This window comes from Dipodomys spectabilis, unplaced genomic scaffold, assembly GCF_019054845.1.
Source record: "Dipodomys spectabilis isolate Male_0828 unplaced genomic scaffold, ASM1905484v1 ptg000329l, whole genome shotgun sequence".
Taxonomy (NCBI): Eukaryota; Metazoa; Chordata; class Mammalia; order Rodentia; family Heteromyidae; genus Dipodomys; species Dipodomys spectabilis.
In genome coordinates, this window is record NW_024871006.1 from 5,183,753 (window position 1) to 5,461,394 (window position 277,642).

General features: G+C 52.4%; 10 protein-coding genes, 1 long non-coding RNA gene and 2 other non-coding genes across 15 annotated transcripts; 7 read left to right on the forward strand and 6 right to left on the reverse strand.

The window, feature by feature from the left end:
* The first annotated feature begins 9,905 nt into the window (after positions 1-9,905).
* Positions 9,906-14,907, forward strand: Ubald2 (UBA like domain containing 2). Its single transcript, XM_042665474.1, has 3 exons — positions 9,906-10,289; positions 10,412-10,474; positions 14,511-14,907. The coding sequence occupies exons 1-3, from the start codon at positions 10,170-10,172 to the stop codon at positions 14,817-14,819; spliced, it is 492 nt and encodes a 163-aa protein (XP_042521408.1). The 5' UTR covers positions 9,906-10,169; the 3' UTR covers positions 14,820-14,907.
* A 3,001-nt stretch (positions 14,908-17,908) lies between these two features.
* Qrich2 (glutamine rich 2) lies at positions 17,909-49,902 on the reverse strand. Its single transcript, XM_042702643.1, has 32 exons — positions 49,240-49,902; positions 48,978-49,070; positions 47,606-47,665; positions 47,112-47,222; positions 38,801-39,812; positions 38,510-38,650; positions 37,910-38,389; positions 37,031-37,249; positions 36,453-36,949; positions 36,269-36,358; positions 35,552-35,665; positions 35,060-35,410; positions 34,685-34,909; positions 34,418-34,484; positions 33,980-34,279; positions 30,867-30,952; positions 29,223-29,326; positions 28,096-28,210; positions 26,634-26,888; positions 25,463-25,585; positions 25,290-25,364; positions 24,386-24,550; positions 24,157-24,278; positions 23,576-23,641; positions 23,286-23,387; positions 22,864-23,058; positions 22,406-22,547; positions 21,977-22,067; positions 21,775-21,816; positions 21,099-21,268; positions 19,841-19,898; positions 17,909-18,093 (listed from the first exon to the last, which is right to left on the reverse strand). The coding sequence occupies exons 1-32, from the start codon at positions 49,900-49,902 to the stop codon at positions 17,909-17,911; spliced, it is 6,519 nt and encodes a 2,172-aa protein (XP_042558577.1).
* A 1,932-nt stretch (positions 49,903-51,834) lies between these two features.
* Prpsap1 (phosphoribosyl pyrophosphate synthetase associated protein 1) lies at positions 51,835-81,802 on the reverse strand. Its single transcript, XM_042665475.1, has 10 exons — positions 81,564-81,802; positions 78,136-78,188; positions 75,061-75,127; positions 66,669-66,841; positions 63,561-63,676; positions 62,725-62,780; positions 61,213-61,358; positions 55,047-55,117; positions 53,789-53,935; positions 51,835-52,728 (listed from the first exon to the last, which is right to left on the reverse strand). Exons 1-10 carry the CDS (start codon positions 81,731-81,733, stop codon positions 52,570-52,572), a joined length of 1,158 nt encoding a protein of 385 aa, XP_042521409.1. The 5' UTR covers positions 81,734-81,802; the 3' UTR covers positions 51,835-52,569.
* A 16,380-nt stretch (positions 81,803-98,182) lies between these two features.
* Positions 98,183-109,986, forward strand: Sphk1 (sphingosine kinase 1). 2 transcript variants are annotated; one of them, XM_042702702.1, is made up of 6 exons: positions 107,299-107,400; positions 107,692-107,898; positions 108,228-108,380; positions 108,478-108,572; positions 108,668-108,783; positions 109,032-109,986. In XM_042702702.1, exons 1-6 carry the CDS (start codon positions 107,364-107,366, stop codon positions 109,795-109,797), a joined length of 1,374 nt encoding a protein of 457 aa, XP_042558636.1. In that variant the 5' UTR covers positions 107,299-107,363; the 3' UTR covers positions 109,798-109,986. The 2 variants fall into 2 exon arrangements, with proteins under 2 accessions (XP_042558637.1, XP_042558636.1); XM_042702703.1 differs by lacking the exons at positions 107,299-107,400; positions 107,692-107,898 and adding an exon at positions 98,183-98,188 and having other exon boundaries at positions 108,374-108,380.
* A 757-nt stretch (positions 109,987-110,743) lies between these two features.
* Ube2o (ubiquitin conjugating enzyme E2 O) lies at positions 110,744-164,328 on the reverse strand. Of its 2 annotated transcripts, none has more exons than XM_042702664.1 (18): positions 163,877-164,328; positions 123,346-123,405; positions 123,117-123,227; positions 121,344-121,441; positions 120,898-120,961; positions 120,296-120,439; positions 119,862-119,971; positions 119,660-119,735; positions 118,862-119,334; positions 118,359-118,513; positions 118,086-118,198; positions 117,873-118,001; positions 117,053-117,142; positions 115,943-116,639; positions 115,526-115,662; positions 113,127-113,330; positions 112,974-113,031; positions 110,744-112,778 (listed from the first exon to the last, which is right to left on the reverse strand). In XM_042702664.1, the coding sequence occupies exons 1-18, from the start codon at positions 164,294-164,296 to the stop codon at positions 112,108-112,110; spliced, it is 3,810 nt and encodes a 1,269-aa protein (XP_042558598.1). In that variant the 5' UTR covers positions 164,297-164,328; the 3' UTR covers positions 110,744-112,107. The 2 variants fall into 2 exon arrangements, with proteins under 2 accessions (XP_042558598.1, XP_042558597.1); XM_042702663.1 differs by having other exon boundaries at positions 119,585-119,735.
* A 14,745-nt stretch (positions 164,329-179,073) lies between these two features.
* On the forward strand, positions 179,074-180,862 carry Aanat (aralkylamine N-acetyltransferase). Its single transcript, XM_042665491.1, has 3 exons — positions 179,074-179,236; positions 179,609-179,763; positions 180,557-180,862. Exons 1-3 carry the CDS (start codon positions 179,074-179,076, stop codon positions 180,860-180,862), a joined length of 624 nt encoding a protein of 207 aa, XP_042521425.1.
* A 1,304-nt stretch (positions 180,863-182,166) lies between these two features.
* On the reverse strand, positions 182,167-207,468 carry Rhbdf2 (rhomboid 5 homolog 2). The gene is made up of 20 exons (XM_042665471.1): positions 207,398-207,468; positions 193,602-193,741; positions 191,728-191,890; positions 190,949-191,073; positions 190,322-190,517; positions 190,034-190,237; positions 189,270-189,398; positions 188,785-188,903; positions 188,488-188,682; positions 186,328-186,439; positions 186,079-186,153; positions 185,725-185,886; positions 185,309-185,418; positions 185,109-185,172; positions 184,899-184,993; positions 184,637-184,712; positions 184,392-184,492; positions 184,107-184,260; positions 182,944-183,364; positions 182,167-182,874 (listed from the first exon to the last, which is right to left on the reverse strand). The coding sequence occupies exons 3-19, from the start codon at positions 191,875-191,877 to the stop codon at positions 182,945-182,947; spliced, it is 2,487 nt and encodes an 828-aa protein (XP_042521405.1). The 5' UTR covers positions 191,878-191,890; positions 193,602-193,741; positions 207,398-207,468; the 3' UTR covers positions 182,167-182,874; position 182,944.
* A 7,859-nt stretch (positions 207,469-215,327) lies between these two features.
* On the reverse strand, positions 215,328-225,418 carry Cygb (cytoglobin). The gene is made up of 4 exons (XM_042702688.1): positions 225,218-225,418; positions 219,171-219,402; positions 218,869-219,032; positions 215,328-216,524 (listed from the first exon to the last, which is right to left on the reverse strand). Exons 1-4 carry the CDS (start codon positions 225,358-225,360, stop codon positions 216,491-216,493), a joined length of 573 nt encoding a protein of 190 aa, XP_042558622.1. The 5' UTR covers positions 225,361-225,418; the 3' UTR covers positions 215,328-216,490.
* Positions 225,419-227,116: 1,698 nt separating this feature from the next.
* On the forward strand, positions 227,117-230,508 carry Prcd (photoreceptor disc component). The gene is made up of 3 exons (XM_042702570.1): positions 227,117-227,219; positions 227,490-227,564; positions 230,449-230,508. Exons 1-3 carry the CDS (start codon positions 227,146-227,148, stop codon positions 230,468-230,470), a joined length of 171 nt encoding a protein of 56 aa, XP_042558504.1. The 5' UTR covers positions 227,117-227,145; the 3' UTR covers positions 230,471-230,508.
* Positions 230,509-241,127: 10,619 nt separating this feature from the next.
* LOC122128391 lies at positions 241,128-244,630 on the forward strand. The gene is made up of 4 exons (XR_006151420.1): positions 241,128-241,208; positions 241,697-241,862; positions 242,507-242,600; positions 244,431-244,630. It is a non-coding gene; the product is annotated as an uncharacterized LOC122128391 (long non-coding RNA).
* On the forward strand, positions 244,227-244,309 carry LOC122094983. Its single transcript, XR_006144988.1, has one exon. It is a non-coding gene; the product is annotated as a small nucleolar RNA R38 (small nucleolar RNA).
* Positions 244,631-244,700: 70 nt separating the features above from the next.
* Positions 244,701-244,774, forward strand: LOC122094984. The gene has a single exon (XR_006144989.1). It is a non-coding gene; the product is annotated as a small nucleolar RNA R38 (small nucleolar RNA).
* Positions 244,775-247,684: 2,910 nt separating this feature from the next.
* St6galnac2 (ST6 N-acetylgalactosaminide alpha-2,6-sialyltransferase 2) lies at positions 247,685-264,915 on the reverse strand. The gene is given in 10 exon segments (XM_042702707.1): positions 247,685-248,490; positions 249,283-249,382; positions 250,690-250,773; positions 252,531-252,634; positions 254,462-254,600; positions 254,947-255,115; positions 255,720-255,801; positions 255,803-255,895; positions 259,619-259,679; positions 264,791-264,915. Coding segments are annotated over 10 exon segments (1,125 nt in total). The 3' UTR covers positions 247,685-248,322.
* Between the last annotated feature and the right edge of the window lie 12,727 nt (positions 264,916-277,642).

Genomic DNA, 277,642 nt, shown 5'->3' on the forward strand with positions numbered 1-277,642 from the left:
CCTCCTTCCTCCCCTTCCTCTTTCTCCTCCGCCTCCAGCTTCTTCTTGGACAGGGATTTGAACTCAGGGTCTGACACTCTTGCTCCAAGGCTGGCACTCTACCACCTGAGCTATACCTCCTGCCCCTCTCCCTCATTTTCCCCGCTCTATGATGACCTGAGTTCTCAAAACTTTCTGAAGTTTCACACAGGATGTCAGCAGAAATTTCATCCCTCCTTTAACATTTCTCTCTTCTCCTTTGACATTTCTCTCCTCTCTGTTGAATCCCAGTTGGTTAAAATTCCCTCAGTGGGGTGAGGATCTAGCTCAGGGCGGGTACAGCACTTGCTTGAACGCTCAAGGCACTGAGTTCCATCCTTAGCACCAACACACACACACACACACACACACACACACACACACTCAGGTTCTTTTATCTCCATATTCCTCCCTGCTCCAGTTTTCTGTGCTCTAAGGAGCCTGACCTGTGACTGCTGGTTTGGCTGAGTGTTGCCCAATGGGGTCCTGGAAAAGAGGAGAAACGAGTTCTCCAAGTGAGTGGTCCACATGAAACGGGAGACCCCTCTGAGTTCACTGTCCAGGTCAAGTGAAGAGAGGTATCCGTGGCAGGCCAGTGCCTCACCTGCCATTCTACAGATGCAGGGAATCTATACACACAGGGTTAAGGCACAAAGAAAAGCAGGCAAATGAATACCAAACCTTTGAGAAACCTCGAGTCTGTTGGCAATGAAAGGAGGGTCCTTCGACGGGCTTCCAAGGTATTGCACTTGAGCACTTGAGTGTGTGTGTGTGTGTGTGTGTGTGTGTGTGTGTGTGCCAGTCCAGGGGCTGGAACTCAGGGCCTGGCCACTGTCCCTGAGCTTTTCTTGTTCAAGGCTAGTGGTCTACCATTTGAGTCACAACTCCACTCTTGTCTTTTTGGTGGTTAACTGGAAATAAGAGACTTTCCTACCCAGGCTGGCTTTGAACCACTATCCTATCCTCAGACCTCAGGCCTCAGCCTCCTGAGTAGCTAGGATGACAGGCGTGAGCCACCGGTGCCAAGGCCAGCTGCCTGGCTTGTTTTTGAGGTAAAGTCTCATTAACTTTCGCTCGGGCTTCCCATGAACCTCAGTCCTCTGTCTCTGCATCCCAAATAACTGGGGGACAGGCATGTACACCCACAGCTGGCTGATATTCTTTATATTGTTCAATTAGGTTATAATTCTCGGTGCATGACATATTTCTCAAACTGAAAAACAAAACCGAATCAAACCTTTGGTCACGTAGGAAGACTGCCTCCAGCCTTGGAGTCTGTGTTGTCATAGTAACGAGCCAACTGTGTTGGGGACCCAAGGCCAGAGCTAGCGTGGCTCAGCCCCAGGCCTATTGATTCTTACTCCATCAAGAGAAAGTAGCCCCAAGTCCTGAGTCTGCCCAGGGGAGGAAGCGCTAGGCGGTTTGTCCCTTGTCTTCTGGGCTCTTCTGATCTCTGCCAGGACCCACCTACCTCAAGGCACACCTAGCAACAAGAGGTGGGGCCTCTTCTCGTAGGTTAGCGGGGACAGGACGGAGTGCACAGGCCAGAGGCCCTGCTGTTCGGAAATGGCATTAACTTCTGCTGGAGTGGTCTGGCCTTTGTCCCTTGTAAGTCGTGTGACATTTTGTGAAAAAAATATAATCTGGTATAAACCAGTGTGAAATCACTGGGGAACTGGCTTCAGCCTTTCTGGGCCTCCCACAACAAAGAGTTTTATTATATCTGATCAATTTTACTGATCAGATATCAAACTTGGGGAGAACTAAGAGGGACTGGGGTGGGGAGGGAGGAAGAGGGCTGATTTTGAAAGTGGAATGTGGCGGCTGGGTGTGGCAGTGCATGCCTATAATCCCGACCTTTGGAAGCTGTGGTAAGAGGATCTGGCATTCCGGGCCAGTTTTGGTTACATAGCAAGACATTCGTCTCAAAAATAAATCCAAGGACATCACTTTTGAAAGTAGACTCAGGTACCTGGGCTCAAACTGCAGATCCACCATGAATGAGCTGAGCAACCTCGGGAAAATCATTTAACCCCTCTGACCTCCTTGCTCTTTGCTCTGTGAGCTGGGACTGTGAACAGTCCTACCACACTAGGTGGCTGTGCTAAATGAGGTGATCCAAGTCAAGGACTTGGCACAGAGCTGCTTCATACTCACTAGGAAGGATTTACTGGGGGGAGATTGGACACCAAGCCTCCTTCTCTGAGGCAAAATACTAGTAGCAGAGTTATTGGTGCTGTAGGCTGAGATCAAGTGGTTGGTTCCATGCCAGCCCCAGACCAAAAAAAACAAAGTTGAGACTCTCAACTCTCAAAGGTGGGTGCAGTAGCATGTGTCCATCATCTCAGCTGTGGCAGCATATGTGAAATAGGAGGACTGCAGTCCAGAACTGGGGCCCGGGCAAAAAAGGGAGTTCTGAGCTCAAAAATAATCATGTGGCTGGGCACCAGTGGCTTGATCACAGTTCAGAGCTAACCCAGGCAGGAAAGTCTGTGAGAAAACCAGACGTGGCACTGTGGCTCAAGTGGTAGAGTGCTTGCCTTGAGCTGAAGAGCTCAGGCCCAGAGTTCAAGTCCCACAACCGACAAAAACAAACAAACAAAAAAACAGACACAGTATCAGAAGTCCACAAAAGAAGGAGACCAACCAGTATCATCCGGGTGCCTCCCTCCCCCCAGGGGGGCTTAGTCCTTACTGTTCCCCCTCACCCTTCGGCTTCTCCTGGCCACTCCCCTCCCTCCACCCCTCCCCCCTGCTCTTCCTCTCTCCCTTCCTGTTTTGCTTTTCTGGTTTTTAGTGGTACTAGGATAGCATCCTGCCATCTTGCTGCCTTTGAACAGTAATCCTCCCCAAACTCAACCTCCCAAGTGGCTGGGATGACAGGCACGGGCTGCGGCGTGCTCAGCACTTTCTCCCGTTTTCCTTTGTTATTGTGATGCTGGAGATCAAACCCTGGGTCTCCTACTTGACACGGCTACAACACTCCCGGGTCTGATTTCCCATCTTGAAAGAAACAGTTGCAAAACAAGAAATAAGACGCTGAAGGCAGGCAGGACAAAAGGGAAATAAGGATGAAAGAAAGGCTGGGAAGATGGAGGAAGGAAGGGAAAAATGAACTTTTGTATCTACCAACCACCTGGACCGAATCCCAGTGCCGCCATAAATGAGGGAAGAGGAGGTGTAACCTGGAGTTGTCCCTGCACTATCTGCAACCTGTCTTCTGAAGACATCAGAGTCCCAGCTTTCCTCTGCCCAGAGCTGGGAGCAGGTGGCTCACGCCTGTAATCCTAGCTACCCAGGAGGCTGAGATCTCAAGATTGTGGTTCAAAGCCAGCTCGGGCAGGAAAGCCCATGAGACTCTTGTCTCCAATAAACTACTCAGAAAAAACCCAGAAGTAGCACTGTGGCTGAAGTGGTAGAGCGCCAACTTTAGCCAAAAAATTAAAGGACAGTCCCCAGGCTCTGAGTTCAAGCCCCAAGACTGGCACACACACACACACACACACACACACACACACACACACACACACACACACACACACACATGTCAACCTAGGAACACAAATCCAAACTCATCTCCAATGAGCTAGCAAAAAGCTGGAAATAGAGGGTTGGGAAGGTGGCTCAGTGGTAGAGTGCTTGCCTAGCATGCAGGAAGCTCTGGGTTTGATCCCTCAGTATCAACATACACAGAAAAAGCCAGAAGTGGCACTATGGCTCAAGTGATAGAGTGCTAGCCTTGAGCAAAAGAAGCTCAGGGACAGCGCCTAGGCCCTGAGTCCAAGCCCCAGGACTAGCAATATAAAAGAAAAGAAAAAGAAAGGTAAAATAGAGATGTGTTTTCAATGAGTGCCAGCTTTGAGCAGAAAAAGCCAAGCAAGAAGCGAAGGCCCCTGAGTTCAAGTCCCAGTACTGGCACGCAGGTGTGTTTCTTCTTGCAGCTTTATTGAATCTGCGCGGCTTTGAGGATAAAAGGTGAAAAGGAGGGTGGGAATGAACGGGACGAAGGCACTGGGGAGGGCTTACCCCCCATCATGACCCAAGAAGGCCTTGCTGCCCTTAAGGGGTCCCTCATCTCCAGCCTTCCCTGGACACTTCTCAGAGCCTTTTATTTATTTATTTCAGAATAAGATTTGAACTCAGGGCCAGCTGCTCCCTAGGCAGGCCCTCTAGCCCCGTGGGCCACGCCCCCTCATCACAGCGCTTGAAAGCTCTTGGGTAGAAGGATCTCCCTTGAGACCCATCCTAGTCAAGTGACAACTTGACTAGATCGCCGCTGTGTGTCCTTGGGGACGCCCCTCCCTGCCTCTGTCCCTCAGGTGTCTGGCTTGGGAAATGGGAACCAGGGATGGTGGGGAGGAGCCAATGAGTTCATAGCGGAGCACCTGGCTCCCCGAAGTGCCCGGCACCAGGCGCCCCAGGGTACGGTGCAGCGGTGCAGCCGTGTGTGCCAGCCCCAGGCTGACTCAGGACCCTGCGTTCAGGATCGCCAGGCGAGCCGTGCCACACCGGGAAGCACCCGCTCCGATGGCCTCTCCTCTCCCTTGCTGCCTCCGCCAGGGATGTGACAAGGGTTTTGTTCTCTGAGGCGACTGCGTCTTATTTGTTATTAATGGCCCTGTGTTTATTGCTCGGGTTTACCTGTCTCATATTGTCCTCTCAGATGAAGATAATAACACCTTCGGTTAATAATACCTTACACATGGGGAGTTGCTTTCATCCCAACAGCTCAAAGTCTCCAGCAAACATGACCTCATTCATTCTTGTCCTCTGGGGGGGGGGGGGGGAGGGCGGGGACTCTACACCGCCCAGCCCGGCAGGCCGTTCCTCTTCCTCTGTGCACTCAGAAGCTCAAGTACTGATCAAGTACTTCCATGTGTAAGGACCTCTGCTCACTGGCCGAGCGCTGCAGCCCTCCCTTCTTCCTCCTGGAGCACGGGAGTCCCATTTGCAGATGACAGCGAGAGCCCCAGGCCCTCTGGCTTTAGGACCTCGCCTCACCTGGTAAACATTAAACAATCCTGGGGGCATAAACTGGCCTGATGTTCAGGAAATAACAGGCTTAGAAATTTTGGACCTCCTCCCACCACCCCCCCCCCCCCAATCCTGGGGCTTGAACTCAGGGTCTGGGCGCTGTCTCTGAGCCTCTTTGTGCTCAAGACTAGCGCTCTACCACTCAAGCCACAGCACCACTTCTGCCTTTTTCTTTTTCTTTTTTTTTTTTTGTCGGTTGTGGGGCTTGAACTCTGGGCCTGGGCGCTGTCCCTCAGCTCTTCAGCTCAAGGCTAGTGCTCTACCACTTGAGCCACAGCGCCACTTTGGCTTTTTCTGCATATGTGGTGCTGAGGAATTGAACCCACGGCCTCACGCATGCAAGGCAAGCACTCAACTACTGAGCCACCTTCCTAGCCCCTGCTGCTGAAATTTTCTGAGTGATCTATTGGAGACAAGAGTCTCATGAGATTTTCTGCCTGGGCTGGCTTTGAACAGTGATCTTCAGATCTCAGCCTCCTGAGTAGTTAGGGTTACAAGTGTGAGCCACCAGCATTCGGCGACCCTTTTTGAAAGCTAGTCTTGAACTCGCTATGGAGCCCAGGGGAATTTTGGATGCCCGATCTTACTTCTGCCTCCTGAAAGCTTGGGTTGTAGGCCTGCAGACTTTTTGGCTCAAGGCTGGTGCTCTACCACTTGAGCCACAGCTCCACTTTTGGCTTGTTATGGTGGCTAATTGGAGATTAAGATTCTCACAGACTTTTCTGAGTAGGCTGGTTTTGAACCCTGATGCTCAGATCTCAGCCTCCTGAGTAGCTAGGATTACAGGCGTGAGGCCACCGGCACCCAGATTGCTTCGGGACTTCTTAATCAAACTCTAGAGGCTATAGGGCCACTGTTCTTCTGACACCAGAAATGTCTCTACATGGAACAGATCCAAGCAGCTCCGTGCTCATGGCCCTGGCATGTTTAACACCCATATGTACTTGTAAAAAAACCCTGAGGCCCACAATGACAGTACTTCCTTGTTCTGAGGCAGCTGGAGGCCGCCTGGGCCCCAAGCAGTGTAAGCTCCTGGCAGCGCATGTTTTGTTTTCCCTTGCAATGATGGGAAGAGAAGGGCTGGAAAGCATACAAGGCCATCTCTTTCCCACAGCTCCACTCCCCGAGATTCAGTCAACCCGGGATCAATAATACTCAGAAAGAGAGAAAAGAAAAGTATCTGCATGGGATATGTACTCGAGGATTTTTTTCCCTTATGATTTCCTGAACAATACAGCCTAATTGCTATTTATATCATGTTAGGTATGCTCAAGTTTAAAGATGACTTAAAGTCTATCAGAGGTATGGGCAAATACTATAGCATTTTATAGAAGGGACTGGAAGAATGTCCACACATTCTGATATTATTAGAAGGTCTTGGCATCCATCCCCCAGAGATTCTGAGCAACAATTACACCAGCTCCTCCAGCTACACTCAGGGGCTCAGCCTCTGAATACCTTGGAGTGTCTAAGGGCAATTATAAGACTCCTACCCCTCCACACACAAACAATCCAAAAGCAAAACACAAGAGGATTTAGTCATTGTAGTGCCCAAAGCTATTTTTCTTGTCTTTTTGAGGTGCTGAGGATGGAGCCCAGGGTCTCCTGGCTAATAGGCGAGCACCCTACCACTGAGCTGCATCCCCTGTCCTTGCTTTAGATCAGTAAACATTGGTGGTCCTATTTTCCTTCTCATATACTTAAAAAAAAATATGGTCAAAGCCAGACATCAGTAGCTCATGCCTGTTAGCCTTGCTACTCAGGAGGCTGAGTTCCAGTTTGAAACTGGCCTGGGCAGAAAAGTTTGTAAGACTCTCATTGATGGGGTTAGATGGGTAGAGTGCTACCCTTGAATGAAAAAGCTCAGGACACACCCAGGCCCTGAATTCAAACCTCAGGATGAGCACAACAAAGAATACTAAATTAATTTTTTAAATGCATATATGGAAGGAAAAACTAAGAGAGAGCAAGGGAAGGGAAGAGATGGTCCAAAAATAAATGTGCTTTCCCTGACTTATGTAATTGTAATCCCTCTGTACATCACCTTTATAATAACAATAAAAAAATTTAATATACATAGATGATCAACTTTCCTTCCTTCCTCTTTCTTTCTTTCTGTTGTTGGTGGTGGTGGGGCCTGAACTCTGGGCCTGGGTGCTGTCCCTCAGCTCTTCAGCTCAAGGCTAGTGCTCTACCACTTGAGCCACAGCACCACTTCTGGGTTTTTCTGCATATGTGGTGCTGAGGAATTGAACCCAGGGCCTCATGCATAAAAGGCAAGCACTCTACCATTGAGCCACCTTCCCAGCCCTGATCAAGTTTTCTTTTTTTTTTTTTTTGTCGGTTGTGGGGCTTGAACTCTGGGCCTGGGCGCTGTCCCTCAGCTCTTCAGCTCAAAGCGAGCGCTCTACCACTTGAGCTACAGTGCCACTTCCGGTTTTCTGGTGGTTTATTGGAGATAGGAGTCTCACGGTCTCTCCTGCCCGGGCTGGCTTTGAACCGCGATCCTCAGATCTCAGCCTCCTGAGTAGCTAGGATTACAGGCGTGAGCCACCAGCGCCCGGCTGATCAAGTTTTCTTATAGGGAGAGTTTAATCCATTTTAGGTAAAGTATAAATAGAGCCATGGATTGATTTCTTCTTAATCTCCTATTCTAGATATCCCTAACTAGTGAAAATAGACTCTAATTAGCAGTTTCAGATTTTAAAACAAAACATACTAAGTCTTCCTGAAACAGCAACCCAACAGTAAATCTCCAACAATACTGTCGTCTATACCTGGGAGGAAATGGTTCTAGACTCTTGTGTCCACTCATACTAAAATTTTTAGGTGCTCCAGAGAACCTTATGTACAAAATGCCTATAACCTACTCATACCCATCCATATACCTTGAGTCACCTCTAGGTTAACTATAATATCTAATACAAGGCAAATAGTAGATGTGCTATGTTGTTCAGTGAAGACAAGAAAAAAGGCATACATGTGATTTTTTTCCCCTCCAGTCCTAGGGCTTGAACTCTGGGCCTGGGCACTATTCCTCAGCTTTTGTACTCAGGGTCAGTGCTCTAAACACTTGAGTCACAGCTCCAGTTCTATTTTTCTTTCTTTCTTTCTTTTTTTGTGGTTAATTGGAAATAAGAGTCTCACACTTCAAGCCAGAGTTGGCTTGAACCCTGATCCCCAGATCTCAGCCTCCTACGTAGCTAGGATTACAGGCATGAGCCATCCCCCACCCCAGCCATGCATGTATTTGTTTGTTTGTTTTGATGGTAAAAATCAAGCTCAAGGCAGGGCTCACACTGAATCTGCTCTGGCCACTGACTCAGCACCCTAGCACACATTAAAAAAAAAAAAAAAAAAGCTTTTGATCTGTGGTTGGTTGAAGGCTGGAATGCAGAGGGTGAGCTGTATTTATCTTCCTAACTTCTCCCCATATGCCAATCTGGTTAAATTCCTAGTCTTTCTCCACCCCCACAATTCCCAACCAAGACGCTAAAGGTCAAATCCTAATCTAGATGGTGGAGACACAATTCAACCCACGTAGGTCTAGGTTTGCTGGGGTTGACTGGCACGTGCCTTTAATGCTGGCTGCTGGTGGGGTTAGGTGGAACAGGGCAGGAGGAGTCACTTGATCCCTGAGTTCCAAGTCAGCCCAGGCAATACAGTGAGACACCTCTCTAAAAATAAATGAAGGGCTGGAGTTGAGAACCTGTAACCTGTACATAAACATTCATTATTTTTAAAAAGATTTTTTTAAAAAAATTAAGGCTATAGTTAGGTCCAACAATTAAAAAAAAATCCTCAGCTTGAGATATTAGTCACTGCTGAGAAAGTGGTTTTTCCTCTTAAGCTACTTTGGTTGTACATAGCTATTTGTTTACATCCCCAGAGATTAAGGCTTTTGGTTTTACAACCGAGAAGAAGAGTGCTCCATCTTTGTGATGGGTAGTGATTAGGAAGGAGCTGGAAAGGGCCTAAAAACCTGTGTGTGTATGTGTGTGTGTGTTGGTTCTGAGGCTTTCTCTCTTAAGTCTAGTGCTCTAACACTCAGCTCTACTTCCGGCTTTTCTGGTGGTTAATCCGAGATAAAGAGCTTCACGGACTTTCCTGCCTGGTCTGGCTTCGAACCATGATCCTCAGACTTCAGTCTCCTGAGTAGCTAGGATTACAGATGTGAGCCACCAGCACCCTCCTCCCCCTCCCTCCCTCCCCCTCCTCCCCCTCCCTCTTCTTCCCCCCTCCTCCCTCTTTCCCCCCTCCTCCTCCCTTCCTTCTAAATCGTTCCTGGTGCTGGGAATTTAACCAAAGCCTTGCAGCACTTGTTAAAAAACAAACAAACAAACTAGAGACTCTTGGAAGTTATTTTAAAACTTAAATACTTTTGAGAGGAGCCGCTGGAGAAGTCCTGTGTTTTCTATTTTGATCATTCTGTTTCTCGAGATGACCACATCTTTCAGAGGAAATGAGTCAAAGGCACTCCGTCTTGCTTTTCCAGCTGAGCACGTTCAGTTTCAATGAAGTAATGAATGAACTTGGCCGCACCCCCCCCCCCCCCCCCCCCCCCCCCCCCCCCCCCGCCAAGTCTACAACAGCAAACACAAGAGCCCCGGCCAATCACCAGCCACTCAAGGTTTTCAAGTTGAGTTCAAACAGCCCCACGGTAGGCCAATCAACACGTGCGTCTCCGCCCCCACCGCCCGGATTCGGCCAATCCCGATGCAGAATGGGCCAAAACACAGCAGCCGGCCAATGCGGAGACGCCCCACGGCGCTGAGCTCCGCCAATGGGCGCGGCCCGGCGAAAAGAGAAACAGAGCTGCCGGGTCGCCTGCAGGATTCGAATCGCACGTCCGTCTGAGAGCCCGTCGCTGGCGGAGCGGCGCGCCGACCAATCAGCGGCGGCGACTGGAGGCCCCGGAACGTTGGGACACCCGGGCCCCGCCCCGCGCCGTTGTTTGTGGTGTCGGCCGGGCCGCGGGAGTCGAACCACAACATTCGCCCGGCGGCGGCGGCGGCCGGGGCGGCGGCGGCGGCGGCGAGCGAGCGCTGAGGGAGGCCTCCGCGGGCCGCCGAGCCCCGGATCCGCGCGGCCGCTCGCGCCGGGCCTGGCGTCGCGCCATGTCGGTGAACATGGACGAGCTGAGGCACCAGGTCATGATCAACCAGTTCGTGCTGGCGGCGGGCTGCGCGGCCGACCAGGCGAAGCAGCTGCTGCAGGCGGCGCACTGGCAGTTCGAGGTGCGCGCGGGGGGCCGCGGGCGCCGGGGGCCGGGGGCTCGCGGGGGGCGCGGGCCGGGAGCCGGCGGGGCCGAGCCGGCCGGGCCCGCGCTCACGCCGCCGCGCCCCGTGTTTGTCCGCAGACCGCCCTGAGCACGTTTTTCCAAGAGAGCAACATTCCCAGCAGCCACCACCCCCCGCAGATGGTGAGTGCGGCGGGGGGAGGGGGGGGGTGTCGGGGCCGGGGGTGCCGGGGCCGGGGGTGCCGGGGCCGGGGCCGGGGCCGGGGGTGCCGGGGCCGGGGCCGGGGGGTGTCGGGGCCGGGGGTGCCGGGGCCGGGGCCGGGGCCGGGGGTGTCGGGGCCGGGGGTGCCGGGGCCGGGGCCGGGGGTGCCGGGGCCGGGGCCGGGGCCGGGGGTGTCGGGGCCGGGGGCGCCGGGGGCCGGGGATGCCGGGGCCGGGGCCGGGGGTGCCGGGGCCGGGGGCCGGGGGTGCCGGGGCCGGGGGTGTCGGGGCCGGGGGTGCCGGGGCCGGGGGTGCCGGGGGCGCCGGGGCCGGGGGTGCCGGGGCCGGGGGCGCTGGGGCCGGGGCCGGGGGTGTCGGGGCCGGGGCCGGGGGTGCCGGGGCCGGGGTGCCGGGGCCGGGGGCGCTGGGGCCGGGGCCGGGGGTGTCGGGGCCGGGGGTGTCGGGGCCGGGGCCGGGGGCGCCGGGGCCGCCGGGGCCGGGGCCGGGGCGCCGGGGCGCCGGCCCGGCCGCTGTCAGCGCCGCGGTGACAGCCATGTTGCCGGGGAGCGCCGCACCGCGAATGTAAACAAAGAGCCAAAATGTCTTCCAGGAAAGAGCGCTCCCGGCCGCCCGGCCCGGCCGACGCCGGGGCCGACGCCGAACCCGGGGCGCTGTTCCCGGTTGGAGGCGGGGGAGGGACGGGGGGGGGGCGCCGGAATGAGGGGACAGGAGGAAGGGGCGATCCTGACCCCGGGGACTAACGGGGGCTCGGGATCCGGGTAGCCGGGCCTGGGGAGGGGGCCGCGGAGGATGAGCTGACACATCCAGGGGCGCAGAGGGGGTTCGTGGGGGTCGTCGAGCGCAGCCCCTCCCCCCCCCCCCAGCCCCACAGGAAACGGGGAAGGGAATATAAATCCACCCTGGCTCAGGAAGCCACAAAGGTATGCTGGTCCTTCTCAGGGAACAGACCCGGTTGGGACAGGCAGACAGATTTTTGACCCAAGATAAGGCCTAGAATCTACTTTTTATCTTAAGGAAGGTTCCACACAGTTCAGGAAACCTTACTGGCTCCGGCTGGATTTGTTTTCTTCTCCGTTCTGGCCCCAGGCAGGAGCCTTTGCCCTTCTGGCCCGGGGCTGCTAGCTACAGCCCTGCTTTCTGGAGGCCGGGGCTATCCCTTTTCCACTCCACCCCCCCATCCCAGCCCCTGGTTACCTATTAGCCCCGTGAGGTGGAAGGGTTTGGGCTCCGTGGTGGGGGGTTGTAAAACATTCATTCTCCCTGAGAGCTGCTGTGGTTTTCAGAGTGCATTTTGGGCTTTTTTTTTCTTTTTTGGTGTCCTTGGCCAATGAGCTCTCTCCAAGGCAGAGACCACATATGGCTCTTCTGCCATGTGTTGTGCCGCTTTCTTCTTGGCACCCTGTTTTCAAGTTTCTCACCAATTCCTCCTGCCGCCTAGGAATCAACGGAGAATGGCATTAAGAGCGAGATGGAAGAGCACAGGGCTGGCTGCTGGACTGGCAGCTCAGGCCTGGCTAATAAGCGCAGTAGAGGTTTTATGTCTAGGAGATCCCACACCAGCATCCAGCCATGGAATCCTCTGGCTCCCAGAGCCCTGGGAGCTCCCTGTCTCCTCCTCCCTCCCCCTAAAGAGCCTTGAGGTTTGTCTCCTCCTCCCTCCCCCTAAAGAGCCTTGAGGTTTGTTCCTGTCAACTGGCCATTTGGAACAACACGGCCATTCTAAGGGGCCCGAACAGGGAGGTTCACTGGGATGAGCACTTTCCCTTTCTCGGCCAAGCCTAGGGGGCCTGTAATCTTCAGAAACTTCCCTGGAAGAAGGCAGCAGGTTTTATAATCCCTGTGTCCATCAGTGACAACCACTGGGCTTCATCAGCCCCAAAAGAACACCCTGCCACCCCTCAAGAGTTGGCACTTTCAAGGCACGCACCAGTGATTCGCTCCTGTAATCCCAGCTACTCAGAAGATTGAGATCTGAAAGCCGGGCACGAGTGGCTCACGCCTGTCACCCTAGCTACTCAGGAGGCTGAGATCTGAGGGTCAAGGTTCAAAGCCAGAGCAGGCAAGAAAGTCCGTGAAACTCTTATCTCCAATAAACCACTAGAGAACCGGAAGTGGCACTGTGGCTCAAGTGGTAGAGTGCTTGCCTTGAGCTGAAGAGCTGAGGGACAGCGCTCAGGCCCAGACTTCCAGCCCCACAACCAACCAAAAAAAAAAAAAGAAGATTGAGATCTGAGGATGGAGGTTTGAAGCCAGCTCAGGCAGACAAAGCTGAAAGACTCTTATCTCCACTTAACCAGCAAAATGTCCAAAACATAGAGTAGTGACTGAAGTGGTAGAGCACCAGCCTTGAGTGAAAAAAGCCAAGCAAGAGTGGGTAGCCTCAGTCCTGGTGCCAAAAATTTTTTAAAAAAAATTAAGAATTGGCAGCTTGAGACAAAGAGAAAAATTAAACAAAAACACTGGCATTACCACATGTGACCTGGGCATGGATCACTTATAAATGATTGTCCCGGAGATTGTTGGAGGTTGCCACGGTTGGGGGAGCTTCCCTGGTTGGTAAGAAGCGGTCTGCAGTTGGATCTAGAGGGGCCCAGGCAGGGCAGTGTGAACTGGGAGCCGGAGACCTGGGTCACGCTGGGAACTGCAGAGGGGCCATTACAGAGTCTCGCCCCAGCCCCTGGCTCGGCTGAAGCAAGAGAGAAGCTCCAGAGAGATGCATGGACTTGCCCAAGCTCACCCAGGCAGGCGGGTGGGCACAGGCCCTGTTAGCCACCTAGGGCTGTTCTCTGAAGCCCGGTGGCTGTTAGAGGGGCCAGGCCTCCCTGGCTGGGTGAACTGGGGAAGTCGGTCACGATGCTGTGATGCAATTGGCCTCCACCCTTACCCCCCCCCCCCATTCATTGTTTCCTGCTGCTGAGGAGAAGTCAGGGGGGTGGGGGGGAGGGAATGGTTAGGGTAGGAGGACAGTGTCTGGGTTGGGCCCAACCTCTGGCTGAGTCCTTTGGCCTCCTGTAAGGGCTCCTGGGAAAACAGTTGGTCCGTACTTCCTGGGAGCTGAAGGCGTCTCTGCCTTTGGGGTGGGAGTCCCCACTTCACGTTCTGGCTTTGGTTTGACTTGGGAATTCTGCAGGTCCCCACCCCTAGCCTGGCGGCGGGCCTGGAGGTCTGGTTTCGTTGTGGTCCCAGCGTAGCTAGCTCCTCCAGGAGAGGGGCCAAAGGCAGTTTTTGGAGCTGCCCTGAGGAAGAAGACTTGGGAGTGCCACCTCTGGCCAAAGGCAGGCTGGCAGGATAGAGCTGGTGGCCCCAGGGGTGGGGAGCAGCATGGCTAGCTACTGTCCATCCTGTCCTAGGAGCCCCGGAGCACGAATGTAGTGTGAGCCAGGAGCGCGGTTCTGAGCTCAGGCCCATAGGCTTGGAAGCTGAGAAGTCCAGCTCGGTAGCTCTGATCCCCGCTCTGGGTTGCACTGCCAGTCATGGCGTGATCTCTGGGCCTGGTAAACTGGTTTATAAGATGGGAAGCATAATTCAGCCCACCAGGCCTCCAAAAGGGAGGCGGGCAGTGGAGTCGAGGTCTTTGGGTTGTGAACGTGGGTTGCATACTACCCCAAGGAAGCACAGCATTTCTGGGCTAGCACAAGAGGAGACCCTGGTCTGGTCTGGCAGACACCCCGGGGGCATCTGAGGGAGCATGATGGAGGGAGCCAGGTGGCTGAGTGCTGGGCAATGCTGTCCTGGGCTACTCCTTGTCCTTTGGCTTAATCCAACACCTTCGCTTAGGGTTGGAATTAACCATTTCCTTCCGCTACCTGGCACGCGTTCACTTCTAAGCTCCTGCGGTGCTCACGGGTTGGCGGGGTTTGCCTTTTCTTCTTTTTTTAACCCGTGCGTGGAGGGGGTTCGTGTCCTGTCCAGGCTGCCTGTAGGATGAAAAATGGGCCAAGAGAGACGGCGCTGCGCTGGCAGGCAGCCCTCCCCACAACTGTGTTTCCTCCCACAGATGTGTACTCCTAGCAACACCCCTGCCACACCCCCGAACTTCCCTGACGCCCTGGCCATGTTCTCGAAGCTTCGCGCCTCCGAGGGTCTGCAGAGCAGCAACAGCCCCATGACAGCCGTGGCCTGCTCGCCCCCTACCAACTTCAGCCCCTTCTGGGCCTCATCCCCGCCCAGCCACCAGCCGCCCTGGATGCCACCCTCCTCCCCCACGTCCTTCCGTCTCCACTGCCCACAGCCCATGTGGCCCCCCGGGGCACAGCAGGGGGGCGCCCAGCAGAAAGCCGTGGCAGCCGTGGATGGCCAGAGATGAGACTGGATGCCGCTGGGCCCTGGGCTGGAGCGGGGGAGGGAGGGGGAGGGCAGTCCAGGGTTGTGGGGACATGGAGGAGGGGCAGGGAGGGAGGGGGTTCAAGGGAGGGGGAGGTTTTCCTGAAGATCGCACTGGAAGATTTTATAAAAGAAGTTTTTTTGTGGGTTGGGGGGGACAGTAAAGGTCCTGGGCTACTTGGGTCCCGCAGGAGTTTTTCTTTGGGCAAGTTTTTTTTCCCCTCTTTTTAATATATATAATATATACGGATATATAAATATAGCTAATGTATGTGAAAGTGGGGTTGGCACTCGTGGGGTGTTGGGGTTTGAGGGGAAGGACAACCTGACCTTGGGGGAAAGGGGGTGACTCACAGCCAGATGAAGTGCTCTTACATCTTGCAGTTGGGGTGTTTTGAGCTGCTTCCTCCAGAAGGCATACCTGCAATCAGACTTCTGCTCCGGCCTGGGAAAGAGCATTAACTGGCTGTAGTGGGGGGGGGTCCCAGCAGGGCATGGTGGGATTGTCCCCTCTATCGCTATGTCCTGGTTCTGTTGCTGCTGTCTCCAGGACTCCTCTCCATCTCTTTGCCAGCCCTGATTGCTGCTTGTGACCTCTTCGGGGTGTGCAAGGTTCACAGGACTGAAGAGCTGGCTGGCGTCGAAGGCCAGCCCCTGTTGAGTGTGGCTCGAGGCTCTGCCTACCCTAGCTCCACAAAGCCCCCGCCCCCTCCCCGTGTGTCCAGGGCAGGAGGGTGGGGGAGACACAGGAGAAAGCCGCCTTTTAGCCGCCTTTGGGCTGAGTTCAATCCCAGTCGTATCTCACCAGGGTGAAATTTTAATTTAAAAAAAAAAAAAACTAAAAAAAAAGAGACTTTTCCAATTTCCCTGGTTTGTGATGCTTTTGTTTGGTTGGGGTTTAGGGAGGGGATGGTGGGGTGCTGGCTGGTCTGCGCTTTGGAGAGGGGCCCAGTGGTTTGGCTCGTGGAGTTGCTTTGCCCAGTGGAGGACACCCACGCCAGGGTGTTGGGTGGTGCTGGCGGGGTAGGGGTGTGCCCTGACTTGGATGCTGTGCCCTCTCTGCTTGGCCCTGTCTGGAGCCCCTGGCACTCAGTCCTAGAAACCCCATTGCACCTGGGAGAGCTGCCCTTGAACCTGGCAGCCTGAAGGCTGGGCCCCCCGCTCCGCTTCCCCCCAGGAGATGTGTCCTCTCCAGCCCGTGGGGAAACTACCCATAGGCCGGCCCAGGCCCTCAGCTTGCTTCCATCCTGTTGGGGCCAGTGCCCCTTCTCAGTGCCCGCGATCTGCGTGTTGAGGTGGATTCGGAGCCTGCCCAGCACCCCTGAGTATGGCCTATTGCTCCTCATGGTTTGAGAAAGACCCAGAACTATTTGGACACAGACCTGGGTCTGGGTGTGTGGGACCCAGGGTGAAGTGAAACAGCCCCCGGGCCAGTCTCCAGGCCTTGAATCTTCTCGCTCTTGCCCGGGCCGCCTGGGCCCTCTAGTGGAGTGGAACCCCTGCTCACAAACCCTGTCTCCTGTGTGTGACATGGATGGACCTGGAAGCTGGCTCTGTCCTTTCGGTTTTGTTTCCTGGTTGAAAACCCCGGGGACTCCTCCCCGCCTTGCCCCTGCCTCTGCCCACCTGTGCTTTCCCAGGCCGCAGGGGGAGCCCCTGTGAGGCCTGTGGGCTGGGTCTTCCCCCAGAGGCCGCCCAGGTGTGTGGGTGGCATGGGGTGGAGGGGGCTGCCGGGCAGCTTGGGGACTGCGGCTCCTCTCGTGGGCGTGGGGCAAGGCCCTGCCACACTGTAGAATTTGGCTTCTGAACCTGGGAAACTGAGCCGACCTCCTGACATTTCACCGCAGGGTGAGGCTGGGGTGAGAGAAATGGGAGCTTGGCGAGTGGGGGGGGGGGGGTGTTGGCCCTGCCTCTTGCTTACAGAGAAAAGGGCACTGGGCTGGGCACCTGCTGGGGACTGTCCAGGCGGCTCCTCTTCCCATCCAACCCCAGTGCTCCATGGCTCTATAAAGGCTCAGACAGAGGGAGAAGGGGGCACCCCCCCCGACACCCCCAGCCAAGCCCGCCTTCGCCCACGCCAGGCCAGGGGTGAGAAACACATTTCTTGGCTGTTTCTGGAACTCTTCCTGTGTGATCTTGTCACCCCTTCTTCTCACACCCCAAGATGAGCCCTGTGAGAGGGGGGTAGGTGGGAACTGGGGAGATGGGGGGAGCCCCGTGGCCATTCTGAACAAACCTGCGCAGAGCCTGCCTGGATGACTCAGGGCTTCCTAGGCCCCAGGTAGAGAGGCCACTGTGGTTGCTGGGGGAACCTCTGGCTGGGGGTGGGGGGGCACGCCACGCCCGGGAGGTTTCTGTGGGTGATGGTCGTGCTGGGGACCTATCCCTTGCAGTTGCTGCTCTCTCCCTGTTCCTCAGGCCTTGAACATGGGGGGGGGGCAGCAGTGAGGCCTGCCCACCAGCTGGAGCAGGACAAAGGCTCACCTTGCAGTTGGCAAGGCTAGTGCACTGGCCGGGCACTAGCCGTGCCAGCCTCTGCTCACAGCGCCTCCCCGCGCGCAGCCAGCGCGCCCCTTCCTGGTGGCTGCAGGTTTTCACAGGTGGCTGGTGGCACCTGTGGGGGGCGGTGTGGTCTGGGCGGCGGTGGGGGAAGCAGTGAACAGCTGTACCCCCATCTCTTGGAGTGGGTTTGCAGTTTCTGCTCAGTGAGCCTTAGGCCAGCCCAAAGACTAGCTGGAGAAGGCGTGGCTGGACTAGCTGTCAGGGCGGAAGAAGGCCCAGCTCATCCCAAGTGGGGTCTGGAGTCTGGCCACAGCTGACCTTTCAAGCACCCTTTGGGACAGGGCTCCATCTTCTAGGGGCCTGGTGATTCTGGACTGTACCCCAGACTTGCTGCTCTCCAAGAAAAGTTTAGCCACATGCGCGTGCATGCACGTGGGCATGAGAGCCGCCTGGAGGCCTGGCCCAACAGCTGGCGCCACCTCCCGCTCACTCCATCCTGCCGAGGTCAAAGCCCGCAGAGAAGCCTCAGCTAAGCACAGCTCCTTCCCCAACATTTATTTCAAGCTCTGCTCACAGAGTCCGGGCAGATGACCTGGGCCCCCGGGTGGGCTCCTCATCCTCTTCTTCGTCTGCGAGAGGCTTGCCTAAACTTGCAGCCCTTCCCTGGAGGGCCTCGGGCAGGCTTTCTGTCTCCCGGAAGCCCCCCTGGGAGGAACGCCCCTCAGAGGCTTCCTCCTGTTGCTTCAAAGAAGACTCTGCAAGACAAGAGGGACTTAGCCGGCTCTGCCTCAGTTCCCAAGTTTGCCACGTTCCACCCCAGCGTGCCCAAAGTCTAGGGGAGCCAGGAACAGCCCCCTTAGCCAGGCTGATGGGCTGGGGTGCTCAGTGCAAGTGCACATTGGAGCTGGTGAGCAAAGACTGGAAACCCCTTTCTAATCCTCGCGAATGACAACTAGTGAACAGGCGCTCTGCCCTGCCCTCCTGCCTGGGCCCTGAAGCTGTAATGCTTCCTGCTTAGGCTGGCGCTGCCCCACACTGGTGGCTCACCCCTGTAATCTTAAGACTAAGGAGGCGGAGAGCTGAGGATCAGGGTTTGAAGCAAGCTCAGACAAAGCCCTGGGGACTGGGAAGGTGGCTCAGTGGTAGAGTGCTTGCCTCACATGCATGAGGCCCTGGGTTCGATTCCTCAGTACCACATAAGCAGAAAAGGCTGGAAGTGGCACTGTGGCTCAAATAGTAGAGCACTAGAGCTGAGGGTCAGCGCCCAGGCCCAGAGTTCAAGCCCCCTCGAACTGACAAAAAACAAACAAACAAAAAAAAACAAGTCCATGATGAGCTGGGTGCTGATTGCTCACGCCTGTAAGTCTAGCTACGCAGGAGGCTTAGATCTGAGGATCATGGTTCAAAGCCAGCCTGGGCAGGAAAGTCCTGAGATTCTTATTTCCAGTTAACCACCAGAAAATCAGAAGTGGGGCTGTGGCTCAGGGACAGCACCCAGGTCCGAGTTCAAGACCCACCACGTCAAGTCCATGAGGTTCTCATCTCCAATTAATCAGCAAAAAGTCAGAAGTGGAGGTATGGCCCAAGTGGTAGAGTGCCGGTCTTGAATGAAAAAGCTAAAGGATAGCATCCAGACCCTGAATTCAAGCCCCAGTACTTGCACAGGTACATACGCAAGGGCTGTTCTCACAATAGTCACCCTATAGGCACAGAAGTTTTTCCTGAACACCATTCCTTTCCCCTGCTTCTGTATTTTTTTGGGGGGGTTCTGGTTGTGGGGCCTGAACTCTGGGCCTGGGCGCTGTCCCTCAGCTCTTCAGCTCAAGGCTAGCGCTCTACCACTTGAGCCACAATGCCACTTCTGGCTTTTTTCTAATGTGGTGCTGAGGAATTGAACCCAGGGCCTCAGGCATGCAAGGCATGCAAGGCAAGCGCTGTACCACTGAGCTACCTTCCCAGCCCCTGCTTCTGTATTTTAAAAGTCGTTGGAGTAGACAGTGGAGTGCCTGGGGGGAAGGAGCTAAGAAAGCCTCAGAAGCCCTCTCCTCCAGCCCCTTCTCCTTGGTAACTGGCTCTGAGGCCAGACTGGCCATGAATTCCAGTTCTGCCACTTCCTAGCTGTGTAGCCTCAGGCAGATACCTCAGTCTCCCCAGGCTGTACTGGAGCTAACATTGGTGTTCATACGTGTAAACCCAAACAATGCCTAGCCAGAAAAGACCTCAATGAAGGCTGGGGTACTGCCTTTTTTTTTGTTTTTTGTTTGTTTTTTTTGTCAGTCGTGGGGCTTGAACTCTGGACCTGCGCGCTGTCCCTCAGCTCTTCAGCTCAAGGCTCTACTGCTTGAGCTACAGTGCCACTTCCAGTCTTCTGATGGTTCATTGGAGATAAGAGTCTCATAGACTTTGCTGCGGAGGCTGGCTTTGAACCATGATCCTCAGATCTCAGCCTCCTGAAGGGGGGGAGGGACGGTGCTACCTTTTATCCCCTTCCCTCTCCTTTGCCACAGGCCCTCACTGAATTCAGGAATGAAAAGATGGCCTGCAGGCTCTGGTTCTTAGCCTGGGGACAGGGGTGTGGTGTGGGTCCCAGAGATTCCAGAATTTCCTGCAGCCATCTGCAAAATGCTGTGGGTACAGGACTGTTTTAGAGGAGGAATATCAGCACGTTCTGTTTTCTTGGGAGCTCAGACAGGTAAGCAGCACAAATTCAGCACCCCCTCCATGACAGATGAGGAAACTGAGGTCTACAGTGGGACCAGCCTCAAGTGACCCAACTCCCCAGCCCCATGTCCCAGCAAAGAACTCTAGACCCTGTGGGGCTAAGCCCCGAGGCCTTGCTCGCTGCACTCCAGTGGGGTCCAGTGAATGCGGGAGAGCAGGGATGCTGGGTGTTTCCCAGGCCTGGGAGCAGGAAGGAAGGACTGCCTTCAAAACAGGCGTGGAGCTGGCACCAGTGGCCCAAGCCTATAATCCCAGCTATCTAAGCAGCTGAGATCTGAGGATTGGGCTCCAAGCCAGCCTGGGCAGGAAAGCCCATGAGACTCTTATCTTGAATTAATCACCAATGAAAGCTGAAAGGAGCTGTGGCTCAAGTGGTAGAGTGCTAGCCTCCAGGGAAAAAAAAAAAAAGCTCAGGGAGACAGTGCCCAGGCCCTGAGTTCAAGCCCCCAGGAGGGGCACACAAAATTACAAAAACAAAACAAATTTGGAGAGGAGTCCCAGGGCCTGGCCCTGCTGTCTACCAGCCATTCGGACCTTTCAGGGCCTGTGAGGTTGACTGACGAGCTAAGCATTTGAGCAGGGAAGGACTTGGGTCTGGAGCCTGTGACTGCCACCCTTCGTATGGAATAGCACAGTGAGTGTCCACCCTACAGACCTAGCACCAATTAAGCACACAGTGACTGGATTTTCTCTCTCCTTCCTCCCATTCCATCCCACCCTGCAGCTACTAAAAGGCCCTTGATGTCTCTAGCATGGGTGAGGGGCTGGGAAGGTGGCTCAGTGGTAGAGCACTTGCCTTGCATGCAGGAGGCCCTGGGTTCGATTCCTCAGCACCACATAAGCAGAAAAAGCCGGAAGTGGCGCTGTGGCTCTAGTGGTAGAGCACTGGCCTTGAGCTGAAGAGCTGAGGGACAGTGCCCAGGCCCAGAGTTCAAGCCCCATGACTGACCCCCCCAAAAAAACAAAAAACCAAACAACCCAGTATGGATGGGAAAGGGATTGGGCTTGGGGGGCTGTGAGGCAGGAAGACAGACCAGACCAGGCTTCCCAGAAGGACAATCCATCCAGCAGGAAGCTTCCTACCTGAGTTGTCAGGGGACATCTGAGCGCTGTGAGGCCGAGAGAACAGCTGGCCATTGCTGCCGAGGGACAGCTGCCTGGAGATGTGGGCCCGGGACAGCCTGGACTTGTGCTTTGTCATCCCCGAGGCTGAGGAGGCAGCGGAGGCAAGGGTCGGTCCCAGCACAGGGAGAGGGCTCTGCGGGGACCCAGGACACTGAGGCGTGGCGCAGGCCATTTGCCGGGCACATGAGCCCTTTTGGAGCGCTGCGTTCCCACACCCACCCACCATCAGTCCATCCTTTGTCCCTGCCGGTACCCACACATCTCCCCGTCGCTCTACTCATCATCCGCCCTCCCGTCTATCCACTCCGATTTTCTGAGTGCTTATACACATTGGTACGGTGAGTTCTGGGCAGGGGATTTTGGTACAGAACAGGAAGACAAGACATGGCCACCGGCAATGCCCTACCCCTGCACCCTGGGCAGTGATAGAAAGCACACATCATTGCCAGGTGGTAGGACTCAGGAGACAGCACTTTGCTGAACTTCCAAAAAGCGGGAGGGAAGGAGGGCTTGGCTGCGATGCGGTAGAGAAGCTCAGCTGTGGAACAGGAGGATGAAGACTGGCAAGAAAAGATGAGGCCACCACCTACCAGGCAATGGGCTGAGGCTGGACAGCTGGGTCTTGGAGAAACCTGAACGTTTGAAGGCAAGGAAATAGAGAAGGAAGAAGGACCCTTAGATCCTGCTGGCCCAAGACAGGGGCTCAAGACATCTCCAAAGTGCCAGGAGATGGATATCTCGTGAGACCCAAGCAAGCACCCTGAGGAGCTCTTGGGCTGACTAGATACTCACTATTGTCTTTGGTCAGGATGTCAGGCAGCTTCATGTCCATCCGTCCCTTGTAGATATGTCCATCCAGGCCCAAGATGTCTACCTCGTCATGCTGTAGAGACAGATGCATATCTGTGATTGTCGTCGCAACCAGTGCGGGCTTTGTGACGGCCTGGGTCACCACCTGTCTTCTGGCACCAAGTGGCACTCGGAACCCTCCCCAGAGACTGTGCACCACGGCAGAGCACCCGCATGGAAGATGTGGACAGTGCTGCTCTGCCAGCCTGGCATGAGAGGCAGCACCTGGCTGGGCAGCTGCCGGGTGAGGACCCGAGGGACTGAGTTGGATTGGAAAGGTGAAATGACTTCCCGTGGGGTTTTCCAGAGGGACTTGGGCGTCTGAGGGCAGGGCAGGGCCTTTCCTCTCCGTGGTTCCCACAGGGCCCCGACCTTCATGGCAATCTGGATGTCCTCATGGGGAATCAGGCCCTGCAGGTGCTGCAGACGGCTGCGGCGGTATGGGGAGGTGATTGTGTGGCTGCCCCCACAGCGCCTGGGTATGGTTGAATAGGTGTAGTCCGAATCTGGCACCCTGGGGTAGACAGCATTGGGTCACTGTGAGCCACTGGGAACACAAGCTGGGATGCACCATGGTGGGGCTGGCCAGAGGGGGATGGGCAGCTCTTTTCAACAGGGATCCTCAGGGACCAGGCATGGGAGTCGAGACAGGAGCAGGGGACCCGGAAGAGGCGGGTGAGTGAACCGAACAGCCTTGTGGCCACCACCCTAAACTCACAACAGACACACACACACACACACACACACACACACAGTCTTGCATGGAGACGTTGGGCAGAAGCCAAGCTCAGCCGCCAGGGCCTCGTGCGGCCTGGGTCCCGTGCGCCTACCGTTTGTAGCAGGGGCGGTTGAGGCACCGGGCCTGCATCAGCTCCCGGATCATCTGGCTGCTGGCCTTCACGGAGCCTCCGAAGTGGATCTGCACCTTCTCGATGTCCATCAGCATCTTGGAGTGCATGGTACGCAGGCGCCCCACACTCCGGTCCATCTGGTCACCCCGGGCAAAGGGGGCACCCAATTTGAGGCTGGGGGCCCAGGTGGGGGAGGGGGTCAGGCCCAAGACTGGATGGAATTCCAGGTACACTCTACTACCAGGCCTGCAGACACTCCCCCTCCGGCTGCAGGAACCCCTCCCCCCAGACCAATCTGACCCCAAGACTGGCACCACCCCATCCTATCCAAGTGCCCTCTGGTGTCTCGCCCCACTCCCTCCTCGTCGATCTGGCCGGGATACCAACTGCTGCCCTCATACTTGCGACTCTGCTGGCGGATCTGCTCCAGCTCATACACTGTATAGGGGCGGAGGGACCGGTGTCTGGGCAGGCTTGGACCCACAGGGGTCACAGGAATGGTTCTGGGCAGGGAGAGAGAAGGTAGGTGTATGTGTGTGAGTGTGAGTGTGTGTGTGTGTGTGTGTGTGTGTGTGTGTGTGTGTGAAGCCTCACCACCCAGGAGGGAAGCAGACCCAGGGCAGAGGAGAGGCCAGGGAGAGGCCAGGTGGGCGGGCGGAGGAGCCGGGGTGGGCCAGATGTGGGTACTCACTGTCCGGTCACAGGTGTTTCCAAGGGACGGTCACAGGAGAGGCAGTGGAAATGAGCCAGGAGCTGCCTGTGGAGAACGGGCTGGTAAGTCGGAAAGCCGTGGCTCCAAAACTCAGTCTACGGGGTGGCAGATCCCTGCCCTGCTTCCTGGAGACTGGTTCTTGATCATACCTCGCTTGTTCTGGGCAGACATGTGGCACCTGCGGGGACCTCACCCAAAGCTGGCAGAGGGCAGGACCTAAGGGTACCCTGCACAGGCCTTGGGTGCCCCCTGGTGGCAAAATATGTGAACACCAGGCTTGGCTTCAAGCCTGACCAGGACCTTTCCTGGTCCCTAGGGCTCAAGGCAGTGTGCACACGCTAGCCTGGAGAACCTTGTCCCTCCCCACTCCCTTTCCCCCCTGTCATGGAAAGCCCCTCAGCTAGAAGACTTCTTCCAGCTCTTCAAGTTCTGTCCCTCCACCTGTGGGACAGTTGATCTGATCCAGCCAGGATCGAAGAGGCCTTTGTTAGGTTCCAATCCTGCTCTCCAATTGTCACCTGCCCTCTCCAGCAGAACCTGCCTGCTTTCCCTGGCCTCACCTCCGCATGATGGCTGCCTCATCTGACTGGTAGAGTGGAGGGCGCTCTCGGAGCTGCTGCCGCAGAGATTTCCACCGGTCCTCCAGGGATTGCTTCACCGGGTCCAGCTCCAGGCGGTCCAGCTGGGGAGGAGACACCAAGTTAGCTTCGAGGCAGCAGGAGGCAGAGGTGCATGGGGAGGTGGGGCAGGGCTCCGCCCCGCCCATCCTACAGCTCCGCCCACACTCACTTTGTTGTCCATCTCAGCAAGGAGCTTGTCCAGCATCCGCTGCCAGTCCTGCTCCTTGCCACTCATCTTGGCCACCAGTTCCTGCATCATGTGGTTTAGCTGCTCTGTGGTGGCATCAAACTGGATACGGCTCACTTTGGAGGCCAGGGCACTCTTGTCAGCTTTCTGCATGAGAGAGAGAGAAAGAATGAGAGATAGCAGGAATGCCATGCCAGGGTCCAGGTGTGGGCCTTGGATGTTGAACAGGTGCTCAAGAGTTTACATGCCCAGGGCTGGGAAGGTGGCTTAGTGGTAGAGTGCTTGCCTAGCATGCAGGAAGCCCTGAGTTCGATTCCTCAGTACCACATAAACAGAAAAAGCCAGAAGTGGCACTGTGGCTTAAGTGGTAGAGTGCTAGCCTTGAGCAAAAGAAGCTCAGGGACAGTGTCCAAGGCCCTGAGTTCAAGTCCCAGGACTGGTAAAAAGACAAAAAAAAAAAAAAAAAAAAGAAGCTGGGCGCTGGTGGCTCACGCCTGTAATCTTAGCTACTCAGGAGGCTGAGATCTGAGGATCGCGGTTCAAAGCCAGCCCGGGCAGGAGAGACCGTGAGACTCCTATCTCCAATAAACCACCAGAAAACTGGAAGTGGCGCTGTAGCTCAAGTGGTAGAGCGCTCGTCTTGAGCTGAAGAGCTGAGGGACAGCGCCCAGGCCCAGAGTTCAAGCCCCACGACCGACAAAAAAAAAAAAAAAAGAGTTCACATGCCCAGCTGGTAGTGGTGGCTCACACCTGCAATCCCAGTTACTCAGGAGGCTGAGATCTGAGGAGGGAGGGTTAAGGTCAACCCAGGCATGAAAGTCCATGAGACTCTTGGATCTACCCCCTCCCCCCTCCCCGCCCCCGCCACCTGAGGCAGGGTACTTACAACATCGATCTCCATCTCTAGACTTTCCCTGTTGGCCTTTTCTTTCTCCAGCTTCTGAATGCCCTGATACAGCTCCTAGGGGCCCAGAGAACCGGAAATGAAGAACTGAGTGACAGGGGTTGGGAGGGGGAGGCTGGGCCTCGGCCCCATGCAGGCTCTGGGCGGCGGCTCACGTCAATCTCCTTCTGTTTCTGCCGATGGTCCTCGATGAGGTTGCTGGTGGTGATGTTGAGCTTCTCGCAGTCACCCTGGACTTGCAGGATGGCGCTCTGTACATGGCCCAGCAGCTCCTCGTCCTGCCACAGGAACCACAGGGTAGGCTGTCTGAGGATGCTGGCCAACCCCAAGGCTGCCCTTGATAGCTTGTCCTATGACACTCCACCTGGCCCGGCGTGGTGGTGCGTGCCTGTAATCCCAACACTCAAGAACTGGGGCAAGCCAGGCGCCGGTGGCTCACGCCTGCAATCCTAGCTACTCAGGAAGCTGAGATCTGAGGATCACAGTTCAAAGCCAGCCCGGGCAGGAAAGTCCATGAGACTCTTATCTCCAATAAACCACTAGAAAACTGGAAGTGGTGCTGTGGCTCAAGCGGTAGAGTGCTTGCCTTGAGCTGAAGAGTTGAGGGACAGCGCCCAGGCCCAGAGTTCAAGCCCCGTGACACACACACACACACACACACACACAAAAATTGGGCAGAGGATCTTAAGTTGGAAGACAGCTTGGACTGAATCTCAAGACCCTGCCTTAGAAAACCTAGACCAAACACCCCCCCAACAGATCAGTGGCAACAGCCCCTTTCTGCTTTCACCATTTCCCACTATGAATTGTTCCCCAAATGGATGGGGCAGGACTCCCCCACGTCTTCATGGGTCTGGGGGTGCTCAGTGGAAGTGACGGAGGCTCAGGAGTCATGTGCTGTCCCGTGCCCCTGAGGGTTGAGGTGTGATCCGTAGCTTCGCCATCTTCCCTGAACCACACAGCTGAACACCTGAGTCTACATTTGGAACCCGGAGGCAAGACCCAAGGACTTGTGGTGGACCCCCTCCCCACCAGCAAGCCTGCCCTTTGTGTGGGGAGGGTGTTCCGAAAGGGTTGGGGAGACTGGCATGCAGGATGTCTTCTGCGATCATGTTCTCCCTGCCCCTCCCCCCACTTGGTAGACTCTTCTCCATCCTCTGTTAGCCAGTGCCACCCCCACAGTCTCCTGTCCCCAGACATCTCTGCTGCTGCCCTCGCTGCGGCTCTGGGAAGGACCAGGGGCTTCAGTCCCTCCCTGGAGAGCGCTTCTGGAGAGTCTAGGCCTAGGGCGCGGCTGCAGGGTGACAGACTCGAGCAGGAACCCACCTGGCTCTGAAGTTTGGCCTTCTTGGAGGGCCGGGAGGCGGCCAGGCTGTTCACCATGTCCTGCAGCTGCTCGTAGCGCTGCACCAGCAGGCTGACCTGGTGGCTTACGTCCAGGCTGCAGGCTGGGCACGTGGCCTCCAGGTTCATGTGGCCAGGCATCATGGGGGTGTGGAGCTTCTCCGGGGTTATGCTCATGGACAGCAGCGTGGAGGAGGAGGCCAGCATGCTCTCGATGATTGTCCTCAGTTTGTCTAACTGGGGGTAGGAGAGACCGGGCAGGGCAGGGCGAGGCTCTCGGACATGCCTGTTTCCACCCTGGTGCTGGGTGCTGTCCCAGAGCTTTTTGTTTTGTTTTTCCCTGACCTTTTTTGACTGAAAGTTGGGGCTCTGCCACTTGAGCCACAGCTCCACTTCCAGCTTTTTCCTTCTTTTTTGGTGGTTCACTGGAGATAAGAATCTCACAGATTTTCCTGCCCAGCCTGGCTTTGAACCACCATCCTCAGATCTCAGCCTCCTGAGTAGTTAGGATGAGAGGTGTGAGCCACCGGTGCCCGGCTTTTGGATCGTGCTTTCTGTCTGGCCCTGCTGTAAGACAAGCGGTCACCACCTCCTTAGTACCTAGTCATGGGGGGCTCTTAGTGGGGTTTTTAGTGGGTGCTCCATCCCTAGCCAGCAATGCCACTCCTCAAGAGTCAAAGAGATAGGTAGAGCTGGGTGGAAGGGCTGGAATGTTCTCCAGGGCCTGGTGACAGTGATTTGTCAGTGTCACTAAGCCTGAAGGGGGTCCCTGGAACTGGAAGAAGGGGTCAGCATCATGATGGGCCTTTGTCCCTTAAAACCTCAGATCTGAAAGGACCCGTATTTAGACCATATCATGACCGAAGAGTGCGGAGCCTCCCCTGCAGTGCTTCTGGAGTGGGGTGGGGGACCAGCATGACAGAAATGTCACAGCATGAAGTTCAAGATGGAAGAGCTTTGCAGTACAAGAATATCAGCTCTTTATCACCCTCCCAGGGCCCATGTGTGTGTCTCCTTTCTTGCTGACAGAAGTGTAAGTGGCTGCCAGGGAGAGGCAGTGTGGGGAGAAAGCAAAAAGCAATGATGGTCCAGCATCAACTGAGACAGACAGAGGGAGGCAGCCAGGAGCCGCTCCAAACCATCTAGGAGTTCAGCAAGGCTTATCAGAAGTAATGTTCAGCTGGGCACCTGTGGCTCACGCCTGTCATCCTAGTTACTCAGGAGGCTGATATCTGAGGATCGAGGTTTGAAGCCAGCCCAGGCAGGAAAGTCTGTGAGACTCTTACCTTCAGTAAACTACTAGAAAGCCGGAAGTGGTGCTGTGGCTCAAGTGGTAGAGTGCTTGCCTTGAGCTGAAGAGCTGAGGGACAGCGCCCAGGCCAGAGTTCAAGACCCACGACCGACAAAAAAAAAAAAAAAGTAATGTTCCGAGCTTGGCACTCACCTGCTCCTGCAGGTAAAGGGAAGCTTCTGAGACCGAATTCTCCATGATGGCCTTCCCTCGATCTTGGCTCTCTCTCAGCTCAGCCAGCTCCTTCTCAATGTCACTCACGGTGACTCTGTCAGGCAGGAAAGACAATCTGACTTCACTACCAGCCCAGATGCCTGAGCCTGGGGTGAAGAGGCCTGGCCGTGGGGGACACAGGATGATGGCAGTAAGGGTGTTCACTGCCCAGAGGCCTCTACTTAGGGAGTTCAATACCTTACTTTTGTCCCACAGGGGATGCCTGGTGTACTGGCCTGGCCTGCTAGGCAGTGGGCCAGGACCCTGCAAAAAGAACTCTAGCCAGGCGCCGGCGGCTCATGCCTGTAATCTTAGTTAAACAAGAGGCTGAGATCTCAGGATCATGGTTCAAAGCCAGCCTGGGCAGCAAAGTCCATGAAACTCTTATCTCCAATGAACTGCCAGAAAACTGGAAGTGGTGCTATGGCTCAAGTGGTAGAGCACTAAACTTGAGCTGAAGAGCTCAGGGACAGTGACCAGGCCCAGAGTTCAAGCCCTACAACCAACCAGACAGAGAGAGAGACACAGAGAGAGAGACACAGAGAGAGAGAGAGAGACGGAGACAGAGAATCTATAGGCTAGAACTAGAATTCTCCAATAAGATGCTTGTGAGGAACATCTTTCACTCCTTCCCGCTGGTGCTGAGCTGAGCTAGGAACCTGGGGGTACTTCTACTGGTTTATTTTTTGTGCCAATAGTAGGGCTTGAACTCAGGGCTGGGGGCTGTCCCTGAGCTCTTTTTGCTCAAAGCTAGCACTCTATCACTTAGAGCCACAGTTCCACTTCTGGATTTCTGGTGGTTAAATGAAGATAAGAATCTCTGGGACTTTTCTGCCTGGCCTGGTTTTGAACCAGGATCCTCAGGTCTCAGCCTCTTGAGTAGCTGATTACAGGTGTGAGCCTCTGGTGCAGGCTTCTAGCAGTTTCTTAAAGGAAATAGGGGCAACTGAAGAGCAGGTGTGATGCAGGCCAGAGATCGGGGCAGGAGGGAAACAGAAGTCACAGCCGCTGCTGGGGGTGACAGTGTGCTGGGGGTGAGGGGGGGCATGGGCAGGGCTGCGGTCTACCTGAGAATGCCCAGCTGCAAGCCTAGCGGGCCTGTCTTCACCTCCTTTGTTCCATCCGCCATGCCCATGCCGTCGCCTTTCATAAACCTCTGCAGCTTGTCCAGCTGGAAGCGCAGTGAAAGAGGAGACTCAGGCAGCGGAAGCCCAGGAAAGCCCTTCCCCATTCCTTATTCCTTATCTAACCCAACCTGACAAAAACCTAGGTCTCTTTGCTGAACTACTCACCCCGTTACCACTGAAGGCCTAGCAGCCTCTTGCAGGGCCTCCTGGACCATACCCCCCAAAATTCCACATTAGGCTCCAGGGCTGCCACATGTAAAGAAAGGACCATAGGTCTTTCCATTAGCCAAGCAATATTGTGTGTGTGTGTGTGTGTATGCATGCACGAGCATAAACGTGTGCTGGTACTAGGGCTTTGTGGTTTTCATTTACTTTTTTGCTCAAGATTAGCACTTGCCACATCTTCACTGAAATATTTTTTCTTTTTTTTTGGGGGGGGGAGTGTTGATTATGGGGTTTGAACTTGGCTTGGGTACTGTCCCTGAGTTCTTTTGCTCAAGGCTGGGTGCTCTACCATTTTGAGCCAAAGTGCCACTTCTGGTATTCTGGTGGTTAATTGGAAATAGTCTCATGGACTTTCCTGCCTGGGCTGGCTTTGAACCACAATCCTCAGATCTCAGCCTCCTGAGTAGCTAGGATTACAGGTATGAGCCATCAGCAACTGGTCAAGTTATATCTTTTTTTTTTTTTTGGTTGTTTGGGCTTGAACTCTAGGCCTGGGCACTGTCCCTCAGCTCGTCAGCTCAAGGCTAGTGCTCTACCACTTGAGTCACAGCACCACTTCTGGTTTTCTGGTGGTTCATTGGAGTTAAGAGTCTCACAGACAGGGCTGGGAAGGTGGCTCAGTGGTAGAGCGCATGCTTTGCATGCCAGAGGCCCTGGGTTCGATTCCTCAGCACCACATAAGCAAAAAGAAAAAAGCCGAAAGTGACACTGTGGCTCAAGTGGTAGAGCGCTAGCCTTGAGCTGAAGAGCTGAGGGACAGTGCCCAGGCCCAGAGTTCAGGCCCCATGACTGGACCCAAAAAAACAAACAAACAAAAAGAGACTCACAGACTTTCCTTTCCGGGCTGGCTTTGAACCACAATCCTCAGATCTCAGCCTCCTTTGTACCTAGGATTACAGGCATGAGCCATGGGCGCCCAGCTTGAGTATCCATTTCTAGATACAGGAAATGGACATAATGGTGGTGGGCACACTTTCTGCCTGGTAGGACAGTAAGGAACCAATGATTCAACAGCACATGGGGAGGGACTGATCCATCAAAGCATAAATTGCAAGTGCTAAGATTCACTCTAAAAAGCCAAGGAGCTGGATGCTGGAGGCTCATGCCTGTAGTCCTGGCTACTCAGGAAGCAGAAGTCTGAGTATTTTAGTTTGAAGCCAGCCTGGCAGGAAAGTCTGTGAGACTCCAATTAGCCACCAAAAAACTGGAAGTGGCTCAAGTAGTAGAGTCAGCTTTGAGTGAAAAATCTAAGGGACAGTGCTCAGGTCTGAGTTCAAGTCCTAAAATCAATACAGCCCCCCTCCCACCCCCACAAATAAATATATAAATAGCTTAGGAGGCGGACCCTCTCTTACGTACTTTTATCCTATCTTGTCGAACTTCTTTGGCCAAGGTCTTTATGTACTTCAGCTGGTCCTGAAGGTCATCCGGTAGTGACTTTTTGACTGTGGAAAATGGGAGCCCCACTGTCAGAGGACCTAGCAGGCTCCATAGGCCCCCGCTCACCATTTCTGGGCTCATAGAGAAACACCTCAGATAACAGGAGGACATCTATGTCTCTCTGTTGTCTCTGCCTCTGTCTCTATCTTATGCTGGTACTGGGGCTTGAACTTGGGGCTTGGACACCATTTCTATACTTTATTGTACAAGGTTTGTTACTCTAACACTCGAGTCACAGCTCCACTTCTGGATTTTTTTTTTTTTTTTTGGTGGGCAAATTGGATATAGGAAGCTTATAGAGGGCTGGGAATGTAGCTTAGTGGTAGAGTGCTTGCCTAGCATGCATGAAGCCCTGGGTTCGATTCCTATACCACATAAACAGAAAAAGCCAGAAGTGGCACTGTGGCTCAAGTGGTAAGAGTGCTAGCCTTGAGCAAAAGAAGCTCAGAGAGGGCTGGGAAGATGGCTCAGTGATAGAGCCCTTGCCTTGCATGCCTGAGGCCCTGGGTTCGATTCCTCAGCATCACATAAGAAAAAAGAAAAAAGCCAGAAGTGGTGCTGTGGCTCAAGTGGTAGAGTGCTAGCCTTGAGCTGAAGAGCTGAGGGACAGCGCCCAGGCCTAGAGTTCAGGCCCCACGACCGGACCCCCCCCCCCACCAAAAAAAAAAAAAAAAAAAAAAAGCAGCTCAGGGACAGTGCCCAGACCCTAAGTTCAAGCCCAAGGACTGGCGAAGAAGAAGAGGAGGAAGAATCAGGGCTGGACAGGTAGCTCAGTGGTAGAGTGCTTGCCTTGCATGCCTGAGGCCCTGGGTTCGATTCCTCAGCACCACATAAGCAAAAAGAAAAAAGCCGGAAGTGGCACTGTGGCTCAAGTGGTAGAGTGCTAGCCTTGAGCTGAAGAGCTGAGGGACAGTGCCCAGGAGTTCGGCCCCACCACTGACAGGAGGAGGAGGAGGAGGAGGAGGAGGAGCAGCAGCAGCAGCAGCAGCAGCAGCAGCTTATGGACTCTCTCCCTCTCTCTTGTCAGTCGTGGGGCCTGAACTCTAGATCTGGGCACTGTCCCTCAGCTCTTCAGCTCAAGGCTAGCACTCTACCACTTGAGCCACAGCACCACTTCTGTTTTTTTCTGTTTATGTGGTGCTGAGGAATTGAACCCAGGGCCTCAGGCATGCAAGGCAAGCGCTCTACCACTGAGCCACCTGCCCAGCCCAGGATATCTCTTTTTATCCTTTCCCCAATAACGGGGACAATGGGGTGAGATGATGCAGAGAGTACTGTTGATAAACAGCGATACAGAGAAAGCCCCATACCTTCTTGCTAACAGCCTAAATCCTGGATGCCACTGACCCACATTCCTACCCACTGCTAAAATCTTTTCTTTTTGTGCCAGTACTGGGGCTTGAACTCAGGGTCTTTAGCTCTTGTTTGGCCGTTTTGCTCAAGGCACAACTCGAACCACATTTTCACTTCTGGGTTTTTGGTTGTTGTTTCTGGTTAATTGGAGCTAAGAGTCTCAGGGACTTTTGTGCCCTGGGTTGGCTTCAAATTGTGATTCTCAGATTCTCAGATCCTAGCATAGCTAGGATTACAGAGATGAGCCATGGGTACTTGGATACTGCTAAAATCGTGATGGGCAAATTTTAGAATTTTAGGCTTTTTTTTTTTTTGCCGGTTCTGGGGCTTGAACTCAGGGCTTGGGCACTGTCCCTTCCAGATTTTTCTGTTTATGTGGTGCTGAGTAATTGAACCCAGGGCTTCATGCATGCAAGGCAGGCACTCTACCACCGAGCCACCTTCCCAGCCTGCTAGGTTTCATTCTTCAACACTCTCTTCTCCACTTGTTTCTCAATGCCGTGGTTTCTTCTTAGCCCAGCCACTCTCCAGGGAGTCTGACAAACATGAGGATCTAGTTCCTTCCTCTCCCAAGGCCCCTGTGATCCTGTTGGATTCCTTCCAGCCTGTGCCTGCTATTCATTCAGAGGAAAAAGACAAAAGAGAACCCAGGAGGTCTAGGAACAGACTTGGCTACTCTCAGGGTCAGGACTTAATCCATCAGTCCAGCAGCCATGGGTTAAGGCAGGGAGGGAAAAGCATGAGATCTACTTAAAAAGAAGACAAAGCCAGGCTCAGGTGGCTTACCCTGTAATCCTAGCTACTCAGGAAGCTGAGATCTGGGATCACAGTTTGAAGCCAGTCTGGGCAGGAAAGTCCGTGAGACTCATCTCCTAAAAACTACTCAGAAAGGAAGTGGCACTGTGGCTCAAGTGGGAGACTCTTCACCTTGAGTTGAAGAGCTGAGGGACAGCACGCAGGTGCAGAGTTCAAGCCCCACAACAACAACAACAAAAAACCTACTCAGAAAAAAAAAAGAATGAGCCAGGGAGCTGGTGGCTCTCACCTGTAATCCTAGCTACTCAGGAGGCTGAGATAAGGACCACGGTTCAAAGCCAGTCTGGGTAGGTAAAGCTATGAAACTCTTATCTCCAGTAAACCACCAAAAAGCTGGAAGTGGCGCTGTGACTCAAGTGGCAGAGCACTAGCCTTGAGCTGAAGAGCTGAGGGACAGAGTTTAGGCCCAGAGCTCAAGCTCTATGACCGACAAAAAAAAAAAAAAAGAAAAAGTGGGGCTGGGAAGGTGGCTCAGTGGTAGAGTGCTTGCCTTGCATGCATGAGGCCCTGGGTTCAATTCCTCAGCACCACATAAGCATAAAAAAAAAAAAGCTGGAAGTGGCGCTGTGGCTCAAGTGGTAGAGCGCTAGCCTTGAAATGAAAGCTGAGGGACAGCGCCCAGGCCCAGAGTTCAGGCCCCACGACTGGACCCTCCCTCCCACCCCCCAAAAAAAAAAAAAGAAAAAGAAAAAGTAGAACTGTGGTTCAAAGTAGTAAAGCTCTAGCTTTGAACACAAAGAGGTTCAGGGACAGTGCCCAAGCCCAGAGTTCAAGCCCTGGGACTTGCACATGAAATGAAGGAGGAGGAGGAGGAGGAAGAAGAGGAGGAAGTAATCTCTCTTCTACCAGCAAGTGGTACCTACCCATCATATTGATCATGAGCTGGAGCTTCTCCATTTCTGATAGGCCAGCTTCTTCCTTCATATCCTTCATATTTTCCTTCAACTCTGAATAGAGGCTAATGAGTTCTCCCAAGAGACGAAATGTCTCCACTGCCATGGGGAAGGAAGGAGCTAGCTTGTCCAGTGATTCCTGGCGGTCACTGCGGCCTTCCATCCTTTCTGACGAGCGTCGCTGGAGATAGCTAAGTGAATCCCGACTCCTGAAGGTGGTGGCCTCTGGGCTGGGGATCATCCAGTATGGAAGTCCAGCTTGGACTTGGGCTGAGGAAGGTAGTCTGGTCAAATCCAAACGTGACCGGCCAGTCCAGTCAGGACCTGGTTGAACTGAGATAACCACTTCTGGGACCTCCTGATAGGTTTCTCTTTGGTCTAAAGCAGAATGATCCAGCACCATCTCACCTTGCTGATCAGTCTCTGTGAAAGCTGGTGGATATGCACCGTATGGGGACAAAGGAGGCATATGTGCCTGATGGTGTAATGCCAGACCACTTTGATCTGTACCAGACCTCACCAAATCATGTGGGTACGTTTCTGGTTGCACTGAACTTGGCTGACTTAGACCTGGTTGTACCAAATCACGCTGTTCCATGCCAGGTGGTACCAAACCATCCTGAATGGTTTCAGGCTGAACCAAACCACTCTGATCTGCACCAGATGGTACCATACCAGGCTGAGCTGCACCAGGTGGCACCAAACCACGCTGAGCTGCACCAGGTGGTAGCATTCCACGTGGATACATGCCTGGTGGCACCAAACCATGCTGAGCTGCATAAGGTGGTACCATACCACGTGGATACATACCTGGTGGCACCAAACCACGCTGAGCTGCACCAGGTGGTACTGTACCAGGCTGAGCTTCACCAGGTGGTACCAAACCATGTGGATACATACCTGATGGCACCAAACCAGGTTGAACTTCACCAGGAGGTACCAAATCAGGCTGAACTTCACCAGGTGGTATCAAACCAGGCTGAACTTCACCAGGAGGTACTATACCAAGCTGAGCTTCATCAGGTGGTACCAAACTATATGGATACATACCTTGTTGCACCAAACCACGCTGAGCTGCACCAGGTGGGACCATATCAGGCTGAGCTGCACCAGGTGGTACCATACCATAAGGATACATACCTGGTTGCACCAAACCAGGCTGATCTGCACCTGGTTGCACCAAACCATGCTGATCTGGACCAGGTGGTACCATACCATGAGGATACATAACTGGCACCAAACCAGTCTGGATTGCACCAGGTGGTACCAAACCAGGCCAAGCTGCACCAGGTGGCACCATACCAGGCTGAGCTGCATCAGATGGCACCATACCAGGCTGAGCTGCATCAGGTGGCAGCATACCAGGCCTAGCTGCACCAGGTGGCACCATACCAGGCCGAGCTACACCAGGTGGCAGCATACCAGGCCGAGCTGCTCCAGGTGGCAGCATACCAGGCCGAGCTACACCAGGTGGCAGCATACCAGGCCGAGCTGCTCCAGGTGGCAGCATACCAGGCCGAGCTACACCAGGTGGCAGCATACCAGGCGGAGCTGCACCAGGTGGCACCAAACCAGGCCTAGTTGCACCAGGTGGTACCAAACCAGGCTGAACTGCATCAGGTGGTACCAAACCAGGCTGAGCTTCACCAGGTGGCACTAAACCAGGGCTAACTGCACCAGGTGGCACTAAACCAGGGCTAACTGCACCAGGTGGCACCAAACCAGGCCTAGCTGCACCAGGTGGCACTAAACCAGGGCTAACTGTACCAGGTGGCACCAAACCAGGTTGAACTGCACCAGGTGGCACCAAACCAGGCTGAACTGCACCAGGTGGCACCAAACCAGGGCTAACCTCACCAGGTGGCACCAAACCAGGCTGAACTGTACCAGGTAGCACCAAACCGGGGCTAATGGCACCAGGTGGCACCAAACCAGGCTGGGCTTCACCAGGTGGTACCAAACCAGGGCTAACTGCACCAGGTGGTACCAAACCAGGGTGAATTGCACCAGGTAGTATCAAACCAGGCTGAACTGCACCAGGTACCAAGCCACGTGGGTACATACCTGGTTGCCCTAAACCACGCTGAACTGCACCAGGTAGCACCATGCCACGCTGAGCTGTACCAGGTGGTACCAAACCACGCTGAATTGCACCAGGCTGCGCCAAACCACGCTGAACTGTACCAGGAAGTTCTAAACCAGGCTCAACTGCACCAGGTGGTTCCAAAGAAGGCTGATCTATTCCAGGTTCCAAATCACTTTCATCTGCACCAGGTTGCGCCAAACCACGTTGACTGAGGTCAGGTTGTGTCCAATTAAGCTCACCCACAGGATACAAATCTGGTTGCCCTGCACCAGGTTGGACTAAACCTTGCTGTGCCATACCAGGCCACTCCAAGCCATACTGAACATCTCTTGGCTGGACTAAACCTTGTTGACCTACGCCAGGTTGGACCCAGCTACGTGGATCTGTACCAGGATATACCAAACCAGGTGGATACACACCAGGCTGCATCATTTCAGGTGAATATGCATCTGGTTGCACCAAGCCACTAGGAACTGCCCCAGGTTGAGACAGACCATACTGATCCATTTCAGGGTAGACAAATCCAGCCTGATCTATACCAGGTTGCACCAATCCAGATGGATATGTACCGGACTGTACCAAACCATGCTGAACCGTACCAGGTTGTACCAAACCTTGCTGACCTGCACCGGGCTGTACCAAGCCACGCTGAACTGTACCAGGTTGTACCAAACCTTGCTGACCTGCACCGGGCTGTACCAAGCCACGCTGAACTGTACCAGGTTGTACCAAACCTTGCTGACCTGCACCGGGCTGTACCAAGCCACGCTGAACTGTACCAGGTTGTACCAAACCTTGCTGACCTGCACCGGGCTGCACCAAGCCACGCTGAACTGTACCAGGTTGTACCAAACCTTGCTGATCTGCACCAGTCTGTACTAAGCCACTCTGATCTGCACCCGGTTGTACCTGATCTACATCAGGCTGCTCCAAACCAAGCTGATCTGCCCCGGGCTGCACCAAACCCCCCGGAACTGCCCCAGGCTGCACCAAACCCTGTGGAACTGCCCCAGGCTGCACAAAACCCCGCGGAACTGCACGGGGCTGCACCAAACCCCGTGGAACAGCCCCGGGCTGCACAAAACCCTGTGGAATAGCACCAGGCTGCACCAAATCCTGCGGAACTGCCCCGGGCTGCACCAAACCCTGCGGAACTGCCCCGGGCTGCATCAGACCCTGTGGAACTGCCCCGGGCTGCACCATCCCCTGCGGAACTGCCCCGGGCTTCGTCATCCCCTGAGGAACTGCCCCAGGCTGCATCAGACCCTGTGGAACTGCCCCGGGCTGCACCAGACCCTGTGGAACTGCCCCAGGCTGCACCAGACCCTGGGGAACTGCCCCGGGCTGCACCACATCCTGCGGAACTGCCCCGGGCTGCACCATCCCCTGCGGAACTGCCCCGGGCTGCACCATCCCCTGCAGAACTGCCCCGGGCTGCACCATCCCCTGAGGAACTGCCCCGGGCTTCGTCATCCCCTGAGGAACTGCCCCGGGCTGCATCATCCCCTGCAGAACTGCCCCGGGCTGCATCATCCCCTGAGGAACTGCCCCGGGCTGCATCATCCCCTGAGGAACTGCCCCGGGCTGCATCATCCCCTGCGGAACTGCCCCGGGCTGCATAAAACCCGGTGGAATAGCCCCAGGCTGCCCCACGCCAAGCTGCTCTCCACCAGGCTGCCCCACGCCAAGCTGCTCTGCTCTGGGCTGCCCCACGCCAAGCTGCTCTGCACCGGGCTGCACCAGACCACGTGGACCTATACCAGGCTGCACCATACCACGTGGACCTGCACCAGGCTGCACCATACCACGTGGACCTGCACCAGGCTGCACCAGGCCACGTGGACCTGCACCAGGCTGCACCATGCCACGTGGACCTGCACCAGGCTGCACCATACCACGTGGACCTGCACCAGGCTGCACCATACCACGTGGACCTGCACCAGGCTGCACCATACCACGTGGACCTGCACCAGGCTGCCCCCCGCCAAGCTGTTCTCCACCAGGCTGCCCCACACCAAGCTGCTCTGCACCGGGCTGCACCAAACCAAGCTGCTCTGCTCCAGGCTGCCCCACGCCAAGCTGCTCTGCACCGGGCTGCACCAGACCATGTGGAACTGCACCAGGCTGCACCAAACCAAGCTGTTCTGCACCAGGTTGCCCCACACCAAGCTGCTCTGCACCGGGCTGCAATGGACCACGTGGGACTGCACCAGGCTGCACCAAACCATGTGGAACTGTACCAGGCTGCACCACTCCAAACTGCTGTGCACCAGGCTGCACCAAACCACGTGAAACTGCACCAGGCTGCACCAAACCATGTGGAACTGCACCATACGGAACTGCACCATACGGAACTGCACCAGGCTGTACCAAGTCAGGTGGGTATACACCAGGTGGCATCAATCCAGGCTGACCTGTGCCAGACTGTGCCAAACCACGCTGAACTGCACCAGGCTGTGCCAAACCATAAGGAACTGCACCAGGCTGGACCAAACCACGTGGAACAGCACCAGGTGGCATCAAGCCTGGCTGAGCTGTGCCAGGCTGCACTAAACCTTGTTGATCTTCCCCAAGCTGCACTAAACCACCCTGATCTGGACCAACTTGTGCTAAACGAGGTGGATATGCACCAGGTTGGACCAAGCCAGGCTGACCTGCACCAGGAGGTACAGGACCTTGCTGGTCTGTGCCAGGCTGTACCAAACCACCTTGATCTTCACCAGCCTGCACTAAATCACCCTGCTCTGTGCCAGGCTGTATAAAGCCAGAGGCTCCCAAACTGGGCTGTATAAAACCTTGTTGGTCCACACCAATGGGCATCAAGCCAGGTGGCATAAAAGCATACTGATCTGTAAGAGGTAGAGGCTGTCCATATTGATCTATGCCAGGGGGGACCAGTCCTTGCTCAGTTGTGCCATATATTACAAATCCATTCTGATCAACGCCAATTGGTATCAACCCAGACTGGTCCATTCCGGGTACTCCCATCCCACTTTCCTGCATGACAGCTTGTTGGTCCATGTCAGGATATATCACACCAGGTTGATATGTACCGAAGGAAGCCATATCAAACTGGTCTGTACCAGGAAGCTGCAAGCCTTGTTGATCTCTGCCAGGTACCATTGATGGCATCATGCCAATCTGATCCATGCCAGGTGTAACCAATCCCTGAGCACCCATTCGAGGTGCTTGCATACCAGGGTGACCCAGAGTTTGGGGCGGCACACGTTGTGGGCGGATGACACCAGCACGTGGCCTTCCCAGCTGACCTATGGTAGGTAACCCTAATCTGGGCTGATCTGGCCTTTGGTAGACTTGACCCGGACCAATGGGCACCCCCGCTTGCTGGTCTGGTTGTGCATAAGGCTGCTGCTGGCTGGCTGAGGATAAGTCCTGTTGACTCAGGCCAGGACCTGCATCTCGTTCATCTCGTCTTAAATGTGTGGCAGAGGATGGTTCTCGAGCCTTGCGACGATCAGCCTGGGATGCAGGAGGTGGCTGGGATTTGGGACCACCAGCTTCCTCTTGGGCCCGCAGTTGTTCTCTGCCAGGAAGTGCAGTAGAGGAAGGTTTGCCCAACTGTTTGCTCAGAGTTTTTTCAGGGGGGCGATGCGGGGCACCAGCAGCATCTGCGGCCTGGTCAGCACTTGTGCCCTTGCCAGGGAGTCCAGCAGAACTATCCATGCGCTTACTAGAATCTGCGGATAGTTCTGAGCCCTGGGTGAAGAGGAAGAAGGGAATAAATAATTAGAAATCAAAAAGATTGTAGGAAGGAGCCAGGTGCCAGTGGCTCACACCTGTCATCCTAGCTACTCAGGAGGCTGAGATCTGAGGATCGTGGTTCAAAGTCAGCCCAGGCAGGAAAGGCCATGAGACTCTGATCTTCAATCAACCAGCAAGAGAGGTGGAGCTTGTGGCTCAAGTGGTAGATTGCTAGCCTTGAGCAAAAGAAGCTAAGGGACAGTGCCCAGGCCCTAAGTTCAAGCCCCATGACTGGGGGTGGTGGTGGTGGAAGCTATTAATGGAGTTGTGGATCAAAGAGTAGAGTGCTAGCCTTAAAACAAAAGCTCAAGGACAGTGTCCAGATGCTGAGTTCAAGCCTCATCACTGGCAAAAAACAAAAAACAACTAAAAGCAGAGTTGGAAGAAATGTTCAGCCAGGCATCGATGGCTCACACTTGTAATCCTAGAGACCTGAGGATTGTAATTCAAAGCCAGACCAGGCAGGAACATCCATGAGACTTATCTCCAGTTAACCACCAGGAAACAGGAAGTGGCACTGTGGCTCAAGTGGTAGAGCTCTAGCTTTGAGCTGGACAGTGCCCAGGCCCAGAGTTCAAGCCCCACAACTGAAAAAAAAAAAGAAAGAAAGAAAAGTTCAGCTTCTTGAAGGTTACCAGATTTCTGAAAATCAGCCTATTTATAAATGGCATCCTAACATGTAATTTCCTTCATAAAAGACAGGAAGAGGAACTGAACTCTCCTCTGGACTTTCACTGAATCTACAAATAAAGGATGGAAGCCATTCTTTAAATTTAAATATAAAGTTGGGCCAGGAATGGGTGACTCAGGCCTATATATTCTAGCTACTCAGGAAGCTAAGTAAGGAGCACAGTTTGAAATTAGACTGGGCAGGAATATCTGTGAGACTCTTCTATCCAGCTAACCATCAAAAGGCTGGAATGGAGCTGTGGCTCAAGTGGTAGAGCACCAGCCTTGAGTGAAAAAGCCAAGACAGTGTGAAGCCTTGAGTTCAAGGCCCAGTACCAGCACAAAGAAATAAAATCTGCCTCATTGTTAGTCCCTTGCTGCTGGTAAAAGGCACTGATGGTGAGCACACATGTAAACAAGCAGTTTATATTGCACATATAATTTGCGTCCTGAAAATCCTCGAGGTACTGCCACAGAGGAAGGCCAGACAAACAGGAGGGTCCGGCTGTGGCATTGATCATATCATACATACGATTGGGGCTGGAAATGTGGCTTAGTGACAGAGTGCTTGTCTACCATGCAGGAAGCCCTGGGTTCAATTCCTCAGTATCACATACACAGCAAAAGCTGGAAATGGCGCTGTGGTTCAAGTGGTAGAGTGCTAGCCTTGAGCAAAAGAAGCTCAGGGACAGCGCCCAGGTCCAGGACTGGCCAAAAAAAAAAAAAAAAAAGAGATACACACACACACACACACACACACACACAAATAGATACATTTAAGGCACATCCTTGCAGTGTGATGCTGACAAATGCCTGACAAACCAATCATGGGCATTTCCCATTTCCATCCAAAAGGGAAATGGAATATTAAGGACCAGATTTGTCCTCTTCTCTGTAACAACCAAAATGAAGAGAAATCCAAACCCCAGCAAGGCTGAAAGAGCAGTGTTCCAATGTTGGGTATTGGGTACCAAAGGATGTAAAATAAGAGAAATGGGTGGCATGAACCCTTGTATCCCTTCAGCTTACTGCTGGGAGAAGGTAGTAGACCGCATTACAGAGAGGACACAGAACTGAGTGATAAGAACACTCAGGCTGCTAGGCTCACAAGAGAGCAGCAGAACTCAGGGAGATGCAAAAGGCCCCTCTAGCAGCAGCACAGACTTGGTCAGTATGCATGTGTGAGACCACCTAGGGTTGGTGAGCTAAGGAGACCTGTAAGTTCAGAAAGAACAGGGCCCAGATTCTCACAGGCTAGGAACAGGACTATTCTTTGTTTGCTTTTGAGACAGATATAGACCAGGGTGGTTTTAAAACTAGAATTCTCCTGTCTTAGCCTCCTGAGTACTAGAGTTAAAGGCATGTGATACCATGCTATTGTCTACAATTGCCATTTCTCTGTGTGTGTGTGTGTGTGTGTGTGTGTGTGTGTGTGTGTGTGTGTGTATGCATGTGTATTTGCCTGTCTTGGGCTTGAACTCAGGGCCTGGGTGCTGTCCCTGAGTTTTTTTTGCTCCAAGGCTAGTATTCTACCACTTGAGCCACAACTCCACTTCCAGCTTTTTGCTGGTTAATTGAAGATAAGTCTCACAGACTTTCTTGCCCAGGGTGGCTTTAAATCTTGATCCTCAGACCTCAGCCTTTTGATAATAGATATGAGACACTGACAGTAGCATCTTTTGTTCCTTTATATCATGAAAAGGAGGAGGAGGAGGAGGAGGACTTGGAAAAGTGTCATCCTATTGTGGTTGTCCTGGGGTACAGGAACAAAGCCATGAAGAAGTGCCCAGCTACTCATTAGACAACTCCCTTGGGCCGGGAGCTGTGCTCACACCTGGAATTCTTTCTACTCAGGAGGCTGAGACTTGAAAATTATAGTTCAAAGCCAGCCCAGGCAAGTAAAGTCCATGAGACTCTTATCCACCAGAAAACTGGAAGTGGAACTGTGGCTCCAAGTGGTAGGGTGTTAACCTTGAGCAAAAGAGCTCTGGGACAGTGCCCAGGTTCTGAGTTCAAGCCCTACAACTGACCAAAAAAAAAAAAAAAAAAAAAGGAAGGAAGGAAGGAAGCAAGAAAGCAAACAAGTGGCCTTAATCCTAGCTTTAGAGGCGGAAATTGGGGTAGGGGGAGGGGAGACATTCACGTCCAGCCTGAGCAAAAGCAGTTCAAGACATTCCATCTCAAACAATAGCTGGACCAAGTGGTATGTGGCTATCATCCCAGCTATTGAGGGAAGCACAATTAGGAGGATCATATTCCAAAGGGCTACTGGGAAGGGCTGATTGGTGTGTATCCTACCACTCAAGCCCTGCCTGGAATAGGCACCTGCATGTGAGATCTGGACTGCTGAGCTGTTGGCTGCCAGGAAGGAGGCACCATAGCCCAGCTCCTTTCCCCAGCTGACCAGGGCGTGCTGCTGCCTCTGCCCACGCAGCCTGGCTCTGTTTACCATGCAAGTCTGCATCATAGTCACCTCATAGTTCCATTGTCTACCAAAACCCACCTGGATGCAAAGTCCTGTCTTCCTGTTCCTGTCCAGGACCCACCCACCCTTCAATCATTACTCCTGTTGTGTGTCTTCCTGCCACTGGACAGACTTGACAGTGGGTTTATGCAGTGGCACAAGCTGTCACTGCACCTGCTCATCCTCCTGCTTCTCAAAAATCTTTTTCATAGCGGTAGCTCACGCCTGTAAATCCTAGCTACTTAGGAGGCTAAGATCTGAGGATGGAGATTTGAAGCCAGCTGGGGTAGGAAAGTCATGAGACTCTTACCTCCAATTAACCACAAAATGCCAGAAGTGGAGCTGTGGCTCAAATGATCGAGTGCTTATCCTTGAGCAGAAAGCTCAGGGACAGCATCCAGGCCCCGAGTTCATGTCCCTGGACCAGCATCCCACACCCCCCCAAAAAATCTTTTTATGTGAGGCTCTAGCAGAGTGGTTGGTTAGCGTGTACAAGACTGTGAATTAAAACCTCAACCACACACACACACACACACACACACACACACACACACACACACACACACACACACACACACACACACACACACACACACACACACACACACACACACAGAACCTCTTAACCATAGATTCTCATTTGCCTTTGGAATTATTTCTGATTATGAATACTGTGTAGATGTGGTGTACATGCCTGCAATCCCAGAACTTGGGAGGCTGACACAGGAGTATTTGAAGTCCAAGATTACATAGCCAGACCCCTTTTTTTTTTGCCAGTGCTGGGCCTTGAACTTAAGGCCTGAGCTCTGTCCCTGAGCCTCTCTGTGTTCAAGGCTAATGCTCTACCACTTGAGCCACAGCATCACTTCTGGCTTTTTCTGCTTATGTGGTACTGAGGACTTGAACCCAGGGCTTTATGCATGCTAGGCAAGCACTCTACCACTGAGCCACATTCCCAGCCCAACCAGATCCTATTTCAAACAAATAAACACAATGCCTTCTTACATCTACAGAAAAAAAATGTCTAAAGAAGTTTGTGTTTATTTGCGTCTGTGGTATTCTCTGCTGTCACGCTAAGGGAATGTGGTGCTCACTAAATGTCATGAGATTGTAACACATGTTTAAAGAAGCTTTGGCTTATGGGGTGGGAGTCCAGGCCCTGGGTTGGATCCCCAGTACCTTAAAAAAAAAGCAGATGCTACTTTTTCTTGTGTAGGTACTTACTTGTTTGAAGGGTCCTCTTACAATTCTTTGTGATGCCACTTCTTTGGGTGTGCCAGGAATTCAGAAAAGTGTCTTGTAAATTGGCAGGTACCTAATGCATTCGGACAGTAGGTGGCACTGCCAGGAATGGCCACTTAGGGGCGCCAAAAGGCTCGCTCTGGGCAGTGAACTGGTTTACCTGGCTTCTGTATGGAGGCCTGTGTGATCGATCCTCTTTGAGGAACACACACAGTAGTAGCAAGACCAACAGGGCAGTTAATCCTGCTCTGTGAGGGCCACACAAAAATAAGCCAGGATGTGGGATGCTGGTGGCTCACACCTGTAATCCTAGCTACTCAGGAGGCTGAGATCTGAGGATCTCTGATCAAAGTCAGCCAGAGCAGCAAAGTCCGTAAGACTCTTACCTCCAATAAACCACTCAGAAAACCGAAAGTGGTGCTGTGGCTCAAGTGGTAGAGCGCTTGCCTTGAGCTGAAGAGCTCAGAGACAGTGCCCAGGCCCAGAGTTCAAGCCCCATGACTGACCAAAAAACAACAATAACAACTAAAACAGGATTCTGGGCACCAGTGGCTCACGCCCGTAATCCTAGCTACTCAGGAGAGGCTGAGATCTGAGGATCAAGGTTCAAAGCCAGCCCAGGCAGCAAAGTCTGTCAACTCGTGTGTGTATGTGTGTGTGTGTGTGTGTGTGTGTGTGTGTGTGTGTGTGTGTGTGGAGAGAGAGAGAGAGAGAGAGAATGAGTTGTGGGGCTTGAACTCTGGACCTGGGCACTATCTCTGAGGCACTGTCTCTGACCTCTTTAGCTCAAGGCAAGTACTCTACCACTTGAGGCACAGCACCACTTCCAGTTTTCTGGTGGTTCATTGGAGATAAAGAGTCTCATAGATTTTCCTGCCCAGGCTAGTTTTGAACCTCGATCCTCAGATCTCAGCTTCCTGAGTAGCTAGGATTATAGGTATGAGCCACTGGTACCCAGCTGTCAGACTCTTATCTCCAGTTAATTACCAGAAAACCAGAAGAAATACTATGGTTCAAAGTGATAGAGCACTAGCTTTGAGTGAAAAAGCTAGTGAAAAGCTAGTGAAAAAAACAACAGGCTGATGGATATTCAGATGAAGAAAGAGAAGGATTTGAAAATCTTTTAGCCATCCTGTGCACTGTTTCAGGATAGACAGACACCTGACCCATGCACAAAAGTCACCATAAGCCAGGGGCTTCCTGCAAGGGCCTTATTTTCAGGAATGTGCCATCCTCATCTGTGAATAAGTCAACATACTTTTTTTTTTTTTTTTGGTCTGTTGTAGGGCCTGAACTCTGGGCCTGGGCACTGTCCCTGAGCTCTTCAGCTCAAGGCTAGCACTCTACCACTTGAGCCACAGTTCCACTTCCAGTTTTCTGGTGATTAATTGGAGATAAAAGATTCATAGACTTTCCTGCCTGGGCTGGCTTTGGACCGCCATCCTCAGATCTCAGCCTCCGGAGTAGTTAGCATTACAGGCGTGAGCCATTGGTGCCTGGCTTTCAAACAGGCATTTTTTTTTAAATTTCAGGCTGGACCATAAATAAAGTTTGAAAAACTACTGAAGCAACAAAAACTAAACGGGTACCATTTTCCAACCAGCCCATTGGCAAAGCTCAAAAAAATTGGGCAACAGGTTGGTGGCTCGCATCTGTAATCCTAGCTATGCAGGAGGCTGAGATGGAGGGTTGCAGTTTGAAGCCATCTAGAGCAGGAAGGTGTGTGAAACTCTTGTTTTTGGGTCCGGTCGTGGGGCCTGAACTCTGGGCCTGGGCGCTGTCCCTCAGCTCTTCAGCTCAAGGCTAGCGCTCTACCCCTTGAGCCACAGCGCCACTTCCAGCTTTTTTCTTTTTGCTTATGTGGTGCTGAGGAATCGAACCCAGGGCCTCATGCATGCAAGGCAAGCACTCTACCACTGAGCCACCTTCCCAGCCCTGTGTGAAACTCTTTAACCGGCAAAAAGCTGGGAGTGGATGTGTGTTTCAAGCAGTAGAGTGCCCAGGCCCTGAGTTTAAGCCCCAGGACCAATAAAAAAGTATTTTTCAGTCTTATAATAACTGCTCCAAGATGACAGTTACACAAGTGAATAGAACACGTTGCTGGAAATGGAGACGTGCCTTTGCGATTGGGCTAGCTATTACCAAACTGTTTTCCCTATCAGCCATGTTTACCCAATCTCCTGCAGACTAGCATATGTGTGTGCATGTGCGCTCTCTCTCTCTCTCTCTCTCTCTCTCTCTCTCTCTCTCTCTCTCTCTCTCTCTCTCTCTCTCACACACACACACACACACACACTTAAATGGGTATTAAATGACCTGTCCTGTGGGTAGTGGGTCAAGGAATAAGTTCTTGCCTGTCTATAGGTTAGGAGATTGGGCAGAAATAGCTGATAGCAAAAACAGTTTGACAACACCTGGAGCAATCACAAAGTTCCAGCCATGTGTCCTATTCACTTGCGTGGCTGTCATCTTGAAGCAATTATTATAAGCCTGAAAAATATTTATTTATTTTTGTTGGTATTGGGGCTTGAACTCAGGACCAGGGCATTTCCCCTGAGCTTTTTTTTTTTTGCTCAAGGCTAATGCCCTACCACTTTGAACCACAGCTCCACTTCTGGTTTTCTTGGTGGTTTATTGGAGATAAGTCTCATGGACATTTCTGCCCTGGCTAGCTTCGGACCATGATCCTCAGATCTCAGCTTTGTGAGTAGCTAGGATTACAGGTGTGAGCTATCAGTGCCTGGCTGAAAAAAAAATTTTTTTAAGTGTCAACAATATGGAACTTGGGCAATGAATGCTGAACATAATTTATATTGATGCCCTGTAGTGGTAAGCAGAGGAAGGTTCTGGGGATCCCGCCCAGGCCCCTGTCTGCTCACCATTTGCGAAGTCTTCCAGCCATCGGTGATAGCTTGCTCCAGGTCTTCCCAGGTGACCATGGTGACCTCATCTCCTCGGGTAAGAGAATTTAGCTTCAGGCCTATTTGTTCCTGATGGTAACAGACAAGTCAGGGACACACACACACACACACACACACACACACACAGAGTCTAATTCCAGGGGGGTATAAGAACAGACTTGACCAAAATAACTTTGCACAGCCCTAGCCCCAGGATAATTCACTAGCCTTCCAGACCCTGCAGCCAGTTCTTTGTCTCACTTGGCCCCCAACAGAGCCCTGAGCAGGGATGGAAAGGATTCCCCCTTAGTCCTAGACCAGTGCCTAGAGAGGCAGAGGAACGAGCCGCCACCCTCCACCATCTTAGAGGGACACACATGCACAGAGGGGACATTTCAATCCCAGAGAGGAGAGACCGAGCCCCACCCCACTCCTGTTTCCCAAGGGCCCTTTTCCCAAGCTGCCCACGTTACCAGGATTTCATCCCGATCCCTGAGTAGCCTCTCCATTTTCTCAATGCGCTGGAGGAGTTCCTGGAAGCACAGATCAGAAACAGAGCATCATACTACTCTCCTGGGGTGCTCCATATACACCTGTGTGTACATGTGTGCACACACAGACTCCACATGAAGGGGAAGAGGAAGTATGTGTGTGTGGGGTCTGTCTTGTCTTGAAGGAAAGTGTTTTTTCTTTTTTGTCAGTTGTGGGGCTTGAATTCTCGGCCTGGGTACTGTACCTCAGGTCTTTAGCTCAAGGCGAGCGCTCTACCACTTGAGCCACAGTGCCACTTCCAGTTTTCTGATGGTTCATTAAAGATAAGAGTCTCATGTACTTTCCTGTCCAGGCTTGTTTTGATCCAAGATCTTCAGATCTCAAGTCTCCTGAGTAGCTGGGATGACAGGCGTGAGCCACCGGCACCAGGCAGAGAAGGTGTTTTCAGGGGGGAAGTCTTTCTCATTTCTCTCTAATTTTGCCTGGCCAGCCAAGCCAAGCCTGGCTGGTAAGAACAAGAGGAAGGGAAGTGGGTGCAGGGGGTGGATGAGGGTGCTGGGCAGTTAGTGTCACTATTGGAACCTTGTAGCAACTGAGGCATGAGGTCTATCCTGCCTCTCACTAAACAAGTACCAGGGGCTTCAGCAGCAGTCTGTGTGTCTGTGCCACACAGAGAGAAAAGCCTTTAAAGAGGGACTGCGCAAACTGCTAAATTTTACTCTGCTTCTTATAACTTGTGCTAGCCTTTATTTTTATTCGTGTGTGTGTGTGTGTGTGTGTGTGTGTGTGTGTGTGTGTGTGTGTGTGTGTATTGGTACTGGGACTTGAACTCAGGACCTTGTGTTTCTCATTTGGCTTTTTTTTTTTTGCCTGTCATGAGGTCTGAACTCTGGGCCTGGGTGCTGTCCCTCAGCTCTTCAGCTCAAGGCTAGCGCTCTACCACTTGAGCCACAGGGCCAATTGCGGCTTTTTCTGCTTATGGGGTGCTGAGAAATTGAACCCAGGACCTCATGCATGGAAGGCAAGAGCTCTACCACTGAGCCACCTTCCCAGCTGTCATTTGGCTTTTTTTATTCAAGGCTGACACACTACCAGTTGAGCCCCTGGCTCAACTTCTGGCCTTTTGTTGGTTAATTGGAGATGAGTCTCTTGAATTTGGCTTTGAACCCAATCCTCAGATCCTCCTGAGAAGTTAGGATCATGGGCATGAGCCATGGGCACCCCACATAATCTAAGAATCTTGGAAGAAGGTGGTAATCCCCTTGAGGCCACTGTGCATCTGAAGTCGAGGGTCAGGAAGGGGGTGGAAAAGAGCTATTTTGCTCCCAAGGTAGCAGTCCCAGGCTTCCTTACCAGGGGCTGCAATGCCGGCAATTCCTGTACCTTTTGCTGAGCATCTTTCAGCGTTTTTACTTCTTCCATGAGGTCCTGGAGCAGCTCTTGGGTCTGTAAAGCAAAACAAGAGCTGTATGGGACCCATTCCCATCCATTCAGGCCTTCCCCCCCCCCCCCCCATTTCCACCTCTTCCCACCCCTTGGCCACCTGCCTTCCTGGGGCAGGGGAACAGCTTGGCACGGAGAATGCCCACCGAGGGTGCCCGAGGTGGGCTCGTACCTCCTCTGGGGTATATTCCTTTAAGTCTTTAGGGCCCGACCAGAACTTGGCCTGGGGGCCTTTGGCTATGTCCTCAGGTCGCATCTTGGGGGCCCTTTTCCCCGGCCCTTGGGCGCTGGTTATGAGGGTGGCCGAGGCGGTCTCCTCGAGGCCTTCCTGGCCCTTCCTTCTCCATGGCTCTGCCGATACCATCATGTCTTCCTCCCCCGCGCGGTACTCCTGGTCCAGCCCGCCGGCCTGGGAGGTGAAGAGCTCCACGTGCGTCACGATGCCCTGCACCTTCGTGTCCATGGTCTTCATCTGCTTGTTGAGGTCGCTCACCTGGCCGCCCAGGTCGTTCACCTGGCCGCCCAGGTCCTTCACCTGGCTCTCGAGCGCCTGGGCCTGCGAGGCGGTCTTGCCCAGGCTGCTGCGGCGCCGCTCCTTCTCCCGGGGCGGCGGCGGCCGCGGCGGCGGGGCGGCCGCCAGCTTCTCGGGCAGGCCGCGCTCCGTAATCACCGGCTGGTAGTCGATGGTGGTGTCCTGGAGGTTGAGCGTCTTCAGCAGGGATATGAGCAGCGTGTGCATCGCCGTGAAGTTGACGGCGCCCACCTCCGGGGTGCCGATGGCCAGGTCCACCAGCTCCCCCAGCGAGACGCGGGTGTTCAGCAGCAGGGGCGGCATGGCGCGCCGGGGCCGGGGGGCCGCGGGCCGGCGCCCCGCTCACCGTCCGCCGCAGGGGAGGGGGGCCGGGGGCCTGCCCCCTCCCAGCCGCCCCGGGGTCGGGGTCGGGGTCGGGGTGTCAAGGACTGGAGAAGGAACCGGCTGCCGCCTCCAGCGGGGTCCAGCGACCGGAGCTCCGGTCAGGTCCGCGGCCGCCGGGGCTCCACTGCCCTCGCCCGGCTCGAGGCCGGCAGTCGTTTGGCGGCTGCGTCGCGGGGCCTGCGCGTCCCAGGCTCCGCGTGCCAGGCCCCCAGCGGGAGCCCGGCCTGCGCGCTCCGCCCGCCCGACACGCGGGCAGCCGGCCCAGGTCTACGGCACTCCCACCCCAAAGCCGCAAGTGGAGCCTGACTCAAGAGGGAGAGCGCCCGCGGGAAAACAAAAAGGGAAGGGAGAGAGGAAGTCAGCCAGGGCGGGAAGGAGGGAGGGAGGGAGAGAAGGAGGGAGGGAGAGAGAGAGGAAGAAGCGAGGGAGGGAAGGAGGGAGGGAGGAAGGAAGAGAGGGAAGAAGTCAGGGAGGGAGGAAAGGAAGGAGGAAGTCAGGGAGGAAGGGAGGGAGGGAAGGAAGGAAGGAGGGAGGGAAGAAGGAAGGGAGGGAGGGAAGCAGGAAGTCAGGAAGGAAGGGAGGGAGGAAAAAGGGAGGGAGGGAGGGAGAAAAGCTCAAGGCAAATGCAGCAGTGGTACTCAGTACTCAGATTCCACCTGGAAAATCAACTATACATCTTGTGGGTGGGGATGAGAGGGAAAGACTGGGCGAGGGCATGGGACACTGTGACATATCCAAAAAGAAGTATACTCTATATCTAGTTAATGTAACTGTAACCCCTCTGTACATCGTCTTTATAACCTTGTCTTGGTCCATCAAGGAGCTTGAACTCTACCTGGACGCTGTCCCTCAGCTCTTCAGCTCAAGGCTAGTGCTCTAACCCCTCTGTAGCTCAGCTTTATAATCTTTTGTGTGTATGTGTGTGTTTGGTCCATCATGGGGCTTGAACTCTGCCTGGACACTGTCCCTCAGCTCTTCAGCTCAAGGTGAACGTTCTACCACTTGAGCAAAAGTACCGCTTCAGATTTTTTTGCTTATGTGCTGCTGAGGAATCAAACCTAGGGCCTGGTACATGCAAAGCAAGTGCTCTACCACCAAGCCACCTTCCCAGTCACCTTCCCAAAACACTATGTCATCTGTTCAACCTATTAAGAACCAGGTCCTCTGCTCAGCTGTACCCAGCTCTTCCTCTGCCACTACTCATTATTTTAATGGTTGAGTTCCTTGAACTAGCCTGTGTACTTGGATCATTCACAGAAGGCAAGTTATTTGTGTACTGAAAAAGCCAATGTGCTTAAGGTCTTGATTGCGGACTGGGAAGTTTTCTTGTCCTCAGGAAAGGGATTAAAAGTAGAGGAAACCTCCCCAACAGAGAAATACAATTGTACAAATAAAGGAACTTCTGTTTCTCAGGAGCTGAGAGCCCAAAGCAACCCCAGCTCATTTCCCAGCAGACGCTCCTCTGTCCTGACTTGGTGCAGGCTCCGGGGGATAAAAAGCCCGGCTTGCTGCATTTGCAATGAATCTTCTTGACAGGCAGACTACAGTGCTGAGATTCAGAGGAAAGCTCAGTCCTTAAGCATGCAGTTAATGTTACATTGACAGAGGAAACTGACAGCTCACTTCATTCTCCTGTGAACTTACACCTTCAACAAGGATTGAAGTCGGACACTGAGGGAAGGCTGGAGCGCAGGAGACTTGTGTCTTAGGTCCACAGCAGCCTTGGACCCTGACCACCCTTTATTTTGTAGCCAGTGCTTTCTACAGTCTGGCTGATGTGAGTCAATAGTTGGGGGGAGGGGGGGGGGAGGTAGGAGATCAGGGAGCTGTGAACCAAGGGAAGAGACCAGAGAGACAAAAAAGTTATTTTATTTGCAATTTCAGAGCAATGCAGTTGCCCAGAAATAGGCTCTATTCTCTAACTGAAACCTCAAGAGGAGCGAGGACACCAATGTTTGTTTGATGGCAGTAAGCACAGCAATTTCTGTTAGCTTATTTTGTTCTTTCTTTTTTGAGGCAGTGTCTAACTATGCAGCCTGGGCTGGCCTGAACTTGCTTTGCAGCCCAAGCTGGCTCAAACCTGAGACCCTCCTACCTCAGCCTCCCAAATGCTGCGATTATAGGCAGTGCTACCCTGCCCAGATGGCACAGTAGTTTCTAAAAAAAAAAAAAAAAAAAAAAAAGATTCTCTATATAAAACTTATATAAGCTTAACTAGGGAGAGGACAACTAGACAGAACCAATTCCAGGGCCATTCTATTCCCTGATCAAGTTCAACGTGACACCCAGAGCTGAAACACTGGGAAGAAATAATAAAGCCCTATATATTCATATTATATATTCATTATCAACTAGAGTTTCGCTTCTATCCAGGAGAACTTCTGCAAGTTCTGCTAAGGTACAGGGTGGACAGTTAAGGCCTCTTCCTTATCCCCTCGAGAGCTCCTTGCCCATCTTATTGCCTCCTCCCCAAGCAGTCTGGGTGAGAGACCGCTCCATCCTCCCCTGCCAGGACACACTGCACGTGACCGTGGCACTCTTCTGTAGTGCTGTCCTCTGTAGTTCCAGGGTGGAGGCACCCATGGGCTAGTCATCCACTGTGATGTTCCGGAAGAGGTATGCCATGGACTCCCCGTTGTGGATTCTCCGAATGGCTTCAGAAAGAATCAGACTGATGTCCACAGTCTTTATCTTGGGGCACTGCAGCTTCTGGACCTCGTGAGGGACCGTATTTGTCACCACCACCTAGGCAGACGGCAGAAGAAAATAAACACAGTGACTCTGAAAGGTAGTGCTGGCAGTGTCCACAGCTCTAATCCCAATGAGATTTTGTTCCAGAGGGTTTTTTTTTTTGGTAGGTCATGAGGCTTGAACTCTGAGTCTGGGTGCTGTCCCTGAGCTCTTCAACTCAAGGCGAGTGCTCTACCACTTGAGCCATGGCACTTGACTTTCCTGCCCAGGCTGGCTTTGAGCCATGATCCTCAGATCTCAGTCTCCTGAGTAGCTAGGACTACAGGCCTGAGCCCTCAGTGCTGGGCTAGAGGTTTTTTTGTTTGTATTAGGGTTCAAACTCAGGGTTTTAAGCCTGCTACCCAGGGCTGACCATATGCCTCTTGCCCTTTTGGCTCTGCTTGGTTGTTGTTTTCTTTTTGGTGCCAGTCTTAGGGCTTAAATTCTCTGAGCTTCTTTGCTCAAGGTTAGCACTCTACCACTTCAGCTACAGCTCCACTTCCAGCTTTTTGGTGGCTAGCTGGAGGTAACATAAGCCTGGTCTGGCTTTGAACTATCATCCTCAGATCTCAGCCTCCTGAGTAGTTAGGATTACAGGTGTGAGCCACTGGCGCTCAGCTATAGCTTTACAGACTAAACCAGTTCTACACAGGGAAAGGTTAGGTGGCTCAGAACACAGAACTCAAGGTTAGCAATGTGGCTCAGCAGGTGGAGTGCTAAATAATGAGCAAAAGCATCAGATACCAAATTTTCAGACTTTGGGGGAAAAAAAAAGAACACAGAAATCAAATTCTGAGAAATGTCCTATACTCACTACAGAGTGTAGTGAGTCCCAGCTCCATGCTGGGAAGAAGTCAAGTCTCAAATGTCACTACAGTGTCAAATTACACTAAGGAGTGGAAATAACAAATACGAGAGGTGTGTATGTCGAAGTAGACATCCTCAACAAAGCTGCTAGCTGTAAGCAGGAGATTGAGCAGCTAATGACCAGTGGAGTCCTTTATCGTTCACAGAAAGCACAGCAACAAATCCTGACTTTGGATGCATGGTCCAAACTGTTCCAGCACACACAGACCTCATCGATGGAGGACTCCTCAATCAGGCGGGGGGCATCGGCGGACAGAATGCCATGTGTGGCCATAACATAGATCTTGTAAGCTCCTCTCTCCTTCAGGATCTCGGCAGCAGCAACAAAACTCTCCACGTCGTCAATAATGTCATCCTGCAAGAGGAGCAAGTGTCTCTTCCAGCCCACAGAGACCATAACTCAGTTGCTTTTTTTTTTTTTTTGGCCAGTCCTGGGGCTTGAACTCAGGGCCTGGGCACAGTCTCTGGGTTTCTTTTGCTCAAGTTTAGCACTCTCCCCCTTGAGCTACAGTGCCACTTCTGGCTTTTTATGTGTATGTGGTACTGCAGAACTGAACCCAGGGCTTCATGTTTGCTAAGCAAGTGCTCTACCACTAAGCCACATTCCCAGCCCCTCAGTTGCTTTTTTTTTTGTCAGTGGTGGGGCTTGAACGCTGGGCCTGGGTGCTATCCCTCAGCTTTTTAGTTCAATGTTAGCCTTTACCATTTGAGCCACAGCACCATTTCTGGTTTTCTGGTGGTTAATTGCGATAAGAGTCTCATGGACTTTCCTGCTTGGGCTGGCTTTGAACCTCAATCCTCAGATCTCAGCCTCCTGAGTAGCTAGGATTACAGGTGTGAGCCACTGGTGCCTGGCCCCTCAGTTGCATTTTGTTTGGAAAGGTTTTGGTGATAAAGCTGAGGATCCAAGGATGGCAACGGAAAGCGTTTGAGAGCCTTCTTGGCAGTGTGCATGAGTGGAAGCTGGAGCAGAGGACTAGCAGGCTTGCTCCCCCCTTGCAGATTCCCGACTCGTCCCACAGAGCCAGCGACCCCTTACTGCTTTCCAAGAGAAAGAAGACAGAAATAGAGGGCACCCACAAATGTCCCATAGCTTTCTAGCCAGAAGTGTTTGCAAGTGGAGCTACCATGTCAGAGCAAAGCCAGGTTCCCTGGGGATTCCTAGGTCCCATTAGTGACAAACAGGACAGCTCATCTTTATTTTGTCTCATGCCTGCAAGTTTAAGGATTAAGCAAGCTGACTTAGGGGCCCATCAGAGCCCGTCGGATAAAAGGTAGTCATAGTGCTGAACTTCCTAGGGGAGGTTCAGCTCTTGGATGTATACCTTTATCTGTTCATTTACATTAAGAAGTTCTGCTGCTTTTCCTAAAGAGTTTGGGTGAGAAATGGACAGACCCATGGAAACCCACCATCATTTCTAGAAATGCAACCCCAGAGTAGAAAACTTCAAAGACAGGGCACATACCACAATGATGGCGATGCGCCCCCCGACATCTCCCACCACTGTGATCGGCGGTTTCTCTTTGGCCATCATCACTAGCAAAACAAAAGAAAACACAAGACCCAGTCACTGCAGGTTGCAGAATAAACGTAGTCACAGCACCATGCAGTCACAGCAAGCAGATTCCCCTCCACCACTTGGGGTTGCTCAGCCAATAGTTGTCTGGAGCAACTAAGGAGTCTCTCCCCAGTCTCATTCCTTGTACCTCGGGGTCTAGATAAGCTAAACACATAATTTGGTGGCTTGTGAAAAACAGAAAGCCTTTATTATGGGGTAGGAGAAATAATGAGTACCTCTCAGGCCAAAAACACCAACAACTTCCAATAACTTATTCAGAGAAGAAACCGCTCAAGATTCTACTTTCCATATGCATGCTGAAACTTCCCTGTTTAAGAGTCTATGCTCTGTTTTGTCAAACAAAGCTCACTCTCTTTAAGAACAAAATGAATCCAGGTAATGGTGGATCACGCCTATACTACTAGTTACTCAGAAGGGTAGATCTGAGGATCTTGGTTTGAAATCAGCATGGACAAGAAAGTCCATGAGACTGATTTCTAGCCAGCAAAAGCAGGAAGTGGCTCAAGTGGTAGAGTATTAGCTTTGAGCAAAGAGCTCAGGGACAGTGCCCAGGCCCTGAGTTCAAGTTTCAGGACTGGTGTGTGCGTGCATACATACATACACACACACAAATGAGTCATACAACATTATTTGGAAGATGGGAATGTGGCTTAGTGGTACAGTACTTGCCTAGAATGCATGAAGCCCTAGGTTGGATTTCTCACCACCACATAAACAGAAAAAGGAGGAAGTGGCACTGTGGCTCAAGTGGTAAAGTGCTAGCCTTCAGCAAAAAGAAGCTCAGAGACAGTGCCCAGGCCTTGACTTTAAACCCTAGGACTGGTTAAAAAAAAAATTTTTACTTGGAGCCAGTGTCACTGTTAAAAATTTTATCAAGGGCTGGGAAGGTAGCTCAGTGGTAGAGTGCTTGCCTCGCATGCATGAGGCCCTGGATTCAATTCCCCAGCACCACATAAGCAGAAAAGGCCAAAAGTGGCACTGTGGCTCAAGTGGTAGAGCGCTAGCCGTGAGCTGAAGAGCTGAGGGCCAGCACCCAGGCCCAGAGTCCAGACCCCACAACTGATTAAAAAAAAAAAAATTATATCTACTATGGTAGAAATGTTTTCTCTTTCCTTCTTCTTTACAAGAGAACTAAGGAACCATTTCCCACTTTTTACTACATTGGATTTTGACCCCCAAAATGGCAGGTTTTTTTCAAGTAGAATGCAGCTGCATTATGAAAAAAGTACAAGCGTTATTTCCACAGCACAGTGCACATGTGTACACGTGCACACCTTACTCTCCCTGGTGTCAGCTAGCCAAACTTTCCACTGCCAGAACAAGGCCAAAGGAGGGCTGTGAGGAATTACCTCTTGAAATCCTGGTATGCTTGTAACTCAAAGAAATGCCAGCCTTATCAATAGATCAACACTAGAGAGGCAGGGAAACACCTGAGCATGCAGAAATGGAGCTGAACTGAAAGCCTCATGCAAGAAAAGAAAGAAAGAGAGAGAGAAAGGAAGGAAGGAAGGAAGGAAGGTAGGAAGGAAGGGAAGGAAGGAAGAAAGAAAGGGAAGGAAGGAAGACAGAAAGAGAGAAAGAAAAAAGAGAAAGAAAGAGAAAGGAAGAGAGAGGGAGGGAGGGATAAAGAGAGGGAGGGAGGTAGAAAGAAAGAAAGAAAGGAAGAGGGAGGAGGGGGAGGGAGGGAAGGAGAAAAGGGGGGAAGGGGAGAGGAAGAGAAAGAGAGAATAAAGGAAGGAAGGTGTAAGCCAGTGGCTCACAGCTGTAATCCTAACTACTTGGGAGGCTGAGATGTAAGAATCCTGGTTTTAAGCCAGCCTTGGTAAGAAAGTCTGTGAGACTCTTGTTTTTTGCCAGTCCTGGGTCTTTAACTCAGAGTCCGAGCACTGTCCCTGAGCTTCTTTTTGCTCAAGGCTAGCACTCTACCACTTGAGCCACAGTGCCACTCCAGCTTTTTCTGTTTATGTAGTACTGAGGAATGGAATTCCCAGCCCCTCTGTGAGACTTTTTTTTTTTTTTTTTGGGGGGGGGGGGTCCAGTCGAGGGGCCTGAACTCTGGGCCTGGGCACTGTCCCTCAGCTCTTCAGCTCAAGGCTAGCCCTCTGCCACTTGAGCCACAGTGCCACTTCCGGCTTTTTTCTTTTTGCTTATGTGGTGCTGAGGAATTGAACCCAGAGCCTCAGGCATGCAAGGCAAGCGCTCTACCACTGAGCCACCTTCCCAGCCCCTCTGTGAGACTCTTATCTCCACTAAACTACAAAAAACATGGGAAGTGGAGCTGTGGCTCAAGTAGTAGAGCTCTAGCCTTGAGCAAAAGAAGCTCAGAGACAGTTCCCAGGCCTGAGTTCAAGCCCTAGGACCAGTACAAACAAAAAGGAAAAAGAAAATGAAATTTCTAGGTTTTGTTAGGAACTGGTGGCTCCTATCTATAATCCTAGCTAGTCAGGTGTCTGAGATCTATGGATCACAGTTCAACACCAACCCAGGCAAACAAATCTGAAAGACTCATTTCCCATGCCCAGGTCTGAGTTCAAGTCCCAGAACCACCAACACAAAAACAAAGCAAAGCAAAACAATAAAAACCAATGGAGGCAGGGAAATGGATGGAGCTAGAAGGAATCATGTTGAGCGAGGTAAGCCAAGAACGAAGAGACAAACGGTACATGGTCTCCCTCATAAGTGGATGCTAAATCCAAAAGGTTAGGTGATACGACAAAACTAACAGGACTTAAGAAACAAAGAACTCCCGCTCATCTGGTTGAACCACTACTAAATATCCTCATGCTGCTGATCACAAATATGGTATATAACATGTGAACACTGTTATATATTACAGACTGTGGTAGACAATTTGCTCCAGGGAAGTTAGAATGAACTTGTGACTTTGAAATTATGTAATCATTTAATCACAATCAAAAAAAAAAAAAAAAAGAACCTCGGGGAAGGGAGGGAGGGAGGGGATGGTAGGGGGAAAACAATGGAGGGAGTAACAATGTTCAAGAGGAAGTGTACTCATAACCTCACTCATGTAACTGTAACCCTCTGTATAGTAGCTTTACAATTAAAAAAAAAAAAAAAAAAGAAAAAAAAAAAAAAAAAAACCAATGGAGGATTGGAGGTGTAGCTCAGATGTTAGTGTGCCGGCCAATGAGTGAAAGCAAGCGTCAGATTCTGAGTTAAAGTCTGGTCCTGGACAATTAACAAAAACAAAAACAATGGATGCCACTTCAAAGAGAACATTTTACAGTCTATGACACTATTACTTACAAAGGGAAAAGCCAGTAACTAACTTCCATTGGAAACCTGCCAGACACCACCTTCACTAAGGGACCAAAATCAACCTCACCAGCAAAAAGGACACATCACATGTTTCCTGTGACATTCCTGCATCTAAGCATGAGGACACAAACAAGTTCCAATTAGGGAGTAGTCTGTAAAATAACTGGCCTGCACTGTCCTGAAGCATCAAGGTCAGCAGAGACAAAGAACAGAGAAGCTGGTCCAGATTACCCTACACGAGACTGAAGAGAAATAAATGAGGACTGAATGCAATCTGCAGCCCCGGGCCAAATCTGCAGGACCTGGGCCAAAAACCATTTTTCCTTTTGTTTGGAAGGACACTGGTAAAACTTGGATACGGTCTGCGATTGTAACAACACTAGTTTCCTGAGTGGTTATGTAAGACTGTTTTGTATTTAGGCAATATACACTCAGCATTATGTCTCTAGCTCACTCTCAAATAGCACAAAAAACAGTACATGGAATGTTAGATTTGGGGACTCAATATGGACTATAATTAGTAAAAGTTTCTCTCTTCCTTTTTTCCTTTTCTGGCCGTTCTGAGGTATGAACTCAGGGCCTTGCATTTGGTGGCAGGCACTCTACTACTTGAGTCATACTACCCCAGACCACTTGTATTCTTTTTTTTTCTTTTTGGTATGTGCCAGTTATCAGGGGTTGAACTTAGGGCCTTGTGCTGTTACTCACAGCTGGTACTCTACCACCTGAACCATGCTTCTAGTTCGTTTTTTGCTGGTTAAGGGAAAAAAAAAAAAAGAAAGGCTCTTGGACTTGTCTGCCTGGGTTGGAATCCTCACATCTCAACCTCTTGAATAGCTAGGATTACAAGTGTGAGCTAAGAGACCCTGTCCCCTGTATGCTTCTTTAGCCTTTTCTCTAGGTCAGAGTTAGTTCAAAATTAAAAGCTAATAGGATAAAGAAGCCAACTGCTCTGTGGCAGGATATAGGCTAATACATGTCCCTAAATGGATGGCACAGAGAAGCCCTTGGTGTGTAAGGAAGGATCAATATGTGTGTTATCATGACAGTGCTGTTTCTCACGGCCAAAGCTTAAAATAATCTATATACCATCAATAGGAGACTGATTAAATAAATTATGATAGAACCATGATATGGACAACTATGACAGACAAAGACTGAGAATTCTGCCTTAAAAAGGAGTTTATGAATGAAGCAAGACAGTGGTGGGTATGCCAGCAATCCTAGCATTCAGGAAGGGGGTGGAGGCAGAGGTAGGAGGATCTTGAGTTCGAGACCAACCTGGATTAAATAGAGAGCTCCAGTTTGAGGATAGCCTAAGCCACTTAGAAAAATATGTCTCAAAAAACAATCAAAGAGGCCGGGCGCTGGTGGCTCACACCTGTAATCCTAGCTACTCAGAAGGCTGAGATCTGAGGATCAGGTTCAAAGCCAGCCTGGGCAGGAAATCCGTGAAACTCTTATCTCCAATAAACCACCAGAAAACAGAAGTGGCGTTGTAGCTCAAGTGGTAGAGTGCTAGCCTTGAGCTGAAGAGCTGAGGGACAGCGCCCAGGCCCAAAGTTCAAGCCCCAAAGAAAGCTGGGCGCTGGTGGCTCACGTGTGTAATCCTAGCTACTCAGGAGGCTGAGATCTGAGGATTATGTTCAAAGCCAGGCCTGAAAACCGGAAGTGGCACTGTGGCTCAAGTGGTAGAGCTTGCGTTGAGCTGAAGAGCTCAGGAACAGCGCTCAGGCCCAGAGTTCAAGCCCCATGACCAAGAGGGAAAAAAAAAAAAAAAAGCAAGGGGGGGGGAATATTAACTTCTTACCTACAAACAAAATTATAAATCTATTATTTTCCTTTTTTTTTTTGGTCAGTTGTGGGGCCTGGTGCTGTCCCAGAGCTTTTTCACTCAAGGCTAGGGTTGTACCACTTTGAGCCATACTACCACTTCCAGTTTTCTGGTGGTTAATTGGAGATAAGTCTCAAGGATTTTCCTGCCAGGCTGGCTTTGAAACTTGATCCTCAGATCTCAGCCTCCTGAGTAGCTAGGATTATAGGCGTGCGCCACCCCTCCCAGGCTTATTAGCTTCTTACACAAAAAGAAGTCTGGTAGATAAATAGGGCAAAACCCTAAAGATGCTCCTCTGAAGAAGAGTGGAAGGAGCTCTGAGTATTTCTCCATCCTCTTAGTCTCTAGATTGTTCTGAAATGTTGCTAATAAGATTCTAACCAGAAATAATTTCCTTGTTCTAAAAACCTTGAACCTATCTGCCAGTGTAAATGCTTGTTTGTGTCACTCAAAGTCCATGGAAGTGAATGGACTCCACGGTGCTGGATTATCAACAGCAAGTGAGCAGGAATCAGGTCAAAGAGCTACATTACATTACTAGACAAACGCTCAAGTTGTTCATGGCCAAAGCCTGGTTTCTGATCATTTGATCATCACGTTCTCACCCAGCTTACCCAAGTGTGAAGTCTTTGGACTTTACCTCCCACCCCATCCCCACCCCATCTTGCTTACTAAAGTGAACAAAGGTTTTAATGTGTAGTGTTTCCTGAATGCTAAATGCTACCTGGATTAGTTTAACTGTCCTTACACAGTCTGCAAATATAAGTAACACACACAATTTCCTTTACAAAGATGAAGGAAATACCATGTGATTGTTTAAAAAGAGCAAAACAAGCAAAATAGGCAAGCCAGCACATATCCCAGACAGGTATTAACTCCCAGCCACTCCTGAGGGATAAAGCGTTCGCTTAGTGAATCCAAAGTCAGAGTGAGGCTTACGAGGCAGCTCCAGGCCGGGGTGCACTGTGGCGTTCTTGACCATCGGAGGGGAGTGCCGCCCGTCATCCATGTCCAGCTCAGTGCACTGTGCCTCCCCGTGGATCACTGCCAACCCCAGGCGCAGCCTCTCAGCGTAGGACTGGGCCCTATGAGGAAGTAAAAGAGCAATGGGTGATGGATGGTGACAGCTGACAGCACTACTGTCACTCTGTTGATCAGATCAGCCCTCTAAAGGCACACAGTGGAATTCTTTCTATAAATCAGGCCAGAATGCAGATGGCTCAGGGCACAGGAGCTGGGCTCTGTGTCTAAACCATTTTGGTTCTATCTTTTGTCCCAGTTTTTCTTGTTTCCTCTTTTTGTGGTCCAATATTCTACAATATTGCTCTTGGAAGAATTTTGTCCAAAAGGTTGAGCAAGCTAGGGCATGGTGGCTCACACCTGTAATATTAGGAGGCCGAGATCTGAGAACTGGGTTCAAAGCCTGCCCAAACAGGAGACTGTGAGACTTCTTTTTTTGTCAGTTGTGGGGCTTGAACTCAGGGCCTGGGTGCTGTTTCAGAGCTTTTCACTCAAGACTAGTGTTCTACCACTTTGAGCCACAGCTCTATTTCCAGTTTTCTGGTGGTTAACTGGGAGACAAGAGACTCACAGACTTTCCTGCCCAGGCTGGCTTTGAACTGTGATACTCAGATCTCAGCCTCCTGAGTAGCTAGGATTATAGGCCTGAGCCACCAGCACCCACCTGTGAGACTCTTATCTTCAATTAACCACCAAAAAGCCAGAAGTGGACCTGTGGTAGAGTTCTATTCTTGAGCAAAAAAAAAACCTAAGGGATAACACCCAGGCCCTGAGTTCAAGCCTCAGGATCAGCACCACCAGGAACAGCTACAAACATCTCTAAAACTCTTTAAAAAAAATGCTTCTGGCCAGCTTTCCTTTTCCTGAGACTCTGAAGGAAGAGCTTCATTCTCTCCCTCAGGAAAACCCAGTAACTCAGCACTTCACTGTGCTGTCTACAGGCTGGAGACAAAGCCAGGGTGATGGGACTCTGAGATCTTACAGCCCACGCTGCAGCAGCCCCCGATTCCCAGATGCCAATTCTATTTCACAAGCACCTACGTGTGAATTTTTATTTGCCAGTCCTGGGGCTTGACCTCAGGGCCTGGGCACTGTCTCTGACTTCTTTTTGCTCAAGGTTAGCTCTCTAGCCTGCACCCGGTGGCTCGCGCCTGTAATCCTAGCTACTCAGAAGGCTGAGATCTGAGGATCACGGTTCAAAGCCAGCCAGGGCAGGAAAGTCTGTGAGACTCTTATCTCCAATAAACCACTCAGAAAACAGGAAGTGTCGCAGTGGCTCAAGTGGAAGAGCGCTAGCCTCGAGCTGAAGAGCTGAGGGACAGCGGGCTCAGAGTTCAAGCCCCATGACCGACCAAAAAAAAAAAAAGCACTCTACCACTAAGACACATTCCCAGCCCTAGATAGGATTTTAATAAATGTCTGGTTTCTTACCTTTTTGCAGCATCAGGAGACTTAGCCACAATGACTGCATTTCTGTAGTTTGGAATCTAGATTTGGAAGAAAAAAAAAATACTGAGAAGTTATTAAAAAAAATACCTGGACACTTGTATACATATTTTCTTTTTCATATAGTAATGTACACTAGTAATCAAATACGCTAGAATTGTATCCAAATATTTAAACTTTCTCATCATTTATCAATTAACATGACTGCTTGACATGATTACAAAAGTACTGCTAACATCTAGAGGGTCAAAAATAATTCTTAGCCAGGTGCTAGTGACTCATGCTTGTAATCCTAGCTGCTTAGGAGGCTGACATCTAGGATCTCAGTTCAAACCCAGTCCAAGCAGGTTAAGAATGAGATTTATCTCTAATTAACCACCAAAAACAAAAACTGGAACTATGTCTGAAATGAAAAAGGGCTAGCCTTGAGCACAAGGTTCAGAAATAGCTCCCAGGTCCTCAGTTCAAACCCCAGGAATGAGATTGGGGATTTAGCTCAGTGGAAGAGCACTTGCCTGACAAGTGCAAGGCCCTGAGTTCAGTCCTCAACTCTGAAAACAAAACAAGAACATCAAATAAAACCAAACCCTTCATTCAAAAAGCAAAAAAGCAAATTGATAAAAGTGCAGTGAAAGCAATTTGCTCTTAACGTCTTCTGAAAGTCTCATCCTCTGTGACTAAATGCGGAGTCTATCTGGATACAGTGGCTTCAACTCAGGGAAAGCTCACTTCATGTGCCTCTTAATAGTGAAATCTGATACCAGAGGACACTAAATGGGATGTCGTGGAGGGCAAAGGGGTGTTTGTTGGTGGCTCCTCACTTCTTCCTGGATATACTGAAGCAGGAAAGGTGAGGCTCTAAGGTTGTCCACGGGAAAGCTGAAAAAGCCTTGTATTTCCTTTTGGTGAAGATCCATAGTGATAATGTGAGTTAAACCTGAAATTTCAAAACAAAAAATTACAAAGTTCTCCCCTACAAGTCCATGGCTACAGTGGACACAAATTAGTTGCTCAGCTCCTGCTTCCTACCACACTGAAGTCAGTGACACTGTGACTCGCAATGTAGTTACAGACTTCATTGTTAACCTTAAAAAAGTGAAGAATAAGTTCAGCCTAATACCAAGAAGCCAGGACTTTCCAGAGGAAAGAACTAAAAAGCTAAGAAAGATATGCTCTCTCTTCCATTTATGAAAAGCTAAGAAAGGCATGCTCTCTCTCCCATTTATGACAAGTTTGAGCATAGATAAAAGAAAAATCAGACAGAAACTAAAATATGAACATGGAATTAATGGAATTAATAAATACCAAAGCAACAGTAGGCATAAAAAAGGTGGGGGGAGGTGGGTGCAGACTCCTGCCTGTTAGTCAGGAAACTAACATTAGGAGGACTGAGATCTGAAGCCAGTCTGGGTAAAAAAGTTTTAGATATTATGCCTCCAAAATAACCAGCAAAAGACAGGGATGAAGGTGTGGATCAAGTGGTGGTAGAATGCTAGCTAGCCAAGTAAGCATGAGTTCAAATCTCAGCAAACAAACACACCCAAACAAAACAAAACATAAAAACAAAGAGCCATAGTAGCTCATAGCTATAATCCTAGTTACTCGAGAGACTGAACAGAAGGATCATGCTTTGAGCCAGCCCAGGCATACAGGTAAGACCCTTTATCATGATAGAGCAACATCCACCAGTCTTACCAACTATGCAGGAGGCCAAGATCAAGAGGATCACACTTTCAGGCCAGCCAGGACAGGAAAGTCCAAGAGACCCCATTTTCAATAGACGAGGTGAGCATGGGGCTGCATAACTGGGACTTAACTACAGGAAGCCTCAAATAGGAGGAGCATGGTCCTAGTACAGGCCTGAGCAAAAAGTGAGACCTTATCTCAAAAATAACTAATGCAAAGGCTGGGAAGGTGGCTCGGTGGTACAGTGCTTGCTTGCCTTGCATGGATGGGACCCTGGGTTCAATTCCTCAGCACCACATAAGCAGAAAAAGCCACAAGTGGTGCTGTGGCTCAAGTGGTAGAATGCTAGCCTTGAGCTGAAGAGCTGAGAGACAGCACCCAGACCCAGAGTTCAGGCCCCACAACTGACCAAAAAACAAAAAATAATAACTAATACAAAAAGGGACTGAAGGTTTGGTTCAAGGATCTAGAGCACCAGCAAGTGTAAGGCCCAAAGTTCAAATGCCAGTACAACCACAGAAAATTAGGAAGGCCTTTATTAAAGTGTAGGGAGAGAGTTGGCATAGTGGTTCAAGTGGTTGAGCACCTGCCTAGCATGAGTGAGGCCCTCAGCCAGGTGCCAGTGGCTCAGGAGGCTGAGACCTGAGGATCGTGGTTCACAGCCAGCCGAGGCAGCAAAGTTTGTGAGACAAATCTTTTTTTTTTTTTGGGCCTGGGCGCTGTCCCTCAGCTTTTCAGCTCAAGGCGAGTGCTCTACCACTTGAGCTACAGGGCCACTTCCGGTTTTCTGGTGGTTTATTGGAGATAGGAGTCTCACGGTCTCTCCTGCCCGGGCTGGCTTTGAACCGCTATCCTCAGATCTCAGCCTCCTGAGTAGCTAGGATTACAGGCGTGAGCCACCAGTGCCCGGCTTGTGAGACAAATCTTATCTCCAATAAACCACCCAGAAAACCAGAAGTGGTGTTATGGCTCAAGTAGCAGAATTCTAGCATTGAGCTGAAGAGCCCAGGCCCAGAGTTCAAGCCCCACAGCTGACAAAAAAAGTGAGGCCCTGAGTTCAAACCAAAGAAGGAGGAGAAGGAGAGAGAAGAAATGTGAAGGCCAGTAGTTATGGCAGAAAATAATTTTTAAAAAGAGTAAGCAAGACAAAATATTATGTGCATTGGATGATACTGCAGTTTGAATAATTCCCCTCATATCTATAAATACACTGCAAATGGTCAAAGGTCACTGGAAAACTTCCAGAGCAAATCAGCAGCATTTCTAACAAGCATCAGACAAGTAAAAATCACTGTAACATGTTATTACATTTGACTTATAGGACACCGCTATACAAGGAGCACAAACACAATGAAAATGAGCTGCCGGACACAAGAGAACTGGGTGCTGGGAGGAGAGAGAATAAAAATTGAAGTAGAAGTAAAAGAAAAATTAAGCTTAAATGGTATGAACAGAAAAAGAACATAGCACCAGGCGCTGGTGGCTCATTTCTACAATCCTAGCTACTCAGGAGTCTAAGATCTAAGAATCACAGCTCAGAGCCAATCAGGAAGGAAAGACTGTGAGATTTTTTTTTTCCCCTCAGTTGTGGGGCTTGAACTCTGGGCCTTGTCGCTGTCCCTCAGCTCTTCAGCTCAAGGCGAGCTCTACCACTTGAACCACAGGGCCACTTCTGGTTTTCTGGTGGTTTATTGAAGATAAGAGTCTCATGGACTTTCCTGTCCAGGCTGGCTTTGAACCAGAATCCTCAGATCTGACTCCTGAGTAGCTAGGATTACAGGTGTGAGTCAACGGGGCCCAGCAACTGTGAAATTTTATCTCCAATTAACCAGCAAAAAAAAAGGATGTGGAGCTGCAGCTCAAGTGGTAGAGCAAAACAAAAAAGACAAAACCTTCAAAAACAGTTCAAACCCCAGGATGGTACCAAAAAAGAAAGTAATGTAGCTGATAGAGCTCAGATCACAGGATGGCAGTCAACTGCCCAAATGACAAGCTGAAATGGAACAGATAAGACAGAACATAGGAACAGTTCATAACCAGAGGAGAAACCACTGAAGCAGTATCATTCTAATGTAAGACAGAGAAAAGGAAGAATTTAATACCGAAGCTTACGGCTAACCAAACTATACAAAAGGAAAATGTAATCAGTGAACATGTGAAGAAATACGTCCCAAACTATACACCTATATATCCCCAACAGGGAAGGAAGAGTATCGGACCCCCAATCTCTGTCTGACACTCACCGGCTTTTGCCAGCATGGATGCCAGGAGCTTGCACACAATGGAGCCCCTCTTCCTCATCTTGCTCTGCTTGCTGTAGGGGAAGTAGGGGATGACACCAATGATATTCCTGGCACAGGCCGTCTTCAGCGCATAGGCCATGATCAGCAACTCCATCACGGCTGTGTTCACATCTCTGAAACAGGCAAGATCTGTGTTTTTGTATTTTTTTGGTCGTGGGGTTTGAACTTGGGGCCTGGGTACTGTCCCAGCTCTTTTGCTCAAGGCTAGCTCTCAACCACTTTGAGCCATAGCTCCACTTCCGATAAGATTTGTGTTCTTGTGTGGGTTCCATGTATTAGTCGCTAGCAGGACCTGCGAGGAGGGTACAGGAGGCATTTTATCTGTCACACCAGCTCATGATGGCACCTCACAAAAGCAGGGGGGAAAGATGCAGGTGTTCCTAGCAGACTCAGCTCTGGTTTTCACCTGTGGTTACTCAAGCCCATGTTGGAGCCCTGTCTCACCTTTGCCTAGATCTTCTGCTCAGTGACTTGGTCACTGCAGTGGCATAGGAAGCAGCTGCTGGACCAGGGTGACCTGACATTTGCTAGCATCTCCCAGGGATTCAGCCCATCTGCTTAGGCACTGTTATGCAAAAGATCTGCTGTTTTCCTGGTGAAAGGCAGAATAGGCATGTGAGGGGAATGAGGATTAGGGCCTGGGCATTGTCCCTGAGCCTCTCTGTGCTCAAGGCTAGCACTCTACCACGAGCCACAGCACTAGATCCAGACTTTTCTGTTTATGTGACATTGAGGAATCGAACCCAGGGCTTCATGCATGCTACGCAAGCACTCTACCACTAAGCCACATTCCCAGCCCAACAGTGCTGCCCTTTTGAACAGCAATTTTGACATCATTTAGCCTCTTCCTACTCCCCAGATTCTCCACTAGTCCTTAACATCCCCGTTCTCTAAGCCTAGGAGGGACCCTCACATCACAGACTGCCCAAGGGAGGTGCAAGCGCTTCAGGTGCAATTCTTGAACTGATAGGTTACTAGAGAGAGGCGGCCACAGGTACTGGGAAGTGGATGACAGCAGACTTCAGCATAGTTGTCAACTAAGTGGATGACAGCAGACTTCAGCATAGTTGTCAACTAGGTGGCTGAGAGGGACAGCCATGGAGCCAGGCCTCCAGCATGGAGGTCGGGAGGCCGTCTCCCGTCCCTTCCCACTATGGGCAGAGCTGAGGAAGGGGGCAGGGGCGGCAAGTTCCTTTGGCTGACAAATGTTCTCCACGTCATTGTCACTCCTGGAGTGTCATTTGTATGTGCTATCACCATTATGGGTTTCTGGTTTAGTCTCTCCAGGGTAGGCACTGTGGTTCCAGGACTCAACTCCAATCTTTTTCCCTTATAACATCTTTCCTCTGATATAAACTGAACCACTTTTTGTTGTCTTCATATTCCCAAATTAGTAATGCTCAAGTCTGGCACAGGGGTCAGAAGACACAGTCATATGGAATTACCAGAATAAGAAACAATTACCAAGTGCATTCAAGGTCTTTGGGAAGTCCCAATGTTTGGTCAGGGAACAGACAACATACTCATTGAACAAGATGAGTCAAGCACAGGGTCAGGTATGAGGGGCGGGGGCAGGTGGGGGATGACAAACCAGTAAACAAGGCAGACCCCCCCCCCCCCAGGGGGAGGCTAGAGACCACTCAGATCCCTTGCTGTGTCACCTGGCCCAAGGAGGCCAGCTGACTCAAGCAGGAATGCTCTGTCCCAAAGATGTTCACACTTTACCAGTCTACACAGGACAGGCCTGGCTCACTGCATTACATCAACCAAACACTGTTAGCTGGACGCCTGCACAGCACCCAGAGGATGGCACATAAAATCCCAAGAGTCCACGCTGAGACTCAACAGCAGACATCACGGAGGTCCTTCCCCATTGGGGGGGGGCTACTTGGAAATGACACTAGAGCACTTCTTAGCTCCCCAGGTGATAGAGAAGTTCCACACGCTGCACAGGACTAACGCCAACAGCACATGGGAGCTGAGGTTATCTGAGCAGACGGGGTGAGCACAGGTATCTGAGCAGCGGGTCTGTATTTGCTGGCCTTGTGAGTTACAATACAAGACTGCCTGGTATCAGGAGGTTGGCAGGCCCAGCACAACGAACAATATTTGGGGAACTTTTTCTTTCATTTCACTGATTTTCCACATGAGGGTTTTATTTTCCACTCTTTCTTCTACCTGATGACTCATGCTAAGGAATTCAACATTCTCCAACCCAAGATGATTAAGGAAAGCCTCCCTGTCGCCCTCTTCCCTCCTGGCCAGCAAGGCGACAAAGGGGCCTTTGTGGCACTGGCTTCCCCCATTTGCTGAGATACTGAAGGAATCGGACACAGGCGGTTGCTCTGTGGGCTAGCAGGGGGAAGGAACGTGGCTGGCAGGCTTGCTTTGTTTATCTGTTCCCTAACAATGTTCCCAGTACATCCTGGCTAGTTCTTGGAGTCTTTGTATCGAACGAAGTAGGACAATCTTAACTATTTTACCAACTGTTTTTTTCTTTTCCCAAGGGTAATCACATGCTGTATTAAAGTCAGCCTTGACTGCTTTATTGTTCTGAATAGACAAAAACTAATGGGAGATGAGAAAATATACACCACACACAGTGCATTAAACTGCTCAGGACTGCAAATGATAGGCAATGCCATGGATACAGGTAATGAAATGAAACATGATAATGGCGCAGGACTTACCCCGGCCCAGCCACTCATCACTGGCAGCAAGTTAAGTTGTAAATGGCAAGTAAATGACTAAATTCACATCAATGTGCAAGTGCTTCTACATAGCCAGGAACATGTCCTTCAAAAAAGCAGCTTTTAAGCTTCATATTTATTGACTTAAGTTATTCTGCTCAGTACACACATTTTCTTGAGTAGTACTGCACAGCTCAACAATCAGCATAATCATCCTTCATCAAGGATGGTTGTGCTGTGCTCAGACTTAGATCCACTCCCAGCAACCAAAGCCTTGTTAATATTGGAATAGTCAAAGGAAGCCTACTACAAGTAAGTTCTGAGTGGTTTCAAGTGTTCCAAACCCATTCTGTACACCATCATCTCACATACATATATATATGTACACACCACACACACACACACATGCATGCACCCACACATACATGTGATGTGAGGGTGAACTCTCTGAAGGTAACGAGGCTTAATTGAATGTCTAAGCTTTCATCTGTCTAAATCAGTTTTTGATAACATTCTCTCCCTATCAACTAAAGAAAAATAGATAAGACACATTTCTTCAACTCTAATAAGCACAAAATAGTAAAAAAAAAAAAAAAACAACACTAAATTATCTATATTCTTTATTGTTTTTATGTGTAGATACTAGGGCTTGAACTAAGGGCTTCATGCTGTTGGTTCAGCTTTTAGGCTCAGTGTTGGCACTCTACCACTTGAGCCATGCCACCAGCTCTGACATTTTGCTGGTCACTTGGAGATAAAAGTCTTGAGATGGGGGGGGGGGAGAAAAAGTGGGAGAGGAGAGGAAGTGGCGTTGTGGCTCAAGCGGTAGAATGCTCGCTCGCCTTGAGCTGAAGAGCACAGGGACAGCGCCCAAGCCCAGAGTTCAAGCCCCATGACCAACAACAACAACAACAACAACAAAGTCTTGAGAATTTGTCTGCCTGAGTGGACTTTAAACCTGGGTCCTCAGATCTCACCCTCCTGAGTTGCTATGATTGCAGATGTTGGCTACCATTGGTATTATTTAAAAATTTAAATTCTAGGGCTGGGAAGGTGGCTCAGTGGTAGAGAGCTTGCTTTGCACACATGAGGCCCTGGGCTTGATTCCTTAACACCACATATGCAGAAAAAGCTGGAAATGGCGCTGTGGCTCAAGTAGTAGAGTGTTAGCTTTGAGCTGAAGAACTGAGGGACAGTGCCCAGGCCAAGTTCAGGCCCCACGACCAGGGGGGAAAAAAAATCTAGTGGGGCACTGGTGGGCTAGCTACTTTAGACAGCTTAAATCTAAGCACTGCAGTTCAAAGCCAGCTCAGTGCAGAAAAGTCCCTGTGACTCTTATCTTCAATAAACTACTCAGAAAAAGCCAGAAGTGGCGTTGGCCTAGAGTAAAAGCTCAGGGAAAGAGCATAGGCCCTGGGCATTTAAATTCTATTACTAAGTTTGAACTCAGTATCTCACACTAGCTAAGTAGGAGCTCTACTACTTGAGCCATACCTCCAGCCCTTTTTTGCTTCAGTTATTTTTCAGTGGCTTGATTAGAGGCGTGTCCCTTAGTTGGTACTTAAGTGATAATAGCGCTAGTTTATTGTGAAGGGCCTCAAATCCTTTTGTTTTTTGAGACAAAGTCTTATTATAGCCTGGGTGGGTCTTTAGCCAACTTAAGCTCCTCCAGCCTCTAAAATTATGGTATGCACCACCACACACAGCCCAATAAACTTCTTTATGGATACACACCCAAACTACACACGCACACATCCCCCCCTTCACCATTCTTTTTCTTCTCTTCTTTCATCCCCCATCATCCCAGAGACATAGGAACTGGCAGGTTATGCTCTGACACTGCCAAGCTGGCCGCTGCTGCGCACGGGTGCACGCGTGCACCCTTACAGAGGCTCTGAGCTGCCTCAAGGGCAAAGCCCTCCTCTTGGCTGTTGTTAAGGATTTAGCCCTTTGCAGCCTGAGGACTGCTCCCAAGACTTCTTCACTTATTTTCTGTTGTTGTTGTTGTTTTGTTTTTTTGCAGTCCTGGCTTGAACGCAGGGCCTGGGCACTGTCCCTGAGCTTCTTTTGGCTCAAGGCTAGCACTCTGCCACTTGAGGCACAGCGCCACTTCAAGCTTCTTCTGTTTCTATGGTACTGAGGAATCAAACCCAGGGCTTCATGCATGCTAGGCAAGCACTCTATCACTGAGCCACATTCCCAGCCCCTTCTTCACTTGTTTTCTAAGGCTGTGAATACAGTAAAGAAGTGGCTGCAGATGGGATCAGCCCACCTTTCTCCTTGCTTCTTTGTTCTCCCTGGGAGCCACCCAATTGTTCTTCCTCTCTCCCAGCCCACTGTCAGGCTAGACTGCTATAATGAATATTCACCCTGAGAACTCTTGACTACCTTGAGATCTGGAGACCAAGAATTAATTAAAATGTAACTTCTTATTTCAAAAGACTATTAACACCCTGTTGTTCCCACACCAAGGCCAACATCTTGGCTGTTTGGGGTGACCATGAACATAGGGAGGGGGTGACAAAAGGCCAGTGTTGAGAGTGTATGATTGTGCAGGTGTGTGGCTCAGTGGCAGAGCGCTTGCCTGGGTTTCATCCTCAGCGTGTGTGTGCATGCGCGTGCACACACACACACACACACATTCGCGCACACACTCGTGCACATGCACATACAATCTAGTAAACAAAAATTCAAGGGGGGAGATCTGTTTTAAGCCAGAAACTCAGCACTGTTTGAGGTATTATAGACAGCAGTGAACAAGCAAAAGTCTCTGCTCGTGGGGTTCATGTTTGGTGGGGCTGTGGAGGGAGCCATATGTCACACACAGTATGGATACAGCTGTCCCTGGACCTGCAGCACACACAATCTACACGTATGAACACGCACCAAAGTGAAGACCTCCAGGATGCTATGGTTACATGTCTACCCATGGGCTAGCCAAAAAGGAAAATCACAATAGAAGTAGAGAAAAGAATTTATGATGGCCTCAGGAAAAAAGCACACTAGAAAAACACTTAACAGTGGCATACATCTGCAATGCCAATACTCAGAAAGGAATAGCAGGAGAATCTCAAGTTCGAAGCTAGCCTGGGCTAGATAGGTGGACATCTAGGCACAGTGATACACAGTTGTTGTCCCAAAAATGGAGAAAAGCACAAGTAGTTAGACCGTAGTTGGGCACTGGTGGCTCATGCCTGTAATCCTAGCTACTCTGAGGCTAATATCTGTAAGATTACAGTTTGAAGCCAATCTGGGTAGGAAAGTCTGTGAGACTTCATTTCCAAAATAACCAGCAAAAAGTCAGGCTGGAAGTGCAGCTCAAGTGGTAGAGCACCAGCCATGAGCAAGTGCAAGACCCAGACTTCAAACCCTGGTACTGGCAAAAACAAAACAAAAAAATACCTAAATAAAGGCATCAAAATATGCTCTTCACAGGCACAAAGCCTCAACCCTCCCAATGCTCCTGCGGCCACATCTGAATGGCCACAGCTGGTCAACTCCAGCCATCCACGGCCAGGCTGGGCAGTCCATCTAAAACCACCTGATGCAGGAGATTCTCACATGCAAGCAACAGATCCAAGGTACCCACATTTCAGCTGCTCCTGCTCTGGTCCTGCCACCCCAATACACTCACTGGGTCTTTTCCTGGAGAACCAGGTCAAAGCTCATGAGATCAGCACTGATTAGCCACAATGCTTGCACAGACTTTGCTACTTGAGCTTGATTGGACTTAGACCTTAGCGATTGTTGCAAGGCTGATCCTCTACAGGATAGTGATTTCGGTTCTTTGCCACCCTCTGTAATGGGAGGACTAGCAGTCTGAGACAGCTATGCCAAGAGCCTGGGGCTACATGCCATGCTCCCCCATGCCCTGAGGAGCTGGCGAGAAAAAAGCCAAGGTAGCTTGGCTTCTCACTGCAGCATGAAGGAAAGCACACAGGTCTGGAGCAGCACAGCACCTTACTCTATGTCACTAAAGCTGAATATAAGGCTGCAAAGGTACTGGAAAACAACTCAGTTTTTATAAGGCTTTTACAAGGCTCATAAGGTTTTATAAGGCTGGCCAACAAAGGTCTTTTGTTGGGTGCTTTTTTTTTTTTTTTTTTTTTTGTGCCAGTACTTGGGCTTGAATTCAGGTTCTGGGCATTGTCTCTTAGCTTTTTCACTCAAGGCTGGAGCTCTACTACTTGAGCCACAGCACAGGCTTTTTGGTGGTTAGTTGGAGATCAGAGTCTCCTATATTTTCCTGCTCAGGCTGGTTTTGAACTGCAATCCTAAGATCTCAGCCTCATGGGTAGCTAAGATCACAGGCATGAGCAACCAGTGCCTGGCTGTTAGGTGTTACATGAACAGAGACCGGAAGGACAGAAACATAGCACATGGGTGTCTCAGTGCAGACAAGTCTAGGCAGTGCTGAAGGTTGTAAGGAAACACTCCTCACTCCTGGCTGGGCTACTATAAATTCTACCAGTCTCCAAGCCACCCTGGCACACAATATTTTCTTCACCGATGACCTCTGCAAGGTCTCAGGTTCTGCTAGGTGGCAATGCACACCCATTCTTTACCCTGAATTCACATTTCCAGATCTACATGGAAATTCAGCCTGCTCCAAGTTCTTGGCACTCAGTCTAACACCAGTTATGAGGTACAAAGGAAGCCTATCTCCTGCCCCACAGATTCCTAGGGAGCTCCTCAGGACTTCATCTGGCTTTTTGTTTTGGTTGTATTGGGACTTGATCTCAAAGTTGCTAGGTGGGCAGTCTACCACTTGAGCCACACTCTCTATATCCTTTGTCTTGTTATTTTTTTGGATTGGCTCTCATGTTTTTGCTTCAACCAGTATGGAAATATGATCCTCCTACCTAAGCCTCTGGCACCGAAACAATTACGCACTTGTGCCACCATGCCCAGATTATTTGGTAAAATGGGGTCTATCTTTTTTGCCTGAGTTGGCCTTGAACCGCAATCTTCCCAATCTGTATTTCCTGAAGAGCTGGGGTTAAGGGTGTGAGCTACCACACTGGGCCCCTTTTTCCTCTCAATTTACAGTGCATGTCAAAATCAATGAGCCAAAAGACTTCCAGTCACCAGGAGGTAAACAATATAAAACCAAAATTGCTGGAGAAATAATATATCCAAATGGAGCCAACAGTCAGACAAAGATGCTCCAAGTATTTACCGTGCAGGTGCATCTATGAACATTAGAATGCATTGATCCTTGAACCTAGAATACAGTGATCCTTGCACCAAACAATTCCTGGGATACAGAAGGTGGGCAGAGTGTTGCACATCCAGGATGCTCACATGCCCAGCCCAGGCAGCCATGAAGTGTGCCAATGTCTACAAGCTTTCCAGCAGGGCCGAGCTGGCAAACACTGCCTGAGTCAGTGCATACAGAAGGATTTTTCCCTTGAGGGGTTTAAAATTTGGAAGATGATCAAATATGACAAATGTAGAATATGACAAACAGGAACTCAGAAAACAAGGGCAGAATTTTAGGAAGCATCTAGTTTTATACACATCCAGACGTACAGTTCAAACATCAACCACCCCGCATTGTTGTTCCGGTGAAGGGATCTTGACTTCTATCGTTAAGGCTCGGGGAGTCAGTCAGGGAAATGTAAAGCAGCAGGTGCTCTTACCTGGGTATTGTCTGGATAATGAAAATGTCTTGGCCACGGACGGATTCTTTGATTTCAACTCTTGTTTCTGAAAGATAAACATGTTCTAAAGTTGCTGGTTTCCTTTTCTTTCTAAGAAAAACACTTTAATAAGTAGAAGGCATTTAGAGGAAATAAAGTGAAATATAAACCAATACTTCACTCGATGATGTAATATCAAATCTATGTATTTGTTTGGGTTCTGAACTGAGGGCCTCAAGTTTGCTAGGCAGGTGTACTTTCAGTTGAGGCATGTCCCCAGTCCTTACTTTTAGTTTGCTTTCAGATAGGACTTCCTGCTTATCCCTAGGCCAGCCTCAGATCTCAATTTTCCTACCTTGGCTGCCCACATGGCTGCATTACAGGTGTGCACCACCGTATCTGGCTCAAACAAATTCTTTAATAGATTTCAGAATGACAAGAACATAAAGAAAACACAGTCAAACTACGAGGAAAGTAAGCCAATAATAATAATAATAGTAGTAGTAGTAGTGGTAGTAATAAGCTGGTACTAGTGGCTCATGCCTATAATCTTAGCTACTCAGGAGGCTGAGATCTGAGGATTGTGGTGTGATGCCAGATCTCTCAATTAGCCACCAGAAAACCAGAAGTGATGCTGTGGCTCAAAGTGGTAGAGCACCAGCCCTGAGCAAAAGAGCTCAGGAACAACAGCACCAGGGCCTGAGTTCAAGCCCCAGTATCAGCACCAGGAAATAAATACATAGAATAAAGTATGACCAGGTGCTGGTGGCTAACACCTGTAATCCTAGTTACCCAGGAGTATAAGATCCGAGGATTGCAGTTCAAAGCCAGCCCAAGTAGAAAATCTATGAGCCTCGTACCTCCAAATGAACATACATATACACACATACAAAAAAAGTTTACAGCCGGGCGCTGGTGGCTCACGCCTGTAATCCTAGCTACTCAAGAGGCTGAGATCTGAGGATCGCAGTTCAAAGCCAGCCCGGGCAGGAGAGATCGTGAGACTCCTATCTCCAATAAACCACCAGAAAACCGGAAGTGGCGCTGTAGCTCAAGTGGTAGAGCGCTCGCCTTGAGCTGAAGAGCTGAGGGACAGCGCCCAGGTCCAGAGTTCAAGCCCCACGGCCGACCAAAAAAAAAAAAAGTTTACAGTGGAGCTGTGGCTCAAGTGATAAGAGTGTTAGCCTTGGGCAAAATAGTTCAATGACAGCACCCAGGCCTTAGTTCATGCTCTAGTATTGGTACGCCAGTACATTCATACACATACACACACACACACACACACACACACACACACACACACAGTAATATAATAAATAAAAACTTAAAAAACAAAAAAATCTGGGCACTGGTGGCTCATGACTATAATCCTAGCTACTCAGGAGACTGAGATGTGAGAATCACAGTTCAAAGTCAGCTTGGGCAGGAAAGTCCATGGGACTCTCACCTCCAATTAACCACCAGAAAACCGGAAGTGGTACTGTGGTTTAAGTGGTACAGTGCTCGCCTTGGGCTGAAGAGCTCAGGGACAGTGCCCAGGCCCAGAGCTCAAGACCCATGACCAACCAATATATATATTTACTTATTTATTTACATTTATGTTTATATACATATAGGACCTGAACATACCTCGAGAACGGTGCATTGCACTCAAATAGGGGAAAATGGGAGACTTTGGGGGTAAGGTATGCCCAAAACATCACTGTCTTAGCAATTCTTATTCTCAAGCTTTATGAAAATACAGCTTAAAAAGGAAAAGGGAAGCATAAAATTGGCACCTACACTCCCGCTTTGCAAAAAACAATTAGATTATTCTGTACTAATTTGCAATGAACAGGAGTAAGTATGTAAGGCAATTTAAGGTCCATGACCCACTAAGAGGTTTATGATTTAGCATCTGTGAGACAGCAGCCACCAGCTGAGTGCTTCAGGTACCATCACTTACCGTTCATGTCACCATCTAACTTTCACACTGTACAGGGGAAGGCAAAAATGGGCTAGCTACTTTACCTAGTGTGAAAATCTGTAATGTAAGATACTTGAAAAAAAGTTAAAGATGGAAAGAATTTAAAGAGTACTTTTATTTTATTTTTTGCCGGTCCTGGAGCTTGAATTTACGGTCTGGACACTACTTGAGCCTCTCTGAGCTCAAGGCTAGACTTCTACCACTTGAGCCACAGTGCCACTTCCTGCTTTCTCTGTTTATAAGGTACTGAGGAGTTGAACCCAGGGCTTCATGCATGCTACTAAGCCACATTCCCAGCCCTAAAGAGCACTTTTATTTGTGTGGTACTGAAGTTTGAATTCAGGGCCTTGTGCTTTTATAAAGGCAGGGACTTTTACCCCCAGACTATTCTGCTTTCATTATTATTTTTGTCAGTCGTAGGGCTTGGAACTCAGGTGTGGGTGCTTTCCCTGAGCTTTTGTGCTCAATGCTAGCACTCTACCACTTTGAACTACAGCTTGACTTCCGGTTTTCTGGTAGTTAATTGGAGATTAGTCTCATGGAGTTTCCTGCCTGAGCTGGCTTTGAACAGAGATCATCAGATCTCAGCTTCCTGAGTAGCTAGGATTAAAGGCACTAATCAGGAGATTTTTTTTCTGCCTAGGCTGGCCTTGGAGATCCTCTCAATCTCTGTCTCTTAAGCATAGCTAAGTTTACCGGCATTAAGTTGGTATTTGGCAAAAGGATTTTTTTGGTCAGCCGTGGGGCTTGAACTCTGGGCCTGGGCGCTGTCCCTCAGCTCTTCAGCTCAAGGCGAGCACTCTACCACTTGAGCTACAGCGCCACTTCCGGTTTTCTGGTGGTTTATTGGAGATAGGAGTCTCACGGTCTCTCCTGCCCGGGCTGGCTTTGAACCGCTATCCTCAGATCTCAGCCTCCTGAGTAGCTAGGATTACAGGCGTGAGCCACCAGCGCCCGGCGGCAAAAGGATTTTTTAATGTCATTAAGTATTCCTAGAATGTACTGCTCTTGACGTCACTGATGAAGTATTTATCAGCTAGGCTGGTTCACCAGGCAGGCTGAATAAGCAGTTTAGAAAAGAAATACGGTTAAGAAAAACCTTGACTTACCTCCATTGGTCTCTTGGTATACAACAGACTTCCCCAATTCAGCACCAAGGCGCCTAATAAGAAAACACAGGCAATTAGGAATTCTCTCTCTTTTTTGTGCTAGTCCTAGAGCTTAAATTCAAGGGCCTAGGCACTCACTATTCCTAAGCTTTTTTACTCAAGAATTGTGCTCTACCACTTGAGCCACACAGCCCTACTCTCAGGTTTCTTTGATGATTAACTGGAAGTAAGAGTCTCGTGGAGACTTTTTTTCCACCAGAAAACCGGAAGGGGCGATGTGGCTCAAGTGGCAGAGCCCTCGCCTGGAGCTGAGGAGCTGAGGGACGGCGCCCAGGCCCAGAGTTCAAGCCCCACGACCGACAAAAAAAAAAAAAAAAAAAGTCTCATGGACTTTCCTGCACAGGCTAGCTTTAAGCCCAATGCCCGAATTTCAGCATCCTGAGTAGCTAGGATACAGGCATGGGCCACCAATGCCTGGTACTGGGAATTCTTTAAAAGAAAATTTCCATTTCATAGACTTTAACAAAAAGACTCAAGTAACTACAGTCTACTCTTTCCCAAACAGAACATCTAATTAGAAACTAAAATCCCACTGTCCTTCCATAAGCAGCACACCATTTTATACGTTTTACTGGAAAGAGCTTCTGACCTCTATTTTTCTCTTCTGGCCTTTTTTTCTTTTTTGGTACTATGGATTGATTGAGCCAGGACTTTGTCCATACAAAGGAAGCATTCCAGGACTGAGCCACATCATTAACCCTAGTTCAATTTTCGCAAAGATACATTAGCATCTTTTGTAAACACAGAACATTTTTTAAACAGAGTATCATTCTCAAACTTACTGGACTGTATACATTAAAAAGCTATTAAAACGGTAAATTTATATGCTATGGATATTCCTCTCTAAAAACTCACTCTCTTCACCCCACAAAATAAAGTGTGAGGGAGATAAGAGTTAATGAGGAACAGGAGTGAACTGCTGCTGGGTATACAGGATTCTGATAGTTGTAACACACAAATCCTGGGGATGCAATGCACCTCAGGCATGGATTAGAGTGAAGACTGACAGCTGGGGGATGTGGCTTAGTGGTAGAGTGCTTGCCTGGCATGCATGAAGCCCTGGGTTCGATTCCTCAGTACCAAAGAAAAAGCTGAAAGTGGTTCAAGTGGTAGAATACTAGCCTTGAGCAAATGAAGTTCAAGGATAGTGCCTAGGCCCTGAGTTCAAGCCCCAGGACTGGCAAAAAGTAAATTAATGAAAATCTTTATCTCAAGGGTCATCAACTTTAAAGATTTTCTAAGCTTCGGTAAGTGCTCAAACCCTTTATCTAACAAAAGGTTAGGAGGGACTGAGGTGGGAGAGTGTGATTCACTTTGTAAGTTTAGTCCCTAGCAACTCAAGACAGGAAACAGATAAGAGAAGTATTACAAATATTTATTGTTTAAAGTAACTTAAAAGCCTTTCAGGTACTGTAGGGCAAGGAAAACAAAACAAAAAGGCATAACTCCTCCCTACAACTTTCCCTTGGCAACTTTCCCCAGTGCAGTAAACCTAACCTAATATAAATAAACACAAATTGCACAGTCAAAATCAGGATTTTAGTTGGCCCTAAGAAGACAAATATTCAAAAGTTAGAAATAGGAACTTGGTAGTAGATTGCAAAATAAGTTTTTTTAAAACACTTTTCCCCACAAAAGAGCCTGGCTTTTTAACTCAGGGGCTGGGTGCTGTCTGAGCTTCCCTTTTAGCTTTTTTTTTCCTGTAATTTATCAGAGATGAGGCTCACAGACTTTCCTGCCCAGGCTGGCTTTGAACTGTGATCCTCAGATCTCAGCCTCCTGAGTAGCTAGGATTATAACTGAAGAGAAGAAAACAAAAGAGTGGTGGCAAAGTGACAAAAGTTTCTCATCTTTTACATTTCCATCTAGAATTTAAATTATGCTGCACATTATCAACCCCAAGGGTTCACAAATAAAAATCTAGTGTAAATTGCATAAAATGGGAAAACTCTCTCTCTGTGCATGTGTGTGCCAGTAGTGAGATTTGAACTCAGGGGGCCTCATGCTCTTCCTTAGTTTTTCCCACTCAAGGCTGGTGCTCTTACCACTTGGACCAAATCTCCACTTTTTTTTTTATCTTTTAGCTTTGTTCCTGGTTAAGGAGAGATAAAGAGTTTCTCAGATTTGTCTGCTGGGGCTAGCTTTTGTTTTGTTTTTTTTTGGTTCCGGTCATGGGGCCTGAACTCTGGGCCTGGGCACTGTCCCTCAGCTCTTCAGCTCAAGGTTTGCGCTCTACCACTTGAGCCACAGTGCCACTTCCGGCTTTTTTCTTTTTGCTTATGTGGTGCTGAGGAATCGAACCCAGGGCCTCAGGCATGCAAGACAAGCGCTCTACCACGGAGCCACCTTCCCAGCCCTGGGGCTAGCTTTTGAACTGGGCTTCCAATAGTGATCCTTAAATCTCAGCCTACAACGGAGCCAGGGTGACAGACTACCAGTACCTAGCTGAAAACAACATTCACTACGCTTTACTAACAAGTGTATTTGGAAATGGGCCTGTAACACTGTTCTTTTATACTAGGATTCTGGGTTTTTCCGCAAAAGAGCCAAGTGTGAAGCAGGTTAGCAGGCAGGTGTCATCACAGGCGGCTAAGAGCTCCTGCTGGCCTAGGTTTTAGCTCTCCCCAAATACTCCCGGCCCAACAGAGGGAATCAATCACCCCCCACTTCACAAGTGGAAGTTCAGAGATCCACGTCTCTCTGCCCAGTGTCACGCAGTTGGTAAGTGGCAAGTCTGGGAAGGCATCTCAAGCGCTTGCTGAGGTAGGGTGCGGGGCAGGGAGGCAGGGCGAGCGGCGGGGGAGGGAGTCTGATCAAGATACACTGTATGCATATATGGCCATGTCAAAAGAGGACCTCCTGGTGTAACTAACTGCGGCCGGAGAAAAGTGAGGGTCCAACCAACAGCCCAGAAACGGTAGTCTGCACTTGCAATGACTGATCCAACCCACCGCTGGACCAAGTACGGGGACCTGGCGAGGCAACAACCACTCCCCCCCCCCCCCCCGTTCCGACCACGACGCGGGGCTGGAGTGGCTTCCTTCCCCACACACCCCCTTTACCAGCCCTCGGTCACAACTACCTCCGCCGGGCTCACGGGGACACCTGAGCAGGGCGGTCGGGTGCTGAGGGCGACCCTCGCCGCGGGGCAGGGGCCCGGGGGCCGGAAGCCTGGGGCGGGGGCCCGGGGGCGGGCCGCGGGGCGGCTCGGGAGGACCGAGGGCGTCGGCCCGGGTGAGACGCGCCGCGACCCCGTCCCCTCTCCCCGCCGCAGGTGCGGAGGTGGCCCCGGCCCGGGGCGGCGCGGCGAGGGGCCCGGGACGACCCCGGCGGGGCCCGGGGTGGACGCGGCGCCCTCCCGCGCTTACTCGGTGATGCGCTTGGCCAGCTCGGTGCAGGCGGCCGTGGAGTTGGCCGAGAAGACTCGGTAGCCGGCGCGGGCGGCGTTCATGGCCGGCGAGGCGGCGGGCCGGGCTCGCGGGGCGCGGGAGGCCGAGCGCGCGGACAGCGGGGGCAGCAGCAGCAGCTTCCTGGGCATCGTCCGGCCCGAGGCGCGGTTACGGACGCCCCGCGCGGGGCTGGGTCCGGACGCCGCTCCGCCCGAGGCGGCGGCGGCGAGCCGGGCGAACGCTGAGGAAACCCGGGGCGGGGACGCGGGTCGAGAGCGCGGCGCGGCCGGACACCGCCGATCAACGCGCCCAGCCCGCGCCGCTCTCGGGCCGCGCCTCAGACACCCGAGTGCGGCCCTGCAGGCCACGCCCCCTCCGGGAAGCCGAGAGGCGGCGGCTAGAGCGGCCGCACGGACGTCATCTTAGGTGAGGGCAGAGAGGTGGGCCACGCTGCGAGGCCTGCTCTTGAGACGGACGCAGTACGAATTCGCTTGGCCGCCAGCTTCTGCGGCTCCCCCGAGAGCTACTTCGTTTTCACGGTTAAGGGTGTCGCATCCCGGCTTAGTAGCGGTCTCCGCCGTTCGCAACTTTTTCTTGCCAGGATCCAAAATGTCAGCCTGCGTGGACGAGGACGCTCCAGCTCCGCGCCTCTATGGTTGTAGTTCGCGCATGCGCCCCAGAGACGCGTGCCCGGGGTCGGGATTGATTTGAAAAACTGGAGGGCGGGGCTGGTTCCCGCCCGGGTTCTGCGGCGCGGCGGCGCTGCCGAGCTCCCCGGCCCGGTGGTCCTGATCCTGACGGTTTTCCTACACTCCCCTTCTTCCATCTGCATTTAAGGCAAGGGTTCCCCGACCGTGGCGAAGGCCCTGGCGCCAGCCTTTGCTCTCTCGGGTCTCTCCACCACAGCGGCCTCCGCCTCCCCTTCCAGCTCTGCCCAGACACGCAGCCAGGCCCCACCCGGGCACCGCAGCCCCCGGAAGCCTCCCTGCCCGCCGCGGATGCTGGTGCTGCTGTTGACTTTCTCGTACACCGGTCCCCCTCGGCTAGGCCAATGGATGAGACTCTCGGTCCCAAGCTCCTGGTGGGGTCGGAGGTTGAGTCCGGTGGTCTGGTAGGCCGCTGTCTCAGGGTGGCTCAGGTGGGGGTCCTGGGCCTTGACACCTGGCCAGTGGTCCGCTCCTTCCTGGATACTTCCGAAGAGACTGGTGCAGGACAAAGACACAGGAACAAAATGAAGGAGTCTAGGAGACCTAGGCTTCATCTTGCTCCTGGGCCCAGCGGAAGCATTTTTAAGCACCTTTCCCCTTTGCCCCTCAGATCTCAGCCTCCGGAGTAGCTAGGATTACAGGCGTGAGCCACCTGGGCCCAGCCATGTTGCTTAACGTGACGATTTCATGAAACGCCAGCCCGTGGTGGACACTGTGGAACATCTGCTCCAAGCACCCAGGTGGCTCCCAAAGCAAAAAGCTACGGGACAGTGCAGAGCTTCGGGAGGATTCTGACAGTACAGCAGCCCCGGATGTAGCCTGGAAGGCAGTAGGCGCCCAGTGTGTGCTTTGGATCCACGAGGATCCCACATCTTAGCCCTGAGACGCATGCCTCATCCCCTAGAGGACAAGAGCACTCACTCTCCAGCCAGAAGCAGGGTAGTCTGGGTGCAAGAGTCAGCTTATTACTGGCCGACTTTGGTTTGTGGCAGATGCCCCGTGGAGATTGGGGTTAGGTAGGAGGAAGCTCAGTGTTTCGTCCTTTGCTCTGACCTGGAAAATGTCACCAGTATTAGATGTCCAGCTCTTAGTGGATACCTCAAGGCTTCTAGCACGTATCCTGTGGCTCCTGCCGCCGGGTGGGCTCTGGTGATGCACTTGATCCTTCTTGCCTGGAGCAATTTCCTGTTGTAACTCATAGGAAGTGGCCTCATGGCCCCGTTTGGTTTCTCAGCCTCTCCATCATTGGCCATCCATTTCCCCCTGTGCCAAACCCCCAGATGATTTTTCTCTTTTCCTTGTTGGATCCAAAAGGATAACTTCCCTCTCTTGTCTGCCCCTCTTTCTTCGTTTCATGGGAATGAAATAATTTGCAAAGGATAAACAGCAGTGGCCAAAAGACTAATCCACAGGTTCTGTTCTGTCTGTGAAGTCAGCCAGAGATCCAGTTGTGTGGAAAGCGCTGCCAGCCTCAGCTCCTGGTTCCCAGGATGCATCTGAGGGGGAGAGGTCAAATTCTCTTTTTTTAGGGGGGGGAGGGGGGCCTGAACTCTGGGCCTGGGCGCTGTCCCTCAGCTCTTCAGCTCAAGGCTAGCGCTCTACCACTTGAGCCACAGCACCACACTTCCGGCTTTTTTCTTTTTGCTTATGTGGTGCTGAGGAATCGAACCCAGGGCCTCATGCATGCAAGGCAAGCACTCTACCACTGAGCCACCTTCCCAGCCCTGGGAATTCTCTTCATTTAGGTGATTCAACTCGGGGAGAAAGGAGACCAGTTGGTCCCTACCACAGTGCCCCCTACTGGACCTTGAGCTGCTTGAGGAGTAGCTGCTATGGAATTCTATCACCAGGTCCTTGTCCCCTAGTGGGGGGGAGGAGGGGAGGGGGGGCGGGATGGTAATAGTAAGTGCTCAGTAAATGCTTGTTGAGAAAAGAGAGTGTCAGGCACTTCCAGGGGCCCCAATTCCCAACATCAAAATGGGCTTTGGTACATTACAGACCATGGCTGGTATGGCCAATGATCTTTCTATAGGCCAGTGGTTTGTGTTCTGGAAGTCGCAAGTCTATTGAAGCTCCGCCTCCAATTGATGGCTAAAGGAGGTCACTGGGGCTAGGATAGAATTAGTGCCTTGCATGAAGAGATGCCCATGTCTTCTTTCTCTTTGCCACACGTGAATACAGTAAGAAGGCAGCTGACTGCCTCCCCTCCTCCCCCATAGAGCACTGCCACACTGCCTCCCCGATCTGGGTCTTCTGGTGTCAAGAACTGTGAAATTCCTGTTGTTTAAGTCACACAGGCTGTGTTTTGCCACAGAGTAAGGCAGTTCCACCAAGGCTGGTTCAGGTGTCACGGCTCTGCATCTGGTGGGACCGGCAAACCTGGCCAGGGCCTGGTTTGTCATTTCTCTGTCTCATTAGTGGCTCATACTCAAACTGCTTTGCCATAACTGCTGTGTGGTTCTCCACACTGGGATCTGCTTCCTGGCAGGCCTCAGGCCCCCTGAGGAAAACAGGGAGACTCAATAAATTATGAACACTCCGTTCAATGGCGTACACGGCAGCCAGTGAAATTGTCTTTTTTTTTTTTTTTTTTCTGGTTCTGGGACTTGAACTCTAGATCTGGGCGCTGCCCCTCAGCTCTTCAGCTCAAGGCTAGAGCTCTGCCGCTTGAGCCACAGAGCCACTTCTGGTTTTCTGGTGGTTTATTGGAGATAAGAATCTCATGGATTTTCCTGCCTGGGCTGGCTTTGAACCGTGATCCTTAGATCTCAGCCTCCTAAGTAGCTACAGGTGTTGAGGTGCCAGCACTAGACACGAAGTTGGCTTTTTTTCCTTTTTTTTGTCAGTCGTGGGGCTTGAACTCTGGGCCTGGGCGCTGTCCCTCAGCTCTTCAGCTCAAGGCAAGTGCTCTACCACTGAGCCACCTTCCCAGCCCTTCGAAGTTGGCTTTTTTTAAAGGAGCATTGCTGACTCCCTTTACATTACATGAACACCTGATCTAGGAATTGTGTCTTGGGATCAGAGTTGTGTCTCAGTTGTTAAGAGTGCTAGTCAATGAGCCCAAATGGCCAAAGGTACTGAGTTCAAGTTCCAGTCTTGGACCAAGAAAAAAAAAAAGAAAAGAAAAAGAACTAACCCTTTGGGGTTGGATATATGGCTCATTTGGTAGAGTGCTAGCCAATGAGTACAAGTGGCCATAGGTATTGAGTTTGAGTCCTGGTCTCAAACCAAGAAAAAAGGAAAGAAATTATGTTTTATTTCCTTACCTTTCTCCTTAAGAGGAAGGGGCTTTTAGGACCGGTGCTGGGAACCTGAGACTTCTTGAGGAGGTCGCTAGTATTATTATTTGTGCAGGTACTAGGGCTTGAACTCAAGGCCTGGGCTCTGTCCCTGAGCTTTTTCACTCAAGGCTGATCCTCTACCACTTGAGACACAGCTCCACTTTTGGCCTTTTGATAGTGAAGTAAGGAGACTGGATCTCTGCTTCCCCTAGATAACTGGCCCTTGATTTCCCTTGATTGTTTGCCTAGACGGTTTGCTTTTTATTTAACTCTTCTTTTAGGTTTAAGTGTCCTCATCTGGTTTGCTTCGCTTGTGTATAACACGTTTGTTAGGTTTAATTCCTCACACCTTATGTGGTTTTGGTCCATATAAGCTTGGTGCTAACTGCATTTGGGCTGCTGGTCTTTGAGACAGGATCCACCAGCACTCCTCCTGCTCTCCACTAGAGGCTCACAATTTGGCCTCTTGAGCATCTGTTTCTCAAGGCCAAGTTTCCTCACAACAGTGGTTAATTGGAAATAAGAGTCTTACAGACTTTTCTGCCCTGGTTGACTTCAAACTTTGATCCCCAGATCTCAGCTGCCCGAGTAGCTAGGGGTGAACTGGTATCCAGTGGATTTTATTATTGAAGGTTAAGGCCTGAATTCCCAGAGGCAGAGAGCTGGAGCGTCTCAGTGTCCCAGCCTGGAGAGGGGGCCTCAGGAAAAGGGGCAACTTGTGTAGCTGAAGGCGAGGGCCTCTCTCAGGGATCTGAGCTGTGGGAGACCAGGGGTTCCTCCTGAAACTCAGGACCAGAAAAGTCTCTGAGCCTCTGTTACATACTAGTCCTGGAACATGGAGACTTGGAGTTGGGCTTAATCTTGTTCAATAAACTTTATGGCGAGCCATTATACACTAGGTCTCACGGACCAGAGAAAACCACAACGGGGTCATTCATGTTAGGTGTTATGTAAAGAAACTGAACTTTGTCTTTCTATGAATTCTCCTCTTACACCATGCATTGTCTTCCTTGTTTCATGCAGTTGTTAATTTGGATTCATTCTGGTGTTTATTCATATCCTCTTTAATTTCCTTGAATGTCTTTATCCTTTTGTGTTGTTTTCGTTCATTAAGATTCCATCCACTTCACTATCATTCAGCTCCTTTATTGTGGAATTGTTGACTTGTGGATATTGTTGGCTTTCATATTACTTGTTGGGATTTATGAATCTGAAGCCAACTTTTCGATTGGATTTTTTTTTTTTTTTTGGTCAGTTGTGGGGCTTGAACTCAGAGCCTGGGCACTGTCCCTAAGCTTTTTTGTTCATTTGTATATGATCTATGTCGCTGTTTGACTTATATCAGCAAAGTAATTGCAACAGAGGCACCTGGCCACAAACTCAAACATATTTAGTACCTGGTTCATACTTTTGCCTTTTGTTTTCTTAGGAGATGCAGGACCTTGAGCGTGCTGGACAAAAACTCTACCCATAAGCTATACCTCCAGCCCCATGTCTCCAGCCTTACTTTTTGCTGGTTATTTTGGTGGTGGAATCTCTCATATTTTTCTGACTGAGCTGGCTTCAAACCTCCATCCTCCAGTTCTCAATCTCCTAGCTATGACTATAGGCACCTAGACCCCAGTATCTGACAGAAAGGTTTTATTGTCCCCTATGACAGTGATGTGCATTGTACAAAAACAAAATGTGGGTGTGTATGTATGTGTGTATATGTTGTGTGCATACATGAGTGGGTGTAGACAGTAGTTAACTCTATTGTTGTGGTCTTAGAATTAGTTTTACCATTTCTGGCTTTATACTTTCTTTGTGTGTGTTTGTCGGTTATGGGGCTTGAACTCTGGGCTTGGGGGCTGTCCCTCAGCTCTTCAGCTCAAGGCTAGCGCTCTACCACTTGAACCACAGCACCACTTCTGGCTTTTTCTGCTTATTTGATGCTGTAGAATTGAACCCAGGGCCTCATGCATGCAAGACAAGCACTCTGCCACTGAGCCATCTTCCCAGCCCCTGGCTTTATACTTTTATGAAAGTTTCTGAGTTACATCAATTATATTTAATCTACTTTTTTGTGGACAGGGGATGTTGGGGATGGAACCCAGGGTTTTGCCCATATAAAACCAGACTATTAGCACTGGGCCGTGTCCTTAGCCTTAACCCATTCTGTGTGTGTGTGTTGCGGGGGGGGGGGGGGGGGGGGGGGGGAGGGAGAAGATAAGGATAGGAGGGAAAAAAAACTGAGGGTAAGGGAAAGGGTAACATAGTCAAAAAAGAAAGGTTCTTGTTCTGGCACCAGTGGCTCACTCCTGTAATCGTAGCTACTCAGAGGCTGAGATCTGACCATCACAGGCCATCCCAGGCCGAAAAGTCCTTGTGAGACTCTTATCTGCAATTAACCACCAGAAAACCAGGAATGGTGCTGTGGCTCAAAGTGGTAGTGTGCTAGCCTTAAGCCAAAGACTCAGGGACAGCCCCCAGGCATTGAGTTCAAGCTCCAGGACTGATCTAAAAAGTAAAAGATGGTCCTTCAAAGGAGGTTGTTCTTAGGGGAGAGACACGAAGGTGTGAGGCCTGTGCGCCTCTGATCATGTAAAATAATAGTTATTGAACCGAACTCCAGGAAATGGAAATGAGGTTGTTTTTTTTTCTTCTCTTTTTATTTTATTTATCTGTCTTTGGGAGGGTAATGGGGAGCACACAAATGGAGGGACAAAAGGTAAACAAATGCAGCAGTGGTACTCACTAGATGTTATATTGAAAATGAACTATACAACTTGTAGGTGAGGACAGGAGGGAAAAACGAAGTGAGGGAAAGGGTGACATCAAAAAAGAAATATAGCCTGGTCATCTAAAATCCCAGCTACTCAGGAGGCTGAGATCTGAGGATCATGTTTCAAAACCAGTTTGGGCAGGCAGGAACGTCCATGAGACTCTTATCTCCAATAAACTACCAGAAAACAGGAAGGGGCGTTGTGGCTCAAGTGGTAGAGCGCTAGCTTTGAGCTGAAGAGCTGAGGGACAGCACCCAGGCCCAGAGTTCAAGCCCCACTACTGACGAAAAAAAAAAAAAAAAAAAAAAAGCAATATACTCACTGCCTGATTATGTAACTATAACTCCTCTGTAAATCACCTTTATAATAACAATAAAAAAAATTTACAACAACAAAAAAAAAGGATGTCCTAAAGCTGGGCGCTGGTGGCTCTTGCCTTTAACCTTAGGTACTTAGAAGACTAAGATCTGAGGGTCGTGATTCAAAGCGAGCCTGGACAGGACAGTCCATGAGACTCCTTTCTCCAATTAAGCACCAAAATGCTAGTGCTGGAGCTGTGGCTCAGGTGGTAGAGTGCTAGCCTTGAGCAAAAAGGCTAAGTGACAATACCTGGTCTCTGAGTTCAAGCCCCAGGACTAGCACAAAAAAAGGGGCGGCGGGAGGGGGGAGAAAAAGATAATTGGGGCTGGGAATGTGGCTTAGTGGTAGTGTTTGCCTCGCGTGCATGAAGCCCTGGGTTCCATTCCTCAGTACCACAGAAACAGCCAGAAGTGGTGCTGTGGCTCAAGTGGTCGAGTGCTATCTTTGAGTAAAAGAAGCTCAGGGTCAGTGCCCAGTCCCTGAGTTCAAGCCCCAGGACTAGCAAAAAAAAAAAAAATCCTTTTGTTAACTGGGCTGCAGACTCAGCATGAATTATATATAGGCAGACAAACGCTTTGTTCTAGAAACTAGAAAATGCAGGATGGCCAGCATTTGGGTTTGAGTGAGATGCTGTCCAAGAGCACACAAGACAAAACAAAGACATTATGCTGAATGTTTCGTGCCCTGTCCTGAGGGACGGACATCTGGGAAGCCAAGGTCACTCTCTGCAACAAAAGACAACATTTCAGGCAGGAACTCGGGAGTCTTTTTTTTTTTTTTTTTATTGTGAAAATACCATACAGAGGGGTTACAATTACATGGGCAAGGTAATGAGTACATTCCTTATCAAGCATTGTTGCCTCCTCCTTTGTTTCCCCTTCTCATCCCATCCCCCCCCCCCCGCCCCCCTTCAGGAGTTTTTGTTTGGTTGTGTTTGGTGCTGGGGATGGAACCTGGGCCTCGCACCCACTGAGCCACACTCGACCACGGGGGCCCCGACCCCAGTCTACCAATTCTTGAGTCCCGGATTCGCATTGTCTTACTCCAACTCCAACTTTGGAAACATCCGGAGCCTTTCTCTCTCCTTGTTCTCATTCCCCGAGCAGGTCTCCACTAGCTGAGCCTGGATGGATGATCTTTATTTCTAAAAATAATACCAACTTGGATCTCTAAGCTGATTCTCTCCACAGGATTGCAGAAACCATGCTGGGGTCGAGGGCAAAATAGCAGGCACAAGAGCCAAGCACACCAGGAGTGACCCTTCCCACCCGGGCAAGGACAGTGGTCGAGACCAGCTGCGGTGGTGGCCGCTGGAAAAGCTGAAGTGGACTGGCAGAGTTGAGAGTCCCAGGTAAGACACACACCTCACCTACGGGGCTGGAGGTGGGGGGGAGGGGAAGGGGGAGGATTCTGGCAGTGCCTCAGGGCATTTCAGGCTGTGTCCAATGCCCACATGTCCTTGAGGACTTTGCTTTTGTGTTTTGCTGTAAGTTCTGAATCCCTCAGCTGAGCCCCTTCCTCCCCCCCGCCCCCCCCCCCCCCCGTCCCTCTGATCAGTGGGATAAGGAGAATGTCCGTCCCCCAGGTTTTGTGAGGTGTCAGTGAGTTCTCCATGGGGGGGGGGGGGCTGACTGACAATTGAATCAAGAAAGCCGCAATCACCTCTTTTATGTTAAGTAATAACTTAATCCGGGGAATTGCATAAGGAGACTGCAGGGCAGAAACATAGATAGAGGCCAAAGCAGATAGCTCCCCCACTCCTGGGTTTGGAGAACTGAGTAGCATTTGGGGTTACCAGGTCCTAGCAGCCTGCAGAAGGTACCTGAAGCCTCCAGAAGGGGGCACTGCCCAGCCAGTGCCCCGATCCCTGATGGGAACAAAAGGCCCATTTGAGCCCCAACACCTCTGGACACCTCACACACACCGTAGGGTAGCAGGGTGTCTTCTGGGACGTGCCCCAGCACAACAGAGCAGTGATTTGGGCCCCCCCCCTCCCCAGACCACACCCTGAGTCCCTTCTTCCAGGCTGGCTCAGATTTGTAGCCAATCGCTATCACTCTGTTAGAAGCATAAAAGGGATTTCAGAACTTTCCTGCATGCTGTGTCTTTCCCGTGAATGACTAGCTCTGGTGCCAGCAGTGGGACCTGTGGATCTGTGGTCAACTGGTCAAAAAAACAAAACCTGGGACCCCTGAACTGGTGCTGGGTGTCTGTAGAGCTGGCAGTCCTGGGGGAGACACGTGCTACCCGCAGGGCTTCTGGCCCAAGCCCACATGCTTGCCATCCCAGCTACAGGGGGAGCATAGTTAGGGGGACTGGGGTTCAGGCTGGACTGGGGACTAAGAAAGACTATTGGAAAAAACAAACTGCAATAGAGTAAAGCATATAAAGAAGACTGGCGGGTATGCCTCAACTAAGGGCAAGGCCCTGAGTTCAAACCCCAGTGTTGGGGGGGGGGGGGGTGGATGGTGTGAGGCACACACTGGAGAGCCACTGAGTGTGGTAAGAGGCCTCCTCTCTGAGCACTTGACTGGCTTTCCTGCACAGGTGGGCTGGGGCTGGGGTGACGGACACACAGGAGTCATTGTGAAGCTTGTCAGAAGACTGGGAAGACCTTGTTTCATTGACCACTTGGTGCACCGGCCGGTCTGGCGTGGGGCGGGTGACATTTGGCAAGCATCCACAGCTGGCCTGCTGGGCAGCCCAGCCCAGGGGCTGAGAAGGCAGGCAGATGCTGTACCCGTGGGCCCTGGAGCTGTGGGCCAGAGCTGAATAGCATTGTAGGTTCCAGGACTTGTGGTCAGCGGGATGGGGTGTCCAATCATCAGACCTTTCCTTGTCTTAATTGGTGCCAGTCCTGGGGCCTAAACTCAGGGCCTGAGCATGGTCTCTGCGCTTTTGTGCTCATGGCCAGTGCTTTACCATGTGAGCCACAGCTCCATTTCTGGCTTTTTTTGAGCAATTTATTGGAGATAAGAGTCTCACAAACTTTCCTTCCTGGGCTGGCTTTGAACTGCGATCTTCAGATCTCAGCCTCCTAAGTAGCCAGGATTACAGGGGTGACCACCAGTGCCTGGCTGCACAAAGGAGTTGCCAATTTACAAGACAGCGTATGAATCCATACAATGCTTCTTGATCTACGTTGCCCCTTTCTAATTTAGCTTGCCACCATATGGTGGGAGTGACGGTAAGAAGTGCAGACCTAGGACTTTCCTTGGAGCTTGTGTGACAGCCAGCTTTGTCACCATTCCCACATCCACATTCCCACACTGGTGTCTGGGAGGAAGTGGAGAGAGATTGTAATAGCATGTGTCATTTCTGTACTATGCCTGATTCATTCCCAGAAATGAAATTGTCAGAGACCATTTCAGTTCACAATGACCTTCAAGCTATGTTGTATGGTGATACTAGAGATCTCAGCAAGTTCTTGTCTAATCTGCCCACTGACTTGGTAACCAGGCTCCATGTCTTCCTAAACTGGTGCATCTGACTACACATTAGATCAGCAATGTTAAGCCTAAACTTTGGTGGCCAAGATAGCTCTGAGCTAAAAGGGATGCAGACTTGTTACAGATGCTAGCCAGGAAAAGAACCTGGCACAAGTGCTTGCAATGCCTAACAGCAATGATAGAAAACTGGAAAAATCCTTCAGGACCTTGAGCTAAGGACATTTTTTTGCAGTAAGAATTGAGAGAAGGTGCTTTGTGCAGTGGCTTGTGCCTGTAATCCTTCCTACTCGGAAAGAAGAGATGAGAACATCACAGTTCAAGGCTATCCTTTTCAATCAATAATCAAATAATTTTTTAGTCAAATATATTAGATCACATGAGTGGTCACCCTTGGGTTGAGGAGGGATTAGCAGGGGGCTGGAAGGGTTTTTAGACTGTGTTCTATTTCTTGGACTATAATCAATACAGGTATGTTGGTTCATAAATTCGTGAGGTTTTGGCTCCTAAGTGGCAGGTCACGGGAGCTCATGTGGGCCACTTTGAGCCCTCTGTACAAGGTTGAGGAAGCTGTACTGCAACTCAGCCACCTGCTGTTCAAGCACACCTCTGACTCCTGAAGGCAGTATCTAGCCATGACTGTTTCAGTTTGTGTCAGATTTTTGCCATCACAGTTTTGGGTGAACTCTAAGCCCTGAAACCCAGGCCAGAGGAGAGCTCCTCCACGGGAGGTGCAACAGGTGCCTGTGATTGGTAAAAAAACAATCCTGCATTTGCATGAAGGGGCAGACACCCTTGCAGCCATTTTCACCCAGGCTAGAAGAAGAGCCCCTCCCCCTGGCAGCCCAACAGTGGGTCTGTGACTGGTGCAAACACAGTTCTTCATTTGCATGAAGCTACAGACATCCTTACAACCATTTTCACCCAGGCAAATGAGGGAGTCCCTCCCTGAGTGGCCCAACAGGCAGCCTGTGATTGGTGCAAACATAGTCCTTCATTTGCATGAAGGTTGCCGACCATTGTAATTGCTTTTTCTGGCTATATAAGGAGGCTGTTTGGCTCCCTTTGTGAGTCAGCCTGGTATTGCAACATTAGATCTGGTAAAAGCTTTCTTTCTTTCTTTTTTTGGTATTGGAGATTGAACTCAGGGTCTCACACTTGCCGGGTTAGTGCTCCACCACTGGAGCCACACACCCTCCTGGCCTGCCTACTTTTGATCATTAGAGCTGGTAAGATGAAGGGAGCAAGAGAGCCCACTGGGCAGCAATGACAAATGGCTTTGACAGCAGTAGAACTGATGACAGCAGCCAGAGAAGAAAGGATGAGGAGCCTGGCACTGGTGGCTCACCCCTATAATCCCAGCCACTCAGGAGGCTGAAATCTGAGGTTCACTGTTCAAAGCCAACCAGGTAGGAAAATGTATGAAACTCTTTATCTCCAGTCAAGCACAAGAAAACTGGAAGTGATATAGCTCCAGCTTTGAATGAAAAAGCTAAGTGACAGTGCCTAGACTGAGTTCAAGCTTCAGTACTGTGATGAAGCACAGAGAAAGATTGACGGAAGTAGAAAGAAAGTAGAGAGCTGCGGTTGAGAAAAGATAAGAGCCAGAACACGAGAAATGGCAGACAGGCGGTGGTCACTGAGAAAGACGCCCAACAGAGCTATAATGCTCCTTGCGGCCGTCTAGGGCTGAAGATCCTGAGGCTCTTCAGTGTTTTCTTTCTTTTTGCTTATGTGGTGCTGAGGAATCGAACCCAGGGCCTCAGGCATGCAAGGCAAATGCTCTACCACTGAGCCACTTTCCCAGCCCTCTTCAGTGTTTTATAACACTCGTGGCAGTAGTGGGGGGGGGGGGGCGGGTAGTGCACAGCACCCACAATCCAAGAGTGCTGTAACTCTATGGATGGCCTGACCCACTGCTCCTGGCTGCTGCAGTCTGGTAAGGATTACGAAAACCACAAAGGGGCCTGGCCTAGTGGCTTATGCTTGTAAAATCCTAGCTCCTTGGGAGATTGCAATCAGAAGGATCGTGATTTGATGCCAGCCTGCGCAAAAAGTTCACAAGATTCCCTCTCAACCAATCAGTTGTGGTGATGACACATGCCTGTCATCCCAGCTGCACAGGAGGCAGAGATGATTCTAGGCCAGCCCAGACAAAGGACCGCAAGATGCCATCTCAACCAATAAAGCAGGGCGTGGTAGTGTTCACCTCTCAGCTATGCTGATGCATAAATATAAAGATGTGCTGGGCGCCGGTGGCTCACACCTGTAATCCTGGCTACTCAGGGGGCTGAGATCTGAGGATCGTGGTTCAAAGCCAGCCTGGGCAGGAAAGTCCATGAAACTCTTACCTCCAATAAGCCACCAGAAAACCGGAAGTGGTGCTGTAGCTCAAGTGGTAGAACGCCAGCCTTGAGCTGAAGAGCTGAGGGACAGTTCTCAGGCCCAGAGTTCAAGCCCCATGACCGACAAAAACAAACCAACAAGCAAAAACAAATAAAGATCCAAGTCCGGGCCAGCCCCTGGCAAAAATGTGAGGCCCTATTGGAAAAAATAACTAGAGTAGAAAGGGCTGGAGGAGGGGCTGGGAAGGTGGCTCAGTGGTAGAGTGCTTGCCTCGTATGCATGAGGCCCTAGGTTCGATTCCTCAGCACCACATAAGCAGGAAAAACAAAAACAAGTGGCACTGTGGCTCAAGTGGTAGAGTGCTCGCCTTGAGCTGAAGAGCTGAGGGACAGCGCCCAGGCCCAGAGTTCAAGCCCCACGACCAACAAAAAAAATTTTTTTAAAGAAAAAGAAAAGGCTGGGGGCAGATAGCTCAAGCAATATACATAGCCAAGTGCAAGACTCTGAGTTCAAACTCCAGTATCACCAAAGCAAAAAAGAAAACAACAACAGAAAACTCCTACTCAGGGCCTGGGATTTCTAGCTCTGGCAAAGCTTCTACTTACCTACCCACGAGCCCTTCCCAGGCAGAGGAGAAGGTCCCCAGCAGGCTGACTGATAACAACTAGGGAGGTGCCCTCAGAGAGGACAAAGGAACCCAGTCCTTCCTCCGGCTTTCACGTGCCAGTGAAGGAGTATCTCGCTCTGCACACGCGCCCATCAGGATCTGCCACCATAGGCCAGAAGCAATGGGGCCAACCAGTCAGGACCTGAGATTGCTACAAACCTGATCCTGAAGAAACCTCTTTTCTCCATCAACAGATCGTTTCAGTTGTAACAGCAACAGAAAGCTGATCAGCAACACATCCAGATCACGTTCCATTGGGTGGATGTGCCACCCTGTATTTACCCATGCAGCCATTGAGGTTCATTTGAGCTGATTCCAGCTTCTTGTCATTGAGAATCAAACAGTGCTATGAACATTCTTGAGTGAGGTTTTGTGTAGACACATATTTTTATTTCTCTTGGAATTTCCTGCTTTGTTTTTGAAGAGAGGAGGTCTCATTATTTATTTATTTATTTATTTTTTGGGTCGTGGGGCTTGAACTCTGGGCCCTGGGCACTGCCCCTCAGCTCTTCAGCTAGTGCTCTATCACTTGAGCCATAGCGTCCAGTTTTTTTGAGTGGTTTATTGGAGATAGGAGTCTCACGGACTTTTCCTGCCCTGGGCTGGCTTTGAACCACGGTGCTCAGATTTCAGCCTCCTGAACAGCTAGGATTACAGGCGTGAGCCACTGGTGCCCAGCTTCATTGTATTGTTCAAGCTGGCCTTGAAACCCCTGGGCTCAAATTATCTCAGCCTCCATGAGTGGCTGAGACTACAGACATGTACTACTGCATAAGGCTTCTATTTAATTTTTAAAAGTATCAAGGACAAGAGGGCACTGGTGACTCACGCCTGTAATCTTAGCTACTCAGGAGGCTGAGATCTGAGGATCACAGTTCAAAGCCAGCCCAGGTAGGAAAGTCTGTGAGACTCTTATCTCCAATTAACCACCAGAAAACTGGAAGTGGCGCTGTGGCTCAAGTGGTAGAGCACTAGCCTTGAGCTGAAGAGCTGAGGGACAGTGACCAGGTCCAGAGTTCGAGCCCCATGACTGGGGAAAAAAAAAAAAAAGTAGGTTGGGTGATGGTGTCTCACATATATAATCCTATTATTCAGGAGGTTGAAATCTGAGGATCATGGTTGGAAGTCAGCCAGGGCAGAAAAGTCCCCATGAGACTGTTATCTCCAATTAACCACTCAAAAACCGGCACTGTGGCTCAAAGTAGTAGAGCACTAGCCTTAAGCAAAAGAGTTCAGGGACAGACAGTGCCCAGGCCCTGAGTTCAAGCCCCAAAACCAACAATAACCACCAAAATAATGATTTTAAAAAATAACATCAAGTCTTTCATTTTAAAAAGTTTTTTTCTTGAGTAAGACACAGTAGTATAGGTCACATTTGTAATCCCAGCACTCAGGAGGTTGACACAAGGAAGATCATGAGTTGAAGGCCAGCCTAGGTGAGATTCTGTCTCAAAAACAAAAGAGCAGCCAAGCCCTGAGTTCAAGCCTCAGGATGGGCGAAAACAACCCCCTCCCCCCCCAAAAAAAAACCATGCAAGGTTGTGATGTGGAATCTGAGTTAGGCCTTTGCTCCAGGGCACCGCAGCACATTAAACATGGCGAGACCTCAGCCTCTCGTGTGCCCTTCCCTGTGCTGGGTCACGTTTTACCTCCTGTCTCCCACTTCCACTGTCGCACTCCTGAGGCTCCCATACAACGAAGGCTGCAACGGGTGGGGAGATCCCCGTGCGGGCACTGCCCTGTCCTGCCTTGGGACTAACACGGGAGCGGGCTCAGCCCCGCCCTGATCACCTTCCTCCAGTTTTCCCTTCAGGAGCCCAAAGCTCTCAATCTGAGGATAACCAAAGAGTTAGAGTCGTCACATGCCCAGCGGAACTCAAAATAGTTTGTGCTTGTTTGCAAATGCCAGATTCCGATGCTATGGATTTTTCCAGGCCATGCAGAGTCAGGAAGACTAAGAATGTCTCTTTTTAACTCTGTTAGGCACATCTTCCCTTCTCTGGACCCCGGAGGAAGGGGTCCTTCCTGGCCTGTCTACATTTCTGCATCCAGACTCCTTCCCCTGGGGCCTGCTGCCCCTGCCAGAGGGGATCGGACAGGAGAGGCGAGCCCGGAGCCGTGCACCTGCACTTCCAGGCGGGCGCAGACCCTTCCCGACTGCAGTTTAAGGGTATAAAGAAAAATGAGGAAACCTGGTGCTGGTGGCTCACACCTGTATTCCTACTCAGGAGGCTGAGATATGAGGATCAAATTTCAAAGCCAGTCCAGGTAGGAAACTCCATGAGACTCTTATCTCCAATGAACTAACAAAGTAGAGCTGTGGCTCAAGTGACAAAGGAGCAGCCTTGATCAAAAAAGCTAAGGGATGGTGCTCAGAACCTGAGTTCAAGCCCCCATACTAGCAGGAAAAAAAAAGAATAAATGTAGGTTTTCCAGTTGCCTATAGTAAACTCCCATACTATACATATACATAATATATATATGTACATATGACATATATTTTAATGTATGTATGTGTAATTTGATGGTTTATATATTAAATACATACATTTTATATTTAAGTAGATTTTTTTTTCACAAATCAGCCTGAAAACTTTGTACTATCAGAGACGTTAAAAACATTCAGGCTGGGGGCTGGGAAGGTGGCTTAGTGGTAGAGTGCTTGCCTAGAATGCATGAAGCCCTGGGTTCAGTTCCTCAGTACCACATATGCGGAAAAAACTGGAAGTGGCAGTGTGGCTCAAGTAGTAGAGTGCTAGCCCTGAGCAAAACACACTCAGGGACAGCACCTAGGCTCTGAGTTCAAGCCCAGGATTGGCAAAAAAAAAAAAAAAAAAAAAAGACAAAAATATTCAAGCTGGGCACTGGTGGTTCATGCCTGTAATCCTATCAGGAGTCTGAGATCTGAAGATTGTGCATTTCAAAACCTGGCCTGGCAGGAAAGTCTTTGAGACTCTTATTTTTTTTTTTTTGGTCGGTCATGGGGCTTGAACTCTGGGCCTGGGCACTGTCCCTCAGCTCTTCAGCTCAAGGTGAGCGCTCTACCACTTGAGCTACAGCGCCACTTCCGGTTTTCTGGTGGTTTATTGGAGATAAGAGTCTCATGGTCTCTCCTGCCCGGGCTGGCTTTGAACCGAGATCCTCAGATCTCAGCCTCCTGAGTAGCTAGGATTACAGGTGTGAGCCACCAGTGCCCGGTCTTTGAGACTCTTATCTGCAATTAACCCCAAACTGGAAATAGAGCTGTGGCTCAAAGTGGCAGAGCACTAGCCGTGAGCAAAAAAGATCAGGGACAGTGCCCAGACCCTGAATTCAAGCCCTAGGACAAAAGAAAGATAGAAAGACAAAAAGGAAGGAAGGAAGGGAGGGAGGGAGGGAGGAAAGGAGGGAGGGAGAGAGGGAGGGAGGGAGGAAGGGAAAGAAAACAGTACAGTCTCCCTCAAGACCCAGATAAATTTTCACTTAGCTGCCTGTTCAGTTTAGTTTTGAGATGAGGATGATCAGATTAGTTTGTGGGGCCGATCTGACAGTGCCTGGAAGGAGAAATCCCTCATAACTCATCCTCACCGGCCCGGCCCATTGCTGTGGGAGAGAGTCTAGGGCAACTGGCTAAGAGAACCAGGAACTCCACTCTTGGCTGGGGCTCTCCAGACTCACTCCCTGCCACACGAAGTCTCCCCTCAGCCCCTGTGGCATTAGGCCAGGGCACCCCTGGTCTGAAGCACTCTTCCCAGGTCCCAGCTGTACAAGCCCAGCCCGTATGATGATGACTTAAATTACCAGGCTGTGTCTGCAAAGAATGCAAGGGTTTGACCTTCAGGAGGCCAGCCTCCAGGGACGGGAACATTCTATTTTCAGATGCCAATAATGAGCATGAGGAAGCAGGCTCCATGTCTTTTCCAGATTGGTGACACAGGGCATTGCTCCCCCTTCGCCCCCAAGCCCCCAGGAATCGGCTTCAACTGAGGAAGCCTGAGCAGCGGCAGGTCTGAGTTAAAGAGAGGGTACCTAGGGAGGCCACAGAGGGGGCGGGAGGGAGTCCCCAATGGCCTGTGTGTGCGTCAGGGACCAGGCTGAGGATCCACTGCCCCTCCGCACAGAGTCTATCTCAGACAGTGGAAACAGCCGCAGACCATTTATACAAAGGCAGTCTGGCCGGAGGCCACGTCCAGCACACTGTCTGTTTGTTTTGGGAATCACCCAAAAACACATTTTACTTTTTGAGAGCAGAAAACATTCCAAAATAAAAAGCCCTTGGAAAACAGTGCAGACACCAAACCCCTCAGTGTCCCTGCTTAGGGCTTAGCTGCATGAAAAGCATTGTGGTACTTGTGGCTCAGGCCTGTAATTCCAGCTCTCCAGGAGGCTGAGCACTGAGGATCTTGGTTCCAAGCCAGCCTGGGCAGGAAAGTTCATGAGACTCTTATCTCCAATGAACAAGACAAAGAGTTGGAATTAGGACTGTGCTTCAAGAGGTAAGCACCAGCCTTGAGTGAAAAAGCTAAGGGATAGTGTTCAGGTCCCAAGTTCAAGATCCAGTGCCAGCACAATTAAAAAAAAAAAAAAAAAGCCGGGTGCCAGTGGCTCACACCTGTCATCCCAGCTACTCAGGAGGCTGAGAGCTGAGGATCATAGTTCAAAGCCAGCCCAGGCAGGAAAGTATATGAGACTCTTATCTCCAGTAAACCATCAGAAAAACCAAAGTGGCACTGTGGCTCAAGTGGTAGAGCACTGGCCTTGAGCTGAAGAGCTGAGGGACAGCGCCCAGGCCCAGAGTTCAAACCCCACGACCACCAAAAATAAATAAGTAAATACTTTTTTTAAAAAAGCAGTGTGCTTCCCTGCCCTGCCTCTCTGCAGGGGGCCCAGGTCTGCCCCCACTTCCCGCATCTCCTGGGACCAGCCCCCTCCAGAGGTGTGACACATGGACCTTGGTTTCTTTTGCCTGGAAGGTGAGATCTCCCAACCAGGAACCTTGTGGGGTGGGGCTTGGTTGTGGCCTGGGCAGGAGACTCAGTCTTCCCTTCATGAGAATCCAGGATGTGGAGTTGGGTCTCTAGTAAGGCCAGCCCAGAGCCCACTTTGGGACCAGTTGGGAGCTGATGTTGGCGGAAGTCCATGGAATGTGCCATCCGTAACTCTTTCTGCTGACCAGTGTGGTCAGTCTGGTCTAGCCGCATCACAGAGGAGCAGAAGCAACAGGACTGCCAGGTCACGTGACAGCAGGGAGTTGGGCCATGTGCTTCCATTGATGCCAGGGGCAGTGCCCAGAGGCCAAGCCCTTGCTGTGAGGAATTCTGCCAGGTTGAAAACGGGCAGGCTGGTCTGCTTCCAGCCCTTTTCCTCAGGTGAAAGTTGGGGTTTTGCAATCCTGTAATTACTATGTTTAGCAGAGATGCAGATTTCTCCCTCTTGGGTAATTCTCAGAAATAGAAACCAATTTTCTTTGGGCTGGATGAACCAAAGACCACAGGGAATACAGGATCATGCCTCGTTCCCAGCCAGGGGTTTTCAGTCCCACCCCACAAGTGCTTATTTGGGAATGGACCCTTATTTGGCTGTGGTCACTTGGGTAGAGCTGGGGAAGGGAAGAAGAGTTGGAAAAGAAGGTTCGGGAGGCAAGTTAAGGACATAGTACCCCTCCTATTTTTCCCTTCCCATCTTCGTGAAATAATGGCCCCTGAAGATGCCGCTGTCCTAATCTGTTAGGACCTAGGAATGAATGTTGCCTGATATAGCTGAAGGGACTTTGAAGATGTGATTGGGATTTAGAGATGAGAGATTGTCCCTAGTCATCTAGCTGTGTGGCCAGTGGAATCCTAAGGAAAGAAGCTGAGTGCCAGTAGCTCATGCCTATGATCCTAGCTACTCAGGGGGCTGAGATCTGGAGGATAGGTAGGAAAGTGGAATATTCCCTCTCCAAAATAACCAGCAAAAAAGCAGGGTTGGATGTGTGGCTCAAGAAGTAGATTGCCAGCCAGGCACTGGTGGCTCACGCCTGTCATCCTAGCTACTCAGAAGGCTGAGATCTGAGGATCTTGTTTCAAAGGCAGCCCAGGCAGAAAGTCTGTGAGACTCTTAACTCCAATAAACCACTAGAAAATGGGAAGTGGTGCTGTGGCTCAAGTGGTAGAGCTCTAGTCTTGAGCTGAAGAGCTCAGGGACAGTGCTCAGGCCGAGAGTTCAAGCCCCATGACTAAAAACAAAAACAAAAACCAAGTAATAGATTGCCAGTTTAGCAAGTTGAAAGCTTTGAGTTCTAGTGCCAGTACACTTAAAAGGGAAAGGGAGAGAGCCAGTGTTAGAGAAGGAGATGTGACAACTGAATTAGAAAGTAAGACTTGAAGATAAGATTTGGAGAAATAAGATTTGAAGATGCTAGACTGGAGAGTTAAGGAATGGGACCCTGAACTAAGGCAGCCTCTAGAAGGTAGGTAAGAATTCTATAGCCACTCAGGTCTTTGGTAGATTGCTCTCTAGAAATACAGGTTATTATGTCTGTCATGCTAAGTTTGTGCAGCAGTAGGTAGCTAAATAACCATCCAACAAATCAGCTTTGCTCTTCCAAGGACTGGGGAACAAATCCATCTGCTCAGGAAGCTGAAGATGCCACAGGACAAGGTAGAAGCCAGGATCTGAAGGTCAAGGTAGTGGAAACAGTGTGGGCTCCTGGCTGTCAGCAGATATAAAAATCTCTCCCAAGGCTGTGGCTGTGGCTTAGTGGTAGAGCGCTTGCGTAGCATGCATGAAGCCCTGGGTTCCATTCCTCAGAACCACAAAACAGAAAAAGCTGGAAGTGGTGCTGTGGCTCAAGTGGTAGAGTGCTAGCCTTGAGCAGAAAATCTCAGGGACAGTGCCCAGGCCCTGAGTTCAAGCCCCGTGACCAACCAAAAAAAAAAAAAAGCCTCCCAATAGACTATACGCATCCTGGCTTCCACACTGGACCCTCTCCTTACCTCTACTAGAGCACTGACACCAATTGGACTATTTACCTTTTTCAAGACAACTAGTATCAGCTGGGTGCCCGTGGCTCATGCCTGTTGTCCTAGCTATTTAGGAGGCTGAGATCTAAGGATCACAGTTCAAAACCAGCCTGGGCAGAAAAGTCCATGAGACTCTTATCTCCAACTAATCATCCAAAAGCTGGAAGTTGATCTGTGGCTCAAGTGGTAGAGCAATTAACTTGGAGTGAAAAAGCTAAGGGCCAGGGGCTGGGAATGTGACCTAGTGGTAGAGTGCTTGCCTAGCATGCATGAAATCCTGGGTTTGATTCCTCAGTACTTTCACATAAACAGAAAAAGCTGGAAGTGGTGTTGTGGCTCATGTAGTAGAGTGTTAACCTTGAGCAAAAGGACAAGCCCAGGGACAGGGCCCTGAGTTAAAGCCCCATGACAGGCAAAAAAAAAAAAAAAAAGGGCTGGGAAGTTGGCTCAGTGGTAGAGCGCTTGCCTTGCATGCCTGAGGCTCTGGGTTCGATTCCTCAGCACCACATAAGCAAAAAGAAAAACGCCAGAAATGGTGCTGTGGCTCAAGTAGTAGAGTGCTAGCCTTGAGCTGAAGAGCTGAGGGACAGCACTCAGGCCCAGAGTTCAGGCCTCACGACTGGACCCAAAAAGAAAAAAAGAAGAGACAGTGCTCAGGTCATGAGTTCAAGCATTAATGGTGGTGTGTGCATGCATGCACACACACATACACAATTGCTAGTAATGCTATATTTTCCATTGAACACATGAAGTACTGATTTACACCAGGGTCTTAATTGCTTTCAGGTTTTCCCTCCTAGTCATTTACATGGGAAGAAGAGTATGGCTATAGGAAGATAACACCAATCTCATTTAAATCTAATCAACAGGTACTAGTCTGGAGGTAGGCCTTGAGGAGGGCAGGGGTCAGGGTGATGGATACACCTACAAGTTAAAGGACAACAAAGAATGTCAGCCAACCAGTAGCAACACCGCGAGGCCTGGGACAGACCTTGCCTCACGCCCCAAAAGAACCAGTCTTGCTGACACAGGGGTTGAGACAATGTCCGTATCTGTTGTTTGAACCCACAAGAAACCCAAACAAATGCTTCCAGGTGCCAGGTAGGTGGTTAAAATAGAGCATGCATGGTCTCTAGGTGTACATATTGAGAACGTTCTAGAATGACCTAAGATTCACCATTGCACACAGAGTCAACAGGCCTGCAGAAAGGCAGAGGCTCATCCCCAGCAAGGGGAACCTTTGAAGGCAAGGGGTACAGCCAAGGCCACCTCACACCTCCCGGAGCTGTCACACTGCCACAGAGGCAGAAACCCAGGCAAAGCCCACAGTCTAGCACCTAGCTGGAATCCTGCAGGGCAAGTCTGCTCCCCTGATCTCCATATGGGGCCAACAGCACCCCAAATACCTGGCATGGTTAACCTAGAAACAGCAACTAGGAAACTTTCAGAATGGAAGCCACACCCTAGGCCAAACCAGATGCTGAGAATGTGCCTAGCAGATACCTCCTTTCCCTCTTTCCCCCCTTTCCCCCCCCCACACTGCAGACAGGAAGGCCTGGAAAAAAAAGGAAAGAGCTCAAGGTCAGCAGACCCTGCAGCAATGGAGCTGAAACACCTCTCGAAGGAAGCTTCAGAGAAGGATGAGGTGGCCTACTACAAGCAATTCATCATGCCGGGTGATGCTAGCTCACACCTGTCATACACCCAGGAGGCTGAGAGCTGAGGATCTCTGTTCAAAGCCAGTCCAAGCAGAAAAGCCTGAGAGACTCCTCTCTCCAATCAACCAACAGAAAGCTGGAAGTGAAGGCATGCATGGCTCAAGTAGTAGAGCTCTGGCATTGAATGAAAAAGCTAAGTGAGGGGCTGGGAAGGTGGCACAGTGGTAGAGCGCTTGCCTTGCATGCGTGAGGCCTGGGTTCCATTCCTCAGCACCACATAAGCAAAAAGGAAAAAAGCCGGAAGTGGCGCTGTGGCTCAAGTGGTAGAGTGCTAGCCTTGAGCTGAAGAGCTGAGGGACAGCGCCCAGGCCCAGAGTTCAGGCCCCATGACCGGACCCAAAAAAAAAAAAAGCTAAGTGAGAGTGCCCGGGCCCTGAGTTCAGGCACCAGTGTTGGCATTCACACACGTGTGCATGTGTGTGTGCATGTGCACACACACAACAGAGTGATTAAGTAGCCTTCTGGTAGCCTCAACTCCAGGACAGGAGACTGGGGGTAGGAGAGGAGAAAAACAGTTCGTTTCACCTGTGACACAGCCTTGGTCATCTCCATCATCTTAGCCCAGACCGGCGGCCAGCTGGGCATTGCTGGCAGCTGGCAGCAGCTGGTTAACGGGACCTGGGGGTGGGGTGGGAGTGGGGAGTCCGAGAAAGCCTCGGGGCTGCTTCCCCTCCCACAGATACTGGAGCTGGGAGGAGAAGCTGGGCAGGGCAGGGGTGGGCAGGGCGCGGCGGCGCGACCCGGGGGAGGGCCGGGCCCTGCGGCTCAGCGCGGTGGGAATCGGGCTGACCCTGGGCGGCTCGAGGCTCCAGCTCCCGGTGTCGGGCGCAGAGCCGTCTGCTGCTTCCATCCCGCCCTGTCGCCGGGGCTAAGGACGCGGGGGGGGGGGGGGGGGGGGGCTGAGCTTCTGAAGACTGAAAGGGACAAAGGTCTGGAAAAGGCACCCCGACGGGGGAGATGAATGACAAGAAAGGCGGGGGGGGGGGGGCAGAGGCCTGGAGAGGAGGGGGGGCGAGGCCCCGAAGGACAGAGCAGCCATTGTGCTGGCTGGAACCGGCTGGAACCGGGGCGGAGGGCTCTACCCTTCACCCCCCCCCGCCCCCCGCCCGCTGGGGCCTTCCCGAGCGTCTGGAGGGCCCTGGGGCCTCGGGAGGCCACGGGGTGCCCAGCTCACCGGCTGCCCCTCCGCCCTTTGCCAGCTGGGTTTCCAGGCAGCGCTGCCCGCCCCCCCCCCCCCGCCCCTGCAGACTCCGGGGCTCCAGCCCGGGGCGCAGAGACATGGGAGGCCCGGCCCGGCTTTATGAACATGAATGAACTCACGCGCGACCAGATTTCCCTCTTCCCCGTGCCTGCCTCAGTTTCCCCTCTGCAGCAGGAGCACGGGGCGGGCTCCCCGGGGCCTCCTGATGGAAAAGTCCTCCCGAGTAAGGGCGCAAAAAAGGAGGGGCGTCCGTGCTGAGATGTGGAGGTGCAGGATCTCCTGGGCGCCCCAAGTCCAGACCGGGATCCCAACCATGCCTGGAGGAGAGCGAATGGAAAGAGTCCCCCCCGCCCCGCGGCGCGCGCCTGCGGCACTGCGGCTGCGGCGCTGCCCGCCCCGCGCCCGCCCCGCGCACCACCGGGATCCTGAGGTGTGGCGGGGGGGGGGGGGGTCAGAGCCAGGCCTCCGCGGACGCGCGCGGCGTGGACAGCCCCCGCCCTGTGCAGCTGTAGTTCCAGCTCTCCGGGAGTTTCTCCACCCGGCAGCGCGGCCGCTGAGTCACCTCGGATCGCGCGCGGGGCGCTCGGGACCTCGTCCCATCCGGGGATCGCCAGCCCCAGCCGGCGCCTCTCACCCCGCTCGGGACCCCCCTCCCCCGCCAAGTGGTAGCTAACGGGGCGTGGGGGGGGCGGGCTTCGGGGGAGAGAAGACACCCCGAGGCCGGCCCGGCGTCGCGCCCGCCTCTTCTGGACTTGGAGAGAGGTGCGGGGTCGGGGCCCCGCGGGGCGCGCGCCCCCCGCCGCCGGGTCCCGGGCCGCGCCAGCTGCAGGCAGGAGCGAGATTTCTTAGTTAAATCGATGTCTTAAACACTCGGGCCCCACCAGGTCGGCTCACGCGTTGGGTCTTCGCCGACCCCTCCCTCCCACCCTCCGCCAATAACCTTCCAGGAACTTCGCTCGAGGAGGCCACGGACACGCTCGGGTCCCCGGTGCGGTCAGGCGCACCCGCCCGCGAGCACCTTTGCATCCCCGGTGCCGCGGAGCCCGCGCGAGGGGCGGGGGGCGGCGGGGCCACGCCCCCCATGCCGGCCTCCCTAAGCCCGGCCCGGAGCCCTCGGCCTGTCCACACCGCCGCTCTCCTCGCCAGCGAGCGGGGAGCGGGAGCTCGGCATCCCCGGCTGCGGGCGGCTTCGCGGGCCCAGGGAGCCTCGTGAGCGTCCCCTCGGGGGAAGAGGCTCAACTTTTGCGGTTGCTGAACCGGGCTCCGGGCTCCGGGCTCCGACAGCGTGCCTCGGTTTCGCCCCCAGCCGATCCAACCCCGTCCGGGACGGCGGGTCAGGTTGCCTCCGGCCGGGTGCCGGGTGGCCCGGCGAGCTGAAACCAACCCTCTCCGCGAGGGCAGGGGAAGAGAAAAAGGGGAGCCCGTGCGTGGCAGGTGAGACATCCCAACCTGGAGAGGGGCTCCGGGACAGGCGGGGTCCGGGGTCTCTAATTCTGGTCCAGCGGGGGCAGGAGGGCGCGAACGGGATCCTCCATGGGCTCCCGAGCGCGCGCGCCCGACGCCCGCTCAGAACCTCGGGCACGGGGCCGAGTTCTCCGAGTCCGGAAACGCGGGCCTGGGCCGCGCGCTCGCCTTGGCGCGCCGCTCGTGGCCGGGTCCGGGACTGCGCGCCCCCGCGGCCGCCGTCCGAGCCGCTCTCGCAGCCCGGCCTCCGCGCGGCGGGCACGCGCGCGTCCCGGGACCCAGCGCAGCGCCTCCGCGTGGCCGTGGGCGCCGACCGTGCTGGGGCGGGGGGGGGGGGGGGAGCCAGAGGCTCCGGGGAGGAGGGGTGCACGGGTCGGTGCCGGGGTCGGGATCACGCGGAGCGCCGGTTCTGCCCAGAAATCGCGGGGCGAGCGGCGCCACGCGGTGAAGTTGAGCAAAAGAAAAAAGTTTGAACCCGAGGGGAGCGGGCCCCGGGCGGGGGTCCGCGCCATCGCGGGGCCGAGCCTGGGGTCAGCTGCGCCCCTCCCCGCAGGCCGCCCTCGAATGGCGCCGGCGCCTCCCCCAGCGAGCCAGCCCCACTGGGTAGGGCCGCCGCCCTGCCCTCGCGCTGCGCAGGGAACTGGGCCACGCACGCTTGGGCAGGGCCGGCGGCGGCTGTCGAGCCAGCTTCGGCTCGGCTCAGTCCCTGCGCCCGGCGGCAGCGCGGGCGGCGCGCGGGCGACCCCGGCCCTCGGCAGGGAACTCGGCGATCGCGCGGGTCCGGGTCCCGGGCGCGGATCGGTGCCTGGCGGTGTCGGCTCTGGCATTTTTGCGCAACTGGATGCTGCTCCTTCCTCCTCCGGCGGCGGCGGCGCCGGGTGAGGCGCGGGGAGGTCGGAGGGAGAGCCTCGGGGCTCTGACTCAGCCGTCGGGCCGGAACTCGGGGGCCCGAAGGAGGAAAGCCCCCCTTCGGGAAGGCACGCGCGGGGCGGGGTCAGGCCCTCGGGGGCATCACAACTCGCTTTTCTCCTTTTTATTCCTTCGGGGAAAACCTACGTCCCCGGCCCACCAGCTTTGGAGAACTCCCCGGCTCGAGGTCCCGGGATCGGCCCCTGGAGCCGTGGCCCGCGTCCCGGCCGCGGCCAGCGCTGTCTCTCCCCCTCCCTCAGATCTGGCCGCCGCCAGGAATGACGCGGGTGCCCCCACGGCCCCGGCTTCGGGTGGGGAGGGCGAGCCCCCGCGCCAGCCCCGCGACGCCCTCCTGGGCTGCACCGATAAGGAGCGCAAGGCAGGAACCGCGGACGCCCAGAGCGGCGCTGGAACGGCGCGGAGAGACCTCCGGCGACCGGAGCCGCGGGGCCGGGCCATGGACTCAGGTGTGTGTGGGGCCTGATTGGGCAGGGCTGCAGGGGATTTCCCCCCCCCCCTCCCAGAAAGGACGAGGCCAGTGAGAAGGCTGGAGAGAAACCCTGAGACGTCAGACGCCGATCCGCCCCCAAACCAGGGGAAGAGGCGGGGGGGGGGGGCGCAGCGCCCCACCCGCGCCGCCTCCCCGCGGGGCGCCCTCCCCCCTCGGGCCGTGCTCTGCGGGGTCAGTTCCCAGAATATGGCTGGCGAGAGTCGCGGGACCCCAGCGCCCCCCGCCGCTCTCTCCCGCCCCCCGGTGGCCGGCGGAGGACCCGACCGTCTAGGGTTTGCTTTCCAGCCGGCGCCCCCCGGGGCCTGCTGCCCAGGCCCTGCCGCGTGCTGGTGCTGCTGAACCCGCGCGGAGGCAAGGGCAAGGCCCTGCAGCTCTTCCAGAGCCTCGTGGAGCCCCTGCTGGCCGAGGCCCAGGTCATCTACCAGCTGCAGCTCACCGGTGAGGCCCCGCCCCCGCCCCAGGGGATGCTGGGTGCACCCGTCCCCCTCCGGAGCAGGACCCGAGTCCCCCCCTCCCCCTTCCCCTCTTCCCCCAGAGCGGCGGAACCACGCGCGGGAGCTGGTGCAAGCGGAGGACCTGAGCCGCTGGGACGCCCTGGCTGTCATGTCCGGGGACGGCCTGATGCACGAAGTGAGGCCCTGCGCCCTTGGGTCGGTTGGTTGGCTTGTGGTAGGGGTGGATCTGGAAGTTTCTGGAGGCCAAAGCTGCCCTCTTACTCTTAACAGGTGTTGAACGGGCTCATGGACCGGCCTGACTGGGAGACGGCCATCCGCAAGCCCCTGTGTACCCTTCCTGGAGGCTCTGCCAACGCCCTGGCGGCTTCTATCAATCACTATGCTGGGTGAGAGTCCTTGGGCCAGAGTGGGCCTCAGTTTCCCCCTCCATGGCCTCAACACTCCTCCTTAGAACCTGGTCCTCCGTTCTGGGGCTCTCTCCCGGTTGGCTGCCTCCATCTGCTGTCACTGCCCCACTGGCTCCCTGGGGACCACCACGCAATACTTTGCTTGACTCCGACCCCTCCCCCCCAAAAAGCAAGAGGATGAGGCATGGCGGCCCCTGCCCTGCCGCATCTGACTTTCTCCTCTGCAGCTTCGAGCAGGTGACAAACGAAGATCTCCTGACCAACTGCACGCAGCTGCTGTGCAGCAGGCTTCTGTCCCCCATGAACCTGCTCTCGCTGCACACCGCCTCCGGGCTGCACCTCTACTCGGTGCTCAGCCTGGCATGGGGCTTCGTGGCTGACGTGGACCTGGAGAGTGAGAAGTACCGGCGCCTTGGGGAGTTGCGATTCACCATGGGTACTATTTTGCGCCTGGCAACCCTTCGCATCTACCAGGGCCAACTGGCTTACCTTCCAGTAGAAAGCGCTGTCTCCGCGTTACCCGCCGCCTCCAAGCAGGTGCAGCAGCAAGGTCCTGGAGACACACACCTTGTTCCCCTGGAGGAGCCGGTGCCCTCCCACTGGACGGTGGTGCCTGAGCAGGACTTTGTGCTGGTGTTGCTGCTGCTGCACAGCCACCTGGGCAGCGAGTTGTTCACGGCACCCATGGGCCGCTGCGCCGCTGGTGTCATGCACCTGTTCTATGTGCGGGCAGGCGTGTCGAGGACCATGCTGCTGCGTCTCTTCCTGGCCATGCAGAAGGGCAAGCATATGGAGTATAACTGCCCCTACTTGGTGCACGTCCCCGTGGTGGCCTTCCGCCTAGAGCCCAAGAATCATAGCGGTGTGTTTACTGTGGACGGGGAGCTGATGGCCAGTGAGCCTGTGCAGGGCCAGGTGCACCCGGACTACTTCTGGATGGTCAGCGGTTGTGGGGATCCCCAGCAGAGACCATCCCCAAAACAGCCTTTGTGACTTAGGGGTCCCACCATGCCTATGTTAGCCGCAGCTAGTCTGAGACTGGGGTCCTATCCCCTGCCCTGGGAAAGCAGGGCCTGTCTACAGTTCCTGTGGAGGGTAGGGGTAGGGACCTCCTTGCTGGCTGGGCCAGTTGCCTGTGGAGCCCCCCCCCTCAACTCCCATATCAGATATAAATAAAATTAAATTCTCAGCTTGTTGGTCCTGTCCTGGGGTCTGGGGAGAAGTGGGGGGGTCTTAGGCCAGCCCGCAGGGGCTATGGAGTTTGTTAGTGATGCCCCCTGGAGAGCACAAGGCACACAACCGGCGTGGGCACACAGCACAACCTTCTTTTTGTGCTGATAATCAGATCTCCTGTAGCCTGCCCAGAGGTGAGAGCAAGGCTCTGCACTCCTTCCTGCTTCCGACCTTGGGCCACATAGTGTGGAGATGTTGGAGGAAGACTGCCAAGGAGCAAGAGGTCAGTTTTATAGTGGGCGGAGCCTTCTTTTTCCAAGGAGCCTGGCACCCCACGTGGGCTCATCAGGGCTCTGCCTTGGCCCCGGTCTCAGCAGGAGTGCTGGGCAGGACTGAAGGGCTCCGAGATTGGGAGGTGCAGTTGCCAAACTTGAGCAACCATTTTGGCTTGCAGCCTAGAACTGACTGGCACCTGCCACTCCAGTGCTGCGCCATCAGCTCCCCTGGCACTGGAAGGCGCTGAATGGGTCGCTCAGGCCCACAGCTGCCTGGAGGCAGACAGTGCTCTCAACCGGCTCTTGAAGACTGCAAGCCAGGGAGGCCAGTCCCACCACCGTACCAATCCTCACCTCCCAAAGTCCTCCCCTGAGAGCGAACCAAGGCGTTCTGAGAGCTCAGGGGGCAGGACGGCTGCCGCGAGCCCTCCCTGGCAGTAGTGTCTGTAGGGACACACTGGCACGTGAAGAAGGAGGCAACGGAGCCAGGATGAACGGCAGAGCAGGTTTAATGTGTCGCCTTGTCTTGTTAATGAGCCAACCAAAAAAAAATGCAAGTAAAAAAATGTTTAATCACACAGCACTTTATACAGGTATTGTAAGCAGTAGGCATTCCCATCTCCACATGAGCGACGCCCGGGACGCACCAGGTACCCGGATGTTCTCCACACAGACTCTGGGCTGAGTGAGTGCTGGCCGGCGTGCGGTGTGTCCGGCTCGGTCCTTCCCGCGGTTCGGCAGCCTGGGTGGTCCTGGCGCAGCACAGGTGTGGAGCCCACTTAAGGCTGACAAGACGCATCATGCTTTGGCTTTTTTTTTTTTTTGTCTTTTTTTTCTAATAATAGCATCTTTGCTTTTGAGATTTATTTTTTTTCCAACCTTAAATATTACATACATACACCGGAAATGACACAGCTGCAGTGTGCTGGACAGCACCCTCCCAACCTGGGCTTCACATTATCAAAAGCTTAGAAAACTTGTAAACCTCTGGGCCGGGGGGAGGGGAGTCCTGCTGCTGCCGCTCCCTGCCTGCCTCCCTCCCTCCCCCTGGACTGTGCCTGCTAAGTCTGGAAGCAAGGGCCAGGGCCTTCCGGCCCCCCAGAAACAGCCAAGCCACCAATGGGGTGAGGCCCTGTGGTTGCTGCTGCCATCCTGGTGACTGAGAGGAGGCTGGTAGGGAGTAGGTGTGCGCAGTCCGCACTGCGGGCCTAGGCAGACCTGCCCGGGCTCCTCCAGCGGACTGGAAAGAGAAAGGCACCTGCAGCCATCTCTTTCCCAGCAGCTTCCTGTCCTCGACTACCTCTCCGGGTGTCACCCTGAACTAGCCTGGTCCCAAGCTCTCTCAGAGAGTAAGTTCAACAGGCCTAAGGGCTATGACGTGTGGAGGTCACTCCCGCGGGTAGTAGTGTCGATGGTCGGGGCTGGGAGGACCCCGTGGCGGTGGTGGCAGGAGCACCGGGGTGGGGAGGGGAGGCTACAGTCAAGTGAAGAGGTTGGGAGGGACCAGGGCATTGCAGGAGCAGCCCACACTTCATGCAAGGCACATCCACTCTCCTGCCCATGTGCAGGGTCCCTGGGCCCACACAGCCAGCCCTGCGCCAGGCCCAAGCACCCCACCTCTGACCTGAGAAGGGGACAGCAAGGGAGCAGGCGCCGGACATTCGTTGAAGGATCGCTTCAGAACAGAACGCAGCATCTTAGGACACTTCTTGCACTTCAGCATCAAACTCATCTTGGGAGGAGGATCGCAGTAGACAGAGGGCTGGGGACGGGGCGATTCCAGTGGGGGGTGGGGAGGTGAGCAGGCAGCGGCCAGCCTCTCCCACAGTGGCGCTCCTGCTGCGAGAGCCAGTGGCTACTTGTCCTCTGTGCTCTGTGGCATGCCGGCCTCTAGCAGCGCGGCTCGGAACTGCGTCAGGACACCCCGGATGCTCTTGATAAAACCTTTCGAGAGTGGGAACAGGGGGAAGCCGATGTCAGGGTAGCCGCTCTTCTCGGGCAGGAAGCTCCGGTAGCTCTTTCTCCGCTTCTTTGGTTTGACGCTGGGTGGCACCGACGCATCAGGCGCTGTCTCTGAAGTCTGCTCTGTGTGGTCCCTACTAGTTGAGGCCGGGCCCTGGGCGCCACCCTCTGAGTCTGAGCCCTGGGAGGCCTCCCCAGGGGCCAGTCCACCATCCTCGGGGTCTTCACGGCCGGAGTCTGAGAGCTCGGCTGCAGTGGGAGGCTCTGGCGAGCTGCTATCCTTGGGCACCCCATTGGGCAGCGCCTGGGACCTCTCTAGCAGGGTGTGGGTCTCCAGCCAGGACTCAATGCGGTTTATTAGACGCCAACCGCCAGCACTGAAGTGCTGCCGGATCTCCTGCTCGAAGACCTCGGGAGGCCGCCGCACCAGCTGCGTCATGGACTGCACCACGCGGATCAGTGCCATCTCGTTGTAGCAGCGGCTGTTCTCGTAGCCCTCCTGCAGGCCCCGGTCACTGTCGAAGCCGGCTTCGTTGTAGTACGGTTCATTTACCAGGATCAGACCTGTGAGAGGACACCCTTCCTCAGCGGGCAGTGGAAGTCGACCACAACAGGCCTGCCTCCACCTGCAAGGGGCCAGCAAGCCCGCCAGCCCTGCGCCTGCCCCATCGCCACCCGCCAGCCCTGCGCCTGCCCCATCGCCACCCGCCAGCCCTGCGCCTGCCCCATCGCCACCCGCCAGCCCTGCGCCTGCCGCACCTTGGATGGAGATGAGCACCTGGAGAAGGCTGGATTTGCTCGTCCACCTCTCTGTCCCCTGAAACACACACAGCGTCAGCAGGGCTGCCCCACTGCACTGCCCAAGCCCAGCCCCCTTTCTGCCCTGACCGGGCGATGGCGCCGTCTCCCCACCTTTCCAATCCAGGTGCCCAGAAGGCTGACGCACACCTTCCCGTTGTCATACAAGTTCGGGTTGAGCCGGCCACTGCACTGGGAGAGGTAGCAAAAGTGGGGGGGCACGGCCGGGTAGATGTTGGGGAGCTGGATGTCAAATAGGTAGAGGCCATCCTCGTAGGGAGTTCGAGTAGGGCCCTTGATTAGGGCCGAGAAAAGATCCTAGAAGGGAAGGAGAATTGAGGCTGGCATCTGGGGGAGAGCCCCAGCAGTGGAGGTGCCACGTGCCTGTTATCTCTGCACTTGCTTTTAGGAACAAGGGTGTGGTGGTCTCCCAACCAGCAGTTACGGATCTGAGTTCCAGGGCAAAGGCTGAGAGACCACCCAAGTAAAGTGGCTAAGTCCTGAGAGCCAGCCTCTGACTTCTAGGATATATATATGAGTACACACGTCTGTGCAAGTGTGCGCATGTGTGGCGACAGCCAAGGGGTTAACTGTACCCTTATGCACCTGCTACTGACCCCTGCTACTCCCAAGACCTCTGAGATATGGAAAGCAGCATAACAAAACAAAAATATTTCTTTTTCCTCAGCAGGGCTGAGAATTTTCTTTCTCTCTTTTTTGTTGGTCGTGGAGCCTGAACTCTGGGCCTGGGTACTGCCCCTCAGCTCTTCAGCTCAAAGTGAGCGCTCTACCACTTGAGCCACAGCACCACTCCTGGTTTTCTGGAAGTTTATTGGAGACAAGAGTCTCACAGACTTTTCTGCCCGGGCTGGCTTTGAACCACGATCCTCAGATCTCCTGAGTAGTTAGGATTACAGGTGTGAGCCACTGGTGCCCAGCCCAGGCTGGAATTTTCTGAAGGAATCTTACACCTGAGAAACACAAGAGTATCACCAAGAACCTAAGCTGTGCCTATTGGCTGTGCTGCGCAGCTGGCTGTGGGCGGAATGAACTGACTTGCCCTTGGAAGACCCGCACTTGCTTTCCTCTGTGCCTCTCTGCCAGGACAGGGCCAGATTAAGGTCGGCCCTGTGAGCAGGCAGCCAACATGCCCCCCCCCCCCCCCCCAGTCCTCACACTGCCTTCTGAAGAGAGGATTGAGAACTGTCCCAGAAGAGTGAGGAAATGCAATGCAAGTGCAGGTCTCGAGACCATGGGATCAAGTGGAGAAGGCAAGTGTCACGCATGTGATGACATGTACACAAACAAGCACACAAAAACACCGCACGCAATGGTGACTCAGGAGAATATAAAGTCCCAGCAGCCACGACTGCCAGGAGGGAAGAAAGGCCTTGGATTTTCAGGGAAGAGGAGGTGAAGATTGTTCAAAGGCAACATGAACACTAAAGTTCTAATGTTTCAGAAAAAAAGAGCAGACTCTTACTGGGTATAGTACACCTGCAACCACAACTACTTAAGAGGCAAAGGCAGGAGGACCTCAAGTTCCAGGCCAGCCAGGTCTGCAGTTAGAAGGCCAGCTTAGGCGACTTAGGCAGACACTGTCGCAGGACACTGATGTCTCATGCCTGTGATCCTAGCTACTCAGGAAAGTCTGCGAGACAATTATCTCCAATTACCCAGCCCCAAATCTGAAAGTAGAGGGGTGGTTTAAATGGCAGCACACGAGCCACGAGCAAACCATTTTTAAAAATTGAGTTTAGGGCTGGGAAGGTGGCTCAGTGTTAAGAGTGCTTGATTCCTCAGTACCACATACTCAGAAAAAGCCAGAAGTAGCACTGTGGCTCAAGTGGTAGAGGGCTAGCCTTGAGCAAAAGAAGCTCAGGGACAGTGCCCAGGCCCTGAGTTCAAGCTCCAGGACTGGAAAAAAAAAAATTAAGTTTAAGTGCCAGTGGCTCACATTTATAAGACTAGCTACTCAGGAGGCTGAGATATGAGGATTGTAGTTCAAAGCCAGCCCAGGCAAGGACAGTCCATGAGACTCTTATCTCCAATTAACCACCAGAAAACCGAAAGTGGCATTGTGGCTCAAGTGGTAGAGTGCTTGCCTTCAGCTGAGGAGCTCAGGGCCAGAGTTCAAGCCCCACAATGGACTAAATAAATAAATAAATAGTTTTTAAAAGGGCTGGGGATATAGCTCAGTGGTTGAGCACTTGCCTAGCACAGGCCCTGGGTTCAATTTCCAGTTTTTGTTTAAAAAAAAAGAATGAAAGAAAAAGAAAGGAAGGAAGGAAGGAAGCAAGGAAGGAAGGAAGCAAGCAAGCAAGGAAGGCTCTTCAAGTCAGTTTTTACAAGGAGGGAGGAAAGGAAAGGTGTCCGTCCGTGGCTGGGCCCTGGAAGTGGGAGTAGGTGGGTGGTCTCTCAGGTGCTATTCAACTCTGGAGGTTCGGGCACCCAGATGGAGCGCCAATAGTACACCTGCGCCTGTCCACACCCAGCCCCGGCCAGCCACTTGCCATCCTGTCCTCAAAGGTTTTGACCATGATGCCATCGGGCAGTGAGGTAGCCAGCAACGCCATCTCCTTCCGGACCGTGCTGAAGAACTTCTTCGCTTCTGGAGGCTGGAACTCAATTTTCTTGAAAGAGTGATTAGCTGGAGGGGAAAGAGGATAGTCAGTCCCAAACATGGAGGCGCAGAGAGCCGCCTGCACACACAGCTGCTGTCCCAGGATGCATGGCCTTGAGCGCCTCCCATCTACTGCTTCTGGCATCAGGACAGTGACCTGATGGGCCATGGCTGTCCTCCAGGGCAGGAGAGGGGTGGGTGTGACAAGCCACTTGGCCTCCAGAGGTGCTGACACACAGGACTGTAGATGGGGGTGGGGACGGGGGTGGGGGTAGGGGCGGGGCGGGGCGGGGCGGGGCTGACTCACAGGGTGCAAACTCCAGCACTGAGAAGACCTCGCCCTTGGCGCTGGTGAAGGTGACACCGGGCTTGCCGCCACACTGCTGGCAGAGCACAGGGGTCTCGCTGGGCCACTCGGCCTTCACCGGAGACTGTCTCTCGGGCTTGTCCTCCTTGCGCTCTGTGTCAGGCACGGCCTCCATCTTCTCCTCCTCTGCGATAGCCACGTTGTCCAGCGTCTTCTTGAGGTTCTCCTGTAGCTTCTTGATATCATCCAGAAACTTCTTCTCGCGGGTTGGCTTTTCGGGCTCCACGGTGGGGGAGGTGGGGGAGCCCGTCAGCAGCTGTTCCACCGTCATGTTCTTGAGGCTCTCCAAGATCTTGATGGCCTCTTTCAGCTCCCGGAAACTCTTGGGCGGCCCGTCCTTTCCAGCCTTCTCCATCAGCCCTGCCATGGGCCCCGCCATGGCCACCGCCCCTTGGATGGCAGCGGTGGCAGCTTCTTCGCTGATGACCACCCCCTTGTCCTCCTCAGGGACCACAGGCTGCTCGGCGGCCGGGAGGGGGGGCTCTTCTATCTTGGGGTGCTCATCTTCCACCAGGCCGTTGTCCGTCTCCCAACTGTCGCTGTCGTCCTCCCACTCATCCGAGGACGCCCCGCTGGTACTGCCTTCTACCGAGTCATAGTCAGACTCCTCAATCTCTGACTCGATGTTGTACAAGTGCTGGGGCAGAAAGGAGGGTGAGGGAAGTGCAGACGGAACCCTGTCCACTAGGGGGAGCTCGGGAGTCACTGGCCTTCCAGCTAATGGTGACTCTCAGGGGCTCTGGTGGCCTTATTCTACCCTCCCCTTTTCTGTTCTTAACTCCGCAGCCAGGTCTTTGGGATGCCGCCTCCTCCCTGGACACCTCTTCCCCTGACCTATCTCAGCTTTCCTAGGCGACGCTGGTAGTAAATCTCCATCTCCTAGGAAGGAACCTGTACTTCCTCAGCCCAGGACAGCCGGCATTCCAGGCTCAGTAGGCAAAGGCCAGAGAGAGCCACCCTCACTCAGGGATGGAGCTGGACCAGTGCTCCTGCACTCGGGACGTAGGGACCATAGCTCTGAGCTCAGTGGTCGGGTCTGGCCAGTCTTACCTGGGGCAGGATGATGGTCTTTGAGTTGTCAGCCCACACTACCTCCACCTTGCTGCTGACGTCCACTCGGGCCACTTGGCCCACTGACGGCTGTCAAGCAAAGGGGAGAGAGTCAGGGGCAGCTGTCTGAGAGAGGGGAGGAGAAAAGCACCTTTGAAGGAGCTCCAGCTGTGGAGCTGGGGATGAGGCTGGACTGAGGGATACTGTCACCTGCAGGTTATTCAGGTGTTCAAGAACCCGCTCCTCTGCCCGACACTGAGTGCCAAACACATTCTTCACAAGCACCCGCTAATCGGGGTACTGTTCGAGCTTCTGTGTCACACCCTTCCACTACAGGGCTTCCTGTCTTTTGCTTGTCTACTGCCTGGAATCTGCTCTGAGCCCTCACAAAGCTCCCGCCTCTTCTTTGAAGGCCCAGCTCAAGCCCCCACTCCTAAGCCTTTCCCGGAAGCCTTTCTTCCCAAGTCTGCTTGGAAGTCAAGAACAGTACCTGACCACGGTGTGACTGTGTGCTCTCCCCCACGGGCTCGTGATGAAGCTGAGCTCCTCCAAGAATCCTAACCAGCAGGGGAGTGCTAGCCTGGCATGCATGAAGCCCCGTACCATTAAACAGAAAAAGCCCAAAGTGGTGCTGTGACTCAAGAGGTTCTACTGCCTGAGCTAGCCAAGCCCCAGGACTGGCCAAAAAAAAAAAAAAAGGAAGTCTGAACACTGCAGGCTGCCTGGGCCCTGAGGCCAGAGGACTGGCAGGTCTTATCTCCTAGAGCCACCTGGTGGCACTACCAGGCTCTGCAGCTGCTTCCAGACACTGGGGGTGTACCTCATCTTCCTTGGGTGGAGCCCCATCCTCAGTGTTGCCAATGCGAATGACAATATCAGTTGTGCGGAATCGAAAGTCAGGGTGGTCAGCGATGTCATAAACGCTCACATCCTCCTCTTCTCCAATGAGCTGTGGCACAAGATGGGCTGTCATGAGCCGGAGGCAGCCATCCACCCCCAGAGCCCAGCTGAAGAAAGCAAGGGCTCCACTCACCTCCACATCATCCCCGCTAGGCCGCAGCTTGAACCATTTCACCATGCAGGTGCGGCCGATATGGTCCCCAGACTGCACCACTCCATAGACGGCAGGATCCGGGCAGCTCTGGACTAGAGCAGCAGCGGGGACAAGACTGGCTTAGGAGCCCTCTTGGAACCAGCCTGCCACCCATCTCATCAACTCACACAGGCCTCTCTCAATCCGTCAACGGGTCCTTCCTGACCCAGTGACCCGAGTTCCCCAGCCCGGCTTCCCCCAGGCCAGCACTACCTCGCTTATCCACCACGAAGTCTCCGGGGCAGAACTCATTGTTGTCCAAGTGGTGTACTGGGAAGAGGTCGTTGGAGCGAATGTTGCACTCCACAGAGCCGTCCTGCCACATCACATCAGCCGAGGTCATCGTGGTCACCACCTCGACCGCCACCCTGCCAGGGGCACACGGAGAGCCAACCATGCCAAAGTGCTCCGAGGAAAGGGCTCTTGCCTCCTCATGGTGTCTGGAGCCTGCAAAGCTTACTCAAAGTGCCACGCTCTGAGGATGGGGCCCAGGCCTTAAGCAAATGTGGTCCCAAAAGGCCAGGCTCGAGGCCAATGCCACCATTCTACCCGCAAACCTTTCCTGCCCACTGGGCACTGCATGCTGCCCGGAGCGGGGCGGTGGGGGGCACCGGAGAGGTTACAAGGCTCACAGACCAATGAGCTGCTGACACACATGTCAGCCAGGACATGGGCTCTGGTGAGTCCAGGCGGGAGGCTGGGAAGAGCACACTTACCTGTCTCCTGGCTTGAAGTCACGAGTGATTTTATTCTTCTTCCTTTTATGTTTTCGCTTCAGGTTCTTGATGGACAAGGGAATGCTCTTTTTGCGGCTTGCGCCGCTGCCGCTCTGGGAGGACGTGGTGGAGCTGGCGGAGGAGGTCACGGAGCTGCTGTCGTCGGTGTCGTCTGCGGCCTCGTCGTCTGCATCCTGCTCTGTTGAGGGTAGCCCGTCATCTCCACCCTCCTTCAGCAAGAAGGGGGGCAGCGGCTCGCCCGCCTCATGGATCTCCTCGGGAATCTCAACTTGAATCTCAGCTGGGCTGGCTGAGCTGTCGGGCAGCTCCTCAGGGCTCGCGGGCCCTTTCTCTGTCTTGGCATTGGCTTCCCTTTTCTTGCCCGGGTCCTCCGTGGCATGGTCCCTGGAACACTGGGTGTCCGGGGAGCAAGACATGATCCTCACAACCTGCCTCTTCAGTAGGCGCTTCACCTGCAAGGGTCAAACAGGGGTCAGGGGGCTGCGGGGCACAACAGTTAGTCAGGCCTCACACCTTGGGTTGCCTAGGCTCCAGGCATCAGTCTGGGGGATTTAAAGTATACACACCTAAGCAGCCGGCAAGGGGGTCCTCAAGATTGGCACCCCCCCAGGCTTACAGCACAGACTGTTCCTTTCCTGGCCATGGAAATGGCTCAAGGCCAGTTCCTCAAATGCCCACCAACTCCCAACTCCAAGGACATACCTTCTTGGCCATAGAGCCCTCCCCCTGGGCGCAGTTTTTTTCTGGACATTCCCAGGCAATCTTGGCCGGCTCTACCTTGGCTGGGAAGACATACAGACAGCGTTCCCCCAGCTGCCGCTGAGCATGGTCAAAGCATCCGAGACGCTTCACCCTGTGGGGAGAAGCAAGGTGGGCTGACTTCGCACAGGTCAGCGGGCTCTTGGCCCTCTTGGTACATCTATGGCTGGGGCCCAGGGGTGCTCCCCAGATGTGGCCCTGGCGATGGCCACACGCTTACCTGCCTAGGTTTTCCTGGGTGATGACTGAGGGTGGGGGGCTGACGCTGTCTGTGCCCCCTGGACAGAAACTCTTGGTAATCCATGTGACTTTCAGCTCCACAACTTGCACCTGGGGACAGCAGGGCAGGGGCACCTTGAGGAGGGCAGGCTCCAGCAGTCCTCTCCTAACCAGCTGCCCAGAGGCCTCCCGCCCCACCCCTGCGACCTCCGGAGCGGGGAGCAGAGCTTCATGGCGCAGCAGCCCCTGTGCACACACACTGCAGCGCCAGGGGCCACCTGTTATCCGCCCCAGCTCAGTCTGTGCAGGACAGGTGGAAGGACATCTGTCAGCCACTCCATAAACAGAGCGTGGCGGGGGGTGGGGGGGTCCCTTAACCCTCTGGCACTCTTTCAAATGACAGGGTGCGGTGCTGGGGAGCATGCTGATCCCTACCTCCTCCACCACCACTCGGAACTTGCTCTTGGTGCTGAGCACTGGCTTGACCCCTGACAGCCATTGCACACTGGAGAAGATCTTGGCAGGCCCAATGAGCACCTGGCCTGGGTAGAAGCCGTAGGAATCATCGAAGAAGAGACCCTGCGGAGTTTAAATCCTTGTGAGTGACTTCTGTGGCCCAACCTTCCCCGCCAGGCCAAGTACGGAAACCCACCCCCAATGGCCTCTGCCTCGCTCTGCACATGGCCAGCACAAGGCACAACTGAGATGCTGAAATGAGGCTGCAGACTCTAACAAGCTGTCACACAGCATCAGTGTGTCTGCTCAGAGGTTCCACTCTCTGGAGAGCAGCAGTCTCCAGTACAAATTGGGTCCAGAGAGTATTGTGCCAGCGTGTTCTATGGACTAAGTTCCTCTATGTGAAAGCGCAAGATGAACTAGCACCAATAGAATGAGAGCTCTGATGCTCTGGGCCCACACTTGTACCTCAACTACTCTGGTGCCTAACACTTCTTTCCTAGGAACCCATTTTGCTCAGCCCAGGCCACCTCAGAGCTCTCGGATTAGAAGTCCTTCCTATGAAGCTAGAGCATACATACTGAGTCACTGACATGTGGGCAGACATCGTAGAGCTTGGCGCCATCTTCTGTGTTCATGGAGCACCTGAAACCGAAACAGAGGCTTGGTCTACACTGGGGCCCAATGTGCACCCAACTGTGATGAGCAGAGGACCAAGATGGCACTACCTACCTGCCGCTGTGCTGGAGTAAGCCACTGAGCCCTGTCTGAGAGCCCACTAGAGCACCAGCCCCTAACAGACACCTACATGAAGACATTTCACCAAGCCAAGATAGACTAGAAACCGAGTAAGAGAATTAGGCTAGAGGAGATAAGCAAACCAGACCAGGGTTAGGCTCTGGATGACTACAGTATCTGTCATGGGATCAAACCTGTCCTCACAGGCCCAGTGAGCAAACGCCTTCGGCCTGCCTTTCACCAAGCTGTCCTTCTTGGGCTGATGGTTCCTGGGAAGTGAGATGCCTACCTGGCACCATTGGATAGCTTCAGGATGATCTGGTTCTTCAAGTCATAGACCTTCCCTAGCCAGCAGTCATAGGCAATGTAGTCCCCATACATAAAGGGCTGCAGACAAAGCACAAGGGCAGTGAGAGAGCTAACACTGTCTGTGCTCAGGGCACGGGGACATCTTTGCCCCACAAAGACAGAGGAGAAAGGCTCTGAACAGCTTGTTTGGCTGTCCACTACTGGACTCAAACAAATGCTAGAGCAAGCCCCCTGTACCCCCTTGGGATACAGCCTAGGACTGCATCCCATGCCCCTTTCAAGTGAGGAGGTAGGCATGTGAGGAGGTTTGGGGTGGGGGTGGGGGGGAGCGACACGTGCTGCAGAGTCTCCCAGAGGCAGAGGAGATAGCAGCACGTAGTTGGGAGGTGAGCTATGTGGACAAATAAACAGTCAACTGAGAACTGAATTGGAAGTGGTTTCTCAGAGTACAGAAGGTACCCAGCAACAGAAAGGTCAGGGGTTCCACCGGAATTGGGGGTGTCAGGCTGACCATGATCTTCATGCACACGTAGACCAGCTACTGACTAAATGCCTGGCACGTGCACATACATCACACACCTATGTAATGGTCCTAGTATGAGCCTAAGAAGCCTAGTCATGCCCAAGTGTCCTGAACTTGCTTTCTTTTATTTTGTGGTCTTGGAGATCAAACCTAGGGCTTGATGTCTACACTGCACATGTTCTACTACTGGGCTCTGACATCTTAATTTTTGGGTTGGTCATGGAGCTTGAACTCAGGGCCTGGACGCTGTCCCTGAGCTCTTCTGCTCAAGGCCAGTGCTCTACCACTTTGAGCCACAGTTCCACTTCCATCTTTTTGGTGGTTAATTGTAGATAAGCAGCTCATAGGCTTTCCTGCCCAGGCTGGCTTTGAACCATGGTAATCAGATCTCAGCCTCCTGAGTAGTTAGGATTACAGGTGTGAACCACAAGCACCCGGCTGAGATCTTAGATTTTATTTTTTATTTAATTTTTTTATTGTAAAGATATTGTACAGAGGGGTTACAGTTACATGAAAGGTAATGAGGAAATTTCCTCTTGAGCATTGTTACCCCTTTTCAACATAGTGTCTTACATGAGATTTTAGTTTTGTGTTTTTTAGTTTTTAACATGCCATTCTCCTATGAAATGTGACCAGTTCTGGGACTGGATCAGAAAAAAAGTACAAGATGACATGAAATGTCTCACTGTAACAAAAAAAGGTTGGGAGGGACATGCAAAACCACAAAAGCCAGCAGGAAGGGGCTCCTGCTGGCTGTGCTGGGGGAGGGGGTTTTGTGGGAGGATGTCCTCCTTTCTGGAAAACATTGTCTTGCTTAGGGATGATGGGACATTGTACCTGCAGCTTACTATTAGATGGTTCAGGAAAAGAAGAGCAGAGTGAAGGTGCCTAGCAAAGGAGGGAGGAGGAGGGAGGGAAGTTATGGTCAAATGGAGAGAAATGGTAGCCGCTGAGATGAGGAATTTCTAACTTTTGAAATAATTTTAAAATTATTAAAGAAAAGCCTTTAAAAGGAAAAGTTATAGGAGAAAGGGAGACAATTGAGGACAGCTACACTTGAGACATGAGCCTGAGCTGGATGAGGAAGGGCACATCCTGACCTTGTGTGGAAATGCATCATTCACAAGGGCAACAGGGAGAGTGCCGAGAGCAAGCCTGCCCAGGTGGTCCAGGAGGGCCAAGCACTGGAGTCACATGCCAGCCCTGAGAGCAGGGAGGAGAGGCTCTCACCCAGATGTGCTGGAGGTCCTTGCTGTTGACAGGGTAGATGATGCAGTTTGTGCCGATGAGCTTGACAGCGCAGTCAATGTTGACATCAATCACCGTGCCACACTGGCTGTCCTGGGGATGGAAGATAGCGTCCAGGCAAAGCCACCTCATCCAGTGGCCCCCCTCCCTACACCTCCCTGAGCCCAGCAGTTCCCTGCATACAAAGTGCAGGGGCCTGGCTAGAACTCACCGAGGAACGCATATGCCGGACCACGTCCCGGGGCACCACGGAGCGGTCCTCTAGTTTCAGCTGCAAAAGGAAATGCAGGGTGACAGGAAGTGTCGGCAGCCACTACAGAATGTATTTTTCTTCCAACTTTTTTTTTTTTTTGGTGGTGGGGCTTGAACTCTGGGCCTGGGCGCTGTCCCTCAGCTATTCAGCTCAAAACTAGCACTCTACCACTTGAGCAACAGGGCCACTCCCGGTTTCTGGTGGTTCACTGGGGAAAAGAGTCTCATGGACATTCCTGCCTGGCTGGTTTGAACCGAGATCCTCAGATCTCAGCCTCTGGAGTAGCTAGGATTATAGGCGTGAGCCACTGGCGCCCAGCTCCAACTTCTAAGTGTCATCCATACTACCAAGTGCACAAGCACTAAGTGTTTGGCTCAAAGCATTTTCAAAAACTGCGTAGATGCAGGGCGCCAGTGGCGCACACCTGTAATCCTAGCTGTTCAGGAAGCTGCAATCCGAGGATTACCGTGCAAAGCCAGCTCATTCAGGAAAGTCCACAAGTGTCACTGTGGCTCAAAGTGGTAGAGTGCTAGCCTTGAGCAAAAAAGCTCAGGGACAGTGTCCAGGCCCTGAGTTTAAGCCTCATAACCAACCAAAATAGTAATAAATAATAATAATAATAATAATAATTGCGCACACTACCTCCCTAGTATGTAGAACCAGAGACAGAATGTGTGCCTCCTAGTGTCCCTGAAGTCCCTGACTCTAGACTCCTGGAGGTATCATGAGCATGAGAAGTACTGTTGGGTGACAGATGACAAGGCTTAACACAGCTCATCCTCATAGGACATTTTGTTGTAAGTTAAATCCTTTTCTACACTGTGTAAGTGCCTGTCCTTTGACCCCAACTGATCAGCCCTGAGGAGTTGGTGGGGAATGAGCAGGACACTAGGCTGTGCTGGGTCACCCTGAAGCCCAGCTATCAACCCACAGACACCTCCTGCTAATCTGGGTTATCCCTGCTCCCAGTGCAGCCGGCTCCTTATCTACAGTGCTGCAGAGCACTGCGGCTGCTGAGTAAGTCTCAGGATAGTGCCAAGGGAAAGGCATCTGACCTGTCCCTCCATGAACCCCCTCCTCCTGCCAGGCTGTGCCCCTCCCCCCAGTACAGGCAGGGGCTAGTTTACAGCCAGGTCAGCCTGGGTTCCTGAACCTGGGCTGCTCCACGGTAGCTCTTTACTGAGCAAGAGCAGTGGGTAGGTGTCAGCAAACTGCCCACTGCTGTATCCAACACCCCATACCATGGCCTCAAACTCCAGCCAGCCTGACAGTCCTCAGCAATTGGCTCTGCTCACAATCCCTGGGGCAGGGTGACCACAAGAACAGAGGGAGAATGCTGAAAGGGGAAGAAGCTGGTTTAAGTTCCCCGAAATCTTAGCTATGACAACTAAAACACCTCTGTGGGTAGGATGTGACTTAACAACAAAGGGAAGCACCGTCCGGCCATCAACCAGCAGCGTAGAAATCCCCACGGGCCTGGCCCACAGGACAACACCCTCGTGGTTCATCAAGGCGGTTAAGCTGCTGCTCTGATCTCTGCACGCACACAAGGTGGCTCTAGTGGAATCCATCAGCCCATGGTGGACTTCTCCATCCTACTGCCCCGAGAGAGGCCAAGCTGGCCCACCTCTGCTCTGGGTGGTGAGGGGCTGCTGGGATGCCAGTGCCCTTATCTGATCCCAAAGAGCATTCTAGGCGAACCACTGGGCACCAGATCCCTGCTCCGGAACCTGTGTTTGCTGTGCTCCCTTAACCTTTTTCAGCCCCTTCCTCAGTTCAGACTTCAGTAAGCCCCTAATGGGGACGCTAAGCTGCTACAGGAATCAGATGCTGTTGTGTCGGAAATCCAAAACAAGTAGGGCCATGAGAAAACCATCGGCAGACTATGTCCTTGGTGGAGATGTGGGGCTTATCAGGCCCAAGAACATGGCCAGGGAAAGGAGAGCAGCTGAGTAGGCCGCTCAGTTGTGAGGCCTGGGGGCAGATGGAGCCATGTTCTAGGAAAGTCTTGGCCTGTCTGTGTGGTCCTATGTCTACAGTGTGACTCTTGGCCAGCTAGGAGCTGTCTTCAGGGCTCTTCTAATCTTTCCATGATAAGAAGTCCATTTCTCTAGGGCCCTGTCAGTACTGGAGACAGGGTGGAGATAATGTCAGAGAGAGGAATGAGGGCCACCATGCTGACTAGACTCCTCTCCTTTGGGAATATCTGAAAGGATGACAGGCAAGTAATGTCTCCATCGTCCTTCCTGGCGTTTCCTCCTTCCTGACTCCCTTTCTCCAAACACTCCTGTGTGCTGCTGCCCTGCACAGAACTTCCCAATGTCTTCTTCTCACCCCTACATGTGCTTTCCTGCTTGCTGGAGCCTTTATGACCCCACTGTGGAAGATATGCTGTGCTTCAGGGGATGAGGAAGTCTCCTCTGCCCTTAGCAGCAACATAAGCCAGCTCAGTACATGTTAGCAGTTTTCTAAGCACCTGCAGGATGACCCATATTATTAACATCAAGACTGTCATCTCCATCTTACAGATAAGTACACAGAGACAAAGAGAAAGCAAGTAACTTGCTCAGGGTGGCATAGCCTGTAGAGATAGAGCCTGTACTCGAAATCAGTATAGCCTGAGTTTTTTCTCTCTCTCTCCCCGTGCTGTTATTAGGGCTTGAACTCAGGGCCTGGGTGATATCCCTGAGCTTTTGTGCTCAAGCTAATATCTACTACTTTGAGCCACAGCTCCATTTCCAGATTTTTGGTAGTTAACTGGAGATAACAATCTCATGGAATTTCCTGTCCAGAATGGCTCTGAGCTTCAATCATTAGATCTCAGCTTCCTAAGTAGCTAGGATTGCAGGTGTGAACGACTGGTGCCCAGCTAGAGTCCTTTCTTTAACCACATAAGAACCTCTTTCCTCTCCAGAGCTAGAGACAGCAACAGCGAAAAACATATTTCTCGCAAATCTATACATTCCAAAGACAGAGTCTTCTGGTTATAAAAGTAACAAATGCTTCTGCTATGTTTGGAAGGCAGTTGTGGAGGCTTCTGGCTGAGATTGTCAGTAGGACCCTAAGCTGTTTGCCTTCCGCATTCTCTGCCTTCCTAAAACATCAGGTATCCAACATTGTAACTGCCAGACAGTGCTGGGAGGTGAACGCAAGGGGCACTACATCTGCTCTAGAAAAATCAAGATTCAGGGCTGGGAAGGTGGCTCAGTGGTAGAGTGCTTGCCTTGCATGCATGAGGCCCTGGGTTCGATTCCTCAGCACCACGTAAGCAAAAAGAAAAAGCCGGAAGTGGTGCTATGGCTCAAGTGGTAGAGCACTAGCCTTGAGCTGAAGAGCTGAGGGACAGCGCCCAGGCCCAGAGTTCAGGCCCCACGACTGGACCCTCCCCCCCCCCCCAAAAAAAAAAAGAAAAATCAAGATTCAAAAGCAAAACTAAGGACTAAGGCTCTGAAACAAAACTGCATCCTTACTGCTTCTCTAAACCACTGCCAGTAGTATTAAGAGCTGAACTGAGGCATGGGTATACTAAGCAATCAAATTTCAAAACAGGAAGAGCACAATGACGATAACTGCAAAACTAAATGGTGGCTCTCTGTGGGTAGGAGTCATAGGAGGTTGGAAATAAACATGGATTACTTTGTGGGACTCAGGGCCACAATCTCTGTGGCTTCCTCTGGAAATAGGACATCCTGGCCCCAGACGCGTCTTCTGCGTGGCCCAGTCTTCACATGCCAAGCTCTGGAGAGACTGGGTTCTGTCTGCTAAGCCCCACTCCAGGGCAGTGGGAGAAGCAGATAGACACATGTTTGGGTGGTATTGTATAACTACACTGGATACACTCCAAAGGCAGCACTAAGGAGCTTGAGAGGCAGGCAACCAAATGGCTGCAGATGGGTGGCGAAACCCCCCTGGAGAAGCCAAGTCTGTAGGGTGGTGGGTCCCTCCTGTCCTAGCCCTATTTGAACCACAGGAGTTCACTCAAGGTCCTGCTAGGAGGACTGCCACTTCCTGAGGCCCATGCTGCTTTTCTGACACTCATTCATGTAACACTGACCTTGGCTGCAAAGTAGAATTGAAATTCAGTGCAAAAAACAAAACAAAACAAGTTCTAAGAATAGAAAAGGCGAACCAAAGCTGATTAACAGGTTGAAAATAGAAGGAAGCTTCAACAAATGATACTTGCAATTGGTTTGACCTGGCATCCCTGCAGGGGTGGTGGCCCAAGGGCTGGCTGCTCAGAGGAGGGGAAGAGGTGGCTGACCCTGTCATTAGCACCAACACCTGGAACACTCGTTAAAAGGGGGAGCTGTGGAACAGCCACAGGAGGCTTTGGTGAGGCCTAAATACACATTTCAGGAACTGAAGCCACCAATGGCACCATGGTCCATTCTGTCAATACCATAGGAGGCCACAGGGAGAAAAAAGTTAGTATCTTTCAGTCTCAGAGGAAGGTAACCACCTCTCTCTTGGGGTCAGTGGCATTACCCACATCAGATCTTCAACTCACACCAACAGCCAGCACAGGCCAGATACCTACAGAGGTTTAATGCACAAGGACAAGCTGCCTGCAGCCCCACGCTGTGTCCCTGGTGAGTGAGTAGAAAAACAGAAGCAATTTATGAGGCCCCTGGTTTAAATCTATGTTTACAGAAGAAAGCTTGCCTTCCCCGAGTAGAGCCAGAGCTTAGAACTCAAGAAGCCCAGTGGGCATACCGGGACGATCCCTACAAAGAGGGAATCCAGCATGGGGCATCTCTAATCCGAACTTGTGCTTTCCAAGGGCTAGAAACAACCTGAGAAATGACCCTACCTACCATTCTGAGCCAGGCTGAGTCTGGAAATGCAAAGTAAAATAAGGCAGAGGGGCAAATGGGGACATGGGGCCTCCTGACCCGACCCCCTGGGAGCTCTGCACCCAGACCAGCCCCTCTCACTCCCCTCCTGTCCTGGTGGAAGCTGCAGACACTGAAGGCCACTCCGGTCCGAGGCTCTGGGGTTTAAAGGATCTGGCTGTACTGACTGTCTGAGAACCCACCCACTGTCCACGGCCCCACTGCACTGCAGGGACAATTGGCAGCACCTCCGTGTGTGCCCAGACAAGAACACACAGCTAAGGCTTTATTATCAGTACACATACTCATGCTCCCTAGCTGAGAAACCCATCTCAGTTTGGGAGAACAGAAAAAGACATTGGACAAGAACTAATAACTCTGTTAACATCTAAGATAACAATGCCTCCTATAATTTATGAGCTTGACCAGAATAGAAACGTAAAATAAGTAATATACAATGTTGTTGTTGTTGTCAGTCATGGGGCTTGAACTCTGGGCCTAGGTGCTGTCCCTCAGCTCTTCAGCTCAAGGCTAACACTCTACCACTTGAGCCACAGCACCACTTCTGGCCTTTTCTGCTTACATGGTGCTGAGGAATCGAACCCAGGGCCTCGTGCATGCAAGGCAAGCACTCTATTACTGAGCCTCCTTCCCAGCCCCAATAAATATACAATGTTTTTTAAAAAAATTGTAAAGGGCCAGACATGGTGGCTCAAGCATGTACTTCTAGTTACTTGGGAGGCAGAGATTGTGGTTGAAGGCTAGGCTGGGCAGAAACAAGTTCAAAAGACTCCATATAAACCAATGGCTGGGCGAGGTGGTGCAGCAACACACGGATGCTAAAGTAGAAGGATCACAATCCAGGCCAGTCTAGGCACAAAGCCAGAGAGATCCACCGTGAAATAGTCTGTGGAAAAAGGACTGAAGGTGTAGCTCAAGTGGTAGAGTGCTTATCTAGCAAGTGTGAGGCCCTGAACCTAATCCTCAGTACAAAGAAGAAAGAAAGAAAGAAAGGAAGGAAGGAAGGAAGGAAGGAAGGAAGGAAGGAAGGAAGGAAGGAAGGAAGGAAGGAAGGAAGGAAGGAAGGAAGGAAGGAAGGAAGGAAGGAAGGGAGGGAGAGAAAAAGAAAGAAAGAGAGAGAGAAGGGGAGGGAGGGAGAAAGGAAGGAAGGAAGGAAGGAAGGAAGGAAGGAAGGAAGGAAGGAAGGAAGGGAGGGAGGGAGGGAGGGAAGGGGGGGGAGGGAGGGAGATGATGAAGAGAAAGAAGAGGAAGAGGAAGAAGCAGCAGCAGCAGCTGCCGCAGCCACCACCTTCACTGCTGCAGCCGCCAAGACTAGTAGCATACACTCATAATTCCCAGTACTCAGGAAGCTGAGGAAGAGAATGGAAAGTTTGAAGCCAGCCTGTGTTACAAGAATTTGGTACAGAGTCAGGAGCCGGCGGCTCACACTGTAATCCTATCTACTCAGGAGGCTAAGATCTAAGGACCACTGTTTGAAGCCAGCCTGGGCAGGAAAGGCTGTGAGACTCTAACCAGCAAAAAGCTGGAAGTGAAGCTATGGATCAAGGGATAGAGTGCCAGCCTTGAGCTGAAAAGCTGAAGGGCTGTGCCCAGACCTGAGTTCAAGCCTGAATCCTGGCTTGAAACAAACAAACAGATTTGGTACAGAGAAGAGCTAGAGGAAGGGCTGCTCACCTCTACGCTCTAAAGTGAGCATATCAAGGTCCGAACAAATCCATCCTAATGGGCTTCTAAAAACATTATTGGAAATCCTAGAACAGATGAGTCCCAGAGCAGGTTCTTTTGTTTTATTTTTTGGTACTACCAGGGTTTGACTTCAGGGCCTTATGTTAGACAGTACTGCAATGGAGACATGCCCAGCCCTGTACCAGGGTTTTTTTTGTTGTTGTTGTTGTTCAAACTATGGGTTAGAACTGTAGAGTAGATAACACGGTCAACTTACACTAGGAAAGAAAGAAAAAGAAGGGGGGAAAAACTGGAAAAAAAAAAAAAAAAGAAGAGGGAAACTTGGTATATGACACCATGTAGTAAGGACAGTACTATTTTGAGAAAAGCTTTTCAGCTGCATATGTGGTGCTCGTGTCCTGAATCATGATGTAAACTGTTCGCTCTAAAGAAGTTTGAGATTGTCCATCCTGCCTAGTCTGCCCAGCAGTCATAGCCAGGCCCCCCACTGGTTCTATGGGGGCTAATGTTTCAGCCAGTAAAGTAGAAGACATCCCCACTCCTCAGCAATGAATACCTACAAGCACACACACAGCCAGCATCTAGATGTTCACATGAACATACATAATTATGGCCTAAGTGAGGCCATAATTATGTCACTTAGGCAGCTTCTACCTAATGCTAGTTCAGCCTAGATTGGAGATGTGACTCCTCAGGGGTTCTAGTTAAGGACTTTCCATAGCAGTTGACTACCATGTGGCTGAACTCCTGATAACCCAGCAATCAGCACCTGCCCATCTGAGGCTTCAGCAGCAAAACACACATAGTCAGAGGAACTCCTGTGTTTGGGAAGGGAGGAGGAAGTAGAAGCAATGCTGGTGCCCCTAGCTAAAACATTCTACCAACTCTGCTCCAGAGGCTGCAGTCTACAGTCATAACCTTGAGTGCTTCCTACAAATTCAGGACAAGAATTCAACACAAAAGCTGGGGGTGTCGCGGAGTGGCAGAGCACTTGCCTAGCCCTGGCTTTAGAGAATTTATATTTAGACGGGGAGGCAAAGCAAAATCGCACCTAAACAAGTGAAGACACTGCTGAGCTGAGTAGAGGGTCACTATGTCCTATTCCAGGTGGCAGGCAAGGGAAGGCAGGCTATCCAGGCCCTGTACCCAGCCACAGGACAGTTCCTCCTTCCCCAGCAAGCTCAACCCCTGGGGCAGTCTCTTCCCCAAGGACCTGCCTGCTATCACATTGCAGACTGCCTGCAAGTCAAGCAACCATACAGCACGATGGCTTCGCTGCTGGAAAATACAGCTGCAATTTCAGCTGGCTAAGACAGCCACGAGACAGGGGACTGAGTCCAACTGAGTGTTAAGTGACGGAAAGGCCATGAGGTGCTGTGCCTGGCTGGAGACCAGCAGGAAGCCTGGGCAGCAGGGCTGGTCTCTACAGACGCAGTAACGTTTTGTGGCAGGAGGAACAAAACTTGAGAAGTACAAAATGAAGGCAGAACAGGCCTGGCGCTGGTGGCTCATGCCTGTAATCTGGGAAGGTGGCTCAGTGGTAGAGTGCTTGCCTTGCATGCATGAGGCCCTGGGTTCGATTCCTCAGCACCACATAAGCAGAAAAAGCCAGAAGTGGCACTGTGGCTCAAGTGGTTGGGTGCTAGCCTTGAGCTGAAGAGTTGAGGGACAGCATCCAGGCCCAGAGTTCAGGCCCCACAACCGACAAAAACAAAAACACAGCCTGGGCAGGAAAGTCTATGAGACTCTAATCTCCAATAAACTACTCAGAAAAAACTAGAAGTGTTGCTGTGGCTCAAGTGGTAGAGCACTGGTCTTGAACACAGAGAAGTGCAGGGGCAGCGCATAGGCCCTGAGTTCAAGCCCCAGAACCAGCAAAAAATAAAACAAATAAATAAAGGTAAGCCAGGTGCCAGTAGCTCACACTCCTAGCTACTCGGGAGGATGACATTTGAGGATTAAAGCCAGCCAGGGCAGAAAAGTCTGTGAGACTCATCTCCAATGAACCATCAGAAAACTGGAGGTGGTACTGTGGCTCAAATGGTAGAGCGCTTGCCTTGAGCTGAAGAATTCAGGGACAGAGTGCAGGCCCAGAGTTCAAGCCCTACAACCAACAAAAAAATAAAATAACATACAAAAATAAAGGTAGAGGGGCTGGGAAGGTGGCTCAGTGGTAGAGCGCTTGCCTTGCATGCAATGAGGCCCTGGGTTCGATTCCTCAGCACCACATAAGCAAAAAGAAAAAAGCCGGAAGTGGCGCTGTGGCTCAAGTGGTAGAGTGCTAGTCTTGAGTTGAAGAGCTGAGGGACAGCACCCAGGCCCAGAGTTCAGGCCCCACGACCAAACCAAAAATAAATAAATAAATAAAGGTAGAACAGCACAAGTGTCACCTGTTTTGGCTGTCCTGCCTGGGCTATCACTGCTACCCAGTGGTGCTGAAGTCATGTGACAAGCCACTGTCCTGGGGCTGCCCGGACATCCCTGAGAGGATGCAGGGGCAGGTCAAATGCAGCACCCAGAGCGCTCTGCTTCCATACTGCCCTTCAGATCACTTCCTTCTCTCCTGTCTGTTCTGATGCCATGCTAGTGTGGCAATCACAACCATCAACTCTCTGGAGCTCTTACTGTGCCTCTTCTGATCCCAACTAGTGGGGTCCACTCCTGCTCTCAGTCCTCCCAGGCAGCTAAGTGGGTAAGGTCACCCAAGCACCACAACTGCAGAGCTCTGGGTCTGCTAAGTGGTCCGGTCCTTCCTCATATGGGATGTGCAGTCCCTCCAGCTCGTCCTGTGATACTCTTGGTGCAATTCAAGCTAAAGGGGGGCCCTGGGTCCCGAGCTCACTGGAAATACAGGTCCCCAGGGAACCTGTGTGCATACTCCATGTCCCCAGAGAGCAGGGGCTCTTAACAGGACACGCACGCTCCATTTCACCCCAGCATGTTCCAAAAGAGGCATCAGGGAAAGTCCCCCAAATCCAGCTATTCTGGCTGGTGGCTAGTAAAGGTAGCAAGGAAAGAGGAGGGGAGTAACTGAAAGGGGCTGTACCCCCACCCACCCCATTGCTCCTGAGAAAATCCTAGCCTGGGAGAACACCAGCTTCTCCATAGCTATGCTCCCAGGAGAATCCCCATCCCCTCTTTCCTGCTCTCGGCCTCAAAGGACCTCATGGGGAGAAACAGCTAGCTACCCTGGAGCCACACCAACATCATTCTACGATGATGGCATCGCTGGGTTACCACGTGGGCAGGGATAACCAAAATGACTTCCTGGAGTTCACCACTCCTCCTAGCTGGGTTGCTATATCAAGGAATCTCACAAGCACACATTTCAAGATAGAGAGCAGGACAAAGATACTAACTTAAGACACATGAACCTAGCTAGCTACTCAGGAGGCTGAGACCTGAGGATTGCGGTTCAAAGCCAGCCCAGGCAAGAAAGTCCATGAAATTCTTATCTTTAATTAACCACCAGAAAACCTGGAAGTGAAGCTGTGGCTCAAAGTGGCAGAATACTAGCCTTGAGCAAGAGTTCAGGGACAGCATCCAGGCCCTGAGTTCAAGCCCCATGACCACCACCACCAAACAACAAAGATGTATGAACTAAAAAGTACAACCACAGAGCCTGGGAGAGGATCTGTCTAATTCTACAAATGCAGAGACAAGATACAGCTGGCCACTTGGAGGCTACACACTGCGGGAACAAAGGCACAAAGAACGAGGTTCTGTTTAGGAGACACGGCACCGCCACTCCCAGGCACACATGCTGAGGGTGCCATATCACCTCCTTGGGCACAGACCTCATTGGGAACAAGGAGGCACCAGGTTGGATGAGTACTTCCAGTGTTAGCTGTCTAAAAGGTCTGTCTCCAGGGGCCCAGAGTGCTACCTGCCTCAAGCCAGACCTCTACTCCTCACATGAGAGCTTCCTATTTAGGGCAGGTACCACAACAGATCCCTAAAGCAGGGAGCAGTTGAGAGGAAGACAGCATGGCTTGAGAAGGGACTGAAACAGCAGGTCATGTCCTGAACAAGACCTTGGACAGCTTCTTTCCTGAAGAACAAATAATTCAGCTGGAGAGTCCAAATGCACATGAAGTGACAGTTACAAAGAATGCATGAGATACAGAAATCAACACCATGACTTAGATGCACTATTAAATTCAAGGAATCGTAGGCATACCAAGGGAACAATGTGAAGAAACCCCTCAGGAATCATATAGTATTGACCAATGTCTTGTTTTTGTGATCAGTGTTTTCTATTCCTCTCCTTTCATGAGCCAGGGCACTCCCACTCTAGTGACTGACGGGTTACGGATGGAGTCTGAACTATTGTGCATCAGCAGACACTCAGAGGTGATCCAAGCAGGTCTTCAGAGGCTACACTAATGCATCTCAGTACAAAGAGCTACAAAGGACTCCTGGCCACAGGAAGAATATCCTGGCATGGGCCATACGCAGAAAGGTCATTTCAGGTCCAGGAAAGAATGGTGTGAGAAAACGAGCATCTGGGGCTTCACAGACACGGCTGAGCAACTCAAGAAAGGTTTCCTGTTGAAACTGTCTTAAGAAGGTGAGAGAGGGGATATGGGAGAATGACAGAGGAGGTGAGTATGAAGGGGATAGACTGTATATGTGTGGAACTATTACAACAAAACCCCAGTTTACAAATAATGTACACACATACACACACACACACACACACACGCACACGCACACGCACACGCACACACACACACACACACACACACACACACACCCCTAGGGCTTGACCTCAGGGCCTGGGCATTTCCTTGAGCCTCTCTGTGCTCAAGCCTAGCACTATACCACTTGAGCCACAGCACCACTTATGGCTTTTTCTGTGTATGTGGTACTAAGGAATGGAACCCAGGGCTTCATGCGTGCTAGGTAAGCACGGGACCACTGAGCCACCTTCCCAGCCCTATTTTTTTTTTTGTCCAGTCGTGGGGCCTTAACTCTGGGCCTGGGCGCTGTCCCTCAGCTCTTCAGCTCAAGGCTAGCGCTCTGCCACTTGAGCCACAGCGCCACTTCCGGCTTTTTTCTTTTTGCTTATGTGGTGCTGAGGAATCGAACCCAGGGCCTCGAGCATGCAAGGCAAGTGCTCTACCACTGAGCCACCTTCCCAGCCCCCTATTTTTTTTTTTAAAGGAAGGTTTTTTCTTCCCCCAGGGACTGGAGTCTCTGAGTTCCTGGGCCCCCCTGGAGTGAGCTTACATCCAGCCCTGCCCTAGGAAGGGGTCCTGGGGGAAGGGACAGCTAATAACTAGCATACAGGAACCAGCACGAGACCCAGGATTCAGCCTCTGTTGATGGCTATTATACAATTATACATAAACTTTCTTCCTCTAAGCATGTATGGCCTCCAGAGGGCTCTCTGGTCCCATGAAGGAACTCATCGTGGGCCTGAAGGAGAACACAGGACGTAAGAGTAACAGATGGAATTTATTTGAAGTTTTTGACGCTGTGACTTACAATCAGCAATCAGAGCATCATGGTCATGGCTGAACACACACTGTTGTTTGATATTTGAAGGGCACCTAGTAGAAAATAACAATAGCCCTGTATAATTAGGTCTAACACTGGACTTAGTATGGAAAAATTGAGACTAGGAAGCAATGAAAATGGAAGCAGCTTTGAAAGGTCCCTTGGAAGGAGGAATATGTTTTAGAGAAACTGCTTAATGAGAATCCCCAGAGGACTTTGTTTTGTTTCCATCTGAGAAAGGGTCTCCCTATGAATAGGCTTTCCTGGAACTTACAATGTATAATGTAGCTAGGGCGGGCTTTGAACTCACAATCCTGTCTCAGATTCCCCAGTGGTGGGATCATAGGTATCCAAGAGGACTGTAAAAAACACAGAAACCTAGCCAGGACCACAGGCTCATGTCTGTAAATCCTAGGTACTCAGGAGGTAGAGACCTGGGAAATACTGGTTCAAAGCCAGGCCAGGCAGAGAGTCTTTGAGATCCATCTCCAATTAATCAGCAAAATACTGGATTAGAGGCATGGCTCAAATATGTAAAGCACCAACTGTGAACATTAAGAGTTTGACTGAGGGTTGGGAAGGTGGCTCAGTGGTAGAGTGCTTGCCTAGAATGCATAAAGCCCAGAGTTCGATTCCTTAGTACCACATACATAGAAAAAGCTGGAAGTGGTGCTGTGGTTCAAGTGGTAGAGTGCTAGCCTTGAGCATAAGCAGCTTAGGGACAGTGCCCAGGCCTTGAGTTCAAGCCCCAAGATTAGCAAAAACAAAACATAAAAAAAAAAAAAAGGGGCTGGGGAGGTGGCTCAGTGGTAGAGCGCTTGCCTTGCATGCGTGAGGCTCTGGGTTCGATTCCTCAGCACCACATAAGCAAAAAGAAAAAAGCCGGAAGTGGCGCTGTGGCTCAAGTGGTAGAGTGCTAGCCTTGAGCTGAAGAGCTGAGGGACAGTGCCCAGGCCCAAAGTTCAAGCCCCACGACGGGACCAAAAAAAAACAAAACAAAACAAGCAAACAAACAAGACTTTGATCAAGTTCAAGCCTTAGTATACAGCATGCATATACATACACACACAAACAAAATTCCTGATTTCTTACCCCAGTCCTACTAAAATAAATCTCTGAGTGAAGGTTGGAATATGTGCCAGGTGGCAGTGGCTCACACCAGTAATCCTGGCTACTTAGGTCTCATGAGATCTGAGGGGTAAAGTTCAAAGCCAGCTTGGGCAGAAAAGTCAGAGATGCTCCAATTAAGCAACAAAATGACAATGAATGGTCAAGTGGTAGTGTGTCAGCTAGGAGTGAAAAAGCCAAGCAAGAGCGAGAGGTCTTGAGTTCAATCCCTTGTATCAATCACCACCCTAAAACCAAAACTGCAAACTGTTTTGCTTTTCTTTGCCTCGGGTTGAATTTAGGACCTCATGCATGTTAGGTCAGCAAAGCCCTGGAACACCAACAAGGGATTCCTTCTGGTGTGCAGCCCTGCTGTGGACCTGGGGTGAGGACTGGGTGGTGGAGATCTGGATGGCTGCTGCTGCAGTGACAAAAGGCAGATGCCGCCAGCATGCCTAGGGGGCACCATTTCGTCCCCTTAAAGACTTCCCAGCGGCGATGCAGCTTCCTGAGCCTCTGGTGTGGCTATGACAGACCAATTTTTAGAGCTTGGTTATTGGCGTGTGAAATGTGTGATGCAGCCTACCTGTAAAAACCACATCAGAGAGGCACATGTCCTGGCAGGAAGAGGCAGACTGCCTGCCCCAATCCTTGGCGACAGTCCTCAGGAATCTATTCCTACCACTTTCTCCCCTACCCTCTCTGTGAACCCACTGAATGATGTAATCCTCAGACAGCAAAGAACCACACACCCCCTTCCTGCAGCCGCTGGAGACTGGCAGCCTCAACCCTACCCAGCAGGGCACCAGCAGGCTCCCAAATGCTGAGATCCAGCCACTAATCAATAGCCACCCTGCAAAAATGCATCATCCTGCCTTGCTAGGCAGACACAGAAAAGGATTCACTCAGCACTGCTATTTTTAAAAATGCAAATATGGGAGGAAAAAGTAGTGAGAAATAAGATGTAAGAACTATTTGTAAGATGTAAGGCTATTTCCAGAGGAGGATGGGCAGGGGCTGGTGTCATGTGGCGGTCCTAGACTCTCACAGCCTTCTTTGTCCTTAATGCCTGTGTGTTCAGATCACCTCCAGTGGGTTTTCCAGAGAAAATTACACCAGACCTTTCTCCCACATGTGACCAAGCGATCCCATGAACAGACAAGAAGAATTCACAGGCAAGAATGGGCAGGCTTCACAACCTATCAAACAGCCATGACAAAATGATGCCAGTTCCCCACTTCCCCGTGTCTTCCCAAGACCAACTGGATGGGCTGCTGAGAAAACTTCTTTTATATAGGAAGCAGGAGTGTGGGAAAAGCACAGGATCAAGGGCAAGCCGGCACCCCTCCTGCTAGCCCAGAGCCAGCTGTAGCCACCACTGATGTCCCTGGCCACAGAGGTCATGCACAGGCCGACCTTGCTGAGTTGGCACGGATGCCTCGCCACTCGGTCTCTTGAACTTACAATGCCAACCCTGGACGGTGCCTTCTCTTCGTTCACTCCCAACATCACCAAAACCAGGTCCGCACAGAATCAAGTATCCACAATCTAAGCCGAAGTGTACAGTAAAAGTGTACAGCTATGCTTCAGCCCCTGTTAAGTGGCAGGGCTAGGACAAACCACCATGCAACTCGCCACCTGAAGACAGGGTGGGAGCACTGTGCGCTTAGCTCCAGCACAGCCCTTGTCCTGCTTTGGCAGAAAATGGGAAATGATCACACAAACCCCCACAGCTGAGCCCAACGGTAGGATGGGCTCACTGCAAATGAAGTGTCAACTTATTGTCGCCTGTGGCAAAGGGGATGACTACCTCTCCAGAGAGGAAATGCTGCAGTCATCCCCACTGAAGCCAGAGCAGACCACAGCTTGAATGTCTTCCTTGTCTTCCTTCTGCTCTCCCAGAGGGTAGCAGTCAGCTCCACTGGGCACACCCAGATGCAAGGGGCATCGGTAGGTAACTCTGATGGGAGGTCTGGTCTCTTCTCTCTCTCTCTCTCTCTCTCTCTCTCTGCCAGTCCTGGGGCTTGAACTCAGGGCGTGGGTACTATCCATGAGCTTCTTTTGCTCAAGGCTGGCACTCTACCACTTGAGCCACAGCACCACTTCTGGATTTTTCTGTGTATGTGGAACTGAGGAATCGAACCCAGGGCTCCATGCATGCACTCTACCACTGAGCCACATTCCCAGCCTGGTCTTTTTTTTTATGGAATAAATGCCCTGGTTTTCTCCTTCTCCCACCTGGGCTGGCTGTTTCCCCAACCTAGGCCAGGTTCAACAAAGAAGCAGGAACAAGCCTGAAAATACCAGGAGGCAATGTCAGATTACATCAAAGCCTTCCTCAGGTCTCCTACAGCGCTGTCCCCAACAGTTCCAGGGACCACAACACCTCACGCAGGAAGATGGAAACAGCATCTCCAGAACAAGGTCCTGACTTTAAGGGAGGGTAGAATTAGGCCTACTGTGAGGGCCTGGAGATCTTTCTAGAGTGCTAAGCCCAAAAAGCTCAGCCTGAGACACAAAGCTCCGGCTTTCCCAACTGTTTCAAAGTGAACTGTCCTAAATTGGCAGATAATGTGTAAGAGTCCAACACAGCGAGAGAATGTTGTGTATGAGCAGAAGCCTCTGACAGGAACCTGGGAGTTCCCAGCCCGCACAGCGCTGCCCTGTCATCAAGTCGTTCAGTAACCCCTCAAAGTACCTGCCAGGTCAGGTGCTAGTGAGATATCAGGAAAGTTGCGCAGCCCAGGGCAGGGCAGGGGAAGCAACGCCGGGGGAGGGGACGCGTGAGCTGACACAGGGACAGTCACGGCTTTGCCATGTGCCCACACAACAGCACCAAGCCTTTGTTTGGTTGTCGCCTCCTCAGAAAGGCTTCTCTATTGCCCCATCTGGACTTACTCTATTACTCTTCATGTCCTTCCTACCTTTCAGTTTCTGGGCCTCCTGCTGGCTGTCTGATGCATGGGCTCAGAATGTAAGCCCCAGGCAGGGGAAGGGGTGGTGCTGTAAGCACCCCAATAATCTCCTGGGCTTGAGGATCACTAGGAGAAAAGCCCTTGGGGTGGGGGTGTCAAGAAAGAATATATTCCTGAGAGACTCAGGGCCACAGGATCACAGGATCACACCACTCTGGCTCAGAGGTCCCAGAGGGAGGTCTGGACAAAAGCCTCGTGGGCAGGGCTGAGGAGGAGAGCAACCCAGGAAACAGGCACAAGGTGGAGCTCCTCAGGGACAGGGCTGAAGAGGGTGAAGAGGAGGGGGTGAGCGAGGAATGGATGCATGAAGAGTGTCTTCAAAATGGGGTCACGCGGGAAGCCGGCTTCAAGAGGTAAGCACAGATTAGTCTCTAGCGTGGGGTCCACCAACGAACCAGACCACAGGAGGAGGACTTGTCACCTTCCTTCCAGCGGCCTGAGCTCCCTCTGGCAGACCGGGTTTTCCAACAAACAGGAGAAAATCCTGTGGTTGGGTAAGGCCAATTCCAGAGTGTTTTATTGGAACCTGCCTCTGTCTCTGGGTGACAGCTGGCACTGAGGGGTCACAGCTGCTGCTTCTCAGCCCCTCACTGGAGCCTCCAAAACTAATGAGTAGCCGGTTCCTACAAAAGACCGGTACAGCCAGCTTTTCAGTGATGAGCGCCCTCTCAACTATACCAACACTGCTTAGGGCAGGGCACTGCTCTCTGGTACTCTCTATTGGCTGTACACAATAGGCACAGCTTTTGCACACCACCCCTGGCCAATATCCTGGTCCTCCATTAGCGGCCCATGGTGTTGGCACCATACCCATGTATGCTATGCTTGGGACCACATTCTGTGCCTTCCTTGGGGTCTTGAAGGGGTGGGATTGGCACCCTTCCTTACTTGTGGACATATCGAACACTTCCTTCATGCTCAGTTTTAAGACTAGACCTGTACAATGGTAGCTTTTATAAAAATAAGTCTTTTCTGGAAGGGGTAGGAAGAAGAAAAAAGGAAAGAGAGCCACATGAAAGGTGTGTGTGTGTGTGTGTGTGTGTGTGAGAATCCACTGGTGTACCATGATTTCCTGATCTGCAGAATAGTTACACAAAAATAGAGTGATGAAAATAATGGAAGGGAAGGACAAGGGTCACCAAGAGCTATAACACACAGCAATGCTGGCACCCTTAAAACAAGCTTACGGCTAATTGACATTTGAGGTTGAGTTCCAGGAATCTAGGTAGAATTCCAGTTTAAGAAACAGACGTTTAAATATTAATACTGAACCATGACTCCTAATACTGCAGATTCAGTGTTATGTTTGCAAAGCCAAGAGATGCACCACTACTTCTGGAGGCCCTGAACACAACCGAACAAGCACGTCTCAAGAGGGCCAGCCTGCCTAACCACTGCATAAACACACAACACAGCAGACACACCATTCTAAGGTCTGCAGAGGTGAGCAAGTTGTCTGCTTTACCAACGGCCGGGATACACAGTGGGAGGCTGTATCTACAGAAAACCAATGATGTCAGGTTGAGGAAGGAAGCCCTCAACAGAGCAAAGCCTGAGTTTGGGCGGGTGTGGTGGAGCACAGCTTTCACATCAGCATCTGAAGGTTGAGGCAAAAGGACTGAGAGTTTGAACCCAGCCTGGGCTGTACAGTGAGACTGCAGGAAAGGGAAAGAGAGAGCAGCCTTCTGTTTTCTTTCAAATCGTGACCTTTCCGAACTTAGCTACTTGAGTAGAGGCTGAGTAACCCTTGTCCAAAATGCTTGGACAACAAGTGTGTGGGATTTTAAAGTTATTTACATGTATGTAGTATCTTGGGAGTGGGACGCAAATCTAAGTACAAAATTCACTTATGTCTCACTCACACACCTTATATACACAACCTGTTTCTGTAGTTGTTATTGTGGTGTTGGTACTGGGCTTGAGCTCAGGGCTTAGGCACTATCCCTGAACTTCTTTGCTCAAGTCCAGCACACTTAACCATTCAAGCTTGACTGGCTGCTTTTTTTGTTGGGCCACTGGCACCAGGCACATAACCTGATTTTAACACCGTATCTTTACTGCATCTGCGTTTTGACCACAACAGGTCACATAAGGTCAGGTGTGGAATTGTGGTTTCACATGGGCACTAAAAAAGTTTTGAGTCTGGAGCATTTCAAATTTCTGATTTGAGGAGTTCAACCTATATTTACCACCATATACAAACAACATGTTTGTGCCACTAAGTTGTACTTAAATATAGGTATTACCTACTGACTTCCTGCTTTGTGAAGCTGAAGACCCAACTGCTCCCCTGCCCCCTCTGCCCCACCACACCTTCATCCTTCCAACAGCTGTGTGTCCTAGCTGAAACATGAGTGCACTGTGATGCAGACCTGCAGCGCTCCACTGGTCCAGTGGCACCTGGAGAGTCTGTGTCCAATGCAACATCAGCCATCCACCTTGTCTAAATATCAACTTAGGGGCTGGGAAGGTGGCTCAGTGGTAGAGCGCTTGCCTTGCATGCATGAGGCCCTGGGTTCGATTCCTCAGCACCACATAAGCAAAAAGAAAAGAAAGCCGGAAGTGGCTCTGTAGCTCAAGTGATAAAGTGCTAGCCTTGAGCTGAATAGCTGAGGGACAGCGCCCAGGCCCAGAGTTCAGGCCCCAGGACCGGACCCCCCAAAAAATTAAAATAAATAAAAATAAACATCAACTCAAGCTCAGGTTTTCTGGATCTTTTTCTTGGGCTCTCTTCTGCAGAATTCAATCTTCCTCTCTAACGTAGACCTTTTTCTGCCATTTACTTGTATCAAGATCCCTTGTATTTGCTTCTCTGCAGAACCAGTTCCCTGATGGCTCCAGAACGTTCATCTAGACCCTTTTTGCAGTCCTTGTGGACCTAAGGAGGAATTTTTTCCTACTCTTACATGACTGGAATTTTGCCTGGATATGTGATTTTCTCAGAATGTTAAAGAATTTACTCTCTCTTTTTTTTTTTTTTTTTTTTTAGGTACAAGACTGGGACTAGAAATCAGTACCTGATATTTTCCCTCATTGGCTGGCACTCTACCAACTGAGCCATGCCTCCGGCACACACCCCCTCCCCACCCAAGAAATTTACTTGTCTTCCAATCTGTGAACCTGTGCCTTAACTGGCTTATTTCATCTGTTTATATTCTCTGTGAGCCATGCAGATTTCTATTACCTCCAGGGCTTTCTATCTGTTATATTTTTTCTCGGTGTTCTTTCCTCTAGAAGAATGACCTAGTTTTAAATTCCATCTTAATTCTTTTAGGAGTTACCAAATTTGAACACATTTCCTTGACTTGCACAGTCTCTCTCCCTGTTCTCAGTAGTTTAATGACATTAGAATATATTCATTCAGATCACTTCCTCTCATTCCTATTAATTGTCAGGATTTTAATTTGTAGCCTCTCCAGATTACTGAGGATCACTGATTTGAAGGTGATATTTCTTTGGAGTTACTAGCTTTCTTTTTTTTTTTTTTTTTTGTCGGTCGTGGGGCTTGAACTCTGGGCCTGGGCGCTGTCCCTCAGCTCCTCAGCTCAAGGCGAGCGCTCTACCACTTGAGCTACAGAGCCACTTCCGGTTTTCTGGTGGTTTTTTATTGGAGATAGGAGTCTCACGGTCTCTCCTGCCCGGGCTGGCTTTGAACTGCGATCCTCAGATCTCAGCCTCCTGAGTAGCTAGGATTACAGGCGTGAGCCACCAGCGCCCGGCTGGAGTTACTAGCTTTCTAATGCGCCTTTGTACACCTGCCTGCACCTTTCCTCCTTTAGTTCCTTCTTCCTACACTACAGTAAGTAGCTGTGAATGAATGAACTTTTTTTTCCTCTCTCTTGAAATGTCTCTATTTGGCCTTCCTACTGAAAGATAATTTAAGCTGGTTACTGAAAACTTCTTGTGACCTGGCCTCCCCAGTGCTTTGCCAAAAACTTTGCTCCCAAACTGACTTTCAAATGCAAATTTCCCGAGAAGACACCCCTGGGCTCTCCCTTCTGTTATCCAAGTTCCTAACTTCACTAGGCACCATCTCTATCTGTGAAGAATTCCTGTTCACTTCTCCAGACCTATCTTCTGGTTCATATGACTTTTGAGAATCTATACCATTTGCTGTTTAACATTTCCACTGGGATTACAGTTTTCACACAGAGGTTTTATTTGGCTCTTTAAAAATATCTATATTTCACGGGCTGGGAATGAGGCTTAGTGGTAGAGTGCTTGCCTAGCATGCACGAGGCTCTGGGTTCGATTCCTCCGTACCACGTACACAGAAAAAGCCAGAAGTGGTACTGTGGCTCAAGTGGTAGAGTGCTAGCCTTAAGCAAAAGAAACTCAGGGACAGTGCCCAGGCCCTGAGTTCAAGCCCCAGGACTGACCAAAAAAAAGTATTTCTTTAAGGAATTGTCTTATTGTTTCCTTTTATTCCCATTTTAGTCTTTTAATCACTTTTTTTTTTTTTACTGAGCCAAGATTTATTGAACTGGATGAATCAGTAACTGGGGCTTGGGGAGCAGAGATCATATAACATACAGAATGTTTAAATTGACGGAGGGGTTCTGGGTGCTGAAGCTAGGAGATTCTGATTCAGAGACAGATGAGGAAGAGAAAGAGGAGAGACAACTGGGATGGGGGTAGGATCTTGGCTGTTTGTGGGTATTCATTCTGCCCAGTCACTCTCCACATTCAAGTCCAGTTCACCATCTTAAGAGCTCATAGCTTGTCACCTCCAATCCATTCCTACTGCCCTTATCCTACAGCAAGCATTCTGGTCTTTTCAAGTCTCCTAATCTCCATCTCCATTCTCTACCTCACAAATACATTCATTCATGCATTCATTCATTCATTCAGAAAAACCAAATGCCTGTTGTGTCAGGCACTAGACTCATTACAGGGGATATGTCAAGTATCTCCAGGCCTAGTGCTGTGGTGCTTACACTTATTCAGAGATAAAATAAGCAAATACAATAGTGAGAGGCTGAATATTAAGAGAAACTGCAGGCCCAAGTGCACATACCATGAACATCTAAGCTAATCCATTCCCATCTAGGCTAGCTGGCCAAAAATGGGTTAAATTCATATCTGATCTAAAGCTCTCCCCTAGGTCTCTTAGATCCCTCCCTGCCTTCAAGCTATGGTTGTTAAACCTGCCACACAGTAGTGAAGTGGCAATCTTTATAAGTACTTAAGATTGACACCCAACCCCATTTAAATGTTTACATAGGTTGGAGCACAGAATGGCCACGTTTCTTCTGATGTAGGCTATGAAAACCACTGTTCCATATGGTAAATCTAAACTCTAGCCAGGAACTTAACCCTCTTACAACCTGGTTCCTCACTACTTTTGGCTTTTTCTTGCCGCTCTTACCCTATTCTAAAAAATTTATGCTTCAGCATTCCTAAATCCTTTTAATCACTTTTAACATTATACTGTCTCATCTATTAGCTGAAATCCTTATGTTGGGGCTCTGCCAGTTGGTTTTGATGGTTGACTTGTGTATAATTTTTATGTGTTCGGGAACCTCCTAGACCAAATCATCTTAAACAGGATTCTGGGCTCCTAGTGGCCAGCACCCAGGAAGGTTCTCTAGGCGAGTATTGCCTTGGTTTCCAAGAGGAGCTTGCAGGGCTGAGAAGGTGGCTCAGTGGTAGAGAGCTTGCCTTGCATGCATGAGGCCCTGGGTTCGATTCCTCAGTACCACATAAGCAGAAAGAAAAAAAAAAAAAAGCTGGAAGTGGCACTTTGGCTTAAGTGGTAGAGCGCTAGCCTTGAGCTGAACAGCTGAGGGACAGCGCCCAGGCCCAGAGTTCAGGCCCACGACCGGACCCCAGAACCAAGAGGAGCTTGCAGGGTATTACCCACCTGTGCTGGTTTTGGGGGCTCCTGAAACAAAGGTCACAGTGCATACAGACTTCTATCTTGGATGTTCCCTTACTCACAGACCTCTGCCAGACTGGTGCAAGCACACACTCCCTTGCTCAGTCTTTGGCCCCATGTGGGGGGGGGGGGGGGGGGGAGGCGGGATTTTTTGTACCTTTTTTGCTATTACTATGAGGGTGACTTATTTTTGTTTTAACCATTGGTCATGGGACTTGAACTCTAGGCCTAGCTCTTCAGCTCAAGGTGAGCACTCTACCACTTCAGCCACCATGCCACTTCTGGTTTTCTCATGGTTAACTGGTGATAAGAGTCTCACAGACTTTGGTTGCCCAGGCTAGCTTTGAACCTTGATCCTCAAATCTCAGCATCTTCAGTAGCTAGGATTATAGGTGGGAGGCCATTTTTTTAATCCCTCCCCCTCCCCACTCCCCCCCCCACACACACACAGCTGCCCACTCTGCTTTAATTTCCTGCTGTGATTCTGGTTTGTATCCCCTTTTCTCTCTCTCTCTCATAAGTTCAGCTATATATTTAGTCTTTCTGCTCTATTTTACATAGCACTTCCTCACTGATCATAGCCAGACTCTACTTCAGCTCCATCTACCATGTACTGGACTGAAACCCACTCTATTATGTTCTGGCTTCCAGTGAGGTTGGAGAACACGCTGCCTCTTCACTCCTAATCCTTTGCATGTGACCCCTCTTTCTCCATCTGAAGCTTCACCAGTGTTCTGGAATTTTGCAATGTGCAGTCAGTACATTCTCCAGTCTCCATTTTCAGAAGCTAGAACTATAAATTCTGGTAGCGTTTCTTATTTTTTTTTAATATCTTTCTATTCTTCTGTTCTCTGAAGATCTCCTAGATGTTGATTTTATTCTATTCCCTGAGAGTCTTTAACAATCTACTTTCTGTTACCTAAAGTATGCCAAGTAGAGATTTTGTGTGTGGAGAGGAGGATGGGGTCTTGTTATGATTATCTAGATTTATATCTCCTAGGTTGCAAAATATTCTTCAACCTCAGCCGGGAAGTAGAAGTTTCTGGGGCTTGAACTTAGGGCCTGATGCTCTCTCTTCCTCTGCTTGGTCTCATGGACTTTTTCCACCCCGGCTGGTTTCAAATAAAGATCTTCAGATCTCAGCCTTCTGGGTAGCTAGAATTATAGGTGTGAACCACTAGCACTTAGCTCAAGCAGAGGTTTTTAACTTAACTTTGTAAAATGCATACAATCATAGGACATATTTGAAGATGAAGAAGACCTAATCAGTCAACAAAAACAAGGAATCACAAATTCTAAATGCAAACCCTATGTTTGGATATCATCCATTCAGTGAAGAGACTAGTTTAAACGTTCAGTGGACTATTCCAATGAGTTACTCTGAGATTTGAAATAGCGAACATGGAAGTATGTGTGGATCTGTTAGACTTTCCTAACACCTGAGTCTCCTACTGTTCCTACAAATGGCTTTTTGTTTCAAATGTCAACAATTTTAAATTCCACAGATTGCTATGATTTGACCATGACAGCTCAGATCCAAGAAAAAGTCAGGTTTTAGGTGTCAGTGTCATGTGGCAGGCATCAACACACGAAAGTAAATCAGATTCTTAAATGCTAGACCAAAAACAATCACTGAGAAAGTCACCAAATATAAATGGCAACACATGTGCCTCTCAGCAAACTGCCACCCTGCTTACACCTGGGATGAAGGAGCTGCGAAGCAGCAGTAACCAAGACACAATAGGGAAGATTCAGGCCTCCCATTCCCATGCCCATGCCCAGGCCCATTCCCATGCCCAGGCCCAGGCCCAGGCCCAAGGGCCCTCTCCATGCTTCAGCACAATGTTCTACAACCTCAATCTAGCAAGGTTGCAGGAGCAATGCAGTTACCAAAGGACATCCCTGTCAATCAACACATACTTCTTTTTTTTTTTTTTTTTTGTCAGTCGTGGGGCTTGAACTCTGGGCCTGGGCGCTGTCCCTCAGCTCTTCAGCTCAAGGTGAGCGCTCTACCACTTGAGCTACAGCCCCACTTCCGGTTTTTCTGGTGGTTTATTGGAGATAGGAGTCTCACGGTCTCTCCTGCCCGGGCTGGCTTTGAACCGCGATCCTCATATCTCAGCCTCCTGAGTAGCTAGAATTACAGGCGTGAGCCACCAGCGCCCGGCAATCAACACATATTTCATCCTACTGTAAAAGAAGTATCACAATCCTAACAACAAAGAGAGTCTCAAGAGACAGAGATAATATGTATGGCCTTGCCTAGAATACCACAGTTCATGTATTACATAGCTCAAGCAATGTCCAAGATCTACTCAACAACCCCTTTCTCATCCTGTGGACGCTGCAGAGCCCCACATTTAAAACTAGAATTCTATTGCTGGAAAGACTTGGAACTTATGCACTCCCAAATTCAAAGGTTCTCAAATCTCTGAAATGTTATTTCAGTGGAGATGGGAGTTAAATACCAACACGAGATGCCTGGCACAAATCCTAGTGACACAAATAGGTCACCTACCACAGAGGCAACCCACCTGCTGACTTGACAGAGGAGATTCAAGCACATGTACAGTAAGCAGGCCAAGAATCCAACTCAAAACAGGACAAGATTTGAACAGACACTTCTCCAGACACACAAATGGTCAATAAACACGAGATGCTCCCTGTCACTAGTCATAGGGCAAGACAAACCAAATCACAGCGCAAGACCATTCCAAACTCACTAGGATGGCTACAGATAAAACCAAAAACCAGCCTGGGCATGAAAATGAAAAAACTCAGGGAAGGCACCCAGGCCCTGAGTTCAAGCCCCAGTACCAGCATAAAACAAACACACACACACACACACACACACACACACACACACACACACACACACACACACACGTGCGCACTTTAAAGTATGCATACTTTTGACCTGGTTACTGTGTCTGTCTTTGGGAAGTAGAAAGGATAAGAAAAAGATAAATACTATGTATTTGTGTGTTTGTGTGCTAGTACTGGGGCTTGAACTTAGGGCTGTGCACTCTCACTTGCTTTTTTCTCTCTCAAGGCTGGTATTCTACCACTAGAACCATGACTCCACTTCCAGCTTTTTGCTGGTTAACTGGAAATAAAGAGTCTCACAGACTTTCCTGCCTAGGAAGGCTTCAAACTTCAATCCTCAAATCTCAGCCTCTTGAGATTAGGATTACAGGTGTGAGCCACCTATGTCTGACCACTACAGGTTCTTCTTCACTTTTAAAATATTGTCCCAGGGCTGGGATGTAGCTCAGTGGCAAAGTGCTTGCCTAGCAACTGCAACATCCTGGATTCAATCCTCAGTACCAAATCAGAAAAGACAATAAAATTGTGCCATTTGCATGTATTATCTACTCAAATACATATGGATATATACGTACACAGGTTAAGATTTAAAATCAGCCTATGATTACAGATAATAATTATGTACTATGTGTTTCAAAAAGTTAAAAAGGCTTTTAAAACTTTCACAGTTAACAACAACAAAAAGACAAAAAGGGCGGGAGTGTAGCTTAGTGGTAGAGCATTTCTTAGCATATGCAAGTCCCTGAGTTCAATCCCTGGCATTGTCAATAAATAAATCCATAAAGTCAGCCTTAGCCAAGCACCAGTGGCTCATGCCTGTAATCTTAGTTACAAGACAGTCTCAGGAGGCTGAGACATGAAAATCCATGACTCTTATCAGAGTCTCTTAACAGAGTTGTCAGAATAGCTGAAGTACACCTGTGGTTCAAATGGTAGAATGCTAGCCTTGAGCTAAAGAGCTCAGAGATAGTGCCCAGGCCCTAAGTTCAAGCCCTAGGACTTGCATGCACACCACACACACACACACACACACACACACACACACACACGCACACATAAGCATGCAAGTCAGCCTTCTGGACAGCATTCCCTAAATCTTCCACACTTACTCTGTGGGCTGGGCTTCTAATAGGACAGGGAAAGGGTAGCAGAATGCAACCGTCCCACACTTAGCAGTTACTACTGACCAAACACTCTGCTCAGTGCCTCTCAAAGGTCAGCCTACCTAACCCCAACAGCCAGACAAGAGTCTGTCTTTTCTAGCTGTGGGTACTTAACAATCACCGGTCCACATGTGCACTCCAATCTCATGTCTAAAATGCCACCTACCTTCCTGCTGCCATCTGTCCTATAAGGCTACGGATGAACACACTAGGGCAAGTGCTCCACCACTGAGGACCACCCCCCCCCCAACCTTGTGCGCAAAGGGCTTCCTCCCCCCAGGCACAATAAGCCAGTGTGCTTGCTACACAAAGGGACACCCCCAAATGCAGAGGGCAGTACATAGGCAACCAAGCAGCAGACCTCTAGATGCTGCCAAGTAGCTGGGACCTGCATATGTCACAACAAAGCCTCACCATGGTGCAGGGGGGCAGGTAGTCCAGGATGGATCGTGAACAGGGGGCCACTCTCAGGACAGTGGAAAAATGAATCACAGTTCTTGTCAGTGTACTCAATAAGTTCATTTAGAAATCTATCCTATGGGGCTTATAGACATCAAGATATAAAAAATGTACAAAGCAAAAGCACAACGCTAGTTCCCACTACTTAAACTGAAAACAACTTGTCATCGGGAGACTGGCATGGCAGGCATTCAGCAGACTTCTGGTCAAACTGCTTTTTCTGAAACAGGAAGAAAGGTTCCTGACACAGAGACACCAACCACCTCTGCCTCTGCATCTCTCATTCAGAAGTACTGCAGATAGGACCGAAGCCAGGTTCTTGGGAAAAGCATGCCACCTGGCCTTTTCAACCTGTGCCAAGTGCTTGGTCTGTTCAACAATACAGACCCAATTGCACCTGAAAAGAGCAAACAAAGTTCCTACACACTGAAACAGCTGCTACAGAAAGACTTTGATTATGGAGGCCTCCAAAGCACCACCAAATCTAAGGCAGAGGAAAACAAGGGCATGAGGGACACTTCAAGAGTATGAGGGATGAGCTGACCAACTGCAGGGCTGAGGGAATTCCTGCAAGGGTGGAGGAGGAGGGAGAGAGGCAGGCAGGCAGCAGAGGAAGAGCACTCCCTCCCAAGCCTTATTCCTGCTGCAATGCAGAAGGCTTAGAACTCAGATGATCTAAGCAAGGTCACAGGCCAGAGGCATTCTTGTTACTGTTGCTCTTGGTTTTTTAAGTACCATCAGGAATGATTCCTGTGGCTCCATGAAAGCAAGAGAACACTCCATCAACTGCAAAGGAGTTTCCTGGGGTACCAGCAATGGTGTCGATGCTCTGCTTCTGGAAAGGTGCCTTCGAGAATACTGGTCAAAGAGAAGGCTCTCTGTGATTTTAAGGCGTCCCCTGTATAATAACACACACACACACACACACACACACACACACACACAGAGCGCGGGACGGGTACTGCAAATCAGAACCCCTCTCCTTTGGACTCTGACCTATTTGTAAAGTCTGCTGGGCAGTGGGCAGTGTGAAGGTTAGCGTGAACATGGTATGTGTTTTGCAAGGAAGTATTTATAGGCCTATAAAAGCCTCAAATAACCATTCACTACAAGGTGTAAATAAAATGCATTTATCTCAGAATAATGGAATTATAAATGACTTTAAAACCCAATTTTATGTGTTCCTGCATTTTTCCTACTGGCTAAATACCCTAATCCAAAATTTTTAAGTGTTCTGAAATCCAAAGCAGCAACACACAAAAGGAATGAATAGTGGAGCATTTAGATTTTGGTTTCAGAATAAGGATGTTCAATGAGTAAAGTAGCTATAAATAAAAATTAGCAGCAATGTGTAGGGAGGAGGAAAAAGAAAGAACTGCCTGTTAGAACCATCTAATCAATGTCCTGCCCCTCAGTAGCCTACATTCTGACTCTTTCTGTTTCATTTAACACTGGTAAAAAAGCACAAACCAAGGGAAGAAAAAAAAAAAATCAAACTGTTGGGCAACAGTAGCTCATGCCTATAATTCTAGCTACTCTGGAAGCTGAGATCTAAGGATCATGGGTGAAAAGCCTGGGCAGGAAAGGCCATGAGTCTCTCATCTCCAATTAACCACCAAGAAGATAGAAGTGGAGCTCAAGTGGTAGAGCACTAGCCTCGAGCAAAAAGCTCAGGGATAAGTGCCCAGGCCCTGAGTTCAAGCCCAGGACTGGCAAACAAAAACAACTATATTGATTACATACTAAAAGGGGGGAAGGCACAGAGATAAAGACGGCTGACCCCAAAGGCATCCACAGAGTTGTGAAGGTCTTATCAGTACAATTCTGAGGGTAGTCTTGGCCAGCAACACCAGGAGCTTGTTTGACCTGCAGATTCTCAGCTCAGCAACTGAGTTAGAATAACTTGCATTAAGGAGAACTCCACATGGCAGACAGGCAAATCAGTGTGGAAAAGTGCTAGTCTCAGGTTGTTCATGCTCTCTGATACCACATGTCCACTAATACGGGGGGATAAGCTGACGGTCATGTCCTCTTTCACACATGGTTCTAGATTCCTCCAAAGTGATAGGCCTAGCATAATTGCTGCAATTCCAGGCTATACTCCCAGACTCTTCCTCCATCTGGATGTCCATGCTGGCAGAACACCAAGCCACAGCCGCCACCTGGGTCATTTGCATGTGGGATGGCATTCTGTCTCCAACAGAGGGATCACATTCCCTCCTAAGGCAAAGGCTAGTGCAGATCACCATTGAGGAAGCATGCAGATCTACCAAGTGCTTTCAGCGAGTTATTACAGTGGCTCTTCTCAACAGACAGGAATTACCCCAGTTGGATAAGCCTAGAAACCAAGAGGGTAGATTACTTCCACTTAGGTTTTGAAGTTACTTCAGGTACTAGAACTCAGACAGCTTGTGTATGTGTCAAACTGGGGCTTTTCCAAAATAGTTCAGAGCACTGATACTGAGGCCCTGAAGATAACCCACAACAATGGCAGACAGGAGGTGTCATTTCATCAGTTCTTAGTCTCAGGTCTCACCCAGTCCATGTCTGGAGACTCTGTGGCTTAACCTAGACACAATTGTGATGGAAGATGCTACAATAAACTACGGTATGATGCCTTTTGATTCATCTACTCTTTTTTTTTTGTCTGTCATGGGGCCTGAACTCTGGGCTGTCCCTCAGCTCTTCAGCTCAGGGCTAGCACTCTACTACTTGGCAAGCACTCTACCACTGAGCCACTCCCAAGCCCAATTCATCTACTCTTACTGGCAATGAAATACACACCTATGTCAATCCCAGGGTCATTTTTCACAGTGCTTTCAAAAATAATAGTGCTAGGCTGGGAAGGTGGCTCACTGGTAGAGTGTTTGCCCTGCATGCATGAGGCCCTGGGTTCGATTCCTCAGCAGCATATACACAGAAGATGCCAGAAGTGGCGCTGTGGCTTAGGTGGTAGAGTGCTAGCCTTGAGCTGAAGAGCTGAGGGACAGCACCCAAGCCCAGAGTTCAAGCCCCATGACTAATAATAATAATAATAATAATAGTGCTTTACCAGTGACTTTGCCTCTGTGAGCCATTTTGCCAGTGGCTCACACCTGTACTCCTAGCTACTCAGGAAGCCAAGATCTGAGGATTGTAGTTTGAAGCTGGCACAGGCAGGAAAGTCCATGAGACTCCAATTAAATCACCAGAAAACTGGAGATGATGCTGTGGTTCCAAGTGTTAGAGTGCTATCCTTGAGCAAAAACACTCAGGGACAGCGCCTATGCCCTGAATTTAAGCCCCATGACCAACTTCAAAAAAAAAAAGAAAACACTGGTGACAAACAGGTTAGAATGGAGGTATCAAAGGGTGACCCCCAATATTCTTACTTTTAGAAGACACAACTTAAGTATTGAGGGGTAAAGTACTATCTGCTCCCAATTTAGAAATGTCTTGGGAAGAAACATATTTGCACACACATGGATAAAGGCAGATGGCATGTGTGTCAACAGCTGCTGACTCACCATTGCTGGCAATCAGTAATCACTGGCCTAGTCCTTCAACTTTGCAGTATGTTTGAAAGGTTTTCATAGTGAAGACTCAGACCAGTTATCTGTTATCCTAGCTACCAAGGAGACTAAGATCCAAAGAAATGTGGTTTAGCAACAGCCCAGGCGGAAAAGTTCTATAGACTCCATCTCCAAAATAACTGGCAAAAAGCCAGGCTGGAGGCATAGCTCAAGTGTTAGAGTGCCAGCCCAGTTAAGCTGGAGGCCTTGGGTTCAAATCCAGTAGAGAGAAAAATAAATAACTCATACAGACTTGGGGATGGGGAGAGTAAAGCTGGAGGCTGAAGGACCTGCAGGAGGCAGACAGTAGTGTGACACAGATGTTGCATCCATTTAAATACACCTACCAACTGCACTCAAAACAAATGGAGGCTGAGTACCTTGGACCTGAGTAGCTAGATGTGAGGATCAGGGCTCAGAGCCAGCCCAGCAGGACAGTCCTTAAGCCTCTTATCTCCAAGTAACTACCAAAAAAGCTGGAAGTGGCGGTATGGCAAGCAGTACAGTACTAGCTTTGAGACAAGAAAAAAAAAATCAGAGAGACAGCACCTAGGCCCTCAGTTCATAGCCTATGTACTTGTGCGTGTGTGCAACACACACACACACACACACACACACACACACACACACACACACACACGAAGAAAAAAGACAAAGAGAAAACACATCTCCATTAAGGAGTATAGTTGGAAGTGGGGTTGTGGCTCAAGTGGGGTTGTGGCTCAAGTGGTAGAGAGCACTAGTCTTGAGCACAAAGAGGCTCATGGATAGCACTCAGGCTATGAATTCAAGCCCCAGGACCAGCAAAAAAAAGAGAGAGAGAGAGAGAGAGAGAGAGAGAGAGAATTATTGACCACAGTAAGACTAGTAGGTCCAAAGGAAGAAAAAGGCTGAGACAATGTGAGCAGATGCAGTGGCCAAGAATTCATCATCTGTCACCTTGGGGAGTATGGGAGGGTAGAAAGAAGGCAAAAGAGGGGAATAGACCACTAGGAAATGGAAGTAGGCATCCATACCCCAGCATACTGGATGGATGCCCCCAAAGCAGGCAGAGATGCTTTCTTCTGTGCTAGAAGATGATGTCATCAACCATCAGGGCCCTCAAAATCCCTTAAGTAATTAAACAGAAGCAGACAAATACAGGCTGCTTCCAGCGCTGCATATGCCAGGCCTGATACTCCCCAACCGCAGGAGAGACACATGTTTGTGTGTCAGTATACTTTCCACCTGCTCACCAGGGGCCCAGCAAATGCAGTCCAGGGAAGAGGCAGCTTCACCTGCCTGCATTCTTGCTTCAGTAGTGCCCACAATGAAAGGAGCGGGATTAAAACAAGGAGGAAGTTGCCGGTGAAAGACCAGCTCTCATTTGCATACTGCAAATGAAGGAAGCTCTTTTTGAAGGTGCTTACAGGAAATCTCTGATAGTGCTGGCAAGGAGTTTTCATCTTTGGGTAGGGTTGAGTGATGTTGAGTTATGACTCAGTATTTTAATATTTTTACCTTTAAATTGCCACAGTCAGATTGTTTTCCAGATACAGCTATTTATCACTCTGAACCAAAAGTGACACGCACTCTCTCCATCCCTAACTCAGCTGCAAAACAGTAAATACTGCTGTGGTCTCACAAAGAGCCAACAAACTTGGCTAGGAATGTGGTCTAGTGGTAGAGCGCTTGCCTAGCATGCATGAAGGCCTGGGTTTGATTCCTCAGCACCACATAAACAGAAAAAGCCAGAAGTGGTGCTGTGGCTCAAGTGGTAGAGTGCTAGCCTTGAGCAAATGAAGCTCAGGGACAGTGCCTAGGCCCTGAGTTCCAGCCCTGGGACTGGCAAAAAACAAAAAACACAAAAATGAACAGCCAACCAACTGAAACTGCCCCAACCAAACAGCCTACCAGACTCAACCCAAAAAGAAACCTTCACTGCAAACCCATTGCCGTATGAATACTTGTGAGTGGCATAACGTTTGCCACAATATTTAAATCAGCAAATTGCTTTGCACAATCTGCCTTAGAAGGACATATAGCATACTTGTGCCTAAGTGGCTTCAGGGTGACTCTAGTCACTTGTGTCCACTCAATAGTCCCTCTGAAAAGGCAAATAACCTTGGAGTAGATAAATTCAGGCGGTTATCCATGAACATGATTCACTTTTACTCTGAGCTACAAAATTTTCAGCAAGCATGCCGCTCTTCTCTGTCTGCAAGCACACAGGCCAAGTAGTCTCCAAGGGACCCCCAAGGCTGAGATGGCAGAGCAGAAGCCATTCTGAGTGGGGCCTCCTGGTCAGCAAGAGCCACAGCAGGGCTGTGGCAGCACTGGGCCAACCAATGGGAAAGGTGACCGCACCTTGGGAACAGAGAACTTTCCTTCCCTTTTACTAATGGAAACTAGGAGCCACACCCGTTCAGAAGCAGGCTAAATTCTGAGCAGGAAAACTCCAAAAGCTTCTACGGACCAGAATCAGAACTCAGTTTATGAGATCTGGGGTGACAAGCCTCAGAGGTTGCGCTGACTCCACCTGATCATGTGCCTTGTGCTGCTGGAATGGAAATTCTAAAGTACCGACCTCTAACAACAGGTTCCAGTGGATTCCATGAGGCCCAATAGTGTCATTGTAAAAAGGAGAGACAAGGGTTTCTTTTTGTTTGTTTTTTGTTTTGTTGGTCATGGGGCTTGCACTCTGGGCCTGCGCTCTGTCACTCAGCTCAAGGTGAGTGCTCTACCAGTTGAACCACAGAATCACTTCCAGTTTTCTGGTGGTTCAAGCCCCAGGACTTGGGGGCAGGGGGAAGGTATGAAAACAGAGATAACAGTGAAATGGGGACGGGGAGAGCATAAGACCTTTAACATCCTAAAGCAAACACAGCTGAGTACAGGGAACTGGGGAAGGATTCAGCCTCTCTCCAAGGAATCCCTCCCCCCTGATTCATGACTCAGCACTCCCAGTAAGAGAACAAGGCAGCCAAGAACACAGCAGTCAAGCTGGAGTTCTGAGAGGACAGGGAAAGGCCAGCTGCCTGAGAGTCTGCACACTCAATTGCACCCGGAAGTTGAAGTGTGGACCGGTGCTGGAAGGAACCAAGCTAGAGTTGTCTTCATTCAACGCTCTAGGGCATTCAAAGGTTCTCTAGAAATTAAGGGTTTGTTGCTGTTGTTGTTCTGTCAGTGGTGGGGGGCTTGAACTCTCAGCCTGGGCACTGTCCCTGAGCTCTTCAGCTCAGGGCAAGTGTTCTACCACTTTAAGCCACAGTGTCACTTCTGGTTTTCTGGTGATTTATTGGAGTTAAGAGTCTGGGCAGGGTGGGGGTGGGGCTGGGAAGGTGGCTCAGTGGTGGAGTGCTTGCCTTGCATGCGTGAGGCCCTGAGTTCGATTCCTCAGCACCACATAAGCAGAAAATGCCAGAGGGTTTTGACTGTTATTCAGAGAGAGACTAAGAGGTTCAGGAATGAAAAATGTGGACCGCAGCAACACACAATGCCAGCACAGCACTCCTCCCCACCCAGGACCTGCCAGCCCTCTCCACCTCCACCCTTCCAACCTCTGCACTGGCCTCCCTCCTATTCCCTCCACCAAGACTTCCGGTGTTTAGGGCTGGGAAGGTGGCTCAGTGGTAGGGCGCTTGCCTTGCATGCCTGAGGCTCTGGGTTCGATTCCTCAGCACCACATAAGCAAAAAGAAAAAAACCGGAAGTGGCCCTGTGGCTCAAGTGGTAGAGCGCTAGCCTTGAGCTGAAGAGCTGAGGCACAGCGCCCAGGCCCAGAGTTCAAGCCCCATGACGGACCCAAAAATTAAAAAATTAAAAAAAAAAAGACTTCTGGTGTTTAGAGATTATGTGTGATTATCCGGTATACCATGCTTTGTAAGTTCTAAGAGCTATGAATGAATCCTGAACCTATACAGTCTCTGATGAGAACAAAGGACTTCAACTTGTATTCAGGTTCTTCCACTTAGTGTGTGATACTGGGCGAGTTCCTTAGTTTCCTCTGCTGAAACAGGGATTAGTTGCAGCACATAACATACTTATGCTCTTAGCATAAGTAACGCATATAAAGCACGTAGTGTTTGGCATATAGTAAACAGTATATAGGTAATAGTAAACTTGTTATTTGAAGAAAAGCAGTACTCTAGGTCTTCAAGGTCTTACAGATGCTGACAAGCATGTTCACATACCATCCATATATATATATATATATATATATATATATATTCATTGCTCCACCTCCTAGAGGTTGGAGGTGGTACTTTGAGCATACACTCCTGAATTTCTTCTAATGTAACAAAGGCATGAGGGTCACGAGTACTGCTGGAAGAGGCTTAATAGAGCCAAATTAGGACTTGCTCTGCTGAGTGCCCCATCCCCCTTTGCTTCCTGAGGTGCCTCTTCTGTGATCCACAGTAGTAATGTCCTATGGAATAGGGCTGGCTCTGCTTAACCCACATCAGAACAGTCTCCGCTAAATAACAGTGGCTAGTCCAGGCATGACCGGGCTACACTTCTGGCTGTCCCATCTGTGCAGGCTCATTTCAGGGACTAGAAAAGCCAGGCCACAGATTTCACTGGAGTAAGAGAAATTAAAGCAGTGATTTGGCCAGGGTCATTCAGAGCTGGTGCCAGCCAGAAGAGCACCCAAGGGTTTTGACTTTCAACTGGAGTACCAAACATACATTCCTCATCTGGTTAAAGTGCCCTTGAGTCAGACAATGATCAGGTAGGTGGTAGAGTTAGATGGGGAAAAACCAAAGGACAAAGAATAAAATCACAACACAGCTGTTAAGAGTCTCCAAGCTGTGATCCTATCTGAATAAAATGCAATTTAGAAGCACTTACTTCTGCATCTTATTAACCTTACATAACTTCTTCCTATTACATCACTAAGAACAATTGCTTTTAATGGGCCTGGCACCTGAAAAAGAGACAAACTCCTTGAGCTATGATGCTACACCTAAATAGCTTTCCCCAAGGAAATGCTAGCCTAGTAGAAGCCAAAAATAAACTGGAAAGCCAATTCCCAGAGGACCCGTCATCAGGAATGCTTCACATACAGGCCATACAGCCTCACAAAAGCAGGATAACCAGACACCTTTTGAGACATTATATCTCAAACCCAAGCAAGGAGACCCTGAATGTTGCAGAAACTGGAAATAAAAGTGTCTAAGCAAAAGCAAAAGCAATAAAAAATGTAGAGCTGCCGCTGAGGAAAAGCTGAACTTGAGCAGACAGATGGGGTCCTGATCTGCTCCTGGAAAGGTGCAGGACTGGGATGGGAGGCTGCTCTGGCCAACCATGGCAAGTGGCAACCAGAAAGATCCACCATGTTCAGCTGGTGCTCAGGACCATTGAAGATGCTTTCAACATGTGGCTCTATTCCAAGGCATACTGTAAGGGTGGCCTGCAGTGGGGAAGGGACAAGCCTCCTTGGAGGTCTGTGGGCAGGTGGGAAATATTCATAAATGGTCTACCGGATTGAAAAGATTAAGAACTTGGGGAGAGGAGACTGCAAGAAGTATTGGCTGCTGGCTTCTCTCTGTTAAATCCTCAAGAAGCCCAATCCTGGCTGCTGGGAGCCTCAGATCAGGTCATCAATTCTGTACCTTCATGAAAGAGCAGGCTTTATTTCTGATGTTCATCTTCAAGGAGGTGGCAGGAAAATGGTAGTGCTGACTGTGTCCATCTCTTCACCTGTCTTTGTAAACTTATTAACTAAAAACTTAAAAACACTAGTATTAAGCCAGGTAAGTCATGCCAGTGACCCCAGCAGTTGGGAGACACAAACAAGAGGATTGCCTGGGCCTGGGAAGGTGGCTCAGTGGTAGAGTGCTTGTCTTGCATGCATGAGGCCCTGGGTTCAATTCCTCATAAGCAGAAAAAGCCGGAAGTGGTGCTATGGCTCAAATGGTAGAGTACTAGCTTTGAGCTGAAGAGCTGATAGTGCCCAGGCCCAGAGTTCAGGCCCCATGACTGAAAAAAAAAAAATTTTTTTTAAGATAAATTTATGGGGCTGGGAAGATGGCTCAGTGGTAGAGCGCTTGCCTTGTATGCCTGAGGCCCTGGGTTTGATTCCTCAGCACCACATAAGCAAAAAGAAAAAAGCCGGAAGTGGCGCTGTGGCTCAAGTGGTAGAGTGCTAGCCTTGAGCAGAAGAGCTGAGGGACAGCGCCCAGGCCCAGAGTTCAGGCCTCACGACCGGACCCAAAAAAAAAAGAGGATTGCCTGGGCTTCATAACCAGTTTCACTCAGACCAGGCTACAGAGCAAGATTAGCTCAAAAAGACACAGGTAGGTGTTACGCCCTTATTCCTAACTCTCCTAACTGAATATAAAAACTACGAAAATATTTTAGGGCCTAAAAAACATTAAATGGATATTAAAATGACCCAAATAGGGGATAGTTTAAAAAACTACTTTCTCAAAACTGTCACTATACTATTCTATCAGTAACTCCCATCTCATAGCAAGATTTGTGATGAGGACTACTAAAGATGTGGCTCAAGTGGTAGAGTCAACAGCTTTGAGTGGGAAAAAAAGCTAAGCAAGAGCACAACACCCTGAATTCAAGCCCCAGTATCAGTACAACACACGCACACGCATGCACGCACAAGCATGCTTGCGCGTACATCCCACAAAATTGTGATGAAGCCAGGCACTAGTGGCTCATGCCTATAATCCTAGCTACTCAGGGGGCTAAGATCTGAGGATCTCGGTTCAAAGCCAGCCCAGGCAAGAAAGTCCTTGAGACTTATCTCCAATGAACCACCAGAAAACTGGAAGTGGCACTGTGGCTCAAGTGGTAGAGTACTAGCCTTGAGCTGAAGGTCGAGCTAGGAGACAGCACCCGGGCCCAGACCCTAAATACTTGGACTTTATCTAAGTCTTTGCTACAGCACACCGTGGTCTTGATGTGATGGTATGTATGAGAAGCTGAGGAAGAAAAGCTCCTTAACCAAAGCACTACTTGCTAGCCCTCCACTCTGGTAAGTGGCCAGGAAAAAGCAGGGGTCATTCAGCTGATCAGTCTTCTCAAAAAAATTAAAAATAAAAACACCAAGGGGTAAACAAGTGCAGCAATGATACACAATAGACACTATGTTGAAAATGAACTAGAACTATACAATTTGTGGGTGGGATGAGAGGGAAAAAACAGAGATAAGAGTTGACATTGTCCAAAAAGAAATGTGTTCATTATCTGACTTATATAACTGTAACCCTCTGCATATCACCTTTATAATAATATAAATTAATTAATTAAAACTACTCAAGTTCTAGGGGCTGGGAAGGTGGCTCAGTGGTAGAGCACTTGCCTTGCGTGCATGAGGCCCTGGGTTTGATTCCTCAGCACCACATAAGCAGAAAAAAAAAAGCCGGAAGTGGCGCTGGGGCTCAAGTGGTAGAGTGCTAGCCTTGAGCTGAAGAGCTGAGGGACAGCGCCCAGGCCCAGAGTTCAGGCCCATGACCGGATCCAAACAAAAATAAAATAAAATAAAATAAATAAATAAAAGCTGGGCGCTGGTGGCTCACGTCTGTAATCCTAGCTACTCAGGAGGCTGAGATCTGAGGATCGAGGTTCTAAGCCAGCCCGGGCAGGAGAGACCGTGAGACTCCTATCTCCAATAAAACCACCAGAAAACCGGAAGTGGCGCTGTAGCTCAAGTGATAGAGCGCTTGCCTTGAGCTGAAGAGCTGAGGGACAGTGCCCAGGCCCAGAGTTCAAACCCTACCACCGACCATAAATAAATAAATAAATAAATAAATAAATAAATAAAACTACTCAAGTTCTTTTTTTTTTTTTGGGGTCCGGTCATGGGGCCTGAACTCTGGGCCTGTGGGCTGTCCCTCAGCTTTTCAGCTCAAGGCTAGCACTCTACCACTTGAGCCACAGTGCCATTTCCGGCTTTTTTCTTTTTGCTTATGTGGTGCTAAGGAATGGAACCCAGGGCCTCAGGCATGCAAGGCAAGCGCTCTACCACTGAGCCACCTTCCCAGCCCCTCAAGTTCTTAAAATAGAACTGGGCGCTGACATTGATAATTAGATGCCACACCCCAATAGTTCCTTGAAAATCCTAAGTTCAGAAGCTACAGAAACCAATCACAAAGTAAATACTATCAGAGCCACAGGATGAGTTTCACAAACTCAAGGGCAACTTCTAAATCCATCCAATCCCGTCCCTTAAAGTTATTTTATATGATCCCCAAATAGGAATTTTTTAAGCTAAACTTTCTGCAATTAAACAAGGTGGGGCGGGTGGGCAGAACATAACTATAAACAAAGTGTAAACAATTAACCACCAAAGTCAAAATGAACATAAACAACTGATAAAGATGGCGGCTCCAGTGAGCTGGGCCCACTTTTGAGTCCTGGGACAGGAGACTACAGTACAAGGGCCATTCCAAACCTCTATAGAAGCTGAGTGGGGAAAAGCACTTTTAAAAGCTCACAAAGGGCAGGGTGTCAGTGGCTCACACCTATAAAATCCTAGCTACTCGGGAGGCTGAGATCTGAGGGTCACGGTTCAAAGCCAGAAAAGTCCATGAGACTCTTATCTCCAATTAACCACCAGAAAACCAGAAGTGGTCCTATGGCTCAGGTGGTAGATTACTCACCTTGAGCTCAGAGCTCAGGGACACAGCACCCAAGCTGAGAGTCCAAGCCCCACAACCGACAAAACACACACACACACACACACACATACACACACACACACACACACACACACACACACACACATTCAGAGGGCAGGGTATGTGGCTTAGTGGTAGAGTGCTTACCTAGCACTCACGAAGCACCAGAGGTGATGCTGTGGCTCAAGTTGGTAGAGTGCTAGATTTGAGCAAAAGAAGCTCAGGGACAGTGCCCAGGCCCTGAGTTCAAGCCCCAGGACTGGCAAAAATTTAAAAATATAAATAATAAAAATAAAAATTCACAGAAAGACAACATGGCCAGACACACAATAATGTCTTCTGTGGCAAGATGTGATGCAATCCAGACACTGAAAATGAATTTATAGTTCTTTCTGAGGCAGAGAGGTTGCTGTGCGCTTTACATTTATCTGAGAGCTATGTGTGAATCTGAGGCTGTGACGAAATGCAGATCAGTGAGAGACCTTGCTGATATCAGCAGTCACTCCTGCTACCAGGGTAAGCATCAGAGGCTCTTCTCAGAAGTGGGACCTTTCCTCCCCAAACTTCCTCACAAGACGCTGTAATGTGACTGAAGCCCTATTCTATACCCTTGACCACCTCTGCCTCTAAGTACAAGAAACCCAGATTAACTAAAACTAAATTTAAATCCAGTGTAACTGAAGTTTAACCCAGATTAATCAACGTGCCTCCTCTGAGGGGCATGATGGTACACACCCTACAATCTTGGCTACTGGGGAAGGTGAGACAGGAAGATCTCAGGTTTGAAGCCAACCTAGGGCAACTTAGCAAAATGGGCTAGGGATGTAGCTGAGTAGATCACTGACCTAGAGCATGTGCAAGACATTGAGAGGTTCAATAGCCAAGGCCACCGAAGTAAATAAATAAGTGCCTCCCTGAAAATCAGATGGTTCCCTTCCTGAAGATGTCGATGCAGTCCAGATTCACGTCTAGAAATGTTTTCTTGAAGGGAAGGGGTAGAGGAAGGGGAGGGGAAGGAAAGCAGTGTGAGATAGGTGTGTGTGTGTGTGAATCACTGATAGGGACTCAACACTCAGAAAAAAAAAAAAAACAAGCCAAAGCAACCTTGGCTCAAGGTTTCAGGATGAAGAAGACAAACCTCCACGTTTTACAAAAACTATCATCTCCAGCCTCATCCCAACACGCAACGACGTTTGCTTAACAGTCTGAGGTCAGGAAAAACCCAGTCGGTTTCCAACGGTTCTGTGCCAACCCCCGCCCCCACCCCGCCCCCACCCCCGCCCCCCAGCAGTCCAAGTGCACCTTGGCGGCGGCTGTCACCATCTCCACCCCCCCACCCCAGTCCTAGTAACATCATGGCTCCCGTGTGCAGATTTTACTCCCCAACTTCCCTGCAGCAAGGAAGAGGAGGCCTCGGGGTAAAACAAAAACCAGCAGCTGGGATTTTCACCTCTATCTTTGTGCTAGGGATGCCCACGGCCCCTCCCCGCACGGCCCCTGGCACGGGCCTGTCTTTCCCGCTGCACAATGCAGCCTGCGGCTCCTCCGAGGTCGGCACTGGTGGGGATGGCCGGGAAGGGCGGGGGGGGGGGGTCCCCGCGGGCATCGGGAGGCCAACCCCGCGGCGGAGCGCGGCTCGCAAGTTCCCTCTGCCTCCAGCCCGGAAGCCCAGGGCCGCCGGGTCTCCGGTGCCCGGCGGCCGGGTGCGCCCGGGCCGGGGCGATGACGGTGCACGGAGCGCACCCCCTGCGGAGGCCGCGCTCCCGCCGCGCCCACTGCAGAGGCGACGCTGCGGGCCGAGGCTCGGCGCCGCGGCCCCGGCTCCGCGGCCGGCTCCGCCCGGCCCTGCGCCCCGCCCCGGCCTCCGCGTACCTTGGTCTCCTTCACGTGCTGCTTGACGCCCTCCGGGTACCACTGGACGCGCACGTAGCCGCGGCGCAGCGGGCTGGCCCGGCCCTCCTCGTGGCCCGCGGCCCCGGCCTCCGAGCAGCCCGAGCTGCCGCGGCCCTCCTCCTCGCCCTCCGAGTCCGAGTCCTCGCCGTGGATGAGGCGCACCAGGCCGAAGTGCACCGAGCCGCGGTAACGGCCCGACACCAGGTCGTGAGAGAACAGCAGGCGCTGCGAGCCGGCTTCGGGGCCGGAGTCCGAGGACAGCCCGGAGGCCGAGTCTGGGGCGGAGGCCGGGGGGACGGAGGCCGGGGTCGCGGCCTGCGTCGGGGCTGCCTCCGGAGCCGAGGCCGGGGCCTGCGCGGGAGCGGGAGCTGCGGGTTCGGGGGCTGCGGGATCCGCCATAACTGCTCTGCGCGAGTCTCGGGCGGCGGTGGCAGCGGCGGCGGCGGCGGCGGCGGCGACGGCGGCGGCGGCGGCAGACGAGGCGCGGGGAGGCGGGGCCAGCGGCGCGGGGGCGGGGCGCCGGCGCGCTGACGTGGCGCTGCGTGCCGCCGTCGTCAGGGCACCGGGATGCGGTTGCTAGGAGCCACCTCCTCGTCGCTAGGGGACGCTGAAGATGCCGAGGGGTGGAGGCTGGAGGGGTGGACCCAGGAGGACGGGCGGGAGCCAAGGAGATGAAAGTGATGGGCGTGGGAAGGGGCGGAAACCCGAGGGAAGACGTGGAGTGGCCCCGGAGGAAAAGGGGAACCGCCAGGATGGCCAGCTACTCTGTGTGTGTGTGTGTGTGTGTGTGTGTGTGTGTGTGTGTGTGTGTCTGTGTCTGTGTCTGTGTCTGTGTGTCTGTGTATCTGTGTGTCTGTCTGTGTATGTGTCTCAGGCTTTGTTTTTGTTGTTCTTGTTTTGCTCAAGGCTAGGGCTTTTACCACTTGAGCCACTCCCCCACTTTTGGCTTTTTGCGTGTTAATTTAAGGGTCTCAGCCAGGCGCCTGTAGCTCATGCCTGTAATCCTAGCTACTCAGGAGACTGATAGCGTTCAAAGCCAGCCCAAGGCTGGGAATGTGGCTTAGTGGTAGAGTGCTTGCCTAGCATGCATGAAGCCCTGGGTTTAATTCCTCAGTGACACATACACAGAAAAAGCCAGAAGTGGTGCTGTGGCTCAAGTGGTAGAGTGCTAGCCTTGAGGAAGAGAAACTCAGGGACAGTGCCCAGGCCCCGAGTTCAAGCCCCAGGACTAGCAAAACAAAAACAAAAAAAAAACCAAAAAACAAAGCCAGCCCAGGCAGGAAATTACGTGAGACTCTTATCTCCAGTAAACCACCAAAAAATCGGAAGTGGCACTGTGACTCAGGTGGTAGAGTGCTCACCTTGAACTGAAGGGCTGAGGGACAGCGCCAGACCTAGAGTTTGAAAAAAAAAAAAGTGTCCAGGATTTGTCTTGCGTGGGATGGCTTCTAACCTTGATCCTCAGATCTCAGCCTCTGGAGTAGCTAGGATTACAGGCGTTTGCTTCCCAGCGTGCCAACAACTTTTAATGAGCACCCTTAGCATCCCAGCCTAGCCCTAGGCATTGCAGGGGTTACTGAAGGAGAAAGGCACTGCTCCTGTCCTAGTAACTGTTTACAATCTAGTTAGGGACAAGAAACAAATACATATTAAATATCTGAAAAAGCAACTCCTCAGGCAGCTTGTAAGCAAAGCTATAATAGATATGTATAGAACCTATGTATAAGGCTTTGTATTGGGAAATTTGGAGCCAAATTTAGAAGGTCATGACCCCTTAGGGATTGCTCTAAAGCTAGAATCCCAGAGAAAGGTAAGAAAATAAAAGCAAGTGTCAGACCCCTGGTAGCTTGACTTTAAGTCCCTTTAGGTTGAGTCTAAAGCTGGACTATGCATAGGAAAAAAATAGAGTTTAAGGTCGATAAATTGGGAACAATGGATTCCAATTTATGGCACTGCTACTTACTAATCTACAAAAGTAGAGCCAGGCACTGTAGCTCACACCTGTAATCCTAACTACTCGGGAAGCTGAGACCTAAGATCCTAGTTCAAAGCCAACCTGTGAAGGAAAGTTCATGAGACTATCATCAATTCACAAAGAAGAAAGGAAAGAAAGAAAAAGAAAGAAAGAGATAGGGAGGGAAGGAGGGAGGAGGGAAGGAGGGAGAGAGAGAGAGAGAGAGAGAGAAAGAACTGTAAATGGAGTTGTGACTCAGTGGTAGAATGCCAGCCTTGAATGAAAAAGCTAAGGGACAGCACCTAGGCCTCTATTCAAGCCCCAGTTCTGGCACAAAAAAAAAATGAAACAATTAAAAATCTTCAAGGGTAAATAACCAGATTACCTTCTTTTTAATTAGCTTTTTTTTTTTTTGGTCAGTCGTGGGGCCTGAACTCTGGGCCTGGGCGCTGTCCCTCAGCTCTTCAGCTCAAGGCTAGCACCCTACCACTTGAGCCACAGTGCCACTTCTGGCTTTTTCTACTTATGTGGTAGTGAGGAATTGAACCCAGGGCCTCATGCATGCAAGGCAAGCACTCTACCGCTAAGTCACCTTCCCAGGCCCAGCATATATTTATTAATTGTACAAAAGCATTCCATTGTGATATTTACATACATATCATATACTTTAGCCAAATTCATTCCTCTACTACAGCCCCCAGATTAATTTATTTTTATTTCAATTTTCTAATCTGTAAAATAAGATTGATAATGACAGCACCTGTATCACTGAGCAGTTGCAAAAGTCAAGTGAAGTGTCAGGCTTATTAAAAAGCCAAACCAGCCGGGTGCCGATGGCTCACACCTGTAATCAATCCTAGCTATTTACTCAGGAGGCTGAGATATGAGGCTCATGGCTCAAAGCCAGCCTGGGCAGGAAAGTCCATGAGACTCTTAGCTCCAATTAACCACTCAGAAAACTGGAAGTGGCGCTGTGGCTCAAGTGGTAGAGCACTTGCCTTGAGCTAAAGAGCTGAGGGACCCAGGCCGAGTTCAAGCCCCATGACTGACAAAAAAAAAAAAAGCCAAACCATAACTGGAATACTTTAACTCTCCTCCTACCTAGATTAAATTTTAGGCTGGTAGCACTGTTACACCGTTACTCTTGTGATCTGTTTCATATTGGCATTTTAAAATATAAATAGTAATTCTACTAATTTAACAAAGTAAGTTCCAAAGATTTAGATACATTCTCTCTAAGAGGAAGGACTCATAATAGGTTTCTAAAAAGAAATTAAAGGGCTGGGAAGGTGGCTCAGTGGTAGAGCACTTGCCTTGCATGCCTAAGGCCCTGGGTTCGATTCCTCAGCACCACATAAGCAGAAAAAAGAAAAGCCAGAAGTGGTGCTGTGGCTCAAGTGGTAGAGCACTAGCCTTGAGCTGAAGAGCTGAGGGACAGCGCCCAGGCCCAGAGTTTAGGTCCTACGACTGGACCCCCCCAAAAAATAAATAAAAATAAAAAGAAATTAAGAAACTTTGAGGCCTGGCCTTAATCTCTTTGTCCATACTTTTCTACAAGACTGTCAATGACAGACTAGTGAAATGATTTGATATTATAATATTTAGACTCTTAAAAAAAAAAAAAAAAGGCCAGGCGCTGGTGGCTCACACCTGTAATCCTAGCTACTCAGGAGGCTGAGATCTGAGGATCGCGGTTCAAAGCCAGCCCGGGCAGGAGGACCGTGAGACTTTTATCTCCAATAAAACCACCAGAAAACCGGAAGTGGCGCTGTAGCTCAAGTGGTAGAGCGCTCGCCTTGAGCTGAAGAGCTGAGGGACAGCGCCCAGGCCCAGAGTTCAAGCCCCACGACCGACAAAAAAAAAAAAAAAAAGGTAAGTCGGGCACTGATGGCTCACGCCTGTAACCCTAGCTACTCAGGAGGCTGAGATCTGAGGATCATGGTTTGAAGCCAGCCTAGGCAGGAAAGTCCATGAGACTCTAACCTCCAATAAACTACTCAGAAAAAGCCAAAGTGGCTTTATGGATAGAGTGCTAACCTTGTGGGGTTTTTTGTTTGTTTTTGTCGATTGTGGGGTCTGAACTCTGGGCCTGGGCATTGTCCCTGAGCTCTTCAGCTCAAGGCTAGTGCTCTACCGCTGGAGCCACAGCGCCACTTCTGGCTTTTTCTGCATATGTGGTGCTAAGGAATGGAACCCAGGCCCTCATGCATGCTAGGCAAGCACTCTACCACTGGGCCACCTTCCCAGGTCCAGAGTGCTAGCCTTGAGCAAAAAGAGGATCAAGGACAGCATGCAGGCCCAGAATTCGAGGTCCAGAACTGGCAAAAAAAAAAAAAAAAGAAAAAAGAGAAAGAAAGAAAGAAAGAGAAAAGAAAAAGGTAAAGCCTGCTCTTAGGGTAATTCACAGGCTTCTGGGAATATAGAACTCAGGCATGGAAAGAGTAAAAGGACACGCACAGAGCAGATGGCAGGCTGGGTACATAAGATGCTGTAGACCGAGTACTTATAGAGCATTGACGTAATATTGGACTCGGGCAGGTTGTCTGTGGACCCAAGTCAGACAATTCATGAACTAAGTATAGAAGAAACTGGGACTGAAAGCTGAAGAGGAATTCGGATATAACTTAGAAGAAATCTGGGTGCTTAGATCATGGTCTTCCATCCCAGACCGCAGAGTAGAACGGCTGGAGGAACCATTGCTCTTGGGCCCAGCTCCCCACTCCCTCCCCCCCCCCCCCAAACCAGGAGGGTTTGACAGCTATGACAGCATCATCTGGCCCCTCCTGACTCTTAGTCCTGTCTCCTTGACCTCTAATTTATTTTGTTTGTTTTGTTTTTGACATATTGAATGGACTGGTGCTCAGAGCCTGAGTGCTAACCCTGAGCTTTCTTTACTCAAGGCCACAGATCCACTTTCCATGTTTTTGCTGGTTCATTGGAGATAAGAGTCTCATGGACTTTACTGCCCAGGCTGGTTTCGAACCAAGATCCTCAGATCTCAGCCTTTTGAGTAGTTAGGATTAAAGATATGAGTCACTGGTACCTGGCTAACCTACCATTTATTGAGCATATTATTGTCTAGGCACTGTGCCAGGTCCCTTCACATACATTAACTTGTTTCTTGTCATATGTGTGTGTGTGTGTGTGTGTGTGTACATATACACATATATATGTATATATATATGACTGAAGTATATGTGTATATATGTATGTATATGTATATATATGTATATATATGTATGTGTATATATATGTGTGTGTATATACACACACATATATATGTGTATGTGTATGTATACATACACACACACACACACACACACATATATGCATTGTGTACCCTATTTTATCAACACAAGACCCAAGGAATCCAGTGCCTACTTAAAATCACAGGGCCTCCTCCAACTCTGCTGTTTCTCCAGACTTTTCTTTGAGGAGCTCCTGATTGCCCGAGAAGGGCAGTGTGGGAGCTGGAGGTAGAGGTACAGGGGATGGAGGCTGTGTGTCCCCATGCCCCGGAAGGGTGGGAGTGTGAGCAAGTAGACGGAAAAGGCAAGGTAGGCCCTGAATCCTTTTTTTTTTTTTTTAAATTTTATTTTATTTTATTTGAGAACATACTGTACAGAGGGGTTACAATTACATGGTCAGGATAATGCATACATTTCTTACCAAGCATTGCAGCCTCCTCCTTTGTTTACCCTTCACCTCCCTTCCCAGCCTCCCCCCTCCCCCCCACCCAATCATACCCCCCCTCCCCCCGGCCCTGAATCCTTATTCAGTGGCAAAAAGTTGTAAGTGGAGCTGTGGCTCAAGTGGTAGAGCGCTAGCCCCCAGCAAAATTGCTTCAATGCCTAGGCCCACAGTTCAAGACCTATTACTGGCACAAAATAAAATAAAAACCTGAGTATTACATTCTTCTCCAGCTTAGGCCTGTGTTTGTTGGTAGTTTCCTTCCTAATGGTTGAATTACATTGACTGTCTAGGAAGATGTTCTGTGTTTATTCCTTGGCTAATAATAGCTACCACTTACTGAGCTGTAATTTCATGCTATATCAAGTGCTTTACATAGATTAATGAAAACCTGCCGGTTGGATGGGAGAATCCTTGATTTTTTTTTTCTTTTTTTTGTTGAATCAGTCCTGGGGCTTGAACTCAGGCCTAGGCACTGTCCCCGAGCTTCTTTTGCTCAAGGCTAGCACTCTACCACTTGAGCCACAGCGCCACTTCCATCTTTTTCTGTTTATGTGGTACTGAGGAATTGAACCCAGGGCCTCATGCATGCAAGGCAAGCACTCTACACATTCTCAGCCTTCTCCATTTTTTTATTTTTATTTTTTGTGCATCTTGGGGCTTGGCTTTGGACCTGAGATTCCTGCCCCTCCCTTCCATCAGTTTCCCTTCCGCCTCCTGAGTTGAAACCAGGGTGAGGTGAAGAATCCTCCTGGGCTTGAACCACAATCTGAGGGTGGTCTCAAAGCCAACTAGCAAGAAAATCTGTGAGACTCCTATCTCTACCAGAAAACTGGGACGGGGGGTGGGGGTGGTGAGGGGAACCGAAAACTGTGGCTCAAAGTGGTAGGGCCCTAGCCTTGAGTAAAGGAGCTCAGGGACAAAGTCCAAGCCCTGAGTTCAAGCCCTTGGATGACAAAAAATGAAAAGAGATCCTCATCCTCAGATCTCAGCTTCTTGTGTAGATAGAATTATAGGCATGTGCTGCCAGCCCCCAGCTAGGTGCTTTGTTTTTGTGTCATGAGACTTAAACTGGGGCTTGGGCACTGTCCCTGAGCTCTTTTGTTCAAGGGTAGCGCTTTACCACTTGAGCCACAGCACCACTTCTGGCTTTTTCTGAGTAGTTTATTGGAGATTAGAGTCTCATGGACTTTCCTGCCTGGGCTGGCTTTGAATCAGGATCCTCAGATCTCAGTCTCCTGAGTAGCTAGGATTACAGCAGGTGCTTTGTTTTTAATGATGCTTATTGTTGAGGTATAGGAAGGGGGAGAAGGACATGGAGCTGTGGCTCAAAGTGGTAGAGCTCTAGCCTTGAGCCTTGAGTCCTGAGTTCAAGTCCCACCAAAAAAAATAATTTTTTTATAAAAGGAAAGTTTTGGGCTGGGAATATGGCTTAGTGGTAGTGTGCTTGCCTAGCATGCATGAAACCCTGGGTTCAATTCCTCAGTACCACATAAACAGAAAAAGCCAGAAGAAGTGCTGTGGCTCAAGTAGTAGAGTTCTAGCCTTGAGCACAAAGAGGCTCAGGGACAGCGCCAAATATATATGGAAGAGGGAGGAGACTTCACTCTCTGTTGAATGAAACACATCCTCTTGTAGGAGAATTTTGCTTATTTAGCAATGTGCCAGCCAGACACAGAGCCATTCCAGCCATTTCCCTTCTGTTTGCACATGTGCATGCATGCATACATGCATGTGGGGGTGGGGTGGAGCAGGGAGTCTACCAGAGCCAGTATCTACCTGAATGCTGAGTTCTGGGAAGCCGGCTATGTCTCCTTTCTATTTTTTTTTTTTTTTTTTGGGTCCGGTCGTGGGGACTGAACTCTGGGCCTGGGGGCTGTCCCTCAGCTCTTCAGCTCAAGGCTAGCGCTCTACCACTTGAGCCACAGCACCACTTCCGGCTTTTTTCTTTTTGCTTATGTGGTGCTGAGGAATTGAACCCAAGGCCTCAGGCATGCAAGGCAAGCGTTCTGCCACTGAGCCACCTTCCCAGCCCCTCTTTTCTATTTTAAATAGCCTTGTGGCAACTCTCCAGAATCCCCCCCTCCCCTGCTTTGCCCTCTAGAGGAGCTACAGTCATGCCAGCATACCAGGCTCTTCCCAGAAGGCTCCTATAGGACTTTCCACAGGGAAGATGGGGAAGGAGAAGGGCGGCTTTAGCAAGCTCCTGCACCCTCCTGTGGCTGGCTGGAGAAATGCTTGTCCAGGCTCCAGCCCTGGGTCATTCAAGGCTCATGGGCCCTTGGGGTTCAAAGAGGCTGTCCTTGCACCGGTGCTCTGGGAATTACCATTGGCATCGCCCAAGGTCACCATGTGGTCTACTCCAGATAGAGACGCAGACCAGCCGGTCCTTGGCCTCTCCTCCTCTGGCTATGGGTTGCATTTCAGCAGGCAAAGCTCTCTGCTGGCGACAGCTACAAGAATGAGCAATGGCAAAGGTTCAGGACTGGCGGATGCCTCCTTCCTGAAGATCCAATGTGTCAGGTCCTCTAAGAGATCGATGGGGCTGCACATTTAACCAGGCTACTCTGTCTGCTGCCAATTCCCCAGACACCTGGCCAGAGTCTGCAATCTCTTCAGGGCCACTTTGGTCGCTTCTCCAAGGTGACCAGCCACAAGTACAGAGTGGACTGTGCATCTCCTCCACCAGTTTCTCCTCCAGGAACCTCATCCTGATGGATGGCAGCATCACATCCCCTGGGTACCAACCTGGCACACAGCCCTCATCCTCAAGCTCTGCGTGCAACCAAAGCCCAAGTCTTGGCCCCTTTGTCCCTTCTCACACCAGTCACATCCCATGAGGCTGTTCCACCAGGATAACTCCCAGGGGTAGAGTGCTTGCCTAGCAGCTATGAGGCCCCGTGTTCAATCCCTAGTACCAATAAATAAGTACACATTAGGTTTTTTTTCTTTGTCAGTCGTAGGGCCTGAACTCTGGGCCTGGGCGCTGTCCCTCAGCTCTTCAGCTCAAGGCTAGCGCTCTACCACTTGAGCCACAGCGCTACTTCTGGCTTTTTCTGCTTATGTGGTGCTAAGGAATCCAACCCAGGGCCTCATGCATGCAAGGCAAGCACTCTACCACTGAGCCACCTTCCCAGCTCCCTACACACTAGATTTTGAAAACAGTCCAGTTTCCAGACCCAGAGTTCAAGCCCCACAACCAAAAAAAAAAAAAAGAAAGAAAGAAAAGCTCCTCCTAGGGTGGGCAGAGGCTGTGGTTGAATGTCTCATTCCCCTATGTCCCTGTGTCTGTTCTGCCAGCTGCTCCCTCAAAGGGGTTGCTCAGAGCTGCGTCCAATCAACACCTCCATGCAGATCTCAGAGTCTTCCTGAGAAAGCCAATCTGCATAGCCACTGGTGCCCTTGTGGACCTAGGAAACTAGAGACTGGAGGTTGGAGTTTGGAGCTAGGTCACCCACCTGCTACCAAGGACCCATAACTGCTGGCAGGTGCCAGTAGATGGGCCTGGCACACTGAGCATGATTGTTAAGTGAGCCAGGGGTGGGTGGGAGAGAATGAAGGGTCAGGTACAAAAACCTCCAGGGCTAGAGAGGTAAGGGAGACATACTATCTGGAACCGTGGGGCAGGATGACTTGTTGGACACAGTGGATGTATCAGAGAAATGGGAGTAGTGAATTAGTTACGGATTGAAAGGGAAGTATAAAAACTGGGCACTGGTGGTTCACACCTGTAATCCTAGCTACTCAGGAGGCTGAGATTTGCGGATCGTGGTGCAAAGCCAGCCTGGGCAAGAAAGTCTGTGAGACTCTTTATCGCCAATAAAACTACTCAAAAAAGCTGGAAGTGGTGCTGTGGCTCAAGCGGTAGAGCGCTGGGCCTTGAGCAAAAAAGCTCAGGGACAGCGCCCAGGCCCAGAGGTCAAGCCCCAGGATCAGGAAGGAAAGGCAGAAAGGTTGAGATATCAGGTTCTTCTTGAACCTTTGTGAGAGTGACTCCCCTTGCTTGAGGACAGTGACTCTATGGGTGTTTATTCCACCTTCCCTAAAGGAGAAGCCGGAGCCGGGGCTTGGAGGATGCCAGGAAGGACGGTGCGTTGGGAGGGGAGTGCTTCCCAGCATTGCACGGTTTATCATTTCAGCAAGGACTCCATGCGTTGGTGTGAACACACTGCTAGCGTGGCTTTGGGGACCTGGTTGGCCCAATGCTGAAGACCCTCCATGAATCCCCCTCAACTAAAGACACGTGCGTCATCCAAGGCTGGTGCAGAACAAGAAGGCCTCCTCAGCCTTGATCTCCAGAGCTCTGCCAAGGGAGGCGTCCATCAACCCCAGTGTATCATGATCAACTTCAGCTTTTCCCTTCGTCCAGCTGTGTTCCTTTCTTCCCGGCAGGGGGCGCTCCCAAGAGCGCTTCCCACTACACCGCAGGCTTCCGCTGCTGCCTGTGGTTCCCCAGGAACTACAGGAAGACAGAAAGACCTTACGGAAAAATGAGTGCAGCGCGGGGTCTGTGGGTGCAGACTTCAGACGTAGAGGAAAGGCTGAATGAAGCCACCGTCAAAACCACCAAGAGGAAATGCAGCTGTGGCTCAAGTGATACAGTGTGAGCCTTGAGCACAAGTTGCTCAGGGACAGTGCCCAGGCCCTGAATTCAAGCCCCAGCTCCAGCATACCCAAAAACACCACACACACACACACACACACACAATCACTAGAAAACACAACTATTTGCACAAGTGCCCGGATGTAGGGCTGTCTTCACTGCCCTTCAACGGTTGTCAATGCTGGACACAGAAAACCGGGGTGTCTGAGGCACTGTCTCCTGCCCGGAGGATGTACTCCAATGGGGCACCAGGCCCTTTGTAAGCTGATGCAGGATTGGTAACCAGAGAGAGAGAGAGAGAGAATCTCCAGGCCCTGGCTATGTCCATGGGCTATCATGGGGCCTCTGCCCACCTCTACCTTGTTTCCATTTAGGCAACTTCTTTGCATTTGGAAATCCTTCTCTTCCAGGAGAATATTTGTTTTTTTCAGTGTTGGGAAGCCCAGGACTTCGGCATGCCAGATTAGGGCTCGTCCCCCGAGCCACACCCCCAGCCCTTCCAGGACTCCTTGTTTTTGTCAGTTCTGGGGCTTGAACTCAGGGCCTGGGCACTGTTCCTGACTTTGTACTCAAGGCTAGTGCTCTACTACTTGAGCCAAAGCGCCACTTCAAAGACTTTCATGGACTTTCCTTCCTGGGATGGCTTTAAATCATGATCCTCACATCTCAGCCTCCTGAGTAGCTAGGATTACAGGTGTGAGCCGCTGGCACCCAGCCTTCCAGAAGAACATTTTTTTTTAAATTGTATTTTTGTTGTTGTCAATACCGGGGATTGAGCCCAGGATGTTGTATTTGCTAGGCAAGCCCCAGAAGGACTTTAAAAAAGGCACCAGGAAGCTGGGCCTGGTGGTATACACCTGTCACTCCACCTGCTGGGAAGGCAGAGAGACTGGAGGCTCTCTATCTGAGGCCAACTCAGGTAAGAGCATTGACACTCTGCCTTAATGGGGCTAAGGGGCCACCTGGTTGGAAAGTATTAAGAGATCTTTTCCCCATTGGCACTGGCATTTGCTGAGACTGACTGCATGTCCCCTGGGCTCTGGGATGTGTCTTATTGCTATCTCAGGGCCTTAACTGTCTCCTTGTTAATGGTCCTCCTCCAGCCAGCAGTAGACACAGCCAAAGCTCCACCCACAGTGTGTCTGTGGTGACACAGGACCCTTTCTTTCACGAAGCAAGTTTTCCAAGGTTTTTCAGGTCGCAGAGTCTATCAGCACTGCATTCCTCTTCATGGCTGCATTATAGCCCGTCATGTGCTTACACCACGATTATTTAGCCTTTCCTCCCTGGAAATGACATTGACTTTGTAAAATAGACTTTATGCTGGTTGCTGGTGGCTTATATCTGCAATCCTAGCAACTCAGCCCAGGCAGAAAACTCTATAAGATTCTTATTTCCAGTTAGCTAGAAAAGAGCCAGAAGTGGAGCTGTGGCTCAAGTGATAGAGAGCCTGCCTTGAGCAAAAAAGCTAAAGATAGCCAGGTGTTTATGGCTCACGCCTATAATCCTAGCTACTCAGGAAGCTGAGATCTGAGGATCACAGTTCAAAGACAGTGGTAAAATGCTTGCCCTGCATGCATGAAGCCCTGGGTTCAATTCCTTAGCACCACATAAACAGAGAAAGCTGGAAGTGGCACTGTGGCTCAAGAGCTGAGGGACAGCACCCAAGGCCCAGAGTTCAAGCTCCATGACCAGAGAGAAATAAAAAACCAGGTGAGATTGGGAGGCCTAGGTTCAAGCCCCAGTACTGGAACAACCACAACAAAAACCCAGCATGGAATCCACAGTCTTGCTTTTAGGCCATTGCTACGGCACTAGTGCTGTGCACTTGGGGCCTGGGCACTGTCTTTGAGCTTTTTTGTGCTTCATTTGTCAATATTTTTTTTGTTTGTTTTGTCAGTCGTGGCTTGAACTCTGGGTCTTGATGCTGTCCCTCAGCTCATGGCTAGCGCTCTACCACTTGAGCCACAGTGCCACTTTTGGCCTTTTCTGCTTATGTGGTGCTGAAGAATCAAACCCAGGGCCTCATGCATGCAAAGCAAGCATCTACCACTGAGCCACCTTCCCAGCCAGCCCCTTGTCACTCTTATTACAGAATAATGTGTCTTTTTTTTTTTTTTTTTGTCAGTTGTAGGGCTTGAACTCAGGAGCCTGGGTGCTGTCCCTGAGCATTTTTTGCTCAAGGTGAGCACTCTACCACTTTGAGCCATAGTGCCACTTCCCATTTTGTGGTGGTTAATTGGAGATAAGAGTCTCATGGACTCTCCTGCCCAGGCTGGCTTTGAACTGTGATCCTCAGATGTCAGCCTTCTGAGTAGCTAGGATGACAGGTGTGAGTCAACGGCACCCAATGCTATTTTGTGCATACTCACAGTCTTTTTATTGTTGTTGATGCTATTTGTTTCCAGTTTGGAATTTTTTTCTTTTGTTTTGTTTTTGCCAGTCATGGTGCCTGAACTCTGGGCCTGGGCACTGTCCCTCAGCTCTTCAGCTCAAGGCTAGTGCTCTACCACTTGAGCCACAGCGCCACTTCCAGCTTTTTCTGCTTATGTGGTGCTGAGGAATCGAACCCAAGGCAAGCACTCTACCACTGAGCCACCTTCCCACCCCCCAGTTTGGAATATTTTTTAAAAAGTGTAGCTAGGCTGTTCACAATCACTAGGATATGGAAACAACCCAGATGTCCCTCCACAGATGAATGGATCCAAAAATTATGGTATCTATACACAATGGAATATTATGCAGCCATTAGAAAGGACAAAATAATGGCATTTACAGGGAAATGGATGGAGCTAGAAGAAATCCTGTTGAGCGAGGTAAGCCAGGAGCAAAGAGACAAACGGCACATGGTCTCCCTGATAAGTGGATGTTAAATCCAAAACATTAGGTGATACGACAAAATTAGCAAGGCTTAAGAAACAAAGGACTTCCACTCATCTGGTCGAAGCACTACTAAATAACCCCATGCTGCTGATCACATATATGGTGTATATGTGCACACTGGAGGGAAACCAGGAGGAGGACACAGAACTAGAGGGAATCAGGGAAAAACATACACCAGCGGGACCCACCAGCTGCACTGGACGTTGATCAAAATGAACTAAGCATCTCAATGGCAGCGATGGGAGGGAGGGAGCAGCTGACGCTATGCAAAACAAAAGAAATGTACATATCACCCAGTGTGGAAGAAACAACTGTATCGCAAAGCTCATAAACTCATAAATGTTATGGACCCTGATAGACAATTTGCCCCATGAAAGTTAGAATGTGTGACTTCAACTAAGCATTACTATCTACAATACTGTGAAATTTGGGAAATTATGCAATTACTTAATCACAACAAAGAATTTGGAAAAAAAAAAAAAAGTGCAGCTAGGAACCTCTCTGCTTTTTTCTTTTCTCTTTTTCTGTGTTTCTAGTACCAGGGTTTGAACTCATGGCCTCAAGCTCACTCAGCTTGCTTGATCTACTGGCACTCTACTACTTGAGCCATGCGTCCAGCGCTTTGCTGGTTCTTTTGGAGATGGACTATCCTGCCCTTTCAGTGTTTGCCTCTGTTTCCAGCTCTGTTAGAAGAGGTTCTTCTCGGGCACAAGGGCCCGGGTGTGGGCTGCAGGAGTTTACTTAGCCAGGGCTTGGCCTGTGGCTATAAATGGTAGCATGGCTCCGGGGCAGCTTAGACAGGAAAGACCTTCAGTGGCGTGGGCAAGCTGGCCTCTGAGAGATGGAGGGATTGTTGATGCCCAACCAGTTAGGGACAGAGCAAGGATTAGAGCCAGACCCCCTGAGGCTTAGCCAGCCTTCCTCCTCAAACCCCAGGGTCTCAGGCAGCTGCTGGTAATCCCTCTCTATCCACCTTGCCAGTGCTGACGCTTGCTCTCAGCAGGACAGGGCCAAGGCCCAAAGCTGCCAAGCCCCGCTGGCATCATTCTGCCTGGCAGAACGTGGGGAAGCAGGTTTGGAGGATTAGAAACTCCTGAGTACAACATCAGACGCCACCAGGGAACACTGACTGCTCCAACGGTCTCAAATTCCCCTGGCTCATGAGCCTGTGGACCACTGGCCCTGTGGATGGGATGCTGGGATTCCTCCCCATGGTAAGTGCCTTTGAAGGCAGAGGGAGGGATGGCCTCTAAGAACTGGTGACTGTCACAGGACAGACTAGGTGCCCACATGACACATCTGATGAGCCAGGAGTGGAGCACGGGGTGTCCCGTGGGCTCTCCATGCCTGTGCCTTGCTGTTCCCCCCCTTTCCCTCCCTCCCTCCCCCCCTCCCCCCTCCCCCCCCACTCCCCGGGCAGCTCCTAACTCCCTCAAACTGGTCCCATCCCCCATCTGGCCTGATTCAGGCTGAGGCCCTCTGAGTAAATCTGGAGACTCCTGAAGGACCGACTTTGACGAAAGGGCTTTTTCTGCAGCGCTGAGGGCAGAGTCTGCGGAAGCCGCTGCCAGCCCCACGGTCTGACGCAACACAGAGGTGGAAGATCCCTGTGGGCAGGTCAGCCAAGGGGCGTGAACTGTGATGCGGGGAGCGAGGGCCTGGGCACCCCTGGATGCGTGGAGGCTTAGGTGCTTCCCACGCCTTGTTCCCCTCGGGCAGTGGTATTGGGGATCTCCAGCCTTGCTCACCCCACCCTGCTGTCTCCTGAGGCTCAGATGCCCCCAGACAGCAATGGACCTAGAATCTGTTCTCTGGCTGTTGTCTCTTGGGGAGACGGCATCCACGTCCGTGGTTCCTGGACGCTGCTCTGGAGACCAGGTCTTAGACAAGGGGCCCATTACTTTGGCGGGCAGGGGATCAGCCCAGAAGAGACTAGATGTGCTGTCTCCTTGGAGATGAGGCCAGGCCCCTGCTCTCACTCTCCTGACAGATCGGTACTGAGGTCCTTCCGAAGCTGGGGTGCCCAGGGAAGTACCAACAACCGGAATGAACACGTTGAGCATCTGCCCCTTGAAACCCGAGGCCTTGTGCCTACCACCTGGGGTCTCAGAGTCCCCTGGCTGCCAGCGGCGCCACACACTCCCTGCCAGCGAGTTTCGCTGCCTGACCCCCGATGATGCCGTCAGCGTGTTTGAGATCGAGCGGGAAGGTGAGCAGCCCTGTGGGATGGGGTAGGGAAGGGTGTCCCAAGCTGTCCTGTCTTCCCAGGTCTTTTATCCTTGAGGGCTTGGTCCCAGATCAGACCATGTATGTGTTCCAAGAGGTGGGATAGCTGGGTGCTGGTGGCTCATGCCTGTCATCCTAGCTACTCGGGAGGCTGGGATCTGGGGATCCCAGTTCAAGGGCAGCCTGGGCAGGAAAGTCTGTGAGACTCTTATCTGAAATTAATCACAGAAAAAAGCTGGAAGTGTACTGTGGCTCAGATGGTAGAGTGCCAGCCTTGAGCAAAAGCAGCTCAGGGACAGCGTCCAGCCCATGGCCAGTGACAGTCACCCCGCCCCCTGCGCTCACCCCTTCACAGCCTTCGCCTCTGTCTCGGGCGCCTGTCCCCTGCACCTGGGTGAGATCCGGCGCTTCCTCACCCTGTGTCCAGACCTGTCCCTTGGATGGTTCCAGGAGGGCCGCCTTGTAGCCTTCATCATTGGCTCCCTTTGGGACCAGGAGAGACTCACACAGGTGAGGGCGGGGCGGGGCTGTGGCACCCAGCGCCGGGAATAGAGACTGGCCAGGCAGAGGCTGCGCCACTATTCCTCCAAACCGGAGATAAAACCTAGGCCACGGGTCCCTCCCAGAGCAAGAGAGCTTAGCCCAGCCCCTTGCGGTCTGGAAAGCCTTCTGAGGCTTTCTCCAAAAAGCTGGGGGTGCTGGGCGCCGGTGGTTCACGCCCGTCCTCCTAGCTACTCAGGAGGCTGAGATCTGAGGATCCTGGCTTAAAGCCAGCCCCGGCAGGAAGGTCCACAACTTTTTTTTTTTTTTTGGGTCTGGTCGTGGGGCCTGAACTCTGGGCCTGGACGCTGTCCCTCAGCTCTTCAGCTTAAGGCTAGCGCTCTACCACTTGAGCCACAGCGCCACTTCTGGCTTTTTTCTTTTTGCTTATGTGGTGCTGAGGAATCGAACCCAGGGCATCAAGCATGCAAGGCAAGCGCTCTACCACTGAGCCACCTTCCCAGCCCTCCATAAGACTTGTATCTCCAATTAACTATCAGAAGTAGAGCGCTCACCTTGAGCTGATGAGCTGAGGGACAGCGCCCAGGCCCAGAGTTCAAGCCCCACAACCAAAAACAAACAATCCCCCCCCCCCAAAACAAGCTGGGGGTATAGCTCCCAGCTTATGGCCTTCCTTGGGTGGGAAGAGAGGCCTGACTGCTGGCACTCAGGGCCTGCACGTCCAGCCTGGGCAGGGCGGTGTGCTGGGGAGAGGCAGGTGTCAGAGCAGGTGATCGGGACACCTCTCCTCTGTGGCCCGCAGGAGTCCCTGACGCTGCACCGCCCCGGAGGCCGCACCGCCCACCTGCACGTGCTGGCGGTGCACCGCGCCTGCCGGCAGCAGGGCAAGGGCTCCGTCCTGCTGTGGCGGTACCTGCAGCACCTGGGCAGCCAGCCGGCCGTGCGCCGGGCAGTGCTCATGTGCGAGGATGAGCTGGTACCCTTCTACGAGAAGTTCGGCTTTGAGCGCGTGGGCCGGTGCGCCGTGGCCGTGGGCCCCCTCACCTTCACGGAGCTCCAGTGCTCGCTGCGGGGCCACGCTTCCAAGCGCAGGAACAGCGGCTGCTGACCGGGCTGCGTGCCTGGCTGCGGAAACCCATCCCCCTCCTCCTGATGAGTTTCCCCCACCCCTCCCCTCCCCTCCCCACCCTTGGGCCCTGACATCAGGGACAAGCAGGAACAGGATGGGGGACAGTCCAGGGGTTGTGCCATGGTGGCAACCCCAGGGCAGAAGGGTGACTTCCCCTCCCACGCGGGCTCCCCGGCCTCCCTTCCCTCCTGGCCACCCCAGCAGCCCCCACCCTGGCTCTTCTGCCCACAGCAATACAGCAATTATATCCTCAGTCCCTCTGTGGTGGCTTGCTAGCATGTTGTAGCTTGTGAAGACACAGACACAGGAATGGACATGCTGGGGTAGACCCCCTGGGAGAGGCCATCCCTCACCTCCCTGGAGCACTGGCAGAGCACTTGGGGTGGAAGACCCCATGGGCCTAAAGATGCAACCTAAGTTGGGCGCCAGTGGCTCATGCCTGTCATCCTAGCTACTCAGGAGGCTGAGATCTGAGGATTGCAGTTCAAAGCCAGCCAGGCAGGAAAGTCCAGGAGACTTTTTTTTTTGGGGTCCAGTCGTGGGGCCTGAACTCTGGGCCTGGGCGCTGTCCCTCAGCTCTTCAGCTCAAGGCTAGCGCTCTACCACTTGAGCCACAGCACCACTTCCGGCTTTTTTCTTTTTTCTTATATGGTGCTGAGGAATCAAACCCAGGGCCTCATGAATGCAAAGCAAGCGCTCTACCACTGAGCCACCCTCCCAGCCCAGGAGACTCTTATCTCCAATGAACCACCAGAAAAATCGAAGTGGCGCTGTGGCTCAAGTGGTAAAGCGCTCACCTTGAGCTAAAGAGCTCAGGGACAGCACCCAAGATGCAGAGTTCAAGCCCCATGATCAACAAAAAAAAGAAAAAGAAAAAAAAGATGCCACCTAGCCCTCTCAGAGACCCCCACGGAGGTCCTCAAGGTTTCTCCAGCTCATCCCAAAAAGCTTTCCACCATCATTGAGCTCCTTACCATGGCCCTCGTGCCCAAAGCTCCAGGTCTCAGACTAAGGATTTCCGTGAAGAATCTCTTTTAATACACTTCTCACATCATCCATACAAAGTTAGCGTTGCCTTTTCAAAATTAGGACCGTGATATAAGCCAGTTTTTTTTTTTTTTTTGGCGGTTGTGGGGCTTGAACTCTGGGCCTGGGCGCTTGTCCTTCAGCTCTTCAGCTCAAGGCGAGCGCTCTACCACTTGAGCCACAGCGCCACTTCCAGTTTTCTAGTGGTTTATTGGAGATAGGAGTCTCACGGTCCCTCCTGCCCGGGCTGGCTTTGAACCACGATCCTCAGATCTCAGCCTCCTGAGTAGGTAGGATTACAGGCGTGAGCCACCGGCGCCCGGCTTATAAGCTAGTTTTTTAAAGTGAGTGAGAGAACTCCACTAGCCCTGGCTGCCCCCCCCCCCCAAGCGAACAGGTCCTGGAACAGCTCGGGGTGAGAGAAGTGTCATCGGAGCCACCCAGGAGGCCGAAGGCTGCGGCCGGAGCCAGGGCTGAGGGGCGGCTGCTAACACAAAGGCTCCTCGCATCCTTGTCCAGTCGCGTCCTCTTGCCTGTTCTCGGCCACCAGCCTGTGGCCAAAGCCTCTCCACAGTGGCCAGTCCAGGAGATGTAAGACAGTGTGGAAGTTCTGTGAGCCCGGGGGACCCCCGCTGCGGGGACAGCTGGAGGAGCAGCTGTGTGTACAGCGAGATCACACAGTGAAGGCACTGGCACGGGTAGCAGCCGGGGCCCTGGGAAGGGTTTCTTACTCTGCCCTAGGCGATCCTTACTGCGAGGTAGGCAGGCTTGGGACTGGAGCCTCAGGAAAGCAATGTCCTGGGGGTCTCCTAGCCTGGGCCGGGAAAACATACAGAGTGAGAAAGGGAAACCTCGCTCCCCTGGGGAACCTGTCCTTCCTGATGGTCTCACCCGGTCGGCCTTGCCTGGCAGAAAGGGCCTGAGGTCTTCTTGCCTGTGAGCCTCTGGTGCGCAGGGCAGACGGCACAGCAGGCATCGTCCCTCCAGGCATCATCCCTGGGTCATCAGTGCCTGGCCTGGCCAGGTCAGGGGGAGTCAGTGTAGCACCTGGTCCAGCTCGTACTTCTCGCAGAAGCGGCTGATGAAGGGAAAGCAGGTGAGGTACTCGATCCAGGGCCAGTTGATGGGGTAGATGTAGAGCCAGAGGACCAGGGAGGCGAAGAGGCCGGCGAAGACCAGCAGTGACACCAGGATGAGGGCTCGCTTGCGGTACTTGTCGCTGGTCCCAAAGGTGATGTAGGGCAGGAAGGCGAAGGCCAACAGCATGCCACTGAGGAAGCCAAAGATGTGGGCGATGTTGTCGATCCAGGGCAGGAGGCCACACACAAAGAGGAAGAGCAGGATGGCCGAAAGGTTGAAGAAGGCTTTCCAGGGCCGCTCCAGCAGCTGCCAGCTCTGAAAGAGCTCCACAAAGAGGCAGGCAAGGAGGCCAAACTGCGAGCCGGCCGGGCCCACCTGGAGCGGTGAAGGGAGACGCGTTAGCTCTGAGTACCAGTCAAGAAACAGCCTCAGAGCCAGCAGCTCATGCCTGTAATCAGGAGGCTGGGATCTGAGGATCGCAGTTCAAAGCCAGCCTGGGCAGGAAAGTCCATGAGACTCTTATCTCCAATTAACCACTAGAAAACCAGAAGTGGTGCTATGGCTCACCTTGAGCTGGAGAGCTGAGGGACAGCGCCCAGGCCCAGGGATCAAGCCCCACAATTGTGTGAGACCCAGATAGATACAGCACCACAAACAAGCCCACTCCCCAGTGGGTGGCACCCAGTGGGGAGGGGACAGACCACAAGTGACAAGAGGCTGACAGATCAGAGGCTGCCACGTCTGCAGGCCCAGGATACCCATGCTTGGCACTTTCCTAAGGCTTAACCTACGGGCACTTGATAGACAAGCGGGCAGACTCAGGAACAGGGAAAGGCCAGTGCTCTGGGAAATCTCTGGAAGTGACACTTGAGGAGGGTGTGGTATGGAATCACACGATTCAAGAGGATCACGGTCCCCTCTGGTTGGGGATTAAGGGACCGGGCAATAAGCCCCCAGCTTAGCTGTCCATCTGCCACTGTGCAGGCACGGGAGGGACCTTGGTGGACCTGGGTTGCTGGGGTAGGAAGCAGCAGCCCTCCCAAGAGGCTTCAAAGCTTTAGGCTCAAGAGGAGGACACCCTCACCCCACCTCCACAACTTGTCCCCCAAGTCCCCACCTCTGCCCGGTATGGGAGGAAGATGGCACTGGCAAGGTTGCCTGTGATGCCGCTGAGGATGAAGATGATGGCGATCCGGTGCCAGCCGGCCAGCTTCTCCAGGTCTCTGAGGATGGTCATTTGGAAGACCACAGACACGAGGCAGTGCACCACTCTGGGGGCGGGACAGAGGCGTGAGCCACGCAGAGCTGCCCTGGGCCTCTCCCCAGGCAGGAGCAGTGGGGGTGGCAGATTGGACTGGCTGTGCCCTGGGGTCCAGGGAGGGGGCAGAGAGGAGCCTCTTACCCAGCATGCAGGAACAGAGACAGCCAGAGCCTGTAGAACTGATCGGGGACCTCTGGGTTGAGGAAGGGAAGCAGCCCACACACCTTATCCAAGCAGTGCACCTGAGGGGTGGGCGGGGGCATGGCCGTCAGCGCTGCCGAGGAAGCAGGCCAGGTCAGAAGCACCCCGATATGGGAAGGAAGGGGCAGCCCCGGCCCTGACAGAGGAGGAGCCCGGCCTCCTCAGCCCTTATTCCCAACCCACACCTGGGAACAGAGTGTCGCGTCTTCGTGGAAATAGCCATGCATGAAGTCACAGTACTCCCTAGTGGTGATCTCGCAGCTGGGGACAGAGAGGAGAAGGGGGGCTCAGGGTCCTGGGGAGCCCTCGCTCACCCAGGTGGGAGCCCAGAACTTGGCTGAAGCCTGGGAACAAGCTCCCCTCCCCTGCTGGCAGCGCGGGCAGCCCCAGAGCAGGGGGAGGGTCTGGCCCTTCCTCGGAAGTGGCGGGCAGAGCTGGCCAGCTCACCTGCCCTTGGTGCCTATGCAGCAGGGGCGACCTTTGATCTCGCAGTCTATGTGCAGGATGCCCGTGTGGTTGCTCCTGGCCTCCTCTGTGCAGATCTGAGAGGGGGCAGAAGTGGGGACAGCTTGAGTGATGAGGGCCCCCCTCTTCCACCCCTCCCCCCACATAACTACCCTCTGCCTGGGGACCCTCACACAAAGCATGCTCACTCACCGGCCACTTGGTGATGTCATCGGGCCAGATGTGGGCGCCACTGGAGGCTGGCTCCTCACAGGTCCTGGGGGGCAGAGGTCGGATTGGGCACGTGGGGCAGGGGCCCCCCAGCTGGCCATGCTAGCTAATAGAACCCCGGCAGGCAGTTCTGCGGCCAGGCTGGGGGCCACTCCAGGCCCTCGGGTGGCTCCAGGCTGTACCTGGGGTCCTGGTGGCACACAGCCCCGGACGTCCGCTTCTGGCCCAGATCGGACTTGTCCATGGGGGGGCCCGTATCATCCTGCCACTTGACAAAAGTGGCGAGCGTTTCCTGGAGGGAAGAGGAGTCTGGTCATGCCAGGCAAGGTCACCCCGCTGGCGCAGGTCCGAGGACTCTCTAGGAGAGGGCCTTGGGCCTGCCCTGGGCGGTTGGAAGGCAGTGGCCATTTGGCAACAGTGCTGTGCTGGCCTGGTGCCTGCAGGAGGGGCAGGGAGGGGAGGAGGGGACAGGCCACTGCCCTCAGAGGGCCCCTCCCCCCAGGCAGGGCTGGCAGGGAGGGGGTGGGACCAGGAGGGCTGGCGGGGGGGGGGGGGGGGGGGGGGGGAAGGGAGGAGGAGAGGAGGGGGGCTGCCCCACCGAGCAGTCCTTCCTCTGGGTCTGGATGCAGCCAGAGTGGTCATTCTGGACGCAGCAGCCCGAGTCTCGCTCCAGCTCCCGCTCGCGCTGCACCAGCTGCTCGATTTGCTGGTCCTTCCGGATGCAGGGTGAGAACTTGGCTCCCAGGTGGATCAGGTCGAGCTGTGGGTAAGGATGGGCTGGTGAGCCAGAGCCCCAGATTTGCTGGGGGGGGGGGGGGGGGGCGAGGGGGGAGGGGGGCGAGGGGGGAGGGTCCTGATGAGGAGACACAGTGGGGAGAGCCGGAGGGGGGAGGGGAGGGGAACAGGGCTCCTGGGCTCCCCGCCCCACGACATCCCCTGGACTGGCCCTCACCGAGCTGGGGCCGACCCAGAAGTTCTCCTGCTGGATGTACTTGACGCTCTCGTAGAAGCCTTTGCTTCTCAGCACCTGCGGCGGAGGGAGCGGAGGGAGGGACTGCTGAGCCCCGTGCATGAGCAGGGTGCCCAGGACAGAGTCTCCGAGAAAGAGCCAAGCTGTGGTCCTGGGCATCTCCTGTGTAGGCTGGTGTGTGTGGAGGGGGCGGATTTGGGGGAGCCCGGGACCCTGGGGAGCCCGACTCACCAGCTGGGTGGTGACGTGCTGGGCAAAGCCCACAGGCGCGATGCCGTAGGTGCAGATGACCAGCAGGGTGATGATAACGTGGACGAAGGTCAGCCAGTAGGTGAAGTAGGGCCTGCGGGCAGAAGCAGAGGCCTTGGGTCAAGAGGCTGCCATTAAGACTTCACTTAGCAACATGTGTTCTGCTTCTACTCATTCCAACTCACCCTGGGACTGCAGGTATGTGTGACTATGCCCAGCCCCAGACCCACTTATTTATTTTTTTATTTTTTGTGGTCCTGGGACTTGAACTCTGGGCCTGGGCGCTGTCCTTCAGCTCTTCTGAGTGGTTTATTGGAGTTAAAGAGTCTCACAGACTTTCCTGCCCAGGCTGGCTTTGAACTGTGATCCTCAGAGCTCCGCCTCCTGAGTAGCTAGGATTACAGGCGTGAGCAACCAGCGCCCAGCTCGCTTCTTTTATTTTTTATTTTTGTAGGTACTGAGGTTTAAATTTGGGCTTCACGCTTACCAGGAAAGTGTTCTACCACTTGAGCCATGCCTCCGGCCTCTTTTGCTTTTGTTACTTTTCTAGGGTCTCTCTGTTTGCCCAGGTTAGGCCTAGACTTATGACCCTACTTATCTTTCTGGGTACCAGATGTGTATCACCATATTCAGCTTTCTTATTGAGGTGGGGGCGGGGGGTTTCTTGAACTTTCCTCCGGCTGGTCTTGAACCATGATCCTCCCAATATCAGCCTTCCACCATGCCTCCCCTAGTGTCTCTCTTCTGGCTTAAGAACTCCACTGCCCCTTTGGGGTAAAATCCAGAATCACCCTGCTGCTGGCCGCGAAGCCTGGCTAGTTCCACCCCACCTGCCTTGTGGCCCTTCTTGCTGTTTCTGGAACAAGATACATTCCTGCAGGCCCAGGGCCTTTGCCTGTGACATTTCCATTGCCTGGGAGCCTCTCCCCCTCCCTCTTCACCCACCACCCACCTCATCCTGTTCAGCACCCTTCCTCACCAGCTGTTCCCCCACCCTGTCTTCCTCCAGCATGAGCGCTGCACCTGCCAGTGCGCATTCTGGAACTCCCCCAGTGTCTCCTCAGCCACAGTTCAAAAATAAGTAAATGAATTATATAAATACATATAAATAAATGCATATAAATATATATTCATATATAAATATATATTATTTATTTATTTTAAGCTGGGTGCTGTTGGCTCAGGCCTGTAACTCTAGCTACTCAGGAGGCTGAGATCTGAAGATCACATGGTTCAAAGCCAGCCCAGGCAGGAAAAGTCCATGAGACTCTTATCTCCAATAAACCACTAGAAAACCAGAAGTGGTGCTGTGGCTCAAGTGGTAGAGTACTCACCTTGAGCTGAAGAGCGCAGGAACAGCACCCAGGCCCAGAGTTCAAGCCCCACGACCGACAAAAAAAAAGTGTGCTTATCCTGAGGCTTGAACTCAAGGCCTGGGTGGTATCCCTGAGGTTCTTTGCTCAAGGCTAGCATTCTACTACTTGAGCCACAGCACCACTTTCTTCTTTTTTTTTTTGGTCCGGTTGTGGGGCCTGAACTCTGGGCCTGAGCACTGTCCCTCAGCTCTTCAGCTCAAGGCTAGTGCCCTACCACTTGAGCCACATCACCACTTCCGGCTTTTTTCTTTTTGCTTATGTGGTGCTGAGGAATCGAACCCAGGGCCTCAGGCATGCAAGGCAAGCGCTCTACCACTGAGCCACCTTCCCAGCCCCCACAGCGCCACTTTCTCTCTCTCTTTCACTTTCTCCTTTTTTTTTTGGTGGTCAATTGGAGGTTAAGAGTCTCATAGATTTTCTTCCCCAGCTGGCTTCAAGCTGGAATCCTCAAATTGCAGCCTCCTGAGTAATGAGGGCCACAGCGTCCCAGCGGCCCCCCTCCCCCGCCCTCCCTGGCTCCCTTCTCCTGGGGCTCTGTGCCAGGGCCTGTGTGTGGTGGTGCTCAGTGAATGCTGGCTGACTGTCTGCCACTGGAACCGTCCGGATGGAGAAGAGGCCACCGGCCCCTGTGGGTCCTTCCCCATGGGTTCCCCCCCACCATCCCTGGGCACAGGGTGCCTCCAAACTTGGACTTACAGGAGACACTCACAAGTGCGAGTGGGGGAGAGCAGGGGCACCGTGGCGGTCCCAGCTGCCCGGGGCTCACCGGTGGCTGTCGAAGCTCTCGAGCTGCCGCTGCACGGTGCTGCTGATGCTGCGGCGATAGCTGCGGTTCAGCCAGTTGCCCACCACGCCCAGGCCGTAGTGCCGCTTCTTCCGGTCAAAGGCGAAGTGCCTCACTTTGGAGGCGATGCGTGTGCCCCTCCGGGCTGTGGGGGCTGCAGCTCGGGCCCCGTCTTTCCTGCCCAGGGAGGGTGGTAAACCTTAGCCCTATGACCCCTCCCTCCCCCCAGGCGGGTACACAGCACAGCAGGGGTAGGGCCGGCCCAAAGCCCACACTCACAGCGCGATCTGCACTCCCACGGGGGACACTGGGGAGGCCGAGCGTGGGATCCCACGGAAGTAGCTGGCAGAGAGTGGAGGGGACTCAAACACATCATCCGGCATGGAGCTCATTTCTTCCTAGGGTGGGGGACCCAAAGACACAGTGTGAGGCCAGGCTGGCTGCTGGTGGCTCAGGCCTGTCATTCTAGCTACTCAGGAGGCTGCGATCTGAGGATCCGGTGTGAAGCCAGTCTGGGCAGGTAAGTCTGCGAGACTCTTATCGCCAATAATCCACTCAGAAAAAGCCAGAAGTGGAGCTGTGTGGTTCAATAGTAGAGCACTAGCTTTGAGCAAAAGGAGCTCAGGGACAGCGCCCAGGCCCTGAGTTCAAGTCCCAGAACAAGCACAAAGACACCCCATCCCACCAATGGCCAGGGGTCTTTGGATATTTCAGGGGCCCCAGGCCTCGCTGCCCTGTCCCCAGGGCCCACACCCCATGCTTGCCTTACTAAAAAAGGAGGAGTCAAAGGTGTCTGCCCCGTCGACAGCGTCCTCCTCCAGGAAGCTGGGGTAGGCGAAGCTGCGTTTGACCACCCGGCCCCGCTGTCCGGCGGCATCCAGCACCGAGCGCCCCTGGGTGTGGGGGAAGAGACACAGGCATCAGGGCCAGGACCCAGCACCCGACACTGCAGCCCCGCCCTGGGGAGGGCAGCTCCTGGTGGGCAGGAGGGACCCTGCTTGGGTATCTGAGAGGCACGCACGCACTGCTGGGGAGTGGAGGGCAAGACCCAAGCGGTTGCACTTGGCCCCGGACTCCCTCCACGTACGGGGTCACCTCCCTGACTTGAGTAGATGGCACTCCCAACATGCCAAGTAACCCACATTCCTTGCAAGGCTCGGCAGCTTCCCCTCCTTTCTGCCCTTTGCCCACCTGTCTGCCCCTATTTTCACACCCTTCCTCCCATATATCCCTTAAAGCCTCCAACAGCTGCCTCTTCAAGATGCCCTGCTGTTCTTCTAGGCCTTCGCACAGGCTGTTCCTCCCCCCTCCCCCATGGAGCATGCTGTTCCCTGCACTCCTGCCTAGAGAGCATTTCCTTATTATTCTCTTGGCATCAGCTGAATGCCGGTTCCCTCTGGGAGGATACCACCAGGCTGCGCAGCCTAGGCTCTGGGCTTTGGTGTCCACTCCCTGCCCAGGGTCCCAGCACACCACTGCCCCGGCTCACAGGCACGTGGGTGAGCTCCGGGAGGGGAGGGGGGCTCACCCTGAGGAGGGCAGCGGCGGCCTGAAAGCTCATGTGGGCCACGGACATCCTCTTGCGGCGGGGCAGGTGGGAGTAGCCCGAGCGGACGCTGGTAAAGGAGGTGAGGGACAGGACCCCCGGGGTGAGCGGCGGGTGAGGCGCGTGTGCGCGGTCTACCTCGTCTGGGTGGCGGAAGGCCCGGCCCCGGGCTAGCGGATCCACAATCTGGAAGGGTCAGAGGGTGAGCAGGGCGGGCCTAGGGCCCCAGGGGAGCCGCCCGGCCACTTCTTATCCCCGAGGGAAGCCCACCTTGGGCATCCTGCAGGACTTGGGAGACTCGATGCCCTGGAAGGAGGGCACCTCCTGGCTGGGGAGCTCCAGGTCCTTCTGGCACGAGGCCTTGAGCCGGCCGTAGCGCACGCTGCAGTGGTGCAGGCTGCGACGCTGCCAGTGCTGCCGCTTGCCTTCCCATTCACCGCTGACGCCAAACCACTGGGCTGTGCCCCTGCAGGGCAGAGCAGGTGGGTGGGCACGTGCTCCCAAGGGTGTGCATGTGCAAGTGGCAGGGCGGTGGGGGGGCAGTGCCTGGATGGGCCCGCCATGAGCAGAGAGTGGGTACTTGTGCCCGTGAACCCCCAGGAGAAGGGATCCACCACCAACAAAAAGCTGCAGCTGAGGCCCAGAGAGGTGGAAGGCAGGCTGGAGCGGAGGCACAGAGCCCGGCCTCCGCCCTGCTGCAGCTCAGCCTCCCCACGGACCTGCTGTGCACACCTGTGGGCCTCAGTTTCCCCATCTCTGCCATGCTGTTCGGTTCTCACGTCCCCGCACCTCTGCAGGAAGCTGTGGCTCACTAACGCTTGTCCACCTGCGGAATGGGGACCCAGGGTCCGGGCCCTGAGCGCGTCCAGCTGGCCGGGCGGGGGACGGGGCACTCACTTGCGGATACTCTGGGACAGAGAGGCCTGGCGGCGGAAGCCGGGGCGCTTCTCGGTGCCGTCCTGCCATCGTCCGTGTGGCTCCTGGAGGCTGACGCTCTTCAAGTAGGCTGGGTTCTTGGGCCTCTGTGGGGAGGCAGGGAGGACAGGACGGGAAGTAATACGCAGCCCTGGCCCCCAGTGACCCCAGGTTGGAAAGCCCCAGGACAGAGCCCCTCTTCCTGGCTCTGTCCATCCATTTGCTCGTTGTGGATGGGTGGCAAGAGCGCTACACCAAGCCCGCCCTGTAGCCTGAAAAACCCTTCTAGCTGCTTCCAACAAACCTTAGCATGCCCTCAGCATCCAGAACTTTCCATTATGCATGACCTTGTTGCCTGCTTTTCCTATGTTCTATGGAGCCCTTGGCGGGGGGGGGGGGGAGGCAGCAGGGGGCACCAGTACAGCTCCCCTTTTTGTCCCGGGCTATGTGGGAAGCCCACGCTACTTAGGGCCTGCTCTCAATGAGCTCTTTATGGGGCGGGCGTCCAGATGGTTGTAAACATGAATTCATTCCCTCCCCCACGGCAGCCAGGCTGCAGCAGGGGCGCGGAGGGCTGCTCAGCCCCTCCGAGAGCTAGGTGGGGCCCAGGCCTGCCCTTCTTGAGGGCAGCACCTCGCCCACCCTGCCCGCCAGGCCCTCAGCAATGGAGCTCCAAATTCAGGCCCTTGCTCCTCGCCATATCCTGGACCCAGGAAAGCAGGGGAGAGGGTGGAATGGAGGGGCCCTGGGGAAGCCCTCACCTCAGGCAGCATGCTGTCCCGCTCGCCGGGGGCCTGGGTCTCGGGGGGAGGGGGAGGGATTGTGATGGACAGGTTGGGTGGCTTCCGGCTCTGCAGACGGCTGCTGGACACAGAGGACAGGTTCCCGCCATTCTTGTCTGCCGAGGCCATGGTGGGCAGGAGGCTGGAACGGAGGAGACAGGGAAGGCGGCGGGAATGAGTGGGGGGGGGGGGGCGGGGCTCGAGGGGTGTGGGAACCCTGGCAGCAAGGCAGGCAGCCAACCAAGGCCAGAACCAACCTGCCCCACGTGGGTGCCAAGCCAGCTGAAGGGACTGAAACCTGGGCTGGGTGGAGTAGCTTGATGTCTATTTCTGACCTACATCTGCACTCCAGACCCACGGGGGTCAGGAGGTCCCAGACGTTCTGTCTCTGCTTCAGGCAAGAACCAAACCTTGGCCAGGCACTGGTGGCTTCCCATCTGTCATCCTAGCTACTACTACGCTGGAGGCTGAGATCTGAGGATCACGGTTCAAAGTCAGCCCGGGCAGGAAAGTCCAGGAGACTCTTATCTCCAATAAACTACTCAGAAAAAGCTAGAAGTGACGCTGTGGCCCAAGTGGGAGAGAGAGAGAAGATAGAGGGGAGAGGAGGGGGGGCAGGAGGGACAGCCCCTGCCTATCCTCTTCCTCACAGCTGCTTCCTCCGCTTCCTAAGTTCCCAGGGGCAGGCTTAGTTTTTCTTCCCCTTTCACAGGGCCAGGGGGAGCAAGCAGGTCTGGTGTCTGAAGTGGATGTTGAGCTGTGTGTGTGGTGGGAGAGGGGGAACCCTGGCTTAGGGGCTGTTTTATAATAGGGCAAGGTGTTGGGGGTAGAAGGATTCTTTTTGGTATGATGAGAACGTTCTAAGACTGACTGGTGATGTTTGTACAAAGAGCTCTGTGCGCCGGGTGCTGGGGGCTCACGCCTGTCATCCTAGCTACGCAGGAGGCTGAGTTCTAAGGATCACGGTTCAAAGCCGGCCTGGACAGGAAAGTCCGTGAGACTCTTATCTCTAATGAACCACCAGAAAACTTGAAATGGCGCTGTGGCTCAAGTGGTAGAACACTCATCTTGAGCTGAAGAGCTGAGGGACGGTGCTCAGAGTTCAAGACCCACGACCGACCAAAAAAAAAAAAAAGAGCTCTCTGTGCATGGACTAAATCACTGAATAGCAAATTTGACGTGGCTGGCGTGAACTAGGTCTCAACAAAGCCATTAAAACCCCACACCCACAGCCGCAGGGGTGCAGCATGAGCAAGGCCCTGGCTCCAGCCCCAGCCCCTCACAGGAAAGCCTCAAGTGGTCAGATACGCTGAGCCTCACCCAAGCCTCACCCCTGCTGGCCATGTGGCAGGGAGGGCAGCCCCTTCCCACCCTCCCACGGCCCTCCTCCACCACCTGAGCAGCCCTGTCTCCCTTGTGGCCCCTGGCCACGGCCGTGGCAGCCGTCTTTGTGGCTCTCTGAACTGACCTCCTTGAGTCACTGTTCCTGTTCTGTTTTATCTACCTTGATGCTTCCAGAAGAGTACGGGCTTCACAGGTGCCGACAATACTTATTTGTCAAAAAAAAACCAAGCCGGATGCAGGTGGCTCAAGCCTGTCATCCTAGCTACTCAGGAGGCTGAGAGCTGAGGATCACAGTTCAAAGCCAGCCAGGGCAGAAAAGTCTGAGACTCTTATCTCCAAATAACCACCAAGTAAACTGCGTAAGTGGCGCTATGGCTCAAGTGGTAGAGCCCTTGCCTTGAGCTGAAGAGGGCAGGGACAGCACCCAGGCCCAGAGTTCAAGCCCCAGGACTGGAAAACAAACAACTGAAAATAATCAAACAAACAAGCAAAGTGCCAGGTTTTGCTACCTCGTACTCAGGGCTCAGCAGCAGCTTCCTCGGCTTGCTGGGCAGTGTCTAGTGCATATTTGTCTCTTCACGCTGCCAAGGTCAAGGCTCTGCGCTGTGGACAGTGGACATTTGCTGGACAGATGGCTTCTAAGCACAGCCTGTGAGAGAGAAGACAGTCTAGAGAGCTGTGCAAAATACGGTACCAAATCCACCTTTCTCTGAGAAGGGGAGACTAAAGGAAACCCAGACCCCTACAGGGCCGGGCCGGGCACCTTGGTGGCCTTCGCCTCCCCCAACCCCTCCCGTTCTGGGAAGGCAAACAGTCGAGTCAAGATGGTCCCTGTTTTTTTGTATTTCCATGTGAGAAGTGCAGGAAGTGTAGTTGTGGTTTGCTTTCCACGACAGTCAGCCTGATGCCAGGCGGTGTCCACCCACTGGGCCGCTGTCTTCATCCCTAACTGACTGAGTGGAAATCCACACAAGCTAAGGTCAGCCATTTTGAAGAGGACTCAGCAGCAGCACCCCTGAGTTTACAGAAAGTCCTCTGCAGAGCACAGCACCACCCTCTCCCCCCAGGAATGGCCGCAGGGGCTGCTGGGAAGGGCCATAGTGCTGGGCTGGGCGAATGTCAGGGTGGAGGCCCTGCTGGACCCTTCCAGTTACCACCACTTCCATTTTGTGGGGGGAGGGGCTACCCAAGCTCACACAGCCAGGAAGGGGTGCGAGAAGCCTCCTTCCCTAAAGCCGGGGTACACCTGGGACTGGAAGAGCCCTCGGAGGGAGCTGGAGCAGCATCAAACACAAATGGCAAGAAATGCGGCCCAGGCCCCTTCATGCTTTACATTCTGTTTTTTTTTTTTTTCTTTGGGTCCGGTCATGGGGCCTGAACTCTGGGCCTGGGCGCTGTCCCTCAGCTCTTCAGCTCAAGGCTAGCACTCTACCACTTGAGCCACAGTGCCACTTCCGGCTTTTTTCTTTTTGTTTATGTGGTGCTGGGAATCGAACCCAGGGCCTCAGGCATGCAAGGCAAGCGCTCTACCACTGAGCCACCATCCCAGCCCATGCTTTACATTCTGGATCAAAGCCTGTGGTCTTGCAGGGAGTGAGGCCGAGACCTGAGGATCAAGGTTCAAAGACAGCACAAGTAGGAAAGGTGAGACTCTTATCTCTAATAAACTACTCAGAAAAAAACCAGCCGTGGGGCTGTGGCTCAAGGAGCAGGGTGTTAGCCTTGAGCAAAAGCAGCTCAGGGACAGTGCCCGGGCCCTGAGTTCAAGCCTCAGGACCAACCAAAAAAGAGCTGTTCATTTTGAAAGTCCCCCAATCCCAAGTGGGGAGTGCAAGACAGGGAAAGGACTCCTAGGTGAGCAACTGAGGCACAGCTGCCCCTGGACTTTACACTTGTTTTTTTTTGTTGGTGGTGGGGCTTGAACTCTGGGCCTGAGTTCTGTCCCTCAGCTCTTCAGCTCAAGGTGAGTGTTCTACCACTTGAGCCACAGCACCACTTCCGGTTTTCTAGTGGTTTCTTGGAGATAAGAGTCTCATGGACTTTCCTGCCTGGGCTGGCTTTGAACTGCGATCCTCACATCTCAGCCCTGAGTAGCTAGGATGACAGGTGTGCGCCACGGGCGTGTGGCTTTACACTTCTTTAAGGCAGGACAACCAACAGCCTTGGTCTTGGCTGCTTTACCCCAGGTTCTGGGACTCCTGACTCCAAACCCAGATCAGAGGCTGAGTTCTTTCCAGGTGGGGCCAGGCTGGCTGCCACAGGAAGAGGCCATGTGGGGCCAGTTCCAAGGTAACAGCCCCCCCTGGGGCTGTCACATGGAGCTCCTCGGCTCTGGGACCCAGGCTCTCTGGGACAGCGAGAGGGCATCGGGCGGCCATCGCCCTGGGAAACTGGCACCAAGGGGGAGAGAAGGAGGCTGGGGTACAGGGGAGACCTGACTCCAGCTCAGCTATGGGTACAAGGCCAGGAGGATCCTTCTGGAATTCAGAGTGGACCCTATTTCTTCAGGATCAGTGCTACAGGCTGTTTGGTAGCTTCCCAAGGTCCTGCCTCCTCCCTCTGACCCCTAGACCATGCTTCCCTCCTTCTGCCTAGCCAACCACCATTGCTCCTTACGGAATGTCACCTCCTCCTGGAAGCCTGCCTGGCCACGGCCAGAATCAACCACTTTTTTTTTTTTTTTGGGTCTGGTCGTGGGGCCTGAACTCTGGGCCTGGGCACTGTCCCTCAACTCTTCAGCTCAAGGCTAGCGCTCTACCACTTGAGCCTCAAACCCACTTCCGGCTTTTTTTCTTTTTGGTTATGTGGTGCTGAGGAATCGAACCCAGGGCCTCAGACATGCAAGGCAAGTGCTCTACCACTGAGCCACCTTCCCAGCCCTCAACCACTTTCTTACCATGCGCTCACGGATTCCTATGGATCTGGGTGACCGGGTGACACAAAGCCTCGCAGGCAGCTGGCCTATTAGCTGTTACTGGATGGACAAGACTCATGGGAAGGTGTGGGGTGCTCGGGGCCACAGGGACACCGGGCAGAAGCCATTCCCCCCAGGGAGCTGTCCTCTGTGGGGCTCCCTGGCTGGAAGAGCTGGATGCTGGAAGCCCGGGATGAGGTCCCAGGGGACCCCCCCCCCCCACGGCAGTTCATTGGCCAGCTAGCTTTCTCCATCCTAAGGCTAGGCCACCCCAGCTGGGGTCTCCACGAAGGCCCCTCTCGGTGCTGCTGGCATCAACACCAGTCTCCAGAGGGGAAGACCCAGGGGTAGGCTCTGATCAGCCCCAGGGCAACCCCGGACTGGTGAGGAACAAGGCCACTTCCACCACCTGCAGAGAGCATCACGAAAGCTGTTCTCCCGTGCCTCAGTTTCCCTCTCTGGGCTGGGTTTTTCATGTGTTTTGTAGAACTGAAGTTTAAACTCAGAACCTTATGTTTGCTAAGCAGAGCTCTACCACTTGAGTCACGCCCCCCTCAGCTCTTTTTGCTTTCGTTTTTCTCCCTCTGGCCAAGCCTGGACCAGCCCTCAGTTCTGTTTACGCTTCCTGCATAGCTGGGGAGACAGGGCAGGTATATGTACTGCCGTGGCCACTTTCTTACTGGCTGACATGGGGCAGGGTGGTCTCACCAACTTTTTGCTCAAGCTAGCTTTGAACCATGATCCTCTTGATCTGTCTTTCCAGTAGCTAGGTTTACAGACTAAGCCACCCAACCAGCCTCCCTTTCTGTTCATCAGGGAGGTGGGGAGGGGGAGGGCCCTGACCTTGGGAGAGCCCAGACACTCCCTGGCACACCTCTGAAGACCATTAGAATGAGAGCCACAAGCCTGGCCTGTGCCGTGGGGTTAGGGTCTGGGCTTGGTGGGCGGCAGGTGCCTGGGGCGGGGGCGAGCTGTCAGCCTGGCTCAGGGTTCCAAATGACTGGAGCAGAGGCCTGGCGGCCCTGCCCACCACCAGCATCTACCCCGCAATGCTTGTTCACTGCGGAGGAAATTGTGACATCCTGGGAGCTGGCTTCCTCCTGCCCACAGTCACATCCGCCATGTGCTCTGAGACCCTCAGGCCTGCCAGCCTTCTCAGCTGACCCACGGGGGCGGGGAGGAGGGGTGGCCAGGCCCAGGCCAGAGCCAAGGCCACCTGTCCGAGCTGGACGCTGGCCTGGATCACAGGGAGGGGCTCTACCCGGGACAAGATCGGGGTGGGCTGAGTTCACTTTTTCTTCAGGGGAGTGGGTGTGGGTGAGGCAGACGCAGAAGGAAAGTCACATGCAGTGCTGCAATCTCAAGGTACCCCATCCTTACCACCTGGGCTCAGCACCCCTTCTGCAGACAGCACCACCCACCCAGGCAGCCAGGGGCGCAGACGCACAGAAATGCAGACTCAGAAACCCAGCCACTGCCCAGAGAATCCGGTTTCCCCACACAGGGCGGGGCCAGGCACTCCCAGCCAAGCCACCGCGGGACGTCCCCCTCCCCCCAGCACTGCTAGAGGCCAGTCCAGGCAGGGTGCTGGATGGCAGGCATCCTCCTCCACTACGCAGGTGGCAGGAACCCAAACCCTGACACAGGGCCAGCTTCCTGTCCCCTCCCGGCCCGCCGCAGGTGCCATCACACCTGTACCCACGAGCCTGAGGATCCGCCCCCTCCCGCTGCCCACCACCAATGCGCCCCACATGGGCAGGAATCTGGATGCTAATGGTGGACGCATTCCCACACCCCTGCCTCCACCAGCTGAGACAGGGGGCAGCGCGGTCCTGAACAGGCAAGGGCCTGACACAGGGGCCAAGCCCCAGGGTGGGTGACAATGAGGACAGAAGGGAAGGAAGGGCCCTTGGACAAGGAGTCAACAGCTACCTCCCCCCACAGAGGAAAGGGAGGGGGGGACCACTAGTCACCTCTGGATGTGACTGGACGTGAGGGGCACAGGTCACCTGGATGGCGAAAGTGAAGCAAGCAGGTGAGAAGTCACATGCAGTTCTGGTGCGGTGGCCAAGCCTCCAGCAGGAGGCCCGCTGTCCCTGTCCGCTGTCCGTGGCCGTGGCCGTGGCCTGCTCAATCACGGGCTCGTGACACAGCCAGGGCTAGGGGTAAGGAAGTGGCTCTGTCCTTGCGTCCCAGTCATAGAAACCAAAACTCTCCCCTTCCCCTGGCCCTGCTGGGAGCCAGGGAAGAACTTAGAAAGCAGCAAAGAGGAAGTGTGGGGGTGGGGTGTGTGTGTGTAGGGGGGGTTACCCGCTGCAATTCCCAGGAAGACCCCCGTTCTGCTGGCTTCAGGGAGCTCTTCAGCCTTGATGACCAGGGGAGTCCACAGGGGAGGAGACTCACCCCTACACACCCCCTGGCCCTGGCGAGGGGCAGTAAGGATGGAGCCCTGGGCAGGAGAGGAGGGCCAGGCAGCCCAGGGTCTGGGGCCAGGGGCTGGAAAGGGCCAGGAGAGACAGAGAAGCACAAGACAAAGAAACAAGTCCTGGCAGGCACTCTGGAGAGAAAAGGGAAGGTGATAAGTGGACTCAGAACTAGAGTCTTTAAGAGTCTCACGGAGCCAGGCACTGGTGGCTCACGCCTGTCATCCTAGCTACTCAGGAGGCTGAGATCTGAGGATCGCTGTTCAAAGCCAGCCCAGGCAGGAAAGTCCATGAGATTCTTTTTTTGTTTGTTTGTTTGTTTTTTTTTTGGGTCCGGTCGTGGGGCCTGAACTCTGGGCCTGGGCGCTGTCCCTCAGCTCTTCAGCTCAAGGCTAGCGCTCTACCACTTGAGCCACAGCGCCACTTCCAGCTTTTTTCTTTTTGCTTATGTGGTGCTGAGGAATCGAACCCAGGGCCTCAGGCATGCAAGGCAAGCGCTCTACCACTGAGCCACCTTCCCAGCCCAAGTCCATGAGATTCTTATCTCCTATGAACCCCCCAGAAAACTGGAAGTGGTGCTGTGGCTCAAGTGGTAGAATGCTCGCCTTGAGCTAAAGAGCTCACGCAGGACAGTGCCCAGGTCCAGAGTTCAAGCCCCATGACCAATCAAAAAAAAAAAGAAAAATAAGAAAGTGTCATGGACTTTCCTGCCCGGGCTGGCTTTGAACCACAATCTTCAGATCTCAGCCTCCTGAGCGGCTAGGATTACAGGCCTGAGCCACTGGCACCCAGCCCCTGAGACTCAACTTCAATTAACTACCAAAAGCCAGAAAGGGAGCTGTGGCTCAAGTGGCAGAGCACTGGCCTTGAATTAAGATGCTCAGGGACAGCACCCAAGCCAAGGTGAAACCCAGGACCAAACAAAGGAACAAAATCAATTGGAGGGCTGCTGACTTTCTGGGGCTTTCCCTGGCAGACCCCAGCTCTGGGCTTCCCTGACCCAGTTGGAACATCTCGTCATCACAGCTGGGTCCCAGCCTGCCACACAGGGCGTGGGCACTGGGTTCCAGTGCCATGGGAGCAGGGTGTCTCTGAGCCACCCACCAGGAGAGGGGGCGCCTGGTCCTCAGAGGAGCAGCCTCCGATGCCTCTGCCCTGCCCATCTGGGCTCTCCAAAACCACTGGCCAGTGGAGGTAGCAAATGAAAAGTCTTCTTCCTCTGCTGGCCCAGGAACTGGGGTGTCTGAACCCTGCATTGGGTAGGATGCACTGGTTGCTGGTCACACATGGGCAGGCACCATGGGAAGTGAGAACACAGCTAAGCCTTACCAGCTCGGCGTGGTTCCCTGAGTCCCCTGGGAATTTCAGCCCCAGAAGCTCCTGGTGGTGACAGGCCAGGCGGACAGCAGGTGTCCTCCCATGCCGGGGCAAATAGCCTCAGAGGTAGGTAAACAAGGGGTGCGGAGTGCAGCTTTCGGGGAGCAAACATAGGGCCAGATCCTGGCTTTCTAAGGAGACTCCACACCAGGACACAGGAGGAAGCCATGTCATACCAACACCATATTGGTGTGAGCTGTGAAGTGCTCACCTTGAAGACCTACCTCTTTGAGGAACTGGCTTTCTGCCGGTTCTCAGGAGCAGCAGAGGTCTAGCTCGCACTCAATGGGTGGGACCAGATGGGGGTACAGTGTGGGGGAGCGGAAAAGATCCACTTCACTTCCTCTGGGGGCTCTCTGACACCCCTATGCACACAGGCTGGGTTCTGTCTTGTGCATGCTATTTCCCACATGCTCATCCAATTTCCACCCACGGCCTCATGGCCTGGCTACTGAGAGTGAAAAGATCGCTAGCTCGGGAAAGCAGGGTCACAAGGGCGGGCCCTGACTGTTGTGCAATCATGGACAAATCACTCAGCATCTCTGAGCTTCAGTTTATCTGTGCATAAGATGCTGCATAGCTTCCCGGTACTCAGCCTCAGATCTGTGGGTCGCTGTCTCACCAGTGACAAAGGCTCAGCCTGGCGGAGGCTCGGCTGAGGACAAAGCTTATGGAGGAAAAGCACCTTGCCTTGTGTTACCAAACCAGACAAACCCCGAGCTGGCAGAGTTGGCAGAGCTGGCAGTCCATGAAGACCAGAGCTACAGGTTGCCCTTGGGTGTGTCTCCCTCATGCGAAGACAGAGGGGGGGGGGGGGGGGCTCCAGAGTCCCAGGTCGGCTTCAGTTTGCCTAGAGCCCCTGGCAGAGGGAATATGCCACACAAACACTTTTCAGCTTGTAAACACTCATTAAGGAGTAATAAACCTGATTTCCCAGAATCCTGCCCTGGGGCTCCTCCATTCCCCAGGAAGGGACTGGCCCAGGCCCCAGTAGGTGCCAGGGCACTTGGACACACCCACAGCAGGTGGGCTGGGCTGACCAGGCTGCACACTGCCTCCTCGCTTTGGGGGTACTGTGTGTTCTCTTACTGAAGAATGAGGAGGGGGGCCACAGACAAGGGTGGCACTGAAGGCTGGGGGCTGGTGTCAGCAGTATGAATGGTTCCCTGAGCAGTGGGGTGATGTCCAGAGGAGCCAGCAGAGGTGGCAGAGCCCGAGTGTGCAGGGCCTGTACAAAACCAACGTCAGCGCTGGCTCCTTTCGTTCCTGGCGAAGGTGTGCCACTGTTGATCACATGGCCTGTGCGTCTGAGTGAGAGCTCTACAGGTGACAGAGCTCTACTTGACAGGTGGGGAAACTGAGGCTCGGAAAGTTTAAGTCATCAATTGGGTAGGAAGTCAGGAGGGGCTGTGGCCTACCCATAGTCCTATTTCTTCCTCCTCCCTGAGTCACTCTTTTTTGTGCCAGCCCCAGGACTTCAACTCAGGGCCCGGGTGCGGACCCTGAGCTTTTCTGCTCAAGGCCAGTGCTCTTATCACTTGCCCCAGGACTCCACTTCTCCACTTCTGGCTTTTTTGGGGGGAGGGGTAGTTTATTGAAGGTAAGAGCCTTATGGACCTTCTTGCATGGGCTGGCTTGGACCAGCATCTCAGTCTTCTGAGCAGCTAGGATTACAGGTGTAAGCCTCCCAGACCTGGCTCCCTAAGTGGTTTTGCTCAAGGCTAGTGGTCTACTCTTGATAAACAGCTCCACTTCTGGCTTTTGTGGTAGTTAACTGGAGATAAACAGTCTCAAGGATTTTCCTGCATGGGGTTGGCTTCAAACCAGGATCCTCAGATTTTAGCCTCCTAAGAAGCTAGGAGTTACTGACGCCTATATTCTTTTTTTTTTTTTTTTTTGTTACTGTCAGTCGTGGGGCTTGAACTCGGGGCTTGGGCACATCCCTCAGCTCTTTTGCTCAAGGTGAGTGCCACTTCCAGTTTTCTGGTGGTTCATTGGAGATAAGAGTCTCATGGACTTTCCTGCCCAGGCTGGCTTTGAATTACAATCCTCGGATCTCAGCCTCCTGAGTAGTTAGGATTACAGGTGTGAACTCCCAGTAACCCGCTCCTATATTCTTTTCTTTTTTTAGGTCCCAGACAGAGACTTGGACTAGGTAGGCGTTACAGCTTTCCCTCATGGGCTAGTGCTCTACCAACTGAGCCACGCTTCCAACCCCAGGCCTTACTTTTTTTTTTTTGGTCCAGTCATGGGGCCTGAACTCTGGGTCTGGGCGCTGTCCCTCAGCTCTTCAGCTCAAGGCTAGTACTCTACCACCTGAGCCACAGCGCCACTTCCGGCTTTTTTCTTTTTGCTTATGTGGTGCTGAGGAATCGAACCCAAGGCTTCATGCATGCAAGGCAAGCACTCTACCACTGAGCCACCTTCCCAGCCCACGGCCTTACATTCTTAACCCCCACTCAGAGTGGCCTTCTGGAACTGCAGAGGCCAAGAGGCAAAAGGCCACGCCTAGGGTGGTGGCTAGTGGAGTGAAAAGTGGAAGTGGAAAGACCTTTGGCTCCTGAACCCCCACCAACCCCTCCAGCCATGTGTCAACTTCAAAGGCTCCCAACGCCTCCCAGCTTATCTCCAGCATTAGCTCATTTCGTGGAGGCCCAGATGGGAGGTAGCTGTCATTTAAGGGCCCTGCCTAAAAGAGACCGGCAGCAGTCCTACTCCTATCCCCACTCCCACCGCAAGTTCCCCCAGCATCCCCTTCCAGGCCTCCAGGTGTCCACACAGGACAAGAACTCAGGAGGGCCCCTCTGGAGAGGGAAGGGAACTGGGCTCCAGGACCACATGTGGAGCACAGAATCACCAGCATGACAGCTTGAGCTGGAGGGGTGATCCCCCAAAGCTCTCAGTGACACAGGCCAGGAGATCCTGCGTGGGGGAGGGGGACAGCAGTTTAGACCCAGATGGAAACCCACTGATACTCCCTTGACACCAACAAAAAGGTCCCCCCGCCCCCACCCCAGCCCCTCAGACTCAGCCATGTCCCTCACCACCCCCCCAAAACAGCTCCTAAGACCAGCAGCACGACCCTGTCCCCACCACGGCCACGTCCTGCCTGAAGGCTGGGATGCCACCTACACCTCAGAGTCCACCTCTGGACAGATGGGGAAACAGAGGCCTGGACAGTTTAGACCAGTGCCTGCCAGGCTGTGAGCTTGGAGTCCCTGTGCCCCTCTTCCTGCGGCCACCACCGTCATCCCACGACCAGGCCAGTGCCCGTTTGGCTCAAACCATCATCCCAGAGAGGCTGGGGCAGATGGGGTTGGAACTGCCTCCCAGGAGCATCTGAACCACAGGAACTTGTGTTGAGGCCCCTGGATAGATTTACAGAACATGAGTTGGTGGCCGTCTGCACCTCCCTGAAGACCAGAGGAAAGATGGGTGTCCTTATTGTACCTGTCCACTTGAGGGGGGGAGAGTCCTAGGGTCAGTCCTGGGAAAACCCACATTCTCCCGACAGTGGGGCAGGGGGTGGCTGGCCTCCGGTGACACGGAAACGCACTTCCCAGCCGCCATGCTACAGAGGTCAGCTGGCACTCACTCAGCCACGGGGTGACGTCACTCCTCCCCCAGCCTGGCTCAGCTGGACAGAAAGGAAACCGGGAGCAGCTTCTGACCTGCCATGCCGAATGAGCTCATTCTGGAAAGCCCCTCTGGCAGTCGGGCGACACCTGGGCCTACTCCAAAGTGGGTGGCATACAGAGGAGGTGGGGGAGGGACAAGCGTAGGCCCGAGGGCTGGGTGGCTGGTCCAGGTAACTCAGCCAGGACCCAATACCCACCGGAAGCCTCTGGACCTCCTCCTGCTCTCCTCTGCTGTCTGTCTGTCTGACTCTCCTCCATCTGTCTGAGGCACAGTTTGTACAAGTAGAACAAGAATCTCATTGAGGGCCATAACACTTTCCAGAGCTCAGGGCACAAGAGGAGACAAACAACAAAAAACCACTACGGAACCCAGAGGAAGATTGAACCCAATGGCCTTCCAGCACATGTGTGGGGTGACTTGTTCTCCTTTTACAGAGGAAGTCCTCTTCCTGGCCAGCAGAAAGAGAGAGAGAAAGAAAGAAAAACTGTGTGTGTGCGCCCATGCATGTGTGAGCAGATAGAGCAACAGAGAAAGTGTGTGTGTGTGTGTGTGTGTGTGTGTGTGTGTGTGTGTGTGTGTGTGTGTGTGAAATACCAGGTACAGCGCTGGCTCAGGAGTGTGTAGGTGCAGTCGGAGTCCCCACATGGTCTGCAGAAGCCTGGGTGATCGGCTATGTACAATGTACATTGAGAGGCTGACTTGGGAATATGATTATTATTTCTATTCAATGTAAAGATGGAAGTTTCACTCTAGTCTTTTGTTGGTGGTTGTGGGGCTTGAACTCTGGGCCTGGGCACTATCCCTCAGCTCTTCAGCTCAAGGCTAGTATTCTACCACTTGAGCCACAGCACTGCTTCTGGTTTTCTGGTAGTTAACTGGAGATAAGAATCTTATAGGGACTTTTCTGCCCGGGCTGGCTTTGAACCTCTATTCTCAGATCTCAGCCTCCAAAGTAGCTAGGATGAGCCACTAGCACCTGGCTCACTCCAATCTTTTTATTTTATGTCTTTCTTGCCAGTCCTAGGGCTGAACTCAGGGCCTGGGCACTGTCCCTGAGCTTCTTTTGCGCAAGGCTAGTGCTCTACTACTTGAGCCACAGCACCACTTCAGGCTTTTTCTGCTTATGTGGTACTGAGGAATCGAACCCAGGCCACCTTCCCAGCTGGTCCAGTCTATTTATACATAGTAAAAAGTCCAGCACTAAGCAACCCAAAGCCCCCACCTGCCCACTTGTTTGGCCAGAATTCCCAGACAAGAAATCCAGGTACCTGAGTGGGTCCAGGCCACAGAGAGGCAGAATTCTCAGGAAATGGAGGCCTGGGTTCCACATACAGGTGTATCTGTCTTCTGCTCCTCTCCCACCCTATCAGCACCCCCCCCCCATTTTTTACATTCCCAGAAAGCTAGAAATCACATTCTCTCACCCAATACAACACAACCATCCTGAGACATCTCCTACCACAGACACTGGCTGCAGGTCAGCTAACACCACAAGCAAAGCTGCTTCATCTACCAGCAGCTGAGCCCACTGAGGGCCAGGGTGCCCTCACCACTACTGGGGAAATTTGGACTGCAAGAGGGAGGAACAGAAGCCCACAATTAGGAGGAACTAGGAGCCCTGGGAATTCCTTGATGTTCTTTTCCAGGTAGAACTATACCTGGAGGAGTTAGGTGTGGAAAATTCCACACGGTCATGTGGCATCACGCCTGCACACAGGTCTCCGCAATCTGGGCAGGGAAAAACCTCTGGTATATTTAAGTCCCAGGGCCACTCTGTGGCTCACCCTTTGACCCAGGCTGCCCTGGGGTGAAGTGCCCCAGGCCTGAGCTCCCACAAGACCCATGAGAAGCAGGGGCCAGAAGCAGGGAAGAGGCGGCTCACACCACCAGAGCACAACACTTGCCCAGGGAAGCAGACCTCCTTAGCCTCGCATCTCATCTAGGTTTACTCCAAGTGTCTCTGGTAACCACTGGGACAACTGAGGAACAGAGGAGATAACCACGAGCTATACCTTGGACCAGGTGCTCCAGCAATTTCCCAAAGCTAGCACAACCCCGTCAGCATCGAGGACAGGACAATCCTTTCAAGTGATTGAGCTGTGCACCGCAGGCTGTTTAGCAATGTCTCTGGCCTTTATCCGCTATCTTCCAAGAGCAACAACAGACCAGCCTCGGCCCAGTGGACCACAGGACAAATAACTCCAGAGAGCGTTGCACATTCCCCCCCAGCAGGGGTGCCTGTGGCCAGGCCTGTAATCCCAGTTTCTAAGAAGGCTGTGATCTGAAGATCACCACAGTTTGAAGTTAGCCGCGCAGGTAGGCCTGGGGAAACTCTTATCTCCAATTAACCAGCAAAGTGCCTGAAGTGGAGGTGTGGCGCAAGGGGTAGAGCAGAAAAAGCCTAGCAGGAGTGAGCCCCCTCGAAGCTCCAGCCCCACCAAAACAAAACAAACCAAAACAACATTCCCAGGCAGCGCAAGGCCCTCTCCTTCCCCTTTTCTGGTCGCAAACTCGACTGCTCTCAATAAGGCAAGCTTCCCTTGCCCATTCCCTGCCCTCCCCCCTTGAACCCTCCCCCACAGCACCCAACACAGATACTGGCTCTGGCAAATGTCACCTGTGCTAGGTTCCTAAATCTGGCATTTGCTTGGCAGCATTCACCCCATTTCGCGGGCTGGATTTCCTCACCTCCATGTACCAAGCCGACAGACTTCTCCCTTAGTTTTCCATGCACTGTGCAGGGACGGAGACCTGTGTTACCAGTCTGGTTTGGGGGAGGGATCTGGATCCTATAGGACTTATCCCTCCGGAACCCACTCACCTAATTTCCTGCCGGGACATTGGGGCAGGGGCAACCTCCCCAAACCCCCGTCAGCCCAGAGAACAGGATTTATGAGTCCCTTCTCTGAGCTACAGTCCAGCCTGGTGGTGTAAGGCTGCTCCTCCTCTGACCCTGGGACCTTGTTTGACCTTTATTCACAGGGGGTGAAGTTCAACCTCAGCCTGGGTCCACCTGAAGCCCCCAGATGGCAGACAGCACCGCACACCTCTGCCCGGGCAGCCAGCCCTCCCTCCCTCCCCGAGCTAGGACACCTGGCTCTGGTGTCAGAAATGAAGAGACACCCAGAGGCGCGCCAGACTTGCTCGGGGCGATTTACTCTCGCAGGGAAAGGATGCGATTCCGTTACTCCAGCCGGAGCTGGGCAGCGCGCTGCGTTTTCATTCGGGTGCGGGAGTTGGGCTCACAGCCCGAGAACCGCGGGTTACTAGGTTAGAAAGGGGGCCATTCCTTCCTTCTTAGCAAAGGTTTACCATTTTGTTTTCCGTCCCGGCCGGCCGGGCGCGGGGCGGGGGGGGGGGGGGTTGCGGGAGGGGGGGCTGCGGGAGGGGGGGCTGCGGGAGGGGGGGCTGCGGGAGGGGGGCCTCCAACCCGCACCTCCACCGACCTCCCGCGGCCAGCAGGTCCCGGCAGCGCCCCTTGGCTCCTTCCACGCGCGATCCACGCTCCCCGCGCGGCTCGCTGGCCCCAAACAGTCCAGAGAAGTTACAGGTTGTGTCCAAAGGCAAAGAGTCCCAGGAAGCGTGGCCACCGGGAAACACTACGCACGACGGGCACCTGGGCTTGACCCCCCAAGAGAGCCGCTCTTACCCACGTGCCCAGCCAGCCGGCTCCCCCGTCCTGGGGACCCCCGCAGGCGTCCCGCCCGGGCCCAGCCGGGCCGGCACGCGGGGTCCGGAGGCCCGGCGGGCTGGCGCCGCCCGAGCGCGAGCGCGGCCCCGGCCGCCCCGGAGGACCCACGCGGGCGCCGGCGCCGGCGGGGCGGGCACCGCGCACCCAGCGCGCAGCCGCTCAGGGCAAGTTGGGGTCGGCCTCGCTTACCGCCCCGCTCCCCGGCCCGCGGCCGCCCTCCCCGCGCCTGCGGCCTGGCGCCCGGCCGCACCGCGCGCTCACCTCCCCGACGTCCCGCGACCCGGGACGCAGCTCCCAGCGGCGCTGGCCGGCGGCTGGGCGGTGGCTTCTCCCGGGCGCCGCGGGCGCTCCGCCTCTTCCCTACCTGCGCGCGGGCGGGCGGGGCGGGGCCGAGCGGCAGGGGCGGGGCGTGACGGCGGTGGGCGGGGTCGGGAGTCCGGGGCCGGGCCGAATGGCGAGGGGCGTGACCTGGAGTCCGGGGCGGGGCCCGGTGGGCGGGGCGGGGCCCTTACGCTGCGCGGGCCTCCGCTGATTGGTTGAGCGAGTCCCCGGCTTCTGCCCCGAGGTTCCGGTCCCAGCGGATCTGTCTCCCACTCCCGCCCGCCCCCCACCCCTTTACCCCCTTTCCCCTCCTCTGGCAAAGCCTAACTTAGGCCTGACCCGCCACTGTGATGTTCCGCCCGTCCTCAGGAAAAATCATTTCCCCTTCCCTGCCTGCAGTGCCCGTGTTCTCAGGGCCTGTTTTCTTTTCCGTTCCAGGCTGGCGCTGTACCTCTTGAGCCATAGCTCCACTTCCGGCTTCTTGGTGGTTAATTGGAGCTCCCAGGGCCCAGCTGCTGGTCTAATCCTAATTGGCCAAGTAGCAACTTAGGGGCCTTCCATGCAGCTGATGTGCATAGGCAATGAGAAGCACAGGTAAAGTGACTTGAGCAACCAACAGGTGGGCAGTTACCACCTGTGTGGCCCTGGACAAATCCCTCAAAACCTTCTTTGGGCTCAGCTGGCCTCCTTGGGTGTGACCACAGGCCTATCTACTGGTGTGTGTGTGTGTGTGTGTGTGTGTGTGTGTGTGAGAGAGAGAGAGAGAGAGAGAGAGAGAGAGAGAGAGAGAGAGAAAGAGAAACTTTCTAGCCTAGGTCTGTCATTCTGCTGAATCCTTGGCACACTTCCAAGAAGTGAGTGCCTTTATTATCCTTCCTCCCCATGGTGGGAAGGGGGAAAAAATTGAGACAGAAGAAGATGGTGGAGCTCTAGGGTTGTACAGAAGCTGGACACAATCTGACTACAGCAAATGTTGTTGTGGAGTTTCAAGGCCAGCTGTCAGAGCCCCCGTGAGGGAAGAGATGAAGGGTGTTTTTTAAGCTGATGTCAGGGATCTTGCCATAGAAATGTGGCATGCTGCCCAGCCTGGTAGATGCAGGGACACAAATCACAGCCTCACCTAGTACAAGCACCTGTCAGGGAGGAGAGGGGGAAGGGAGGAGGAAGGGAGGGGAAACAGACCAGGGCTGTCATTTGTGGTGATGCCAATTGCTGTTAAAAACAAAGAGGCAGCTCTCCAAGTGCTGGTAAAGAATCATCTTGAAGATACATGAACTGAAGAAAGAAAAGTTTATGCTTCGTATAATGTACCTAATTTTAAATCTCACACACACATTTAGGTGGGAAGAGCCACAAAAGCTTTTTTTTTTTAATGTGTGTGCAGTGCTGGGGCTTGAACTCAGGACTGTGGCGGTGTCCCTGAGCTTGTTTTTGCTCAAGGCTTGCACTCTACCACTGGAGCCGCAGCTCACGCCACTTCTATAGCTTTCTGGTGTTGTTAATCGGAGGTAAGCGTCTCAATGACTTCCCTGCCAGGGCTGGCTTTGAACCTCCATCCTCTTGAATAGCTAGGATGATACCTGAGAGCCTCCCACACATGGGTTTGGGTGAGGGTGGGGCGGCCCCTGAGCATCTGCATGTTCAGGCAGGTCCCCACTCCTCCTAGCACTTATACTCTGACGTCTCCTCACCCAAGGGGCGCCAGGGGACAAAGGAAGGGGGAGACGGCCCAGGTGTGAAGGCCACCCTCCTCAAAAAGAGCTAAGCTCTCAGAAGGCGCCACCGCTGGTGTGGATGGTGGGGCACCGCCCTCTGGTGGTTCTAACAGGTACTGCATAGTGCTGCCCCATCTAGTCAAGTGACCCCGAGGTCTCTTTGCTCCCTCCATCTGAAAACCAGGTATTCTGACCTCCAGGTTAAGAGCCACGCTTGTTCTTAGGAAGGCTTTTCAGTGGTTTATAAGATTCCCATCTCTCTGTGACACAGGGTTCCAGGGACAATCATCTAGGTGTTCATATACTCTATGACCCTGGGCATTCCAAGAGCTGTCTGCCTCCCAGGAGAAAACTTGGGGTGTCAGGCATCCCCAGAGGAGAAGGGGAAAGAGGGCTGATGTGGTCAGACTCCTGGGATCCTGGGAAAGATTTCAGCCCTGTCCACTCCCCCCCCCATGTCTTCATCTCCCCCAAGGTGACCTTGAAATAATCTCCACCCCCTCCCCAGCCTGTTCCTGGTGCAGACTCTCCTCCTCCCTCACCAACCTCCTCAGTCATCTCAGCCAGGGCTGCGCACGCCTCCTTTGGCAGTGGGACTTGATTATGATTTCAGGGCCCATCAGCTCTGTACCCTTCCTGGACTCATCTGCAGAGTTCTGAGCACCACTGTTATCCACCAGCACCCCCCAGAGGTGGCAGTGACCCCAGGAGAGCAGCCTGGCCTGGGGGAAGCACACTGGCTTTGGAGGCAACTAAATGCTCAGGTACCCCAACTCACCACTGATGGGCTTATGAGGTCAGAGAACATAGAAGCTTAGCCTTGTGTGCGGTAAAAGGCTGGCCAGAGCCTAGCAAGCGAGGGGGAGAAAGGATTTCGAAGGCAGTGTGACTGATCAAGGACCACTATCCAGAGCTAAAAAAGAGGTCCTGGGGTTGGAAGCGTGGCTCAGTTGGTAGAGCACCAGTCAATAAGCTCAAGAACAGAGTTCAAGCCCCAGGATCAACCTCGCTAGTCATGAAGGGATGCAGCTTAGCTCTCTGTGTCTTACTAGCAGGCACCCCACCCCCACCCTTAAGGGAGAAGGGCTTCCTGGAGAAAGGAAATCTTGGGGTCAGGACTAGGCCTCAGCTCTTGTGGAGGGAGCTGAGGCATCTTATTTAAAGCGGAAGTGTCACTGATTAACGAGGTCAGGCTCCAAGGACACAGGAGCGGGCGGAAGGAACTGCAGTGGCCAACTGCTAACAGCTTGAACATCGAAAGGATTGAATGACTCTAAGTGAGCAAGATGCCCTTGATTTCTGCAGACTCCTCCTCTGCGTTCCTGAGAAACTCAAGCCCAGGCAAACCCAGAGAACTGCCCCCAAGACATTAAAAAAATAAAAAAGGACTTTAGGCTAAATATGGATGGCTCACACTGATAACCCTAGCTACTCAGGAGGCTGAGACCTGAGGATTGTGGTTCAAGGGCAGCCTGAGCAGACAATTCTGTGAGATTCTTGTCTCCAATTAACCACCAAAAGGCTGGAAGTGGAGCTGTGGCCCAAAGTGATTGAGCTCTAGCCTTGAGCAAAGAGTTTAGGGACAGTGCCCAGGCCCTGAGTTCAAGCCCCTGGCCTGGCACACCAAAAAAAAAAAAAAAAAGTGGATCTTAATTTGATTCCCATATCCAATTTAATTCTTGCTTATTTTTATTTTTTTTCTTTGACACATAATCACTGAACATATTTATTAGGCGCTTAATTAAGCGAATGTGGCGCTTTGAAAATTGAGGCATGGAAGGGAAGAGAGAAACATTCATCTTGCCTGACAACTGAGAGCTAGTTCAAAGTCGCCAGCTAGCTCCAGGGCAGGATTTAGAGAAAGGGTTTCCCACAAGAGGCCCGCTAGGACAAATGACCCCCAAACACAGCTGCTTACTTGTCACAGCTATGACCTCGTGGGTGGTGGAGGTCCACCATTCCCCTTGGGATCTCTGGCCTAAGTCTATCTTCAGGCTGATGGGGATAGTCTGTTCCCAGGCTAGCTCAAATGGTGGCAGGATTTAGTTCCCCACCGGCTCTTGTCCTGTGCCTCGTAGTGTCTCCTGGGCAGTGTCTGGGGTCCCAGGCTCCAAAGGACACTGAGTTTGTCTTACTTATGCTGTCCCTGTCTCGAGATTCCGAATCATTTTATCTTTGAACTTGTGTTTTGTAAATGAGGACCACCGGGACAGGACACATCCATGCTGAGGGCAGCGGAGATGCTCCCGGTTACGTGTCCCCCATCATTCTTGAGCAATCCATGAGCTCAGTGCTCTGGGGACCCCCAGGGAATGGGTGGCGACAAGATTCCAGACAAGTCCTCCACTCCAATGGAGTTGGCTTCCCTAGAATAGGATTCAAGCAAGATGTGAGATGAGGCCAGCAAAAGCCGGGTATAGTAGCTCAAGCCTGTGATCCTCTTTGGGAGGCAGAGATTGGAGGATCTTGGTTTGAGGCCAGCTTAAGCAAACAAGTTGGTGAGGCCCCATCTCAACCAATGGTTAGGCACAGTGGCGCCTGTCTGTCATCCCCAGAGATCAGCTTCCACACCCAAGATGCACTGCACAACATAAAGATGGACAGTAAAATTCATGCTAATAATTTGTGTGTGTGTGTGTGTGTGTGTGTGTGTGTGTGTGTCTGTCTGTCTGTCTGTCTGTCTGTCTGTGTCTGTGTCCCAGTCCTGGGGGTTTGAATTCAAGCCCTGGGTGCTGACCCTGAGCTCCTTTTGCTTAAGGCCAGTGCTCTACCTTAGCTCTGGCTTTTTGAAGGTTAATTGGAGATAAGAATCTCAAGAAGGCCTGGCACCTGTGGCTCGCGCCTGCCATCCTAGCTACTCAGGAGGCTGAGATCGGAGGATCGAGGTTCAAAGCCAGCCCAGGCAGGAAAATCTGTGAGACTCTTATCTCCAATAAACCACTCAGAAAACCAGAAGTGGCGCTGTGGCTCAAGCGCTAGAGCACTAGCCTTGAGCTGAAGAGCTGAGGGACAGCGCCTGGGCCCAGAGTTCAAGCCCCATGACCAACAAAAAAAAAAAAAAAGAATCTCAGGAAGATGAGTAGAAAGTCTCTGTTTTCTATGACAGAGTCACAGAATCACAGTCCGTAAAAATGATCAGGGGAACAGGAAAGTCAAAGGTCAAACAGCCCGTGTGAGACTTGATCCACCACATCTTCTGGCTACATCTTTTAAACCATCGAGCATTTATTACCCTTTGGGTTGATCTGGGGGGGGACGCTTTCACAGGCAGTTAGGGCTGTGCATTTGTTCTTTTGTCTCAGGCTGGCGTCCTTTAGACTCCTTGGACGTGAAGAAGTTGGTGGGGCGGGCAGAGCGCACGTGATGTTTCCCTAGTGGCCAGCAGGGGGCACTGTGGGACTGCGCACTGGGCACTGTTGGAAGGAACCTCAGCCTTCTACCCCCCCCCCCCCCCATGGCGCACAGGCAGAGCTCACCAGGGGGAGCTGACCCAGTTGTTCTGCAGACGACGTTGTTCTGAGAAGGCAGAGTGCAGAACAAACCCCCACTCAGCCACCCTAGCCAGGACCTGGGGTGATAGCCGAGCCCTGTCCAAGGGGTGGGGAGGGGAGGGTCATTCCCAAGGGCCATATATTGCAAGGTGGGTCCGCTTCCCACCTCGGCATGGCTTCTCACGCCAATCGGAGTGAAATAGGGTGGGAGTCTTGCTTCCCAGAGACGATTCCCTGCCAACCACCTCCATGGCTGAATGGCCACCAGCCAGCCCCGGCTTTGCCTGAGCCCCCAGGAGTCATGCAGCCCGGACTCTAGAAGGTCTCCAGGCTGCTGCTGCCCCCATCTTTGTCCTGGGTCTCCGGAAGTGGCTGACCTGATTCTGTGTGTGTGGGGGGGGGGAGGTGGGGCTTGAACTCTGGGCCTGGGCGCTGTCCTCAGCTCTTCAGCTCAAGGCAAGCGCTCTACCGCTTGAGCCACAGCGCCACTTCCAGTTTTCTGGTGGTTTATTAGAGATAAGAGTCTTACGGGGACTTTCCTGCCCGGGCTGGCTTTGAACCTCGATCCTCAGATCTCAGCCTCCTGAGTAGCTAAGATGACAGGCGTGAGCCACCAGCGCCCGGCTCTGACCTGATCCTTCCCCGTTGTGGCTTGTCCTCTCTCAGGATTCTACCCTCTCTCCTCCTCCTCCTTAGTTCCCCTGGGGCCTGGGCGCCATCCTCCTGGTCCTCACAGTCTCTAGAAGTCATCAAGGCTCAGAAAGGTTGGATGCTTTGTCCAATGACTTGAACCTGAGCCTGGAGCCCTGCCTGGCATGGCGCCTCCTGGACAGGCCCAGCCTGCCCCCCTCTGGGCACCCTGCGTGCAATGGACTCTTTGGCTGGTGTACTGCTCTCGCTTTCGAAGAGTCGCAGTTATTTATTCTTTGAATTTCCGAGGAGTATTCTACCGAGCCAGCCCCAGGAGATGGAGGCGCTGCCTAAATGCAAGTTCACCGTCTGCGAGACCAGACTTTTCCAGTGTCAGCTGAGTCCTTCCAGGCAGCCGAAGCCTCCCCAGGGGCAGAGGCTGCTTCCTGCTTCTCTCTCCTGGGGATTTGATGCTACCGCTGACTGTCGGCCTCCATCCGGGGTGGGGGTTGGGCAGGCCTGGCCCAGCAGGGCCTAGGAAAGGGGCTCTGGAGGCTGAGAACTCAAGGACTGGGGTGCCGCTTGTCACTGGCCGGGACTCAGCGGCCCCCGTCCCCCTCCTCCACCAAGGCCAGTGCTCAGATCTAGAAGGTCAAGTTCAATCCTTAGGACTCTTGCTACAATGCTCAAACAGGGAGGTCCCTGTTCCCTGTGAATCTCTCCCCTGATTCCTTTTTTCTTCCTTTTTTTAGGGGGAGAGGGGACAGTCATAGGGCTTGAACTCAGGGCCTGGGCGCTGTCCCTGAGCTTTTGTGCATAAGACTAGTACTCTACCACTTTGAGCCCCAGTTCCACTAATGCTTTTCAGGTGGTTAATTGGAGATGAGTCTCACAGACTTTCCTGCAGGGACTTTGGACTGTGATCTTCGTATCTCAGCCTCCTGCATAGCTAGGAATAGAGGTATGAGTCACCAATGCCCGTCTCCTTTCCTCACCCCCCTTACCACGCCCCCCCACCCCCCAGTCGTGGGGCTTGAACTTGGAGCCTGGACTCTGTTCCTGAGCTTTTGTGCTCAAGGCTAGCACTCTACCACTTTGAGTCACAGCACCACTTCCAGTTTTCTGGTGGTTAATTGAAGATAAGAGTCTCCTGCCCAGACTGGCTTTGAACTGCAGTCCTCAGATTTCTCTCAGCCTCCTGAGTAGCTAGGATTACAGGTATGAGCCACCAGCACCTAGCATGCTTTCCTTTTTTTTTTTTTATCGGTCATGGGACTTGAACTCTGGGCCTGGGTGCTGACCCTCAGCTCTTCATCTGACAAGAAGAGTGCTCTACCACTTGAGCCACAGTGCCACTTGTGGTTTTCTGGTGATTCATTCAAGATAAGAGTCTCACAGACTTTCCTGCCTGCACTGGCTTTGAACCTCGATCCTCAGATCTCAGCCTCCTGAGTAGCTAGGATTACAAGTGTGAGCCACCAGCGCCCAGTTTAGCCATTCTTTCTTTCTTCCTTTCTCTCTCCTTTTTCTTTTGCTAGTACCTGGGCACTGTTCCTTAGCTTTTTTGCTCAAGGTTGGCATTCTATCGCTTGCACTGTAACTTCATTTCTGGCTTTTGGGGTGTGTGTGTAGAGGGGTGTTAGTTGGAGATAAGAGTTTCACAGATTTTCCTGTCTAGGCTGGCTTCAAATCTCAACCCTCAGATTTCAGTGTTCTAAGCAGCTGAGATTACAGGCTTGAGCCTCCAGTGCCCAGCCGATTCCTTTCTTTTATCTAGGCTGGTGAGGAGGCAACTTCCAGAACAAAGTCCCAAAAGCGCTCTGACTTTTTAATCAGGACAGACTTTCCCCAGGCTCCTCTCGTTTGCAGCTTGTGTTCCTAGCTTACGTGTCAGGACTGCCACAGGAGTCTTCAGTCCCAAGGGAAAGATGGGTCCTGAGATGCTATGGCTCAGACACGGGTGACAGGGTCTCTCGTGGGGGAGTGGGGGGTGGGGTGCAGGTGGCGGGAGAGACATGGAATGACTGCTCGGGGACACGAAGACAGGTCTGTTTAATGACACGGCTGGGTCTGGTTACAAACATCCGAGACTACAAAAGGTGGACAGGAGGACCTTGGGAGGATGGGACAGGAGGGGATGCAGGCAAACTATCCTTCAGGACAATCACATGACCAAGGGCACACATGGGGGGAGGGGCCCAGGGAGGCGGATGGGTGGAGAGGAGGGGGGAGGGGGTGAGCCCCAGGCTCTGCACTTGGGCTGGTGCTGTCTGCCAGAGGGTCAGTGAACCTGGCATGTCAGCCTTCCCTACTGAGCCCCCCTCCCTGCCCGACACCCCCCCCCACGTGGCCACCCAGTGGGGAGCTGTGGGCCTCTGGGCCTGTCCTGGCCCTTTCTCTATTCTAGGACAAGTCCATGAGCCAAAGCTCTTTGGGGGAAGGGTAGGAATGCAAAATCATTTTTGCCCAGAGGTGGAAGGCAGGAATGAGGGGAATTGGTCTGAGTGGCTGGACTTGTCCCACAAGGCTGGGTCACCGCAGCTTTTCCCAGCCAGCCAGCCCAAGCCTCGGTGCTTGTCCCGCGTTCTTCTGAGCTGTCAGCGCAGAAGTGTAACCAGGCCTCCCCTCCCCCCACACCTCCCATCCCCCCACGGAGAGGGGCAGGCGAGGGTCCCAGGCCTGCAGATACACGTGATAGGTATAGATTTATATAGATATAGATATATAGGTATAGAGATTTCTATAGAGATCGTATATAGAATATATCTGTGGTGATGGTAGATGTGCGCTCAACTCTAGATGCTGAAGTGGAGACCTGCATGCTGGTGGCCAGAACAACACAACTGGGCTGATTCTTTCCCAGAGTGACTTAGACTTCGTCCCCGCTCCCTGCCAGCCGCTCAGCTTGGTCCCTCTCTAAACAGTGAATAGAAAAGCTAGGAGTGGCCCCTCTGCAGGGCGGGAGGGTGCCCCCCCCCCCCGCCCGCCAGCTGGGGTCCGCATCCAGGCAGCCAACATGGCCTCCCGGCAGCTGGGGGGGGGACTGAGGCCGGCCGTGGCGAAGGCCTCCTTCCAGGAAGACAAGTCGGGGTTCCTCCAGCTTCCTTGGCACCTCAAAATGGAGGGTCAAGGAGGGTCTTCAGAACTCAGCCTTCTGCTCAAGGTGCTGCCTTGGAAGGGGGGAGCTGGGAGGGGTCCTATGGCCCCGAGGAGGGCAGCGTGGTGGGGGGGCTGTGGACGAGATAGGAGATGGAGTCATAGGTTATGGGGGGTCTAGAGGGAGATCAAGCCCCCGCCTCCTGGGACATGGGGAGAGGGATCTTGGGGTGGTGAGGCAGGGTACCCCAGCACGATAGCAACCCATTTTCTCTTTTTTGGTGTGTGTGCCAGCCCTGGGACTTGATGTCAGAATCTGGGCGCTGTCCCTGAACCTTTTTTTGTTCTTGCTCAAAGCTGGTGCCCTACCACTTGAGCCACAGCTCTACTTCTGCCTTTTTCTGGTGGTTCATTGGAAATAAGAGTCTCATGGACTTTCTTGCCTGGGCTATCTTTAAACTGCGATCCTCACATCCCAACTTCGGAATAGTTAGGATTACAGGTGTGCGCCAAGGTGCCTGGACCACCATGCCTTTCTACCACAACTCACTGTGTGACCTCAGGCCGGCCTGCAGACCCCTGAGAGCCCAACCTCTGTTTCCCTAAAAGGTGGAGGCAGCCTCCTCGCCTGCCTGCGTGAGAGAAGCGAGGACACAAACTACAAGAGCATTTCGTACAAATCCTTTTCTGTTCCTTCAGGTCATGACCCTCCCTTGGCCACCCAGGGGGTTTCTGTGCAGCCCCTTTGTGGTTGCTTGCTGGCTGCCCTGTCCCCTACCCCACCGCCCCTCCACCCACACAGAGACACACACACCCTGAAGCCCAGACGTGGAGTAAACAGTGGCTTCTGGCCCATGCTACAGCCCTGATAAGAGAAGTTGGATGGGCCTTCTAGACAGCTCTGTAACACCAGCCCACCCGTGGGGCTCAAAGGGTTCCGGCAGTGGGGTGGGCCTGCAGGCCTGGGGAGGCCAGAGCTAAGGCCCAAGAATGGGGGTAGGCGGGGACAGGCCCGTGACAGGACAGTGCCCGGATGGAGGCAGCTAGACCCTGGCCCTCTCCTGGTCGCTGCCCATCTCTGTCCCATCCACCAGGGGCAGAAAGGCAGAGGGCGTGGTGGTGGTTTCCTGATGTTTGAGGTTTGGCGTGGTGATCTAAGTCCCTGAGGTCCAGCTGGGGCAGGAGAAGTCGGGGGTGAGGGGGGGCAGCAGCCATGTGTTTCTGATTCATTGGGGCTCGCCGGCCAGCTCTCCCCCAGAGTCCCTCTAGGCCCTTGTAAAACAGCCTTTTCTCGAAAAGCAGGAAGTCTTGTCTCCTAGCTGTAAACAAACTCATCACCGGGCAGACAAGCCTGCCTGGGGCGGGGGGGAGGGGTGGGAGGGAGGGGAAGGTACCCCTTCCCCAAATTCCCTTCCAAGGCCCTTTGGGGTGACAGCTGAAGGAGGCGCAGGTAGCCCCAGTTCTCCCAGTGCCTTCTTGTGGTAGGTAAAAGCCTTCCATTTGCTTCCTATCCATGCCTGCGTTGGGGACAGGCCAGGGCCCAGCTGTGCACATCTGGGGCTGGCCTGGCTGCAGCGGGCCCTGGGAACTCTGCTTTCCTGAGGGGGAGGGGGAGGGGGGGGCGGCAAGGAAGCAGTTCCACCAGTTGGGTCAGTGGCAGGAAGGCCGGCAGGCTTGGGGGACCTCCTTCACTGGGCCCACAAAGGGGGAGGGGGAGCCCTGGAAGAGCTGCCTCCCTCCCCTCTCCCCCCTCCCCCCGCGCCCCCAGGGAAGCTGCTGGGAATATTTCCCTACAATGTGCATCCCCAGCTGCTGGCTGACCCCTGCCTCCCATTCCCGCCTCGCCAGCTCCGTCCTTCCTCTTCCAGCCCTGCCTCCACCCTTGGGGGCGGGGGGGGGGGGCGAGTGCTCCCAGCTGCTGTGTCTGGGGGCCTGGTCACTGGGGCTGACCACCCTCCTAGAGCCCCGGGAGCTGGGAGTTGGCCTCAGGGCGGGGTGCAAAGGAACGCTCCCGCGGTAGCAGGCATGTGACACACGTGTACCTGATGCGTGCATGCGTGTACACATCCTCGTGCTCTCCCTGGCCTGTTGAGGCAGAGGGCGGCTAGGAACGGCCAGCCCTGGATGGCTGACCGCAGGCCCAGGGAGAGGGGCTGAGCTGACCTGGGCCATCTCAGAGCCTTCCTGCCCGGGAGGAGCCCTTTGAACCTGGGTGCTAGGAACCTCTAGGGCTCTCGGGCTGCTCTGTCTGGGGAGGAAGCAGCGGCTGGGGCCGGCGCTGGCCTCCAGTCCCACCGATCTGTGTTCCAGGCCTTCTCCTATGAACGCCTGGTTTTAAGGTTTCCAAAGTCAGCTAGTCTACCAGACGTTTTCCACCCTGATGGTCGGGGCCAGGGTCCCCAGAGAGGTGGGAGGCCTAGGGGGACAGGAAAGGAGACAACATGGGGGGCTTCCCAGCCCGCCCTCACCCCCTCCTCACGTGGCGGCGTTGGGGACCTGCTGTACCCAGCCCACTTCCTTGTAGGCGGCCGTCACGTGGCTGTAGATGAGGCCCCGCAGCTTGGTCCACGCTCCCTGCGTCTCAGGGGGGAAGTCGTTGGCGAACTCCTCGGCGATCACCTCTAGAATGACCCCAGAGAGGATCTGGGGCCAAGGGAGGAAGGAGGACTGAACGCCTGGACGCCCTACCTCCCTCGGTACCCCCCATCCCCACCCCAGGGGGGGACCCCTCGTTGTCCCATGACACCAACGGGCGGGGTGGTATGCTGGCCAGCTGCCTACCTTGAAGTAGACGGGCTCCACCTTGTGCTTGAGCGCGTGGGCCTTGCCGACCAGGGCCAGGACGGAGGACACCTTGTCAGGGTCGTGGAGATTCTCCACCACCGTGTTGAGGGCCCCCATGACCCGGCAGGCATGCTTCCGCAGCTGAGGGCTCCGCTCCATTTCCAGGGGCTCCTCCATGTGTTTGAACTGGCTGAAGTACTGCTTGGCAGAGGGGAAGTTCACAAAGAACCTGGCAGGAGAGAGGGGGGTGGGCACTGAAGAGGAGGGGCTGCCCAGGCCCCTCTGCAGCGGCCAGGACAGGGAAGCAGAAGCCAGCCTCGTCCTGATGATTTTTATTTTTTGCCAGTCCTGGGGCTTGAACTCAGGGCCTGAGCACTGAGCTTCCCTGAGCTTCTTTTGCTCAAGGCTTGAGCCACAGCGCCACTGTCGGCTTCTTCTGTGTATGTGGTACTGAGGAATCGAACCCAGGCCTCATGCATGCAAGGTGAGCGCTCTACCACTGAGCCACCTTCCCAGCCCACCTTGATTCTTTTTGCTGCTTTTCATCATCGTGCCCCCCAAGCCCAGACGCCTCCTCTGGCCATACTGCGGCGTCCAGCTGCGGACTCTGCGCCTCCTCCCAGGCCTCAGCCTGGTCTTGACTTGTCAGCCTTATACAACCTAGCAGGTTGGCTCCAGTCCCCACGGAGAGCACAAGAGCCTGGATTCTGGAATCATTGGTCAGTTGTTCAACTTGCGGTATTTTTTTTTTTTCCCTTACAGACAGGATCTTGCTCTGCTGTGCAGGCTGGCCTTGAACTCCTGGGCTCATTGAGTTCCTCCTGCAAACCAGGTGCTGGTTTCCTGCAATCCCAGCTATGCAGGAGACCAAGAGCTGAGGCTGGAGGAGTTAAGTCAGCCCGGCAGACATATCCAAAGTGCTGTAAGTGGAGGTATGGCTCAAGGGGTAGATTGCCAGCTTTGAATGAAAAAGCTTAGAGGGGCTGGGAAGGTGGCTCAGTGGTAGAGTGCTTGCCTTGCATGCATGAGGCCCTGGGTTCAATTCCTCAGCACTACATAAGCAGAAAAAAGACAGAAGTGGTGCTATGGCTCAAGTGGTAGAGCGCTAGCCTTGAGCTGAAGAGCTGAGGGACAGCGCCCAGGCCCAGAGTTCAAGGCCCTTGACTGGCAAAAAAAAAAAGAAAAGAAAAGAAAAGAAAAAGCTTAGAGCGAGAAGAAGGCGCTGGGTTCAAGCCTCAGGATGAGCATTTGAAAAAAAAAAATCCTCCTGCCTCAGTCTGGACTATAGGCATATAACACTGCACTTGATTAGTTATTCAGCCTAGCTGAGCCTCGATTCTCATTCATAAAAAGGGCACTGCTATTCTATCTCATAAGGGGCTGTGAGGACAGATGAGAAACAGTCCTGAATACAGTGTCCTCAGACATGCAGGCCTTAGTAAATCTCCCTTCCCTCCGCTCCCCTCCTTCTCTCCTCCCCCTATCTCTCTCTCTCTCCATCCTCCCCCACTTCTCTCCCTTTTGGCAGAACTGAGAATTAAACCCAGGGCCTTAAGTCGGCTAGGTAAGAAGCACTAAACCAGCCTCACCCCTAGCCCTTGCGTTTTGTTTTTGAAAGAAAGTCACATTACTTTTTGGCCCAGTTTGGACTCTTAACTTATGGTATGGTCCTCCTGCCTCTGTCTCCTGAGTAGTTGGGATCGCAGGCAAGCCCCACTACTCCCAACTTAAGTGAAGCCTTACTTAAAGTTAATGCTTTCCTAGGAGGTCAGGTGACCTAGCTAAGGTCACTCAGCCAGTGAAGAGAGGAAACAGAGGCTCGGGTCAGCCCCTCCTCTTCCAGCTCAGTTTCCTCAGCCTGCAGTAAACACTGGTTGATTTATTAAAGTTGCAATTGGTGCCAGGCACCAGTGGCTCACGCCTGTAATCCATAAACTCAGGAGGTTGAGATCTGGGGATCATGGTTTGAAGCCAGCCTAGGCAGAAAAGTCTCCATGAGGCTTTTTTTTTTTTTTTGGTCTGGTCGTGGGGCCTGAACTCTGGGCCTGGGCACTGACCCTTAGCTCTTCAGCTCAAGGCTAGCACTCTACCACTTGAGCCACAGCTCCACTTCCGGCTTTTTTCTTTTTGCTTATGTGGTGTTGAGGAACCCAGGGCCTCAGGCATGCAAGGCAAGCACTCTACCACTGAGCCACCTTCCCAGCCCCTCCAAGAGACTCTTATCTCCAAATAACTATTCAAAAACCAGAAGTGGCATTGTGGTAGAGCTCTAGCCTTGAGCAAAAAAAGAAGAGCTCAGGGACAGCACCCAGGGCCCTGAGTTCAAGACCCACAACTGACCAGAAAAAAAAAAAGTAAAAACCTATTTGACTTGGTGCTCAGGGCCTCTTACCCACGGTTCCACAGTCATTTCTCCAGTACCGCATCCACTTGACCCCTGCCCTGAGTCATCTCTGGTCCAGCCCACAAGCTGCCCTTACTGCTGGCCAGCCTTCCTCTCCATGGAGTGGAATGCCTCCCTGACTCACTCCCCAGGCAGACCTCCCCTCCCTGACTGGGCTGGCTGACCAGGACCACGGATGTCGCCTCAGGGCCTTTGGCGCCATCTACCAGGCCTTCCTGGCCTCCGCCCTCACAGTCTGCTGTGTGGGATGGTGACATCAGTACCTCCTCTCCCACAGGGACTGGACCCCGTGCAGACATGGTGGGACTCCAGCAAAGCCACCACATAATGGAGTGCCTGGGACCCGTCCTTCAGGTCTTGGGACTCCTCTGTCTGCCCTTTTCCCTCTGTCATAGCACACAGCTGGCAATCTGTGCCCTCAGCCAGGGCTCAAGTCTCAGCTGTGAGAGCTGGATGGGCACAGAGCAGGCATCTGGCTAGCATATGGCACGCTGGTTGCTTTTGGCTAGGCAAGGTTCAGACAACCAGGGTACGTGGCTCCATGCGGACACTCTGGTCTCCATGCGGACACTCTGGTCACCAGGTGGCAAACCAGAAGCACCCCTCCTGGAGGCTGGCTGCGACCATGGGCTCACTCCGGAGCCTCCTTGTCTGCAGAAGTTCCAGAGGAGCCTTAGGAAGGCTCCTACACTAATGGGCAAGGACAGAGGAAGTCTACTAATGTGCTGGATTCTTCGACAGAAGCATTGTATTGACAGACAAAATGGAAAAATCCAGTCTGGGTGTCAGTGAGCACCTCAGACTTTTTTTCTGGGGGGGGGGGCATTATAATTGCATTACAAATAATGATTTCTGAGCTGAGTGGATGTGTTTACAAAGTCCCTCCCTCCCTCCCTCCCTCCCTCCCTCCCTCCCTCTGTTCCCCACCCCCTCTTTCTCTCTATTGTCCTTAATTACCTCAACCCAGCCAGGCTCTGGTGGCTCACGCCTGTAATCCTACTCAGGAGGCTGAGATCTGAGGATCACAGTTCAAAGCCAGCCTGGGCAGGAAAGTCTATGAGACTTTTCCCTCCAATTAACCACCAAGAAGCTGGCTTGAGTGGTAGAGTGCTAGTCTTGAGGGGAAAAAAATTCAGGGACAGCACCCAGGCCCTGAGTTCAGACCCTAGTAATGGTGCACGCACGCGCGCACACACACACACACACACACACACACACACACAACTGTGTAGTCAGTTCTCTGTCCCACTTCACTACTGAGATCATTACAGGGACTCTCTGCTGAGCACTCAGTGTAAGGGCTCCTGAGGTTGGCACTGGGTCTCCATCTCACAGACTGATGCCCAACATTGCTCAAGTCATCACGAAGGAGCCAAGCTTTGATGGCTTCCCCCAGAGTCCCTGGAGAGACTGGTGGGCTGGGCCTTGGCACCTCGGGGAGGGGAGAGTCTGCTGCCTCAATACCCACAGCACCTTGCTGTGACTGAAGAAGACAGAGCCCCGCTTAGCCAGGGGAGCGGGCCCTGTCTGTTCCTCTCCAGCACCCTGGCTTCACTCTCCGGTCTCTGCTTCCTCCGGACCCTCCAGACGGGCCCCCACTGCCAGGGAGAAGCCTCGGCAGCCAGCCGTGGGGAGTTTCTCAGCTCCCAGAGGCATCTGGGTTTCCAAGAGCCTGAAATAGTCTTGTCTGAGTGTGAGGGGGAAGGTGTCAGCGTTACAACCAGGAGCGAGGGTGGGTGAGGGTCTGCCTCAGACTCCTCCCTGGCGGGGAGTAGCAGTGTGGGGTCTGCCTCAGCCCACACCAGCTTCTCCTTCACCACCACCTGGACTGCTAACTTCCCAAGGTGGAGGGTGGAGGTTCCCTGCCTCCTCTTTCTCAGCAGGTTGATAAGGGGGGTGGCCATGGTCACCTGGCCTGGTGAGCTTGCTGCGTGGGGGAAGATGGGAGGATGGGAGCTGGGATAAGTCTGGAACACACAGGAGCTGGGGGTCAGGGCTAATGAGTCCTGTTACCAGACAGGCCACAGGGCAGATGGCAGGAGAAAGAAGACAAGGAGTAGGAGCTGGCAGGGTGTGGCTGAGACAGGGTTGGCTCAGGTTGTCCTGGGCAGGCTCTGGTCAACACAGAGGTGGTGTTGGGGTGTCAACAAGCCAAAGGTGAGCGCCGCCGCTGCAATGCATTGATTAGTCTTGGTCTAAGCACTTGGAAGATTGCTAAATGCCTTCCCCCAGCCAGACCTCGTAACCCTTCGTGTTGGGAATGGACCACCAGAAGGAGATGGAGCAGCGAGAGGAAGGAAATAATGGGAAGAACTCAGACCCAAGAAGCAGCCTTCCCCGTGGGGGATTCATCCACTCCCCTCCCCTGATTCCTAGGCTCTCCCTCACTAGTAAAAGGTAAATCGCAAGGTCCTGTGGTGTTCCCCCCCCCCCCCACGGGATTCCCCCCCCATGCATGGGAGCCGAGGGCGGTGAGTGCCAGCATAGAGCAGTGCCTGGGCTCAGGACTGTGGGCTTGAGCAGCTGCCAAGTGCATCCTGAGCATCTCAGGCTTCGGGGGTCCCCAGTCCCCCTCTTAGCTCCCTGTCACCCCTTCCTCGGCAAGCCTCCCAAGAGAGCTTCTCGGTCTTTTCTATCAAATCTGTTTCTCAGTTGGAACCCCAACCTATCCATGTGGAGCTCAGTAGAGCCGGGGTTTGGGGGAGCAGAAGGGAGAGGGGGGAGAAAGAAGCCAGAGGCTGGGCCAGGACTAGAGACAGGCACACAGGAGCCCTCCTTCCACAGTGAGGGTGAACCCCATGCTTGCGCCCTAAGACCCCCCCACACCTGATCTGCCTCACATTTGCCAGCCTCCTCACATCTAGAACAGGGGGCTGAGGTAGTGAGCCCCAGACTCCCCTCCTGTACCCCACATCCGACGTGTGAGAAGAAAGTCTAGACTCGGTTTGTAGCAGTAGTTGGTCTCTAGCTGACTGGGGCTATGTGGGCATCCGGGGGACCTTGGGTGGGGTCCCCTTGGGGACCCTGATGCCCGACTGAACCTCAAGCCAGAGACAGTGCCGTTTCCTCCTTAGCCAGGGGGTCCCAGGACAAGGCCTTGTTTCCTGAAGTTTCTCTCCTTCCCAAGCACCAAACTCACCTGTGCGTCACCTGGTCTGCGGGCTGGCCGAAGGGGCAGTGGGAGAGCTGGACCTCACTCTCCTCCTGCCCTCTTCTCTCCTGCTCTTTGCTCATCAGCTAAGTTGGACTGGAGGGGAGAGGCTGCTCTTCTTTGATTCCTTTTTGGCGGTCTCAGTCCACCCTCCCCCCCCCACCCCAAAATGAGAGCCACCGGGGCTTGTAAAATGTGTGTGCGCCCGGCCTGGCCGGCTGGCTGGCTGAGGTCCTGGGGTCCCAAGCTGAGGCCAGGGAGGGGAGGGAGACGGCGGGGGGAGAGTGTCTTCCTGCAGCTGCGTTCTAGTTCCCGGTGAGCCCCCAAGCCCTGAGCCTGGAAGGGGTGAGCCCGACGCGCGCGCCTGCTTCCCGTGCCCCACGACCCGGCCCCCGATCGCAGCTGGAGAGGCGGCGCCAGAGCTCGGGTCCGAGCCGAGCCCGCCGTCCCCGCGCCGGGCCCGGCCCGCCGGGCCGGGGCGACACCTACCTCACCAGGATGGCCACCCCCACGTCCTCGCAGTTGGCATAGAGCCGGGCCCACGTCGCCTGCACCGCCTTCCTCTCCGCCTCGGACAGCTCCTCGCCGCGCTCCCTGCGCTCGATCTCCATCTCGCCGGGCACTTTCGCCATGAGCGTCTCCAAGCCCGGCCCGGCCCGGCCCGGCCCGGCTCGGCTCGGCTCGGAGGGGCGCGGGGAGCCGGGGCGCGGGGCGCGGGGCCGGCTGCGTGCGCGGACGGCGGGCGAGGGGCCGAGCGCGGGAGGCAGGGAGGGAAGGAGCGCGTGTGCGCGCCGGGTGTGTGAGTGAGTGTGTGTGTGTGTGCGCGCGTGTGCGTGCGCAAGGGTATATGTGCGGAGGGGGTGGGCGGGGGCCGCGCGCCAGAGGCGGGGATGCGGTCGGTCGGAGGAATGTTCAAGAAATAAATAAATAAACGCGCCCGGAGCCCCCCGCGCGGCGTGGGCGGGGCGATCCTGGCAAGGTGAAGGCGGGGCGGGGCGACGCGCGGCCGGGGTGGGCGTGGTCCCGGAGGTGGGCGTGGCCCCGCTGGGTGGGCGTGGCCCGCCGCGCGCGCGGGGCTCCGGGAGGCGGGGGGTCTCCGGCGCGCTCTCGCTCTCGCGGCCGGGCCCCCTCCACCCCCGCTCGGCTCGGTCGGTGCGCCCCTGCGCACGGCGGGGGAACGGACTCAAAGTCCCGCACTCCCGGGGAAAGGGGGCGAAGCCCATCCGGCTGCGGAGCCAGCAGCCGCTGAGGGGGAGACACAGGATGGTGGGGGACATCTCAGGCACCGTCCAAGTCTCCATCCGCTCGGTCTCGGAGCCCCAGGGCCCCCCGCTCTGGTGCCGATTGCAGGCCCGCAGACTCTGACACCGCGCCGATAGGGCGCCCCCGGCTCCCTCCCCTCCCCCGGGCCCCTCGGGGCCCCTCGCCCGCCGCCGCTGCCCAGGCCTCGCCCGAGGGGAGCAGCGGGAACCTGCGCGGGCCCCGTGGCCAGCCCGGGCCTCTGGTGCTTGCTGCGATGCGGGTGAGGGAAGTCCGAGCGTGGGCCTTCCGTGGGTCTTGGGGTGACCGGGTCCAGCCCCACCATCACGGCCCTGCCGTGCTTCCTCTGACTCTCATCATCCCCCACGGCGGGTGGAGAGACTTCCCCAAGCACAGGGCCCCAGAGTCCACCCGGAGACAAGCAGAAGTCTCCTTTCTGTTGCTTTTTTGTCTCAAATGTTATGTCTTACAACGTCAGGATGTATGCGTACAGTGGTCTAGTATATAATTTATCAGTTTATCATTTATATATAAATTACATAACGTGGTTATATAAGATATAATTTATAATTCATCTCTATTCTGTGAGCGCACTTAAATGCTGCCTTTTCTCTCTCTTTGCCAAAAACGGAGTCTAATCAGAAAAGTTCAGAGAGGGATGTCCAGAAGGTAGAATGGAGCCAGCTTTTCACTTTCTGGCTTTGTCTGTAGGCTTCATCCTCCACTGCTTCCCCCTTTTACTCCCCTTTCCTCTCGCCACCACGGCTGACAGCCTCAGGTGCCCTCAGAACACCAGTAATTTCAGACACTCTGATTCCTGCCTCGAGTTCCACCTTACTTGCTATTCCTGCTCTGCAGGTGCTCTTGGCGGCCCCTAGGCCACGGTAGGCCTATCTCTGGCTCAGCTGTCTTGTCTGGGAGCCCTAGAGCAGGAGGCCCAGGCGCTATCAGAGATCAGATCCTCATTTCAAGTCTTAACCTCACCGCTAGAGGGGAGATTTTGGGTTCCTGAGGCTAATCAGTCTCTACAAGGTCAGGGCTGCTGACCCCACTAATCATCTTGAGCCTCCTAATCCATCCCTGAGGCTTGAGAGCTGGCAGGGGCCATCTCCTAGCCCCTCTGCAGGCCGGGCCTGAGGGGATGGGGCAGCTCAACCATGTGTACCACCCTCTTCCTGCTCAGCACCTTGGCCATGCTCTGGCGCCGCCGATTTGCCAACCGGGTCGAACCGTGAGAAACTGCCTGTGCTATGGATCGGGAATTGGGGGGGGGGGGGGAATCAGGCTGGGCATGAAGATGGGCAAGCTGAAGATGGGTAGGGGCTGACTGGACCCTGGCTGGGCTGGTGGTTGAAGGAAAACCTGAGAGGTTCACTCTCAGAGTGTGTGTGTGGGGGGGGGCACTAGACGGCAGCCTCCAGGCTCCACACTTCATGTGGCTCTACCCTGGGAGGACTCAGCCCTGCCCACAGCTCTTCCCACCTGCTCTTTCCTTCCACAGAGAGCCCAGCCGAGCGGATGGAGCAGTTATGGGCAGTAGCGCGGATACAGACCTCCAGTCCTCTTCCTTGGGCAGGTGACGGAGGAGAGAGAGTCAGGGGTGGGGGGAGGAAGCTGTTGCTCTGTGTGTGTGTGTGTGTGTGTGTGTGTGGTCCAATACATGTGTGCAGTGCACCATATCCAGGCCCTCAGCCTAGTCACCCTGTTCATTGTGTAGCATCAGGCCAGGTATGTTTTCACCAGGTAGCCCCCTCCTCTGGCCCAGAGCTCTGCTTCTCTGAGTGTGAGTGTGGGGTGGTCCCCAGGAGGTCCTCCCGTGGGAAAGTGCGGAGGAGCGCAGAGAGGGAGGAGGTAGAAGCTGCTCTGTTGCTGTGCATTCCTGTCCTTGTCCTTCCCTCCCCCTCTGCCTACCTCTGTCCCCGCCTGCCTGGGCTCCGCTGTCTGAACCTTCAGCCCGATTCGCTGTCCAGTCCCCAATAGGAGGCGCAGGAGGTGCATGACATCACTGGCGCTGAGTGCCATTGGCTAAGCAGCCCCTACGGGCAGGACACTGTCTCCAGTGGCCACAAAGTTAACTCTTCCCTGGGCCGAAGCTATGTGGCCTTTGGGGACAAACTTGTGGCCATTTCTACATGGCCTTGGCTAGCCAGTGCCCTTTGATAACAGGGGATCCCAGGCCCCTTTTACAAAGCATTGGAAAAAAAAGTCAACCAGTGTCTGTTAAGTTTCCTATGTATGAGGTATTCTTAGCCAGGTGCTGGTGGTTCACACCTGTAATCCTACAGAAGCCTGAGATCTGAGGATCTCAGTTCAAAGCCACTCCTGGCAGGGAAAGTCTTTGAGACTTAGCTCCAATTAATCACAAGAAAGAATGAAGAGGACCAGAAGTGGAAGTGTGCTTAAGTTGTAGAGCACCAGCCTTGAATGAATAAACTAAGAGACAGCGCCCAGTCTCCAAGTTCAAGTCCAAATTCTCTCACTGTTTCTGTGTCTCTGTCTCTCCCTCTCTCTCCTCCTCCCCCCTCTTCCCCCCCTCCCTCTCTCACACACACACACATTCTGTGTGTGTGGTCCCTCCTAGCATGGAAGACCTGTCTGAAGAGCAATTCTGTCATTCTTAGAGAAACGAAGTAAGAGATTCTGTGGAGTCTACCAGCTCCAGGGCACACACTCGAGGGAGGCTGCCCCCCCCGCACCCCCCCCCCCCCCGTTGTGCTCAGGTGGCTGGCCTGTCAGTACCAATGCCTGTGACCCTCTGTGTCTGCAATGAGTCCCTTGGATTCATACAAACTGGTCACAGAAAGAACTTGAGTTCATCTCTGTCTCAGTCCTGGGATTCTCCCAGATGCAAACTATCAGAAGACCCAATAGGAAGCCCTGGGAACGTGTGGGAGACGGAGGTGTTTCTGTGACTCTTCCCTCCTTCCTAATGCCACCAGGAGCTAAGCTGGCCACAGGCGTGCCTGATGACCGCTCTGAGCAGGCTGGCACCTGAGAATATCTCCACTGGGCCTTTCCAGTAGGAGACTGTCCCATGACCACAGGTCTTCACTATTGTTTGGTTGCCAGATTTTAAACCCCAGTCCCCCACCCCCTTGGGGTTTTGTGGGGGGGGGGTGGATGTGAGGTTTTTTTGAACTCAGGCCCTGGGTAGTGTCACTGAGTGACTTTTGCTCAAGGCCAGCGCTTTACCACTTTGAGCCACAGCACCATTTCTGGTTTTCTGGTGGTTAACTGGAGAGGAGTCTGGACTTTCCTGCCCAGGCTGGCTTTGAACCATGATCCTCAGATCTCAGTCTCTTGAGTACCGAGGGTTATAGGCATGAGGTTACAGCCCCTGGTGCCTGGCCCAGCTCCCCCTTTTATGAGAGACTTTGGACAACTTCTGTAGCCATTTTATCTTTTTTTTTTTTTTTTCTACTGTTAAGTTTTTGGCAGTACAGAGGTTTGAACTCAGGGCCATGTACACTCCCTTGCCTTCTTCACAACGGGCGTTCTACCCCTCAAGCCATTCCTCTAGCCCTGCTTTTAGCTGGTTATTTTGGAGACAGAGTTTCCTGGACTCTGAACCTGGATCCCCAAATCTCAACCTCCTGAGTAGTTAGGATTATAGACATGAATCACTGGCTCTGAGTCCCATTTTGTTTCTTGCGGACTGGGGTTTGTAACCAAGTGGCCTTGAGGTTCGGAGGGAGACACAGAGTAGCTGCTTACTTATTTTATGCTTGGTTAGTGCTTTCTTTTCCCCGTCTCTCACTTTGAATTCTCAGCCACCTCAGAGGTTTGGCAGGGTATGTGCTCTTCAGTCACTTGTTAGGAGTTGAGAAAACTAAGGAACAGGGCAATTTTTAAAATTTTTATTTATGTTGGTCGCGGGGCTTGAACTCTGGGCCTGGGCGCTGTCCCTCAGCTCTTCAGCTCAAGGCCAGTGCTCTACCACTCGGGCCATAGCACCACTTCTGGTTTTCTGAGTGGTTTATTGGAGGTAAGGGTTTCATGGACATTCCTGCCAGGGCTGGTTTTGAACTGTGATCCTCAGATCTCCTGAGTAGCCGGGATGACAGACATGAGCCACCGGTGCCTAGCGGAACAGGACAATTTAATGTGAGGTCCCCTAACTTCTAGGTAGCCAAACTCTTCTACATAAAATTCGGTAACCCTCCATGGCAGGAGAGGAAAGCCCGATTGAGGCACCATCTGCCAGGCCTGGCTTGATGTAGCTCAGCCAGAAGGAAGCAGTTGTCTGTTCCTGCAAAAATTGGTTTGACAGAGAGGGTCAGAGTACAGATGGGCAGCTGCCACAGAGGGCTGGCTGGGTGGCACAGGGTGAGATGTTTGCTCTCCAACCCACAGTCACGAATTCTAATGGTTTCTTACATGATCCTAAAGCGTGAGGAGGAAGAAGACAGCAGAAATACAGGACGTTCCATCCTCTAATTCCAGTGCTTTCCTCTATCTAGGGAAAAAGAGCCTTTGAAGTAAGTCCGCAGCTCTTCAGGAGGGGCTCAACTCCAGGACCTAGGATTGGCTGGTATGGGCAGGTAGGGCAGGGCCAGAAGCCCCAGAGGGCAGAGGGCAGGGCTGGGGGGGGGCACAGAAGAAATAGGCAAGGCCCAGGCCTGGGCATGGGGGAGAGATTAGGCCTTCAGCTCTTGTGGTCAGGGCGGAGGCTGAGTCTGAGACTGGACTCATTCATTGGGCTCCTGTCTTAAGCTTCCTACAGTCTAGGCCACGGGGCAAAGTGTGGTCCTGACACACTTTCGAGACTTGGGCATGAGGTGGTGGTTGTGCTGGGGCAGTGCTGGAGATGCTAAGGGGGAGCTTTGATGTCCCATTTTTTTTTCTTTGGTCAGTTGTGGGGCCTGAACTCTGGGCCTGAGCGCTGTCCCACTTGAGCCATGGCGCCACTTCTGGCCTTTTCTGCTTATGTGGTGCTGAGGAATCGAACCCAGGGCCTCATGCATGCAAGGCAAGAGCTCTACTACTGAGCCACCTTCCCATTTTTGGAACACGGGAGCAAGTGCCATCTGTTTTGGCTTTGTTTCAGCTCAAGTCCTGCTTCGACGCCCAGGAGGACATCCCAGGGCCGGAAGCAGCAGCCAGAAGAATGGGAGAAGCCGTAGTTGAGAAGGTAGGGGCTTTCCCTTCAGCCTCAGGATGGGCCCTGGCTGTGGGGTTCCTGAGCAAAGCCTGGCTAGGGCGAACAGGAAGAGCAGGAGTGCTCAGCTCAGTGCTCCTGGGCTTCTTCCCCACAGTCCTGTGCCGCCTCTGAGGGACTGCAGAACTACAGGAGGTACACAGAGAGGCTTAACTCCAGGCTTAACTCCAGGGCAGCCCAGCAGACTCCTGGTCAAGGACACCAATTGGTTTCCATTCGTTCTGGAATTCAGTCTTTCCCTGTAACCCATGGAGACTGGTAATATGCACATTTCATTTTATTCTTGTGTCTGTGTGCTGGTACTCAGGACCTGGGCATTGTCCCTTTCCTTTGTCGCTTAAGGCTGGTGCCACAGCTTCACTTCTGGCTTTTTGGTGGTTAACTGGAGAAGTGTGTCTCACAGACTTTTCCTGCCCAGGCTGGCTTTGCAGGTTGATCCTCAGATCCTAGCCTCCTGAGTGAGCCAGCTAGGATTTACAGGCACAAGCCACTTCTACCTGGCCATATTCCCCACATCCCAGGAATGAGAAAGCAGATAGGCTAGACGGACCTAGCTCTGAAGTGGGGAGCCCAAGGCTCACCCTGTGGCTCTACAGCCTAGCCCAACTTGCAATGGCAGGATGAAAAAGGGCTTCTATGGACCCAGCCCCCTGTGCTAGCTAGCTCCGGAACTATCCTGTGTCCTCTGGGCCTGTGCTGGTGTTTGCACTCTGTTCTTTTTTGTTGTTGGTTGTGGGGCTTGAACTCTGGGCCTGGGCGCTGTCCCCCAGCTCTTTATCTCAAGGCGAGCACTCTACCACTTGAGCTATAGCACCATTTCTAGTTTTCTAGTGGTTTATTGGAGATAAGAGTCTCACAGATGTTCCTGTCTGGGCTGGCTTTGAACCTCGATCCTCAGATCACAACCTCCTGAGTAGCTAGATAACAGATGTGAGCCACCTGCGCCCGGCTTGCAGTCAGTTCTTATGGTATTTGCCTCTCTCAGTCCCCAGGAGACGCCCTGTTATGGGTAGCTCTGTTGAAATTACCAATAAGAAAGATCACTGGTGTCTGTGACATGTCTGCCTGCAGCTGGAGGAGAGGAGCCACCAGCTCGTTCTCCCAGTGTGTTGTGTGTGCGCGTGTGTTCTAAGTGGGCAGTCGTGTGTGTGGGAAGAGCCTGACACTTGTTTTGTCAGTGAAGTGGCGCCTCCTTTGCCCCCAGCTGCTCTGCCATTTCTCTTTACACTCCTCCCGGATCCTGAGCAGAGATAAAAGCAGATTTCCGTTTCTGCTCCCAGATCCAGGCACAGACCCTGCAGGCAGCTGCTCCCAACTGTCTCCCAGTCATTAATCTTCACCCCCCCCTCCACTTGTCTCTCCTTCCCACCCCGCCCCACTGCTGGCCCAGCAGTGTGGGCTCTGCCTGGCTCGCTCATGCCCATGGAGCTGTAGTCAGCAGCGCCCCGGTGCCCCTCCACATCCAAGGTGCAGGGAGAAGAGCTCAGGGGGAGGAGGCCGCAGCCTGCCGCAGGAGGGAGCCCCGTGGGAGCCTCCTCTCAAAGTAGGCCAGGGTGGAGGCAGGGGAAGGTCGTGCCAGGGGAAGGAATCCACCAGAGCAGAGCACCCCCCTGAACTCTTCCACGAGAGCCCCAGCCACCTGCCTGGCTCCTGTCAGCCTGTCTTTCTCCAGGGAACGAGCTGTCAGGCAAAGGCCAGAGGTGGGACCTCGCATTCTGTCATCTACTTGCCACGTTCCTGTGATCCCATCCTAGCCCCCTCCACTTTCAGAGTTGCCAGCCTCCTTCTAATGGCCAGAGGAACTGTCAGGCCAAGGTGGTAGAGCAGAGGTTCCCAGCCCGGAGGCCCTCCCCTCGGACAGCACTCCTGTATGGGCGGTGTCCCATACCTGGAGAAAGTGGCTCCTCCCTACAGTCATTCCAGATGAAGGGTGGGATGGAGAGAGGAAAGAGGCTGCTCTAGTGGAAGTTGGGGGTGGGGATGACTCCCCGGGCTTGAGGGTTGCCTGGGCTTTGGCAGCTGGGGTGCCATGTGGGCTGGGGGGGACTTTCTCCCCCCTCCCCAAGGAGCAGGCTGGCTTTGGAGGGAGCAGATTGTGTTTACGCCTCCCCCCCACACCCAGCCCACGCTCGGCTGCTTCCCAGGGCCTCTCCCACCCCTGGGCTCTCTGCAGAATCTGCACACTTGCAGCTTTGCGGAGAACGCCTCTCCAAGACCCAAGCACCCTTCCTTGGCCACTAGTTCCCACCCATCACAGGGGAAGGAGGGGAGCTGTGAGGCTGGACTTAGAGGGGTCATTTTAGGGGAGTCACTGAGATCCTGGCATGTCTTCATAGGGAGGCCGAGTCCTTTCCCTTGCCATTTTGTTTTCCACCCAAAAGAGTCACTCCTTGCAAGTGGAGCGGAGACACCAGGGACCTGGCAGAGGCAGCGGGGCAGCTGCGGGGGGGGGGGGGGGGGGGGGGGGGGTAAAGAGCGGGCGGCGGCCACTGGTCCAGGCGCAGGCTCTTACGAAAAAACAATGGAAGATCAGAGCTCCTCCTCTGAATCTTTACCCCACTGCCGCCTCCGTGACCTTGTGGAGGGTCATGTCCCTAAGGCACGTCTGTGCGGCTCGGTTCTCCTACCGGTAAGGTGGAGGGAGACAGGGTTGAGGCAGAGGCATGGTGAGGGTGGGTCCTGTGTGGCAAGTGTGAGCGCCCCGGGGCGTGCTCCATCCACTCCACGCGAGCTAGAGGGCCCGGTGGGAAACGCAGGCGGCTGCGCAATGGCCGAGTCAGGCCAGGTGGAGGGCTCCCCTTCACCTAAGGTCCTCCCTGCCCCATCTTCCCACGGACACCGTAGAGGACAGACCTGAACCAAATGAGGGCAGAAGGCCAGCACTGCCCGGCTGGGGGAGACCGACCACCCAGAGACGTCAGAGAGGACCAGCCGGGCCTCTCCAGATGCCCACACAGTGTGTGGGTTTCGAGGAGGGTCTGGGCCTGGACACCTCTCCCTGGCTAGCTCTGCTCCCCCGGTGAATCTGAGCTGCTGAAGAAGCAGCGGGCGGGCGCTGGCTGCCCGGCTGCTTCCCCCTCATCTGAATGCTAATCCTAGGCTGGTGAGAGAGAGGTTGAGTGAGAGGGAGAAGGCTGCTGAGCTGCGGGCGGCCAGGGCAGCAGCGGGAGCAGGAGGTGCTGCTGTCTGCTGCCCCTGTGGCTGACACTCGGATGGCTGCCAGTCTCTCCTGGAGATTGGAACATGACCAGAGAACTAATGAGGTGGCGGGGAGCAGCGAGGAGGTGCCCGCAGCAGCCGCTACAGCCGCTGCGGTCCCGCACCCCCACCCCTAGGGACAGATGTGGCTCTGGGGGAGTGTGTGTCCTCCCCCCAAATGCGTGGTGTGCACATGTGCACAGAACCGCCCCATGAGGGGGGTCCAACTTGTGGCAGCCAAGGGCAGTGTACCCCACTTTCAGGCCCTCTGTGGGAGGTGGGGGGAGGGCTCACTGCTAGGAAAAAGCCAAAGCCTTGAGCTAGAGTCAAGTAGAGCTTCCTTCTGAGCCTCAGGGAGAATGGCAAAGTGGTGATACTGAGGCTGACAGGCATCCAATGATAATGACATTAACAATACTATTAATAAAAGCTAATCTGTACCAAACACTTATGTGCTAGGCACAGTGCCCGGCACCTTATTTATAAGCACTGCCTCGTTTATGAGGCAGGAACTGTCCTTATCCTCATTTACCCAACAAAGCAAGAGAGGTTCAGGGACTTGTTCAAGGGCACTCACAGCTGGGGCGAAGCCAGGGCCTGTGCCCAGGGAAATCTGATTCCCTGAGGCTGGGATCAGTGGCTGTCAGGAAATTCAAGGTGTGAGCTACCGACCCGGGCACAGGAGCGGAGCTGTGCTCCTGTGCTGGCCCCGGCTCTGAGGCTAGCCCGAGGCGAGCTATGCCCGCTGTTCTCTTCAGGGACGCTCCGTCAAGGGCAGACCCGACTCCAGGCCCTGAAAGCCAGTGAAAAGAGCTGCCTCCTTGCGTGCATCAGTGCCACTCAGGGAGGAAGTGTGGCCCGGGGCAGGGGCGACAGAGCAAGGCTTGCTCTCTGCCGCAGCGCTGTGGCTCTGCCGTCGCCTTCAGTCCGGGTCAAGACCCTGGGGCGTGGAAAGGCCAGCAGCCAGCTGGAGAGGAGGAAGGCTACCCCCTGATGTGTGTGTGTTTGCAGAGGGGGGAGGAGGTAGTGTCCAGAGGGATCCATGGCTAGAAATCAGTGCCGGTATGCCAGGACCACAGACCCTCTTAGTAAAGGATACAGGCGCCCCCTAGTGGGAATTAAGATCAGAAAGTAGCTTTAAAAAATTGAAGAACACAAAGAAAAGGATTTACCAAGAATGTATGGAGCCTGGGTGGGCAATCCCCGTCCTGTTCCCGTGTGAAACACACACACACACACACACACACACACACACACACACACACACACACACGATACCATATGCAGAGACAGAAGCCATGTGAACTAACCATTCAAAGAAGCGAATGGAGTCAGGCAGGTACAGTGGTACACATCTATAATCCCAGCACTCAGTAGGCTGAGGCAGGAGGATCGCTGATTTGAAGCCAGCCTAGTCTACACAGCATTACGATCCTACCTCAAAAAAGCAAAAGAGATAATAAAAATGAATGTATTTATTTGATTGCTGGTTTATAGGAATGTGTGTATGGGGAGGCTACCAACAGATACCGTGTCAGCTGCTGGGCATGGCCTGTCAAGAGGAACCTTTCTGATATGGCCTTCTGCTCTTTGGCCCTCAGTTTCCCCCATTCAACCAGTGAAGCTGCATGGACTGGTGCTGAGATGGAAGGGACTAATGACCTCCGCAGGAAACGGTCTGTCTGGTAAAATCAAGCATTGCACCAGATTATCTCCAGGGACCTAAGAGATTTTCTTCCAACAAGACAGACTAAAATGGATTATGTCCGGAGGTGCTGACGAAGACCTGTCCATGTGACAAGCTCTTATGGCGTGCCTGTGTGCCAGGACACAAAAATGGATTAAGATCTTCTAGCAACCAGAAAACTGGGCAAAATATAGGAAGCAGACGCTTGACATGAGCAGCACACTGGAGAGTGACCCCAAGAGACAGAGAAACAGCTCCTTACCTCATCTCAGCGGGGAGACAGCCACATGGGTGAGGAGGAGACACTGATACTCGTAATGATATTCACATGGGTCACCAGAATCCCCAAATCAAACGAAGAGAAAGGAAGGACCCTTCAATGGGACTCAGAAAGCACTGGCCATAAAAGAAAATGCAAAGCAGGGCACCAGTGGCTCATGCCTTTCATCCTAGCTACTCAGTAGACTGAGATCTGGGGATCGTGGTTCCAAGCCAGCCTAGGCAGAAAAGTCCGTGAGAGTCTTACATCCAATAAGCTACTCAGAAACAAGCTAGAAGTGGTGCTGTGGAGTGGCAGAGTGCTAGCCTTGAGTGTAAAAGCCAAGGAACAGCACTCAGGCCCTGAGTTCAAGGCCCAGGACTGGCACAAAACAAAACAATAACAAACAACTGGGGTGGGGTGCCCCCTTCCCCGAATTGCCCCATTCCCCCCCACCCCCCCGTATTAGAAGTTGGTCTGAACAAGACCTCCCATGGGTGGATTGCTTACTTTGTGCCAGGCATTGTGCAGTCTGGAAACAGTCCTGTGAGGGTTGATTGCTCATCAGCTCCTCACTTTATAGATGGCAATGAGGATCCTGAGAGACAGGTGGAGTCATTTTTGCAAAGTGGCAGGGCTGGAAGCAGCAAGCTGGGACTCGGCTCCAGACTCCCGCCTGGCTGCAGAGCACGTGCTTAACCACCAGCCACAGAAAGGTGTCATGCTGGGCACTGGGGCACACACCTGTAATCCTAGCTACTCAAGAGGCTGAGATCTGAAGACTGAGGTTCAAAGTCATCCTGGGTAGGAAAGGCCATGAGACTATTTCCAGTGAATCACCAAAACCCCAGAAGTGGAGCTGTGGGTCAAGTGCTAGAGCGCTAGCCTTGAGAACCAAAGCTCAAGGACAGCGCCCAGGCCCTCAGTTCAAGCCCCAGGTCTGGAACAAGAAAGGAAAGAAAAGAAGAAAGAAAGAGAAGGGGGGGGAAGGAAAGAAGGGAGAGAGGGAGAGCAAGAAGAAGAAAGGAAAATAAAAAAGGAAAAGAGGCTGGGAAGGTGGCTTAGTGGTAGAGTGCTTAGCACCAAGCATGCATGAAGCCCTGGGTTCGATTCCTCAGTACTACATACACAGAAAACCCGGAAGTGGCACTGTGGCTCAAGTGGTAGAGCCCTAGCCTTGAGCAAAATAAGCTCAGGGAGAGTGCCCAGACCCTGAGTTCAAGCCCCAGGAGTGCGCCTCCCCTTCCCCCCCCAAAAAAATAAAAGAAGGAAAAGAAAGGAAGGGAAGGGAAAAGAAGCAAAGGAGAGAGGGAGAGAGGGAGGTGCCATCTTGGGGCTGCTGTAGCACAGTGCCAGGACTATGCAGAGACGGTACTTAAGTACCAGTTAGAACTTGCCAGGCAGAGAAGAGGATGAGGGGAAGGGAGTTCTGAGGCAAAGGGAACCAATGCCACCTTAAGCAATGGTTATGCGACAGTTGTGAGACGCAGGGGCTTCTGGGAATGGGAGACATGTCCAGGAACCCACAAATGAAGCCCAGAGAGTATTATATATGCTTCAAATCTGCTTATTTTTTCAAAATCCATATTCAAATGGATTTTTTACTGAGAAGGTAGCTTGGCGGAGCAGACAGGTGACATGCCCGGCCTTCCCTCCCGAGCCACGGCATGTAAGTCCACAACTCCAAGGTCATTCATTCTCAAACAAACAGGATATATGGGAGTACATTTCTCCTCCTCTAGAAAGTTAAGGCTATATTCAGTAACCCAAGATTTTTGCTGAACATGATTTGTAGCAATGTTCCATGGTTTAGAAGGGAATAAAAAAATCAATCATCTTAGGTTTTCATAATGGACTTTTGAGGTGGATGAACTAAAAGCACTGGAGTTAGGAAAAAATGTTCCATTGTTGCAGCATGATTTTTTTTTTTTAAGGAAACCAGCACAGTGGTTGTGTTAGTAAGCTTTCTATTATTATAAACAAAACACACAAGATAACGAACTCATAAAGAGAGAATGTTTTAGCTTGGTTTATAGTTCTGAAGGATTCAGTCTTTTTTTTTTTGTCAGTCATGGGGCTTGAACTCAGGACCTGGGCTCTGTCCCTGAGCTCCTTTGTTCAAGGCTAGCACTACCACTTGGAGCCACAGCTCCACTTCCAGTTTTCTGGAGGTAAGAGTTTTAAGAGATTCATAAACTTTCCGGCCTGGGCTAGCTTTGAACCATTCCTTAGATCTCAGTCTCCAGAGTAGCTAGGATTACAGATGGGAGACACCAACACCCGGCTGGTTCAGTCTTTTATTTGGGGGTGGGAAGGCAAGGTGGAGCAATTGCTCACCTCATGAGCCAGGAAGCAAAGAGTTAAGCAGAAAGCTAGGGCAACAAAAGCTCTTTCAAAGGGGCATGGTCCCAATGACCTAAAGACCTCCCACTAAGCCACACCTCCAATAGGCTCCACCACCACCTTGTAGTGCCAGCCAGCAAGCTAAGCCCTCCCTGCATAGGCCTTTGGGGGACAGTCAACATCAGAACTACAGCACTGGTAGATACTATTGGCTTTGGGCTGAGTTGTCTTGAGTCTAGATGTCAATGATTCCTTTAACCTCTCTGTACTTGGGCTTCTTGAGCTGCAAATAGGGGTGAGGGTGCGGCAAAGACAGGCTGTTGTGAAGATCAAATGAGGTGGTTGATGGAAAGTACTCGGGGCAGGGCCCTGCACACAGGAAGTACTGTATATGTACTGTCATTTCAGAAAGACAGCTTGTACATGGCAAATCATTTTTGTATTTTGTCACCTTCCAGGGTGTTATGACTATATAGAAAAAGGGACACGCTGGTATCATTTATCATTTAAGATGTTTCTGACACGAATAGGACATCTGACTTAACTTAAGCAACAAGGAAATTTCTTATCTATTTTTGCAGGGCTGAGGATCAAACCTAGGGCCTTACACATTCAGACCACTACTACATTTGGCATTCTACTAGTGAATTATGTCCCAGAACTCTGGAGTTTTGGAGACAGGGTCTCTGTGCAGCCTATGCTTGCTTGCCCTGAACTCCTGATCTTCCTGCCTCTACCTCCTCAGTGCTGGGATTACAGACTCGTGTAACCATGCTCCAGAAGCTTTCTTTGAAATCACACACTCTATTGCTGAAACTATGCGCTGTGGCTCATAGGGTACATTCCACTGTTATACTCAAGCACACTGAGAAATGTGAAGGTTATTTACTTATTTATTTATGTCAGTCATGAGGCTAGAACTCAGAGCCTGGGCACTGTCCCTGAGTGCCTCTGCTCAAAGGCTAGCACTTGAGCCACAGCGCCACTTCTAGTTTTTTGGTGGTTAATTGGAGATAAGAGGCTCACAGGCTTTCCTGCTTGGGCTGGCTTTGAACTGCGATCCTCAGATCTCAGCATCCTTAGTAGCTATGAGTGAGCCTCCAGCCCCTAGCTGGAGTTCCTTTATTTAAGCAGACAGTTGGAGAGGTGTCTATCAACAAAGGAACTCAAAGACAGGGGAAAGTCAAGTGGGGCTTTTAAAAGGCAGAAACTGCAAAATTTACATATGTGTAGTTAGCACCAGGGAGATAAGGTACTGACTAGATAAGGCAAGGCTGGAGCTGAAAGGCCTGCAGCCTAAATCTCTTAATTAAACAAAAATGACCTGGGGCTCACTGTCCTAAGTTGTAAAGCAAGCTCGTCCCAGGTTAACCATTTGCTCTGGGGCAGTATGTTTACTCTTTCACTCCAGATTTTCCCTTATTGTGAAACACTGCAGGGCCTTCCCTGTAAAACTGGAGTGGGGGGGGGGGGGGGCTACATATTTCACCATCTTCAGAAGTATTTTTTCTGCGCTTCCGTATTCAGAAATATTAAATATCAAAATGTGTCTCTGAAATCACAACAAGAGGTCTGAAGGTTAGGGCTTCCAGGGCTGGCTGCTTCGGCCGTTGGGAGGCAGGCATCCGCCCAGGCCTGGGTCTCCCTTCCAGGCCTCTGGCACCTGCTTTGAAGGGCGGCTCACAGGCCAGATGGCTGGGGCAGTCCCACGTGGCCACATCTTCACAAGGTCACAGAGCTAGAAGACAGGCTGTTGTTTCTGAAAGCAAGGAGGAAACTTCCCCCGAACTTGGCCAGAATTGCCTGGCACACAAGATGGAAGACAGCTTCCCGGCCGGGGCTGCACAGACAGCTCCCTGCGCGCCCCGGCGCGGTCAGCTACCGGGCAGGATGCCCACACGCCTTGGGGTTCGTACGAAACGGACTTCCACACTACAAAGACTGCCTCCCACGAGGCCAGGGGTGAGGCCTTCCGTCCGTCCTCGCGGCGCGGGCTCCCTGCGGAGCCCGGTGCGGCCCCGGGGCCCCGGCCGGCCCGGGCCCGCAGCTCCCGGGCGCCCCCTGCCGCCCGCTCCCGGCCGTCCACGCGGAGGGAATCTCACTAGCCGGACGCGCCGCCCCGGTCTGCAGTTAAAAGTGGGATTGGGCCCGGCCTCAGTTTCCTTTTTGGTCTCTCCCCCTTCCCACCCCGCCCCGCGAACTTTCAGAGCCCCCCACCCCCAGTCCCGTGAGGGACTCGACCTCCAGCCTCCGTTTCTGGACCGCCGCGGTTCTCCACACCTTCCAAGCTGCCCACCCCCGGTCGCACTGCCGCTCCCGGTGGCCGCCACTATCTTACCCGGGCTCCGCGGTCACGGGAGGAGGGGGTGGCGGCCGCCGCTCAGCGACGGTTGTGTTGGACTACATTTCCCATCAGCCCTTTCTCCTCCCCATCGCGAGAGCTCCGCCGAGACCGCCCGGGAAGACACCGCGCAGGCGCGCTCTCGCGCTCTTTCCGAGGTCCGCCGCGTGCTGAGAGTCATGGCGGCTCCTGTCTGCGCGGCACCCGCCCGGCAGCCTCAGGCCCGGGGTGGTGGTAAGGTTGTGGGGCTTCTTCGACCCGGCGCTGGCTCTCTCGCCCCCGCCCTTCCTCAGAGGGGGAATGGCTGTGTTCCCTGCTCCGTCCCGGCGTGGTTGGCGCGTCAGGCCGGGTGTGAGGAAAGGGCTTTCCGGGCGGCGGGACGCCGGAGCTCGCGGCCCAGGCCCGCTCTGGGCGTTGTGGGGACCCCCCCCCCCGGGGGAGAGGTGCTGGCGGCCCGCGCCCCACCCCACCCACGTGCTCGGCGTGGACGCCCCCGCGGGGGGCGGATGGGGGGGGATGGAAGTCGGGGTGGTCGGCCCCCCCCAACTCGCCATCAGCTCGTGAGTCGGAGCCGGTCGCGTTCACGGGTGCGCCTCGGCTCCCCCCCCCCCCCCCCCCCCGCCAGTCGTTGGTGTGTTTAACCACTACAAGGAGTAGAGCGGGGTTGTGGTCTGGAAGTCTGTAGGTTTGACACCATCCTCTTTCCCTCCGCTGCCTTGAAGGTCTTCTTTTGGCATCTGTTGAGAAGATGGGAAGCAGAGCCCCAGGTTCCACCTTAAAAGTGATGAATGGACTCAGAAGAACCGGAAGCGGGTGGAAGCAAGACTTCCTGTGGTCACCTGCAGTGGGAAAGCAGATAACGTCTTGCATGGTCTAGCTCATGCTAAAGTATGTTCAACTGCATGCACGCGTGCATGTTGACACCTTTGGGTACTATTAGGGGAAGAAAATCAGCCAGAATGCTCAGTCTCAGGTTCTTAAGTCTGAGCTGCTAAGACTGGGGAAGGTGTCCACCCGTGTAATTCGGGGCCGCTAGATGTCACTGTTTAAAATCAAAATGAACGACACTGTGCAGACATTGGATGAGGGAAAACTTGGAAGAAAAGTCTGAGTTGGGTGGCATTTAGGGGCTGCAACTGGTTAAGCCAAGGATAATTTAAAGTTATCCTCTTCTCAAGACTTTTTGTGTGAGGAGTTCTGAGTTACTGAGGCTCAGCCTCAGCGGTTTTTTTTTTTTTTTTGTTTTGTTTTTTTTGGGGGGGGGGGTTGTCTGTGGTGGGGCTTGAACTCTGGGCCCGTGCGCTGTCCCTCAGCTCTTCAGCTCAAGGCTAGTGCTCTACCACTTGAGCCACAGTCCCCCTCTGGGCTTTTTCTGCTTATATGGTTCTGAGGAATCAAACCCAGGGCCTCATGCATATGTAAGGCAAGCACTCTACCACTGAGCTAACTTCCCAGCCGGAGGCTTCTTTTTCTAACATGTATTTTGAGAATAAATGCCTTAAGACTGTTAGAATGAATTTTTTTTTCTCCAGAAGGTGTTGGCTGTGGATTTAAAGTCACATGAACATCCATCATCTTGAGAATCCATCATCAGCATGAGAATCTTTGATGACATTTCAGTGTGTGGTAAGATTTTTTTTAATGTATTTTTTAGTTCTTTCATAGAGTTGCATAGCTTATGGTCCCCATTAGCTAGCTATTGGTCTGTTAGATTTGGGGATGTGCTGAATTTTTATGATCCTCATGGTAGGAAAGTAGTGTGATAAGGAAAAGGATGGATTTGAAAAGGGGAGGAGAATGAAAGCAGGGCGAGACATCAACCTCAACAGACCAGATCAATTTTAATGGAAGTTAAAAGGGATGCCAACGAGGAGGGTCCGGAGACACAAGTGGAATGTCGCTGGAGGGTTGCTAGAGTTTCAGAAGTGCCTTGAGAGTTCCTGGTAATGGCCTAAAATGGCCTCTTTCCTGGAACCTGTTTTGTGGACTGCCAGTGGAAGCTCTCAGGTGCAGTCACCTGAGGTGGGTAGGCTTTCATATGTAGATTCAGATTCCTCAGGAGAGTTTCTGGAAGGTGGAGCAACTTTGCCTTAGGAAAAGGGCAAATTCCAGCAGTGGAATTCCTTCAGCTTGGTGCCTGCCTAGTATTCTTAGAGACAGCATTGAACTCAAGGCCACACTTCTACCTTTTGCTGGTTAATTAGGAATAAAAGGGTTTGTCTAACTGAGAGATAAGTTGTTTTAGAAAAAGAACAAATGTCAAAAGAGTTGAGGTTGAGAAACCTATGGGAACTGCATATTATACTAACCAGAGACCCAGCTCTGGTCTCAACCTACTGTCTGATAAGGGCACCAGCTGCTGGCTGTGGCCAGCCTGAGAACAGGTGCATAGGAATAATTTGATGATTTGATCTGTTTTTAGCTCAAGGATTTTATTACAGCAAGATTATAATGTTGGCTGGCTATTTTTAAGTAGCTCTTGGGGCAAATCTTTAATCCCCTGTCTTAAAAAAACCATACTCGATTTGCTTGGTCTGCAGGGTGGTTCTGTGCATGCAGACGGGCGGTGACCTTGTATAACATTGTTACGTGCTGGCAGCAGGTACTGGTTGGTCTGGCCTTCAGTAGGCCAGCTGCAATGACCAGTAACCTGCACAGCCTTATGCACTTCACTCAAATGCTACAGAGATTTAAATCCATACCTGTACACAGCTCAGACACTGCTAAGTATTGGGATAGGGGTTTTGGTTTTTTGAGTCAGGGTCTCATCGTAACCCAGGCTAGCCTTGACTTTGCAAGCTGGCCTCTGCTCGGTCGCTGGAGTTGAGGTGACCCTGTGACAGGAACTCCCATGTGCCAGGTCTGGACCTGATGCATCTAGGTAGCACAGTTCTTACCATAGAGGGAAAGCCTACACTCAAAAATAAGGTTGATAGGGTTGGGTTTTTTTTGTTTGTTTTTGTTTGGTAATGGGGCTTGAACTCAGCCTGGGCACTGTCCTGGAGCTGAAGAGCTAACACTCTACCACTTGAGCCACAGCGACACTTCTAGTTTTCTTGTGGTTAATGGGAGATAAGTGTCTCACGGGATGTTCCTGCCCAGGCTGGCTTTGAACTGCCATCCTCAGATCTCAGCCTCCTGAGTAGCTAGGATTACAGGTGAGCCACTGGTGCCCGGCAACAGAGTTTTTATGAAGGGAATAAAGCACAGATTGATAGAAAATAATGTTGTATGCTGGCAGATTGCCAGGAGCCAAGTATGTGATGATGTAAAGTTATCCCTGTCTGAAGGCAAAGAAAGGCCTTCTGTGTGGAATATGGATATCTGAGACTTGGCTCCCTGGCTTTGCCTCCTGCAAAATCTAGGCCTGATTTTAAAGAAAGCTAGGTACTTACTGGTCATCTCGTAGCCGTCTCCTGAGCAAGTTTTTCTTTGTCACATCTTCACCCTCTCCAGGTGCAGTTTCAGTCTGAGTTTCTGGGACTGAAAAGGGATCTGTGGCAGCCACCTGGACCCACGGTGGAGTACCCCATGCACGGAAGGAGAGTCCCTGAACAGGCTGCCCTGGGGTCCATGGCTGTGCTGAGTGGAGGGAGCACTTTATCAGAGTTCTTTCTTTTCTTGGCCAGCTTCCTGCCCTTAACTGCTTTGCCCGAGGCAAGTGAAACACTACCTCTCCTATTTGGAAGTTTTATATTTCCATCTTTTGTGTCTCTGAGAAGCCCCACCAGCCTGTGATGCTCAAGTTATCCCTGTCTGAAAATCTCAGCTGAGGGAAAATAATCTATTCTGAGGCTTGAGGGGTGTGGGTGGCTTCATGCTCCAGAAGGGATGGGGGCTTTAAGTGGGCTCCACAGGGCGGATGGGTGCCCTGCAGCAGAGAACCCTGTGTGGTGTGTTATCCCTCTAAAACTCAACACCAAAGATCTGGTTGCGCCTCTCTCCTGGTTGGTGCTTTGGGACACAGGCTGAGTTGGCAGGAGCAGGCTAGTCGCAGGACTCCTTGTATGCTTGTACTGAGAGAGTGCGTTTCACTTATTTCAGGAAATGAATGTACTCTTTGACAGGAATGTAGGAAGTGTGCCAGCTTGTGGAGTGGGAATGTTCAGTGACTGGCCTTGCCCTGTGCGGCGTCTTGACGCTTGCAGGAGGTCCGTGTGGGGCTCTGGCAGAGCTGTCTGGTTTTAGGTGCTTTGTTAACAGCACCAGCGCCCTCTGAGTGTAGCTGGTTCCTGTCTGATTGGCATGCCTGGTGTGAGGCTGCTCCACTGGCAGCCGGCTGGCATGTGAGCAAAGTAGCATGGGAGGGTGCAGTGGGGTTTGTCTTTTTTTCCCTCATTTAAATGTCAGCCTTGAAGTGAACAGAGATAGCTGGGCCTTTTCAGTGGAAATGGATACGGATTGTATATTTTTTTGGTTTGGTCACCAAGGAAGTTGCATTTGGGGTGAGGTTTATTGGTCTGGGAAGCTCCCTAGCAGCCTAGGGTTTGCAAGTCAAGCCAAGTGAGAAGGTGGGTTAACAGTGGAGCAGCTCTTTGTACTTGTCTGGGTGGATCGACGGCCCCACAGAACGCACCCTCAGGGAGGGAACTAGACCTATTTCTGCTCCTGTCGTGGGAGGGCTTTTCTGGCCACTTACCAGAAACTTATCCCTTCGGCACCATCTGCTTAATGAAGTCATCTTGGAAGCTCAGCAGCCTGCACTGAGACATGATCAGGAACAGTTCTCCCCCAACAATACGTGCCCAGTGAATAGTGGGAAGAGTGAGTCCTGAATAATTTATCCTTTAGTTTTGAGCCATTTAGTTTGTTATTTTAAATTTCTCCTTTGCCTTTCCAGGGCAATCTCCCTGCTTCTGCTGATGTTTAAAACAACAACAGTTCTTTCCAAGAGAGTCATTTAAGAGTTGGAGAGGGGTAACATCAATCAAGTATTGTACAAGCCTTGTTTCATCTAAGTGACCAGAGAATTGACTGATTCAAGAAAACCTTGGGCAGTTGGTGAATTGGGGGTAACTGAGATCATTCAGAAGTGCAGTTTTGGTGCGTGGATATCATCTGCATGTGTAGCTTCAAAGGGGTGTGACCATGGTGACCTAGAACCACCTCTGCATTTCCTGAGTAGTCCACCTGTGTCTTGGGTTTACACGTGGAAGTACAAATAAAAAATATTTAAAAAAAAATATTTGGCATTGTGGATTTGAGATTGAGACGCATTATTCTGTGACTTGGAAAACACATAGGAGTTTACCATAATACTTAGTCCCAGTTAGAGAACTTGGTGTCTTTTTTTTTGGTCGGCCGTGGGGCTTGAACTCTGGGCCTGGGCGCTATCCCTCAGCTCTTCAGCTCAAGGCGAGCACTCTACCACTTGAGCTACAGCGCCACTTCCGGTTTTCTGGTGGTTTATTGGAGATAGGAGTCTCAGGGTCTCTCCTGCCCGGGCTGGCTTTGAACTGCGATCCTCAGATCTCAGCCTCCTGAGTAGCTAGGATTACAGGCGTGAGCCACCAGCGCCCGGCGTCTTCTACTTTTTTTAAAACCTGAGATTTCACGCCCTACTGATGGGGTACCAACCCACAGACATTAAACTTGCAATGTAATGAACACTGTCCAGTGGGAAAGGCAATGATTGGGTGAGGGCGGGGTGGGCTTCCTCACTCCAGCGCTCATTATGGAAGGGACTAGAAGAGACTGGATACCTTGTGTATTTTCTTTTTTTTTTTTTTTTGTCGGTCGTGGGGCTTGAACTCTGGGCCTGGGCACTGTCCCTCAGCTCTTCAGCTCAAGGCGAGCGCTCTACCACTTGAGTACAGCGCCACTTCCGATTTTCTGGTGGTTTATTGGAGATAGGAGTCTCACGGTCTCTCCTGCCAGGGCTGGCTTTAAACCGCGATCCTCAGATCTCAGCCTCCTGAGTAGCTAGGATTACAGGCGTGAGCCACCAGCACCCGGCTACCTTGTGTATTTTCACAATTGACTACATTCAAGTGTTCTGGCAGAGGGGCTGTGTGATGAGCCCACCAGCCGAGGCTTTACCTGACCCCTGCTTTACCTACCCCTCCAGGGCAGCAGGATGCTGTTTTCCCCCAAATAGCTGCTTTAGTAATCAAAGCCCAAGTGTCATGTTGCTCAGCCATGTCTGGGTTTCTGAAGTGCTGCTGTGTCTGGTGACTGAGTCCCTCCTCATCCTCCCAAACCAGTGCCAGAATCAGAAGCCAGTTCCTTGGCCTTGGTGGATTGCTGCCTTGAGAAGCTGGCCAGCAGTTCCTGGGGAGGCCCTCAGGGTCTAAGATTTAAAGTCACCTAAGAGGCCATAAAATTAGGAAACTGCCTGTTAGCTATAGAAGTTCCCATCTACTGAAGCCATGCTGGGGTCAATACCCAGTAACAACCTATTAATAAGTCATCTCTGATGGGACTTCTATGGCATGCAGGTGTCAGAGCCGCTGACCTAGCACCGGTGCCTCCCATTGTTCCTGATTTGGCTTTTCTTTTGGCGCGCAGGGGGCTGGGGGTAGGGGCAGTGGTGGTGGCAGGATGCTGGAGATAAAAGCACCATGCATGGTAAGATTCCTGTCTCCCTGGGCTGTGTCATCCTGCTATCCCCTGTTCTAAGTCCCTTGTTAGAATTTGATCATAAAACTCCATGTTTGACACCCTGTGCTTTCTAAGCTTTACTCTATGTTAACCAACACAAAAGAAGACAATGGTCATTGGTCGTTTATGCAATTCTCTACTCTCAAATCAAATTCTGCCTCTCGCTCTCTCATGGGCAGAAGCATGTTTCTCCAATGGATCTTCCGTTCTTTATAGGTGTCCTCAGCAATTGAGCTACTTTGGCGTTTGGGGGGGGCTTGATGGGCCAGTGGGAGGGTTTGCTGGAGAGTGAGCAAGCAATTTGCCCGCGCTGCTGCTTGATCTTGGTTACCAACAGAACCCTGCCTGGTGTCACTTGCGTTGTGAAATTCAGTACCAACAATTGGCTTTGAGCTGCTCATCTGGGGTTTTGTCTGCGCCTTGTCAAGGTCACTGTCACAACTTGGGAGTGGTAATTTCCGTTTGGGAAAGAGTCCAGAGCAGTCCGCTTGCTCTTCCCTTGGACAAAGTGGGGATGACTGTCTAAGACTCGGAGAAGAGTTTTCTCTCAGGAGCCTACGACAAGGTGGGTGGTGCCCCAGCCTCGAACAGGCTTTGACGGCACTTGGGAGTCTGTCTTCTGTTGTGAAGGAGGAGGTGGTCAAGGGGGACAAAGCCCCTTTCAGAGGTGGAGGAGTCAAAATGGCTTTTGGCCACTTGGGACCAGAGTTACAGCTGTGTGAGAAGCCAAACACTTGGTGTTTGGGGATCAGCGTTGGTACAGCCAAAGGATGCCGGCCTCGTGCAGGTCCCGCCACAGGGCAGCCTCCAAGGGCAGATCGTGGTTCCCATAAAATATCAATGGCTTCTTTTCTCGTTCGAAATAGTGGTCAGAATAGTTCTGGTAGTTGCTTGTGATGAATCCGTAGGCACTGACCTGGACACCAAGACAGTGGTTAGTGTGTAGACAGGCGTGACATGAATTCAGAAGGATACATGGCCAGCGCAAAGAAACTCACAAGCTCGCCCTGGCATTGCTCTCTACATGGTCCCTCAGCTGGCTGTATGACCTCATAGGAACTTTGACCTCATAGGCCCTTTACTCTCACTGAACAGATGCCATAAAGAGGGGAAGAAAGTAAATGCATCCTGAGTTTAGACCTTGAGTATGACTTCAAGGACGGAAGCCAACAGCCCATTACAGCCTGACTCCAGCTCCAACAGTGACAGCTCCAAGTCTTGCATTAGAATCCAGGAAAGCTATACAGCCTGAATGGCATTTGGGCCCACTCTCAAGCAGGCTTTTACAGAGGCTCAGCCTCTGAAAACTACTGTTCAACCTCTTCCTACCTCTACACACCAGAGGATCACATCCTATCCCATAATAGTAAAGCTTTGTAAACCTCGGCTATATAAAGGCTGTCCTTACCCGGTTCTGTTGAGATTTTGCTTTTAGAAGAGCAGTCTGAAAATGGGCTCCTTAAACAGACCATATAGAGGAAAGGCAGAGAAAGCACTGGGACAGGGGTCCTGGCCCCGGCCCATTCTTTAGAGGCCTCTGATGGCCAGTGGGCACGTGAGTGGACAAGGCACCCTGCTGGGGGGAATCCTCTGCCACCTATGTGGGTGGCAGGCCTCAGGGAAGGAAAACGGGGTCAGAGTTCCTTGTTCCAAAAGGAACAGAGTTCCCTGTTCCTTTTAGCTCCTGAAAGAGAACACCGCCACCTACCTGGTCACAGGTATGTAAAGCGGTCAGTAGCACAAGGGCTCCAGTACTAGGCATATATATGTTTCCAAAATTTGTGTTAATCAACTTTGATTTCAAAAACCTGGAGGCAAAAAACAAACAAACATGAAACCTAAGATACTCAGAGGTCAAATACTAGTTAGCTTGGTAGGTCTAAGTTTACAGTGAGTAGCTACCCATTCGAATACATTTGAAAATCATTCGCAAACTTCTGGTCCTTCGATCCCAAGCCATCCCCTGATTCTGGGGAAACGCCAAGTGAACTTAAGTGTGAGGATATTTGGTTGAAATTAACTGTGTGAGGAAGGAACTCAGTGAGGCCCTCCCTGCTTTCTCCTGCCCTACAACACCTTTGCTGCACACCGTTCACAGTGACCTGGAGAGAAACCTAAGTTTCACCCCACATCTTGACCCAAGCAGGAATCTTGAATGAGCTGCTCAGGTCCTGGGTCTGGGCTCTCTGGTACGATGATGCCTACAAGTCCCTAGCCTCAGACCCGGATTCGTGGCCAGGCTTGGCCAGGCCGGTGTCCCCTCAGCTCCCCAAGCCTGTTTGTTCCTCTGCAGAATTGGGATATAATGGTGCCAGGTTCCACTTGTCAGCCCTCTTTGCCACCTCCTTGTCCTGGGGTGAGTGCATGTGCGTGTGTCTGTGATCTATAGCAGGGTTTCTCACCCATGGCACTATTGATGTATGGGACGGGATAGTTCTTTGGAGTGAGGTGTTCACCAGAAGTCCTGGCCTCTGCCTCCTATTCCCTGTCCAGTCTCCAGACAGGACCAGATGCCACCCATCCCACCTTAATGTCAAGTGGGAGGGAGGGCAGGCTGTTGGTTTCTCAGGTGGCCTTGTGTTGGCTGGATTTGGGCTTCCAGGTAATGGCACTTTGCTCCAAATACCCACTCCTGCTTCTCACCTTCTAGCTCCCGCACACCCAGCTTCCGCCCTGGTGAAAGTTCCTAGGAACTAAATGTGTATGGTTTATTCTGACTTTCCTGATGACTAAAACATCATCAAGCAACAAATCAAATAGTAGATGAAGAAACCAAGTGTAGTGCTCAAGGGGTGTGTGTGTGTATGTGTGTGTGTGCACACACGCACGCACACACGCACACCAGTCCAGTACTAGGGCTTGAATGCAAGGCCTGCGTACTATCTTCATGGACTTTCTTGCCCAGGCTGGCTTTGAACTGTGATCCCCAGATCTCAGCCTCCTGAGTAGCCAGGATACAAGGGGAAGCCACCCACCAGTGCTTGGGGTCCAGGAGCTGACGCAGCGTGGATGTGGACCAGGGTAAGCACCAGGAGGCTGGGGACCAGGGTAAGCACCAGGAGGCTGGCCCTCCCCACCCGCCCCCCTCGCCTGCCCCTCCTCCCTGCCTTGGTACCTCTGTGTCACGTAGCTGATGAAGGCTGGATGCAGGAGCTTGAATTTTCTGGCAGAGGCTTCTGGTCCAAAATAGGTGTGCGGCCTAGGATCCACGATAGAAGTGGACGGAGCGCCCAGGGCTGTCGTAGTGCATTTGGGAGGGCAGGGGGAAGGGGGTGAGGCGCCGCGTGCGGTAGGGCCGAGGCTGGGAGTAGTAGCGGGAGAAAGGCGTGTAGAAGGTGGCCGGCAGCACGGTGGGCACCACGTGTGGCTTTCCGCCCACCAGGACGTCGATGGGGGGGGAGTAGGTGAGAGAGGAGGGGGGGATGAACAGGGCTGGGGGGGGTGGCGTAGGAGCAGTTCACCTGGGGGAGGTGGGGGGGCGGGGGGAGCAGGGGAAAGTAGAGCGAGTCTGGAGGGGGCGGAGGGGGAGGGGGCTCCTGGGGCTTGCAGGGGAAGGGGCAAGGGAAGCACTTGGTTTGAGGGAGCGGGGCTGTGGGAGGCTGGAAGAACGGAGGCTCCTTCATGAAGCGCGGTACGTAGGGGGTGATGTAGGAGGGGATGGACCGGACAGGCCCGATGTAGGAGGCCGAGGTGCCAGGGCTGTGGGAAGGGGACCTGGACGTGGTCACAGAGTTCCCGGGGGTCAGGGAAGGGTTCCGGGAGAGAGGCTTTAGGCCAGACTGGGAGGGAGATTTGGAGGCAGGGGGAGTGGGACCTTGGGAAGAAGCCCCTCGAGGCACGTGTTGGACATGAGGGCTGGGAGACAGGGAGGAAGCCCTGGAAGAGGGCTGAGAGGCATTGGGGGTGGCAGGGTGAGAGGCATTGGGGGTGGGAGGGTGGGAGGTCTGGCGAGAGGAAGAGCCTCGGGTCGGGGAAGGGGAAGGGGAGGGGGCTGCGCCTCCAGCAGGGATGACAGAATGGTTGGATCGGGACTGGGAGGGGGATTGGGTGGGGGACGGATTGGGGGTGTGGGAGGGGGAGCTCATTGGTGTTGAGGAGGCTTATGGCCACTCGGTGTGTCTGGGGCAGTCCCCCCAAGAGCCCATCCCCACGCGTGTCACAGAGCCCATCCTGAGTTCTCATGACCAACAGTGGCATTGGGGGCAATTGTTGGGTAACACCGGGGCGGGGGTGGGGCCCGGCTGGCCGGTGACACAGGACTGGGTTTTGTGACTCCGTCCATAAGGACCACCCTCCCAAACTGCCTTTGGAGGGGTGGGGGTGATGCCCTGGGAGCCCTGAGTAGAGGCTGCCGGCCTCAGCCACAGTGGGCACAGATTCTAAGCCCCTGACCCGGGAACAAGGCATTGGGACAGGCAGGGAGCAGACTGAGGATAAGGCTCACACAACCCTGCAGCCGGGGCCACTGAGCAGGAAGGTGGGAGAGAAGACAGGGGGCCTTTGTTCTGTCTCTCAGGAGACGGGGCCAGTGCTCCTGTCTCCTGGGCAGAGCCTGGGGAGCATGCACACCTGTTACCACCTCCCCCATGAATGGTACAGATACTGTCCCGACTCACAGCTTCTAGAACAATGTTCTCCAAGGCCAGCAAGAAAAGGCCTCTGCTGTGGCTGGCTGTGGCTTTGAGCAGCTGGAGACAGCAGCCTGAAGCTAAAGCACCCAGGCCTGTCCACCCCATTCAGAAAAGGGGACCAGAAGGGACACTGGGCTCTTCCCAGAGTAGGACAGTAGACACTGTGCTTAATGAACACATTGAGCCATTGAGCAATGATTGACTTCTTGGAAATTTTCTGATCTCCACAGCGCTTCCCTCCCTTCCCCCACCAGAGACTGTGGGAGCCACCTCGGGGTCACCGGCCTGTGCCACAGCCCGACACCACCACCTTTTGGTGACGCACCTGTCCCCTCTATCAGGGCCTTCAGGGACAGGGACTCCTAGAATGGCTGATCTGAGCATCAGGTATTCACGGATGCCTGCGGGGATGAAGAGATACCGTAGGTCCTGTTGGGGTGTCAGAGAAGGCCACATTCATGCCTTGCTTTGACAGAGCAGCCCTCCACTGAGTTTTTTCTGTCCCCCCTCCTCCCAAGTCTGACTGGGGAGTTCCCTTTCATGCCATTTCCATTTCCACTTTGAGCAATTGTGGTAGCTTTTTGGTGTTTTTTGTTTTGTCGGTCATGGGGCTTGAACTCTGGGCCTGCATGCTGTCCCTCAGCTCTTCAGCTCAAGGTGAGCGCTCTACCACTTAAGCCACAGTGCCACTTGCGGTTTTCTGGTGGTTTATTGGAGATAAGAGTCTCACAGACTTTCCTGCCCAGGCTGGCTTTGGACCGCCATCCTTAGAACCCAGCCTCCTGAGTAGCTAGGGTTACAGGCGTGAGCCAACACCGGCTCACAAACCCTTTGGAGTCCCTCTCTACCTCTCTAGAAGAGGTGATGTCTACTTGCCATCTTCTTGGGTATGAACTGGCTATGGTGACTAATATATAGAATTTTTTTTTTCTCACAGAAATTATAGAGCCAGGCACCAGTGGCTCACGCCTGGAATCCTAGCTGTTCAGGAGCTTGAGATCTGAGGATTGTGATTCAAAGCCAGTCCTGGCAAAAGTAACCAGCAAGAAGCTGGAAGTGGAGCTTTAAGTGGTAGCATGCCAGCCTTGATTGAGAAAGCGAAGGAACAGGACCCAGGCCCTGAGTTCAAGCCCCAGTAGCTGACCGGATGCAGCTACCAGAAACACAGTGGTGTATGGCTTTGTGGACTAGGTCATAAAAGGTACCACAGCTGCCTTGCTGTTTGTCTCTTGGTCCCTCAAGAGGGACTACTTGAGAATAGTCTACAAGAGGTCAGGATGTGGGGGCTGCATCATGGCTACCGCTCCAGCCTTCGATGATAGACACCAACCACCTCAGAGCTCCTGAGCCAGAACCACCTTTGTTAAACCACTCCCAAACCCCTGACTCCTGAAGTCATAATATGTGATAATATCCGTGGTTTGGAAGTGTTTGTGTGTGGGTGTGCACATGTGTGCAAGTGTGTGTGCTGGTTCTTGGGCTTGGACTAGGGGCCTGGGCACTGCCTTTTTGCTCAGGCTAGTGCTTTACCGCTTGAGACACTTCGAGCTTTTGTTTTTTAATTTGTTAATTGGAGATCAGAGTCTCATAGAACTTTCCTGGCCAGGCTGGCTTCAAACCATGATCTTCAAGACCTCAGCCTCTTTTTTTTTGTTGTTGTTGTTGGTTGTGGGGCTTGAACTCTGGGCCTGGGCGCCGTCCCTCAGCATTTCAGCTCGAGGCAACCACTCTACCACTCAAGCCACAGCGCCACTTCTGGCTTTTTCTGCTTATGTGGTGCTGAAGAATCGAACCCAGGGCCTCATACATGCAAGGCAAGCGCTCTATCACTGAGCCACCTTCCCAGACCTCAGCCTCTTGTGTGGTTAGGATTATAGGTGTGGGCCACCAGTGCTGATCTCCCTGGAGAAGCTGAGCGCTCTGGGGTGGGCGGTCTGGATTTGAACCCTGGCCTATGCTGACTTTCCAAGTCAAAGACACTGGAGTTTAATCTCCCAAGCAAAGCGGGGTTCACAGGGCCGCCATCAGATGGCTGGGCCTTCATCAGCACTCAGTAGCGAGCGGCTATTCCCCTCCCCGGCCCAAAGCAGGCCGGAGCTGCCTTAAAGGACAAGGAACCCTTGACCAGATCTGCCTCCAGGCTCAGCGGTCCAAGATCCTGCACTACTCTTCAGCAACTGGCTAAGGAAGGATCTGGGAGCCCGGGGAACATGGCCCCCACTGCCCACCACAATGGCACACCACGGCAGGCCTCACCTGTCCTTGAGGCACAGAGGTGAAGCCCAGGTGCTGGTAGGAGATGAGGGAGTTCTTCATTGTGTTCACGGTGAAGCCATAGAAGGAGGTCTTGGTGCCCACGTCGTGCTCGAAGCCTTTAATGACCGCTCCATTGAGCCTGCCCAGAGCAGAGGCTTATGGGTATCTTTGCGGCTATGCCGCTCAATCACCTCCACAGGCCAGGCAGAGCCCCAGTAGCCTCTGTACCACTTGCTGGGCCCACAGCCCAGCCCGATCCCCACTCCCTCAGCCCCCAAGGGACACCAGGGTGGCCCCCTCCTCCTGAATCCCCTTTCCCCTGGGCCAGTGAGCACTGTCCTCAGAGTTGGCTAAGCATCCGCCCCATCGCAGCCGTGACGCCACCTCCAAATCAGTGCCACCTGGGCCTGGCCTTCAGGGCAGCTGAACGGGGCTCCCCACCAGCTCCTGCATCCCACCCCTCCCAGGGCCTACCCCCCTCGGACCTGAACACATAGTCGTGGGCATCGATGTTCGGGCCCTGCCCAGATCCGTTCAGGATGCCTCCGTTCCCCACCACGGCACACCGCATGCAGCCCGCAGGTGGCTTCCTGGGGGTGGCTAAGAGCCTGGCACTCTCTGAGCTGTTCAGAAGGCTCAGGGTGGAGGCAATGGCTGTGAATAAGGACCAGAAGCAGCCCTGAGGGCTGGCACCAGGGCCCTCGGGTCCTTCCTGCTGTGGGCTGTCTTTCCCAGTGCCCACCTAGTGCCCAGGAAGCAGAGGGGTTTGGCAGAGAAGGGGAGCCAATGGGGAAAGACAGCTGAGAAAAGCCTGCCGGGGGTGGGGGGGGTGGGGGGGGGTTGGGGGGAGTGGGGGAGGTGGGGGGTTGGGGGGGTGGGGGGTGGGAGACCTGGGGCCCCAGCTGGGCTTGAAGAACTGGAATAACTAGTTCTCTCAAGACTGCATTGCAGAAGAATCTGAGGCATGAGGTGGTGTGATGTCTCCATGGTAGATCTCGCGAGGTCCTGTGTGGACGCTGCTTGGCCTCTGTCCTCAGCCACTGTTGGACACTGGACCCGGCCATGCCAGGGAGAACCACGGGGCCCCAGGACCCTTCCCGGAGCCCTGGGGGCTCGAAGGAAGGATGTGAAGCAAAAGGCATGAGCTCAGGTGTGGGTGCAGTGAAGGCAGTCATCCCTGGTCCAGCCTGGGGCCAACAGCAGGTAGAAGGGGTGCATTGAGTCAGAAGGCAGAGGAGAGGCAGGGGAGAGGCGTTACCTTGCTGGGACAGCCCCTGCCAACTGTAGGGGTCTCCACGCCTGCTCAGGTGGTCCCAGAGCTCTGGGGTGAACAGGCCCCCCCCACAGCAGCACTGGTGTGGAGAGGTTGAACAGCCCCCGGAAGCGCTGGTGACGCTGAATGGCCAGGGAGAGTGGGCGCTGGCAGGGCTGGCTCTGCGGCGAGAAGAGGGGGCTGAGCCCTGTTATGTGGGGGGGAGGGGAGCCCACAGACCCCACAGGACAGTTGGGGGGGGAAGAGCCTCCCTTCCCCCTTCCAGCCTGGGGCCACCCCTGGGTCTGCTGGCTCAGGTCAAGTTTGTGGCCCAACAGCCAGGTAGGTGGGCATTAGAGAGTTTTCTGGATTTAGCCAGGCCAGTCCTTTCTCTCCTAGATGCCACCCAAGCTCCTCTAGCACTTGAGAGCAACCTTCGGGTGCTGTGTTCAGTCTGTTGAGTACCACCCCTCCCCGTCTCTCCTCTCCCACCTGGGATGGGATTTATGGGTTGGCTGCACATAAAGACCCCTCCCAAAGGATTCTGGGTTAAGGATCCGACCTGGAGCCAGTTTAGCTCAGGAGAGCTCTGCCTTCATCAGTGAGGCGTTCCCTAGATGAGTTTATAATTTAAGGGCATTATTGGGCGGTTGTAGAAATGTGTAGAGGTGAGACCTAGGTCCCCCCCCCCCCCCCCCCGTTTCTCTCTTCCCTGACGGACGCAGGCTGTCTGCTATAATGTCAGTGATGTTCTCCTTCAGCTTAGGTCTCTGAAACAATGGAGTCACATGGCCCATGCCTGAAACCTCAGAAGCCGTGAGCTGGAAAGACAACGTTTCCCCTTTTAGCTTTTTGTTTTTTTTAAATCAAAGAAAAAACTAGCTACTCAAGTGACCGGACTTAGAAACTGGGTCTTTGCAGGTGTCCTGAGGCCTCTATGGGCCTCGGCGGTCCTGTGATGCTGGAGGTAGAGACTGGGGTGGTGCACCTACACACAAGGAATGTGTGTGTATGTAGGGTGTGATCCTGCCAGCACCTTCGCACAGCCGGAGAACGGGCGCCTGCTGTCCAGCAGCAATAGGGAATCCAGAGGCATGGAGGGAGGGAGGGAGTCTCCAGAGGCCCCAGCCTAATCTATTGCTTCAGTATCAGAATTAATATCAGAATCTGACCTGGGGGAGGGCTACTGGAACTTCTGAATAAAGCCCGTTGTGTAGCTGTCTGTCAAAGAATTTCTGTTCAGCTATTTCGGCTCTAATGTAATGTATGAATGTCTAAAATTACGAAGGTTTGCAAAACTGCAGTCAAAACCCCACAAAACTGAGCTGGCCACCCATGGCTCACACCTGTCATCCTAAATACTCAGGAGGCTGAGATCTAAGGATCGTGGTTCAAAACCAGCCTGGGCTCAGTGGTAGAGTGCTTGCCTTGCATGCATGAGGCCCTGGGTTCGATTCCTCAGCACCACATAAGCAGAAAAAGCTGGAAGTGGTGCTGTGGCTCAAGTGGTAGAGCACTAGCCTTGAGCTGAAGAGCTGAGGGGCAGTGCCCAGACCCAGAGTTCAGGCACCATGACTGGCAAAAAACAAAACAAAACAAAACCAGCCTGGGCAGGAAAGTCCTTGAGACTCTCATCTCCAGTAAACCACCAGAAAACCAGAAGTAGTGCTGTGGCTCAAAGTTTGAGTGCTAGCCTTGAGCAAAAGAACTCAGGGACCATACCCAAACCCTGAGTTCAAGCCCCTGACCAAAAAAAAAAGCTGGAAGTGAAGCTGTGGTTCAAGTGGAAGCAAGCTAGCCTTGAGCATGTAGGCCCCGAGTTCAAGCCCCTGGACCAACAAAAAACAACAACAAAAACAAAAAAACAACCCCTCCCCACAGGATTAGCCCACCAAAAACCCCCAAACAAATCAAGACTAGCTAGATGCCATTACTCACACCTATAATCCTAGCTACTCAGGAGGCTGAGATCTGAGGAGTAAGGTCAAAATAAATGCAGGCAAAAAGCCCATGAAACTCTTACCTCCAAGTAACCACCAGATAGATAGATTAAAAATCTTAAAAAACAAAACAAAAACTCCAAAGTGCAGCTGTGATTCAAGTAGTAGATTGTCAGCCTTGAGCAGAAAAAGCCAAACAGAACAAGACCTGGAGTTCAAACCCCAGTACTAGCATGAAATAAATAAACACAACACAACACAAACCAGATAGGGAGATATGTCTGTTGGCATCAAGTAGCTTGAGGTTGAAAAAGCTTTGGGAAAACAAAGATGACCTGATCCAGGCACTCAGAAGAGGCAGCCTGCTGGCCAAGGTCCATTAGCTTCCGTTCTTGCTCAGTGTCTGCACCTTGGGCCTTCACTAAGCTCTTGTATGCACTGAAGTCTTTTCTCCTTGAGTCCCTGAGACTCGGGTCACATGTCCCAGTTCAGCCTCTTGGGAGCTGAAAACAACTCTAAGCCTGTGTTAATCCTTTATGGGTCAGCAGTGCACAGAGCTGGTGGCCGGGGAGGGGGAGGCCAGGCCCCTATCCCAGGACCAAGGCAAGGCAGGGGAACTGTTCCATCCACCAGTTAATCGTCTGGGATCGCTACCTCCTAGCTCTCCATTCCAAGAGAACGTGGGTAAAGAGCTCTGCAGGTATTACTTAGGGCTGTGGGCTAGAGTCCTGACGTTATTGAACCTTCTGAGCAACAATGCAACATCTGGCCCGAATTTGGAGATAATTCTCCATTGTGAATAGTTTGAATGTGATTTATAGTTAAAAGTCATTTCTAGGGGTAGAGTGTAAAACCCACCTGCCCCCACCCCCTTTTTTTTCAGTTCTGAGGTTTGAACTCAGGGCTTCAAGCTTGCTGGAGAGGTGTTCTGCCACTTGAGCCATACCTCCAGCCTTTTTTGTTCTGGTTATTTATTTGCCAGTTCTAGGACTGGAACTCTACGCCTGGGCCCCGTCCCTGAGTTCCTTCAGCTCAAGGCTAGCGCTCTACCACTGGAGCCACAGCTCCACTCCCAGCTTTTTCTGTGATTAGCTGGAGATGAGAGTCTCACAGACTTCCTGCTTGAGCTGGCTTTGCACCGCAATCCTCAGAGCTCGGCCTCCTGAGTAGCTTAGGATTCCAGGCATGAGCTACCTGCACCCTGCTTGCTCTGGTTAATTTTTTGAAATAGGGTCTCAATTTTGCCCAGCCAGCTCCAGGACTGTGATCTTCCTATCCATGCTTCCCACTGTAGCTGGCTGACAGGTATGTGTTGATATGCCTAGCCTTTTCTGTTGAGATGAGAGTTGTGATTTTTTTTTGGGGGGGGGGGGGGGAGGTGGGAGGCAGGAGCCTGGGCTGGCCTGGATCATTTCTTTTATTTTTTTGTCAGTCATGAGGCCTGAACCCTGGGCCTGAGCGCTGTCCCTCAGCTCTTCAGCTCGAGGCTAAGCACTCTACCACTTGAGCTACAGCGCTACTTCCGGCTTTTTTCTTTTTGCTTATGTGGTGCTGAGGAATCGAACCCAGGGCCCCATGCATGCAAGGCAAGTGCTCTACCACTGAGCCACCTTCCCAGCCCCCCTGAACATTTCTTAATCTCAGACTCACCTATAGCTGACAGGACAGGTGTGAGCCATCAGCTTCTGGCTCTACCTGACCAATTCAGGTGCAAATTACCAAGAACTTTTCCATTGGCTAGACCCCAGCAGAACTTCCTTATTCGTCCTTCTGTGCTTTAGGAGTAAAGGATACCCTGGTGGTTGGGTCTGAGGTACTTCAAGTTTACCAGCAGCTCAGCGTGGAGCTCCGGACCACTCAGACTCAGCAATCTCAAGAGGATGTTCTAGTGTGCTCAGCTCTCCCCTCTTCCCCCCACTAGCCTGAGGATGTGGAAAACTGCCATGGGGTGACCGAACACTGTACCTTTCTGGGCCCAGACTTCCATGTCTTGGTTTGAAAGAATGCTTGAGTTGACACGATGTGCCTGGAGGAAATGGCAGGGATAAAGCACGGGTTTGGCTTGGTACCAAGCACCCCTGGGAATGGCACCCCAACCCTGAGGAAGCTTCTGGACTGACTCCCTTGGCTCTGGGGCTGACCAAAAATAGACACCATTTGGTGTCTTTTTCTATTTTTTTCTATGTTTCTTGCTGATCCTGGGGCTTGAAATCCAAGCCTGGGCGCCATTCCTGAGCTTTTGTGCTCAAGGCTAATGCTCTACCACTTGAGCCACAGATCCACTTCTAGATTTTGGGTGGTTAATTAGAGATCAGAGTCTCACAGCATCTCAAAGCCAGGGCTGGCTTTGAATGATGATCCTCAGATCTCAGCCTCCTGAGAAGCTAGGGTTAGAGGTGTGACCCACCACCCGCACCCAGATGTCTGTTCTTTTGACGTTTCTGTTTCCACTTTCTAGTCTTATCCAAATCTTTTTTTTTGGGGGGGGGTCTGGTCGTGGGGCCCGAACTCTGGGCCTGGGCATTGTCCCTCAGCTCTTCAGCTCAAGGCTAGAGCTCTACCACTTTAGCCACAGGGCTACTTCCAGCTTTTTGTTTTGCTTATGTGGTGCTGAGGCATCGAACCCAGGGCCTCATGCATGCAAGGCAAGCGCTCTACCACTGAGCCACCTTCCCAGCCCTTTTTTTTTTTTAAATGCTAGTCTTGCAGCTTGAACTCAAGACCTAGGCACTATCCCTGAGCTTCTTTTGCTCAAGGCTAACACTCTTACCACTTGAGCCACAGTGCCACTTCTGGCTTTTTTTGTGTATGTGGTACTGAGGAATCAAACCCAGGACTTCATGCATGCTAGGCAAGCACTCTACCACGGAGCCACCTTCCCAGTCCTCTTGTTCAAATCTTTTTTTTTTTTTTTTGGGTCCGGTCGTGGGACCTGAACTCTGGGCCTGGGCACTGTCCCTCAGCTCTTCAGCTTGAGGCTAGCGCTCTACCACTTTAGCCACAGCGCCACTTCCAGCTTTTTTCTTTTTGCTTATTGGTGCTGAGGAATCGAACCCAGGGCCCCATGCATGCAAGGCAAGCGCACTACCACTGAGCCACCTTCCCAGCCCCCTCTTGTTCAAATCTTTCAGCATGTAAAATACTAAATACTGTCACAAGTGAGAGAAACCTCTCAATGAGTGGGAGAAATGTGAAATTCACAGGAACAGATAAATGGTTAAAATGTGAAAATGTTAAGCAAGAAAGACTGCTGGCCCTGGGTTTGTGATTGTGGGGGCGGGGGAGTTGTCGAAGTCGGAGAATGAGGCCCTTTGCATGTGCCCTGCTCCTGCAGCTTTTTCCTGGTGGAGGGCGTGGCTTTGTCTCCTGACTCTACCACTTGCTGGCAGAACAGTCTCAGTGTCTGCATCTCTACAATAGGACCAAGGTGGTGCTGGGCTCCTAAGTCTCCTCTGTCACTATTGTTCCTGAATGAGGAAGGCAAAGAACATCTCTCTGACTGTCCATTCTGGAGAGGTGTAAGGGACTCCTGATTCTGAAAGACTAAGCAGAGGCCCCCACTGTAGGGTGGAGGGACAGTGAGAAAGAAATAAAGCCACTGAACCATCCAAAGGCAGCTGTTACGCCAGCAGCCACAAGGAAGCAGGCGGCAAGAACCTGGGACCAGTTCTTTGCAAAAGCCTCAAAGGCCTCTTATTGGTGCTGAAACAAACTCAGGTGATCTGACTCACCAGGTTTCCTGAAAGGGCTTGGGGGGGCAGCGGGTGGGAAGAGCAGAGAACTAGCCACCTGTCACTCACAGAGCCTTGAAGCCCCGCCCCCTGGTGCACCATGACCCTCTCCCCAAGAAGGTGGGGTTTGCTCAGTGTAGGCTGCCCAGGAGAGCCCCTGGAAACAAGTCACTGTTCCCTGCCACCCCAGGAGATTCTGATCCATGGATTCCAATCCCACTCCCACCCCCCACCCTGCCCCGCCCCTGCCAGGTAAGTCCAATGAGCACCTGGCTGAATGGGGTAAACTTTAGACCACAAGGGAGTCTGCAGGGGTGGGGAGGGGGAGAAAGAAGGTAGATGACAACCAGGACTCTGCTCCAGTTCCTTCCTTCCCTCCTTCCTTCCCTCCTTCCTCCCTTCCTTCCTTCCTTCCTTCCTTCCTTCCTTCCTTCCCTCCTTCCTTCCTTCCTCTCTCTTTCAATGCCAGTGTTGGGGTTGGAACTCAGGGCCCCCATGCTTTTGCTGGAATTTTTTGCTCAGCTGGCACTCTACCACTTGAGCCACAGCTCCACTTTTGGATTTTTGCTGGTTTGGAACTGCGATCCTCAGATCTCAGCCTCCTGAGAAGCTAGAATCACAGTGTGAACCACTCAACATAGTGCTTTTTTTCTTTTCTTTTTTTTTTGTCAGTTGTGGGCTTGAACTCAGGGTCTGGGTGCTGTCACTGCACTCTTCAGCTCAAGGCAAGCACTCTACCACTTGAGCCACAGCACTACTTCTGGTTTTCTGGTGGTTTATTGGAGATAAGAGTCTTATGGACTTTCCTATCCAGGCTGGCTTTGAACTGCAATCCTCAGATCTCAGCCTCCTGAGTAGCTAGGATGACAGGTGTCAGCCACTGGTGCCTGGCATGCATAGTGCCTTTTTGATAAAACTAAATTTCCTCAACTGAGGTTATATTGTTACTGACTTAGGACCCTTTTGCAAAAGGTTGACAATAGATTGTAACTGACAGCCCTCCCTGTGTTAACCCTTATCCCATCTCTATTAAAACAATCAAAAAAAATTCTAGCCTGGCCCTGGTGGCCCTGACACCTGTAATCTTAGCTACTCAGGAGGCTGAGATCTGAGGACTATGGTTCAAAGCCAGCCCAGGCAGGAAAGTCCATGAGACTCTTATCCCCAGTGAACTTCCAAAAAGTCAGAAGTAGAGCTGAGGGTCAAGTGGTAGAGAACTGTCCTGAAGAAAAAAGAAAAGAAAAGAAAAGAAAAGCTCAGGGATAACATCCAGACTCTGAACCATGAATTCAAGCCCCAGGATACAGGCGCATGCATGCACACACACACACACACACAAAAGGAACAGTTCTAGAATTTCTCCTGTCTCTGAGGAGCCCTCATAATCCATGAGCAGATTTTGGATTAGACTCTTCTCAGGTGCCGAGAGAGCCCCCTCTTTGGGCTCCTCAGACCCTGTCCCAGCAACTCTTCCTGAACTGTCCTCAGGCTTCCTGGCAGCAAAGCCTGCTGGCACTACCCAGAAGGCCATTCATCTCCCATCCTGCGCTAAATATCCACCTACTCACCTACCTACCCTGGGAGCTGTCCTGACCTGCCCTGTCCTGCCCTGGAGTTGAAGCTGGAACACACACACACAAACATCACTGAGGAACAGCAGGAAATGGGCAGGTTCCTGAGTCATACTGATTTTGGAGAGAGAGAGAGAGAGAGAGAGAGGAGGGGAGGAGAGGAGAGGAGAGGAAAGAAGAGACTGGAGAGGGGAAGAAGGAGAAAGAGGAAAAAGAAAAAGAGGAGGTAGAGGAGGAGGAGGAGGAGGAGGAGGAGAAGGAGGAGGAGGAGGAAGAAAAGAAAGCTAGCTTTGTTGAGATAGAATGGAAACATCCAAAACTGAATATAAGTTATCTTAGGTGTTTTTAAAAGAGGGGACTAGAGCTCTCTTCCTTCTAAGACTCAACTTGGCCATTTGCAAATGTGTTATGTCTGATTTTGCAACTTGAATCTGTTCTTTGACTTGATCTCTTCGCAGTTAGCTACTAATTTTGCTTTCTTCCCCCTATACCTGGAGCCCGGCGGAGAGTGCGCATGTGCAAGTGCTCGGTAGGGAAAAGCGTTGTGAGCAGAGACTTTTTAAACTTGAGGTGTTTTTCCCACCTCCCAAACTCAGAATTGGGGTGCAGCGTGGATCGCCTGCCAGTTGAAGTAAAGTATCCTCTGGAGGCTTCTTTGGGAACTGCAATGGTCCCCTGCCTAAAGCGGACTCTTAGGCTGCCCCCCTAAGTGCACAAATGAGAAGTGGGTACCAGGGCGCACCGGAGGGAGCAGAGCCCGGGAGGAGTCAGCGCGGGGTGAGAGGGAGACCCAGAAGCTACCTCTTCTTCTAGGAGTCACGCCCTCCCCCAGCTCTACCCACATCATGCCTTAAAAATAGATTGTCCAGGGCTGGGAAGGTGGCAAGTGGTAGAGTGCTTGCCTAACGTGTGCATGAAGCCCTGGGTTCGATTCCTCAGCACCACACACACAGAAAAAGCCAGAGGTGGCGCTGTGGCTCGAGTGCTAGCCTTGAGCAAAAGAAGCTCAGGGACAGTGTCCAGGCCCTGAGTTCAAGCCCTGGGATTGCTGAAATACATACATACATACATACATAAATAGACTGTCCACGCGGAGTGCCTGCCCCTGGCTGAATCTGTAGGTTCGGGATGCCGCGTTGGAGCCGGGCGCCCGCAGCGGCGTGTTCAGCCGCAGCTGCTCCGCTGCCCGCGGGGCCCGCGGCGCGGCCGGCTCCGTGCGGTTCTGGTTCTGGTTTTTGTTTTTAGAGCTACAAAACCAGCCTCGCGGGGCGGGCGCGGGAAGCTGGGAACTGGAGGACGGTGCTTTGTCCATCAGCCGGTGACCGGTGGTTTATAGTCATGCGGATAGGGGTAATCAAGGTGTGTGTGCGCGCGGGGGGGGGGGGGTGGCGGGGGCGCGGGGGTCAGGCCCCACGTGGGGACCCGAGGAGCCCGGGGAGCTCTAGGGTGACGCGGGCGGGAGCTCCGGGGACCGAGGGCCGCGGCCGGTCCCCGCGGCGGGCCATTGCCGAGGGGTCTGCGGCCGGGACGCAGCGCCCTCCCCGCGCCCCGCGCCCCGCGCCGCGCGCCCCCCGCGCCCCGCCCCGCGCGCCCCCCGCGCGCGCCTCTCCCGGCGCAGCTCCGTCTCGTCCCGCGCGCCTCTCCTCGCGCTCCCCACGCGCGCCTCTTCCCGCGCCCCGACTCGTCCCGTGCGCCCCGCCCCGCGCGCCCAGCCCGCGCGCCCCTCTCCCAGCAGCCCCATCTCGTCCCGTGTGCCCCGCCCCGCGCCCTGGCTCGTCCCGCGACTCTCCCCGCACCCCCCCCCCCCCCCCGCGCGCCTCTCCCCGCAGCCCTACCTAGCTGCTGGGCCGGACCTCGGCGACGGCTCCCCCGCGCGGGAGTACAGCGCGAGGAGGATCCCGGAGCCGCCGGCCGCCAGCAGGAGCAGGAACCGCAAGGCCCGGCCCCGCGGGACCCCCATGAGGCTCCGGCGAGGGTCTGGAGCGCAGTCCAGCGGATGGCGGTCCGGGCACGGAGGGCCGAGGCTTGGGGCCCGGGCAGGACTCTCGGAGGTGGCCCCGCCCCGCCCCGCCCCGCCCTGCCCACGGTGCTGCCCAGCGGGCGCCTCCGCCTCGTCCCAGCTGGGCCACTGAGACCCGGGCGATGGAACCCAGGCGCCTTCCCGGGTGGTTAGGAGTGAAGGCCGTGTGCGCGCGCCTGTGCCAGTCCTGGGATTTGAACTCAGGGCCTGGGTGCTGTCCCTGCGTTTTTGTGGTCAAGGCCAAGGCTCTATCCCTTGAGCCATAGCTGCACATCTGGTATTCCAGTGGTTTATTGGAGATAACAGTCTCACGGACTGTCCTGCCGGGGCTGGCTTTGAACCGCGATCCTCAGAGCTCAGCCTCCTGAGTAGCGAGGATGACAGGCGTGAGCCACCGCCGGTACCTGTTGCAGACCCTGCCGTGCCAAGAGCTGGCCACGAGTGAGCAAAGGCATCGACTCCAACCCTCGGGGCTGCAAGTACTTGCTCTTTTACTTGAGGAAGTGTTTTTCTTGGCTTTGGGCCTGGGGGCTCATGTGAGGGAGTCTGGTAGAGGAAGGTTGTTTGGAAGAGAATGAGGTAGGACACGTCCTGTCTGCTGTGGGTCCCGGAACAATGCCATGCAAGCATTTGACAAAGATGCAAAATGTATATAGCTGAGGCTTTGCTGGGATCAACAGAGTTGTGCTTCAGACTTCTGGCATCTTCTTCTCAATCCCCTTGTCTCTCTGGAGCCCAGCTTCAACTTTGCACCTTGAAACCTACACCCTCAGCTCCCAAGGCAGCCCAGCCTCCTCCTGCCTCCATCCCTTACGAGAGTAGATTCCCTGCCTGTGACCTGGGCCTGTCCTCAGCACCCCATGGCATCCCTCCCTCAGATCTTCCTGGGCCTGCAGCCTGGTCCTCTCAGCCAGGTGGGGGTGGGGGGATGTAGTGGAGTAGGGGGGTCTCTGGGTCAGCATCCCACCCACTCTTTCACTAACAACCCACATCCCTCAGCTCCCGCCTTCTGCCCAGCTGAACTACCACAAGGATGCAAGGCTGACCTCTGCTGGTGCTGCCAGCACCAGAACAGAAGAGAACCTCACAGATTCAGGCCGGCTGGGTGCCGCACACCCGCCATTGCCTTGCCCTACCAAGCTCCAGCTCTTGCCATGCTTGGTAGTGATTCTAGAAAGGGTTTTTTGTTTTTTTTTTCTTTTTGTCAGTTCTTGGGGCTTGAACTCTGGGCCTGGGCGCTGTCCCTCAGCTCTTCAGCTCAAGGCTAGCGCTCTACCACTTGAGCCACAGCGCCACTTCCGGTTTTCTGAGTGGTTTATTGGAGATAAGAGTCTCACAGACTTTCCTGCCCAGGCTGGCTTTGAACCATGATCCTTAGATCTCAGCCTCCTGAGTAGTTAGGATTACAGGCGTGAGCCACCGGCACCTGGCTAGAAAGGGCTTTCTCCCCACCCCCCACTTCTAGCCTTCTCTTGTCTCTGCTATACCTTTGAGAAAATGAGGGAGCTTCAACTTCCATAAGCATTTGTCAAGAACTAGGGAAGGGCCTGAGACGGTCCCGTTGGTAAGTAACGGGTGTAGCCCACCCCAGTTCCGGGCAAGCTGGCTGAAGACATACCATGTCTGGACTGGAGACCAAGGACGGAATCACTCTTGTCTGGCAAGCCACATAGGCGTCGGGTTCGGGGTCACTTCTCCATGATGGTGAGGTGCAGGCTGTGGGGGTGGGGTGGGGTGTGCTCACACAGGGGGGCTGTAGCATGGCTGACAAGCCCGAACCAAGGGACATCAAATGCTGCAGGCAATGCTGCAGGGAGGGAGGGACGGCCCTGTCCCAAAAGAAATGTTCTCTACCCAACTCATCCAACTGCAACCCTCCCTACATCACCCCTTAGCTTTTATTTTTTGCCAGTCCTGGAGCTTGAACTCTGGTCCTGTGCACTGTCCCTGAGCTGCTTTTGCTCAAGGCTAGCACTCTACCACTTGAGCCACAGCACCACTTCTGGCTTTTTCTGTGTATATGGTACTGAGGAATCAAACCCAGGGCTTCATGCATTCCAGCAAGCACTCTACCACTGAGCCACCTTCCCAGCCCTAAAACACCTTTATAATAACAATAAAAAAATAAGCTGCAGGCAAACTTGCCCTGGCCCTATAGGAGACACTTTCTTTTCCTTCCTTTCTTCCCTCTCCCTTTCTCTCCTTTCTCTTTCTTTTTTCCTCCCTCCCTCCCTCCTTCCCTTCCTTTCTTCCTTCCCTTTCTTTCTTTCCTTCCTTCCTTCCCTTTCTTTCTTCCTTCCTTCCTTCCCTTTCTCTTTCTTTCCTTTCTCTTTTCCTTCCTTCCCTTCCCTTCCCCTCTTTTCCTCTCTTCTTTTTAGTGCTGGCCCCGTGCTTGAGCCCAGTGTCCTGCTGCTTGTGGCATCCTTGGCAGCCACCCCCACCACTGCCAGACAGACATCACAGCAAATAAATATGGCCCCAAATAGCTTGTCCTATCAAGAAAAGCGAAAAGTCAACAGAAACTGTGGAGCTGGCACCCTTCATTACTTCTTTCTTCCTCCAAGTTCTTTATGCAAAGAAATCTGCTCTGTTTCCTCGCTGCAGCTGGTTTCTGCAGCTGCCAGGGCCCTGGAACTGTACCCGCAGAAGCCGGCGGGGAGCACTTACTTAGTCCTACCGGAGCAGACCGTTCCCAGACCCACTGCTGAGGCATCTGCCTCTAAGTTTGCCACTGGATTCCTCCTAGGCTTGGCTTGGAGCCCCGGAGAGCTGGGAGTCTCAGCCCCCTGACCCCCCTCAAGTATCTTTCTGTGCTTTCTCAGTGGTTGGTGCCACATCTGGGCCACCTCCACTAGCCTGGAGCCACCACTCCCCCCCCCCCCCCCCATCCTGGTGGGCCTGGGCTCTGTCCCTGAGCCTCTTTGGCTCAAGGCTAGCACTCTACTACTTGAGCCACAGTGATACTTCCAGCCTTCTTTGTGTATGTGGTGCTGAGGAATCAAACCCAGGGCTTCATGCATGCTAGGCAAGCACGCTACCACTGAGCACCTTCCCAGCCCCAGCTTACAAATTTTAAAACAAAATGGAGCTGGGCCCTGGTGGCTCACACCTGTAATCCTAGCTACTCAGGAGGCTGAGATCTGAGGATCGCAGTTCAAAGCCAGCCTGGGAAGGAAAGTACCTGAGACTCTTATCTCCAATTAACCACCAGAAAACCAGAAGTGGCGCTGTGGCTCAAGTGGTAAAGTGCTCGCCTTGAGCTGAAGAGCTGAGAGGCAACATCCAGGCCCAGAGTTCAAGACCCACGACCGACAAAAAAAAAAAAAAGTCATGGATTTCCTGCCTGGGCTGGCTTTGAACCAATATCCTCAGATCTCAGCCTCTTGAGTAGCTAGGATTACAGGCGTGAGCCACCAGTACCTGGCTTCCTTTCTTTTCTTCTTCTTTCTTTTCTTCTTTCTTTCCTCTTCCTCCTCCTCCTCCTCCCCCCGCCCCTCCTCCTCCTTTTTTTGTTGGTCATAGGGCTTGAGGTCTGGGCTTGGGCGCTGTCCCTCAGTTCTTCAGCTTGAGCCACAGTGCCACTTCCAGTTGTCTGATGGTTTTTTGGAGATAAGAACTTCACAGCTTTTCCTGCTTAGGCTGGCTTTGAACTGAGATCCTCAGCTCTCAGCCTCCTGAGTAGCTAGGATTATAGGCATGAACCACCAGTGTCCAGCTTTTTCTTTCTTTTTTTCTTTTTTTTTTGGTCCGGTCGTGGGGCCTGAACCCTGGGCCTGGGCGCTGTCCCTCAGCTCTTCAGCTCAAGGCTAGCACTCTACCACTTGAGCCACAGCGCCACTTCCGGCTTTTTTCTTATGTGGTTCTGAGGAATCGAACCCAGGGCCTCGAGCATGCAAGGCAAGTGTTCTACCACTGAGCCACCTTCCCAGACCCTTTTGTCTCCGTTTCATTCATTTTTTTTTTTAAATTTCCACCTATTAAGATTTTTTTGTTGCTGTTGTTTTTCAAGCCCATCCTGGGGTTTGAATTCAAAATATACTGTCTGTGGGGTTTTTTGCTCAAGGCTAGCACTCTATCACTACAGCCACAGCTCCACTTCTAGCTTTTCTTTTGTTGTTCTTTTTGGTAGTTATTTGGAGATAAAAGTTTCGTGCAGCCAGGCGCCGGTGGCTCACGCCTATAATCCTAGCTACTTAGGAGGCTGAGATCTGAGGATTGCAGTTCAAAGCCAGCCCGGGCAGGAAAGTCCATGAGACACTTAGCTCCAATAAACCACCAGAAAACCGGAAGTGGCGCTGTGGCTCAAGTGGTAGAGCGCTCGCTGAGGGACAGCACTCATGGACTTTCCTGCCCTGTCTAGCTTTGAGCTGCGACCCTTAGATTTTAGCCTACTGAGTAGCTAGGATTACAGGATTACAGGTGTACGCCACTGGCACCTGGCTTCTTCTTTTAGAGGAATAGAGGCTCCAAAACATATCCTCCTGCGTTAGATTTTCCTTAGCCATGGTGGTAGTAAAGAGGAGATAGAGGGCACAGTTCTATTGGACTATTTTGGCAAAGGTCGGGCTAAGCTTTTAAAGAATGGTTTAACGGGAAGGTGGAATAAAGTAGAGAAAGATTAATTTGTGTTGCGGTTGAGGGAGATAAAAGTGTAGCTTAGCATCCAGAAGTGGGTGTGGTGGGGGTTTAACTACCTTTTCAGTTGTTGATTTCAATTGCTGAATCTGGACCTTTTGATATTTGTTGAACATACATTTCTCAGGCTGGGATGTAGCTCCATGGTGAAGTGCTTGCCTGGCAAGCAGTGTCCTGGGATTGATCCCGTTCCAAGGAAGAAAACACCAAAAAGCAACACAACACAAGACAAAGCCCCAAGCAAAAATGATTATCTTTAGCTGGGCACTGAGGGCTTACCCCTGTAATCCCAGCTAGCCAGGAGGTTGAGAACTGAGGCTCAAATGGTAGAACATTAGCCTTGAGTGAAAAAGCTCAGGACAGTGCCCAGGTTGAGTTCAAGCCCCTGGACTGTCTCACACACACACACACACACACACACACACACACACACACACACTATACGTATATAATATATACATATATAATATCACATATAGTACATATATATATATATATATGTATAATTGTTTGTCCCTTTATCCATCCTGTGTCCAGAGGCAGACTTGTCAATATCTCCAGGGCCATCCTCCCAGAGTCCAGTCCGCCCATGTCACAGAGCCAGCCCGTGTCACAGAGCCGGCCCTCATGACCTTCGTCAGAGTCAGGGAGCAAGTGTTGGGTCATCCCAAGGGCAGGGGTGGGGCTGGACATGGGGAGATGGGCAGAACATGGGACTAGATGTTGGCCTGGTTTTTGAGATTTTTTTGCCTATAAGGACCACCTCCTGAGCTTCTCTGTGGAGGATGAATGAGATGTGGCCCTGAGGCAGAAGTCCTGAAGGTTGTCTGAGGTTGGGTGGCCTCACTCACCCACCCATCCCACCCACCCAGAATCATTGTCTCAGAAGTCCCTGGCCAGACACTGGTGGCTCATGCCTGTCATCTGAGCTTCTCAAGAGGCTGAGATCTACACTTCTTGGTTCAAAGCCAGGCCAGGCAGGGACTGGTGAGATTCTGATCTCCAATTAACCATCAAAAAGCTGAAAGTGGAACTGGGGATTTGGCTCAGTGGTAGAGTGCTTGCCTAGCATGCATAAAGCCCTGGATTTGATTCCTCAGCACCCCATAAGCAGTAAAAAGCTGGAAGTGGCGCTGTGGCTCAAGTGGTAGAGCACTAGTCTTGATCACAGAGAAACTCAGGGACAGAGCCCAGGCCCTGAGTTCAAGCCCTAGGACCAGCAAAACTACATACTTTGCCAGATGCCAGTGGCTGACACCTGTAATCCTAGCTACTCAGGAGGCTGAGATCTGAGGATCATGGTTCAAAGCCAGTCCAGGTAGGAAAGTCCATGAGACTCTTATCTCCAATAAACCACTCAGAAAACTGGAAGTGGAACTGTGGCTCAAGTGGTAGAGTGCTAGTCTTGAGGAAAAAGAATCTCAGGAACAGTGCTCAGGCCTTGAGCCCCAGAACTGACATTAAAAAAAAAGTCCTGGTAGAGTGCTTGCTTAGCATTCATGAAGCCCTGGGTTTGATTCCTCACTACCACATAAGTAGAAAAGGCTGGAAATGGCACTGTGGCTTAAGTGGTAAAGTGCTAGCCTTGAGGAAAAGAAGCTTAGGGACAGTTCAAAAAAAAAAAAAAGCCTGCCTGGGTAGGAATTTAATTTCCAATTAACCATGAAAATTCTCTGGGTCTCAGTCCCATGACTAGCCGCTAATATGCAGGAAGGATCAAAACTTTAACACAGGCTCTGGCCTTTGGACATGAATCCAAACCATTTAAGTCAATCTTACATTATAGTAAAAAATAATGTGGGAGGTCCTATCTGTTAGTAATGTTCTTTTTCCTACATTAGAAATAAATATTTTTTTTTTTTTTTGGTCGGTTGTGGGGCTTGAACTCTGGGCTTGGATGCTGTCCCTCAGCTCTTCAGCTTAGAGCACTCTACCACTTGAGCTCTACAGAGCCACTTCTGGTTTTCTGGTGGTCTATTGGAGATGAGTTTCACAGACTTTCATGCCTGGGCTGGCTTTGAACCACGATCCTCAGATCTCAGCCTCCTGAGTAGCTAGGTTTATAGGTATGAGCCACTGGTGCTCGGCATAAACTCAGATATTTTTATTAATAAATATAAAGATATCATTGGGTTGGAATCATGCTTGAAGTGATATAGCCTAGCAAACACAAGGACCTGAATTCAAATCCTGGTACTGCCAAAAACTAACTTGCCATTAACTCAAGTTAAAATATTCGAAAGAAATTGAGAGAGCAAACCTTCAGTACTCTGCTGAAAACAATCATGGTAGCACCTTTGCAAAAGTCCATGTTTACTAAAATGGATTTATTTCTTACTCTCTGAAATGGCCTGAATTTCAACCAGACTCCCAATCAAAACTTATTAGATGTTCTAATTGTATATCAGGCTTTTTTTTTTTGTTTCAATCAAAATTGCGTTTAAATGATTAACGATTTTATGCAAAAAAAGACATGATGCAAATTGTTCCACTTGTATGTCAAGAATTTATATTAAAAAAGAGGCAAATTTATGCACTGAATTCTGCTGAGTATAAAGGGTGCTTGCAAAAAGAAAATGAAGTTGATGGCTGTTTTGAATGGAAGTCAGGGTGCTGGATCAGTTAGAAAAATGGATGAGCTCTTAAGCCTGTCAATTACAGCTCAATGCCTTTCAGTATTGGAAACATTTCTTTTTTTATATATCTTTTCTATAGACCTATTAATGGGAAGATTATGTTTTTCAACTTGTTAAAGATGCAATTCAAAAATGTTATGTTATCGTAAGTGAGAAAGGAATTTGGACAATAATGATTGATTTGCCTGCTTATATGACACACAGCTGATGGAATCTTGCACAATTGTAATTCATCTTGGTAACAATAGGAAACAAAGATGTTAAAATGAAGAAACTCGGAAACTGTTTCATCATTAATCTCAATTGTACTGCCATAATATCGCATACACTGTGATTCTTTGACTTTCAAAACAAATCCTGTGATTTGTTCTTTGTCTACTTATGAAGACTGTATTAAAATTCTTCACAGTGGTTCTTTTAATAGTTTAGAATGCAAGTTAAACCTATTAGCTACCTTCTTCCGAAGTGTTTTTCAAATCTGTGCCCATCTCTTCACCAGATGCCCAATGCCCCATATCCATTCCTATTAGAGTCATCTTCTGACTCCTCTGCCTCCCATTTATTTATTTGTTTGTTTATTTTTGGTCAGTCTTGAGGCCTGGGCGCTGTCCCTCAGCTCTTTAGCCCAAGGCTAGTGCTTTACCACTTGAGCCATAGCACCACTTCCGGCTTTTTCTGCTTAGGTGGTGCTGAAGAATCAAACTCAAGGCCTTATGCCTGCAAGGCAAGCGCTCTACCACTGAGCCACCTTCCCAGCCCTTATTTATTTATTTATGTATTTATTTATTTATTTAAAGTGCTGGTCTTAGGGCTTGAATTCAAGGCCTGGGTACTGTCCGTTGGCTTTTCTGCTCAAAGTTGGCACTGTACCACTAGAGCCACAGTTCCACAGTTCCAGTTCTGGCATTTGGCTGATCAATTGGCGATAAGAATCCCATGGACTTTCCTTCCCAGGCTGGCTTCGAATTGTGATCCTTAGATCTCACCTCCTGAGTAGCTAAGATTACAAGTGCCTGGCTAAGAAGATCTTTTTTTTTTCTTCTGTTGGTCATGGGCTTGAACTCTGGGCCTGGGCGCTGTCCCTCAGCTCTTCAGCTCAAGGCGAGCACTCTACCACTTGAGCCACAGCGCCACTTCCGTTTTTTTTGGCGATTTATTGGAGCTATGAGTTTCACAGACTTTCCTGCCCAGGTTGGCTTTGAACCATGATCCTTAGATCTCAGCCTCCTGAGTAGCTAGGATGACAGGTGTGAGCCACGGACGCCTGGCTAGAAGAGTCTTTAAAACAACAACAACAAGTAAAGAGAGTAAGTTATCTGAAAGCAGCAAGACTCCATTCAGAGAGGGCCGCACAGGCTCCCTTAAGATTCTTTCCCCTACATTCTTTCCCCTGGGGTTTCAGTCTGTTTTGATTTAGCTCCCGGGTCTGAGAGAGTCAGGAGCGTGATGCTGATGTTTGTCCGGCTCAGGTGAGGGCATCAGGGAAGACAGCCAGTATCACAATGGTGGTTGTGGAAGAGATCACAGGGCCCAGGTGAGGGGCCAGGCTGGCTTAAAACAGCTCACTTCCTGAAGACCCACCTGCTACTACAAGCTCTGTATTAACCTCTCAGGAGAGAGGTGCCCTACAAGACCTGAACCCCTCCGGCTAGGCCACACCTCTTTGTGTGCATGAGAAAGATACTAGAATTTGAACTTGGGACTCTGTGTTTGCTGCGCAGGTACTCTATCCCTGAGAGAAATCTTCAGTACTTTTCTCCCTTTAAAAATGAGGCCAAGTGTCCAGTGTTGGTGACTCACGCCTGTGATCCTAGCTACCCGGGAGGTAGATCATGTTTCAAAGCCAGCTCTGGGGCAGGAACATCAGTGAGACTCTTATTTCTCATTAACCAGCAAAAAGCTGGAAGTGGAGATGTGGTTCAAATGGTAGATCATCAGTCTTGAGCAAAATAGTCAATTAAGAGCACAAAGCCCTGAGTTCAAGCTCTAATATTGGTATATACACACACACATACGCACCATTATTTGTGGATTTTTGCTACTATGGGGGGGGTGGGAATCAGTGCCCATAGCTCCATATATTATATGAAGGTCACCTGCACATCATTTAGGATTTCTCTACTGCTATCGTGACCATTTTATCATCATAAAATGTTATTTATTTCTAGTTATGTTTCTTGTCTTGAAGCCAATCTTGTTTAGTTTTATAGCTACCACTCCATTTGTTTTTTGTTTTGTGCCAGTCCTGGGTCTTGAACTCAGGGCCTGGGTGCTGTCCCTGAGCTCTTCAGCTCAAGGCAAGTGCTCTACTCCTTGAGCCACTTCTGGTTTCTGGTAGTTAATTGGAGATAAGAGTCTCAGGGATTTTTCCTGCCTGGGCTGGCTTTGAACTGTGATCCTCAGATCTCAGCCACCTGAGCTGAGGTTACAGGTGTGCGCCGTTGGTGCCTGGCTTCAAGTTAATTAATCCTGCCTGATGTTAATCAGCAGATTGAAGAACACATCAGTTTCCTCATTAGAGTCTGGGAAACTTCTTCCCTTCATTCTTTTTTTAGAAGAACAATTTCTTTTAATGGATCACAAACTTATTACAAATAATGTTAACAGAACACTGGATGACAAGAAGAAAGAACATTAAGAAAAGAAAACCCACAACACTTGAATTACAAAATCCCCAAGGTTGCACCTGGCCACAAACTTAGCCACTCTGACTAAAAACAAAAAAATGACTAGAACCAGAAATATTAATATAATTGTTCATCCTTAAAGAAATATATATTATATATATATATATATATATATATGATATATATATAATTTCCAACTCCCTGCTTGTCCACAGTCCTAAACAAGTGTTAGCTTTCCTGAAAGGCAGACTAAATCCTTACTTCCCCTCCTCTGGGGGTGAGGGATGACTTTCAGAGGATAAGAGAACAGGGACCCCTGGCAGTTGAAGGACTAAAATTTCTAAAGGGAAATGAGAAATCCAACCATCTTTCACACGCGTCGTAAAGCTGTGCTGAAGCCCTTCCCCTGGGCACCCTTCGGGCAATCTCCCCCAGGATCCCTATTATCATTATTATTATTATTATTTTGCCAGTCCTGGGGCTTGAACTCTGGGCTGAGCACTGTCCCTGAGCTTCTTTTGCTCAAGGCTAGAGCTCTATCACTTCCGGGTTTTCTGTGTATGTGGTACTGAGGAACTAAACCCAGGGCTTCATGCATGCTAGGCCAGCACGGCTACCATTAAGCCACCTTCTCAGCCCAGGATCTCTGTTCACCCCCGGCCTCATCAGAAGGAAAAGGACCATCTGCCTCCACCGAGAAGACATCTCAAACCTTCTGGACCTTCTGCTACAAACACGAGGACATTCCACATCCAAAACTCTCATACTCCACGAGAGATTAAACCCTAATCCCGCTGCGCTTCTTACCCCTTGGATCTCGACTCTGTTCTGTGCTTGGTGCTCCTCTTTGCCAATGATTAAATCCTGGTCTGATTGTTGAGGCCTCTCATTTCCTTTTGGCAGCCTAATATTTCCTAAGGGGCACAGAAGGGGCATTTCAGTGAACCATATTTTGTTTCCTTTCCCTGCCACCTCTGGACCTATGTCAAGTCTTTCAGCCTGTTAGGTGAGGCGAAACATTAAAACTAGAGTAAAAACTGATTAGATCTATTCTATGTATTTGTTTATGGGTCGCGGGGCCTGAACTCTGGGCCTGGGCGCTGTGCCTCAGCTCTTCAGCTCAAGGTGAGCGCTCTAGCACCTGAGCCACAGTGTCACTTGCGGTTTTCTGGTAGTTAATTGGAGATAAGAGTCTCAGGGGGGCTGGGAAGGTGGCTCAGTGGTAGAGTGCTTGCTCAGCACCACATAAGTAAAAAAGAAAAAAGCCAGAAGTGGTGCTGTGGCTCAAGTGGTAGAGTGCTAGCCTTGAACTGAAGAGCTGAGGGACAGCGCCCAGGCCCAGAGTACAGGCCCCATGACCAGACACCCCCCCCCAAAAAAAAAAAAAGAGTCTCAGGGATTTTCCTGCCCCGGCTGGCTTTGAACCATGATCCTTAGATCTCAGCCTCCTGGGTAGCTAGGATGACAGGTGTGAGCCACTGTCCCCTGGCTTTGGATCTATTTTTTTTTTGGGGGGGGGGGTGGTTCCGGTCATGGAGCCTGAACTCTGGGCCTGGGTGCTATCCCTCAGCTCTTCAGCTCAAGGCGAGCACTCTACCACTTGAGCCACAGCACCACTTCTGGCTTTTTTCTTTTTTGCTTATGTGGTGCTAAGGAATCGAACTCAGGGCCTCATGCATGCAAGGCAAGCACTACCACTGAGCCACCTTCCCAGCCCTGGATCTATTTTTTAAAACTTTTAAAAATAAACAAAAACAGACCCCCTTCAAATGCTTTGGTTTTGCTGGGTTCACCCAAAGTGATTGGAAACCTGTACCTTGCCAGAGTTCATTTTACTCTTGCCAGTGACTTCCCTGAAGACAAACATTTTACCTCTATAATTGCTCACATCCATACAAATTAAGCAATTTAACTCCGGGAGAAAACAAAACAGCTATTGTCAGAGGTCTGATGATAATTCACAATTGACCAAAAAGCAGTGATTATTTCTGCAGCCTTATGACAACCCAGCCTTCGCGCATGACCGAGAGCATGTACTTACGCAGGCAGATTTCTCGGACTCACACGCAAGTTTGGATTATAGTAACACAGTGACATAAAGATGACTTCAATGTATGTGTATGGATCCTGGGACCCTCTGGGAAAATCTATCTGGAAGTTAAATAGACCAAGAAGAGGTCACTTTGATATTGGTAAGTTTGTCAAGCATATCAGAGGGTGAGTAGGCTTCTTATGAATAAGCTGAGGTGACAGAAAAGCTTTCACAATTTCCCTACTAAGGGTGGATCAATGTTCTAAGAAAACTCTGACATTTGAGCTGTGTAGGTGTCTTTGTAGCCAAGTCCTGTAATTAGTGATTCTGCTGTGGTTGTCTGTTTAGTCTTCTCTCTCTCTCCCTCCCACCTATTTCTCTCTTCTCTCTCATCTATTTAGTCTCTGTCTCTTTCCCCCTTCCCTCTCTCACCTTCTCGTTCTCTTCTTCTAGACTCACTCACTGGCCAGTCCTGGGGCTTGAACTCAGGACCCGGGCACTGTCCCTGAGCTCTTTGTTGTTGTTGTTCCTAGATAGCACTCTACTATTTGAGCCACAGCTCCACTTCTAGCCTTTTGCTGGTTAATTGGAGATAAAAGTCTCACAGCCTGGGCTGTTTCTGAACCCCCCATGCTCTGACTAGCCAGGGTGACAGGTGTGGGCTTGGCTGGTCTTTCTTGTCCACCCTATGCTGCTTGGCATGGTTCTTCTGAATTGTTCTTTTTTAGCCCTCTCTC

Coding starts and splice junctions, on each gene's coding strand:
- Qrich2 (XM_042702643.1), bottom strand. CDS start 49,902: ATGCCGCCCCTGCTGCTGAACACCCGCGTCTCGCTGGGGGAGCTGGTG. Junction 30,953..33,979: donor GCTCATGATCAATATGATGG/GTAGGTACCACT, acceptor CATTTTCCACAG/TCAAAAAGTCACTACCGGAT. Junction 18,094..19,840: donor GAATTCAGTGAGGGCCTGTG/GCAAAGGAGAGG, acceptor CTTGTCTTGCAG/AGTCTTCTTTGAAGCAACAG.
- Sphk1 (XM_042702702.1), top strand. CDS start 107,364: ATGCTGCTCCTTCCTCCTCCGGCGGCGGCGGCGCCGG. Junction 107,899..108,227: donor GGGCCGGGCCATGGACTCAG/GTGTGTGTGGGG, acceptor TTTGCTTTCCAG/CCGGCGCCCCCCGGGGCCTG. Junction 108,784..109,031: donor TCTATCAATCACTATGCTGG/GTGAGAGTCCTT, acceptor TCTCCTCTGCAG/CTTCGAGCAGGTGACAAACG.
- Cygb (XM_042702688.1), bottom strand. CDS start 225,360: ATGGCGAAAGTGCCCGGCGAGATGGAGATCGAGCGCAGGGAGCGCGGC. Junction 219,403..225,217: donor GGGGTGGCCATCCTGGTGAG/GTAGGTGTCGCC, acceptor CTCTCCTGCCAG/GTTCTTTGTGAACTTCCCCT. Junction 219,033..219,170: donor TGGAGCCCGTCTACTTCAAG/GTAGGCAGCTGG, acceptor CCTTGGCCCCAG/ATCCTCTCTGGGGTCATTCT.
- Aanat (XM_042665491.1), top strand. CDS start 179,074: ATGAACACGTTGAGCATCTGCCCCTTGAAACCCGAGGCCTTGTGCCTA. Junction 179,237..179,608: donor GTTTGAGATCGAGCGGGAAG/GTGAGCAGCCCT, acceptor ACCCCTTCACAG/CCTTCGCCTCTGTCTCGGGC. Junction 179,764..180,556: donor ACCAGGAGAGACTCACACAG/GTGAGGGCGGGG, acceptor TGTGGCCCGCAG/GAGTCCCTGACGCTGCACCG.
- Ube2o (XM_042702663.1), bottom strand. CDS start 164,296: ATGGCGGATCCCGCAGCCCCCGAACCCGCAGCTCCCGCTCCCGCGCAG. Junction 123,228..123,345: donor TCCGGCATATGCGTTCCTCG/GTGAGTTCTAGC, acceptor TTCCATCCCCAG/GACAGCCAGTGTGGCACGGT. Junction 118,514..118,861: donor GACTTCAAGCCAGGAGACAG/GTAAGTGTGCTC, acceptor TGCCCCTGGCAG/GGTGGCGGTCGAGGTGGTGA.
- Prpsap1 (XM_042665475.1), bottom strand. CDS start 81,733: ATGCCCAGGAAGCTGCTGCTGCTGCCCCCGCTGTCCGCGCGCTCGGCC. Junction 66,842..75,060: donor ATTATCCAGACAATACCCAG/GTAAGAGCACCT, acceptor TGCCTGTTTCAG/AGATGTGAACACAGCCGTGA. Junction 61,359..62,724: donor TCTCCTGATGCTGCAAAAAG/GTAAGAAACCAG, acceptor ACTTCCTCATAG/GGCCCAGTCCTACGCTGAGA.
- Rhbdf2 (XM_042665471.1), bottom strand. CDS start 191,877: ATGGCCTCGGCAGACAAGAATGGCGGGAACCTGTCCTCTGTGTCCAGC. Junction 184,261..184,391: donor TCTCTGTTCCTGCATGCTGG/GTAAGAGGCTCC, acceptor TCCCGCCCCCAG/AGTGGTGCACTGCCTCGTGT. Junction 183,365..184,106: donor TCCTCCCATACCGGGCAGAG/GTGGGGACTTGG, acceptor TCACCGCTCCAG/GTGGGCCCGGCCGGCTCGCA.
- Prcd (XM_042702570.1), top strand. CDS start 227,146: ATGTGTACCACCCTCTTCCTGCTCAGCACCTTGGCCATGCTCTGGCGC. Junction 227,220..227,489: donor TTTGCCAACCGGGTCGAACC/GTGAGAAACTGC, acceptor TTCCTTCCACAG/AGAGCCCAGCCGAGCGGATG. Junction 227,565..230,448: donor CAGTCCTCTTCCTTGGGCAG/GTGACGGAGGAG, acceptor TCCTCTATCTAG/GGAAAAAGAGCCTTTGAAGT.
- Ubald2 (XM_042665474.1), top strand. CDS start 10,170: ATGTCGGTGAACATGGACGAGCTGAGGCACCAGGTCATGATCAACCAG. Junction 10,290..10,411: donor CGGCGCACTGGCAGTTCGAG/GTGCGCGCGGGG, acceptor GTTTGTCCGCAG/ACCGCCCTGAGCACGTTTTT. Junction 10,475..14,510: donor GCCACCACCCCCCGCAGATG/GTGAGTGCGGCG, acceptor TTCCTCCCACAG/ATGTGTACTCCTAGCAACAC.